General features: G+C 32.2%; 14 protein-coding genes, 1 long non-coding RNA gene and 1 other non-coding gene across 21 annotated transcripts; 3 read left to right on the top strand and 13 right to left on the bottom strand.

Annotated features, from left to right (window-relative positions):
• Positions 1-6249: 6249 nt before the first annotated feature.
• Positions 6250-7574, bottom strand: LOC105771073 (uncharacterized). Its single transcript, XM_012592477.2, has one exon. The coding sequence runs from the start codon at positions 7539-7541 to the stop codon at positions 6585-6587; it is 957 nt and encodes a 318-aa protein (XP_012447931.1). The 5' UTR covers positions 7542-7574; the 3' UTR covers positions 6250-6584.
• A 79350-nt stretch (positions 7575-86924) lies between these two features.
• On the top strand, positions 86925-89428 carry LOC105770392 (uncharacterized). Its single transcript, XM_012591571.2, has 5 exons — positions 86925-87194; positions 87646-87784; positions 88063-88094; positions 88602-88688; positions 88890-89428. Exons 1-5 carry the CDS (start codon positions 86958-86960, stop codon positions 89022-89024), a joined length of 630 nt encoding a protein of 209 aa, XP_012447025.1. The 5' UTR covers positions 86925-86957; the 3' UTR covers positions 89025-89428.
• Positions 89429-92282: 2854 nt separating this feature from the next.
• Positions 92283-98488, bottom strand: LOC105769716 (PHD finger protein EHD3). Of its 3 annotated transcripts, none has more exons than XM_012590536.2 (7): positions 98322-98488; positions 97643-97901; positions 96850-97038; positions 96403-96738; positions 94542-94631; positions 94386-94427; positions 92283-93681 (listed from the first exon to the last, which is right to left on the bottom strand). In XM_012590536.2, exons 2-7 carry the CDS (start codon positions 97871-97873, stop codon positions 92764-92766), a joined length of 1806 nt encoding a protein of 601 aa, XP_012445990.1. In that variant the 5' UTR covers positions 97874-97901; positions 98322-98488; the 3' UTR covers positions 92283-92763. The 3 variants fall into 3 exon arrangements, with proteins under 3 accessions (XP_012445990.1, XP_052487208.1, XP_012445991.1); XM_052631248.1 differs by having other exon boundaries at positions 97643-97940; positions 98322-98461; XM_012590537.2 differs by lacking the exon at positions 98322-98488 and adding an exon at positions 97301-97432 and having other exon boundaries at positions 97643-97789.
• Positions 98489-100265: 1777 nt separating this feature from the next.
• LOC105769715 (PHD finger protein EHD3) lies at positions 100266-107280 on the bottom strand. 2 transcript variants are annotated; one of them, XM_012590529.2, is made up of 9 exons: positions 107115-107280; positions 106413-106671; positions 104519-104707; positions 104075-104407; positions 103695-103744; positions 103549-103588; positions 102152-102241; positions 101985-102026; positions 100266-101643 (listed from the first exon to the last, which is right to left on the bottom strand). In XM_012590529.2, the coding sequence occupies exons 2-9, from the start codon at positions 106641-106643 to the stop codon at positions 100729-100731; spliced, it is 1890 nt and encodes a 629-aa protein (XP_012445983.1). In that variant the 5' UTR covers positions 106644-106671; positions 107115-107280; the 3' UTR covers positions 100266-100728. The 2 variants fall into 2 exon arrangements, with proteins under 2 accessions (XP_012445983.1, XP_052487207.1); XM_052631247.1 differs by lacking the exons at positions 103549-103588; positions 103695-103744.
• Positions 107281-109337: 2057 nt separating this feature from the next.
• LOC105765829 (probable methyltransferase PMT10) lies at positions 109338-115521 on the bottom strand. Its single transcript, XM_012585086.2, has 9 exons — positions 114846-115521; positions 112392-112541; positions 112042-112312; positions 111637-111747; positions 111098-111257; positions 110177-110434; positions 109962-110084; positions 109782-109859; positions 109338-109687 (listed from the first exon to the last, which is right to left on the bottom strand). The coding sequence occupies exons 1-9, from the start codon at positions 115476-115478 to the stop codon at positions 109489-109491; spliced, it is 1983 nt and encodes a 660-aa protein (XP_012440540.2). The 5' UTR covers positions 115479-115521; the 3' UTR covers positions 109338-109488.
• An 11501-nt stretch (positions 115522-127022) lies between these two features.
• On the bottom strand, positions 127023-129791 carry LOC105767713 (uncharacterized). Its single transcript, XR_001125581.2, has 3 exons — positions 129706-129791; positions 127988-128072; positions 127023-127196 (listed from the first exon to the last, which is right to left on the bottom strand). It is a non-coding gene; the product is annotated as an uncharacterized LOC105767713 (long non-coding RNA).
• Positions 129792-132133: 2342 nt separating this feature from the next.
• LOC105771234 (probable calcium-binding protein CML44) lies at positions 132134-132960 on the bottom strand. Its single transcript, XM_012592645.2, has one exon. The coding sequence runs from the start codon at positions 132877-132879 to the stop codon at positions 132310-132312; it is 570 nt and encodes a 189-aa protein (XP_012448099.1). The 5' UTR covers positions 132880-132960; the 3' UTR covers positions 132134-132309.
• An 11229-nt stretch (positions 132961-144189) lies between these two features.
• On the bottom strand, positions 144190-147893 carry LOC105769707 (11-beta-hydroxysteroid dehydrogenase B). The gene is made up of 7 exons (XM_012590520.2): positions 147877-147893; positions 146993-147197; positions 146386-146578; positions 145893-145978; positions 145652-145783; positions 145097-145261; positions 144190-144739 (listed from the first exon to the last, which is right to left on the bottom strand). The coding sequence occupies exons 2-7, from the start codon at positions 147179-147181 to the stop codon at positions 144440-144442; spliced, it is 1065 nt and encodes a 354-aa protein (XP_012445974.1). The 5' UTR covers positions 147182-147197; positions 147877-147893; the 3' UTR covers positions 144190-144439.
• A 5191-nt stretch (positions 147894-153084) lies between these two features.
• LOC105769706 (uncharacterized protein At1g21580) lies at positions 153085-162154 on the bottom strand. The gene is made up of 10 exons (XM_012590519.2): positions 157163-162154; positions 156171-156369; positions 155936-156086; positions 155690-155807; positions 155500-155574; positions 155109-155199; positions 154754-155024; positions 154626-154668; positions 154450-154553; positions 153085-153751 (listed from the first exon to the last, which is right to left on the bottom strand). The coding sequence occupies exons 1-10, from the start codon at positions 162081-162083 to the stop codon at positions 153287-153289; spliced, it is 6438 nt and encodes a 2145-aa protein (XP_012445973.1). The 5' UTR covers positions 162084-162154; the 3' UTR covers positions 153085-153286.
• A 3902-nt stretch (positions 162155-166056) lies between these two features.
• LOC105769705 (histone-lysine N-methyltransferase ASHH2) lies at positions 166057-181268 on the bottom strand. Its single transcript, XM_012590516.2, has 19 exons — positions 181126-181268; positions 180908-180964; positions 178034-180739; positions 177655-177856; positions 176279-176448; positions 176064-176143; positions 174781-174912; positions 174532-174648; positions 173696-173788; positions 171685-171762; positions 171009-171065; positions 169250-170030; positions 169115-169170; positions 168862-168941; positions 168679-168761; positions 168524-168603; positions 167713-167792; positions 167579-167624; positions 166057-167374 (listed from the first exon to the last, which is right to left on the bottom strand). The coding sequence occupies exons 3-19, from the start codon at positions 180684-180686 to the stop codon at positions 166250-166252; spliced, it is 5913 nt and encodes a 1970-aa protein (XP_012445970.1). The 5' UTR covers positions 180687-180739; positions 180908-180964; positions 181126-181268; the 3' UTR covers positions 166057-166249.
• A 4130-nt stretch (positions 181269-185398) lies between these two features.
• Positions 185399-192671, top strand: LOC105769703 (NAD kinase 2, chloroplastic). Of its 2 annotated transcripts, none has more exons than XM_012590512.2 (8): positions 185399-185874; positions 187280-189238; positions 189865-189986; positions 190079-190220; positions 190316-190540; positions 191253-191327; positions 191438-191539; positions 192216-192671. In XM_012590512.2, the coding sequence occupies exons 1-8, from the start codon at positions 185656-185658 to the stop codon at positions 192417-192419; spliced, it is 3048 nt and encodes a 1015-aa protein (XP_012445966.1). In that variant the 5' UTR covers positions 185399-185655; the 3' UTR covers positions 192420-192671. The 2 variants fall into 2 exon arrangements, with proteins under 2 accessions (XP_012445966.1, XP_012445968.1); XM_012590514.2 differs by having other exon boundaries at positions 185400-185874; positions 187283-189238.
• A 3190-nt stretch (positions 192672-195861) lies between these two features.
• LOC105770634 (uncharacterized) lies at positions 195862-198094 on the top strand. Its single transcript, XM_012591913.2, has 5 exons — positions 195862-196008; positions 196195-196360; positions 196668-196719; positions 197193-197259; positions 197742-198094. The coding sequence occupies exons 1-5, from the start codon at positions 195917-195919 to the stop codon at positions 197830-197832; spliced, it is 468 nt and encodes a 155-aa protein (XP_012447367.1). The 5' UTR covers positions 195862-195916; the 3' UTR covers positions 197833-198094.
• Positions 198095-203560: 5466 nt separating this feature from the next.
• LOC105769879 (amino acid permease 3) lies at positions 203561-208263 on the bottom strand. 2 transcript variants are annotated; one of them, XM_012590823.2, is made up of 7 exons: positions 208171-208263; positions 207235-207304; positions 205293-205526; positions 205099-205192; positions 204776-204990; positions 204546-204685; positions 203561-204454 (listed from the first exon to the last, which is right to left on the bottom strand). In XM_012590823.2, exons 2-7 carry the CDS (start codon positions 207302-207304, stop codon positions 203801-203803), a joined length of 1407 nt encoding a protein of 468 aa, XP_012446277.1. In that variant the 5' UTR covers positions 208171-208263; the 3' UTR covers positions 203561-203800. The 2 variants fall into 2 exon arrangements, with proteins under 2 accessions (XP_012446277.1, XP_012446279.1); XM_012590825.2 differs by lacking the exon at positions 208171-208263 and having other exon boundaries at positions 207235-208115.
• Positions 208264-233557: 25294 nt separating this feature from the next.
• On the bottom strand, positions 233558-236180 carry LOC105769851 (chloroplast processing peptidase). Its single transcript, XM_012590769.2, has 6 exons — positions 235834-236180; positions 235144-235206; positions 234814-234882; positions 234508-234594; positions 234146-234213; positions 233558-233876 (listed from the first exon to the last, which is right to left on the bottom strand). The coding sequence occupies exons 1-6, from the start codon at positions 236059-236061 to the stop codon at positions 233807-233809; spliced, it is 585 nt and encodes a 194-aa protein (XP_012446223.1). The 5' UTR covers positions 236062-236180; the 3' UTR covers positions 233558-233806.
• Positions 236181-245695: 9515 nt separating this feature from the next.
• Positions 245696-246310, bottom strand: LOC105769852 (uncharacterized). Its single transcript, XR_008196391.1, has 3 exons — positions 246172-246310; positions 245902-246029; positions 245696-245807 (listed from the first exon to the last, which is right to left on the bottom strand). It is a non-coding gene; the product is annotated as an uncharacterized LOC105769852 (transcript).
• A 3321-nt stretch (positions 246311-249631) lies between these two features.
• LOC105769848 (cyclin-A1-1) lies at positions 249632-253083 on the bottom strand. Its single transcript, XM_012590767.2, has 11 exons — positions 252804-253083; positions 252025-252397; positions 251791-251927; positions 251616-251708; positions 251356-251489; positions 251168-251243; positions 251003-251079; positions 250864-250897; positions 250403-250552; positions 250158-250292; positions 249632-249919 (listed from the first exon to the last, which is right to left on the bottom strand). The coding sequence occupies exons 1-11, from the start codon at positions 252999-253001 to the stop codon at positions 249857-249859; spliced, it is 1470 nt and encodes a 489-aa protein (XP_012446221.1). The 5' UTR covers positions 253002-253083; the 3' UTR covers positions 249632-249856.
• Between the last annotated feature and the right edge of the window lie 13312 nt (positions 253084-266395).

The raw sequence follows: 266395 nt of genomic DNA, 5'->3' as shown, positions 1-266395 counted from the left end.
TGCTTATAAGACAAAGTTGGGTGTAAAAAGATTAGCAACATTTTGCTTTGTGGGCATGCGACATTTGAGTAATAGTTGGAACTTTAAAATTGCGGAAGATGTAGATCAACATTATTGGATAGAGATAGAGGCATTGATGAGTGAATGGAATATCATAAAAAAGAAAAAAGAAAAAGAAATGTTTTCCATTCTATCATAATTATTACATCAATCACTTCCTCAAATGTTGTATCACCTTGTAGGAGGCCCCCCCTCCCTTTTGCTGCCTATACTTTGCCCAACAAACAACCACTCACCAATCTGCTACCTAACACTTCCAAATTCCAAACCTACTTCACCTTAACCTTATTTGAGATGTCCAAAACAACATAACTACAATAATTAAGATATCTGTTTTTATAACTTGGGTTAATATTTGAATTTTTAACTTCATGATTTACTATTATAAAATTATAAAATTACACACTTTAAATTTGATTCAAGAAAATTAAATTAAAGTCTTACTAAATCAGGTTTGAATAATTTGAAAACCTAGTGGAGCTTTTATTCTTTTTAATATATAATTTTTATATTTTTAATTAATATTAAAAACTTCAATTCTAACTCAAGCTTCAACACTCAAATATAAAAACGAAGTCAAATTCTTATTAAATAAAAAGCCTAATTAAACAACTTCAAGTAGCTTAATTCAAGTCTAAGTTGAACTTTTTAAGCCTTTGAGCTCAGCTCAATTGTTCTTTGTAGGGTATAAACTATATAAATGATAACTATGCTCACATTTGGCCACCTAATTTTAGATTTTTTTAATTTAGGCATTAATATTTGGATATATTCTACCGGTATAATCCACATTTAGTCCTTAATACATATTCTATCAATTTGATCATAAGTCTAAATAATTTAATAAACTTAACTCCTCCCATTTATAAATTCTATCAATTTGATCTTTAAACTTCCTAATCAAAACTTTCAACTTTTAAAAGCAGAGACATTCCATGTCTATAAATTTGTAAAAAAAAAACTTCTCCAATAAAAAATGGTTAGTATATAATGCAAATTAAAATATTTGCATAACTAATTAATTTTTATTATTTTTAATTGAATATTATTGAATATAAAGATTGAAGATAATGGTTAATTAATAAAGGGACATGACTTATGCAGCAAAATAGAGTTGTTTGGGTTTCCTGCTATGGAGTACCAATTCACTTGTGGAATATTTAGACTTTCTCAAATATTGCAGCAAACTTTGGTGAGAGGCAATATTCATATTCTTTCACCTTGAACTGTGGTAATTCATCATATGAGATTCGCTTTGTTGAGACTAAACCGGTGGTTTTGATAAATAATAAAGAATCTAAGGGTTGGGTCGATATTATTGATAGTGAAAACTCAGACTTGCCTTCTCATACAAATGATTATGGTGTGAATAAAAGATGGAAGGAAGTTGAAAAGCAAAAACAAGTGGATTCCAAACAAGTTGATAATGTTAGGGATTCATCTGGTGAGAATCGGAAAGATTTTGGCGGTAATATTCATAATGTTAGGGCTTCATTGATGAGGCAATAGCTTCAGGCGAGCCTAAATATGGATCTCGATACTGATGGCTTAGCCCAAGAGGTGGGTGGGGCAATTAATAGCTCGGCCCATTTAGTCCAGGTTGATGCTGTCCTAGCAGTCCTGTTATTGTAAGTCAAATTTTGGAGCCTCAACCCTGTTGTTCACTTGTTTCAACCCCAATTCCAGAGACAAAGAGCAAGGCTTTGGATAAATCATATTCTGAAGATGAAATTGCATCTGTTCGTTTGGAAGAGGGTGATGAGTGTGGAGGGCAGGGATTTGATGATGATGCCGACTCCGGGGATAACAAATCTGAGGGGGGTGAATTGAGTAAGTATGAATATGAAGAGTAAAAAGAAAAGAAGAGAAAGAAAAGTTACATCTCTCTTCGAGATTGAGGAGAGCTGACTTGCAAGTATGGGCACTAGGAAATTGGAAAAAAAGGGAGAGGAAGAAAGCATAAAAACAAATTCCCAAAATCTAAGTCAGCAGCAAATGAATCTGTATCCGACTCCGATTTTCAAAATCGTAAAAGAATTAGAAGGCTTGGGAGCTTGGAAAGAGGTTAGGACTCCGGATTATTGGTTACGAGGATGAAGTAATTCATTGAAGCAAGGAGACTGAATATCGATCTTTAGAAAGTTGGGTTTTTGGTGTCCTTGTTACCAGGTTTTCTCTCATTTACATTTGAAGTACCTTATTTAGAAAGTCATCTACTATCGATCTACTTATATAAGATATAATTTAAGTTTAACTTTACCAAGTTGAAACCTTACTCTTATATATAAACTAGGTTGCTATTACTTTCCACTTGAAAACTTAGTTACAAACTAAACAATGAGGACAATTTATTTGCAATAATAATGCGCTAAAATAACTTCCTCACAATAACAATATAAGTGCTCTCAATTTCATACATGAATAATAAGTGAACCTTCTTTTAAACATGCATGAATTTGTTTGTCTAAATATTATAATTAATTTGAATTGCTATCTCTTCAAAATTCATTTCAATCAAGTCTTCAATTTGGAAAAAAAAGTAGAAGAGATCTTCTTGGTGTAGTCTCTTTTAGAAATTAAATCTCTTCAAATAATGAAACTTGATCACATTGAAAGTCTCTATAAAACCCTTAATTGACTTGATTTTTTCCAGTTGTAATTTGATGAAGTGTTGAAAACACCTCAAAGATGTGCTTATAAAGAGTCCAAAGCTTTTCGGTAAGAAGATATCAACTAAACATGGCAAGTTATATAATGTGTCAAATGCAAACTGAATTTCAATTGAACAATGTAACCGACATTAACAATCTCCCATTTTGGTAATTTATATATATATATAAGAAAAATAACATATTCAAGCAAGGTACGTATGGTTTTCAACAAAACACTTCCCTTTATTGATCTATCCGTACTATTATGAACTACAATTATGGAATCAATCATTAAAGAAAAGGAAACACATAGTATGATAGAAGTAACAAGTACACGCCCAAAAATAAAATCCAAAAACAAAAGTACAAGAATCATAAGCAGATCATCAACAAAACAAATTCAAACAATAAAATCTGTCATACTCCTCCCCCTAAGGCCCAACTCCCACGACTTATTCTCCCCTGTTTTTGCTAAAAATGCAAAGGCTTCAAAAATCTTGAACAAGCAAATCTGTCTTGTAACAGAGAAAGCTAGTCTTTTGCTTGTTGGGGAGCTTCATTTGGCTCTCTAAGTGGTATGGTTATTTGTCAATATAGACCAAGCCATACGTATGGGTTTATCAGTATTGGGTCGCATATCAAATGTTGAACTAGTTGTAATAGAGGTAGCAACTAGTTTAGGATTCCTTCTTTTGCTTAAGCAGAATTTGACAGATGAGAGCAGGGAAAGACAACATATGGCCGGAGTTCTTGGTCTTTGCATTCTTAACAATTTAATTGAAGGTTAGTTAAGCAAGATCAAAAGTGATGAATGAAACTACCTTATACAAATAAGGAGGTCATTCTTTTGTTAACCAACAACTTTAAAATATTTACAGTAAAAATTATACATTATCCAAAATTCATTTTAGTGTTTTCTTTAAGCTAAAAAGCCCAAAAAAAATTAGAAGATTAATTGAGCTTTTATAAGAAGAAAAAAGTGTACCGGTTAGTGATCAAAAAATTGTTTGGCTCCTTCCATTAATGGAATATAATCTTTAATCGATTTGATAGTTGTATGAAAGTCATGACAAATAACTGCGTTATGTCACATTAACAAAAATTTTAAAAATTAATAAAATATTCTAAAATTTTATTTTAAAAATTACAAAAATATATGTCCATACTCATTTGAATTGAATACTCATTTTCCAAGTTCATTATGGAAGAATGCAAAATTAAAAAATATAAAAACATTATTAGCAATTATTTAAAAATATTAAATATTAAATAATATTATTAAATATTTCTAAAAATCATAAAATTACAAAATTAATAGAAATTATTAAAATATAAATAATTATTAAAATTCAAAAATATAAATATAAAATTTTATTTAAAATTATTCAAAAATTATAATTATTAAAAATGTAAGCAATTGAGCATTCATCAAAATGTCTCAAAAAAATATTTAAAGAAATCTTCATATTAATTTTTGACATAAAAGATAATTTTAGTTCTTAATGTTTACTCATTTTGGCCCTTTTTTGGGGGTCATTTTGACCTTCAATTTTAAAATTTTGTCAAATTACTTGTTTTTTTTACGAACAATTCTCACTTTTTAATGAAATAAGTGATTGAACTATTAAAATTTTAATGATATTGATGTGACCACTAATGAGGTAGTCCATATATAATTCATAAAAATTTTAAAAAATCAACAATTATTTAAAATTAACAAATTAAAAAAACATAAATTTTATTTTTAAAATTAAATTTGTTCATGTTAACAGTGAAGTATATGTAAAATGTCACGTGAGTTGTTATGTTAATGCCACTAAAATTTGGCTTAATGCTCAATTTGGTCCCTGAACTATGTTTGTTTTCCCACTTTGGTACCTAAATATTTTTTTGTCCCAGATTTGTACTTAAACTATCATTTCGTGAGTCGGTTTAGCCCTTTTTTTTTTGTAATGGTGTTAAAAAAACTGGTTGCCACATGATGTCAATCAAAATGAGCCATGTGGGACCTTTCAACCAATCAAAATATGCCACATGGCACTTAGGGTTATTTAAAATAAAAACATTGACCCACCATTGATTGAATGTTGACCGACATTGACCATTGTTGATAGACTGTTGATCGACGTTGATCGACCGTGGACCATTGTTGACCATCCATGTGGTACTATTAGAACGTGCAATGTCACATTTTTCTTAAAAATATTATATATAATATATTATTTTAAAATGTAAAAAATCATATATAATATATAAATAATTTAATTTTTTATTTTTTTAAAATTATTAAATTCTAAAATAATTATAAATTTAAAAAAGAAAATCAAAATATTATATAAAATTTAAAATTTGCCATAAATTTTAGAAATTTAGAAATTTAGATATATATTTTGAATTTTAGAATTTATAATTTTAAAAAAATTGACAAATATTTAGTTTTTATATAATAATTTTATTTTTAAAATATATATTTTAGAATTTTATATTTTATATTTTTAACTATTTTAATTTTTTTGAATTATTTATATATTATATATGATTTTTTTACATTTTTAAACACCATATTATGTGTAATATTTAAAAAAATAAAAGGGTAATGTGGCTCATTCTAATAGTGCCACGTGGATGGTCAACGACCGGTCAACGCCAATCAACAGCCGGTCAACATTCGGTCAATGGTGGATTAATATTTTTATTTTAAATAACCTTAATCTCACGTGGCATATTTGGATTGGTTGAAAGGTGCCATGTGGCACATTTTGATTGGCGGCATATGGCGATTAGGTTTTTTTAACACCATTACAAAAAGAGTTAAATCGGATAACGGAAGGATAGTTAAATGGTAAAGAATAATTTAGATATGAATGTGAGTAAACAAACATAGTTCGAGAGCCAAATTGAGCATTAAACCTTAAAATGCTAATAATTTTTTGTAAAAAAAAAGACAAGTAATTTAACTAAATTTTAAAGATGAGGAGGAAAATAAAAAAATCAAAATCACAAAATTAATAAAATTAAGAGTTAAATTTATGTTAATTTTCATATGAATTATAAGCAGAAGGAAATGATTAGTAGAGTTGCGATGACATATATGAAGTAATGAATTGTTTTGTAATGGGTAAAGAATGTTTTGATGCAACATCAATTAGACTAATGTCTGATATCATCCAATTAGGGCCTTGTGGGGGTATCATCTTTGCTGTAAATCATTCACTCCTTGTAGGATGTTAAGTTTAATTTGAAAATTGTAATGTTTTTAGAAATGTTGATATTAATCCAATAATTTGATTTCGTCCCCACTTTCTTGCCTTGTATCCATTATACTATTCTACATTCCGTCACACTTGAATCCGCTGCCTGTCCATGCCTTCTTAAAAAATAAAACTAAGTTTATCATAGATTAATATTTTTTATTTTAGAAATTTTATTATAAGACTTCCATTTTTGTTGATTATTGGAAAAAAAAAGAAAGAATTGCTTTACTACTTTAATTAATAAAGATCTGAAGAAATAGTATAAGTAATTATTTTATCTAATATGGATAAAATAAAATATACTTTTCCTAATTTCTTATTAGTGGCAGTATAGCTTGTTAATTCAATAACATATTAACTTCTGCCACTTCAAATTTAATACAAGACCTTGTGGATATTGGATTTCCAGCAGATCAAAAAAAAACAATCTTCACGCTTCCATCTTATATAACAAGAAATTTCAACATATCAATTCTAGATATATGATCTTGTTGATCCTTGTTTGTGGAGAAACACACCGAAAAAGCAATGAACCAACACCCAAACCAAAAAAGAATTAAGAGTAAATGTATGAATGAACATGAAAGATGTTCTGTATGCATGCATGCCAACTATTTATCTACAGAAAAATGAAGCAATCCAGGGATATAAGAGGATTGTCCATGTCCTCCATGCTAATGGACTCATTTTCTTGCTGCGGTGACGAGAAGGCTGCTCGCAGCGCAGTTTCGTCAATTTTGGAACTAATTCGATGAACAAAAGTCTCCCGATTTCTCAAACAAGACTTCAATGGACTATTTCGATCATAGCTGTTCAGCTTCGGACTCGAAACCCTCAAATGTTCCCTTCTTTGAGAGGGAGACACTGAGTTGAGTGCATTCACCTTGGGACCAACAATTCGCTTTGATGAACACATATCCTTGGACGTACTTGCCAATAATCCTCGATAGTTACTACTACTATTATTATTATCTCCGTTAAATCTCCTGCTTGGTGATGGCGACCTCAAACCCCTACTTGGTAAATAATTATTATATGGAGAGTTAAGCCTAAGATCAGGGTCCTTTCGAAAGCTCTTTTGTCTCGTTAACGTCGACGGTGAACTTGACCGTCCTCTTTTCTGCGGTGTAGAGCCTTTCTCCCTCGCCGGGATCGCCTGTTTCCCTGACACTGGTTTAACCGGGGAGTACTCGGGTATGTGAGAAGGAGATCTAGTTGCAGCTAACGTACGAGAAGCTTCCTTGATTGAATTAATACGAACAATATGAGGGTTTTCCTTAACACATGCCCACAAAAACTCATTGGAAAAAGACCGATCCTTGGAGCTCAACACCGAAGCCGAGCTTGAAACTGAAGAACACGAACTAGTTGCAGTGTTGACGGTGGAACAAGTAAAGGAAGAAATTGAAGAAGATGAAATGGTGGGGGAAAGAGGTAATGGGGAGATTTTCTTTGAGACAGCAGGAACGGGAGTTTTGGGAGGTTGTGATGATGAGATCACAATCTTGTCTTGAACATGACCGAAATCTTCAATGTAACATTTCTTGGGTTTGCATTTGCTAATGCAAGAACCCATTTTAATTTTGTTGGTTTGTGAGTTCGTAGATAACACCAAATAACTTGTTTTTATATACAGTGGAAGGTTGTTGGATTTGGACAAAAGGTAAAGTGTGTAGCTTTTGCTTTTGCGCTCACTTTTTTAGATTGTGCTGTGGGTTTTTTGAATTTTGTTACCGGGTTTGAAATTGAAGTCCGTTGGGTAACGGTCACACATAAAAAGGGAATGAATATGATGAATGTTTGCTTTTTTCCACCACTCAAGAATCTTCCATAGTGCTTCAACTTGTAGTGTTTTTACGGTTCCATTTCTCATTTTCTTAATATAACTTATTAATATCATCTTGTTAATTTCATTTGTTTATAATATGAATACAAACTATATATATATTTTTAAAATTACATAAAATTAAAAGTGGTTTCAGTGCTGATTGAGTCTTAACTCGATTGGTATTGACATTATTGTTAGTGCAATAGGATGTGGATTCGAATGCGCTGAAATGCATTATCCTCCTATTTAAGGGTTAGGTTGAGGATAAACTATAAATAGTTCTAAGTATTATATAAAAAAAACAGCTATAATAAATAAAATTTTCTTAATTAAAATCAAATCAACCATACATATTATAATAATGAAAGAATCAATTATCTACCATACTACATAACCATTACTGTGAGAGATGGACAGAAAAAAAGGCTATGCCCATAATTCTGCTTCTCAAAGTTAATACGTAAATAGTTGTTTTGGAAATAAAAGCATATTTTTTCAAAATTTAAAACTTAAAATTTCATAATAACAGAAGTCATTCACTAACTTCTTTGACTGATCTTCTACTTATATATACAGTTAATTTATTAATATTCCCTGTCTCATTGTATCAAATTCTGAAGAAGCATTAAACACAATAAATAATTATTCTAATTGAAACCTAATTTCTTTTAATCTTTCAACTGCTTCTTTTCATACATAAAAAAGAATCTATGGATACAGCTTCGTCAATGTTAAACATTTATATTGTGATAATCCATGAAATTACGTGCTCTATCTTTTTGTTTCATGAAGGACAGCCCAAAACATTTTCGGACAAGCCAGGTCAAGCATGTCAGCTAGCTTCTCCCCTAGCCCATAGGATAGAACTTTGTATGCTTACCCCAACTCCAACATGTCTCACTTCATAGTCAGTGTTTGATGAATATATATATATAGGAGGAATGATTTTTTTTTTTTTGTATTTTCTTTACTTTGTAGGTTAAAAGATAATAATAGAAAAGAGTGAATGAATATAAGATTATTAAAAATATTATATTAGATATGTTTTAATTTTTTTTAAAAATAGATATGTTCCATCTTGGTTTTAATATCCATGAATAAAAAAAATCGATTGCATTAGTGTAGCACCCCAAACCCGATCGAGAGGGATCGACCTGAATCCAGAATGTCACATTAGCCACTTACGTGATTCTCCTTACCGACCACCAAAACGCACCACAGAAACTACCATTCACACCACATAGTACATGCATAATATTCAATTAGCTATTGAAAAATGTACATACAACCCTAAGTCATGCTTCGTCTACAACAAAATAAGAATAGGAGTGAAAATATTTTACAATTACCGTGAAAAACAATCATAATTTATCCAATTAAACCTAACTATAGTCGAGACACCTTATTTAAGACTATATTTGAAAATTCAGTTCAAAATGATGAGTAAAACTCGTTTAATTTAAAATGAAGTTTAAAGGACTAAATTGTAAGATTTTCAAAATATTTGAGAAAACCATTTTCTAAAATCGAGAATAAAATTATGAAATTTACCATATATAACTTAATCGTGCGATTTTTCAAGACATTTTAACATGTTTAAGGACACCAATTGCATAGTACAAAAATCAGGACTAATTTGCAAATATAACAAAACATGCCCAAGACACATAGTTTGGCACGTCGAGACGAAGCGATTATTCACATCACGACGTCGCCTGGAAGGGGGCTTTTGTTCCGACGATGCGATAAACGACATCTCGATGACAATTGCTCATCGCAACATTATTTATTGCCCATCATGACGTTGACTACAATATGTGCAGAAAAATCACAACAACTTGCATATGACACTTTGACACCAAACTAGAAAAATAATTTCGTGTTTTCATGTCTATTTCCCTATTCTAAAATATCATATAACATACATAGATCATATAAATCATGATCAATTACACAAGATCATACATTAACATACTTTGGCATTCAATCCAATTATTTATACTAGCATGCATTTCTAAAGTCCCAATTCAATCTACTCAACATACCAAATTTGCATATAAAGAAATTTTAAGAGTATCATAGGTCCATATCTTGCCATTTGGTCATTTTTCATTTGTCCAAGCATTCATCCATGTAACACCCCTTACCGGAGACCGTTGCTAGAGTCGAGCACTAGGCGTTATCTGACTTAACTTACTAGCTCGGAGTATAAAAATTTGCTTTTAAAATTAATTCACTTACGTTCTTTCAATATATCCCTAAAAAGGACTCTCAAGACCCTAAAACATGCAACAAAAATGGTTCGGGTCCAAACCGGGAGCATTAAAATTTTTTTGAATACTTAAACAAATAAAAATAATTTATTTTACTGTTCACAATAAAATTGTCCACTCGCGTAATAGTCACTATTTTAATTATAACTCGAGTTACGAAACTCAAAATTTAGATCCGTAAATTTTTCCTGAAACTAGACTTATATATATTATTACCATAAAATTTCCAAAATTTTAGGTTTAGCCAAATAGTATATTTTATTCGTTAAATTCTCTCCTGTTTCACTGTTTGACAGTTCTGACCCCTCTTCACTAAAAATCAATTATCTCATTGTACAAAATTTGGATAATGTTCTCATTTATTTTTATTTTTGAAAATAGACTCACTAAGGAATCTAGGAATATAAATTATGACTCATAATTCTCTATGTAAAATTTTTAATGATTTTCTAAAGTCAGAACAGGGAACTTCAAAAACCATTATGACCCTGTCTCACTAAAATTAAAATATCTCACAATATATAATTCCTTTGCCTACATTGTTTCTTTCATGTGAAAAAAATTGATAAGCTTTAATTCTATATCTCATTCACTCTCTAATTCCATTTCTACTATTTTTGGTGATTTTTCAAAATCACATCAATGCTGTTGTCTAAAAAATGTTCCGTTGCAAATTTTTACTCTTTTATAATTTCTTTGTATTAACTATCATTTAGGCATACATAACACCAAAACATGTTCTTAAATAGCCATTTCAATAGCTAATCATTATCGAATATTTACACGCTATTCCTCAGCCATATCATAAGAACACACACAAAATGACTAAGTCCCTATACATGCCATAACTTAAAACGTTTCGAATCATTTAATACCGAGATGGCCTGATGATAGTGTGAAATGATCTCTGACGTCTTTATGATTTCCGAATTGGCTTGGCGATACTATAATAAAGAAGGAAAATAAAAGGGGGTAAGCATTAAAGCTTAGTAAGTTTACAAGCAAATAAATAAAAACATTTATCATAAATAATTATACTCATAGATTATCATCAAGTATCATGATCTTTACTTTCTTCTTTACTTACTCTCTTACTTGTTCACTTACTTGCTTGCTTAAATAAGTCATGATTATTACTTACTCCTCCCTTGCTGAAATTTCTTTCTCAACTGATAACTGAGATATTCTTAACCCTTATAACTCATCTGAATCTGTTTATTATGCTTTTACCTGAACCTTCATGTAACATAGTTTATTTACTAGCCCGTTGAACCACTTGGAATACTAAGGATACTCGGGTCTCCTGTCTGATAATAACATGCCAAAGCCATGTCCCAGACATGACCTTACATGCGATGTTTCCTGTACTACCAATGTCATATCCCAAATATGGTCTTACATAGGAGTTCTCATATCGGTGCCCATGCCATGTCGCAGACATGGTCTTATGGGGGATCTCTCATCTCGGTGCCAACGCCATATCCTAGACATGGTCTTACATGGGATCTCATCCCCTAATGTCATGACATTTGTATCCGATACATTCCTAATGTTTGAACGAGACTTTTTAACACTGATTCTCTATCATCTCATACTTGAGTCAACATTAAATAATCTCATGAAATAAGTACATAATTGCTGGAAAATAACAACATTAATAACAATTATTGAAATATTGCATTTATTTACTATAAACTTACCTCGATACAAAATACGATCAAATCTAGCAACTTAGTCCTCAACCTTTTTCTTTCCCCAGTCTAACTCTGAATTTTGTTCTTCTTGATCTATAATAGTTAATTTAGCTTATTTAATACTCACATTCATCAAAACAGTCCTTGACTCGAACTTTGAAAAAATTACGATTTTGCCCCTAAACTTTTGCATATTTACACGTTTTCCCCAAAGCTCAGAAATTAAACTTCATCCCTTATTCTTATGTTTTATGACATGTTGAACATCTTTTCCTTCTATGGAAATATCAAATTCCCACTCTAACATTTACTTATGAACATTAGGTATTTTTACCGATTATGTCGTTTTACTCGTTTTCACTTAAAATCACCTAGCAAAAATTGTTTAACATAATTTCACGCTTTATATTCTACCATAAAAAATCAAAATAAACACATTCCACCTATGGATATTTTTCCAAATATGAATCCTAACATGAATTAATGGTAGAATAAGCTAAACTGAGCTACGATGACTCCAAAAACGTAAAAAAAAAACATTAAAAACGGGGCTTGGATGCACTTACTATGAGCTTGAGAAAGTGAAGAAACCCTAGTTATGGTTTTCCCTTGTAAAATTCGACCATAGCATGAAGATGAGCACATTTTGTCTTCTTTTTCCCTTTTTAATTCTTTTTATTACCAAATGTCTAAAATGCCCTTCATTAAAACTTTAGTTATTTTTATCTATGCATGCCCATTTTTGTCCATGAAAATCTAATGGTCTAATTACCATTTAAGGACCTCTACTTCAATTATGCACTTTAATTAAATCCTTTATCATTTAAAACTCATATTTACCCACTTTTGAAATTAAACCCTAATATGCAATTCAGACATGCAATCACTGAAATTTCTTATCGGTATTCTAACACATGCATCCAACAATTGGTAAATCATAAAAATTAATCACAATAAATTTTTTTATCTCGGATTCATGGTTTCGCAATCACTATTCCGTTTAGGCCCTATTTCGAGATGTTACAATCCAGATCATAGGTCCATATCTTGCCATTTGGTCATTTTGCATTTGTCCAAGCATTCATCCATCCATTTAAGCATCTATAACCACAAATCACTAAGGCACATGCATGGAAATAAACATATAACCTAACCATTCATCTAGCATCATTCATGCAACAATCCAAGCAATAAAAGCATCTAAAAACCAGTTATAAAAGTCCTTAAACAGTCCATGGAATGTCCATTTACAAACCAAAACAAAAATTAAAGTCTAATCCCACATTGCCATCGTTTATTTTTTAAAAACCCATCTCATATACACAATCAAGTAGCTTTGCCTTAGGATCATAAGCTTGCTCACTTCACCACACCAGACAAGCTATTTCTCTACAAAAATAAACATAAGAGAGAGTGAGCTTAAACAAGCTCAGTGAGTGCTCAAGATGCTACAATAAACCACTATATCAATGGTTGAAAGCAAGACTAGAAAGCACATAACACTTATCACCATTAATCATTTAATCAAGTTGATACATTGGCTTCTTGTGATTATGAATTATGTATGGAAATACAACGCATCAGATACTTGGATCTCCATCTCACCAATAGCTTATAGTCTAACATGTCCCATGTAAGTGTAGAATTAAGCTAACACACTCCAACACACCATACATGTCCCTTAGAATGGAGCAGTCCCTCCAACATGTCTTAATATCAAAACACATATATGATTACTCAAAACCTATGGCATGCCAACTATATTCAATGATTTCAAGAGATCACAAGGCCAATATATTCATATTACACATTCATTTTCTGGTTTATGCACACTTACACTTATCATGTTTATCATGATCAAAAACACTTATCACATGTTCATGTAATGCACTTTGAAGTGCAATCACTTTGTTTATCGAGCCACATACACTTTTATATCAGATGTGTGCATTAAACCAATAGATCAATTGTAACACTCCAAAATTTTAAGAATTTAATTGTGAGAATCTGCAGTAATTAAATTCTGGTATCTCTGGTTCTGTGCTCTACTTTTGTAATTAAGGTTTGGAGTTCGAGTTACGTCGTTAAAAGCTTTTTTATTTTAAAAGCAACTCTTAATCATGCATTACATAGTTAAGTTCAATTCACTGTGAATTTCTGTTAAGAATGAGCCTGCTGGTTCACTGGTTTAGTGTCTGTATTCTGTAAGGTCTTGTGCTTGAGTTTTGGAGAGGACGAAAAGGAATATTTTTCTGTCAAATGCTAGAAATTTGCTTGGAATTTAAAATTTTAATTAACGTTAGTTCTTTTCTTCTTTAGTTTTTATTCTCTTTTCTTCTTCGTCACTTCTATTCTTCTTTCTTCGTTCTTTTTCATTTCTTTTATTTTTGCTAATCGTAGTCATGAGGGATACGAGATTAATTGAAATTTTGATGTTAGTCATTGGTCAGAAGGCTATCGAGTAAGTGACTGTCAATGTGAGCGTTTGTGCGGTTTTCTTTTGTTTCCGTAACTTGCTTTGAATTGGGTATTTTGTGAGTTGCGAGAATATCTGATAAACGATCGTTTGTTTCCCTAATAGGCTAGAATATTGGCAGTAAAGAATAGCAACATGATAGTTTCTGAGATTATTGCTGAAGTTTCGGTAAGTTTAGGTCCGTTGAAGGTTTCGTGTCGAAACTTTCGACATAGGCATTGTAATAGGCCATTTTAGCCCGGGCCCAAATGTATAAACCTTAAAATAACAAATACAATAAACAGTCCATTTTTACAAATAACCCAATCGGCCCTATAGCTTAGCCCAAACAGTAGAAATTGGCCCAATTAGCCCACAAGATGTTTTCGGCAAGTGAGGCAGAAACCTTAGGACGCGCCACACGACTCCCTCGCATGCCTCCGCGAATGTCGCCCCACGTCGCTTCTCTCGCGTTCAGTAGCCTCACATGTTATACACGTCTCTCTAGTGTTTCTGAAAGAGGTCACGATCAGCACAATGGGCAGTTTTTTTTTTCACATAGTGGCAGCAAATAAACTAGGAACAGTACTAAGAGGAGGGACAACAAAAAAAGAAGGGGGAGAGAAAAAAGGAAGAAAAAGATTGCTGTAACGGGGTTTTTAGCAAATTTTTATACTGAAATTAAAGACAGAAAGAAAAAAGCAAATTTTGAAGGTGATTTCTCCATTTTTTTTTCCTTTTTACTGTTTTTTGTTTTCATTTTTCTGTTGTTTTTTTTGTAAAAAATAAACTAAAGAAACGGAAAAAAGAAGAACTAGAGGAGGCTCTTACAAGCGGTGGCGCGTCGTCGGTGCCCTTGTTGCGCTTCAGTCGGAGTTGGAAAGGGAGGAGAATACCGGCATGAGAAATAAAGGAGAGGATTGAGCAGTTTTTATTTTCCTCTCTTTTGCCTTCTTTTGCGGCTGCTATGATTGATAATGGATTAGAATGGGATTAGGGTTAGAAGTAGCCTTGCATTAATGGGCTATTTATGCTTTTAATCCTTTTCACTTTTTCAATCATTTCAAAAACCATGTTTTTTTTTGTTTTCAAGTTTTTCCAGGAAATATTGAAACTGTTTTAATTCAATCCATGTTGCTGCGCAATGCTTGGGCGATTTGGATAATTTTCAGTTTCGGTCCTCCTCCTGTTGTGCGTATTTTAATCCGGTCCCTTTTTGTGTTTTCTATTTTTAAATTTGGCTTTAAAATTTCGTTTGTTTTCAAGTTAGTCATTAATCATTGTTTTTTTAATTTCTTTTATATCATTAATTTTATTATATTAATTATTATTATTGTTATTATTACTGTATTATTATTAGTATTATTTATTATTATATTACATATTAATATTATTATACTTATATATATATATATATATATATATATATATATACGCATATGTATGTTAATATATATATATGTACATATCTTAAATGGTTTTAAAATATAAAAACGTGTCTTGTATATTTTATTATTACTATATTTTTCTTAGTTTTATATGCATTCGTACATATACATATGTTTTATGAATTTTATATCATTTTCATTTTTTCCTTTTTAATTCTATATATATATTTCTTTTATAATGTACATATTTATACACTATTCAAAGTTATAATAAAATATTTTTCGCATTATATATATATATATATATTTTCATATTTTCATAATTTGCTAATATATTATGTTTATACATTTTTATGTTTATTATTTTTAAAATGCATGTATATTTTATTATTGATTCATTTTCGTGATTTTTGTATACATATATATGCACGAGCATTTTATCATGTTTTTAAAGAAAATATATATATTGGTTACATCAAAGTATTAAAATCATTTTTTAAAATTTAAATATTTGGCAATCATGATTCTCGAGAAAGATCGTGCCTAACTTCTTGGATCGTGATCATTTTTCGATGAATTTAGAAAGCTAAGTATTTATTTTACAATAAATTCGCAATTTTCAAATAAAAGCTTATTCTCGGAATAAAAATGTCGGGTCCTAACTTATTGGTCGTGACATTTCGTCATCTCGAAATAAAATTTCTAAAACGAAAGGTGCTATTCGGTATTTGAAATTCGAGAAATTGTGCCCTAATTCTTGGGTTTGGATTTTTCTTTATTTGATCTAAATAATCGAATACCCTTTTAGATTTAATTGTGTGAGTTTTAAAATCAAAAGACAAACTTAATTTTAAAGATTTAAAGATATTGTGCCCTAACTAACTGGGTGTGATATTTTATTTCTTTGAAATAGGAATGTTTATCTTTTTAATTCATCCTCGAGTTAAAAATTTTTATTTAAACTCTTTTCAAATTTTCGACATCAAGACATAAAATAATCAAATTTGGTACCGATTTTTGGGCGTTACGAGGGTGCTAACCCTTCCTCGTGCGTAATTGACTCCCGAACCTATTTTCTCAAATTTTGCAGACCAGAATTATTTTTATGGTGAGCCGATCACACCTTAATAAAGGATCGGTGGCGATTCCAATTTTTGTTTTTAAAGTCGATAACTTATTTTTTATTTTCAAAAAATGGTTTCGACAGAATGGCGACTCCACTGGGGACTCTTAGAGAGTCGAGCCATAAATTGATTATTTTGTGTCTTTTTATCGAAAATTAAAGTTGTTTTAAATCATGATTTTCCCCTTTGCATTCATTGGTTTTATCATATGCTTGCTTGATTGATCTAAGTCCGTTAGTTTATTTGCATTTTTGCATTTCATAGTCAATTTTACCCTTCTAAGTGGGAGTGAGAAGCTAGTCCTTCGTGAGGTTTTGACCTCCGTGCAGGGTAGTGGATCGCTTTCGGGATACATCCGTACCTATGTCTTCGTGAGATTTTCATCTCCGTGTAGCCATAGGGAAATGTATTCCCCTGAACCGAACTCGGTCTATATGAGCCTATAATGGGTGAGAATCGAGGAATCTGCTGGTTCAGGTACCCTTGCCCTAGAAACCAAACTTCATATAGTGAACCTTAGGAACTTGCCTTAGGTAGAACTATGCCAAACTCCTAGAGGTCACCCGAGTAGGTACTCTATTTATTTTCTTGTTCGTTTTTGTTTTGTACTAACCCATTTTGTTTTGTTTTGATTATGATTGCATTGCATTTGCATCTTAGAAAAGAGATGTTGATTCAAGTTCGATTACTAACTTAGAAAGCTTGGCATGGAATACGGATTTCTTGATAAAATGGAAGATAATACAGTTGCCCGAATATATCCCGAGAAACACGAGAAGGGCGATGGAAGAGTTCATGACTTTACTTCGTGACCCGAGGATTCAAGCTGATTATTCGAGAGCTGTCGACATTCCAACTTCCTTAAAGAAGCTGATAAGCCTTACGGGGATGGGCAGACGTTGGATTATAACCAAGAGCAAGCAAAAAGGAGCTAGTAGTGGTGTTCATTAAAAACCTGCGATACTTATCTTAAACATCCAGATGAAGTAAGAGGTCGATGTTTCTTGGAGTATGAGGGCGAGGCCGTACATGCATCCCTTTTATGTAAAGAAGTTTGTCTTCTAGTAAAGTTTTCTAAATGGAATTGAATTAGAATCAACGTCTCTTTCTGCATTCATCTCATGCATTTGTATTACATTGCATCATATGCACTAAAATCCACCAAAAAAGCCTAATTGAGTAAAATTATTTCAGTTAATTTGGAAAACCAACATCCTCACGGCATCCAAGCAAAGATTAGAGAAATGGACCAAAGGTTGGAGAAATTAGAACAAATGCAAATGCAGGAGCAATTGACCAAATTTCACCAAGATATGAGAGATCAGTTGTTAGAATTCCAAAGAAATATAATGTGCCAGCTAACCCAGTTATTGGCTAAAGGGTTAGAAAGAGGAAAGACCCTAGTGGTCCACTTTGGGGATAATAATAAGGACCCTACATATCCTTCAGGCTTCAACCCAGCAAATACCCAAGCACAACCAAATGCATATCCACAAAGGGTAATTGTTAACATTCGTCCCCAATATCAGACCAGCACCTCGACACCGGTGAATTTCCAGACTGGCTCAGGTTCCAACTCGGTGGGCAATTTAACTAATCCTGTTGTCATTGATGATCAAGCAGAAACAGAACAGGCGAGGGTGGAGTTCCCAAAACAGTTTAAAGATCGTTACAAACGGAAAGAGCGAGAGTGGAACTCTCAAATCAATACTTTAAAGGCCCCAAGGAAGAAGGGGAATAATGGGGATAATGTAGGTAGATATAAAAAGGGTCACTCAAAACCAATCACTGTGGGCCGACCAAAGACAGAAATCACTAGCCGTCAGAGCCCTTTAAAGCAAGAATCTTACATGAAGTCAAATGCAGAAGGGCCTCAGTTTACGCCTATACCGATGTCATATAGCGAGCTATATCAAAACCTATTTAATGCACATGTCGTGTCCCCATTCTATTTGAAACCAATGTTGCCCCCATTTCCTAAATGGTATAATAGAAATGCTCAGTGTGAATACCATGCAGGAATTACGGGGCATTCGATAGAAAATTGCACCGCTTTCAAGAAATTGGTTGAAAGGCTCATCAACATAGGCGTTGTCAAATTTGATGATTCATCCAGTGTAGAAAATCCGCTACCCAATCATGACTGATAATGGGGTGAATGTGATGTATGATGAAGTGTTGAGAGGTGTTCACATCAATGCCATATATGAAGACACAATTGAAAATGGACCTTATTAGATATCTATCCTTATAAACTTGAGAGTGTCCTAAATAATCAGATTGTAGAAGAAATCTCTATAATATTTAGAGCTTGCTTAGAGTAATGTTCAAAACGCACTTATTGCTTTTAGCTTAGAGGCAATAAGAATTCTTTTGTGAAATAGGCTCATGTCTGAATGTCGTTATTTTAATGAAATGCATTATTGTGATCATTTTTGAACCAGTATTCTTTCAGTCTGTCTGAATAGTTATTCTTTCATTCCTTTGGATTTTCTTCCACATCATTCATTCATTCATAATCATATTGTACAGATAGTTCTTAATAAATTTATACATTCTTTTGTATATTCTTTGGTATTTATTATGGGCCCCCAGATATCAATGACATGAATGACACTGCTACAGACTCAGAATTTCCTTTTGAGTGAGGCATGTGTTTAGAGGGATTTCATGACTTTGAAAATGACATAGATTGTAGCTTATCTCCGGACTTGTTGAGGATGGTAGAACAGGAAGAGGAACAAATTTTACCTCCTAAGGAGACGATGGAGACTGTGACTTTGAGGGAACATACATGACTGGAGAAACAAAAAAAGACCTTGTTGAGTTACTTTAAGGGTTCAAAGATGTCTTCACATGGTCATACCAGGACATGCTCGGGTTAAGCACTGATATTGTAATCTAAGTAATAGCACGACGTCAAAAATTTACAGTATGTTCAGGATTAACATTATGAACGATGCAGTTAGAATTCTTTGCCGGGGCAATGCCTTCTTCTTTGGCTCATCACAGTTTTGCCCGTTGAAGTCAAGTTGTCATTTTTCTGTATTTTTGTTGGATTTCATCCTAATTGAAGAGGAAGATCTAAAATTTTCTTGTCATAGTTAAATTTTAGCCCAAAAGGCTCTATGAGAGAAACCTGATACCAAAGAAGATCTTTCGCATACAAAATAAAAGTGGAAGATCTTATGGGGAAGACCTTATCTGGAATAATATTGATTCTGATCGAAAAGGATGATCAGGACTTGCCTAATCCTATGAGTGCAGATTCAATGCAAAAAAAATCAAAGAAGAAGAAAAAAGAACAAAAAAAAACCTCTACTAAGGCAATGTCTTTCTCTTTAGCTTATCACAGTTTTTCCATTGAAGTTAAAATTCTTTCTCTTAGGGTATTGGCTGAGCTGAAGTAGGATAAGGATCCAATCTCGATACGATCAGTTGAACTTAATTGAAGGAAATAGGTTAAAAGCTATTCGTCATGGCTAGATGTACCAAAAACGGATGATGCGAGCTTGCAACAAAAAAGGGTTCATCCTAGAGAATTTCACGAGGGAGACCTGGTATTGAAGAATATCCTTCCTTTACAAAAATATTTTAGAGAAAATGAATGCTAAGTTGGGACTGTCCTTATGTTGTAAAGAAGACCTTTTCTGGAGGAGCACTGATCTTGAGTGAGATGTATAGTAAAAACTTGTCTAATCCTGTAAACTTAGAATCAGTCAAGAAATACTTTGCTTAAAGAAGGAGAGGACCAATGTAAAAACCTACAAATGGCACTTTGAGTTGGAAAAAAAAAGAGAGAAAGAAGAGAAAAAGATGTGAAAAAATAAAAATAGAAAAATGAAAAATGGAAAAAGTAAAAATGGAGAGGCTAGGGTGAAAACTCGCAAAGAGCGCCTTAGACCAAAGGGGATTTGAGTTGAAAACCCGAAAAGGGCGGCTCAAATTTTGATAAGATTGGGGCATGAGGTAATCAGAGCAGTTCAAATTTTGATCAAATTGGGGCATATGGTGATCTTGCTATGCCTGAATCAGTAAGAAAGGGTACGCGACATCTTAGAACATCGACAGAGTATTGTAGATCTCCTGAGCACATGTTAAACTTAGAATGGTCTTCAGGAAGTTTGTACAGAGAAGTTCAAGCTGCGATATCTGGGGCACCTAGTCTTCATACTATTTATATTGAATTGCCTGTTCTTGGAATACTTCATTCTTTTTCAAGATACGAGTCAATTCTTCTTGTATTCTTAATATTCTTGATAATATGTTCATTTCAAGCTATGTTCTCAAACCAATTCTATTTTATCTTTTATTTTGTTCTTTTTGCAAATGTGTTGCATTAGAATAATGATCAATGGACTAATAAAACTTTCACAATGGAGGTTTTGCATATTACTCTAGAAGTTTCTAAATAATACAGTAACCTGAAACAAGACTATTGTTTAGAACGCACCAAGTTTAAAGGTTGAAATATCTGGGAAGGAAAGGTCTAAATTGAGATTATCCCTTCAAATTTTGTTGTCAAAATATTGATTGAATAAAGTGACAAGATGTCGTGTTGGTGACAAAGCGTCAATGAACAAGCAAGCAATAATCACCTTGCAATAAGAAGAGGTTTCCTCGGAGAAAAAAATCCTTCATTTGTGCATAGGCATTTGGTATGATACCTTGAGAACGGTATAAAGGACCAAAATGCTTCACCTTGCGATAAGAGAAGATTGAGAGGCCAGATTTTTTTCCTACCATTGGGTTACAGCGGGAGAAAGATGGTACCAATGTTGCATCCCAGTAGATTGAACTTTAAAGTTCATAGTAGGGAGCAATTTGATTGAGTGTTTTTTGAAGATGCTAACCGAGCAAGAGGACGTTGTAGTGTGTTAGTAATACGGTTTCAATAAATTTTGAGTAATAATAACCTTAGTGGGATCATTCTCGAAAAAATGACATACTCATTCAAATGTCATTCATACACGTCTAGTTAGGAGCATTTGATTCATTTTGATCATGATATCCTAATCACTAGGCATAATTAGGTTCATAACTTGAATTTTACAGGTCATGTTCCCTAGAGAACCAAACTGATAAAGCTTCAGCCTTATCTCCTTGAGCAGCAGTAGAGTAGGTTGAAAATAGTAGATTTTTATTTCCTTAGCGTTATAGCGAAGCAGATTGAAGTCACAACGGCGGATCTGGTTTCCCCGACAGCACAATTAAAAGATTGAAGCCACAACGGCAGATCTTACTTCCCTGGCGGTGCAGCGGAGCAAATTGAAGTCACAACGACAGATCTGGTTTCCCTGACAGCGCAATTAAAAAGATTGAAGCCACAACGGCGGATCATGCTTCCCTGGTGGTGCAGCGGAGCAGATTGAAGTCACAACGGCGGATCTGGTTTCTCCGACAGCGCAATTAAAAAGATTGAAGCCACAACGACGGATCTTACTTCCCTGGCGGTGCAGTGGAGCAGATTGAAGTCACAACGGCGGATCTGGTTTCCTCGACAGCGCAATTAAAAAGATTGAAGCCACAACGGCGGATTTTACTTCCCTGGCGGTGTAGTGGAGCAGATTGAAGTCACAACGGCAGATCTGGTTTCCTCGACAGCACAATTTAAAAGGATTGAAGCCACAACGGCAGATCTTACTTCCGTGGCGGTGCAGTGGAGCAGATTGAAGTCACAACGGCGGATCTGGTTTCCCCAACAGCGTAATTTAAAAGATTGAAGCCACAACGGCAGATCTTACTTCTCTGGCGGTGTAGTGGAGCAGATTGAAGTCACAACAACGGATCTGGTTTCCCCGATAGCGTAATTTAAAAGATTGAAGCCACAACGGTAGATCTTACTTCTCTGGCGGTGTAGTGGAGCAGATTGAAGTCACGACAACGGATCTAGTTTCCCCGACAGCGTAATTAAAAGGATTGAAGCCACAACGGCAGATCTTACTTCCCTGGCGGTGCAGTGGAGCAGATTGAAGTCACAACGGCGGATCTAGTTTCCCCGACAGCGCAATTAAAAAGATTAAAGCCACAACGGCGGATCTTACTTTCCTAGCGGTGCAGCGGAGCAGATTGAATTCACAACGACGGATCTGGTTTCCCCAACAGCGCAATTAAAAAGATTGAAGCCACAATGGCATATCTTACTTCCCTGGCGATGCAGTGGAGCATGATTGAAGTCACAACGACGGATCTGATTTCCCCGACAGCACAATTAAAAAGATTGAAGCCACAACGGCGGATCTTATTTCCTTAGCGGTGCAGTTGAACAGGTTGAAGCTACGATGGCGGATCTTGTTTCCTCGACATTGTAATTGGATAAATTGAATAAGATAATCCTATCCCCCTGAAGATGCAGTGGAGCAGATTAACACCACGGATCTTACCTTTCTGAAATTGCAGTAAAGCAGATAGTATCAGACTCATCTTTGAAGTTGCAGCAGAATAAGTTGAAGCTACGAGTCTTATCTCCCTGAAATTACGGTGGAGCAGACTAGAGATTACAAGTTTTGTTCTTTTGAGAAGCTACAAGGTACAAGTCCTATCTCCTTGATGTTGCAGTGGAGTGGATTGAAGCACCGATTCTTATACCTTTACAGACGCAGTAGGTTGGAATGAGGCTACTTGAAGAGCGCTAAGGTCCAGTATGCCTGGGCAAAATTGGCCATCTTAAAGTCTTTGCTCTGTTCCCGTTACACGACAACGAGCAAAGAGGGGCAGCTGTAATAGGCCATTTTAGCCCGGGCCCAAATGTATAAACCTTAAAATAACAAATACAATAAACAGTCCATTTTTACAAATAACCCAATCGGCCCTATAGCTTAGCCCAAACAGTAGAAATTGGCCCAGTTGGCCCACAAGATGTTTTCGGCAAGTGAGGCAGAAACCTTAGGACGCGCCGCACGACTCCCTCGCATGCCTCGGCGAATGTCGCCCCACGTCGCTTCTCTCGCGTTCAGTAGCCTCACATGTTATACACGTCTCCTCTAGTGTTTCTGAAAGAGGTCACGATCAGCACAATTGGCAGTTTTGTTTTTCACATAGTGGCAGCAAATAAACTAGGAACAGTACTAAGAGGAGGGACAACAAAAAAAGAAGGGGGAGAGAAAAAAAGAAGAAAAAGATTGCTGTAACGGGGTTTTTAGCAAATTTTTATACTGAAATTAAAGAAAGAAAGAAAAAAGCAAATTTTGAAGGTGATTTCTCCATTTTTTTTCCTTTTTACTGTTTTTTGTTTTCATTTTTCTGTTGTTTTTTTTTGTAAAAAAATAAACTAAAGAAACGGAAAAAGAAGAAATAGAGGAGGCTCTTACCAGCGGTGGCGCGTCGTCGGTGCCCTTGTTGCGCTTCAGTCGGAGTTGAAAAGGGAGGAGAATACCGACGTGAGAAATAAAAGAGAGGATTGAGCAGTTTTTATTTTCCTCTCTTTTGCCTTCTTTTGCGGCTGTTATGATTGATAATGGATTAGAATGGGATTAGGGTTAGAAGTAGCCTTGCATTAATGGGCTATTTATGCTTTTAATCCTTTTCACTTTTTCAATCATTTCAAAAACCATGTTTTTTTTGTTTTCAAGTTTTTCCAGGAAATATTGAAACTGTTTTAATTCAATCCATGTTGCTGCGCAATGCTTGGGCGATTTGGATAATTTTCACTTTCGGTCCTCCTCCTGTTGTGCGTATTTTAATTCGGTCCCTTTTTGTGTTTTCTATTTTTAAATTTGGCTTTAAAATTTCGTTTGTTTTCAAGTTAGTCATTAATCTGTTGTTTTTTTTTAATTTCTTTTATATCATTAAGTTTATTATATTAATTATTATTATTGTTATTATTACTGTATTATTATTAGTATTATTTATTATTATATTACATATTAATATTATTATACTTATATATGTATATATATATATATATATATATATATATATATATATATATATATATATACGCATATGTATGTTAATATATATATGTACATATCTTAAATGGTTTTAAAATATAAAACGTGTCTTGTATATTTTATTATTACTATATTTTTCTTAGTTTTATATGCATTCGTACATATACATATGTTTTATGAATTTTATATCATTTTCATTTTTCCTTTTTAATTCTATATATATATTTCTTTTATAATGTACATATTTATACACTATTCAAAGTTATAATAAAAATATTTTTCGCATTATATATATATATATATATATATATATATATATATTTTCATATTTTCATAATTTGCTAATATATTATGTTTATACATTTTATGTTTATTATTTTTAAAATGCATGTATATTTTATTATTGATTCATTTTCGTGATTTTTGTATACGTATATATGCACGAGCATTTTATCATGTTTTTAAAGAAAATATATATATTGGTTACATCAAAGTATTAAAATCATTTTTTTAAAAATTTAAATATTTGGCAATCATGATTCTCGAGAAAGATCGTGTCCTAACTTACTGGATCGTGATCATTTTTCGATGAATTTAGAAAGCTAAGTATTTATTTTACAATAAATTCACAATTTTCAAATAAAAGCTTATTCTCGGGAATCAAAAATGTCGGGTCCTAACTTATTGGTCGTGACATTTCGTCATCTCGAAATAAGAATTTCTAAAACGAAAGGTGCTATTCGGTATTTGAAATTCTGAGAAATTGTGCCCTAATTTACTGGGTTTGGATTTTTCTTTATTTGATCTAAATAATCGAATACCCTTTTAGATTTAATTGTGTGAGTTTTAAAATCAAAAGACAAACTTAATTTTAAAGATTTAAAGATATTGTGCCCTAACTAACTGGGTGTGATATTTTATTTCTTTGAAATAGGAATGTTTATCTTTTTAATTCATCCTCGAGTTAAAATTTTTTATTTAAACTCTTTTCAAATTTTCGACATCAAGACATAAAATAATCAAATTTGGTACCGATTTTTGGGCGTTACGAGGGTGCTAACCTTTCCTCGTATGCGTAATCGGCTCCGAACCTGTTTTCTCAAATTTTGCAGACCAGAATTATTTTTATGGTGAGCCGATCACACCTTAATAAAGGATCGGTGGCGATTCCAATTTTTGTTTTTAAAGTCGATAACTTATTTTTTGTTTTCAAAAAATGGTTTCGACAGGCATTATGTTCTTAATCGGGAAATTTTGTTGATTAAATGGTTGAATTGTGTAACTGAATGATTGTTTTAGGCTTCGAGGATCTTTTGCATTGTTGTTACTCCGAAATTTCTTCAGGTGCGTACTAAAAACCTTAATTTTTGCAAGTTTCGGTCGCCAGAAATGGTGGCTGTTGACGCCACACGGCTAGGCACACGGGCATGTGTCCGGGCCATGTGCTACAATATTAGTGCAGGGTTCACACGGGCAAGGGGAACGGGTGTGTGTCTAGGCCGTGTAACTCACTGTTTGTGACTTAAGACAACACGAGCGAGCACATAGGCATGTGCCTAGGCCGTGTGAGTCATACAGGAAAGGACACGATAGTTTGTCTAAGCCGTGTAACTCTTCGATTTATGCTTTAAAACCATACGTGCAAGGACATAGACATGTGCCTAGGCCGTGTGAACCACACGTACAAGGACACGGGCATGTGTCCAAGCCGTGTGGTGTATATAGAAGGGTCCAAAAACCCTTTTAGAGGCCGTAAATGTTACTTAAGACTGATATTGACATCCCCATGATATGAATGGTCTGAATTTGATTGAATGAGAATTCTCGTATATAAAAGGGTCTGAAAACCTGCATGTGCACTGTGATATTTAGTCTGATATTGAACTGTGCTATCTACTTGTAAAACAATTTAGAAGAACTGAATACATATTGCGGATATTGGTTCTCTACACATGCATGGTTAGGATATTATGAAGAAGGAAGTGATTTGTTCTAAATTAGTGGCTAAGCCACCATATGTATAATTCTAATCCCGACGTTTCGTTGCATTACGATTTAGTAGCTAAGCTACATTTCTATAAACGTGTCAGACAAACATTTTATGGTGTATAGGGTTGGTTGGGCATTGAACACCCTTAACGGTGTGTTGGGATGGCTGAAGATGGTGTGTAGCGGATGGAGGTTAGGAATATTTGCATCTAACTCTGATCTGTTCTGTTTATGAAACTGAAATTGTTTCTGCATTTGAAATTAATCTGCCTTGGATCTGAACTAGAAATGTTTCTGTTATCAGATCGAATATTTGAATGCGGACACAGTTTGGTAAATGTGTTTATGTGAACAAACTTCTTTATTCACTGAGTTCACAACTCACTTTATTGTTGGTTGGATTTCAAGTGGTTCTCAGTATTGAACGGGTCGACACCTCCTCCCTCCGTCTTGAAACACCAAAGGATCCTTGGGGGTTCGCCGACTGGTCGCGACGGAAGAAGACGGAACCGAAAGGTACCCTTAATTTTTTTTGAATTTTGGTGGGCTTTTTGGGCGTTTTGGTCTCAAGTCAGGGTTGAGGGAAGTAAAGCAGCCAAAGTCGTCCTTTTTTCGTGAATTTTGGCCACCGGGGACGGCGGTCGCCGTTGCCGACCACCGGTGGCCGCAGCGGTCCACGACGATGCTGATGACTTGGACCGGGGAAGTTGAGAGAAAAAAGGGGGACTTTCAGTTTTTTTTTACTTCTAGGCAAAAATACTTTTTTTTGGAAGTTTATTGGCTTAAATAGGTGGTAAAACGACACTGTTTTAGGCCGATTTTCGTTTTGACTCAAACCCGAGACCCGACCCGAAAGTGGGTAGGATCCGCGTGTTTTCTTGAAAGAGGGTCAAATTGCTGCTTCAATCCTTCCACTTTTTTGCTAACTTTCAATTTCGTCCTACTGCTTATTTTTGTTTTTTAATTTCGCCCTTTTGTTTTATTTTTTATGCAATTCAATCCCTCGACTATCGTATACCCTTTAAAGGGTGACACGTGTATTAAAATTTGGGAAATTATTCGTGGCGTCCCTATGCTTCTTGTTTCGTTTCAATTCAGTCATTTACATTCTGCTTCTTTTTAAATTATACATTAAGTTTCATCGTGTTTTCAATTTAGTCCCCTTTAGTCACTGACAATGACGTCAGATATGACATAGGTGCACTTATGGGGGTAATTTCATTCTAACTCCTTGCATTTTATATTTTATTTCTAACTTAATCCCTCATTTTGGGATGCTTCATAATTTAATCTCTAAATTTTGTCATCCATTTTAATTTAGTATTTTATTCATTTATCTTCAACCTTTTACAAAATTTTATTTATTTATTTATTTATTCATTTATTACTTATTTATTTTTATTTTATTTTTACATGTTTAAAAATAAAGTTGTTATCATTTTATTTTTTATATTTTTCGATCATTTATTATTATTATTGCTATTATTTTATTTTCATCTTATTTTTTGCTATTATATCATTTTTCTATTATTCCTTCATTATTTATATTTACATTCGTCATTAAGCATCTTTCATTTTTTTAGGCTACCTTATTTATTTTATTTTTTACTATGACGTGATTATTAATCTTATTATTATTATATTATTAGTATTATAGTATTCCTTTATTCAGCCATTGTTAACCATCTTACCCATTTAGCCATTTTAAATTACATGATTATCGTTATATCATACATTAGGTTTAAGCATTTATTCATTTGTATATTATGCTGAATAAGTTAAAATGTTCGTCTCTATAAGCGTCATGTTTGTTTTTACACGATGTATAAAAAGGAAAAATTTTAAACCGAGACAATGTTCATTTTTTTTGGAATTAGAAAAGTTGTGTTCCTAACTTACGGAATATGGCTTCTTTCTAAAACCGAAGTAATTGAATATTCACTTCAAAATATAAAAACAAGATTTAAGTAATGATTAAAGCGATGATTATTCAGGTTTTCGAAGACTAAAGGCTTCGTGTCCTAACTCATGGGGCATGATCCTTCTTCTCGATTAATTCAGAATAAAGCCTTTTCTATTAAAATATCTTAATACAAAGGGATCACATTTTAAAGTCTCTTCAAATTTTCAATTTTTAACATTAAGACATCAAGTAATTAATTAGGTATCAATTTTCGGCGTCACGAGGGTGTTAATCCTTCCTCGTGCGTAACCGACTTCCAAACTCATTTTCTGAAATTTGTAGATAAAAAATCATTTTTTTAGTAAATCAAACCTTTTATGAAAATAGTCAAATTACGAGGTGATCCGATCACACCTCATAAAAAAGGATTGGTGGCAACTCCCATTTTTATTTTTTTAAATAAAAAGTCGAATTCAAAAAACGGTTTCGACACTAACCATCTTTTTTACTTTTACCCATTATCATTACACCTAATAAATATCCACTTAGCTAATTACCACTTTGTCCTTCTCATCTTTCATATTTCCTAGTATGAATCATACAACACTTTGGTTAAATTTCTTTTAAATCCTTCATTCCTTTCCTGTACTATTATATATCTCCTAACTTAATATTTTTCCTACTTTGGCCACAACAATTTCTTTATTCTTTCAATTAAATCAATGTATCTATTTTAAAATTTTCTATCTAAAGAGTATTTTTTTTTTAAAATTTTCTTATTAGATCTATATACTTCCCAATTTAATACTCAAAATTCCTATTTATTATATTTCAAAAAAATTTATACTAATTCTTGACCCGATCCATCACTGTACCTAACCCCGAGTTAAAACGCGGATGTTACAATTGCCCTTTTAACCACCTCAAATTTATTCCCTTTTCAAATTAGTCCTTGTTTTCAATTAAAACTCATTTTCTAAATTATTTTCAAATTTGATCTCGTTTTTAAAGTCTGTTCTAAGCAAATTAATTCTTGGACACCTAATTTTAATTTCTTAACCTAATTTTTAAATTCTAATTATTTTAATATTTTATTTTATTTATTCCTATTTATTTTAACAATCTAACTTAATTTCAATTTCCGGTTTACTAACCCTCAATTTACTAATTCGATTTTACTAACCCAATTTTTAGGATTTGAACTATTTTCCCTAATTATTCTTAAAACGACTCAACTTTTTAACTGTTATTTTATTGAATCCACCAAGTATTATGAGGCATATTGTTACGTGTACATATTTGTCTGTAAATTGATAGAACAGAAGCATGGAGGTGAAGGGCAATTATTGATGTTTGAGGAAAGGAGAATCCGGCAAGCCATAAACTGGAGTTGTTAAAAGTATTGGTTATAATTTATTTGATTTTGGAGTTTAAAAATGAGGAGTTATTATGAGCAGATTGAAAGAAAGAGTTGTGAACAGCCACAGCCACAGCCACATATCCCCCCACAATCTCTGACTGAACCCAAGATTAACATCAATTTCTTCGGAGCTGTCATACGTAGGAAGGCTTATTAATTTGTATGTGCAGTGTTGTGGTCCTTTCTGCCCCACAAAGATTTCGTTATCTTATTCCTCAAATAAATGCTACGTATCCTGTTCCCTCTCCTTCATTTACTTTAATTTTTTTGAGAAAAAAGGAATTTTATACATTAAATTGGTGGCAAGAGAAGAGAAGCTTCCAAATTCCAACACACAAATATTTTAAAATAACTCTCTAAATTAACATTATAAACTTAAGTTAGTCCCTTTTTTAATTTCTTTAAATTAGGGACATAAACATCATTCCTCAAGTCTTCTATAATTGTCGTTATATCTCATATCTTCCAAAGATCCTCAAGGTCAGCTTTTCATATTACTTTTAATTTCATTCCTCCAACCCCACCTTCTATTGACACTCTTGTTCAATTAAATCTAAAATACTTTCATCATCTTATTAAATTCGTCTTACTTTATGGTTTTTTTTTCACATAAATATGAATTATTAAACACAACACTTACAAGTTGGATTCATGGTTCGTACAAAATAATCAAATCAACTTCAAAATTAAACTCAACTCTGCGATTCTTCTCCTCAAGTGGAAGGATACAATTGAGATTTTATACTTTTAAGTATTTAACTGTAATATATGAATAAAAAATCAACAGCACTGCAGTTGGCATTAAGGTGACAGTGACAGCGACATCGTACAACATACTTCACTAAAGACAGATGAAATCAGAAACCAGATTATTTAATTAAAAACAAACTACTATACAACACAAGGACTTGGTGCAAACGATAAAAACAAGTTCAAAATTTCCCAAGTGACTTAAAACATAACCATACCTTTTATGAACCAAAACTACCTTATATATTAGTGATGAATATTGCATTGAAGAATCAAGGGTCTGGGGATATTTTCAAAGTAGTGATCTTGTTGCTTTTGGAGGGCTTTGATGGAGTAGTGTTAGTAACAGTCCTGTTGGAGGATCCACCATTTTTACTGGATAAAGAATTAGCTATCCACTCGGCCATCGTTGTCTTGACAAGCTTTTTCTTCACTGGAAACACGCTCCCTTTCTTCTCTTGAAACCGATATGCCCCTTTTTGAACATCCTCTTTTATGACTCTATCTGCTTCTGCCCGGCCGCCTTCTCCACCTTGGTTTTGCCTAAACTCCATGATTGTTGTGAAGTTTTGAGTATCTTTGGAATTGAGTGAAGAGAACTGAGAGAAAGGTTTAAAGTTAAACGCATAAGCATGAGCAAGAGCAAGGGGAGAGAGCAAAAAGTGGGGAAATTTATTGGGTAAGATAAATTTGCTAACACAATAAAGCCAAAAAGTTGAGGACCTTACTTTCCTATATATTTCTCTAATAATAAATATGATGTTTGCTATACGACTAGGAAGCTAAACAAATCTTTGTTCGGGGATCTTTCCACCTCCTATTGCTTTCACATTTAATCTCCAATTCCACCTTAAAAATGCATAATTAACATATACATATATATATATATAAATATATATACCAGCAAATACATGATTATTAATGAAAGAATGTTCAAATACAATGCCTTGGGACATGGATGTCTGCTTAATTAATACGCATCAGGCTAGGCTGAACTTTGGACTTTGTATACTCATCGAAACTACATCTTTTAATTAAGTCTATTTTTACGAAATTTAAACTTTTTTTTCACCTTTATAGATAACGTGGTTGATAGTACAAAGGGTGTTAAATGGTTTGTAGAGGACACAACATTTGACACATGGATAATTTGGACATCATCAAAAATGGATTAAGTATCCACCATATCTTTTCAGTCTTTACATTAATTAAATCAACTTGATTTCACCAAATCAACTCATGAGGAACCCTTGTAGGTAATTATGGACTTTGCAATTCATGCAAATGGTTATGGGGATTTTGGGAGGAATATTGGTAGATGTAGTATTGAACAAGATGAGTTTTGGTCATTTATGATGGGTTATAATTTGCATGGAGCGCCAAATGCAAAAATGTTATAGTAGAGACTGATTGTAATACAGCTGACAAAGATATCTTTAGTGGTCTTAAGAAACATACGAATAGAGATTTGGTCTCAACAATTCAAAAACTCTGTAAGCCTGACTGGCGTGTAGTCGTCAAACAAATTCAAAGAAATGCAAATTTTGCACCTTACATACTGGCAAGCTTAATGAAGGATTTCCCATATGATCCACGAGTATTAAGTCCCCCTAGCTAAAGTTGCAGATCATATTCGTTTAGATATAAAGTTTTTATCTTCAACTTCAAATGTTACTTCTGTTAATTTGTAATTGATTTCGTTCTTTTATTACCCAAAAATATATATAGTAACCATCCCCTAATCTTAGAAGACTCTTACTTTTTTTTATTAAGTTTAAACGTGGTTATGCCTCACAAGTTAATCAGTACATATACGAAGAACCCACCAAGAAAATACATCCAGTCTAACAAGAAATTATGTGGACATTGATGTAACACCCCTAACCCGTATCCATCGTCGGAACAGGGTTATGGAGCATTTCCAGAGTTTACATATCAATAAACAGATATTTTATATAATATAACATTCATGTCAGAAACCAATTGAAATCAAACATATTGTCCCTTACGAGCCCTTGGGGCTCAAAATACGTGTTAGAAACAAGCCGGGACTAAATTGAGTACTCAAAATTTTTTTCAGAAAACATTAGAATTTTTCAAAGCTGCAGGGGTCACATGGCCGTGTGGCCAAGCCGTGTGGACATTCAAATTATAGGGACACACGCCCGTGTCTCAGCCCGTGTCCATGCTCGTGTAACTCTTTGACTTGAGTCACACGGCCAAGTCACACACCTGTGTGCTAGGCCATGTAAGCATACTGACTTGCATTTTTAAGAAGATACAGGGGACACACGATTGAGATACACGCTCGTGTCTCTACCCGTGTGGACAAAAATAGGTCATTTTCAAGGCCACATTTCTCACCCAAATTGATACCAACCTAGCCTCAACAATTTACACATCAACAAGCCATGACAAGGTGTTCAGCACAAGCTAAAATCAAGTCATAAACACGTATTATTATCACATACAACCAATATACCCATAGGTACCTCTAATGACAACTTGAAAATATGTCCACCAATATCTAAACTTACCTAATTAATTTACCTAACCAAGTTACCAAAGTTCACTATATTTCAAATACATATATACATATATCATTTATACTAACATCACAATTATACCTTAATCTCTTACCAATATGTAGGTTGATTATATAAACAACATATTATTCATAATATTTACATATGCAAATTTTGACTAAGTCCGTACAAAGCTTATACATGCCATATAAACTGTATTGAATGTTTCAAAAACTACCGAGTTAATCTGGATAGTGTGACTTGAGTGTTAATCCAATCATCCAACTTTTTGAAAATCGACAAAGACATTAAACAACACATAAAAGCTTAATGAAGATTAGTAAGTTCGACGGGTTAAATAAAAATCTTACCGAACCTACTAGAACAAGTCAAATAAATAAAATTATTCATGCCAACTTCCTCTCATTTATAACTTCAGTTGATAAATTTATTTGTATTCAAATCAATACAAAATAAATAACATGTCTTTCAATTTCATTAAATAAATCACCTTACCGAAATTTTTCTATTTGAAGAAGGACTTATAGATAAGAGTACATCGTAAACAAAATCTCATAAGAGCTGGTCCATCTGAATATGCATACAGAAGCTTGTGAGAGCTTAACAGAAGCTCATAAGAGCTAATTCACCCAATTACGCCAAACAGAAAGTAAAACACAAGAGTTCGCAACAAATGCTGAACCCTGATTTACTTGGCAAAAATGTCGTTGTCTCCTTCGAATACCATCATAAATCAAATTACGAATGTACTCAAATCTCGCGTTTCATTCAAAGTGAAATCCAATTCAATATTATACTTCCAACAATAATTCATTTCCAGCAATAGAATAAATAAATAATACCATTCATCAATTTATACAAATTTTAAATTTTTAACCGTACGAACTTACCTGGATTGAATTGTAATAATTGTAGAAGTTCAGGGACTATTTCGCTATTTTTCCTTTTTCACGAGTATCTACGAGATCTTAATCAAATATAAAATTATTCATTTATTAGCATATATTTCATTTCCAATTTATTTCACAATTAATACCCTTTTATTTGTTGAATTTATACAATTACCCCAAACTTTTACAATTTTGTAATTTAATCCTTTAATAAGTTAATCTATCAAATTAACTAATTTTCTCAATCAATAATCTATCCAAATATTCTAGGCCTTCATACAGCCCTAATAAACCCAAAATTCACTATCAAACCTAATATTTTTAACCTTTTCACAATTTAATCCAAAAATCAATACTTAACAAAATCACTTTATAAAATCATCATACAACATAATCAAAACTCTAAATTCATGTCATTCATCAAAAAAAAATCTAATATTTATCAATGGCAACTTCCAAAATTTTTACTAAAATAAAAAACAAAGGTATGGCTTAGTTGGACCTAATTGTAACAATTTTAAAAATATAAAAATTACAAGAAACGAGTAAGAATTGAACTCGCATGAAGCAAAAATTAAAAACCAGCTTAAGCTCTCTCTCCTATGACTTTTTTGGCCCAAAATTTGAAGAAGAAATGTCTAAAAAACTTTAAATTCACTTTGTTTTATTTTAAATTTCACCAAAATTACAATTTTACCATTGAATGGCTTTGTTTTATTACTTTTTTCTCTTATGCCGCCTCATCTTTTTATTTTAGGTATATTTATTACTTAAGTCCTTCCTCTTTTATTAATCAAGCCATTTAATTGCTTAATTATTATAATTGGCAATTTTACACTATTTTCAATTTAGTCCTTTTTAATTAATTAACTATCAAAAGCGTTAAAATTTTCTAACGAAACATTAAAACTACCTTAATGACACTCTGTAAATATTTATAAAAATATTTACAGCTTGGTTTATAGAAACGAGGTCCCGATATCTCACTTTCTGAAACCAATTGACCTAATAAATCATTATATAACACAAATTACTAATTCAAAAACCTTTTAAAATCATATTTGACTCATAAATATTAAATAATAATATTTACGAACTTACTTACCGAATTTGGTGGCCTCGAATCACAGTTTTTGACATCATTGAAAAATCAAGCTGTTACAACTGAAGTCTTGAATAAATCCAAAAATTTCTTTCTAGTTATGTTTACTTTAACATTTAAATATTGAATGTTTTGAATATAAATTAAAATTTTACATGATCATTATTTAAATATTTATAAAATCTAAAATTAGATTGAAATATGTTCTATTAACTAATAAAGTTTTTTTAATGAAAACGTAAAAATTTCTATCCAAAGTTTCTGACCCATATAAAAAAAAATAGTAAACTACTTATTTTGTTATTTGGATTTATCTACGTTCCTATTTTACTCATCCATTTTAAAATTTTGTTATTTTTTTCATTCCTGCCAGATAAGTTATAAATTTCAGTCACTATCGTTAGATAAGTTGCCAATTTTAATAATTCTACGGTTAAAATGAGTTTGATCACCAAATGAAATGCTAACGTGGTCTGGTATAATTACAAAATTAGCTCTCAATGTTTACCAATTTTATTATCGCTTATTATTTACACATTATACCAATTTGGTCATGACTTTAAAATTTTTTTAAAAATAAATTAAAATACATAAAAAATTAAAATACACAAAAAATAAAAATAATTATTAAAATATATAAAATTGTAATACCCCTAACCCTTAACCCTCACCGAAATAGGGTTACGGAACATTACCGAACTTTACGAATTAAATACATACATTTCCCAACCTTTATTACACATACTAAGAATCAATCATATAACACACATATTGTCCCTTAGATGGACCATCAAGGCCCAATATTCACCTTAGAAGTGAATCAGGATTAAACCGGGTACTCAAGGAATTTTTCCCAAAATCTCAAAAATTTTCTTAGAAGCAGCGGACACACAGCCAAACTATACGCCCATGTGTCAGGCCGTGTGTCACACACGGTTGAGGCACACGCCCGTGTCTCTACCTGTGTGGACGAAAATAGGTCATTTTAAGACCACTTTTCTCACCCATTTTGACATTAACTTGCACTCATCATTCACATACACCAATATATCCCAACCAAGCAATCAATACAAACTAAAACATGTTCTCAACATGACATAACATCACAAATATTTCATTTACTTATACCTACCTATTTAACTCATTTCATTGATTTATCAAAGTCTACTACTAATTACATAAACATACATACAATATATATATCATTCACAACCACATTTCAAATTATATCATTACCAGTTCAACCCTATACATGTCATATAAACCAAAATTTACATTTCACAAACTACCGGATTAAACTGGATAGTGTAGCTTGATGTGTTGATCCAATCTTCCGACTACATGTTAATCTATAAGAATATTAAACAACACGAGTAAGCTTAATGAAGCTTAGTAACTTCAATAGGTTAAACATTGATCTTACCGAACTTAATATAATATAATAAATTAAATTGTAAATAAATCATACATTTTTCCCTGTCAAATACAATATAATCAATAAACACACTTCCTTCAGATTAATATCAATAATAGTCTATAAATCTTTCAATGCAATCACATAAGTCTCTTACCATTTCTTACTGAATCAAAGAACGACTTACAAATATGAGTACATCGTTCTTTTTGTGCCATAGTCCAACTATGGTCTTACACATGCATTGCCATGGCTCTACTATGGTCTTACATTTGTAGTGCTATAACTCAGTTATGGTCTTATCATCAGAATGTCATAGCTCAGCTATGGTCTTACATTTAAACATTGCCATGGTCCAACATGGTCTTATTCGTCAATTCATTCTTTGCCACGGAACGATCGATCGTACTCAATCCTGCGTTCTACTCGTTTTAAACATTCAATTCAATTTTCATACTTTTACAATAATCTTAATTTCAACAATAAAATATGAATAAATATATTATACCATTCCTAAATTAACAAATAATGATGAAAGTTTAACCATATGAACTTACCTGTGTTAGATTGTAGAATTGGTAATAGTTCAGAGACTATTCGACTAATTTCCCTTTTTTCTCGTTGATCTACGAGCTCTTGATCTAGAATGTAAAATTTTTCATTCATTAGCATATATTTCAATTTCAGTCCACTTTACAATTTACACCCTTCAAATTTTGAAATTACACAATTACCCCAACTTTTACAATTTTTGCAATTTAGTCTCTTACCAATTAACTCATCAAATGAGCTAATTTTTCTCAATTAACACTTTATCTAAATATTACAAGCTATTACACAGCCTTTCGTAAATAGAATTTAATGTCAAGCCCTAAGATTTAATCTTCTTCACAACTAGGTACTAAAATCAATTTCTATTGAAATTTCTTGATAAAATCATCATATAACAAAATTAAAGCTTCAAATCCATGTTAACTCAGTATAAACATCAAGCACTCATCAATGGTAACTTTCAAAATTACGCACAATATAAAAACTAATGAAATAGATAGTTGGACCTAATTGTAAAAGTCTCAAAAACAGAAAAAATTCAAGAGAAAAGAAAGAATTAAACTTACATGAAGTAAAAATATAAAAACCAGCTTAAAAAGCTCTCTAATGGCTATTTTTGGCTGAGAATTGAAGAAGAATTGCCTAGAAATCTTTAGATTTCTTTTTATTTAAGCTTGATTTCACAAAATTTATAATTTTGCCCTTAAATCACCTAATTCCAATATTTTTTTCTACTTATGCTGCCTCAGTCATTCCTTGGGTGTCTAACTGCCCTTTTATTTCTCCCTAATTCACCATTTATGCTATTTAATCACTTTAGCAAGTTTTGCACCTTTTTTAATTTAGTCCTTTTTAATTAATTAACTATCGAAACGATAAAATTTTCTAACGAAACTTTAATATTACCTTAGTGAACTCTGTAAATATTTATAAAAATATTTACGGCTTGGTTTATAAAATTGAGGTCTCGATACCCCATTTTCAAAACCAATTAATCTAATAATTCCATCTAAACTCAAATCACTATTTTACAAATCTTTCTAAAATCACATTTAACTCATAAATACTAAATAATAAAATTTACGAGCTTGCTCATCAGAATTGGTAACTTCAAATCACCATTTCCGTTACCATTGAAGATTTAAGCTGTTACAAAAATACTCAAAAATTATAAAAAATAAGCGTTAACCTCTCTTAATTGAGTCTTAATGTAGGAGGACGTAGGTTAGAGTGTGCTGAAGCGCATCTATTGTAACACCCCTAACCCGACGTAATAGGGTTACAGAGCATTACCGTAAATACATAAGTCAAATCATTCATTTCTAACATTTCATATATCATAACATAATTCATTCAAACACATGCATAACATCCCTTATTCGAGCCCTCAAGCCTTAGAATCAGATTAGAAACAATTTGGGACTAAATCAGAAACATTTATAATTTCATAGAAAAAGATAGAATTTTCTTGAAACTATAGGGTTCACATGACCGTGTGGCCAAGCCGTGTGACTCACACGGCTGAGACATAATCCCGTGTTTCAGGCTGTGTAACATTAGAAATAGGGACACATGGTCGTGTCCTAGCCCATGCCCGTACCTGTGTAACTTATTGACTTGTCCCACACGGCTAACACCCCCAACCTGTATCCTTCGCTAGAATAGGGTTACGGAGTATTACCAAAGTTTACGTTTCAAAACCATCAAAAATTTTAATCATTTAATAACTCAACATCAATCATAGCAAAGTCAATCAATAACATACATATTGTCCCTTATACAAGCCCTCGAGGCCCTATAAACACATTAGAAACAAATCGGGACTAAATTGGAAATATATAGAAATTTTAGAGAAAAGATGAAAGTTTTCAAAATGCAAGGGTCACACGGCCATGTGCCAGGCCGTGTGCTAGGCCGTGTAATAACCTGACTTGTAACCCTTTAAAAGCTACAGGAGACACACGGCCGTGTCACCAGGCTATATGTCACACGCAGCTGAGACACACCCATGTCTCTACCCGTGTGGACGAAAAATAGGTCATTTCCAAGCTATTTTTCTCACCCATTCATGCAAAACCTACAATAAATTTGTACATGTATACAAGGCTTTTAAACATACTCAAATTATGCAAAGAATGACTAATCTGACAAATCTCTATACCAAATGTCCATACAACCAGTATGCCAGAAGGCACCTCAATCATCAAAAATCAAACTTATATATATATATAGATATACATAAGCATATTTGTTCAAACCTTAACCAAGCTTACTTAATTAACCTCAATACTATTTCCATGCTATATCAAAAATAATCTCACCATTTGACCACATTTATACCATTTATCAACTGATTTGTTTTCATACCAATACATAACACAATTGACACATACCAACCTTACCATATTAGGCATACCTTATTTCCATCATGCACATCTATTCAAGAGTTTTCCAAAACATACCACGTCTTGGCCATATTGAGATTGATACAATATATACCAACTTTGGTTATTTCTAAACATGCATCAAATTGACCATATTAACCATAACCAAAAAGATATCAATAGTACCTTAACCAAGATATCAATAGTACATGCCATTATAACCTTAACCAAGATATTAAAATCAACCGATATAATCACCGAATAGTGTGATATATCTCCGACGAGCTTCCAACCCGATCGAACTTTCGATAATCTGTAAAGTAAGGGATAAACAACTACATAAGCAATGAATGCTTAGTAAGCTCGTACAAACTTTACACATAATATTTCAATTCAATAATAAACTTTATATGATAAATATAAAGCTATACCAATGCCTCAAGATTTATCAACTACATAACCATCAACTCATAAATGAGTAAGTTTATCAACATCATATATATATTCATTCCTAATATAATAAGATTTTATAAAACATTTTACACCATCATTAACCTTTTTCATAAAACTACGAATAACTTCCTTTACTTACTTTCCATTCCATTTACTAAACATAAACTTAAATAACAACATCAATTAACTAATTAATATATTTATTCATAAAGCAGTAAGTTCAACCATAACATACGTAATTTCTCATATATAAGTACATTATTCAACTCATCAATCCATTTTTCATCATATTACATTTCAATTATGAACTTACCATTTCATTTGTATAATACCAGTCATAAGCATATACATCAATCATAATCTCAAGCTTGACATAAGCCTAATTACCATCATCAATACACAAGTTAGTGCATTTATGTATATAACTCATTTGAGGTCAATCACATGATAAACCATTTTATAAGAAATTACACCTTTTGAATCTTACCACCTTTTCATGACCATAAGCATATTTCCATTTAACCAATTACCATGTCAATGTATATCATTAATATTCAACATGATATAATGCAACCAAAATCTTAGCACAAACCTAAGCATTATCCACAATCTTAACTGATGGATTCACTTATGTTCAGGTCAATATTCAATAAATAACAAAACTTTCAAATTCATGAAACAAATTACCTTACCGAGATTTTTCATACGAAGAATGACTTACGGGTAAGAGTACATCGTCAACAGAAGCTCATAAGAACTGGTCCTCCCGAACACTCCAAAAGAAGCTCGTAAGAGCTGAACAAAAACTCGTATGAGCTGATCTACCTGAATCACACCAAAGAGAAAGTAAAATGCGAGAGTTCGCAACAAATGCTGAATCCTAGTTTACTTGGGTAAAATACCAATATCTTTTACCAGTACCATCTCCACTCCAAACCCCCGTCATACACCAAATCAAGAATGTACTCAAATCCCGCGTTCAATCTAAACTGTGTATTAAATTAAATAATATATTTTCAACAATAATTCAATTCCAACAATAGAACATATATATAATACCAATCATCAATTTATACAAATTTTAAATTTTAACTGTACGAACTTACCTGGCTAAATTGCAGAAATGTCAAAGTACATTGGCATTTTGGAAATTTTCCATTCTCCTCGATTTTCCACTCAACCTTGATCAATTTAGCTTGTAAAGTTGCCAAAAATTGAAGGTATAAAAATGGCTTCCTTTCCTTAAACATTCGGTGAAGAAGACCAAAATTAAAAGATAATGATAGCTTTTGTTTTTATTTTATTTTATTTTATTTTATTCATCAAATTACTATTTTGCCATTGGTTAAATAAATAATTAACACACCAAAGTCATGTTCATATTTGTCCATCACATAAATATAAGGCATAATTACCATCAAAGGAAGGTTTAATTTCACAATTGGTCTTTCAATTTAATTAAATTATAACTAAATAAACTTATTTACAATTTAATCCCAAACTAATTAGGACTAAAAGAATAATTAATCCAAGAGCTAGTGGATTCAATCATAACATCGTTGCTTGGAAACTTTGACCATGGTTTAATTACCATTTAAGTCCATTTTCCTTTATTCAATTAACCACTTAATCACTCAAATCAAATAGTGATTAAATTTTACATCTTTACAATTTAGTCATTTTTAATTAATTAGTTATCGAAACGTTAAAATTTTTCAACGAAACTTTAATACCACATTAATAACACTCTGTAAATATTTTTAAAAACCTTTACGGCTCAATTTATAGAAACAAGGTCTCGATACCTCATTTTTTAAAATCACTTGACCTTAGGGCCATACCACATGAACTTAATAAATCGCTTATAAAATAAAATCACTATATCAAAAACCTTTTTAAAGTCACATTTAACTCATAAATATTAAATAATAATATTTACAAATTTACTCGGATTTGGTGGCCCTAAAATCACTGTTTCTAACACCACTAAAAAACGGGTTATTACAACTCTCCCCCTTTAAGAAAATTTCGTCCTCGAAATTTCTCACCTGATACAAGCAATCAAGTTGAGTCTTTCTGTCATCTTCTTAATGGTAATCTATAGATAAATCATTTATAACTTACCTCGATTCAGAACTTTCATCAGAACTCAAAATAAAACTTGATACTATATATGAACTTAACTAAGCAGCTCTGATGTTCTCCTATCATCACTTTATCATTAGTAGTATATCTACCGAGAAATTCATAGTGATCGTCTGATGAAATATAACCGAGAAACCCAGATTATCGAATTCTGACTAATGCTTCTGACATGTTTGCATCTATAACTTTCAACTTATATTTGTTCCCCTTATATGGAAAGCGTCAAGCAGTATTGTTTAACACAACCACAATAGCTTCAACTATCGAGACGACTTTTGCCCATAATAACAATTTCCCTATTAGAACTAATCTAATAAATATATTTTTGTATCATGTCTTATAGAATATAAATCCATCATTCTGACTGTCCTTCAATTTACCCGTTAATGCACAAATTTTATTCCCAGACCTGAGGATAAACTCAAATGCATATAATTTAATTAACTTTTCAAATGAATAACCTGCTCTGATTAAAACAACTATGTCAATTTCATCTGTCGAATAATAACATTTCAGAATAATCCCTTCTTCTTGTTCTTAAGATAACCCAGCCATACTGTCTATCACAATTTCCTCAGAATACAAATCAAAGACCTCTACAAGCTGCATTAACTCAAACAAAACATAACATCCTATTTTAACTCATTGACATAAATTGATATTACCTAAACTATAATACAAGTTTAGCTCGATCTTCCATTGTCTACACTTTTACTGTTACATATCCCTTTCATGAAAGCTAAAAATGGTATATATAATGAAACTATTTCAATTAATAATGTCGAAACTTTGAACCATATCGGAGCCACAACCATCAGATGAATTAAACCCATATTGCCATAACATGATCGACGTTTCAATTGTATAGATAGAATAATACCCCAACCATCAATAGGGTACTTTGAATTAAAAGAGGGAAACTGAATGTAGTTCTTGTAACAACCTGTTCAATAATACAACCTTTATAAATCTAAAATCTATATCACCGTGCTCCCATGATTGAGTCAGGAATAATAACTGTAATAGATGCAATTATCTTCGACCAATGAATATTCTTTACAGATGGATCATTTTTGATAGAATAGACCATAAAAATGAGAATAAAACTGAAATAATGAAATCTAAGATGTGGAGCTATACTAAATTTCTGAGAATACAACACATTTTGAATGATAAAGATATCAATGATACCCAGAGAAAGTCCAGATGAAGAATAGTGTTCATACGCACTGGAATCAGTTGTGACGGAGATAACATAAATTACATATATATATTTCAGAGCATCAATCAGTAGAAGAAATAAAATAACATCATATGAGTCTTATCATTGAATCTTCCACAAAACATAATAGAATAGAATGCCAAAGAAAGATAGAGCAATGTCGATCCCAAATCAACTAGACTAACAATACTTCCGTCTAATGTTATGATTAGCCAACCTTTATATATGATAAGAATCACATCTGAAAATGAACAGTTTCATATACATCTGAGGATAAAATAATATATAGAATACCCAGAAGAGATCGATGTAAGATACAAGACTATAATAGCTGCATTCAGATACCTTTGCAGGTTCAACACTATCCCTGTAACACCCCAAACCGGGACTAGAAGTTAGGCCCGAATCTGGCGTGTTACATTGAAGTGTTTTTCAAAAACCATGTTTCATTGAAAACCCTTCTTAATTATAAGCTTGAGTAAAATCCCAGTTATGTTAGTTTATTTACTTATGTAAAATGTGGTACATAGAAAATTTATTAAATTTATTCCCAAAATTTCATTTCAGTTGCGGAAGCTAAGTTTAAAAGAAACTGATTTACGAAAACGTGATATTTAAAAATTGAGGTGCGGAAACGTAGTGTTAGAAAAGAATTTTTATTTTAGAAAATCATGTTATACTTCTAGTAGATATAAATCACATCAAATCCCAAATTTAAAATCCAGAACTTATAGAGGCCTTATTAAAACCCGAATAAAAATCAAATTGCTTAAGTAAATTAGTAAAATAGAATAAAACTTGTGCAGTTGTGTGGCCTTCCCCAAGTCCCTCGCAGCTCCGAACCGTCTAACGCTGGGGATTTACCTGAAAGGTTAAAAACGGGGTGAGTTTATGAAAACTCAATGTGTAATCCCCTTATTAAAGAAACAGATCAGTCTAGGTCTGAGCCTTTAATGGTAACAGTATCAGTGTGGGCCTTAGCCCAATACGGTAACGGTGGCAAATGGCCTTAGCCCTCATCAGCCTCGGTTGGGCCTGAGCCGAAATCAAATGGCACATATCACATATATCTGGGCCTAAGCCCATCCCAATATCAGAAACAGTATATGCAATGTATAAATACCCATACCAACTCTACACTCCGTCTCTTGTCCAACCCTGCACTCTTGTAGGGATTAAATCGACCCACCCATCCCTACACTCCTTATGTAGCACCAGTTGCGGCACTAACCAATATTGCAGCAGAGTTACCAGTACAGTATATGTGGTAATTATGGCAGAGTCACCCGTAACAGTACTTCCTCCATAATAGAAATCCAACCCATGCGGTATGTCATGTCATAAATTATACGTTGATGCAATATGTCATACTCAGTAACAGTCAAATAAATATCATAAAGCATACGGTCATACATAGCATAAGGCCATAACAATCATCTTATCTCCTAGGGGTATAACGGTCATTCTACCTTTCGGAGGTATTTCGATAATTTACCCATCGAGGGTATTTTGGTAATTTACCCATTGAGGGTATTTTTGTAATTTAACCATTGAGAGTATTTCAATAATTTTGGCCCATTACGACCTAAGCCCATGAAAACGTTCATGGGGCCTCTACAGTCTAACACCGTGTTACGTAGTCTAAGTTTACCATATGAGCGTCCGCACCCTCTTACAGTCACAGTGCCATCTTTTCCGATTATTCGACTTTTACCGATATACAGTCGAGAGAGGGTGTGATTACACACCTGATTGTGAAGACGTGTTAATCCACGGATGCCAAACCTATATTTGGCAATTAACTTCATTAATCGATTACACAGTTACACAGTTAATTACACTTAACTCGTCAAGATTGCTCACTCACCCAACTATGATCGAGCGAAGAAGAACAGTTCGCTTACTCAGGTATTCGCCAACCATCGTCCCTTCTCAAGATTCTTAGGCACCAACTATAATTGATAAGCACTTAAATTGATTTGATAAAGGAAAAGTATTTATTTTACTACACTTACCCAACGTGCGAGAGTAGAATAGCGAGAAGTAGCCTGACGATTGGCCCCCAACAAGAAAGCAAAAAATGATGATCAGATGAAACAAGAGGGGGGAAGTTGATTAAAAAACCGAGTGGGTGAAGAGAAAAAGAAAAGAAAGATGAGAAAAACTAGATGTGGAATTTAGCCACAAGGATTTGGCTTAAAGAAAAAAGGGTAGATGTTGGGGTTTGGGAAAATAAAAATGAGAAAATAAGCAGCAAAATAGAGAGGGAAAAAGGAAAGAAATTTTTGGCAGAGAATAGTAGAGAAGGAGAAAAAGGTTCGGCCAACAAGAAGAAAGACAATGAAGAGATTCAGCCAAAAGCAAAAATGAAGAAAAAAGAATAGAGAAGATGAGCAGAAACAACTCGTAATTTGCCAAAATCGGTACCAAATGCCAAAAACAAAAATTGACCAGAATTTTCACCTGTACAAGAGAGAAACACTCCAATACCGAATGCCTAGAATGACCAATTCGGCACTTGTATTCCCCTTAGCCAAAATTCATTGAGTGCTAGAGTCCCAAATCGGCACAACTCATCCCCTCCTCAACTCCTCAATTTTCTCCACAAATCTCTCCCCTTATCACTCCACCGATTTCTCCTCAACTCCCTCCATGACCAGTTCAAACTTCCTTCAATAGTATTCCACTCTAATTCTACCACCGTCACGGCTCAAGCAGCAAAATAATAATACATTACATAACCCAAGACTTGAACCTCAAACCTCACAAATACACAACACACCACCTTGCCACTAGACCACAAGCTCTTTTTGTGTCATGATTGCACAAAAAATATTTATAAAGCCTTCAAGCTAAGGCCAAGATTCACTTGAGAGCAAAAATAAAAAATTTTGCTAAAGCCCAGGTTTGAACCCAGGACTTCTCCAACACTCTCAACTCTTCCTAAATCACTTAACCACTGAAGCAAACATTTATTTATGTCATTTTCTTGCACGCATAAGTTTTTATGATCCCACGCTCAAGACCTATTTCCATCTAGGCCCAAATTCGGGGCGTTACAATCCCACTGACAAATAAAGTTATCAATAATCCCACATTATCCCGTTCACTAAAGAAATCAATTCAGAAGAAATTTTGATTAATCCATTCTGTAGATATCATACCTGAATAAGTCGATTACCCATGAATAACCTCTTCTTTAACAGCGACATTGCGTACCCCGAATAATTCTTCAAAAAAATCTGATATCTCTTCTGGAACTGTCTTTACTTGTTAACCAATTCTCGGATTTGACCATATTATTACTACTTAAATTGTTGAATTCTATAGCTTCTCTTTTGCAAACTTAATCAACATAAATCTTGTATATTCTGCTATATAAGATTTTGAGGGTAAGGGGTGGAGATCGTAAAGCCTCTAAATTTGACTTACATATATACACATAACATTCGAATTTATCTTTAACATAGTAATATGAACTTTTATTCATACCTTTATAAGTTTTGACTTATCATAAGAAACTTTTTACTCATGCACAAGAATATTGCTTCCAGCATTAACGGAATTAGCTTGGTTGGAAAACATCTCTGTTTAAAAATGAAACGATCTCATCAGAGTCGAGAGATATCACACTATCACAGGTTTTATAATGGCATGTATTTCTAAACTTTACACATGCTACGTTTAGTCCAAAAACTGATTAAATTGTAGCTCTGATACCACTAAATGTAACACCCCTAACCTGTATCTATCGTCGTAATAGGGTTACGGTGCATTATCGTAAATACATAACTCAAATCATTTATTCCTAACATTTCATATATCATAGCGTAATTCATTCAAACACATGTATAACGTCCCTTATTCGAGCCCTCGGGCCGTAGGATCACTTTAGAAACAATTCAGGACTAAATTAGAAACATTTATAATTTCATAGAAAAAGATAGAATTTTTTTCAAACTATAGGGTTCACACGACCGTGTGGCTAGGCCGTGTGACTCACACGACTGAGACATCTATCCTCCTATTTAAGGGTTGGGATGAGTTTGGGTAGTTCGAAGTATTGTATCAACTTAAAAACTTTCAAATACTTTCACAATTGAATTATGAATTTTTGTTTTTTTACTTGTGGTTTTGCAAATTGTGTTCAATGAGCAAAGATGCGAAAGTATTGCAAGAAAAGCAGAAGAAGATGACATAGGCCATGGCTGGAGGGAACCATCAAAGTGAAAATGTGGGAAGTAAAAACAAAAATAATAGCGAAAATATGGTAGGGGATGAGATGATTTTATATTGCAGGGTAAAGAAGATAGTGTTATTATATTAATTTTATTGGGAAAATTGAATCATTGTCAATCATTTTAACAAATACTTGGTGTGCATTTGTTTTAAGTGATTTGCAATTGAATTCAATTTTCTCATTAACTGCATTATCTATTTAATTGCCTTTCAAATTCTAAAAGTTTAGAAATCCAACTTGTTATTATTTTAATTCGAATAAATAATCCAAATTGACAATGAAAACTTATATAAGAAATTAATACTTTTTTACAATGAAAAATTAAATTCAAACTTATATAAGCTCAAAATGATAACCGTAGAAAATATTTGAGAGAACGAGGAAGAAAAATTGGTGTTGGTTGAGAAAAATGAGAAGGAAATGCGTGGACTCCAGGGAATGGAATGTGTGAAATATATTAAAATTTAAAAATCTTAAATATGCTTTTTATATATTCTTTTAGTATTTTATATATATAAATTTTAATACTTTTAGAATTTTTATGTAATTTTAATTTTAATTTATATTTTCTTAATTTTTAGAATTATGATCAAATTGGTATAATGTGTAAATATTAGGTTTAAATTTGTTGCTTTTTCAAAATCAGGATTAAATTAATAAAATGGATAAAAATTGAGGGCTAATTTTGTTATTATACCCGGCCATGTCAGCATTCTGTTCGGTGATCAAACCCATTTTAATGGTAAAGTGATTAAAATTAACAACTTATCTAACGGGAATAACTAAAATTGACAATTTATCTAACAACAGTGACTAAAAATAAAAATTGAAATGGGTGACCAAAATAGGAATGTGGGTAAACTTAGGTGACTAAATAGATAATTTATCCTTAAAAAATTAGCCTATAATTTGAATTTAGTATTAATAGAAAAAGAAAAGAATTGTGCTTGTATACTTATAACATAATTGGTCTTTAAAAAATCTAAAATATGATTTTTTTTTTTCAATCAAATTATGAAACTTTGTATTACCAACTCATATAAAAATTTGAACTTTCACCTAGTAAATTTACTAATTTTTGAATCCTTAGAACAATATGAATATGATATAATAAAATGCAACTAAAATAAGATACGAAAAAAACGAAAACAAAATGATAAAAGAGGAATATAAAATGGCGCAAAAGTCTATATATGATGTAGTGAACATGCAAGCAGCACGACTTTGGAATGACAAGAGCAAAGTGATATCTCAGATAGGGGTAAGCTTGCCTTTGTTTGTGCAATAGATTTTGATTTTCCAATTTAATTATAATGTCTATGAGAGACTTAGTAATACTAAAATCAATCTTGTCCTAAAATTTGAAACTTCTTTTTGCTTGAAAGGATCGAATCTAATGTATATGTACTATAGGTTGATTTTATTTCTTGTATTGATGGTGCAGTGCAGGTAGCTTCTGGAACTGCTGTAGTTGGAGAAGTCCTGAGATATCAAATTGGCAAGTGGATTTTGGATTACAACAGACACTCGAGTGAATGTTCAATTTTTTATGTTGAATTGTGGGGCATTCTTGACAGATTGGCTCTTATCCAAGATAAGCAATTTGTTGGAATGATGATTCAAACAAATTATTTGAAGGCGATCAAGGCCATTCAAGATTCTTCCTCGATAGCTTTGAACTTTGCCCTCATTTGAAGAATTCATCAACTTTTAACTAATATTCGACTTCAGGGAATGCAATACAATATTCTAGGGAGTTCAATAAAATTGTTGATTATATGGCCAAAATGGCTTTTGATATAGGAAAAAACCTAAAGGTGTTTGAGGAGGTCCTAAAGATGGTACTAACAATCTCTTCTATTGTTAAAGCAAGCGACAATCTCACTAAAGGACTCCATATGTAGTTTTTTTTTTTAAGAAAACGGATTGGATTTTATTAGACAGAAATAATTGAAAAAACATAAAAGTGATAGCCCACAAAACTCAATCTAAAGAAAATCAGAAAAACAAAATCCAAAAGAAAAACGAAGCCCTTGAAAAAAACCCCCCAAATAAATAAATAAATAAAAAGAAATGCCCCAAGACATTCCTTCAATCTGTAAAATAGCTGGCACCAACTCCTTAGAAAATATGCAAACCCCCAAAACTTGTCGATACCAATTTCCAAAAACCAACAGCCTTCCAAAATCAAAACCATTTGCTGCTCATTCTTGTCCCCAAAGCCTACCTCTTCCTCTTCTGTCAATCCAATTCCCTCTTTCTCCTCCCCCATAATCCATCATCGACAACCATTGACACACTTCCAATCAGGTAACTCTCTCCTCCATTCTTTAAGCAATTCGTGGCTACACTATGTGCTAGGGTATTAGTAGATCTGGGTATATGTTTGAACTGGATACTATGAAAACTCCTTTTCAACTGTTGTATGTCCCAAATAATCGCCCCTATCATTGATTTATCTCGAATACCTATAACACCCCTTACCCGAGACCGTTGCTGGAGTCGAGCACGAGGCATTACCTAACTTAACTTACTAGTTCGAAGCATAAAAATTTACTTTTAAAAATAAATTAATTCACTCACATTCATTCAATATGACCCTAAAAAAGAATCTCGAGACCCTAAATCATGCAATAAAAACAGTTCGAGTCCAAACTGGGAACATTAATAATTTTTTCAAATACTAAAACAAATTAAAACAATTCATTTCATTATTCACAATAAAACTGTCCACCTGCGCAATAGTCGCTAATTTAATTATAACTCAAGTTACAAAAATAAAAATTTAGATCCGTAAATTTTCCATAAAACTAGACTCATATATCTTCTTGCCAAAATTTTCAGAATTTTTGGTTTAGCCAATTAGTACAGTTTATTCTTTAAAGTCTCCCCTGTTTCACTATTCGACAGCTCTGACCCTCTTCACTAAAAAAATAATTATCTCATTGTAAAGAATTCGGATAACATTATAATTTGTTTATATTGAAAATAGACTCACTAAGGAATCTAGACATATAAATTATAACTCTCAATTATTTCTTTACAATTTTTAATTATTTTCTAAATTTAGAACAGGGATTTCAAAACTATTTTGACTATGTCTCACTAAAATTGAAATATCTAAAATATACAACTCTTTTACTTACTCTATTTCTTTCATGTGAAAATAGACTCATTCATATTTAATTTCATGTCTCACTCAACTTCTAATTAAATTTCTACAATTTTTAGTGATTTTCAAAGTCACATTAATGCTGCTGTCCAAAAATTGTTCCATTGCAAATTTTTACTCTTTTATAATTTCTTTGCATTAACTATCATTTAAGCATACACAATACCAAAACACATTCTTATATAGCCAATTCAATAGCTAATCATTATCGAATATTTACTTGCTACTTCTTAGACATAACATAAGAATACACACAAACTGACCAACTCCTTATACATGCCATATAAATCAAAAGGTTGTTTAACAAAATCTACTGGAGTTAATCTGGATAGTGTGATCGTTGATGTAGATCCGATCCTCCGAACATATATATATCAATCTACAAGAAACAATAAACACACACAAGTAAGCTTGCAGAAAGCTTAGTAAGTTCATAGGCTCATAATAAAATCTTACCAAAATTTCACTAACAACATTAATAAACAAATAAAAATTCAACATTCCTGCCAACCACAATCTCAAACAATGAATCTATCCAATCGAGCTCAATATCAGATGTCAACTTCTATTCCGGCATTTAGCTTCAATTACACTTACAAATACCTATCAAATTAAGGATTGTCTTACGGAATTGAGTACATCGTTTGCCCAGTGCCACGATTTGCTTGAATATTTCACATTGCTATAATTCAGTATGGTTTTCTTCACGGAAATACCATACCTACTTTTCACAACTCAGTATGGCTTTCTTTACTGAAACACCATACCTACTTTTCACAACTCAGTATGGTTTTCTTTATCGAAATACCATACCTACTTTTCACAACTCAGTATGGTTTTCTTTATCGAAATACCATACCTACTTTTCACAACTCAGTATGGTTTTCTTCACTGAAATACCATACCTACGTTTCACACTTTGTCATGGATCCACCATGGACTTATCCGTCAATTCATCACTGGTTACCGAACGTATGTACTCAATCCTGCGTATCCCTTAATTTGAACTAATCTTATCTTATTCTCATTTTTACCATAATCATAATTCAACAACAATATACGAATTGATACATTATATCATTCCCACATTAACAATTAATCATAAAATTTTAGCCATATGAACTTACCTGGGCCAATTCGTAGAAGTTGCAAAAGTTCAGAAACTAGTTCGATACTTTCTCTTTTCCGCATTTATCTTCGGATTCCCGATCTATAATATAAAATTTTCCATTCATTAGCATTTAATTCAATACTAACTTCACAATTTATGCCTTTCAATTTTTTAAATTACACTTTTACCCCCAAAATTTACAATTTTTATAATTTGGTCCCTACTCAATTAATCCTTCAATTGATCTAATTTTTCTCAATTAACACCTTATCCAACCATTTTAGACTACTATACAGCCTTTTATATTCATAATTTCAGTAAAAACCCCAATTCCTAACTCTTTCACAATTAGGTCCTAAAAATCATTTTATGCTAAAATCACTTAATAAAATGATAATATAATGAAATTAAAACTTCAAATATATATTAATTCATCATAAAATTCCAGAAATTACTCATAGTAACTTACAAAATCACCCATGAAATCAAAAACTAATGAATTCAATAGTTGGACCTAGTTGTAAAAGTTACAAAACATAAAAATTTCAAAGAAAAAGCAAGAATTGAACTCACATGGTATAAAAATATGAGAAACTAGATTGTTTCAGACCTCCTATGGAGTTTTTACTGATAAATTATGAAGAGGTCTCTAGATTTTTCACTTTTATCTTTCTTTTATATATTTAATTTGTAAAATTTCCAATTTTGCCCTTGTTTCTCCTTACTTTCTTGCTGATTTTTCTTGCCCAACCGTCCAGGAGGGGTGAGCATTCGATCGAATCGAATCGAATCGAATCGAAAATTTTCGAGTTAATCGAGTTTTCGAATCTCATTTTATCATCCTAACTTTATTTGAAGTTTTCTCGAATCGAGTCGAGTGAGATGGAATTCGAATCGAATCGAATCGAATATATTTGTTCGATTTAAATTTTAAAAAATAATTTTGGGTCCTTGTAACCATTGTCACCCATCGTAATAAAATTTGTCCACCTTAATCAAATTTTTATTAACTTTCATCACCTCATAATTTATTTATTAATTTTTATATATCTTGGTTAGCTTATTTGTTTGCTTAGTTGTTTCAATTATCTTGGATTCTTGTCACTATGTATTTTGGAATTAAAATATATTAAATATAAAAATATGATTTTTAATAAAATTTATTTTAAAATAAAATTTGAAATTGATACCAATATAAAATTTTAACATGAATATTTTATGGCATAATTAAGAATTCAATTTTAATATAAATATTCAATATGACTAAACAATTCAATAATATAAATAATATAAAATATGAAATTTAATTTAATAATATAAATAGTATATATAAATAAAATTATTACTATTTATGTTTAGTGATTTTTTGGATAATTTTAATTTTTATTTGAGAGTAAAGGGTGAGAAGTAAAAGTTTAGGGGAAAATAAAAGTTTTGGGGAATAAAAGTTTGAGGAAAGTAAATAGGGGAGTAAAATTTTGGAGGAAAATATTAAAAAAAATTGGAGGGGGAGGGTTTGGGGTAGATGGGAGGTGGGAGGTGGGATGGGAAGAGAATAAAAGTTTTAGGGGAAAAGTGGGAGGAGTAAAATTTTGGGGAAAATAAAATGTTTTGAGGGTTTTGAGAGTAAAATTTTGAAAAAAATGAATGGAAGAGTAAAATTTTGGTGGGAAATGGATTTTGGGTAGATTGGGGGTTGGGAGGGAGGAGTAAAAGTTTTGGGGGAAAAGTGGAAGGAGTAAAAGTTTTGAGGAAAAGTAAAAAGTTTGGGAGTTTAGGTAAAACTGTAAAATATTATAGTTTGATATTCGAATTATTCGAATTATTCGAGTTATTCGAATTCAAAAACTCAACTCGATTCGAACTCGAAATTCGAAAAAAAAAATCGAGTTGATTCGAATAACTCGATTAACTCGAATAACTCAATTCGTTTAACTCGAAATTCGAATTTTTTTTCGATTTTTTCGAGTCGAATCGAATTTTGCTCACCCCTACCGTCCAGCCCATATAATTTGGGCCTAATTGCCTTTTAAATCCCTCCTTATTAGTCACTTAAGCTATTTAATCACAATTTAACAAATTTTGCACTATTTTCAATTTAGTTCTTTTTAATTAATTGACTATCCAAACGTTAAAATTTTCTAACGAAACTTTTATACTAACTCAATGACACTCCATAAACATTTATAAAAATATTTATGGCTTGGCTTATGAATTCGAGGTCTCGAAACCTCGTTTTATACCCAATTTACCTATTAAATTCTTTTTAAATCGCAAAATTCACTAAATCACAAAATTCACTAATTCAAAAATTCTTCTAAATTCACACTTGACCCATAATTATTAATTTTTTAAATTTTAAGACTCACTAGTCGGATTTAGTGATCTCGAATCACTGTTTCCAACACCACTAAAAATTAGGCTGTTACAATACCCGACTGACTTTTTTTAATAATGGTTCTTCCATCTCCTTCTATGGTAACTGGTGAGAGGCCCAAATGGTTTCCCAAAAGCAATGCCTGAAGACAAGCATATCCTTCAGTTACAAATGGCGAAGTGATCTCCTTGTGTAGTGTTTGTTTCGAAGCCAAAATCTCACCTCAAGAGTTACGAACAACCACTCCAGATCTAGATCTCGCCAAACTTTGATTATAAGCAGCATCAAAAATGACTTTGACATCAGTACCCAATGGGGGACGCCATTCCTCAATAACAATAGATCTTGTAAACTTATTATCTTCTAAATTGTCAATCTTTCCAATATATCTTGTTATCCAGTCTGCTATTTCCTTTCCTTTAATCTGACTCCCCTCATGCAGAACCAGATTTCTGTTTGTCCAGATTCCCCAAATGGCACAACAAAGTAATCTGCACTGGTCACTGAAATTCATTCGAAAAACCCAAGTAAACCAATCTCTGTCATTCAAATTTAGATTAGGAAGAATCTAGTTTAGATTTAAATAATTGCAAACTTCTATTGATATATGACATTCTCTGAAAACATGATACAGGGACTCTACTACTCCACCACATCGGGGACACATGACATCTTGTAACAGCCCGTTTTCAGTGAAATTAGAACAGTGGTTTCGGGACTACAAATCCGAATCCAGAAGAAAATTTATATTAACATTATTTCAAAAAAAGAAGTTTGAAATTTTTTTTCACCCTTAAACAAAAAAAAAAAAAAAGAGACTTTTCCCACCATGTTCCACTCCCCTTACATGCGATTACAACAACAATTAATTCCAATTCCACGCGGTTCTCTTGTTAGATGGGGTCAGCCATGATATTTTATATAGTATGAATATTTATGTACTTTTTGCCTTGTGTCTTGTCTATCTTCTATGTCACTAAATTTGGCAATTTTATATTTCTAAATTCTTTTAGCTTTAGCATTGTTTTCAAAATGCATTTTTTATTAAAATATTTTTGAAATATAAGTAATACTAAGCAAGTAATTTTTCTGAGTTAAAAATGCTTTTAAAGTTAAATGATATTTTTAATCTTTATTTATAATTTAATGTATTTTATGTAATATTTATATTAGATATAAAAATATTTTTATGAAAATTTATTTCAAATATAAAATTATATATCTAAATTTGTAATAGTTATATTTTAATATTTAAAATATAGTTTATGTGTTTCAATTGAATTTTATAAATAATTAATATTAAATATTTAAAATATTTTAAATTTAAATTTCATATATCAAAATATTCATAATGAGTAATGATAAATTATTTTATATTTTTATCGAAATATCATAATATTAATGAATTTAAATATTATTTAAATGGTTTTTACTTTAATACATCATATCTAAAATAGATATTTTATTTCTTAAAACACATTTTGACAACAATACTAAACATTTAAATTTAAACCGGACTTTTAAAAGCATTATCACTTGTGCGCGTATATATATATATATGTATATATATTTATTACGGATATTTTATCGTGATCAATCATTATAACATTTAGTTTAAGGTTAAAAAAGTTTGTGTACTTTCTCGAAAAAATCTATTAAGTTTCTCCGCAAAAAAGCACCCAATTAAGCCCTTGGATGTTGAAAAGCATCAATTAAGTCATATGACTAACAATTTATTTTTGTTAACTATGACTACGCTGACTTGACTATTATTTAATTAGCACCATTTTAGATTGATATATTGCATACGCAAACAATATATTAATCCAATATAAAAATAAATATATATTTATTTCTTTAAATATGTACAATTAATTCTACATGATTAATATTCTATTATACTCAGTGATGGATTAATAGGTGCTAACAATAACTCTTCCGTGTATAATTTTTAGAGGTCGGACAAGCTCCTTTTTATGTGTCATGGTGCTTTGATGGGATAAGACTTGAAGGCAAAAGCTATTTTTTCAGGGAGGTTACAAGGTTGAGCTTCACCATATTTTTCCTGCAAACGTAGTTGTTGAATTACGCTGTCAATTCACATGGGAAGTCACGACAATTAGAGGAAGGCAAAAAGCCTCTCCTTTTATGATTGTTGGCAGTGTGAAATGGGAGAAGCCGCTACCGTGTGGACCCACCCTATGTTCTTCTTTCATTGAGTCTGAGATAAATAATTACCTAATGTAGCAAACAGGACAGCCTTCCATTCCATGTCTCTCTGCACTCTTTCCATTTTAGCGAAAACCTCTCTTGTCCCCAGTAGTTCATTTTAGGGAAACAGCCTCGCATGATTGTTAGAAATTGATCGGATGGGTGGATTGGATTAACATTTTATAAGTTTTAACGGTTTTACACAATTTCGGTGCAAACATTTTTAATGTTAAAGGGTAACGAATAATACCTTTTTTCGCACCAATAAAAATTTTGGTTTATATCAGTTTTATCAATCTGTTTTGGTCAATTCGAACATGGTGCATCCGCCTGTGTATAAATAATATTAAAATTTATAAAACTTGTAATTATTTACTATTATACAAAAGATTTAATTGAAATATACTCATCAATTAAAAAAGACTAATCCGGCGAGTAACGTTTAACATTTTAAAATTTAAAGTTCACATTTAAAATATAATAATACTAATCCGCTCACCCATTTATCGAAGAAAAATCTCTACTCTCCCTTCAACTTCTTTTTATTGTTAATTTTGGATTTATTGAATAATAAATTTTATTTGTGGAATTTATTTATAAGTATATTATATAATTGATAAATATTTGAAATTTGAAATTTATTTAGTATCATTTATATGATATTTGTAAATATTTTATATACATATATTAAATATATTTTTATAAATATCGATAATTCTGAAACGGTATACCGAAATAGACTGTTATCGGCACGTAACAATTTTGGTAAAAAAATGATACGACCACCGGTGCAGTACTAACTACCTTAGTTTTACCTATATCATATAATAAAAATATATTGATCAATAAAAATCGGTGAAATTAGTTTAAAAAAATTAAAATTTGGTTGAATTTAGTTTAAATATTTTTTATTATAATTCATAAAATAAATGTTTATATTCCAATTATTATTTAGTTTTATTTTTAATAAAATTTGTTACAACTTTTTTACAATTTTTTTATTTTCTTATGATTAATGTAACAGCCTGATTTTTAGTGGCGTCAGAAAACAGTGGTTCGAGACCACTAAATCCAACGAGTAAGCTCGTAAATTTTATTATTTAGTATTTACGAGTCAAACGTGGTTTTAGAAAGATTTTTGAATTAGTAATTTGTGTTCTGTAAGGATTTATTAGGTCAAGTGATTTTAGAAAATGAGGTATCGAGACCTTGTTTCTATAAACCGAGTCGTAAATATTTTTATAAATATTTACTGAGTTTCATTAAGGTAGTATTAAAGTTTCGGTAGAAAATTTTAACGTTTTGATAGTTAATTAATAAAAAGAACTAAATTGAAAAAGGTGCAAAACTTGCTAATTAAAGAAATAATGATTAAATAGTCTAAATGGTAAATAAGGGAGGGCTAAAAGGGAAAATAGACACACATGGGATGGCTGAGGCGGCATAAGCAGAAAAAAAAATGAAATTATGTGATTTAAGGGCAAAATGGTCATTTGGTGAAATTAAGAAAAATAAAACAAATGGCTAAAATGATTTCTAGACATTTCATCTCTAAATTTCAGCCTAAAAACACCATTGAAGAGCTTTTAAGAAGCTAGTTTTCTATTTTGCTTCATGTGAGTTCAATTCTTGCCTTATTCTTGTAATTTTTATGTTTTTAAGACTTTTACAAATAAGTCAAACTAGCTATTTCATTTGTTTTTGTTTTTGATTTTATTGAGAATTTTGAAAATTACCATTGATGAATACTGGATGTTTTGATGAAATAACATGGATTTAGAGCTTTAATTTTGTTGTATGATGATTTTATAAAGTGATTTTGATAGATAATGATTTTAGGACCAAATTGTGAAAATGTTAAATATTAGGGTTTGGTATAAATTTCTTTATATTAAGGGCTGTATGATAGCCTAGAATATTTAGATAAATTATCAATTAAGAAAAATTAGTTCATTTGATAGACTAATTAGTTAAGGGATCAAATTGTAAAAGTTGTAAAATTTGGGGTAATTTTATAATTTTGAAAAATTAAGGGTATTAATTGTGAAGTGAATTGAAACAGAAATATATGCTAATGAATGAATAATTTTATATTTTAGATCAAGAGCCCGTAGATACTCATGAAAAGGGAAAATTAGTAGAATAGTCCTTGAACTTTGCAAATCTTACAAATTAATCTAGGTAAGTTCGTACGGTTAAACTTAAATATTTATATTGATTTGATGAATGATATTATGTATTTATTCTATTGTTGAAAACGAAATATTGTTAAAGTTATAAAATTAAATTGAATATTCGGACTAAATAGAACGCAGGATATGAGTACATTCAGCAATTGATGAATTGACGGCATTGAAGGAAAGTGACAGCAAATTACCCAAGTAAATCGAGGTTCAGCATTTGTTGCGAACTTACGTGTTTACTTTCCGTTTAACTCTCACGAGCTTCTATTTAACTCATATGAGTTTTCGTTTAGCTCTTTTGAGCTTTTGTTTAATCCTTATGGGTTTCCGTTCAACCCTTATGGATTTTCGTTTAGCTCTTAGGATCTTCCGTTCAACCTTTATGGGTTTCTGTTTAGCACTTATGTGCTTCCATTCAGGCTTCGGGCTTTTGAAAATGATGTATTTTTATCTGTAAGCCGTTCTCTGATTTTGTAACAGCCCGTTTTCAGTGATTTTGGGACCACAAATCTGAGTAAGAAAGAAAAATTATTTTAATATTATTGCATGGTTTGCATTATGATAGGAATGACGTATGAAATTTTGTTGAAAACGAAATATTGTTAAAGTTATAAAATTAAATTGAATATTCGAACTAAATAGAACGCAGGATATGAGTACATTCAGCAATTGATGAATTGACGGCATTGAAGGAAAGTGATGACAAATTACCCAAGTAAATCGAGGTTCAAGATTTGTTGCGAACTTACGTGTTTACTTTCCGCTTAACTCTCACGAGCTTCTATTTAACTCATATGAGTTTTCGTTTAGCTCTTTTGAGCTTTTGTTTAATCCTTATGGGTTTCCGTTCAACCCTTATGGATTTTCGTTTAGCTCTTAGGATCTTCCGTTCAACCTTTATGGGTTTCTGTTTAGCACTTATGTGCTTCCATTCAGGCTTCGGGCTTTTGAAAATGATGTATTTTATCGTAAGTCGTTCTCCGATTTTGTAATAACCGCTTTCGGTGATTTTGGGACCACAAATTTGAGTAAGAAAGAAAAATTATTTTAATATTATTGCATGGTCTGCATTATGATAGGAATGACGTATGAAATTTTCGATAAGAAAATTTTACCGATTACATGTTTAATTATAGAAAAGACCAAATTGCATAAAATGCAAAAGTTGAGTTCTAGTAGCTAAAAGGATTAAATAGCTATAGAATTTAAAATTTGAGGTCCTTATATGGCAATTAGACCATTAAATGGAGTTAGTAGATATTTATAATAATTTATCCATGGAAAATTAAAAAAGAAAACGACTAAATTGGAAATTGAATTAATTAAAAATAAAAATAAGCTAATCTCATCTTATTCCATCATCTTCCCCAAATTAAAACACATGGAAACCCTAGCTAAGAGAAAGTGAGTTCAAACAAGTTGTTTTGGCTCAATTAGGTATGAATTCTTGTCTTGTTTTTAGTAATTTTTTATTTCTGAGATCGTAATAACCTAATCTATTTATTTTGAGGATCAATTCGCAAAGTTATCAAAGTAAAAAAAAATTCATGGATGAGTATGTTGAAATGTTGAAATTCATGGTAGAAAATAAAAGGTTATTGATAGATAAAAAAAACTTTTGTAAAGAAAATTATCATGAAATTGTGATTTTAGGACTAAATTGAAAAGATGTAAAATTCATGGAAAATTTTTGAATTTTGTGAAATATGTGGGTTGTAAATGTTATATGAAAAATTCGATATAGGCTCTTTGTAAGCTTCCTGATATGGCTCGCTTGAACTTCCTGTTATATGCCTATCCGGAGCTCTCTGATAATAACTCTTTTGAGTTACCTGTTATGCTCACATAAGCTTTTTGTTTCAAACTCTTATGAGTTTCCTGTTATACATCCCTGATAAGCTTCCTGTTACATGGCTCATATGAGCTTCTTATTATATGGCTCGAGATGGTGCTTCCTGATTATGTGCCCTAACGAGTACTCCTGAATATAAGTTGACGGATTACAGTTTTGTACACTTCGAGTGTGCTACATGTGTATCCATCGATATTTCACATAAATTCAATGGGCAAAGTTTTGACATGGTTAAACTGAGCTTAAGATGATTTGTCATGGAAATACACATGTTAATTAGAAATATGATATGAAAAGCATATGTATATGAAAGTTATTACATGATGAGCTCATCCTTGATTCTTGTTGTTTATATGTAATACATGACTAACTTGAGATTATATGTGTTTAGGCAAATTGCCAAATTTCTTTGGATGAATTTTGTATGCTTATCTTAAATGTACATGAGTGGTAAGTTGATTTTCTGTTATACGAACTTACGGCATAATATGCTTACTTTGTTTTACTTCTTCTGTTTTATAGTACTTGAAAGCTCGTGAAGGTTGGAACTTAGTCGGAGACACATCACACTATCCCTTAGACTTCTCTGTATATAAAGCAAACTAACTTTTGGTATAATGGCACGTATAAGCTAAGTTAAGCATAAATTAAGAAGAAATATTTTGGTTGGAACTAGCCATTGGAATGGCTTGTAATAGTTATATTTTAAAGTAAAAGTATATATATTTGTGTGTAGCTTTATCATACTTGGTATGTGTTTGAAATGGTTAAGTGATACAAAACATATAGTTATATTGATGGTTAAATTGAGTTAGCACATTAAGTCCAATATGCATATGGGTGATATTATTTCATATTCAATACATGAATTTAGCTTGATTTGAATGGTTTAAATTGGTTGGTGAACATGTTTAAGTGTTTTTGTAAGTGGAAGGAAATTTGGGTGAGAAATAAGACTTGGAAATGACCCTATTTTGTCCACACAGGCAGAGACACGAGCGTGTGTCTCATCTGTAACACCCCAAACTCGGCCTAGATGTTATGGTCAAATCTGGTGATGTCACATGGTAGTGTTTTTCGAAAAAGTGAGTTGTCGTCAAAAACCTCTTACCTATATAACCTCTTGACAGTATCTTATATTAATTTCAGGACGTATCATTCATTTTCAAAACGTAATTTATAAAGTTATTCTCATTCAAAACGTTATTAATTTTCAAAATGTCACTTATTGCGGAAGCTTTTTAAAACAATTGCGTATTTGAGTGAATTTTGTCAAAACGTTTGGTTCATTTTGAAAACTAGATTATCCCTACTACCAACAGTTATAAATCAAAACAATAAAAATCTCAAATTAAAAATATAAATCCAAAGAGGCCATGATACAGTAAAATCCCTAACATAAAATCAAAATCAAAATTAAGCACTTAAATGGAATGAAGTAGGTCGTGTGACCACCGCTGAGTCCTCAACCCCACCAATCCCCTTATTACTGGGGATTATCTGTACAGACAAATCAGAAGGGTGAGTTTACGAAAACTCAGTGTGTAATTCCATATATACAAGTGGACAGAAAGCAATCACAATCTGGGCCTAAGCCCTTTTTCAGTATCAGATCCAGTTTCAGTTCGGGCGTTAACCCATTTCAATACAGATGCAGCCATGCATTAGGGCCTTAACCCATTATAGTATCAGTAATCAGTACAGTATCGGTTATGCGATCACAAAATCCTACCCAGCTAGCCTCTACACTCTATCTCCGTCCAACCCTACACTCCATGTGGGGATATAATCAACCCACCCATCCCTACACTCCAAGTAGCACCAAAAGCGGCACTATACAGTAATATGCAGTTGAGCTACCAGTAAGTTAGGCTCGAAGCCTTTCAGTACACTTCCTTCAATCAATATAAACCCATCCTCATGCAATGCATCATACAATCATGTCGTGTCAAATCTTGGTGTCATACATGCATTCAGTACAATTTTAACAGCATGCTCAATATACAGTTATAAATATATATGTCGTATATGGATATAACAGTCATTCAGTCAATTAGGGTTCTAGGTAAGCTTACCGATCCTACAGTAGGTTCACAGTCATATCGGACGACCCGTAACCTTAGCATCAAAATAGTGAAAAATAGGCCCACATGCCCATGTTGTCGGCCCATGTGGGCCCACACGCCTGTGTGGCTCACACAGCCTAAAATGGCCTTGGTCATGTGGATCACACGGCTTGGCCCAATAATTTCACATGCCCATGTGATTTATTAGTGTGGGCCCACACGCTTGTGTGGCCTACATGGCCCAATTCGGTTTGGCCTGAGTATCATACATGGCCAGCCTCGTCGATCAGACGCCCATGTTCGATCACACGGTCAACCACACGGGCGGCCACACGTCCGTATGGTGTCGACAGTCTCATTTTTTAGCTTTTTACCGATTTCAGTTTCCAGTGTTGCGGTTACACACCTGGTATGTTTCCGCTGCTAACCCAACCACAAGCACTCCAAAACCTAAAGTCGACAACCCCAAGCTTAAAAAAAATCAGTGATATCAACAAAACTAAACGAAGCTATGATCATCCCAACGGCTTCCAATCACTACAACTTACCTCAGACGAAAACAAAATGGCGATTCCATACTGCCAAAGTGTCAATCAATAAACCATTAATTGACTAACCAAAAATCAGATGCACCTCAATTACCGAATGCGCGTAAACGTAAATGACTATCTAAAGAGGCAAAGACAGAGGCCAAAAGAACAATAATTCGGCTGCAACCAAGCAAGAAACATAAGTAACCTTCCAATCAGTCACTTTTAAATGAAGCACTAAGAATAAACAATTTCCAGAAACTATAGACAACCTTACCTTCGACTAACCATAGTGGATTTGCAATTAAACGGCACCGCCCAGAATTCCTCCAATCGCCTAAAGGTTTTCTAGCTAGAAATAGAACTCCTATTAGACAAAGAACAACAATAGGATGGAAGCTATAATAGAAAAACTTACTGTCACTGCTCAAAGATATTGAAGAAACAAGTCGCGACCATAAGAAGAAGAAGGTTATGAAAAGAAAAAAATCCGTAGTAAACAGGAAAAGAGGGAATCAACAGAACCAAGAGAATAAAATAAAAAAGAAAAATAGAGAGGGAAAAACTAAAGGAAACTTTCGGTAGGAGAGAATGAACAAAGAAATTCAGCTTCAGCAAAACTGGGGAAGGAAAAACCAAATTTTGAAAAAAATAAAAAATCTAATCCTATCACAATCCCTTAATTTCTCTTATTTTTACTCCTCAAATCTCTTTACATGACTCCCCACTCAATCCAAACACCCCAAACCATCCACAACCTCCCACACATCTCAAACACTCAGTATTTTACCACATTTCAAACTCCTTCACGGCACAAGAACAAAAAAAAAAATCCTCCTTACACATAGGGGTGTGCAAAATTCGGGTAAAATTGAAAAAATTTGGTTAACTGACCGAATTCGGTTAATCGATCGGTTGACCGAATTTTTTCGGTCGGGGGTCGGTTAATTATTTTTTAATTTTTTGGTTAATGGTTAATTCGGTTCAAAACCGGTCGGTTAACCGAATTTTTTTGGTTTAACCGAAAAATTAATAAATAAAATTATAATATATAAATAGGCCCACTATTCACCTAAACCCAATCCAAACCCAAGTATTCAACCCAACCCAATTACCCAACCCAACCCAATTATAAAAATTACAAATAATTTAATAAATAAAAATAAAATTCTAAAACTAAAACTAAAACTAAAGTCTAAAAGTCTAAAAATAATTTAATTATGTAGTGATTCCATTTGGTTAATTCGGTTAAATCGGGTAATTTTTAACCAAAAATAAATAATATATAATTTTTGGTTAATTCGGTTAACCGACCTAATTAACCGAAAAAATTTCGGTTCGATTAACGATTAAATTTTTTAAAGGCCGGTTAATTCGGTTAATGTTATTTTGGGTCGGTTAACCGAATGAACACCCCTACTTACACATACAGGGATTCGAACTCAAGACCCCTAACACACTGACACTCCACTTAACAACCAGACCAACAAGCCCATTCTGTTATATTTTACCAACATATATTTATAAGCCTACTGATTAGAGATAGGTGTTTATTCATTTAAAAACAAAAATTTGCCCAAGCTAATGCTTGAACTCGGGACCTCCCAAACACTTCCCAGAACACTTAACTACTGAAGCAGACATACAATTGTGTCACAAACATATGAAAAAATATATAAGAGATTTTGGGGCATTACATCAACCGTGTGTAACACACGACCATGCGCATGGGCGTGTGGTTTGGCCATGTGTCTCTTGCACCTTAAAATTTAAAAAATAGAATGCTTCGAATTGCTCACACGGCCAGAGACACGGGCGTGTGTCTCAACCGTGTGTGTTACACGGCCTAGCACATGGGCATGTGACTTAGCCGTGTGACCCTTGCACCTAATTTTCAAAAATTAAATTGTCCACACAGCTTGGCACATGGGCGTGCAGCTGGTTGTGTGACTAAAATCAGAGAGTTACACAGGCATGGACATAGGCTGAGACACGACTGTCTGCCTCACATCGAATGCCCACACGGTCTGGGACATGGGTGTGTCACTTGGCTGTGTAAGCCACACGGCATAGCCACATGAGCATGTATCCTCTGCACCTAAGAAAAATTTTGAGATTTTGCAAAAAAAATTTTGAGTTCCCAATTTATTCCCGACTTGTTTCTAAAGCATAAATTAGATCTCAAGGACTCATTCAAGGGACATTATGATTGAATATGTTTGATTTCAGTGATGAGTAGTGAATGATATGTGTAAACTATTTTTAAATTTGTAAATTTTGGTAATATTTTGTAACCCTATTTCGATGGCGGATATGGGTTAGGGGTGTTACAGATTTGGTAAGTGACTTATGTAATTGAAATTAAAAGATTTATCATTTTTTTATTGATATTGATTTGAAAAAAGTGTGCTCATCGATTAAGGTTGTGATTGACAGGGAGATTGCATGAATAATTTGGTTATTTGATTTATTATATTAAGTTTGGTAAGATTTATGTTTAAACCATCAAACTTACTAAGCTTCATTAAGCTTACTTGTGTTGTTTAATGTCCTTGTAGATTAACGTGAAGTCGGGAGATCGGATCAACACATCAAGCCACACTATCCAACTTGTTTCGGTAGTTTTTGCAACGTATACTATGGTTTATATGGCATATATAGGGTTGGAATGGTTTTGAGTAAAGTTAGTTTGTGTAAATATCATGAATTACATTTTGTTTAAATTTCTAGTGTAGTCTTATCTTGCTTGATATATGTTTGGGTGTGATTAATTGACGGATAATTTATGGGCACGTTAGTGAATGTGTTGGTAAAATATGGTTGTTATAAGTAATCAAATGTGTGAATTGATTAATATGGCAATTTAGAATGTTAGGATATATGTGATAATATGACATTTTTAGAGCTAAAAATTGGTTGTATTGAAGGTCTTTTTTATGGCATGTGGGTATGAAATTTGAACTATTTAGGTTGAAATAATAAATGGGTGAGAAATGTGGCCTTAAAATGGCATATTTTCATCCACATAGGTAGAGACACGGGCGTGTGTCTCAGCCGTGTGTGACACGGCTAGCACATGGACGTGTGGTCTGGTCGTGTGTCCCCTGCATCTTTAAAATTGAGAAACAAAATGCCCAGGTATTTTCACACGGCCTAGCACACGAGCGTATGGCTTGGCCGTGTGACCTCTGCACCTTAATTTCACAAATTAGTATGCTCACACGGCCTAGCACACGAGCATGCATCTTGGCCGTGTGACCCAAGTTAGAGAATTACATGGGCATAGACACGGGCTGGGACACGGCCGTGTGCCCCACATCGAATGCCTACACGGCCTAAGACACGGGCGTATCTCTTGGCCGTGTGAGCCACATGGCTTGGCCACATGGGCGTGTGTCCCCTGCACTTAAGAAGAATTTTAAATTTTTGCGAAAAATTCTTTGAGTTTTCGGTTTAGTCCCGATTCATTTCTAATGTAAATTTTAGGTCTCGAAGGCTCATATAAAGGACAATATGAGTGATTATGATTAGTTTCTAATATGTATGTGAAATGATATGAAATGTTCATATTTGATCTGAAAAGTTCGGTAATGCTCTGTAACCCTATTTCGGCGACAGATTAGGATTAAGGGTGTTACAATTAAACAGTTGATTCAACCAGATAAACTGAAAATTAATTAGCAATGGTTCAATTCCTACGAGTTAGGAAATTCTCGAGTAGTACAAGGAGTAGCGACCTAAAAATTTGGGCACAGGCGCTAGTCGAACTAATTATTGAAAATTTTAAAATGGAGTTTCAATTTTATTTAAAAAGGGAGTCGCCACCGATCTTTTTTTCTAGGTGTGATCGGACACCTAATAAATTCTCTTTTTTAAAAGAAAATTTATTTTTCAAATTTTCTAAAAAAAGAGTCAATTTTAGGTCCACTTCAAAATCCAGAGAAAATTAGGGTTCGGGAGTCGGTTACGCGCGAAGAAGGTATTAGCACCCTCGCGACGCCCAAAATTGGTATCTCGTTAAATGCGCGTTGTCTTAATTTTCAAAAACACAAGTTCAATTTAATAGTTAATCGCGACCATATCAAAATACGATTTTTTTTAAAACACGAAAATTTTTGAAACAATTTTTATTTTTGAGAACACGAAAATTTTTTTAAAACACGAGAATTTTAGAGACAAGAAAATTCTTAAAAACACGAAAATTTTTGAAAACACGAGAATTTTTAAAACACGGAAATTTTAGAAACACGAAAATTTTTAAAACACGAAATTTTTTGAAACACGAAATTTTTTTAAAACACAGAAATTTTAGAAACACGAAAATTTTTAAAACACGACATTTTTGAAACACGAGAAGATTTTTTCTTTTTCTAAAAAATTTAAAATACGAAAATTTGTGAAACGCGAGAATTGTTGAAAACACGAAAATTTTTAAAAACACGATAATTTTTTTTAAAATGCGAGAATTTTACAAACACGAATTTTAAAAAAACACGAAAGTTTTTGAAATGCGAGATTTTTTTTTTAACACGGGAAATTTTTTTTGAAAACGCAAAAAGTGAAAAAAATTTTAAATACGAGAAATTTTTGAAAACACGAAAATTTGAAACACGGGATTTTTGAAAATACGAAAAAATTTTAAAAACATGAAAATTTTTGAAACACGGTTTTTTTTAAACACGAAAAGTTTTTGAAAACATGAAGATTTGTGAAACGCGAGAATTTTTTTTTGAAAACTAAAATTTTTTTTAAAACTCGAAATTTTTGAAACACGAGAATTTTCTTAAAAAAATACCGTATTTAACACGAATTGACGATATTCACCCCGACATGGCAATGAAATCGAAGAATTAGTGTCAAACCGATTGAATTTAATATTTAATCGTGATCCTATTAAAACACAATTTTTTTTAAAACACGAGGATTTTTCAATATTTTGGATTTTTAGAAGGGCGTCCCGTATTTAACACGAGCCATCGATATTCACCCAACATAGCGATGAATTCGATAACTTAAAATTAAATCGATTCGTTGCCTTATGCATTAAATATATATTTTTTTGTTTTTTTTTTAAATACGAGTAAAATAAATGTAACAATATTTCTAAAAAAAACTATTTTAAAAATACTAATTTAATTGAAATAACACAATATTTAAATAAATGGACTAAATTTAAAATTTTAGGAAATTACCAAAAGCCCCTTTTCCTTTTTCTCTTTTTTCTTTTTCGGCCTAGTAGATGTTGGGCTGCTAAATTTGGGCCTGGGTGCTGGGCCGACTGCTGGGGTGCTGGGTCAGCTACTGTTGGACGGGCCTGGGGTCTGCTGGGCAAGTGGGCCTCCTTACTGGGCTGCTAACAATGTGGCTTGCTGTTTTTTTTTTTTTTTTTTTTTTTTCTTTCTTTTTCTTCTTCCTTCTTCTTTCTTTCTTCTCTTTTCTTTCTCTTTTTTCTTTCTTTCCCGATCAGCCCCCCGACCGTTTTCTCTGTTGCTGGTGGCGCTTCCTCCGCCTACGGTGCGACGGCCGACGGCGGCGCACGGTTGTCTCCTCTTTCACCCATTTTTCTTCTTTTTTCTTTCTCTTTTTTTCTCTTTTGCTTCTTGTTTCTTTCTCTTTTTTTTTTGCTTTTTGGTTGTTTTGCTAGTTGCCGGGAGTGTGATGTCGCGGTGGTGGGCCGGTGGCGCGGGCACGACGGCGGCGGTGGGCCTTTTTGCTGCTGTTTTTTGCTTCTTTTGTTGCTCAAAAATTTGTTTTTTTTTTTGTGTTTTTGCTTGTTTTGTTTTGGCTTGATTTGCTTTTCTTTGGCAATGGGAGATGGGGAAACGACGGTGGTGGTGGAGCGACGATGCACGGTGGTGGTGTGGCTGCTGTTTTTTTTTTTAGTGTTTTTGCTGCTGTTTTTTTCTTTCTTTTTTTTTGCTCCCCTTGCTTCCTGCTGAATTGGGGGTTTGAAAACCCTTTTAAATTGTTGATTTTTCTTCTTTTTTTGCAGGTAGCAGGTGGCTAGGGGAGAGGGAGGCCATGCTTTAGGTCGGCTGTCGTAGTGTAGGCGCAAGTTGGGCTGATTGCTGCCAGAGGGACCAAATCGTAAACGTAGAAAAATTTTTGGGGCAAAAGTATAATTTTGAGAAAGTTTAGGAGTTAAAATGTAATTTTGAGAAAGTTTAGGGGTCAAAATATAATTTAAAAAGTTTAGGGGTTGAAATGTAATTTTGAGAAAGTTTAGAGGTCAAAATGTAATTTTAGAAAAGTTTAGGAGTCAAAATGCAAAAAAATTTAATTAAATTTTTTAAAATTTTTTTTTAAAACACGAAATTAATCCCGGACAAAATTCAGTGATTACACAAGGATTCATACTCCTCCATTCCTCAAAAGAATTGCTTTTCAATTTCATTGCGCTTGGAGTTCCAAAAGTACTGCAAAAGCAATGAATAACACTTGCCTTTTGGGGTCAAAACTATTGTGGAGAAGTTTTTCCACCCAAACGTAAAAGCTATGATTTAGGTGCTTTTAACTTATGATTTTTGCGTTTGGAGGTGAAAATGATCAAAATACCTTTATTTTATATTAACTATTTAAAAAGTGTATAAAAAATAGATTAAATTATATTTTATGTATTATTATACTAAATTATTTAAATATATTTTTTATTATATTAAATTATTTAAATACCATTTTTATATTTAAGTTTTAAAGTATTTTATGTATCATTAATTTTACAAATAATTTATATTAATAACTTAAAAGGTATTTAAAATTTATACCTCATATACCGTATATTAAATTATTTAAATATCATATAACTTAACTAATTTTAACTTCCACTATCATGTCCAACAAGAACATTTTAACTTTCAACCACAATTTTTGGTAGCAATAGAGAACACTAAAAATTAACAAATCATATTTTTTTAAAGCACTTTTTTACCTAAACTAAGAACAAGCTACAAGGATTTTTTTTTTTTTGGCTTTTAGCTTAGCAATGAATATTCAATATTATATAATCAAAAGAAATTTGGGTTTAGTAGACAATTATTAAAGATGATTTTTTTGTATAATGATGATTCAAACCCATGTTAATCTTGGGGAAGGTGAACACTCGGTTAATAGGCCACAACTTGAGATTCATTAAAGATGAGTTATTTGATTTGATTTTGATTTGGATTTGGATTTGGATTTGGAAACATAAAATAAAATTTTAAATTTTAGGAGGTCAAATTAAATTAATTAATTTCAATGTTTTATAGTAACAAATCGACCGACACTATCAATGGATAAAATTTTTTCATCAAATTATTTTATTGATTTTGATGTTTTGAAATTTAAATTTTCAATATTGGAAGAAAATGTAGAACTTTTGGCAAGGAATAAACAAGTAAAATATGAAAAAGTTATAATGCATTATCTTATTTTCTACTGCTTTTTCACTTCAATGCTTATTTTTTTTACCTCGACCAATACTTCAAAGAAAAAAAATTTTGTGACCAAAATGAAAGCAACCTAGAAGTTAGGTGACCAAAATGAAAGTGTAAACATGAAGTGGTGTATACAATCAACCGTTGTTAGAGATTTAACATTTGGGTGACTAAAATGAAAGCACTCTAAAGTTGGTGACAAAATTGCAATGATTACTTTTTGAATGACCAAAACGAAAGTGTCCTAAAAATTGAATGACAAAATGAATAATTTACCCTAATTTTCATGCAACGAATATGAAAGAGATATTGGTTTATTGATAATTTTGAAATCTCAAGTTTGCCACTTTTATGTATATAATGTATGGATTTTCAATTTAAATTTTATTCCCATTTAAATCACACTATGTTAAATTTCGTTCACACTTATTTTAATATAGATTTGATAATATTTTGTTTTCAATATTATTATGCTTTGAAATGATTATTTATGATTGTAGTTATTTAGATGTATATTATTTGAAATTGTAATTGGACTTATTCTTCCAACTTCTTAAATGATATATCTATGGACAACGTTTTTATAGTAACATATACTAGATTATCATATTTGTCGAAACCTTTTTTTGAAATCGACTTTTTATTTGAAAAAATAAAAATAGAGTCGTCACCAATCACTGTTAAGAGGCGTGATCGGGTCACCTCGTAATTTGGTCATTTTAATAAGAGGTTTGATTTATTAAAACAATATTTTTCGGTCTACAAAAATCCAGAAAATGGGTTCAGGAGTCAGTTATGCACGAGGAAGGATTAGCACCCTCGTTACGCCCAAAATTGGTACCTAATTGATTATTTGATGTATTTAGTGTCGAAAATTGGAAATTTCAAGAGATTTTAAAATATGGTCCTTTATTAAAACATCACTAAAGTCATTTTTATGAAATATGGCTTATTTCAAGTTAATCGAGAAGAAAGGATATCATGTCCCGTAAGTTAGGATACAATGCCTTAAATCCTTGTGAACGAGAACAAGCACTAAAATATTTTTTTTTATTTTTTTAAAAATAGATATTCAACTATCTCAGTTTTAGAAAAAAGTCATATTCTGTAAGTTAAGAACACGACTTTTCTAATTCCAAAATAATGAACATTAGCCTTGGTTTAAAATTTCCTTTTTATGCATCGCCCTAAAAAACGAACATGGCACTTGAAATGATAAACATTTTACTTATTCGGGCATAATATAAAAATGAATAAACGTTTAAATATAACGTATGGTATAATGATAATGAAACAATATGAAATGGCTAGGTGGGTAAAATATTGGAATAATAAATAATAAGTAAATGAAGGAGGACTACAATAATAATAATATAATCATAATAATAATCATATCATAGGAATAAAATGGGAGATGCATGTTTAAAAACAAATGGACGTGACATGAAAATACCGAAAATAATAAAAGAAATAGTAAAATGAAAAGAACATAAAAAAAAAACAATGACAATAATAAAATGTGCCAATAAAAGCATGTGTATAATAAGTATGTGTAAAAAATTAAATATATTGATGATAATAAAATAATACTAATAATAATAAAGATAAAAAGAAGAATAAATAAAATAAAAATAAAATGAACACACTACAAAAGAAAGGATAAAAAAATTAAATATTAAAGAACAAAGAAGTAATAACTAAGTACATAAGTAAATAAATAAATAAAATAAAAATAAATAATCTAGGAAGGGTCGAAACTATATAATAAGGACTAAATTGAAACTTAAATAGAATTTTAGGGGAGAAATCGAGATAAAAACAAAATATGGGAATAAATTGCAACACATGAATGAAAGAGAAGGACGAAATAGGAAAATATTCCCTGTCCTTATGCGCACCGTTCCTCATGGGGACCAAAATAAAACAAAGATAAAATTGTATGGTAAAATTTTAAATACAAAAAAAATAGATAGGATTAGATTAAAAAATAAGTAAAAGGTGGAAGGATTGAAAACGCAAATAAACCATATAAAAGAAAACACGCGGATCTACCGGGTTAGGTCGGGTAGGATCGGGTTCGCGTCAAAACGATGCCGTTTTGGCGTCTATGAGCACTAGCCCAACACGCTGTCGTTTCATACGCTTATTTAATCTAACTTTTTTTTTAAAAAAAAACTCATTTTTGCCTTTTTTTTTTAAAACTGAAAGTCCCTCTTGTTTTTCTCTGAAACAACACCCCTACTCCGGCTGTCGGGCCACCGTGACGGCGGTCAATCACCGGCAACGGCACCGCCATCCACAGTGGCCGAAAAGACCCAAAAATTCTCATTTTATTCCTTTTTAACGCGGAACCCCGATTTTAGAGTCAAAAATGCCAAAGCCAAAACCTGACCTTCTAGAAATAGAGAAAACATTTCGGTTATCTTTCCCTTTTGGTAACATAAGCTTCATTTCCTGCGACTGTGGAAGGCCAAGCGCCAGGTCAGTTTTTCCTTTTTCTTTTCTTTTTATTTCTGTTTTTTATAAGTAAAAAAAAAAGATTCAAAGAATAAAAAAATAAAAATCATAAAAGAATCACCTTATTATATAGTCGAAACTATATAAAAAGGACTAAATTGAAACTTAAATAAAATTTTAGGGGAGAAATCGGGATAAAAACAGAATATGAGACTAAATTGCAACACACGAATGAAAGAGAAGGACGAAACAGGAAAATATTCCTTGTCCTTATGCGCACCATTTCTCATGGGGACAAAATAAAACAAAGATAAAATTGTATGGTAAAATTTTAAATACAAAAAAAAAGATAGGATTAGATTAAAAAATAAATAAAAGGTGGAAGGATTGAAAACGCAAATAAACCATCTAAAAGAAAACACGTAGATCTACCGGGTCAGGTCGAGTCAGATCGGGTTTGCATCAAAATGATGTCGTTTTGGCGTCTATGAGCACTGGCCCAAAACGTTGTCGTTTCATACGCTTATTTAATCTATTTTTTTTTAAAAAAGCTCATTTCTGCCTTTTTTTTAAAAAAACTGAAAGTCCCCCTTGTTTTTCTCTGAAACAACACAACTACTCCGGTCGTCAGGCCACCGTGACGGCCGCCGGTCACCGGCAATGGCGCCGCCGTCCACGGTGGCTGGAAAGACTCAAAAATTCCCATTTTATTCCTTTTTAACACGGAACCCCAATTTTGGAGTAAAAAATGCCAAAGCCAAAACCCGGCCTTCTAGAAATAGAGAAAACCTTTCGATTTTCTTTCCTTTTTGGTGACGGAAGCTTCACCTCCCGCGATCGTGGAAGGCCAAGTGCCAGGTCAGTTTTTTCTTTTTCTTTTTGTTTTTTATAAGTAAAAAAAAAACAGATTCAAAGAATAAAAAATAAAAATCATAAAAGAATCACCTTTCGATTTTTCAATCTCTGTTTTTTTTAATTCAATTTTCGTGTGTAAACAATGATACATTATGTTGGCTTTTATAACTGAATGATACATGCTATATTTACTATTTTTTTACTGTTTTCTTTCGTTTCTGCTACTGTTTCTCTCGCTGTTTTTGTGTTCCTTTTTTTTGTCCTCTCTTGCAGGTTTGGCGCTCAGTCAACGGAGGAGAGAAGCAGATCTCTTGCTACTTTGGTGAAACGACGACAGAAAGGGTGTCAGCCCTCGGGACGAGGCGCGCTAACGTGTCACGAGCGAAGGGAAGGGTGCGAGCGCACATGGGAACATTAGGGTTTCAGGGTTTCTGAGTTAGTTTAGGTTGTGGGCTTGTAATTTTTGGGCTAGGGTTTTTGTATTTTGGGCCATTTGGGCCTCTTTTGTAAATGGAATGTTGCATTTGATTTTTTATTTATTTGGTTTGCTTTGGTGGGCCGCTACAATACTATTGTTTAATAATTTTATAAAAAATTATATAAATATTAAATATATTTTTAGTTGAGATAGTAAATTTGAAAAATTAAAGTTTATGATATTTTGGGATCAAAGACCATTATGTGCATGTATTTTTTAGATTTTATATAAAATAAAATAAAATCTTCAAAGTAAAATTTCCCTTTTATAAAAAAATAAGGGACTTTGAGTAAACTCATAATCAAGGGAGAACAAAAGTTGGTTAAATTAGACTTAATGGAGTTGATTAAATTGATTTTGGCTTAGTAAGTTTGATGGTTAAATCGGTTAATTTTTGTTTTTAAATGGAAATTGTTAATATTCTTTGATATATGATTTGTGGCAGAAACAAGGGTTGTGAAGATGCAATTTTGTTAAGGAGATTTTGGGAAGAACATTTTTGTTTGGTTTCCATAGCTATATAGAGCTCTGAGTCCTTATTATGGGACTTGAAGGAAAGTTATTTTACACAATCACGCAAATGATGAATTAATGATGAAATGGAATAATTATTTCACCAAACCAAATATGCTGTAAATATCTGACGAAAGAATTGCAGGTACATTTTCTAATAATTTAACTTGTTATGAATAAAGAAAAAGGATGGAAAACAATAGATGTTAAGGAAGTTGGCAATGTCTCCTTATGCTAGCTCAATGGCTGCAATTGCATTTGTCTCAATTCCTTTACTTTTCTTATCCCAAGACATCTACTACAAACAATTGAGGGTCAAAATCTTGAATTATTGATTCAACTAACCCCCCAATGCTGCCTAAACCATCTTCCATCAAAACAATTCCGCCATATGAACATGCAAATCCAAAAAAATTGAAATGCCACCAATATTTGACTGTATAAATCAATCAATTTTTTTTAAATAAATTAAATATACTTGATATGATTAGACTTGTTTATGGGTCGGGTCATCCGGCTTGACCCAAAGGCTCGTCCGAAATGTAGGAGGACTTTGGCAAAAAAATAAACCCGAAAAAAAGCTTGGACTTAATACAAAGGCCCGTTTAGAAAACGGGTTAGGCTTTAGGCAAAGTTTTTCAGCCCGGGCATGGCTCAGCCAGGCCCGAATTTTTTAAACTAAAATTTTTAACTTATACTGAGTTACTGCCAAGTGTCAATCCCTAATTCCCCTTATTCCCAATCCCTAATCAATATTTGTTCCTAGAAACAAAATCCTTGAGTGTCGCTCACCACCTCTACCAGTGATCTCCAGTTTCGCTGCCTGTCCGTCTCCCGCTCACCACTTTGTCTCCCGCTTCCTTTGTCGTTGGCGACCATCACCATTGCATCGTCCCACTCCAGCCCATAAGCATTGCGACTTGCGTCATCCATCTTCTTGTTGCTTCCTCTGTCTCCGACGTGCACCATTGTAGCTTCCTTTGTCGCCTTCTCCGCTCCAACCTTCAGCCATTGTCGTCCCACTGGTTTGCTTGGTATGTATGCACCATACTTCCACGGTTACTTCCACAGTTCATATATTTTGTTCTTTTATTTTTCTTATAGAAAAAGAAAAGAAATTTTTAAATGCTACTCCCACAGTTCATATATAATGCCATCAAATTTTTAAATGCTACTCCCATAGTTCATATATAATGCCATCAAAATAAGAAAAACCCACATTCGTTCCAACTATTTCTCGAGAAAAAACTACGGCCCCTAAACCTTTCTTCAAGCTTTTGTCTGTCTCTCTTACTCTACAAATATTTTTTATGTATGATTATCTGTATATTTCTCGAGAACGAGAAACAGAGAGTTGAAATTATCTTCAGTCTTTTAAAACAAAAAAATTAATACATGCCAGGTTCGGGTTTAGCATCTATAATCCAGGCTGGACTTGAACAAAATTTTAAATTTATTTTTGCAGGCCAAGCCCGGACCTATCAATTGGGTCTAAAATTTCGGTAGAATCTGATCTGGCCATAAACACCTCTAAATATCATCATATAAATATGTGAATTTTAAAAAAAAAAACCTTGTATTAAATGTACATTCATATCCGAAAATAATTAGGTCCGATAAAATGTAATTAGCATTTAATTTCACAGAGGTAGAATTATTAAGAAAATGAAAAACGAAAGTACTCCTTCTAAACATTTACCATAACACATTAGATGAATATGAACCTGATTAGATTAGATGAGATATAACTGGAAATGCTTTCGTAGATTAACGGAATGTGAAGATGGTAAAAAATACAGCCTTGCCTTTTCTCTCCCCTTTCATATCCATGGAATTCAAACCATAAAACAAAAAGGTAACTCTACTTTAGGTAGTTGAAAAGTAATCAAAGAAACCAAGAAAAACTTTTCCTTTCCACAAGGAACTCATAGACATGAAATAATAGGGTTCTTAATTATTGGATTGGTAATGACATCATCATGAAATCAACCTTCCATTTTCGCCTAAAACCCAAATCGAAAATGAGAAAAAATTAATCATGGTTTAAGTGAGATGGTAAAAATACTTTTTATCTTAATCATTAATTGAGGGTTCGATTTTTGCCTTGTGTATGAGGCGGTTTTAAAACCCGAGACTTATAAAACGTAAAGATTAGTTACTGAGTTGAATATAATTGATTGAAATACAATTTATCACAATAATAAATAATTTACAGATTTGAAAGTCTAAATTAAATGATTTGTAACTTTTATACAAAGTAATTTTTCTTTTGAAAGCAAAGATTTGAGAGTTTTATTGATATATCTTGGGAAGCGTTTTACAAGATATATCCATATTGTGTATTTATTGAAGAATTTATACATTTATAAGTATGGATGTAAGAGTAAGGGTAAAATATTATCCGGAATTGTGATTGATGATATTGGTTCGGTGTCAGGATATTTTAGTGCTGAATTTCCGCACGTGTATCGTGTGTGTAATAGAGGTACCTGTACTTTATATTTAAATTGTACATAAATTACTTTTGCTTACTATTATTTTTATCTTTTTCAAAGTTGGAATTTGAATTGATAAATATTTGTTTGTATATAGATAGAACAAAAGCATGGAGATGAAGGCCAATAATTGATTTTGGAGGAAAGGAGAATCCAGCTAGCCCTATTGTTTTTGGACTGAAAAGGAGAGTTACAATGAGCAGATTGAACTAGTGGGCATATCCCTCCAAAATCTCTGACCGAAGACCAAGATTATAAAATTTCCCTCTCCTTCATTTACTTACTATACCCTTCTTTTCTTAAAAGAAAAAAGAAATTGGCTGGCAAGTGAAGAGAATCTTCCAAATTCCGACTTCAACTCCAACTCTAGGAATAAGACACACTTTACTCCTTTTTCTTTCTCTTTCTTTAAAATACGGCTATAAAGATTATTCCTCAAGTCTTCTATAATTGTCCTTATATCACCTTTTCATGTTATTTTAATTCCATTGCTTTAAATAGTCCTCCATCCATGTTCCATCTACTAACACCAAATCTATTTTGTTCAATTAAATCCAACATATTTCTGTTGTTATTAGATTCTCGAAAATGGATACACCATCTTATTAAGTTTATCATACTTTTCTTTTTGCATTAATTATTAAGTTTATCATATTGTTTAGGCTTCAAAATCAAACTCAAACTCTGCAACAATTCTCACCCAATTACAAGTATATATGAATAAAAACGTGAACATATAGGTGACAGTGACACCAACATCTTACAACTTACTTCCCTTATAAAGACAAATGAAATCAGAAACCAAATTATTCAATTCCTACCTACTATACAAGGAAATTATGCAAACAATAAAAAACAAGAGGAAATTTTCCCAACTGACTTAAAGATAACCATGGTGTTATGAACCAAGACTACCTTATAAATTATGCGATGAATGTTGTATTGAACAATCAAGGATCTGGGGATATGTTCACAGTACTGATCTTGTTGCTTTTGGAGGACTTTGGTGGAGTAGTGTTGGTAACAGTCGTGTTCGAGGATCCACCCATTTTACTGGATAAAGAATTAGCAATGCACTCAGCCATCCTTGTCATGACAAGCTTTTTCTTCACTGGAAACACACTCCCTTTCTTCTCTTGGAACCGATATGCCCCTTTTTTATCACCCTCTCTTCTGGCTGGATCTGCTTCTGCCCGGCCGCCTTCTCCACCTTGTTTTAGCCTAGACTCCATGATTGTTGTGAAGTATCTTTGGGTTGGAATGTGAGGGTGATTGGGGTCAAGTGAACTGAGAGAAAGGATTTAAAGTAGAGAACAAAAAGTGGGGAAACTTGTAGACTAAGAATTGATGTTTAGATTTGGTAATACACCAAAAACAAATGCTGCTTTGACACTTGTCATAATCTCACCGCACTGTAAGAGAGAGAGAGAGAGAGAGAGAGAGAGAGAGAGAGAGAGAATCACTGACAACCACGTGAGTGTGGGCCAGAATGTGATCCACTCATTCCCCTAATCAATTTCATGTTAAGAAGCAAAACAGAATCTTCGTTTGGGTTCTTTCCAGGTCATATTGGCTTTTCATATGTAATCTCCATTTCCACCACAAAAATGAAAGTAAAATATATAAAATGCAAGCAAATAAATGATGTGTGCTTAGTTTATAGTCATGGGTTAAAATAGAATTGTAAATGAAGGAAAGCTGTAATGCAATGCCATGGGACATGTTTGACGTTGGAAGCCTTGTTGGTATGCACTAGGCTACCATCCCAAACCTATAGACATTCTTCCCAAGTCAATTTTGGACTATGCTAAACCATGATATTTCCTAGAAATTTCAAACTTTTAAGACTTCATATCTTTTAACCAGGTCCACTCTCACTGTTTCATTGCACTACTCATTAATTAAAATTACTTTTACACGCTGAGATTGGTCTTAAATCGCTTCTAGAACACACCCCATATATTACTAAATTTGCCACATGGATAGTTAGGACATCATCAAAAGTGGATTAAGTCTTTTCGTCTTTACATTAATTAAACTGACTTGATTCATGAGGTCCCCCTTATGGGCGCAATTCATGTTTAAATCAATATGATTAAGTATTAATCCCCCCTTAATTGTTCTAGAATCTTTGTTCTTATAAAGCTCAAATATTGTGATTGTAGAACTCACCTACCATAAGAAATTCGGTGGGCATTGATTTCCCAAATAAATCAAAGGATCTTCTTCCAACTTATGTTTACGCTTAAATATGGAATTTTTTAATATAAATTAAAATTTGGCATGATTATTTTAAATATTTTATAACTTTAAACAATTAAATAGAAATATGTTTCCATTAATTAATGAAAATTCTTGACTCATAAAAGATTACCCTATGATTTGAATTTAGGTAAATAGGAAAAAATGTATTTCTAATACCTATAACATAGTTGTCATTTTTGTAATTTAAGTACTTACATTATATAATTCGGTCATTTCGTTAAAATCACAAATAGCAAGTGATGTGATGCTTAAAAAATCGATATAATAATAAATTCAGTCCTCAATTTTTACATATATATTATATCAATTTGGTCATAATTTTAAAAAATTAACTCTCAAAATTTATAAATATTCTCAATTTGATCTTAATTCTAACAAAATTCAAAGAAATTTAAAAATATATAAAAATAAAAAAAATTGTCGGTGAGAAAATTGCTTCCGTTCTTCTTGAAGAGATTGAGAAAGGTGTGGAGTGGTGGATTCAACTCAGCAGGTATTACTACTATGTACTCTATTCCATTGGCCTGTCACTTGTCCAATTTCACAAACTGCCTTTGTCTATTGCAGCAACAGAGGGTGGGGGAGGGGAATATATTATGATTTTTTTTAAAATTTATATAATGATTTCTTTTTGTAATCTTATCAAACAGTTTTGTATCATATTCATCACTAATAAATTGAAGTCAGTCAGATATTTATATCATATCAAGATACCAATTATATCCTGACTGCATTGGCCAAATCCGCACAAAATTTGGTGAAAAGGGAAAACTGGAGTTGTTCCCATCGAATTGGCTCACGTTTTGAAACCCAATCTAAAATTTATTTTATTATATATTAATTTTGGAGGTGATCCTTTATACGGTTTTAAATTTGTTATGAATTAAGAAAATAATGAAATTGTTGTTAGGGGACTGGCAGGATTTCAACCTCTTTTAAAATTTTTAAAGATAAAATTATACTTTAATTACTCAAAATGAATAAAAAAATTGGTTTAATCTTTTAAAAGTTATAATGATTATATTTTTATTATTGTATAAAGTATAATTTGATTTGGACGCTACAAAAATTTTAACATCTACTACAAACAAAAGAGGAAACCGGAGCTCTTGGTCTTAAAAATCCTCAAATCTTGATTTATTGATTTAATGATTAAACAATAAGTAGTTGAATAAACAAACCCCAATTCTGCCAAATTCATGCTTCATCTAAACATTTCAATTCTACGCCGTCATGATTAAAAAATTGGAAATGCCACCAATATTATTTATTTTTTAAATTAAGGATAAATTAATTGAATTAACTAAAAATAGATGATTGGATATATATTCATCTCCTGATATTTGATTTCATAGAGGCTTAATTTATTAAACAAAAGTACGGTTACTAAACATTTAGCATACTACATTTAAGATGGTTTAGTAGATTAGCTGGGTATGAACATGGAAAAAAAAAAAAAAAAAGAGTCCCCTGCTTTTTGTCTTCCTCTATTTGTTTGTCTCCTTCCGTATGTATGGGATTCAAAATAAAATAACTGGCCTTAAAACTAGTGGAGAAATAATCTAATGCACCAAGAAAAACTTTTCCTTTTGACCAAACATTCATAGAAATTAAATGATTTCCCTATTTGGGGTTCTTCATGAAATGAACCTTCCATTACCAGCTTAAAGCATAAAAAGTATCCTATATTCATTTTTTTAAAGTTGGAAACCATATATTCAAAGACAAGCTTGCAGCGGTTGAATTTCAAGATGCAGAAGAAAACGATTCTCTGTCCCAAATTCTATCTGTGCAAAACCAAAGGAATGAATGAAAGCAAGTAGAACAGAACCGAATAAACGAGAACAGAACAAGTTGGGGTAATTTGAGGTAACATTTGATGAATGATGGGAAACAAAGCTATGGTGTGAGTGGGGATGCTACTTAAACATTTTGTATGTGGTTATCGTTGGATTGAAAAGGTTTGGATGAAGAAAACAGAGAAATAAAAAACTTGAGCATGGAGTGGAGCATCATCTTCTTCACCAGCTTCCTCTTCTTTGGAAAAACACTTCCATTGGTTGCCTTGATGAACCTTGTCTCAGCTCTTCCTGTTCCCGCCTCTCTGTAGACTTTAACGGGGTGCACTTTCATTTCAACCGCCATTTTTTTTCCTCTCTCAATTTCTCATTTCTTACAGAAAGGGTGGAGGAGGATTTATTCTGCCTTCCTATCTGAAATACTTTTGATGCCGCGTGTCAGAATCTGAGCGGTATGCTGATGTAAGTCACAATATATGCTTTAAATTTTGTTGGCATTAGGTTGAGACTTCAATTTTTCCATTTCAACTTAACTTTAATATATTATATTAATAAAGTACATACTTTATAGTATATATATAAAAAAACCCACTTATTTCATCCTTGAATTTTATGACTTTATCTCACTTGCATCATTGCATGATTGAAAAGCCTCCCAAATCCATTTTTTTCTGTTTTTATTATATATTTCAAGCAATATGAGATCTTCTCACTGGAGCAGCATGTTGAATATCGCAACCCTAAAGTTCATTTGGTGTCAGACATGGTGATAAGATCAACCATTACAAAAATAGTTTAGCCTTTTGGGAAATACATAAACGAGTAGTCCTCAGAGAAGAACAATCCTTTTTCTCTCTTCATATTTTCTTTATTTGACGAGTCTTGTTTAACATACCAATTGTGTGTTATAAGTCGACCAAGTTCATTCTTTTCCTTATCTTTTTTAAACAGTAAATTATGAAATGATGGTTAAATCATTAAGACGAGATTACAGTAACATTGTCTCCTACCATATTCCCAATAGTTAAGGGCCAAGAGCTATATGAAATGAAAGGAAGAAGATAATGGATTTTTATTATCTTATTAGATATTAGTTTCTGCGGTTAATTCTTGGCCCAATTTGGTTATTTTAAAAAGGGACTCAACGTAAAGATCATATAAAAGAGTTGGTCAACAAAGGTAATTACTAAAAATGAGAATGATTGTATTATCATATGGTTGGATGGTCTTAATCAAACTTTACAAAGGTCCATTAACGTATCTTGGAAAATTCATAATATGAGTGGGAATAAGGTTTTTTTTTTTTTTCAAAATGAAGAATTTAAATTCAATTATAAATATATATTTTTTCCAATCTTAATTCACATCTTCTTATTGAACAAGAAGGTCGGTGTGTTCCTTTTGGTATTTCCATTTGCAAACTAAGTAAGTAAATAAAAAATGAGATTAAACTCAAATCCGAAATAGCTAATGAGTGGCAAAATTTTCTTGCTACATTGATTAGTTGGAAAGCAGAAAACAAGTTGCTGTTGACTTATATATAATCGTAAAATGGGGATGGTGTTGTGTTCCAAGGACAGTTAGGATAACGATGAATTTGATTATTTGGAATTTGGTACTGATCTGGTGGGGTCGCAAGCTTTGTCAAGACATCATCAATAATCTTTCAAGTCTCAATTAACTTTTGTTTATGTCACTTCGGGATTATACAATTTAGGAATATTATTCCTTTTTAATAATTTAATATTATATTAGTAATTTTAAAATAAAAATTTTAAAATTCAAGATGAAAAAATATATAAATAACACGACGTCACTGTTTCATACAATTATTTTCTATCCTTCGGTTGAAAAGGTTTGTTGTATTTATATTTTGCTTTTCTCAATTTTTATAAATATATTTATGTTTAATATATGAGAATAAAATGATGAAAGCTTAAGGCCTTATTTATTTTTCTAATTTATTAAATACAATTTAAAAATATATAATAAAATTTTAATTTTGATTATAGGGTTAAAACTTTTCATCAAATAATTATGTTTGAATATAAATATATAAAAAAGATTGGAATTCAACACAAGGAATAATGTAAGTTGAGAGTGAAAGACAGCATGGTTAACTAAACCCAGAATAAAAGCAGCCATCGATTAGGTCCAATTTTCCCCTTTCATTCAAACCCTTGACCATGTGTTACATACACGCTCAACTTTTTAGTTTTTATGGCAAAACAAAATCATACATATTTAGACCATGATCTTTGAGTTTCTGTGTGGGGTTGGGGTCAGGAATATGGATCAAAATTTCTACTAAGCTTCCAATGGGACCCCAAATAAAAGCAAAGTTGTCCTAATCACTAAAACATAACATAGGATCATATAACGTCACTCGTTCAAAGTCTAGACTGGAATGATTACAGCTTTTTTTTCAATAAAACAATGCACTGTAAATAGTTTTTTTTCAATAGTAAATTATTCATTAAATAATGTTTATAAACATTACTAATTAACTGACCTTTTTTTATTAAAACTTGGACATAATCTATACAGTCAAAGCAGTCAATAATAAGGTGCATCGACCATCTTCATCAAGTTTCTATCCAAGTTTTACTCAAAAGTGATTTTCTCCAGCTGTAATGCTCTTGAGGGAGATAAAAAGGGGGGTTTGTCCTTGTTAATGCCAACTAATCAGAAAGGGAATTAAAGGTATTTTATCCTTAAAGACATCTCTTTGCATTAAAGACAATAATATTGAAATGCAGAAAAATTCAAGTAATAAAGCCAATATATTACTGAATAAAGAAGCTGGAAAGTATAGTATAGTATAGTATAGTTGATTGTTGCCATGGAGAGTAGGTTTTGCTGTTGAAGTTCTCTTCTTCCTGGTCCTAAAATACATGCATGAAAATAGAGCAGAGGTAGTTATGGATTGTGGCTAGACTTTATGATTGGTCAGGTAACTCAAAATTTTAGATTTATTTTTAGGTTTGAGCTCAACTCAACCTAACTAAAAAAAGTCCAGTTTAAATAAAAAGGTTAAATTTGAGCTAGATTTATATTAATTTTTTTTATATACTAAAATAATTACAACTTAACAACTAAATATTTTAAAATAGTAGAAAAATTAATAATAAAATAGAGTTATACAATATCCAAATGATAACCATAAAATAATAGTAATATAATAGCAAAATAATAGTAAAATAACATCAAAACGGCAACAAACAACAGTGAAAATGAATTTTAGGCAAATACGAGCTGAGCCAGGCCCGAACCAAATAAAATTTACCTAAGGCCCAGCTCATTTAGAAACGGACCTTATTTTTTATTTAACTTTAATTTTTGGGCCTATATTTTTATACACTTCCCACATTTCGGATGAGTTTTCAAATCTGAGTGGGTGGTGGCTAAACTTATTGATTGAAAACCAAAAACAGAAAGAGACTGAAAATTAGAAAGAAAGAAACAAAGAACTGAATATTCTTCTATATGTCTATATATATACATGTTGCATCTTTTTCGGATAAACCCACCAACTAGTTTACATTATATTTATGGAAAGAAAACTATGACTGGCAAAATATATATGGATTTATTATTGAAATATAACTTTTGCTAAAAGCTATGCTAGAGATGAAGAAAAAGTGTATCATTAGCTTTTCTTTTTTTTTTTTGGGGGGGGGGTGGTGGTGGTGGGGAATTAACTACTGAATTCTTCACCCAGACAAGTTCAATCTTACAATTTTTTTTTCTTCCCAAGAATTCATATTGAATAGTTCATTAATCCTCAATTTCAAAATTTCCTTGGAATTTGGATTCGGTTAATTGGGGTTTAAAGATCATTGAATTACCATTTCAAACTATTTTACTATGTCATCTATTTTTTGTTTCACTTTTCTAAGATGCTGGTATTTGATATTTGTATTTTGATGTACACTTGAAAATGAATGTATTAAGAACAGTATCTAAATATAATATTTTTTTCAAAAAAAAAAAAGAATCCAAAATATTGTAATTTGGATGTTGCTGTCACTGGAATGAACGTCATAGCTGTAAAAGAGAAAAAGTGAAATAGAAATTTAAAACTAGTCTACTTTCGCGATAAGTGAAGCTTGATTGATGTACTCAATGAAAAGCAGGAAACTATGGTAGAAATTACATTGCAAAAGCTTCAAAACAAGAAGAAAAGACAGTGTAGTAATGGATATAGGCAGTCCAAGCTAGAAGAAAAAGATTTCTCTCTTAATTAAGACTTGGGTAGCCAGTCAAATTCTATACACTAGCTTCCTGGAAGTAATGTATGCACTCCCGAGTGGCTGTTGTAACCAACCAGCTTATCATCTTCTCTGTACTTCAACTTAATGCCCCAGGAGTTGAGCCTAGAGATAGTGGAATTCTTGAGCCTATCATATATATATGTATACGTTTCTTGAATAGTAGAAGCAGAGTGAGAATGTGTTGAGGATCAGAGGAACTAACATTAAAACACCTCAATGTCTATGATATGATGGCCTATAGCATATATTTCGCATAAATAGTTGGTTGCTATTAATAATGGCTAGTGGGGTGATGGTATTTTTGTTGCGAAAATCCTGATATGCTTGGAACAACAATTTTTAGGGTGAACAGCAGGATGGCAGCAGGCATGGAAAAGAGAAGAGACAGAGATGAGAAATTTATGGAACATCATCCTTTTCACAGATCTCCTGTTAGGGGGAATAACCCCCCACTTCTTCACTTGGAATCCACCACCAACTTCTTCAACCATCTTCGGTGGAATTTGAAGAGTAATGCAGCATAATCAAGAAAGGCCAAAACAAAGGCTTGGGAATCAAATGAGAAGCAGAGTGAAAGTCGAGGCGTGTATATAAAGGAAGTCTGATAAACGAAATAGTGTTGGTTTCAATACCAAGAAAGCACCCAGGTGATTGCTTCTCCCATTTCAGATTTTGGGGCCCAAACCCCACCGCCCATTTATGAGTAGGTTAGATGTGAAAGCTTTGTAAAGTTACCTTAAACCACCAGCAACTCCACACCCTCAAACTGAACTTTCCCACCTGCACTTATTTTATGTATGCCCACTCTCTCTATCACTATTTTTTTTGAGAGATTTGAATTTGGGTTAGAAGTGAAATGTGTATTAGCATGTACCATATTTATTTTAATATTTTTCATAAATCATATTCGATTTCTCCTAATAATATTATCTGCCATTAATTTAACAGCACACCCAATTAACTTCTTTTAGTTTTAACTCATAGGCCTCTTGAATCAATCCCATTTGACCGATAAAAAAAAAGAAGCATGCAAATGTCTCGTTTAAAACCAATCTTTTAAAAAAATTAAACTCAAAATCAATTGCAATCATTAACAACAAAATGAGAAGTCATCAATTGGGCCTTGAATAGGAACTGGACCAGAATTTGAAACCAAGATGAGCCGACCCGACCCGACCCGACCCGACCGATCTCTCTATTTGGACAATGAACGACGCTGTATATCAAGTGTCAAGTGAAAAAAAGAAAAGAAAAGAACAAGGAGTTGCAGAAGAGATGAAGCTAACGTGGAATAAGAACAAGAGCAACAACAAGAAGCGGTCCAGGGAAGCTATTGCAAGCTACCCTAATCTTCCCTTTGATCTACAAGATCCCTCGCATGATGATATGCAGTTGCAGAATCAAGAACACGCCCATTCTCAACATCAAGACAAGCCCTCTGCTGATGCTTTGGATTCTGACTTTAAACAACTTGCCCAATTCTTCCAAGCCCAAGGCAACAAGCTTGCTGAGGTTTTCCTTTTTTTTCTTTTTCCTTCTGCCCTGTTTCCAATTGATTGATTTTCGGTGTTTAAAGGGATACAGTCTTGATTGAATTATCAAATTGGGAATACGGTGAAGATCTTATATTGTCTTTATTTATATATCTTAATGTGTTGATAATGACGAATTTTATCATTTTGTTGGTTGATCATGAGGTTTTTGGGCCCTTTTCTTTATGGTATTTCTATTACCTTGAATTTGGCTCAATTATAGTGCTATGAGATGAAATAACCCAAGTTGGATTCATTGTCAGCCGCCGATAGGATTTTAGCCATCTAACGGGGGAAAAGGGGGAGTTCAGCTTTAGATATTGTTAAATGGGTCATTCACTAGTCTTTCCATTTGCATGAAACGGTGGTACTTTTTTGTTTTGTCATACTTGATAAGATGTATTTGTTGTGATGGATAATTTCTTTTGAAGGATGGGAAATTCCGGGAAGCACTTGGGAAGTGGGAGACAGCACTTAATTTGATGCCTGAAAATGCAGTTTTGCTTGAACAGAAGGCACAAGTTCTACTCGAGCTAGGGGATGCATGGAGTGCATTGAAGGCAGCCACTCGTAACTTTCACTTCCTTTTTCACTCATGTTTCTGATGCAGTTTTCAGTTACTTGTATTTTGGTGACATTGTTTAACTGCTTATTTTATTTAAAATTCCTGAGACAAGATGACTAGTTATAGAATGCAATGCACAGTATATTCAGCATGTTTATGCCTTCTGATCTGTAATGCACTATGGTTTTATTGCGTTTTTTTTTTTTTGTTGTTGTTGCAATGTGAAATAACGTATATGTAAGTTTAAACTTTTGTCTGCTTATCTGTGGATTCTACTTGGCAGGAGCCACTGAATTGGAATCATCATGGGCTGAGGTATGTCAAACCTGTAACCTGAATGAGATATCAAATGTTAAGCTGTATCATATACCTTGAAAAACATCATACCCCTTTATAATTATGTTCCATAAACATGATGCTCATATTTCTCAAAGTATTTGGAACATTTCTAACTTGCACTCTGGTATATATATGCAAAATTTGAGCTCATTTCCATTGTTTTACCCCTGGTACTTTGTAGTTTATCATCAAATTAATGGCTACCATAATGTTGCACAAATTTAGCTAATGAGGAGGAAAATAGTTTGTATTCTAATCCTTAGAAGTGGTTGACTTTCCACATGGGCAACTAGTTTCCCTAGATTTCCTGTCCCTGCTCTATGTATGGTGGCTGCTAGCTAATGCTGAGAGATTGCAATTTGAATTGTTATTTCTGTCAGTAACTTCATTAGAAAGAATTTTTAGTCAGAAGTACCACTGTTATTGCAGCCTACATTCAATGCCAAAGTGCTTTTGTGTTTATGAGGTTGTATTTTGTTTCAGGCATGGATTACTCTTGGTAGATCACAATTAAACTTTGGAGAGCCCGATAGTGCCATTGAGAGTTTTGGCAGGGCATTAGCTATCAAGGTACATTTTTGGTACTTTTCATTCCGTATTACTTTGCATGGCCTCGTACTTTGAGGAAGTGTGCTTTATCAGATTTTTAAGCTGCTTCTTATAACTTTGAAGTCTAATGTCTCTGGTTAAATTGATCTCTAGCCTTGTATTCTTGTACTGGGCAAAGTAGACTGCAGTAGTCGGGTTTACTAAAGCTGTATTTTTATGCAGCCTGATTCTGTGGAGGCACAAGACGACAGGAAAACTGCATCGCATCTTATAAAGAAAAGAAAGCAGCTTCATTCTTCAGGCCTGAGTACTGATAAAAACCGTTATATGGTAGGTGATAGTACCGAGTCTTCTTGATTTTACATGAAGAGCAGTTGTTACTGACAGGAAGAATGATGGTAGAGTCACCAGCCCTCTGTAATTGAGAATTCAGTCGGTGGATGAAGATATAGCATGGACAAAGATTCCTCAACCTAGCATGGAGCATGAACGAAGCTATACAATTGAAAAATTTTGGATTTGCTTAGAATTTGTCATCAAGGAAGAACTTTGTAGGCATAATATCAGACAGTAGTATGGGTTCTGAAAGCTTATGCAAATGGGGTGTGCTGTTTCGATCTTGAAGGAAAACCTTTGTTAAATTTAAACCATGAGACCATGTACAGATAAATTCTCCCAAGAGCATGTATGAATATTAGTCATTGTTAGACAAAATGGTATAAACTATTAAATTATGGCTATTCAAAAGGCAATTCTACTCCTGTATGTGTGTCTTGGCCATTTTCCTCAGCTCAAACTTCTTAATTGAACACCACTGTTTTAGATGCCACATAATGCGGGAGCTTGGCCCGGCAATATTCTATCATCTCTTTCGCTGTTGTCTTTTCGACTTCCTTCGAACTTACGAAAGCTGCCTCCGGATTCGAGTACAAAACAGACTAGACTCCGGTGCTGCTTATATACCCTACACTACTAATCACATCCTTGAATCGATCCTTCGTCTCTAATACCCATCAGGATATGCAACACCACCATCCCCAGTATAAAACCCCACACGTCCTCTGGCATGCATGAAGAGGTAGGTGTTGGGTCCTTTAGGCAACCTACCATTACTTGCCCTCTGAAAACGATTGCTCCAAGTGATGAACCATCTTCGCTCACACTAGTTTCTCTCCCAGGATCCACCCCATCCATTACAATTTCCGCAATACGTGGCAGGGACATTTGGTGCCACGACAGACATCACGTGACCTCTCGTGATTCTCATAGATGACGACTGATGGTTGATTTGCGACCTCGTGCGAACGGATTCAATGGAAGGGCAATCCCCGTAAGCAATTGTGAGCGGGGTTCAATTTGGTGCTCTATTGATTCTGGTTCTTTTATCCTTTTGTTCTAGTGTAATTAAGCATTGTTATTTATCAAGTTAAATTACTTGGGGTTACAATTGGATTGATCTGTATTTTGTTCATTGAAACAAAAGAACGAAATTAAAGCTAATTAATATTTGTAACATAAAGATTTTCTTCGGAAGCTAGAACAGAGGGTATTCTTCATGTGTTACGGGATTGTTTGACAGCAAAAGAGGTGTGGTTGGAAATCGTCCCAACTGATCAACAGAACAGGTTCTTTTTCGTGGATTTACAGAACTGGTTAACTTTCAATCTTTGTTGTTCCACGAGGCTGTCTAGAGGAGGGACATCTTGGTCCTATCATTTTGGGATACTTGCTTGGCACATTTGGAAGAATAGGAATCATTTTATTTTTCAAGGCATAACTTAGAGTATCCTTGAGATTGTTAAAGTTTTTTATAGTTGGGCACAAAAGTATGAACTAAGCCATAATGGAGCTAAGCTAAATAATTGTGCATCTGGTACTCGAACATTCTTGCCGGGTAATTGGGTGCATTTATTCATTGATGGTGCGGTGAATGGAGGGTCTGAAATTCTTTCTGCTAATTGAGTGTCGCGAGATTAGAATAGAGATTGGATATTGAGTTACAATCATTACCTTGGAGAATGCACGATCTCTGAGGCTAAACTATGAGATATTTCGGATGGCATGCTGATTCTACTTAAAAAAGGATTTAATATAGTTATGATTCATACTAATAACTTGGAGGTAGCTCGAGCCATATAGGATAATATGTTAGTAGAATTGGGCATTATCGTGCTTAAGAGGGTCCAACGGATCATGAGAACTGAAAGGCAATGGTTGATTCGGCATGTTCCTAGAGAAAATAATTGAGTTGCTAACTGTTTGACTAAATTGAATTTAAGATGGAGAACAAACTTACAAGTTTATGATGAAGTCATGAGTCCCTCATGATGCATTAGAAGTTCTAAACAAGATAAAGGTAAAGGTAATTTCGATCAATTTAATTTGATGTAAACTTTATTTGTTTTTTATCATAAAAAAATATTTTTGGAAGCTAGAAATTGGAGGTACCATGAGTTAGAACTTGGTAGTTCCTTTAGGAGTCTGAACCCCAGCTGGCTTAAGGCAATCTTAAATTTTTGTAAAATATATGGATAGTTTTCGATGCCAAGTTGTTTTACACAATTTAAAGAGGTGGTTGTTTGAAAATTAAGAAATATGGAATTTCAATCTAAGATATAGCAAAACCAATATAATTCTAAAGCCATATCTAACAATATCATAATTATTTGAAGGAAGCCATCTTTTATGTAATCTCATTTAACAACATATATTTAGAATACTAATACAATATTATATCATGGATAATGCTTAACCCATCCTAACCACCTAGACTACAACAAAGTTGTTATCATTTTATAAAAATATTATTTAAGTCTTTTCTCTGATCTTATTTATCATCACTCAAATATTCAGGGCTTTTACCATACCATATAATCTACTTTCTGCTATCCAAGCACTACTTTATGTTAATATTGAAATTTCTACATCATTTATAGTGCATGAGCTAACAGTGATTTGCTCTTAAATCAATTGTAAATACATCAAAAAAATTATATGGTATCATTTAGTAAATATCTGAAGACCGATTATTTAACTTAAAACCACAAAATTCTAATAAAAGCACCCTCAAAAGTACCCACAACATACCACCCCGTTCCATTTTATAGATAGATTGAAAACCCAAAAATAAAGTATAATAAAGAAATCATATTTCTGTTATGATTTCTAAAATCCAAATTAATTGACATTGCCAAAAATTCTCTCTTCTTTCTGTTGACAAAATCAAAATAATGTTTCCAGTTATTTAACAATGTTTTCTTCAATTCCTATATGACAAAAAAAGGTACTAAAATACTAATACATTAGTTTGTTCATAGTGCTTCCAAGTTAACAGAGTCTATCCATCACTAACACTCTTCACTTACTTTCTTAATGTAGTCTTTCCTTTTCCAACATCAAAACTAAATTAATATATAAGCAAACAACAACATAGAGAGAGTATACATTACAACTTACAAATCCAGAATCTGCTTCAATTGATTTTTTTTCTTTCCCTATTTAAATTTAATGGAAAAGAGAGAATAGGAAAAACAAGGCCGAAGATTAATGAAATAACAAGGATAAAGCATAGGGCCAACTGACCTACTGGTGAAGCAAAAATGATATCCGAAAGCATAACAAAAGGTAATCATACAATTAGACTAGACTTTTCATGGCTTACAACAGGCTGTTCGGTCAGAGTTTTCTCCACAATTATACAACATTTCTTGGGAACATTCACTTTTGAAACTAAACTATCTATTCAAAGTAAAAACTAACATTAGTTCAATCATACCTGTTAGTGGATGATTTTCTGTACCAACAGGATCTAACAGTTTGGCGATCCCATTGATCAAGCAGAGATCATACAAGTCCTAATGTGTGCCAAGCAGAAAATATACAGCCTTTGGTTTTGTATTTTGCTCATAGCTATTCACCCAAATGCTAGTAAAATCTAATGAAGTTAATAACCTACACCTACAACAATCTGTTTCCCATCCCAAAAAATGAAGTGAAAATAAGTTATCAATCTGAGTTATCCATAATCGAAAAGGTAAAGGCATTATACCGTGAAAACAGATCATATCATGTTATGTCCTCCGAGTGCAAGGTCTTTCTAACTCTTCTTGCGAGTCGCATTCAACTTCTCCTCAAAGTGTAGAGTACTGGCAGCAGATAGAAGCATGTCCATTCCACCTCTACTTCTATCAGATTCCTCTTTCTCTCTCTGATTCGGGCTCAATTCCAGATTACCATATGCCATTTTACCTCCTACGCCCTTCATTTTCAGCTTACTTTCATATGCTCTTTTAGCTCTCTGTATTCGCTGGATCCCAGCATCACATTTTCTACAAAACCATTTTCCGCTTGGGATTGAAGTTCGTGGTGGTTTCATGCAATAAATGTGGTATGCAGCATCACAGCCATCACATAAAACAATCTTATCATCATCTTTGTCAGCAAGGCAAGCTCTACATAGACAAGAAGGGCAGTACCAGCGAGAACAATATGTTTTTAACTGCTTCATTGTCAGGCACCTAACATGGTAATATTTATTGGGGCAGTAAGGATGCTCGCAACTCCTTAACTCCTCACCTTTGACAAAATTACCTCCACAAATTTTGCAAACACGCCGGGTTTTGCTCCCCGGTGATAACTGAAGCCCATTACCAACACTACAGTTTGAATTTTCTTCCAATTCAGTAAATGTTTCAAAATGTTCATTATAATTTTCATCAGCAACATTGCTGTTGAGAGTCCGTGGGGCATTCAGTCTGTTACATATCACACAGTTCTCATGTGGAGACCCCATTCCATTACCGGTGCAGCTGGCACAATACCAACTTTTTCGAGGAATCATTTTCACAGCAGGCTCAATACAGGCAACATGGTACATTTCCTCACATGAATCACATACAAAACAATCCTTTCCATCTGCTTTCTCCCCACAATACCTGCAAGTGCAAACTTTAAAGACACCACAAGCTTCAATTTGCTCCGGTTTAGCAAGAGTTTCTGATTCCCGAGTACAGAACTGTTTTTCATTGAACAAAATTCAGAATATTTCTCAGGCATGAACCCAACTTTTAAATCAGATTCTTAACATATAATATAGATTACTTGCATGTAATGCAATTAAAACTAGAGAACAATTCAAGACAGAGTCCTACTGTGTCGAAATCAATGTTCTATACAAATGCTGAATTCAAATAGCCCTCAAAGTGCTCTACAAATACTAAATTCAGATAGCAAAGAAGAACAGAATATGACTACAAGATGACACCAGGAAACATGCCGGATCCTGTCATACAAACAAGCAGGATAGATAGAAGGCAACCAACTAGCCAGCATGAAGGCTATAAAGGTTTACTTGAATTTCCCACACCATTAGGGTGTTTAAATAAGGAAACCAAAATAACAGAGGGCCCAGTTGACAATTTTGAAGCCCAAAAATAAAGACGAAATTCTATATATGGGAATCCTAACCCACCAGTCCACTGCAGCACTTCCGTTGAAATCAGTCCAAACATAAGAGCAGTGGAAATTCCGAAGTCTAGGCTTACATCAATTTTTATCCAAGCTCTGAAACACCAAATGCACCCCTAAATTACCCAATATGGCTCTTTTTTGACATAAAAGTTAAGAATGCATCTACAACTAAAGTTTGAAAAAACAGTAATGCATTCTGCTGATACAAGCATGCCAATGCACACTATAAGCTAATTCATGAATGCTTACCTCATGTTTCTCCTTTTCAGCACTGCCACCAGAACATCCAACCTGAAAGATTGAAGAAAAAGCATCACATAACTCACTATCAAAGCAATAGTTTTTTTAAGCAAATTACTAAAATTCAAAAAACAAGAGAAGCACAGTGTATGGTCATTAACTCACTTGTTCACTACAGGAAGCACTTGTAATGTTTGAAAGGCTCTTCGCAAGGGATATAATTTCTGATCCAAGTCCTTGAAGTTTTCTCCATACCTGCACCGGAGGTATTTAGGTTAAGAGTAATATATATATACACACACACTACAGGAAGCAGCCATTTTGATTTCTTCTGGTTACTTTATAAGCATTTCATTTTTCTTTAGAAAATGCATCAAACTTTAGATTAAAGTTGTGTGTATATTAAAACATATTAAACTCCAAGGCTTTTTGTTTCCTTCTAACAACAGACAAACTCATTAATGGAACTAAACGAATCAACAAAGATGATCTGATAACAGCTAATGAACCACAAAGATTGTTTGGAGATGTGCAATTTAAAGAAAAAATTGACATGGGAAGAAAGAAAGAATGAACAGTAAGGGTATCAAAAGAGAGATTATTAATTAGCTTCTTTGGAAATGTGTAACTTCAGTCTAGTGAAGCAGAAAAGAAAAATAATTTGAAATCTGTAGTAATGAAATGAAAGGGTACCACAGGAGACAAATAAGGACATTATCGTCTCAAAGCGTATTGCCCTAAACTAGCAGAAAAGGAATAACACCATGTATGCACAAACATAATCAACGAGAAACAAGATTAAAAAAAGGCTGATAATCAAAGATAAATAATTACTCTTTATGCAGAGAACTAGAATTAAGAACAATTGACTTTCTTTTAGGAAGATAATAAACAATTTTAAGCCTTCTGTTTATTACTACCTCCTTTTCTAACTCTAAGCAGTGGACATGACTTGCAATACAGAGGGTTTAATCCTTCAGCCAAGTTCTTGTGACCATCAATCAGCACAGTTAGATGAATGAAACTAAAGGCAGGCGTTTAACTGCACAAGAGCAATTGATTCAAGTTGTAGGAACAAATCAGATTCAAACGCTTTGTGGAGCAATTAGCGATTGAACCGGCCATTAAGCCATGTTCTAGTGATAAGCAAGGCACCCCAATTTAACTCTTCCCTATCATTAATCATCAAACAGACCTCCTAAACACTTAAGTCATATACAGGCAAGAAGAAATCAAATACACCAAAGTCCTAAGAAGCTGAACTGTCGTTTTACTAGTAGGCATACTGGGTTTATGTTATACTAGATTAGTCTAGTAGCTGCTTTAGACAAAAGAAAACTAGCCCTTTTAAGGTGGAACATTGGCCTTCTCTGTGAAAAAGAAATAGCTTGTAGGTAAACTCAATGGAAAACAGCGTTAAAATGCTTCCGATCACTCTAACTTTGCCTGAAGTTAAAAGGAAAGGCTCATTATCAATGCACTTACAATTATAAACAGAGTACCTTCAAGAAATTAAAAGGTCCCTTACATTGAGACTTCAATCTGGACAGAATTAGTAAAAGCCTATATCAGTAAACAACAGATTCTTGAATCATTGCAAATATGCCAAAGAAGAAGAGAAGAATTGATTTGAAGTTTCACATCAAACCTCTCTTCATCGAATATTGGCAAAGAATTTATCTGAAGTCTCACAATGACCCTAATTCTCACAACACATAATTAACTATGAGTTAGATGGGAACTTCTTTAAATTCAAGCTGTTGACAAAGAGTAACTCCCCTATTTATAAGTGTTCCTTTGTTCATTTTGTGAACTTTTAACAATCACTGCCATTGAAAATAAATTAAATTCTGAACTCTTCAATTGTTTTAAAGAACGCAGACACACACACACATATAGCATGAAGCTGTTTCACTTATCAACATCTTGGTTTTTCGGGGTAAAGAAAAAGCCAAACATTATTACCTTTTAACTAAGCAACTCCATTCAAGCAATGCATACAAATAAAAATGGTCAAATAAATTACCTCCTGAATATCTGATGTGAAAAGCATAGGTGATTGTTCATACTCTCCCTCTTTCATCCTTGAGTTTATTAGACTTAAGTGAAAAAGATTGTCAAGCTTAATCCCTTGGAAATTCTCTAAGAGAAGCTTACACAACGTTGTGAACTTTTCTGAAATTATAACATCAAAGAAAACACGTTGACACCTCTCAGTGGTAGTTTGAGTATTTAATTCCTTATAAGACCCATTAGATATAATAACACCCTCCAGCTTCTCAGCAGTATGCTGAGTTCCATTAGGAATCTGCCCGGCTTGTGGAGAGCAGTTCTGTTTATCTTCATGACAAGTATCAGAATCCTGTGAAAGAATCATAAAACAACTTTTCAAATATATTATTAAGGAAACCAACAAGAAAAATACCACTGGAATACGTCATAGACCATATGGAGTTCAGATAACAGCACAAACCTTAACTGTCACATTACAACCATTTTCTTGATGAAATAAAAGTGCATCTTGAATGGAACGCCGTATACCACCTTCATCATCACTTAAAAACTGATGCATGTTCTCCAATACAACATTTCTCCACTTCCTTTGTAGACGATAATTGGAATCATTTAAAGAAGCACAATGATCTGTAAAAGGAAGAGTGACCTGCCCACAAAAATTAGAATCCCTTAGCATGTTAAACAAATCAAACAAAACAACTGTTCTTAGGACAAAACAATAACAAAGACCACAACATGTCAGCCCAAATAGAATACTCAGGTACTCATATTAAAAAAGGAAAGAAAGAAAGAAAGACAATATTGCATGTTTCACTAATGCAATTAAATAAATGATATAACTACAAATTTCCCACAAAGAGAGATTAACTAACAGCTATCAATTATATTTCTAGACATCAAAAACTCACATATTTATCTCATATTATGCACACCAGTTTTGGACTTAACACAGTAGCTTGAAATTGTATTTTATGTACCCAACGACCCAGTCACACCTTCTGCTCATACTCATAGGATAGTCTCCAGGCAGAGCTTTCCATCTAATTGCAAACAAGTTAATATTTTTCAATCCATAATCCAAATCTAAAATAAGAAAGCTCTTTAACTGAAGGAAAAACAAATGTCGTAACAAGAATTGGAGAACAGAATCAGAATAAGCCTATCTCAACATTTAAATAGTACAAGAAAGAAAGATACTTAGCGTCTATAACTTCTAACATACATATGGAAACACATTAATCGAAATCTACCTGGTCTATAGAAGCTCTCCCACCATCTTGCACTTCAATATTTGAACTTGACCTTAACTGTCTCCGCCTCTTATATGTTCGTAAATTCTCACTTGCCCCAGAACTCCCATCACCAGAATCATTTGCAAATTCAGACCCAAACCCATTATTCATTGGTTCAATCTTGAAGCACCTAATCTCCTCCCCAATCTCTGCTCCTTCACTGTTGATTGTCCCCTCTTCAACACCCATCTCCACCTTCACAAAACAGAACAAAACCCTAGTTTTCCAAGCATATCACCACAGAGTTAGGATATCTCTGTAATAAACCAACATTATCTTTCAAATTCACGTTAAATTATAACATAAGCACTTCAAAAATCATCAGATTAGACGAAAAAACAAGCGAATTCAGTAAAACAAAAAAATAGGCATACAGAAAACAAAGGGAATATCCAAAAAGAAAATAGAAGTCTAAATATATCATCCCCCAGCTTCACCAAAAAACGATAAAAGAAATCATCCAAACTAAGCTAAGTAATTCAAATGAACTTCACTAAGAATCATTTGAAGATTAAAAACAATAAATCAAATTAATAAACAACTTCATTATTCTCTGTCTTTTTTCCCTCCTGCATTTCCTTGAGTACCAAACACCAAATAACAAGAAAAAAAATAGTAAAGAAGGAGGAAGGTTTACCTGAGTTGAAAATATGAGACCTGAAATTGAAACCCTAAAAAATTGGAAAATTGTTTTACTATTATTTTCAGTGAGAAACTTCGGCTTTGCTGTGCAGCTTCCCCGTCTTATCCGTGTATTTTTTTTTTCTCAAGAAAAAAGAAATGAAAATGGTAACTACAGCAGTATTTGAGTTTACTTTTCTTTTGGCATTTTTCTTTGTACTTCTTTTCAGGGTTTAATTCTATCTGAAGTCCTTGTACTCTCTGTATTTTTAAAATTTAATCTTTCAATTTCTAATTCCAAAAATTTAATCTATGCACTTATCTTATTTAAAAAATTAAAGTTGAAATCAATTGATATCACTACTAATAAATTTTATTAAATTTGAACATGTGATATTTTAATATTCAAATGCTTGATTTAAAAATTAAAATTCAATTGAACATGTATTCAAAGTTAACCAATTTTAATTGATAAATTTATTAACTATACTTTAAGAGAAACTAAATTCTAAGAATTACAAGCATAAGTATTCATTTAAAGAAAAAGTAAACGGATTAAATTGTAGGAATTCAGAAAGTACAGGCACTGGGACAAAATTAGACCTTTGCTTAGTTGGGTCGGATCTGGAACTGGATGGTTCAGGTTGCCAGTGAGGAAAAACTGACAGGTGTCGGCTGCTCAAATGGCCGAAAACCCGAAAAGAGGTCAATAAACCAAAAAGGAAAGAAAAATCCGATGAAGTCAACTTGTGGGTCGGACCACAGATGGAGTAGTTATTATTTATATATACTATTTATTTTATTCTCTACATAAAGATCACAGATAATTACCATCCAATATAATTTTCTTTCTGTGACGATATTATTTTTATATACACGTACCCAAGCCTGTATAAATCAATAATAGATGTATCAAAAAAGGTTTGTTATTAATTTTTCCTAAGGTTAAAAAATACTAGTTTTAAAATTGTCAAAATAAAATTCTCAATTAAAATATATAAATAATAATAATTATAAAACGTGGAAAAGAGCATTCTTTTAGGGTTAAAAAGCAGCATTTGCCATTAGAATTAAAAAAAAATAGCAAATATCTCAAGACCGATTAGTTTACTTAAAACCAAAAATTTAATAAAAGAAGCACCTCAAAGTACCCATCCAGTATTGAACCCACACAATACCATCCATGTTCCATTTTATAATAGATGGACTGAAAACCCAAAAAAAAAAGTATAATAAAGATAATATTTCTGTTATGATTTGAAAAATACAAATTAATTACTTAAATTGACATAGCTAAAATGTTCTCTCATCTATTCTGTTGTCAAAATCAAAATCATTTTCAGTTATTTAACATTGTTTTCTTTAATTCCCTATAGGCAAAAAAAGTACTAAAATACTAATACATTAGGTTGTTTAACATGTAGCAACAACATACTGCTTCCAAGTTAATACAGTCTATCCACCAATAGCACTCTTCACTTAATGCATCTATGTCGAAATATTTTTTTCCAACAAAAAAAATACATATTCAAACATGGGTATAAAACAACTTCCAAAGAAGCGCCAGTCACATGAAATATAATCATAAAAAGATGAAAATGTAACACATTCATGTACCTAATACATACAGGATTCTAAACAACAAGGGCATTATTTTTTAATGAATCTACAAGCTTCAACATTGCAATCTTTTTTTTTCTTATGGTCAAAATAGTGTATATGTAATCTTTCCTTTTACATATCAAAAGCTAAATTAAAAATATATAACCAAACAACAATAGAGAGAGAGTAAATATTACAACTTACAAATTCCGAATCTACTTCAATTGATTTTTTCTTTCCCTACTTAAATTTAATGAAAATGAGAGATTAGGAAAAACAAGGACAAAGATTAATGAAATAACAAGGATAAAGCATAGAGCCAACTCACCTAGTGAAGCAAAAATTATATCCAAAAGCATAACAAAAGGTAATCATCCAATTAGACTAAACTTTTCATAGCTTACAACAGGCTGTTTGGTTCGAGTTTTCTCCACAATTATACAACATTGTTAGGAAACATTCACTTTTGACACTAAAACTATCTATTCTCAAACTACAAACTAACATTAGTTCAATCGTACCTGTTAGTGGATGATTTTCTGTACCAACAGGATCTTACAGTTTGGCAATCCCATTGATCAAGCAGAGATCATACAAATGCTATTCATTTTTGAATTCGTTTTTTGATCATAGCTATTCATCCAAATGCTAGTAAAATCTAATGAAGTTAATAACCTACACCTACACCAATCTGCTTCCCAGCCCAAAAAATGAAGTGAAAATAAGTTGTCAATCTGAGCTATCCATAATAGAAAAGGTAAAGGCATTATACCGTGAAAAACAAATCATATCATGTTATGTCCTCCGAGAGCAAGGTCTTTCTAACTCTTGCGATTTGCATTCAACTTCTCCACAAAGTGTAGAGAACTGGCAGCAGATAGAAGCATGTCCATTCCACCTCTACTTTTATCAGATTCCTCTTTCTCTCTCTGATTCAGGCTCGATTCCAGATTACCATATGCCATTTTACCTCCTACGCCCTTCATTTTCAGCTTACTTTCATATGCTCTTTTAGCTCTCTGTATTCGCTGGATCCCAGCATCACATTTTCTACAAAACCATTTTCCGCTTGGGATTGAAGTTTGTGGTGGTTTCATGCAATAAATGTGGTATGCAGCATCACAGCCATCACATAAAACAATCTTATCATCATCTTTGTCAGCAAGGCAAGCTCTACACAGACAAGAAGGGCAGTACCAGCGAGAACAATATGTTTTTAACTGCTTCATTGTCAGGCACGTAACATGGTAATATTTATTGGGGCAGTAAGGATGCTCGCAACTCCTTAACTTCTCACCTTTTACAAAATTACCTCCACAAATTTTGCAAACAAGCCGGGTTTTGCTCCCTGGTGATAACTGAAGCCAATTACCAACACTACAGTTTGAATTTTCTTCCAATTCAGTAGATGTTTCAAAATGTTCATTATAATTTTCATCAGCAACATTGCTGTTGAGAGTCCGCGGGGCATTCAGTCTGTCACATATCACACAGTTCTCATGTGGAGATCCCATTCCATTACCGGTGCAGCTGGCACAATACCAACTTTTTGGTGGAATCACTTTCAGAGCAGGCTCAATACAGGCAACATGGTACATTTCCTCACATGAATCACATACTAAACAATCCTTCCCATCCGCTTTCTCCCCACAAAACCTGCAAGTGAAAACTTTAAAGACACCACAAGCTTCAATTTGCTCCCGTTTAGCAAGAATTTCTGATTCCCGAGTACAGAACTGTTTCATAGAACAAAATTCAGAATATTTCTCAGGCATGAACCCAACCTTTAAATCAGATTCTTAACATGTAATACAGACTACATGCATGTAATGCAATTAAAAGCTAGAGAACAATTCAAGTTAGAGTCCTACTGAGTTAAAATCAAGATTCTATACAAATGCTGAATTCAAATATCCCTCAAAATGCTCTACAAATGCTAAATTCAGACAGCAACGCAGAACAGAATATGACTACAAGACGCCAGCAGGAAACATGCCTCATCCTGTCATAAAAACAAGCAGGATAGAAGCAAACCAACTAGCCAATGCACACTATAAGCTAATTCATGAATGCTTACCTCATGTTCCTCCTTTTCAGCACTGCCACCAGAACATCCAACCTGAAAGATAGAAGAAAAAGCATCACAATAAAATCATAACTCATTATCAATGCAATAGTTTTTCTTTAAGCAAATTACTAAAACTAAAATAACAAGAGTAGCACAGTGTATGTTCATTAACTCACTTGTTCACTACAGGAAGCGCTTGTGATGTTTGAAAGGCTCTTCGCAAGGGATATCATTTCTGATCCTAGTACTTGAAGTTTTCTCCATACCTGCACAGGAGGTATTTAGGTTAACAGAAATATATATATAGAATGATAACAAAAAGAACTGAATCTACTACAGGGAGCAGCCATTTTGATTTCTTCTGATTACTTTATAAGAATTTCATTTTTTCTTTAGAAAATGCATCAAACTTTAGATTAGTGTTGTGTGTGTATATTAAAACATGTTAAACCCCAAAGTTTTCTGTTTCCTTCTAACAACATACAAACTCATTAATGGAACTAAACGAATCAACTAAGATGGTCTGATAACAGCTTAAGAACCACAAAGATTGTTTGGAGATGTTCAATTTAAAGAAAAATTTGGCATGGGAAGAAAGAAAGAATGAACAGTAAGGGTATCAAAAGAGATGTTATTAATTAGATTCTTTGGAGATGTGTAACTTCGGTCTAGTGAAGCAGAAGAAATGAAAAATAATTTGAAATCTGTAGTAATGTAAAGAAAGGGTACCACAAGAGACAAATAAGAACATTATCGCCTCAAATTGTATTGCCCTAAACCTAACAGAAAAGGAATAATACATTTGCACAGGTTCATTGCGTGCAACAAAAAATTAGGGAAAACCAAGTACTCTATACCCCCCAAAAAAAAAAAGGAGAGAAAGTGCAATAATCAACTAGAAAGAGGATTTAAAAGAAGGCCGATAATCAAATATAAATAATTACTCTTTATGCATAGAACTAGAATTAAGAACAGTGTACTTTCTTTTAGAAAGATAATAAACAATTTTAAGCATTCTTCTTATTACGACCTCCTTCTCTAGCTCTAAGCAGTCAACAAGACTTACAATACATAGGGTTTAATCCTCCAGCCAACCTCTTGTGACCATCATTCAGCACAGTTAGATGAATGAAACTAAAGGCAGGAATTTAACTGCACAAGAGCAATTGATTCAAGTCGTAGGAATGAATCAGATTCAAAAGCTTTGTGGAGCAATTAGCGATTCAATTGGCCATTAAGCCCTGTTCTAGTCATTAGCAAGGCACCCCAATTCAACAGTAACTCTTCCCTATTATTAATCTTCAAACAAAACTCCTAAACACTGAAGTCGTAAACAGGCAAGAAGAGATCAAATATACCAAAGTCCTAAGTAGCTGAAGTGTCTTTTTACTAGTAGGCATACTGGGTTTATATTATACTAGATTAGTTTAGTAGCCTTCTCTGTAGAAAAGAAATAGCTTGTAGGTAAACTCAATGGAAAACAGTGTCAAAATGCTTCCGATCACTCTAATTTTGCCTGAAGTAAAAAAGGAAAGGCTAATTATCAATGCACTTACAATTATAAACAGAGTACCTTCAAGAAATTAAAAGGTCCCTTACATTGAGACTTCAATCTGGACAGAATTAGTAAAAGCCTATATCAGTAAACAGCAGATTCTTGAATCATTGCAAATATGCCAAAGACGAAGAGAAGAATTTATCTGAAGTCTCACAACAAACCTCTCTTCATTGAATATGGCAAAGAATTTATCAGAAGTCTCACAATGACCCTAATTCTCACAACACATAATTAACTATGAGTTAGATGGGAACTTCTCTAAATTCAAGCTGTTGACAAAGAGTAACTCCCTTATTTATAAGCTCTCCTTAGTTCATTTTTGTAAACTTTTAACAATCATAGCCATTGAAAATAAACTAAATTCCGAGCTGTTCAATTGTTTTAAAGAATGCCAACACACACGCACACACATAGCATGAAGCTGTTTCACTTATCAACATCTTGGTTTTCAGGGGTAATGAAAAAGCCAAACATTATTACCTTTTAACTAAGCAACTCCATTCAAGCAATGCATACAAATAAAAATGGTCAAATAAATTACCTCCTGAATATCTGATGCAAAAAGCATAGGTGATCTCTCGTACTCTCCCTCTTTCATCCTTGAGTTTATTAGACTTAAGTGAAAAAGATTGTCAAGCTTAATCCCTTGGAAATTCTCTAAGAGAAGCTTACACAAAGATGTGAACTTTTCTGAAATTATAACATCAAAGAAAACACGTTGACACCTCTCAGTGGTAGTTTGAGGATATAACTCCTTATAAGACCCATTAGATATAACACCCTTCAGCTTCTCAGCAGTATGCTGAGTTCCATTAGGAATCTGCCCGGCTTGTGGAGAGCAGTTCTGTTTATCTTCATGACAAGTATCAGAATCCTGTGAAAGAATCATAAAACAACTTTTCAAATATATTATAAAGGAAAACAACAAGAAAAATACCACTGGAATACGTCATAGACCATATGGATTTCAGATAACAGCACAAACCTTAACTGTCACATTACAATCATTTTCTTGATGAAATAAAAGTGCATCTTGAATGCAACGTCGTATACCACCTTCATCACCATTTAAAAACTGATGCATGTTCTCCAATACAACATTTCTCCACTTCCTTTGTAGACGATAATTGAAATCATTTAAAGAAGCACAATGATCTGTAAAAGGAAGAGTGACCTGCTCACAAAAATTAGAATCCCTTAGCATGTTAAACAAATCAAACAAACCAACTGTTCTTAGGACAAAAGAATAACAAAGACCACAACATGTCTGCCCAAATAGAATACTCAGGTACTCATATTAAAAAAAAAGAAATGCAATATTGCATGTATGACTAATGCAATTAAACAAATCATATAACTACAAATTTCCCACAAGGAGAAAGAATAAGTATACCTTTCATTACTGAACCAGAAGAATCGTAGAACTAAACTATAGGATAACTGAAATATAAATCAATTAACCATACCAGGCCCCTCAACATTGCATGTACAAAAGCACGAGATGAAAAAATTAATCCATAAAAGGTAACAAAAAATAAAATCTTAAATTCAAACATCTGCCCTGTCTTTTCCTTACAATTAAGACTTCCATTACTAAACCTCTGACTGACCTTAAAGAAGGAAATCCCAGCTTCAAAGTCACAAGATCTAGAAGCCTTACATAAAAGGGTTTTTCTAGTGTGAGTCAGTCAAAAGCCACATTAGAGAAGAAAAAGTTTCAGCTGCTCATCTGATAAAAGTTTAATCATTGTTAATTACTCAAATGCCATGTACCAGCCAAAATTTAATAAAATTACATCAAATTTAAATAAAAGAATTCATTGTATGGTATCAATTGTGGTGCTAAAGAATATATACAAATCTGCATATTTGTGTACCATATTGTGGTTGCAAACGAAAACATGAAATCTTGCTTTAGATATTGAGAAACTTTTCTGGTTTCATCATCCATGTGTTCCACGACAGGGTGGCATATGGGACCATATCTTGCTTCACTAAATTCAAAAGCTTCTGCTTAATCATTATCTATTAGTTACCTGAAGGTGGCTTGAAGTCATAATGCAGGAATTAGATCGTGCTGTGTGACTTATTTCTGATGCTGGAATTATATTTTTTCATAAAACATATGGGATTACATAGCAACAAAAACAGGAAACTTGACAAAAGGAGTATTACTTTCCTTGTGATACAGGACTAAAATTTGTGAAATACATCTCTCCTCTTCAACTGACAAATATGTGTCCATATGAGAAGAATTAAACATATTCGTGTCTGATGCTGAAACTTTCACAGGTTCAAGCAAGATTAAGATACACATATTGATGAAGCATTACAGAACTATACATGAGGCTTTCAGAGGATTTGTAGAATCAATATCTCCGCAAACATTTTCTAACACTCTCATTGCTCAAAGGGCAAAAAAAAAGGTTGAAAAAATGACCATTCAACCAACAAAGCCATCCTGAAAATCATTTGACTTTCCAAATACCATCATTACATAACAACCATTCATTATATTTCTAGACATCAAAAATCACATATTTATCTCATATTATGCACACCAGTTTTAGACTTAACACAGTAGCTTGAAATTGTATTTTATGTACCCAACGACCCAGTCACACCTTCTGCTCATACTCATAGGATAGTCTCCAGGCAGAGCTTTCCATCTGATTGAAAACAAGTTAATATTTTTCAATCCATAATCCAAATCTACAATAAGAAAGCTCTTTAACTAAAGGAAAAACAAATCTTGTAACATGAATTGGTGAACGTAATCAGAATAAGCCCATCTCAACATTTGAATAGTACAATAAAGAAAGATACTTAGCATCTATCACTTCAAGCATACATATTGAAAAACATTAATCAAAATCTACCTGGTCTGTAGAAGCTCTCCCACCATCTTGCACTTCAATATTTGAAGTTGACCTTAACTGTCTCCGTCTCTTATATGTTCGCAAACTCTCACTTGCTCCTGAGCTCCCATCACCAGAATCGTTTACAAATAAAGGCCCAAACTCATTATTCACTGGTTCACTCTTGAAGCACTTAATCTCCTCCACAATCTCTGCTCCTTCACCGTTTCTTGTCCCCTCCTCAACACCCATCTCCACCTTCACAAAACAGAACAAAACCCTAGTTTTGCAAGCATTTCACCACATAATTAGGATATCTCTGTAATAAACCGACATTGTCTTTCAAATTCACATTTTCAAAAATCATTAGATTAGACGAAAAAACCAAGCAAATTCAGTAAAAAAAAAAAAAACCTTTAGGCAGACAGAAAACAAAGGAAATATCCAAAAAGAAAATTGAACTCTAAATAAATCATCCCCTGCTTTAGCTTCACCAAAAAACGATAAAAGAAATCCAAACTAAGCTAAGTAATTAAACTGAACTTCACTACTTACTAAATTAAGAATAATTTGAAGATTAAAAACAATAAATCAAATTAATAAAACAACATTATTCTGTCTTTTTTCCCTCCCTGCATTTTCTCGAGTACCGAACACCGAATACCAAGAAGAAATCTAAAGAGAAGATAAAAATAAAGAAGAAGAAGAAGAAGGAAGGTTAACCTGAGTTGAAAATTTGAGACCTGAAATTGAAACCCTAAAAAATTGGGAAATTGTTTCACAATTATTTTCCGTTAGAAACTTAGCCTTTGTGCTGCAGCTTCCCCGTCTTATCCGCGTATTTGATTTTACTTCTGTTTGAGTTTGAGTTTGAGTTTGAGTTTGAGTTTACTTTTGTTTTGGCCTTTTTCTTTGTACATTTTGTATAGGGTTTAATTGTGTCTATAGTCCTTATCCTCTGTATTTTTAAAATTTAATCTTTCTATATTTGATTTAAAATTTTAATTTATTTAATTTCATTAAATTTGAACATGCCATATTTAAAATTTCGGTTGTCACGTTGCCAGTAAGGAAAAACATATATATATTTAATATTTCTTTTTTCTTGTCAGATTTTAACCAATTTTTATAGATTACTCTAACTTTACTCTATTTATTTTAATATTTCATCAAACTTCAAAATTATTTTATATTATCATCCCTTGATTCTATTTTAATAAAAAATTCTTCTCTTTTTTAAAAATAAGTAAATGGAAGAAATAAAGGGTGGCTTTAGTTTTCAGCATCTTATAAAAATGGGATATTATCAGAAATAATCCTTGAAAGCTCGTCAAAATTTTAATGTAGTTCATAAAAGTAAATCATAATATTCATCTTAAAATTGTATTTCTTTAACATGTAAATCATAAATTTTCATTTTATTAATAATTGTATTTCAGTGCTTTAATTTTTAAGTCTTATAATGATTTTTAATTTAAATAAAAATATAGTTTAGTATTTTTAATTCAAAAAATTTTAAATATAATTTTAAATTGAAAGCAACATGTAAAAATTTGATCAATTTTAAGGAATATATTGAAAATTTTAAGATGTAACTAATAAATTTTAAATATAATTTTGAAGTGTATGGACTAAATTGAAATTTTAACAAATTTTAATGATCATTTATGGTATTATTCAATTTTTAGACTATGGAGGGGAGGTCGGGTCGGGTCTTCAAATATCCGACTTCCGTTTTTTATCTTAAAAAAAAAGGAATAATATCATACATGATCCCTGACATTTCATTAACATTTCAATTTAGTCCATCCACTTCAAAGCTATATTTAAATTTTGTTAGTTTCATCTTAAATTTTTCAATATTGTCCCTAAAATTTGTTAAGGAGGTACAATTTTTAAGATGAATATTATGATTTACTTTTAAACCTGCAAAATGAATGGACTATATTGAAATTTTGACGATCTTTCAAGGATTATTTATGATAATATCCCATCTTTTAATAAGATAAGCAGGCATGAAAACTGAAAGAAAAAAGAAAGTTATGGGAACGGGGAAGTCGGCATGTGGAGGTGCCGTCTTCCCTAGTCATGTATTCCAAAGTCCGCTCCTCCAATTCCCGATTTCTAACTATTTCAATAAAAAATTCATTAACCCCACTAATTTGTTAAATAAGTTTTCAAACTAATATATATGGTTAAAAAAGGCACATTTTGATGTGAAATCAGTGAATCAATCCATTACCACAAGTTTTCATGAAGATAGTCGAACAGCAAAGCGCCAAACCCCTGCTTGATGGAGCTTTTTTGGGTTTAATAATATGGATAAGGTTATTAAAAAAACTTGCTAGTAGTTAAAGATTGAAAATTTTGATGATCTTTTGGTTGGAGATTTCTGGGTTATTTTATGTGTATATATAAATTATTTATCAAAAAGTTATTTTGTATCCTTACTAAATAGCAACTGTCGTAAATGTACAAATTACAATGGAAAGAATTCTGCTAGTATAAACCTATGCTATTAATGCACTAGGGCTAGGCAATAAGCTAAAACAATATATCATCCTAAAAATTAGACACATTTCTCCTTTTGGGTTCATCAAAAAACAATATATAACAAAGTTTTAATTTAGTTAACACTAATAATGTTACAAACTCTTGCAAGTTGCGAATTCTAGCCGTGTAAAGTCCTCTTCGGATGAATATCTTAGTTAAGAGTTTGAGGGTTGAAGGTAGACGTAGAAATGCTTGATCTTACATGCAATGAGTTGCAGTTTCTTTCTATGCGAGCTTTCAGTTCATATACTAAAAGGCTGGGAAAGATATACTCAGAGGCGAATTTAAGGGGTGGCAGGGGCCGGCCCCCTCTAAAATGTAAAATTATTATTTAGACTTTTAAATTTTTTTTTAAATTAGTAAAAATAAAATTACACTTTAACCTCCCTAAAATTATAAAAATTCGATTTAATTTTTTAAAATTTATAAAAATATAAACTAAAAAAAATTAAAATTTCATTCTGTCTCTAAAAAATGGTTTTGGCTTCGCACTGTACATACTGCTAAAACATGGTCTCATTGATGTTCATATCCAATATGGACATCACATGCGTTTCTCAGAGATCAAAACTTTCCAGCTTGCATGTGGGCCTTCACTTGTTTCATGTAGTGCAGGCACCCAACCCATTTCTTTTGCGATTTCTTCAAGTTCACCCATTATGGTTACCGAGTCCTGTATATATACACGTCCACCGGGTCTTAATATCCGGTCCATCTCGAGCATGATGGTTGAGATATTACACCTGCAACAAACAAGATATGGGCACAAGAAACTTTACATGAAGAATGTGAATTAACAAAGGGCACAAGCAGGAAAAAGAAGGATGAATAAATTACCTCTTCTTCTCAACGGAGAAAAGACCTGCTGCATGCAATAGGTCATATGTTCTTGGATAAGTATCAAATGGCTCACACCTGTGTACAAAATTGAGAATCATGATTATGAAAGCAATAGGCAAAAAAAATCAAGTGCATTGTGTTAAAAGAAGAATTTGAATATAAGAGTTGAGTCTATACCAGTCATGCATAACTCCTATAAGGCCACGATCATAAATTACAGGCAAGGTGTTGAACCCACTAACAGGAACAACATTCATAACCCAACAATCAACCTGGAGATCATGTAATGCTGCTGCAAACCTGTCAGAGTCGAGATAAACAAAAATTACAAAATAATAACAATGCATTTTTACAAAAAAGTGTATGCAGTGGCATGATGTATAAGATGTTACCCTCCAAGTCCAGCTCTCATGTCCATCACATTACGTAGTTTCATATCTTTCCAGTGATATGCACGTACATAGTTCTCTATTATTGCGTTCAAGTATTTTGACTCTGCTCTAAAGATTTCCTTTCTGGATATGTGGGCATCCATGTCTATTGTTTGAAGTCTTTCAGGTGGATAGTGAAGACGTTCAGGCCATGCGCTAACATTTGAGCCATAACCATTCCCTGGCAATGGAGTGATGCAGGTCCTCAAATTAGTGTACCTGCAATAGTCATATTTGCAACTTCTTAAGAGCAGTTCAACTTTCACTAGTTAAGTGCCATTTTATTGGAAAAAAAAACACTACTAACAAGAAAGCACCCAGCTACTCCGTAAGAGAATATTATTCAAGTTTGTCCTAAGCGGTGTGAACTCTCCTAAGCGTCCCAACTCCCTACTCTCTCTAATTTTTAAATGCCAAGCTTAGACAAGGATTTCTAAATTCTTCTTCTATGCCACTTTGTAACTTTATTTGTTAACTATTTATGTAAAAACGAAAGAGATTGGTCTAACCACTTGGATTAACCATTAGAGTTCATGTCTATATGTAAATGGCTACAGAAAAATAATTTCTATCTTTTAATCACTAACTGAAGCTATCTGTGTTTGATAACAATTCGTTAAGAACATTAAGAGTTGGTTTGGTGCACAAAGTAGAATTAAAACACACCCAAATATTTTTGAACACATGGGTGGTTTCAGACGTTTAAACCTAAAGCTATTGATGCTTCACTACACCAGAGCCATGATCAGAAGAGAAATTTTAACAGAATAGTGCAGGATAATTAGTCAAAGAGATTAATCCACTGCCAAATACATTCATTCTTGTATTTTTTTCTAGTGTCGTTATTTTTGGTAAATGTATGTGTATTGAAGAAAAGCATACCAAACATTGTCTGAATTATCATCAAGATCACAAAGGGGAGGTAGCACTTTTGCATCACGATTAAGATAGCAACTATTGTTTAAAGGCTTCCTCCATATGGCAATATATCCCTCCTTCTTTACTAGTTCCCAGCAAATGCGAGTGGTAAGATCCCCCATTTCTGAAGAAGATAAGCTAAAAATGATAAGTGATTGCTAGGTATCAATCATGTTTTTTTTAATGCTGCAGTATTATTGAATACTAAAACGATGATAATGGTGGAATGAAGGGCATGGTCGATCAACGTATATACTACATGCATTTGAGGGGGTAGGGGTGAGGGGGGAGGTCCAAACAGAATAACCAGTTCAAAATATTTGAAGCATTTAAAACGGAATCAGGATGTCAAGAACTGTAAAAAACCCGAGTAATAGAGAGAGAAAGAGAATAACCAATTCAAAATATTTGAAGCATCTAAAACTGTCTCAGGATATCAAGCATTGTACAAAAGCTATGAAAAAGGGAGAGAAGGCAGCAAAAAACTTGAAATGGGGAGCTACCTTTCCATTGCTCTTGTAGGTTATCTTCATGTTTATCTACAGGCTTTGCAGCCCAGATAAAATATCCTCCAGCCCTAAGCATCCTGTTTGCCTCGAGAAGCAAAATTCCATCTTCATCACAGGCAAAAATACAAAGAAGTGTCAACATCAAAGATCCAAGATCAATATAAACCGTACATGAACTTACAGACAAAATCAATTAATTAAACTTACTGAGCATGCAAACACATACATGTGAAACACGGACACATACAAGTACACATCTGCATACATGCAATCCTAACCAGGTTGCAGTAATCGCATAAAAAAAAGAAGCTTCTTGAATTAATGCAAATAGAAGTTCTCAAATATTTCACGCTGTAGTAGCTGTTCAATACGAGATATGTTAAAGAAAAGAGAGCGTACCATCGCGAGTCCAATTAATGCCACAATTTGAACAATGTATCAGGTCAAAAGCCTGACTTGGATACAACAGGCGACGTGTAGCAAATACCGCAACCATGGCAGGCACTCCACGCTCCAGTGCAAATTGAATTTGGCTTCCATGAACATCTCTAGGTGCTATTGATAAGGTGGTAACATTGCGTTGCAGGAGAAAGGCACCAAAACTGGCAACTCCACCTCCAATATCTAATGCAACACGAATATGGTGGCCAAACGAAATCTCGGAAACCATCTGAATGCAAAGAGATCGTTATGAATGCCATGCAAAAGATTAGTGTTAAAACCAAGCAAAGATTGTGAAATCATAAAACCTGTGAAATCTGATTCAAATATCGATCTGCACCATGAATAAATTGTGTTCCACCTCCTGGGAAAATGAACTTATCTTCTTTTATTGATATCCAATTTTTCCCACCTCTATCTTCAACCAAACCAGCATGCGGCACATTGCTGAACCAAACCTGCAATTATAACTCACAATTAGCCAAAAAAACCTTTGATGAAATGTTTGACAAAGTAAAATATTTACTTTGAGGTATAGCACCAAAAGGAGATTTTAATATCCAATTTATTCATAATAGAAGTAATGATTCAGTTAAATTGCGTAACCTCTTGCTTATTGAATAAATTTCTTAACTTAACAAAAAAAAAGCACATATGTAAAAAAGGTCTATATAAAAAATTCAGTTAAATTTGAAGCATTTCAATAAAAACAACCACCATATCTAGACACAAGGATTAATACCAAATAACTCATCAACTTTACTAAAAATGGCAAATGGCAAAGGGAATGTATTTCACACATTAGACAACTAAATATTAAATCTGTTTATGGGTTGGGACTTGGGACCGGTTGGAGTTAGAATTTTGTTTTTTTTTTTGGCAAAGTATATATAATTTAAGTTGGGTTTAGGGGCGAAGTCAAAAATTTATTTAGGGGTCGAAATTATATTGTAATTTTTACAATAGTAAAAATACAATTTTACTATTTCAATAACCTATCTCTTTATAATTTTTAAAGATTAAATAATTTTTTTATCATTTTTAGGAGGTTAAACTATAATTTTATCTTTATTAATTTAAATTTTTATAGAAAGGAGGGAATAGTATGTATTTTTCATTGGGGTTTTCTTGGAAAAAATCGTTGCATCTTTCTACGATTTCTTATGAAAGATATTCAGTCCATTAGAATAGAAGTTAAAGAGGGTATTTATGCTCGTCGTGTCCTTTATATGGAAATCAGAGGCCAAGGGGCCGTTCCCTTGACTCGTACTGATAAGAATTTAACTCCACGCGAAATTGAAGAAAAAGCTGCTGAATTGGACCTTCATTTTTTCCACTTTCATTCATTGATTCACTCATTATTACGACGAGACAGGCATGTTTCTAGGGGTGTGCAAAATTCGGGTAAAACCGAAAAAATTCGGTTAACCGACCGATTTCGGTTAATCGGTCGGTTAACCGAATTTTTTCAGTCGGGGGTCGGTTAATTATTTTTGATTTTTCGGTTAACGGTTAATTCGGTTTGAAACCAGTCGGTTAACCAAATTTTTTCGGTTTAACCGAAAAAATTAATAAACAAAATTATAATATATAAATAGGCCTACTATTCACCTAAACCTAATCCAAACCCAAATATCCAACCCAACCCAATTACCCAACTCAACACAATCACAAAAATTACAAATAATTTAATAAATAAAATAAAATTCTAAAACTAAAACTAAAGTCTAAAAGTCTAAACAAATAATTTAATAAATAAATAAAAATTCAAAGACTTATGTAATGTTTTTAATTATGTAGTGATTTAATTCGGTTAATTCAGGTAATTCGGTTAATTCGTTTAATTTGATTAATTTTTAACCAAAAATAAAAAAAACATATAATTTTCGGTTAATTCGGTTAACTGACCGAATTAAACGAAAAAATTTTGGTTCGGTTAATTTTTTTGAAAAAATTTCGGTTCGGTGAACAGTTAAAAATTTTGAAATGTCAGTTAATTCAGTTAATGTTATTTCGGGTCGGTTAACCGACTGAACACCCTACATGTTTCTATCTCACACTAAGCCGATAAATTAACAAAAACTAAATTGAGAATTTTTGGAAGAGGCAGCAAGAAGTTATCGAAAATTATGTGTGTATTTTTTTAAAAAAATTAAGTTCGGTGGACAAAGCAAATCCCTTCATCATGTGTTTCGATAAACTAGATTAGATCTATATCGAATTACTAAAGGTACATATATTAATCAAATAAATGAATTTCATTAGCGAATTATGATTGGCCTTGAAACAATTCATCGTATTGATATTTATCAAACCTAATATTAATAAAACTATTTTACCCTCTACACTTGTAAATTAGAATTCTCATTCTGAGAGCTACTAGCCACTATGAGTCTAATAGGGCTAGAAGTCTAAAATTTGTTTTATTATTTAAAATATATTAAAAATAATAAAATTTGATTTATTATTAATAGTAATATATTTTTAAATTAAATTTAAATATCATAAGTCTGATCTTCTAACTGAATTTGAGGAATAACGCATACATTTGTTTCATTTAAATTATCTCACGTAAGGGACACGGAAATGTCTGCTGGAATGAAAGGAACAGAGGTGCTAGATCTGACATCTAATAACCCATCAACGATAAAACAAATAAATCCCAAAACGCAGTTGCTCGAGAAAAATTTTCTTACTGCAAAATCTAATTAATTTTTTAAAAAAATATGTAAATGAAAAAGAACTTTCAGGCGAAAACTAACCTCATCACGGCTCTGAGGCCACGGTATAGGAATCCGGTAACCTTCCGGCCTCGGAACTACACAGTCCAACGATTTATCATTTCCAGGACAATGCCTTTCGTATTTCTCCCCTTTGTCACTGTTATTAAACAGCTTAATAGCTTCCTCATTATCCAAACACGGTATATAATCTACTTTACTCCTCTCGCATACCTTATATTTCTCAAACCTCACCTTAACTTCACCACCACTCTTATTCTTCTTTTCCTTTTCTTCCTCTCCTCCTACCCCGTTGCCGTCGCTGAGCTCTGTAAGAGCACTTATGGAGATTGAATCCCACTCTCCGATAAAGAATTCGTCCGACATTGCTCCCGTTTCGTCGATTATCCCCGTCCTTCTCACTGCCGGAAGACGCGGCGGCGGTGAAGGTGGTGAAGGCGGAGGCGACATTTGCCGAGGTAGCGAGTAGTAACTGAAGGAGAAAGGAGAGGAGGAGGAGGAGAAGTAAGTGTAAAGGAAAACGAAGGAAAAAGAGAGGAGAGCCACGGCCGAAAATTTAACGAACTTCGGAGTTTTAAAGACATCAGTTATTGTCGCCATCGATGATGCCACGGTTGTTGTTGTAGAACTGGTTATTGGAGCAGTCGGCTTCATTTTGTTTGTATTTGTAAAAAACTTTTGGAGTTTTTATGATTTCTCCCTGGAAATTGATGGAAAACCTGCGAGGGAAAAAAACGACAGATTTTGAGTTCCAGAAAAAATTTGCTGGCAGTAAATTCGGTTTTAACCAAATTAACCTCCTGAAATCAAATTGGTTTTGTTTCACCAAAAAAAACATTTTTCAGTTTGATTATTAGTTTAACATATATAAAAATAACAATTATAAGTTAAATTAGTTTGGTATTAAAAATTAGGAGAAAAATATCAAAATTATACATGAATTATGATTTTATATGCAATTGAATACATAAACTTTGATTTGTGTAATTTTATACATGAAATTTTGATTTAATCTAATTATTGTAAATTATTAACCCAATTATCCGTATAACATTATTTTATGTTTGTATATTGCATACGTAAATAATTATATTTATCCAAGATAAAACTAAATTGATCTATTTAATTCTTTAAATGTGTATGATTAAATTAAAATTAAAGTTTCAAGTATATATTTGAATCACAATTAGGGTTTCACGTGTATATAAATTGCACGTTAAATCAAAGTTTATGTATAATTTTAAAATTTATCCCAACAAAAATTATTTTAAAATATATTAGATTATGGTAAGGTGTTGTGAATGAAAATAATATATTTTATATATATAATATGTTTTAAATTTATTTAACAATCATCATTGATGGAATGTTTAAAATTTATTTTAAATTTTATTAACATCGATTTAATTATTAGATATATTATTATCAATAAGTGTTGGATTCAATAATAAGTTATATTATAATCTTTAAAAAATAAATTTAATTTTGAAAATGATATTATTAAAAAGGTAAGTGTAAAATGATCTTAAAGAAAAACATTAGATATATAATTTTATGTTCTTTAATATAAAAATTATAATTATATAGAAGCATGAAAAAAAACATATTCATAAGCTTTATAACAAGTACATATACAATATGATATAATATTTAAAATCTTTAAAATGATATAATATTAATTTTAAATGTTTAAAATTTATTGATTTCTTAAATCACGTGCCCATGTCCATTGACGCGTTTATTTATTTTAATTTAATTAATTATATATGTATTTTACTTAATTAATTTAAAAATTATTAGTTTCTCAAATCACGTGCGCACGTATATTGATGTGTTTATTTATCTTAATTTAATAACTATATATTTATTTTACTCAATTAATGTAAATAATTATTTTTAAAATTATTAATTTCTTAAATCACGTGCGCACTTATATTATCGTGTCTATTTATTTTAATTTAACAATTATATATTTATTTTACTCAATTAAAGTAAATAATTATTTTAAAATTTCCATTAGTTTCTTAATTCACGCACGTATTTTTACGAGTTTAATTATTTTAATTTAATTATTTATATTTTAATTTATTTTAATTTAATTAATATAAATAATTATTTTTAACTTGTGATATCAATTTGATCAATAGTTTTATAAATATTAGATTTTATCACACCCAAACGTAAGTAAAAGAAAATATTTTTATTTAAAATTTATTTAAAATGAATATAGATAGAGTGACAATAAACTTGTATTTAAATATTATTGAATGCATATTTGGTTTTTGTATTTTTAAAACTTAATTGTTTTAGTTAAATATCAACTACATAGATTTTCCAACTTTACATAGATGAAATTAAACCAATGAATACTTGTATAACTCTTCTTACTCATAACATGCCCACATTTCATACCAATAGATGACCTACAGTGGATAACTTCTTTGAACATCCAAATTTATTCGATTATAACACGAAATCATTCAAAGCAAAACTACAGACATTCCATATCCTTGTCGTAACTAATCAGAGTACACCACAAAGGCTAGAAAAATACCACAAAGGCCAAATCAAAATACGCCACAAATGCTAACAGAATGCCACAAAGGCCAAATCAGAATACGCCATAAATGCTAGCAGAATGCCACAAAGGCTAGCAGAATGTCACTCAGGCATCTTAAGAGCTGTTGTGTTTACGATATGGATTTACCTAAACGCACATCACGTGAGGTTTGCCCATCATCGTTATGGGACACGCAGAGAACCCTAGTCAATAAATGCGGATCATCCGCCGTTTCCAGAATATGCCATGGCCATGGACTTGTCTTTAGAATTGTCATATCATAATTCATTTTTACTGTTCCGACAGGCTTTATCGAATACCAACGCAATAACCAAACTCACATCATAATCTTTCTATGTAATACCCCAAAAATTTTTACAGTAAGATATTATCTTTGATATAATAAAATAAGGAATATAAAGCGACAAAAAGGGAAAATTTTGGAGTAATGTCAACATTGAGAAGTATATTATGACATATTAGTTCAAGAAATGATTAAATCACAAAAGTGAGAAAAGTTTTGTTGCCCAAGAGTAAATACTCAAAATTTGAGGGGTTAAAGTGTAAATATGAAAAAGTTGAAGGACCAATGGTGTAAATATTTTAAGGGTGGAATGATCTAGAAACTGAGGAAAATGGATGGATTAGGACCAAATTGAAAAAGGTGAAGAATTTTGAGGGATTAAATCGCAATTTTACAAAATTAAGTGATGACTCAATGATGAAATTTTAAAAGATCATAAAGGGAAAAATGGTCAATTAGAAGAGAGAGAAATCTAGAAAATAATGATGATGTTGGAGATATTTTAGATTAAATAAATAAATAAATATTAGTTTATTAATATTTTAATTTGATTTTTAAATGATATTTTATTATTTTATTTAGTATATATATATATGGAAGGAAAGATGAAGAATCATCATCTTCTCCCATGCATTCCAACGTATGAAGAGAAAAGAAAGAAAGAAACTTTCTTTTCTTTACAATTTGGTCCTTTCACCAAAAATTTACCATTTTCATCTAGAAATCAAAAGAATTTCCATATCCATCAAGAGAGAAAGATAACAAGGAGACTATGGGGAGCTAGAATATCAAGTTGGATTCAAGAAATAGAAACTGGAGGGGAGAGAAAATCAAGTTAAAGATTGAAATCAATATGACAAGGTAAGAACATCAAGATTTTAATAAATTTTTAAGTTTGATATTATTGAAAAAGTATGGAAATGATGTTAATGTAAAGTTTTCAGATATATGGTCCTATGTTCTTGATATGTTAGTGAAGAGAAAATAAGTGAAAGTGATGAGAAATAGTGTAGAGAAAGAAAATAAGGGTGTTATAAACATGGTAATAAACATCTTGCACTAAAACAGTTTTGGACAGCAACAGTAGGTTAAATTTGAAAAATCATCATAAATTATGGGAATCGAATTAGAGAATGAAAAAATATGGAATTAAATCTTATTAAGTCTAGTTTCTCATAGAAGAAACGGTGTAAGTAATGGAATTGTAAATCATGAGATATAATAATTTTTTGAGACAATGTCAGAATGAATTTGGGTTCCTCTGTTTTTACTTTTAAAAATCATAAAAAATTGAATAAAAATAATTAGAGACTTAAATTTATATTTTAAAATCCTGAATGAGTCTATTTTCAATAGAACTAAACAGTAACATCATCCAAATTCTGTAAAAAGAGCTAATTAAGTTTTAGTGAAGAAGGGTTGAAACTATTAGATAGCAGAACAGAGGTGAATTTAAAGAATAAACTGTACTTATTGACTAAATAAAAATTCTAAAAATTTTATGGTAAGAATATATTTGAGTCTAGTTTCAGGAAAAATTAGCGGATCCTAATTTGAAGTTCTGTAGCTCAAGATAAAAATAATTTAGTGACTATGACTCAAATGGACAACTTTGAATAAATTTACAAGTAAATAATGAAATCATAGATAATGTTACTTATAAGCATGTTATATAAATTAAGGATGTGGAATGGAGAGGAGGAGGAGGAAAAAAAATATGAATGGATATTTAGCTAGCATGGATAATTTGCACGTTTTAGGCTCAGGGACTAAATTGAATAAAAGTAAAACTCTATGGGTAATTTTGTAAAAATGTCAAAAATGACCAAATTGCATGAAATGAATTTTTTATTTATTTAAATTACAAAATTGAATGAAATTAGAACAAGATCAGGTGAAAACATGTTTTAGGGATTAAATTTAAAAGTGTTGAAATTATGAAAAATTCGATATTTTATAGAATTCATGGGCTATTATCAATAAGTATGAGAATAATTAGGCTTAAAACAAGGATTAAAATTACAAGAATTTATTTTTCTGAGCCTAAGGATTAAAATCGTCATTAATTAAAAGCTTAGGGGCAAAATGGTAATCTTGCCTAGAGCATTAATTGAATGTATCAGAATATGAAATGAATGGAAATGATGGTTAAATTTATTTATAAAGATCCGAATGACTCAAATACGAGACTTGAACGTGGAAAAGAAAAGACATCAGATTAGTGAAATTGTAAACACAAACAAGTAACGAGGTAAGTTCATGTAACCTGAATTATATTCTTAAATGCTTGAAATGTATGTTATTGATGTGAATATGATTTAAATGTTCATTGAAACATTGATATAATTGATAAAAAAGGGGAAGAAATCCCGGTTGAATGAAAGGAAAATTCGATGGATCTTTGAAAAGGAATTGACTGTAAAAAGGATCTAGCCTAGACGGGTGATCCTATCCTAATATAGCCCTCCCGAAGAATATGTGTGAAAAAGATCTAGCCCGGACGGGTGATCTTGATATAGCCCTCCCGAAGAATATGTGGAAAATGGATTTAACCCGGACGGGTAATCCGAATTAGGGTCTGAATTTAGCCTGGACTGGTAATTCAGATCCAAACTCATTAGAGTAATTGTCATTGCAGGGGATTTAGCCTGGATTGGTAATCCTGACAATACTCTACGAGTTTATATTACAGTGGATTTAGCCTGGACTGGTAATCCCGCTGTAAGAAATGAGGTTCGCGGGAGTGTGCTCTTTGAATTGGAAAATGTGCGCACATGAATATGAATTGACGGACCCAAATTTGTACACTAAAGTGTACCCCCTGAATATCCATCGAAATTCTGAGAAATTCAACAGGATAAAAATAGAAAATGATAAGTACTTAAAATCATGAAATTAAACTTGAAATACATAGAAATGATAATTATTTGATATACTGAAATATGACATGGAAAATACATGTATGTGAAACTTACGATAATTATGCATATTCAAGATTATGAACTCTTGGAATAAATATACACCGAACTTATAAAAATTATGGTACATGAAATATTGTCATAATGAATTGAATGATTTGTATTTAAGAAGAAACAACAAGAAAATGATATGTATCATGACATGTAAATATAAGACTATCTTTGATACTTTGATACAAGGAAAATTATGTGTATTAAGACGAGTAATAAATTTAAGTGAGACATGGCGAGAAAATAAGTTTGTCAATATTAAAGTATGCTAACCAATGTTGTTGCTTGAAGTTTTGGCAAGAGCCAAATTACTATAGAATGGTAATATGTTTAATTATAAGGTGCATTGGAATGGTAAGTGCTTAGATGAAAATATAAATGAGCTTATGAAAGAGTGGAAATGTTTCAGTTATGCAATTTCTTATGAAAAAATTTGTTATGTGATACGCCCGTATGAATCCTGCACCTAATTCGGAAATAAAAAAAATTCTAAAATCTCTATATATATTTAAGATTTTGCGAAAAATTCCCTATGATTTTGATTTAATCTCAGTAGGTTCCTAATGAATGTTTTGGGTTTCGAGGGCCCAATAGAGGGACGTTATGATTATTTTCAGAATATGAATAATAAATGACTCAGAATTATTGAAAATATTCAGTAAACTCCGGTAATGCCTCATGCCCTATTCCGACAACGGATACAGGTAGGGGGTGTTACATTCTACACTCAGATACACCCCATTCTCAAACATTTCAAATCACACATCACACAATAAACACACCCACAGGTACGCTGACTCATTTTCCTAATCAAATCATACATCAATACATGTTTCATACACATCAACATAATTACATCTCATAGTATACATTCTAGACACACACATGGTTACTTCACAAAATCACATACACCCATGCACACAGTTCATTATGTTCTGTGTAACATCCCGATTTTAAGCCTAGTTGGAATAGTGGTTTTGAGACCACAAATCCGATGAGAAAAAATTTATTTCTTACTATATTTTTATGGTCTACAATTTCACGGAAAGATTTCGTGAAAATTTCGTTCGAAATTTTTGACGTTTGAGCACTCAATTTAATCAAAAGGGCTAAATTTTAAAAAGTGCAAAAGTTGAGTTCTAGAAGCTAGAGGTGTCAAATTGCTATAAAATTTTAAATTGGAGGTCCTTAAATGGTAATTAGACCATTGGTTATGTTATGGACAAAACTGGACATGAAATAGGTGAAATAGGATATTTTTAAGTTAAGGGTATTTTGGTAATTTGGTAATTAAAACAAATTAAAAAGACAAAATAAGGCCAAAATCATCATCTTCTCCATGAGTGCTGGCTGAATATCATGTGGACTCCATGGCTAGGGTTTCTTCATTCTTTCAAGCTTCATGGTAAGTCCATTCTAGCCCCGTTTTTCTTGTTCTTTATATTTTTAGAATCTCGGTAACTTGATTAAGCTATTTCTATCATTAATTCGAGCTAGAAATTATGTTTGAAAAATTACCCATATATGAAAAGTATGAATTTTGATGCTTCATGATAGAATATGAAACTTAGAATTATGTTAAACGATTTTCACCGAAAACGAGTGAAACGGTATAATTGTTAAAAATTATTATTGTTCATAAGTGCACTTTAGAGCAAGAATTTGATGTTGCTATAGAAGGAAAAATTGTTCCGCATGTCATAAAACATAAGAAAAATGAATAAATTTTAATTTCCGAGCCTAGGGGCAAAATCGTGATTTTGTGAAACTTTAGCGGCAAAAATGTAATTTTTCCAAAATATGATTTTTGGACTGGATTGAATAATGTGAGTGTAAAATAAGTTAAATGTGTTATTATAAGTCAAGAAAGACAAGGAATTGACTTTGATTAGTGAAAAAGAAAAAAATGAGAAAAAGTGAAAAATTTCCCGATTGAATATTCGGAATAAAAAGGGATACGAATGAAGTGACAAATGATCACATGTGTGAATGGACTGTGTGTAGGTCACTATGTGAAAGTAAAAGTGATGGTCACGTGTGTAGTACTATGTGTAGACTACTACATGTACCGGAATGAAAGGTCGCATGTGTGGTACTATGTGCAGGCTACTATGCGTATCGGATAGCTTCGAATCACGTGTGTAGTACTATGTGTAGGCTACTATGTGTAACGGATATTAATGGTCACGTGTGTAGTACGATGTGCAGGCTACTACGTGAACCAGAAAGTTTGATCACGTGTGTAGTACTATGTGAAGGCTACTACGTATATCGAATGATAATAGTTAAATGAGTGGTACTATGTGCAAGCCACTGAATGTTTGCTATTATACCGACATGTTTAATAGGATATGAGAAATTGTAAACCAATAAGAATATGTGATTGAAATGCAGTGAGTTGCAAAAGAGTCACTGGAGTGATGAAGTTTTGTACCGTGCTTATAAAATAAATTGTTATAGTGTTATGTGAATGAGTGAATTTGAAACAGAACAGATTTGGATAGTAACAGTGACGTTAGTTTGAAAAATCACCAAAAATTATAGGGATTGAGTTAGTGGTTGAGTGAGATATGGAATTAAATATTAATGAGTCTATTTTTACATAAAAGAAAAAGAGCAAGCAAAAGAGTTATACATTTTGAGATATTTGAATTTTAGTGGGGCAGGGTCGGATTAATTTTGGAATCCCCTGTTCTGACTTTGGAAAATAATTAAAAATTGTAAAAAATAATTATGAGTTATAATTTATATTCTTAGAATTCTTAATGAGTCTATTTTCAAAGGAAACAAACGTAAATATCATCTGAAATCTAGACAATGAGATAATTCATTTTTAGTGAAGAGAGGTCAGAGATATTGAGCAGTGAAACAGGGGAATCTTTAAAGAATAAAATGTACTAATTGGCCAAGTAAAAAATTCTGAAAATTTTATGGTAATAAGACATGTGAGTCTAGTTTCGGGGAAAATTAATAGAACTTAATTTGGAGCTCTGTAGCTTTGGATAAAAATGATTTAGTGACTCTGACTCAAATAGACAGCTTTGAATTTAAATATAAGTGAATAGTGAAATTATATATAATGCTAATTAAGCATGTTTTATACATAAAAGGATGTGGAATGGAGAGGAGGAGGAGGATTATAAAATGTATGAATGAATTGTGTATAAATGGTCATATGCCCGATTATAATCGGTAAATGTTAAATTGAATGGTAAATATGTATTGATCTTGAATGACTATTGCGGTATTGAAAAGCAATTGATCAAATGTTTAAGAAATTTAGTCATGATATTTATATGTGTGAAAATAATGATATATGGATGATTATATCATTGACGTTGCATTGATTAATTCGGTTTATGTGATAGAAATGTCAAGAACATTTGTCTTTGATATGTGATGATCATGTAATGCCATGAAAATTTGTTTATTTGTGTGGTTTAAAATGTACCTATATTTTGTTATATAACTTATATTGTAATCTATTTGACAAATGATAAAAATTAATTCGGTTACCATGTGAGGTGAATTATGATTTGTGAAGCATATCTATATTCGCAATAATGGATAAAATATATTTATGTCATGGGTGAATGGTTAAACACTTGGGTTAGTATAAAGTGTATATTTAGTAAGGTTTGTTGGAAAAGAAATAATAGGTTTTGGTTTATATCGAATAGAGAAAATTTGTACTATCTTTGTGGCTAATTTTGTTAGCTTTGTGGGAGATGAATGGATAATGTATATATATGTGACAATTAGCTTACTAGATAGTGAGTAATTGATATATTACATTAGTTAAAAAGTAAAATTTGACGATATGAGAATATGTAATGATACGGATAAATTCAGGTACTCAGGACGAATTCAACAAGTAAGTGAAAATTTATAAATTCATACGACGAGGAAGTGAAAGATTGTGAGTATATTTAGCCAAGAAAACCCTAATTAACGACTCGAGAATAACAACTTGAAAGTTTTAATTTAGATGAAATTTTACAACTTGATTTACTACGGTTAAAAGTGTATATGTTCTGGTAATACCTCGTACCCTATTCCGGCATCGAATATGGGTAAGGGGTGTTACATTCTGAACTCACAATGACTTATATCAAGAATACATATTTTTAGTAATCATTTAGGTACTTGTTCACTGTTTCTAGAACATCGATCACAAGAAACTTATCTAGAAAGACTTGTAAGAGTCGATACCAAGGACTCACCTGAGGCTCACCTACTGCAACTCAAACTCCAAACTCAAATATTCTTTTCGAACCAGCAACAACAATCGGAGATGGAACAACCACTGATTTATCCAAGAACTTTAACTTTCAGCTTAATGGAGAATAAATACAATTAGATTTGAGAATAAAGAATCAAATAGTAATATTGTAGAAAGGCACACCTTTCTCAGAATCTTCTCACACACAAACATATATATATCACCCCATACCATTTAGTGGAATTTGACAAGTGTCATGATATTTCAGAAATCGCCTTTCTTAATGGCCTACAAACTCTGGAAGAAACATAAATAAGAGTCTTGTTCATATGCTATTAGACCAGTCAATTCAATTGGTTTATTACCAGATCTAGTTACCAAAACTTGTTCTTCACAGTGCTTGAACAAACTAGGAGAACTATGCTTTTGGCGGTAACCTATACAAATCTTACCTTTCTTTTATCGAATTCCTTCTTTCATTAAAGAACACGTCCAATACTAAATCCTGATATACTTCCATGGGCAGATACTCATTTTGCCCAAAACATTAATTCGTCAGAAGCTTACAATTTGACGAACTAACTACCAAAGTGCACCAAAACAGACAACTTCGCGTTTATCCTCCTTTAATTCAAATCAGCTTGATTTGGGGTGTGATAAATAGTGTGAGATCCGATTTGACTTCCAACCGACTATAAAACTTCCAATGATCTACAATAATTCAAACAAAGAAAACGTAAACAACACAGTGCTTAGTAAGTTCGTACGAAATTTAAACATAACTTACTGATTTTGGTATAACTTAAGCATTGATCACATTTCTATATACAAATTGGAAACATGGCATTCTTTGTCCTATGCGCATCACAACCCAACAAGGTTAGCATACTTACAAACATAACATTAATCATAATTCATGCTTTTATACCAAATAATCCACGCAATCATATTTCATTTCCATTCCCTTGTACTTAAATCAGATGTCATTTCCATTTCACACTTATCCAATTTCCACCCGATTAACTATAGCAAAATAACATTGGATACACGGGATAACAATGCTTACACGAGCTGTGAATGTAAATGCTCACACGAGTTGTGAAAATGGACCTGTTAACACGAGTTGTGGGTTAAGTTAATAACATTACACGATGCTGTTCACACGAGTTGTGAATAATCCGCAACAAATGCAGAACCTTAGCCATCGGTAAGACATCCAAAACCAACACCCGAAACGGTAATAACCCTAATGACATGTCATTTGTATCCTAGCTGTTCATTAAGTTCATAAGGGCTCAGTTTATATCCATATCAATTAGACCTTTGAACATTATCATTTACACAATAATTCAACTATATACATTCCATTTTCAATTTGTAACATCAATTATATCTGTAACACCCCGACCCGTATCCGTCGTCGGATTAGAGTTACGAGGCATTACCGATCAAAACCCAACTCGAATTTTTTTATTTTCATATTTTTTTTATACTAACTCAACCACAAAATTTCCTCCCATAAATATATATATTTATATTTAAGCACATAATCAATTAAAACCAAACATGCATCATTAATCAAATTACATATACCAACTATGTTTCAAAATTCAACCATATCATTATCATTTACCAAATCAAAATTTGATATAATTCAAATTCTTAAAACATTTCCAAACCTATATGATTATATATCATAAATCAAGCATGTATCCAAACATTTATTCGTACACATTTATTTCATTTCAATTTACTAACTATACTACATATTACAATATAGGTAATCTACATTGTTTGGACAACTCTTATACATCAATTTGGACAGATTTATATATCAAAATTTGGACAGCTTATATACAAACAAATAGACAAGCATATACATACCAAATTTAACAACACTTTTACACCAAAATTTAACAAAGATATATACAATACATCATATACATATAATACACATATTACTTTTGAAATAGGCTTAAATATAACTAATTTATACAACTATTAACAATATGCTAAACACATCACACTTCTATATATATAACCGAAATTTGCATAAACTTAAACATCATATATATATATATATATATATATATATATATATATATATATATCAAATAGATTAAAAACATAAAACTAAGCTTAACCAAAATGAATAAGCCATTTTCGCATGGCTCATATTAACATATCCCAAAATTAAACATATTAACTAGACTATACATGCCATAAGTTCAAATTCAAATTTACAAAATACCAAAGACGGTCAATAGTGTGATAGACTATGCTGACGATTCCCGAGCTCGTAACGCGACTCCAAAATCTATAAAACAGAGGTAAACAAATACAAACACACATTAAGCTATTAAAGCTTAGTAAGTCATAAGCAAAAATTCATATATATATATATATATATTAATACTTATTCCATCATTAAGTTAAATAAACCAAATATCCTAATATTTTGTACCATATAACACTTGAATAAAGATCACATTGTATTTTCATATAAACAAACCATATGGCCAAATACACATAAATATTTAACAAAGCCGAATATTCAATAAATCATTATGCCAAAACATACTTATACTTAAATGGTTAACTCATACTCTATATTTCATTTGAACTATTGTCAATTTAAAATAATCAACTTACTTTATCACCAATTTAGCAAATGGCTAACACATACCTGAATAATTTAGCTTTCCTTAACACTTTTATTTGCTCTTACTATTGCTCACATAAGATTTATAGAACATAAAGCCTTGTATAAAACACCGGCATAAAGCCTGCTAGGCACAAAGCCCGATACATTTCACCGGCACAAAGCATGCTAGACATAAAGTCTGATATAATTCACCGGCACAGAGTCTGCTAGGCATAAAGCCTGATATAATTCACCGGCATAAAGCCTGCTAGGCATAAAGCTTGAACTTACAAAATCGGTATTTCACATAATTCACATCTAATTTAAATCATTCTCGGAATATAATCAATTCACAATATAACATTCAGCCCTAGCTTATATAACTTCAAATAATTCATTTCAATGTATAACAAATATATATATATATCATAGGTAGTTCAACATTTAAATGCTTATTGACTTACCTCGGACGTTGTCGAACAGTTAAATCGGCAACTCGACCACTTTTGTCTTTTCCCGATCCAAATCCGATTTCTTTTAATTCTTGATCTAAACATATTCAAATTAAGCTTATTTAAACACCATTCTATTCAATTTAGCCTAAATACACATAAATGGGAAAATTACAATTTTTCCCTAATATTTCACACTTTTTACAATTTAATCATTTTTGCTCAAAACACAAAATACGCAAAATTTAACTATACTCATTAAGGATCGAATTTTCCTTGTATTCATAAATGCCCATGCATTTCGTTTAATTTGCATTTTAGTCCCTCAAAAATTTATTTTCTCAATTTAGCCCAATTACTCAAATTCACGAAAAATTCAAAGACAAAATATGTTAATCTAACACTTATATTTCACATTTCATCAACTAACATCATGAAACTCAAACATTCATCAATGGCACATTTCAAAATTATCCACAATTCACAAAATTAAGACATGAGTTTTAAAGAACACGAAGCAACGATCTCAAAAACGTAAAAATTATCAAAAACCCAACAAAATACATACCTTAATCAAGACTTGAAAGTGTCGAATACCTAGCTTGTTTCTTATTTTCTTTCTCTTTTAGTTTCGGCCAAGAATAAGTGAAAATGGCCACTTTAATGTTTGTCTTCTCTTATTATTATTATTATTATTATTATTATTATTATTATTATTATTATAACTTTATAATATAATATATATTATATTATAAGCTTTATAAATAATATAAAACTATATATATTATAACATAATGCCGTCCACTATCTAAATAAATGGCCAAATTTCCTATTAAGGACTTCACATTATAAAGACATTAGCAAGTTGACACTTTACATATTAATTAGTTAATTTTACATTTTATGTGATTAAGTCATTTTATTAAATTAAACACACAAACAATAAAATTAATCTACGAAACTTTCACACATGTAAATTCACACATAATTAACACAGAAAATAATATTAAAAAATATTTTTCAGACTCGGATTTGTGGTCCTGAAACCACTATTCCGATTAGGGCCAAAATTAGGCTGTTACAATATCAACCTTTACAATTTAGTCCTTCTAGCAATAAACATAAATGTGCCATAAATATTTAATTGTAAGACATATATAAGTATACACATCAAACCAAAAAGGTAAATATAAATCAGTTTAATTATTATACGAACTTACCTAAATTCGAACAGCAACAAACACGTCACCAATAACAATTTAATTCAATTAACCATTCAAAATACCTAAAAAAATTTTAAATACATGCACATGACCCTTTAGTAACAATTTACATTATTTTCCTTAAATTTTTCCTTTTATTCAATTTAGTCCTTAAAACCGAAATTTACATATTTTTCACAATTCAACCTAAAACCTTAGTGCTAAATTCAATATAACCCCTTAACAGCTCCTAAGCAACTAAATTTTACAAAAATTCTTTGTTAAATTCAATATTTTATCAATTTAGCCCCTAAACTTAAAACTAACTAAAGTCACTTTACAAAATTGTCATATTTAACAATCAAACTCATAAATCTATGATTTATCTTCATGAATATCTAAAAGCCATTAATGGCAAGTTTCAAAACCTTTAAAAATTTTACGAAATAGTCCCTAAGTTAGCTAGATTAAGCAACAACGATCTCAAAAACATAAAATTCACTAAAAACGGAAGCAAAAATCACTTACATGTAAGATGAATGCTTGGCTGAATCCCTTAAGGTCTTGTAATGGTGTTTTCGCTTGGGAAAGTTCAAAAATGGAGAAGATGATAGCTTTGTTTTCTTTTCTTTATAATTTTATTTACTTAATTACCATTTTACCCTTGAATTTAATTAAAATTTAGCCAAAAACATGCATGAAGAGTCCGCACACTTCAAAATATGGCTAATTGCTATTTAAAGCGCTTCAATCATGCTGCTATAATCATATAGCACCTTTAAATGAGTGACAAATAACTTTTTTAGATTTTATGATTTAGTCTTTTTTACTTAATTAACCAACCAAACATCAAAATCACAGAACCAAACTTTAATACGACACTCTAATAGACTCGTAAATATTAAATAAATAATATTTACTGACTCACTGGTCGAAATTGTGGTCCCGAAACCACCAATTCTGATACCACTAAAAAATGAGTTGTTACAAAAAAATAAAACGTAAACTCATTTGATTCACCAGTAAATATGTAAGCAAAAAAAAAAAAGTATACTTGGTATTCCTATAAAAAAACCAAATAATAAGTTAAAGCTTTCATATGTATAGTGTTATTAGAGTTCAAATCTCATAATGAATAAATTTTATTACGTAATAAACTATAAGAAAACAAAAATAATTTTATAATAATTTAATTTTATAAAATAATTCTTTAATAAATTCTCAATTGAGTTGGAATTGGTTGATAAGTAACACAATTTAATTAGAGATTTTATTATAGAGGAAAGATTTGATATTGATTTAGCAAATAAAGTTTTGGGTACATTGAAAGATAGAATAATATATAGTATTAAATACCAAATTTAACAAATATACATACATTAGGTGATTACTTAACCATTTTAAATTATATAAAAGAAATGGGGAGTTAGTTAAAAAATTGTCTTATGTTGGACGAAATTTTCAACATAATTAATAGTCGTTGAAGGAATGTTTAATTTAATTTTCCATTTTTGAATTATAATAATCAAAGTCTGAAGCATGCAGGTTGGAAAACCACACCCAAATATACTCAAAATCCATAGATAGTTTCCATTGCAATGGGCAGGAAACTAATGACACCCAATTTCTGACTCAAACTATTTAACAATAAAAGATTACATTGCCATGTCAACATTGCTTTGGAAGGATAATTATAACTAGCTGACATGAAAAGGATAATTATATTTATATTTTTTTAATGATAGATACTTGCAATTATTATTATATTTATCATTATCGCGTCCGCAATTATTAATTTTGTGTATAAACTTGGATTAAATTGAACAAATATTTGTGATATTAACACTAATGTCTAACTTGAATTCAATCTACGCCTATTAACACTCCAATCACTTCACACATCTACCCCTAAGAGTCTGTCATGATTTTAATCTAAAGTTGCCAAAAACAGACAGTTAATTCTATCTACATTTATCACTTCAAATAGGGACAAATTCAATGTAACAATATCCTCGCCAAAAATGATAAAAGGTTTTCTGAAATATTATAAATTTGTCTTTTCCTCTAAAAATGTATAATTACTTATGTAACTAAATTATTAATAAACTTATGTTTTGGTCACTCAATTTCTAAAAGTTATAAAATAGTCATAAAAGTATTCCAAAGTTTTCATTTAAGTCAAAGGTTTTTATTTAAGATAGTAGACTATTAAGTTTTTTTTTAAGTTCAACTAGCAAGCACCAAGCGGCGATTCGATAATCGATACTATGGATCAATACCCATTGACGAGTAGAAAAACACACCGTAGATCCAAGTTGATCTGACGGTCAATGTCGGAGATTGAAGGATAAAGTTATTTGAATTTTGGTTCATAGATTCATGAAGTTCAAAATTGTTTCATAAAAAAAAAACATTGAATTATAGAAGAGAATGAGAAAGAGAGCTTTCAATTGATGCGGATGGTGCCAATAGAAAATGACGTCATACAAAAACAATTTTAATAGCTTAGTCACTTAAATGAAAACTTTCGAATAATTCAATAATCATTTTGTAACTTTTTGAAGTTATTAATAATTTATTAATAATTTAATAATCTTAGATGAAGTTTGACCTAAAAAAATTTTCCTTGCCTTTTCCCTTGACTTTAATTGGGGCGTAAATTTTATTTCTTTATTTATTTTAAAGTAGGAATATTAAACACGCCATAGAAAATGGAAATTGACATTAAATCGTGAATTATGTTTTGAAATTCTTAATCCATTTTTATCCGTTATTCCAAAGGCAAAACTATAGTCAAATTGGTAATTTCAAAAAAATGATTGAACATTGACATCATTTGAGTTAATGTTGAAGTGGGCGGAATTAGTTTAAGGTACAACATTGTACCCGTTTCCAGCGCGTACCTACCCTTTGTACTGCTTGTGTACTAATTAAGTAGACCCAAAACATTCAATGGTGGAAGGAAAATTGGAAGAGATTAATATTACAACCATGAACAAAAGTGGAAAACAACAATAGAATACATGAGATTTTGGTTACAAAAACCAAATATAATAATTGGTCTGACCTGCATAAGCTCAAGATGGAAATCGATATCATTGGTAGTTTTCACACACAATATTGAAAACCAAACTAGGAAGATATGTTGCGCAACATCATGGTTTTGAACTCTTGAAAATCAACCATGCCGTCAAAGTTGGTGTCGTAGAAGCAAATCATGCTCCTGCAATCTTTGCCACTGTTTGCATCCCACAACCCAAGCCTTCCCAACACGCTTTCCAGCTCTTCGCATGAAATGAACCCATCCCCATTCAAGTCGAACACCTCGAAAGCCTTGGCCAGGTCATCTTCATCATCATCATCATCATCTTCTTCTTCTTCTTCTTCAATGATGTCGCCATTAACGCTGTGGTTGGAGATGGAATCGCAGAAGGACAAGAATTCATGCATGTTCAGACATGGCTTTCCCACTAATGGCTCCAGCTCCTGGAGGCTAAACTGGACCCCGATTCCGTCCAGTAGGCAATTGAGTTCTTCCAGGCTAACCAAGCCATCCTCATTCTTGTCCAGCTTCTCGAATATACGTTGTAGATCCTTCTTGCTAAGGGCTGTACCTGACATGTTTCTACCGACCATTAACTTCTTCAAATGCTGTAGCTTTTGTAATTTAGTGTTTCTGGTTTGGAACGTATGATACTGCATAATCAAAGATTCTTCCTATATATATATATGCTAATGGCTGAAGATATTGATAGTTTATGACAAATCATTTTAATTTTATGGAGAAAGGAAGCTTGCAAGAAGTTTCCTATATAATTATTCCTTGAGTTTTAATTAAAAGATGTAGAATTTAATTTTATCTATCTATTTTTTTTTATAATTTGGAGGTTTGACTGTGTAAGTGAATATTCTAGAATAAAAATTTATAATTGGGAAGTTTGATTGTGTAAGTGAAGATTCTAGAACTAAAATTTGAATCTTCTAAAATTATTTATTGTTTAAGGATTTTATTTAGGAAAATATTTGGTACATCTAGTAAATTTTAAATTTCACAAGTAGAGTTAAGGAATTGACAAGTATTAAAAATAAATATTTTAAAAAAGAGAAACATATGTCAGTCTTTTAAGTTTATTTATAGAATAAAAAAAGTACACTACTAATGTACCAAATATTCACTCTTATATGAACATGATCAAAGACTCTTTCAGTTGGGACAAACAATACACATCTAGTCTTAAGGTAAATGATTCCAACTACCAAACCACATTATCAGCTCCGCCTAAGATTAGCAATTGGATCCAGTTAAATTCCGATAGAGTTGTGAAAGAGAGTACTGGGATTGCTACGATTGGGGGAATTTTTCGTGATAAATACGGAAGTTGGATTATTGGGTATAACCGGTTGGAAGGCACATGTTCAGTTCTTGATGCTGATTTGTGGGACATTTTTGAAGGTGTGACGATTGCTATTAATAAGGGATTTGACAAAATTCTTATCATATCAGATAGTCAAGAGGCAATACAAGTGATTCAATGAAGGGTTTCCAAGATGTCGAATTCCGCGTTGGTTAGAAGAATCATCTTACTTTTGCTAAAATGAGTTTTTGGTCAATTCAGAACGTTCCCAGAGATTATAATAAAGAGGCTGATAGTCTAGCCAAAATGATAATTAGTAATAATGGTTGTATTCAATTTTTTGAAAACTCCTCCTTGAAGGCATCAATGTATCACTAAATAATTTTCGTAATAATTTTTACTCACCAAAAAATTATATTCACTCTTATATTTAAATATACTATATATTTTAATTTTACATTGTAAGTGAATTCTTCCCAAACAAATATATGTTAAACCTATTTTAAAACCTACAAAACGTTTATAATTTTAATTCACATATGTATCAACTATATATTCTCCTTTTATTTTGTGAAGACCGTATATTCATTATTCTTGCCTAGACAACTAAAGAAAAGACTATTAATATAACGTGTATCAAATGATAATGTTAAATTGAATAGGATCATACAATTTAAGAAAAGAAAATGACAAACATCAATCGTAGATGGTGAAAGATAAATTTTATCAACACAATAAAAGTTTCATCCTCAACGTCAATAGAACATTATAGCACGTTGACAATTGGGTCGGTCATAACTCAAGCATGACCATCCACCAAACTGAAGAGTATAACGACAAAACTATCCTAAAATCACTTGCAAAAGTAAGATTACATGCATTAACAATACTAAAAAATGTGCTACAAGAGTAGACAAAATGAATACTTATTAAATAAAAAAACATATAAAACTTAAAGATAACATAAGTCTAAACTAACTCATGAAATTATTTATTATTCTCAAATATTTTTAAAATAGAATCAAATTAAAAAGTCGATAAAAAATTATCCACTTTCTAAGAAAAATTGATTGCGAGCCATATCTTAAATTACAATGTAAATATATATAAATTTTACTTGATTAAGTGGATTGTAATCCGAAACCAAACCATAAGAAATGACTACATTTGTTATTGCCTTTTGAGAAAGTTTCAAGCGTTCGTAAAGCCACTTTAAACCGCCCTTTTCTATTTGGAAGGGCCAACCGCCAAACACAAAATAGGAAGTACATGGAAGAAATGTAAAATAAACAAATTTTAATTCAAAAAAAAATCATACAATTATTTTTCCAAAGAAAGAAAAATTATCATAAAATAATTTTATTCTGTACCCAAACTACTTGTGTTGGGGCAATCGAAAAAAAATATCTTGATATGTTTATTACCTTAATTTTCATATTATGTTGCTATCATGGTTATTGGGTCGTATTGAAGTGTCCAAAATGACTTGACATTTTGATTTGATTGTAGGTTGCGTATCAACCTCAACCGTACGTATTCATTGCTGCACACAGGTTATATATAGCCCTAACGTTCAAGGAAGCCAATAATGGAGTGGCCGGTAGTTTCAGCGTTTCAACAACTTATAAACAATAAACATCAGCCATATAAAGTTGTTTTATATCTTTTCCTTCTTAGACTTGTAGTTGAAGCTTATATCTAAAAGATCCATCTTCGTACGTACAGTCACAGACCACAAGTGTAGCCGGCGACCCTTCCACATCAACAGGGGCCTCTAACCGACATATGTTGTGTCTCATAACATTATATAAATATTATTTGATAAATTTACAAAAGAGTTTTTAAATTTTAAAATTGTATGTTTTATTTAGTTCTTTTTTAAAACATCAATTAAAAATACATAACAGTTATTTAATCTCGCTTTTAGAATTAATGAAAGTTACCATCAACTAATTATTCTATGATAGGACGAGTACCAACTGCAGTGGTGGTTGCGGTCTTATGAATTCTTGCAGCAACGGAAATTCTTCTAAATTGGATTTCAGTGAGAATATTGGATTAGGGGTATAGGATATATTAAATTAAGGTGTATTTATGATTGGACTTGATCATAGATTAGGTTGGGTCGATGTAAAATTTTAGTCTTAATTTTTAGGTTCGGCTTGAAAATTGAACTTAAAATTCTGCCCAAGCTCAATCCGAATTAAAATTGCTAAATTCGAGTTCGACTTGGTCCGCCTGTATTAAAATTTTTATTTTTATATAAATTTAAAAAATATAATACATCAAATACACTAAAAATATTAAAATAAATATTTCCCAAAATATTGAAAATATATATAAAAAAATCTTTATACTTAAATAGTTGTCAATTGAGCCGTAACTCGATTGACATGAACATTATTGCCAATGCAGGAGGACGTGAGTTTGAGTATGTTAAAGCGTATTATCCTCCTATTTATGGATTGGATTGGAGATAGGCTATGGATAGTTCTAGAAATTGTGTCAAGAATAGCATATATGATCAAGTATAGGCCAATTTGGGTTGGACCAGGCCAAAAAAATAATGACGATGGGACGGGTTGAACCAAGCTGAGTTCTGGGTTGGGGACAGGTGGTCTGGCTCATGATCAAGTCTATCTATGATGATGGTAATAAAAATAATTATGTAATAAATATATTTAAAAAATTTATATAAAAACCGATTGAGTCTTAATTTGATAAATTGACTAAAGAGTTTTTAAATTTTAAAATTGTATGTTTTATTTAGTTCTTTTTTAAAACATCAATTAAAAATACATAACAATTATTTAATCTCGCTTTTAGAATTAATGAAAGTTACCATCAACTAATTATTCTATGATAGGACGAGTACCAACTGCAGTGGTAGTTGCGGTCTTATGAATTCTTGCAGCAACGGAAATTCTTCTAATTTGGATTTCAGTGAGAATATTGGATTAGGGGTATAGGATATATTAAATTAAGGTGTATTTATGATTGGACTTGATCATAGATCAGATTGGGTCAATGTAAAATTTTAGTCTTAATTTTTAGGTTCGGTTTGAAAATTGAACTTAAATTTCTGCCCAAGCTCAATCTGAATTAAAATTGCTAAATTCGAGTTCGACTTGGCCCGCATGTATTAATTTTTTTATATAAAAATAAATTTAAAAAATATAATACATCAAATACACTAAAAATATTAAAATAAATATTTCCCAAAATATTGAAATTATATATATAAAAAATCTTTATACTTAAATAGTTGTCAATTGAGTCATAACTCGATTGACATGAACATTATTGCCAATGCAGGAGGACGTGAGTCTGAGTATGTTAAAGCGTATTATCCTCCTATTTATGGATTGGATTGGAGAGGGGCTATGGATAGTTCTAGAAATTATGTCAAGAAGAGCATATATGATCAAGTATAGGCCAATTTGGGTTGGAGCAGGCCAAAAAAAATAATGATGATGGGGACGGGTTGGACCAAGCTGAGTTCTGGGTTAGGGACGGGTGGCCTGGCGCATGATCAAGTCTATCTATGATGATGGTAACAAAAATAATTATGTAATAAATATATTTAAAAAATTGATATAAAAGCCGATTGAGTCTTAATTTGATTGGCATCGACATATTGTCATGTGATATTATTAAACCATATAACATGATAAGTTAATTTAATAATTTTTATTTAAACTATAATTAAAATATTCTTTAGCATTACTATGAAATTTTAAATTTAAATTCAAAATAAAAAAATAACAAAAGAATTAAAGCTTAATATAAAAATACATATATAATATTGCTCTATTTTAATTTTTAATTTGTATTTACACATAAATTATTTAAAATATGAATAATATAATGTTTTATAATAAAATTCTAATTATTAATTTGATATAATAATTTTAAAACATATAATTGATAACTTAATTGCAAGTAAATTTCTTAAAATTATAAATTCTAATATGAATATATATTTTCAATTAGTTATTATAAAGATACTGATATTGATAAAATGTACCTTTTAATTAGTAAATAAATTATATAACTTTTTACGATTGCAATTACAAGATTTATTTTACCTTTTACCATCAATTATTTACTTTTATGTTATATATTATTTTATTCATAATTTTTTACTTGTATATTGTAAACTATTTATTACTCAGTTACTTCTATATATTAATTCACTACAAAATATTATTATTTACTTATGCATCATATACTATTAATTTATAATTGCTTATTTTAAAATTATAAAATTTACTAATATGTTATTAATCAATTATTAAATAAAAATATTTTTGTGGCAAAAATTCGAACATTTTACCAATTATTTTTAATAAAAATTTCAATATTTAAAAGTACGGAAGTTGAAATTTAAATACGAACTAATGTATTAATAAAAATTTAATCTACAAACATGTCACTCGATGAATTAATCTATTAATTATTATATTATAAAGCTTAAAGTATAATTACATTTTGTATTATAAAAATTATGCTACATAATGAATAATTCCTATGCTATCAATAATGTACTATGATATGATATTTAAAATAATTTTATAGTTACTATTAATCATTATCAAGAATTTATTTTATTATGTTGTTTATCATATATTATAATTTTATAATTATTTATTTTTAAGTATGAAATTTGTCATATGATATGAAAAATTACGAAGAAAATCATTTAATTATTTAAAATGTTATAAAAATATACTTTTTTTTCTTTTTACTATTTAAACGGTAAAAGCTAATGATTAAATGACATAACGAGACATATTAAATAATGCATATTTGTAACATATAACATAGCCTTGCTTACATGAACATAAAAAAAAATGCTGACGTACTATTACAATTTTGAAATTAAAAGAATATCAATTATACCTTTTACCACTTAAATTTTCAAAAGTTTTATTTCTGTTATGAAATTTTAGACATTTGGATACTAATTTTTATGTTTATATTAACATTTGTTCTCCATAACTATTATCTATATCAAAATTTATTATAAACTATCTGATTTTATTATTCCTAAAATTTATTATAACTAGACTAATTTCCTAAAATAATCCCTCATTATTCTTAATAATCCTATAATTCCCTAAAATACTTTCATCCTCTAAGTTATTCTTGTTACTTTGATTACTGTGTTGCCCAACATAATTAAATCTTAATAGTTTCCAAAAAATTCCAAAAAAGATCCTAAAAGATAAAGAGATTCTTATTCTTCCACATACGCCATACTAGCAACTCGAAGAGGGTTGACCATGAGACCCCGTTCCTCAAACTCAAGCCGGAGCTCTCCATGTTCGCCTTGATCCATTTCAAAAGATTTCTTGAGAAGAACTGTGTTCAATGGACCCTTAGTATCAAGTAATTCCAATTTTCTCTAGCGACTGGCAATCTCTAAAGGCATGCAAAATATCTTCTGTTTCATGATGACAAATTGGGCATGACAAATCTTGTCCTATATTCCTTCGTACGCATTCTAGGTTAGTAAGCATTTTAATTTTATATAATTAATAAATAACCTTTCAATGTTTTTTTTATACAAGGGCAAAAACATGAACAAGCATTAGTGCCATGGAATATCAGAACCAGATTTGACATTTGCGATACTGCTCTCTAAGTGAAGTGATCCGGTTGATAGTATCCATGTTGTGTTCTATGATGTACTTGATGTAGTAAAGAGCGAATATCATCCCATAATGGTTCTAATTTCCATGGCACACAGGAGCGTCTAGAAAGTACCGATTTCCATTTGTTGTCATTGGTAATAATAAATCCACAATCAATTTAAATATTTACCAGTTTAAGGAGAAGGTAAGGGAAAGAGCCATCATTTTGTCGAAAGGCATGCACTCATAATAAGTCGGTCTGGTGATTCCAATCGCCCCCCTACTATTCGATCCATAGTAGCATGGTTGACTAAGGGTGAGTTTGGATGGGCGGTGCGTTTACCTACGGTTAGTGTAAAAATAGCGGTGGCGCGCGGTGAGATTAGATACTGTAGCGTGAGATAAAAAGTAAACTAAACGCACCGCACCGCACCCAATCACCCATCCAAACTCACCCTAAAACGCATAGACCAATGGTACGGTTGGAGTTGCTGCTGTGAAATGGTTTGATGTCGAAAGGGCTTACTATTGCACTAGTAGCCAACATACTCCAAGATGAGGTGCTTTGGTGTGCTTGAGTTTGGGAGGCATCATTGTGGAAGGCCGAATACACTAAAATCCACAAAGCATTTATGCACTCTAAAACTTGATAGGGATCCGGCTTATTGCCAGAAAAACAAACACTGTTCCAGTGTTTCCCATATCTGCCAAATTGTGAGTACTTTTGTCCATCTTGAGTAGCTATCAGTGTTTTAAACAAAATTAACATTGGGTTTTAACTTTTATTCTATTGTAATTTTATTCTTTAAATTTAAAATTAAGATAAATAAATTTAATTATCAAAATTATTAAAATTCATTACTTAAAGGTTAATAATAAAAAATCACTACTTGAAATATTTTGTATCCTTTTCATCCAAATAAATTTAAGTACCGACCATAAACTAAATTGTAAACCTTTTGATTTAAATAGAAATTGACATATAGCATGTAAATGTTTATATGATAAATAGTTTTAGATATTCATGACACTGTGACTAATAATTAGGTTACCAAAATTTTAAGTTTGGAGTTTAATTATCAAACCTCAATCATATATGTAATTTAAAGTATAATATCAATAAAATAAATATATATTTTAATTTGTTTTTTTGTACATTTACATGTGAATTTTAAAATATACTTTTATTTAAAGTATAATATCAATAAAATAAATATATATTTTAATTTGCTTTTTACGTACATTTACATGTGAATTTTAAAATACACTTTTATTAGTTAAAGTGTTGTTTGATAAAGTAAGAAAATTATTTTAAACTTTTAGCACTCATTTATCTTAGAAAACTATTGGTATATTAGTAAAAAGTACTGAATATAATTATATTATTTGATAAGAGTAAATATTGATTTTTGAAATCATTTATTTTGTAATTTTAATATTATAAATGTAATATTTTATATTATTTTGAATAGTTTTAGATAAAATGTAACACTCCTAACCCACATCCATCACCGAAATAGGATTTCGGAACATTACCGATCAAACATACATCATTTCAAAACACAATCAAACGTATCCAAAACATGTCATAACAATCATCCTAGGTGCCTAACCAATGTACCCTCATAGGTACCACAATTATATCAATAAAACATATCAATAGAACATCATTCAAATCCAACTTGTAAACATGTTGAATTTAATCTATTTTACCTATTTCATGTTCATTTAAACATTAACTTAAACATGTCATAATATGACCTCAAACATAAACACCTATTTATATATATATATATATAACCAACTAGTATTAACTTATAATTTTATTTACAATCAATTCACATAATGACTAATAATTAGACACCTCAGGTACATGCCGACACAAAAAGGATAAACATCATCACGTTTAAGTTCGGGACCGTTATTGGATGCTGAATCGACAATCAAAATTAAGTACCTAACCTGCGCACGGAAAACAAAATCATACGCTGAGTAAAACTCAGTGGTATTTTTATAATCCGAATATAAAAAAATATGAATCACAAATATACAATCTAAATATTTCAATAACCATATCACATTTCATTTGGTTCACAATATCTCAATTCTCATATCCAATTCATGAATACACAATTCATGTGTCTTAATCCATATTTCAATTCACTGTCTCATTTTCATTTCACATACAATATCATCTAACATCAGTCATAATGCAATTTTGATTAATTACCCCTATTAGCACGACTCGGAATCGGACGGATACACGGATCCAACCAAAACACACCAGTTTGACACCTAATGCCTCATCGGATAATTCGAAGTAAAAATTTGACACTCAGTGTCTCATCGGCTAAACCAAAGCAAATTGGTACCCAGTGCCTCATCGAATATATCCGAAGTAATAAATTGACACACAGTGCCTCATCGACTCGAAGTCGAAGAAATCCCTGAGTTCTTCCAATCTTATGGCATGCCATCTATATTCGACTCAGCCCGATACAGTTAATAGGGTCCAATTCACTTTTCAAATACAACCAATATTCATTTCAATGCAAATAATCAATATATCCAATATATATATACCAATTCAATCAATATAAATTCCATAAATTCATAACTTACTAAATCAATCCATTTCAATTGGAAAACACAATAATTCTCACCTCAACACTTACCATATACATTAAATTGAATTATAACAATTAACAACTAAATTGGAATTACATATAGAAATACAAATCGAAATGTTGACTTTATCGTCCCCTTTTAAGAATTTCGATGCGACATTAGCTACGGAATTAAAACAATTAAAATTTATCAATACAATACAGTTTAAATTTCATATTGAATATTTCAACTTTTACTCAACATTTGTCTAAATTTCAATTTAGTCCCTAAGCCGAGACTAACTTTTATTCTTCACATTTACTTCTTTATTTTCATGCAAATTCCACTTTAGACTAAATTCAACTACCTATTTTCACATAAATTCCTAAATTTAAAATTTTTCACAATTTAGTCCCTATTACTCAAAATTTACAATTTATTCTACAATTCAATGCTTTTTCATTTCTAACTTAAAAATATATCAATTTAATCCCTAATACTCAAATTATTCAACATAGTCAACATTTAAAAACTTCATAATTTCTAAAATTTCAATATAGATCGGTAGTATTTAATACCGTGATTCTAAAACATAAAAATTATAAGAAAATAGACTAAATTAACTAACCAATTAAACTTGGAACCTTGAAACCTAGTTTATCCCTTCTTTCTTTCTTTCCTTTCTTTTCTCCCTGTTTCATTTTCTGCTTTGTTCTTTCTATTCTTTTCTTTTCTTTATTTATTTCATTTACTTATTTATTTTATTATATTTACTTTTTATTTTATTATATATATTTACTTAAATGTTAAAGTAATACATATTTTATTAATATATACATATGTATATTATTTTTACACATGTAATCACTATTACTATCCACTTGTTGAAATAAGGCTTAATTGCTTATTTAGTCCATTTACTTTTTTTAATCTATAATTCAACTTTCATCTTTTATGCAATTTAGTCATTATACCTAATTACTCTTAATTCATGCAAATTCACCTAACCAAAACTTAATTAACTACACAACTAACTTCGTAAAATTTTTTAATAAATATGTAAGAATCCGTTTTACGAAAACGAAGTCTCAGAAATACATTTTCGATACCTGCGACTATCGGGTCGTTACAAAACTCCCCCTAAATAAATTTCATCCCTGAAATTTACCTGAAAAGAGGTGGGGGTACTGAGATCTCATTGCCTCTTCCGGTTCTCAAGTTGCTTCCTCAACACTATGACTACGCCATAACACTTTCACTAATGGAACTCGCTTATTTCACAACTCTTTCATTTCACGTGCCAAAATCTCAACCGGTTCTTCTTCGTATGACAAATCAGGTTGAATTTCAATATCTTCTGTCGAACTAACATGAGATGGGTCCGATCAATATCTTCTAAGCCTTGAAACATGAAAAACATAATGTATTTTCTGTAATTCCGCAAGCAAAGCTAAACGATACGCAACTGGACCTACTCTTTCCGTGATCTCATACGGTCCAGTCCAATAAATCAAGGACTCAGTTTTTCTTTTCGACCAAATCTCAAAATTTTCTTCCAATGCCAAACTTTAAGAAATACCTTATCGCCAACAGAGTATTCAATATCTCGACGTTTCAAATCTGCATATGATTTCTGTCTATCAAAAGTCGCCTTCAGTCTATCTCAAATTTTCTTAACAATGCCTTCTGTTTCTTGAATTAATTCCGGCCCGATTATTTTCTTTCATTCAATTCCATCCAACAAACAGGTGATCGACATCTACAACCATATAAAGCTTCATACGGAGCCATTTGAATACTTGATTGAAAACTATTATTGTATACAAATTCAACTAAAGGTAAGTAACGTCCCCAACCTGATTCAAAATCAATAACACAAGCACGAATCATATCTTCCAAAATCTGAATGTGTTTGCCCCATTTAAAAAAGAAATTCAATTTACTCAATCGAAAAAATGTTCTTTTTACATATTTTTTTAGTTTAGTTGTTTTTTAATTATGTATAGACCTGAACCCTAAAATGAAAAATTATTATTTAGATCTTTTAAAATATTTTAAAATTTTAAATTAATAAAAATTAAAATTATACTTAGACCTTAAAATTATAAAAATTTGATTTAATCTTTTATAAATTTATAATTTCATGAACCCGAAAAAATTGTTTTCTGGATTCACCCTACTTCAAACTAAAGTTAAAAAATAAGGACAAGCCTTTCAAAAAAAAAAAAAAAACCTTGCATAGTTTAAAAGTTGAGTGGCATAATTTATACAATACATAAAGCGTGCTTTGAGGTCAATATTTCGCAATGCATGATTGCTAGAACACCTTAGATTCCCTTTAGTAGAAACTAGCTCAATTAATGACTTTACTTCTAAACTTATGTACTTCCTTTATTTTTTTAAAAATCACCATATCGAAAAAAACAGTCCAATTTCAGGGCAACAACTGAAAAAGCAATTAAGAAACAGTAGCAAGTATTTCTATACGTACATAGAAGCATATATATGCGCAAGGCTTATTCTACTAACTGGTGGCCAAGTTTTCCTGATCTGATTGAACACTTATTATTGTACCAAAGTATGTGCCAAATGAACAGTACCTACAAACTAAATAAAAAGCCAGCAAAGTGCAATTCAAAGACATGGCAGTCATGGATGCCACTACTACGTCTTCGAAAAGGTTATCGGACCAGCAGGAAGCTTCCTAGGAGAAGTGGTCTCCATTAAATACCTGCCTGAGCCACCTTCGGATATCGGTTTCCCGACACCCACCATGGATGTTCTTCTTGTACCATGAGTCGACAGCAGGAGTCGGAAACTCCAGTTAAGTACATTGGGTGCGAATACCCTAAAGAGGAGGAATGTGTCGTGCCAACTCGGGTACTTGACATAAGCATCGCCCCGGCATGCCCCTGAAACAATCAGCCTCGCAAATTCTTCTACAGGTCCACCACTTGCTTGTAGCTGCAACAAATTAGTACATGCAAATCAATGCATTAACTAGGTTGCCACTATTCCAATATGATATTCCTCTACGGCTGCAATCAAAATTGCAATAAATGTGATGTGAGACCAGTCACCGGAAATGGATCCGCAACAGTATTACATTCCCACTTTTCATTTTTCCCTATCCTTTTCAAGCTGAGGAATGTCGCACTTCTCACCGCCTTAATTTAAAGTGGAATTATTTGATCGCCAACCAATTAACTAAACTAATTCGGTTTAGTCGATTAATTCGGTTTTTGCCTGAATTACATTATAGAAGACCTCGATATCATGTGAACTTCCAAGATATATTGCAGCTAATTACTTAGTACTTACTTCTCGTTCTTCCTTCCATTGCATCTCGGCTCCCTCTTCAAGCATAAACTTTCCTCTTGTCATTTCGCCTCCTATCCATCCATGTGTAGCAATCGTTATCCCAACATCATTATTTACTTCAAGTCTGAGGGTCTCATAGAAATTCACAAGAGCAGCTTTTGCAGCCTAACACAAATACGAAAAAGGGTCAGGGTCATACTCATAAAAGGAAAACTTAAAATTTCAAACCAATGCATCAATTATTGTATATATCTTTCTGCATAAATAAAACTTAATAGTTCACTAAAATTGAAGAGTAATTCATTACAACAAAAAAATTGAAGAGTCATTCTTTAGAATGAAGAGCTATGTCGGTCCACGTCAGTATTGAATATGGATTGCTTATATGGTACATGGCCTGTCAATCAGACATGTCGAGTTGGCTTTTGGGTCAGGTTCGGGTTCAAGTAGATTCAGATTAAATTGACAGTTCTACCTATTAAGCCACCAAAATGACCATAATCTTGATATTTGAATATGATGATGATGCAGTAGTAAATTTATATGAATACTCACAGCATACAAACTCATTCTTGGTAACGGTAACCAGTTCTCCACCGATGCATTCACAATGACTCGGCCATTACTCTGATGTAGGTATGGAAGAGCGACAAATGTAGGATAAACATTTCCCCAAAAGTTTATGTCCTGAAATTAACAAAACCGATAATACCTTAATACTAGTTCAGAAAACTCAAAATAATTAGGTGACAAGAAAACCTCCTCGAGATTATACTAGGGCAGCTATAAGCCTTACCAACAAAATAGGAAACACTGAGGAGTCTGTAACTTCATCGAAGTAGAAGGTATGTCCCAAACTCGCCGCATTCACCAGATGATCCACTGCAAGATTGAGTAAAGTGTCAGAAGCAACAACAAAATGACTACCAAAATGGTTCGAGCTTGATGTAGTTAAGGAAATGTACGTCTTTATACCAAAATGGTTCTTAACAGTTGATATTACTTATAGACGTAAAAAAATATAAAGATATAATCCTTTAAAAGACTCCAAATACATGCAATTTTGAAAAACAACAAATAAACATACCATTTCCAATATTAACCCACACCCGAGTTTGAGAAACATAATTGCTAGTTGCTTTTTATCACACATATTTTTGCAAATAATTGCGTTTTATGCAAAGGACTTTGAGACATGATCAGAACATCAATGATTATCGGAGTTAAATGCTAAACCAAATCGTAGACTGTAATAAAAAATAAAAAAGAGAGAGAAGAATGGGACTTACCACGCCCATAGAAGTTTACCGTTTCATTAATAAATCTCCTACAATCATCTTCCTTAACAACATCTGCAGCAATTACAATGGCACTGTTTGCGCCAAGATATCTGGCTTTCTCACTAATTGCTCGAAGCCGTTGTTCTCTCCTCGCAACCAACACAAGATTGGCCCTCCGCTTTGCATATTCATATGCAATTTGCTGCAATATTTATAAACCATTTGTAGCAACACAATACTTCACGGTATTGGACTTAAAAGATTAATATGGCAATGATGAAGTAGGCACATATATCGTATATGATGTGATTTTGTGTTAACATGATATGGGCTATACCTTTTCTAGGTGTTCCTTTTTACGTATTTGGAGAGTATCTCCATAACTTTGAACGTATCCTGTTAGATATGATCTAAATATGTACAAGTCTACAAGATTCAAGTATGTTATGCACTTGAAGGATACCCCAACACCTTTGAAAGGTAATTGGAAATGGAATATTTAAAGATAAATAAATAAATAAATAAAAAGCTAACCTCATGTTTATAAGTCTAAATATGTACGGAAACTGATATTTAAAGATTAAAAAAAAATTCAGAGCAACATAAATATGTTTACCTCTCCAATACCAGAAGAAGCACCGGTGATTATGACAACTTTGCCATCCATATCCTCAATAGTATATAAGGTGTTGTAAACCCATTCACATGCATTGATAAAGCACAAGGCTGGCCATGAAAAGGCCAGCATCATCATGGTGGCAGGGGGCACCACTAAGTTCAGAAACGAAGTCACTAAGTCCATCATCAATGTCGTATGATTTCTGCAGGTGAAGAAGAAATGATTGTTAAAATGCCTGAAAGAGAAGTGAAGGAAATAATGAGTGATAAGATGAAGGAAGCTAAACATATGCGGTGCCGTTACATGCAGTGAGGTTAAGGAAGAGGAAAACACGTGCTGGGGTGTGGCACTGCTTACTTAGCTATTGTTGTGACAATTGTAAGGGAGTTTGTCGTTTTTATCTTCTTTAGATGGTATCCATCTTGTCTCAGTGTTTACTGGATTGATTTTCCATTAGTTTTAGTCGTGTTGGACAGTTGAAAAAAGATGAAATGTTTTTAACATCAACCATCATTTTTTTACTAGTAAAAGCTTCGGAGGTATTTTCACCATAAGTCCAAAATGTTGAAAAGTTTTCCTGAATTTCTTTTCCAACGTAGGATAGCTTGAATTGAGCTTAGCAACCTTGAAAAGAAAAAGTTCAAGACTAAGCTCTAAGATATATAATATTAAAATCACTGAAACACAATTCAATCATATCGAAAACAGCAGAGGGAACGAAAACACTCCTTTCATGCCCTTAATTAGTTTTCTTTTCATCCATGGTTTAACTGAATTTAGCAAAAGATAAATAAATCTCTCTTTTCGATAGTTAAAAGATTTTTCTAAAGATCACATTGGGATACTGTAGAGTTTCACAGTTTTAAAATAATAATAGAGACCTGAACCAAAAAGGCTTTCTTTCTTTCGTCTTCGGCGACAGGCTCCGGCCAATGCTGAAAAAAATGGCTCTCCGCCAAATCTAACAACATCTTCGCCAACTCTATCTACCAAAACAACAAACAGAGTATACTCATACGTGATCCGGATGAACGGAATTTAGGACATGCAAAACCTGATCCGGATGAAGGAGGTGGAGATTCTTGATATGGAAGCTTTTATAATTTTGTACTGTTTGTTGTTATTACCGTTGTCTTACTGTTTAATACGCTGCGTTTAGGGGGATTTAAATGGTTAAAACGGTGAGTTTTATCTTTAGTGAAACGGTTCGTTTTAGTCTTTTGGCACTGTCACAAACAGTCATGAAAGCTGCTAGTTTTTTCATTTTTAAGTTGAATGAAGGAGGACGAAAAGCATGCTAATTTCCAGGTTGTTAATCGAATTTTGTTTCTCTCCCATTTCTCTCGTTCCTCTCCTCTCTTTTTTGTTATCTTTTTCTTCTTGATTTCTCGTAATAAGAGTATCAGAGTCAGGTAATTCTCTATGGCCGACAATAGGATCTCCACTAGGCTTCAAAGGGAGGTTGGGCACTTACAGCAAGAGATAGCTCAGCTTCAGGTGGAGCTGACACAGATGGATACCAAGTTTTACAGTCGATTGAATGAGCTCTGCATGGTGTACAAGACGAGATTAAGTCTGAGTTGCAGAGCTTATTTGAGCAGTACTTGGGGCACCTGTCTTTTGCAACTATTGTGGGATCATCTCAGGATAAGGGCAAGGGTATCTTGGGAAGCCCTCCTTCTGGGTTCCCACCAAGAGATACTATGATGGTTTCACCAATGGTGGAACTGGGAAGTTTGGGAACTCCTATCCGTGGTGGATACATGGAGAGTCAAGTTCGTTCTCATAAACTAGACTGCCCCAAATTTGATGGTACAGACTATCGAGGTTGGTGTTCAAAACTCGACTGGTATTTCGAGGCTGAGGGAGTAGTTGACAATGTCATTTGAAGGGGAAGGATTTAGACTGGCACCACTTTTACACTCTGAGGCAAGGGGGTTTTCATTTGCTGACATGGGATAGTTACTCTCGTAGCTTGAAGGACTGGTTTGCATCTAACTCCTTCAGAGACCCTATGGCAGATCTAGTCTCTTTGAAGCAGGTGAACTCTGTTGATCAATACCATGATGAGTTTGTAAGTTTGTTGAACCACCTCAATTTACCTGAAAATTATGCATTGAGCATCTTTATTAGCAATCTTAAGCTTGAAATTGGCCAGTACTTGAATTTGTTTAAGCCTATGGATCTAGTAGAAGGGTATATGATAGCTAGGCAAGTCGAGTCAATCTTGGTCAATACTGGTAAACGGTTGGGCCCAGTGGGAAGTGGAGTACAACCTCATCCACCACCCTTGTTTCCTGCCAAGACTCAACCAACTCCCTCTCCGAATTTGAGTACTCACCAAAATCCAGGCTCAAGTGGACAGAAACCTCCAACCAAGACCCTTTCTCAAGTTGAAATGGAAGAAAAGAGGAAAGGACTTTGTTTTCGGTGTAGAGCTAAGTATGGTCCTGGCCATAAGCGTATGAAGCCTCAACTGTACCAGTTGTTGCTGGAGCTTCGGATTGATGGGGATGGTGAGGAATTCCAAGACTGCCAGGAATCTCTCGAGCATACAGAACTAGAAAGGGACCCTCCTACTACACCTTTGTTGTCACTACATGCTATACAAGGGTCTCAAGGTCATAACACCATGAGACTAGCAGCTCAACTTGGTGACACCTGGGCCATAATATTGGTTGATTCTAATAGTACCCACAACTTTATGGATGTTGAACTGGTGAGAGGAGACTAAACTTGTCTGTGGATCCTACTGACAAACTCAAGGTGATTGTAGCTAATAGTGGGTGTTTATTGACACACGAACATTGTAGAGGGGTATCCTGGAGTGCTCAGGGTCATCAATTTACCACTGACTTTATGATCCTACCTTTGAGAGGTTGTGACCTTGTTTTAGGCATCCAACGGTATTTTTCATTGGGATCAATTGTCTAGAACTTTGCATCTCTGACCATGCATTTCCTCAATCAGGGCAACCCTTGCATCTTACATGGGATCCAAGCCGGATCCATCCACATTCTTTCAGCTTCTCAGTCACCTAAGTATTTCTCTCTAAATGCCTAAGGTCCCTGTACCTTGCTTATGGCTACCAATGAGCAGACAACTTTGACACTGCCTACCAATGTTCCTAATGGGGAGTTGCAACTACTCTTGGAAGATTATGCTGATATTTTCTAAGTACTTCAAGGTTTTCCGCCCCGTAGGCTGTAGGATCACGGAGTCCCTTTAAAAGATGAAACCAAAGTGGCAAAAATCCGGCCCTATCATTATCCAACTATGTAGAAGACTGAGATAGAGAAACTAATCCAAAACATGCTTCAGGCTGGCATTATCCAAGACAATAATAGCTCTTTTGCCTCTCCCATTATAATGGTTTAGAAGAAAGATGGGAGCCGGAGGCTATGTGTCGATTACAGGCAGCTCAATGAGCTAACTGTCAAAGACAAGTTCCCTATTCCAGTGATAGAGGAACTGCTTGATGAGCTTGGTCAAGCTCACTTTTTCTCCAAGCTAGATTTAAGATCAGGGTATCATCAAATCAGTATGTGGGAGCCATATATTCACAAGACAAATTTTCGAACTCATGAAGGACACTATGAATTCTTAGTCATGTCTTTTGGGTTGACGAATGCTCCCTCAATCTTTCGGGCCCTGATGAATGCAATTTTCAAGCCATTGGTCAGGAAGTCAATGCTAGTATTTTTTATGACATATTGCTTTATTCTATCACATGGTCAAATCGAGTACCTTAGACATGTCATCACTAAAGGGTCAGTGGCAATGGATACTTCTCAGGTTGATTGTGTTCTCAAGTGGCCCACTCCAACTTGAGCCAAAGAATTGAGGAGTTTGTTGGGTCTCTTTGGCTATTACCTTTGGTTTATTCAACATTATGACACTGTTGCCAAACCCTTAACTGAGTTGTTGAAGAAGCATGTGACCTGGGAGTGGACTGATCTGGCTAGTGAAGCCTTTTAGAAGCTTAAGCAGGCCATTTGTCAAGCACCAGTTTTGGCTTTGTTTGATTTCTTAGCTGAGTTTTGCATTGATGCTGATGCCTTTGCTCATGGTGTGGGAGTTGTATTGCACCAAAAAGGGAGGCCCTTAGCCTTTTTCAACAAGGCCCTAGGACTTAAACATCAAGTCCTTTCCAGTTATGACAAAGAAATGGCAGTCCCCTTGGCAGTGTAGAAGTGGCACCCATACTTGCTTGGGAGGCGTTTTCAGATCCGGACTGACCACCAAAGTCTCAAGTTTTTGAATGAGCAATAGGCCATTACCTTTTACCAGCAAAGGTGGGTAGCTAAGATGTTGGGGTATGATTTTGTGGTCACATACAGGAAAGGAGCACTGAATGTAGTGGCAGATGCTCTTTCAAGAAGGCCTCTAGAATAGGCAATTCAGTTGTTACAACTCACTGGTAGCACAGTCATTTCTGACCTTTGGAGCAGGGCACAAGACTCTTGGCTAATGGATCCTAAGCTTCAAAAGATCTACTCAGATATCCAGCAACAGGCCTCTTTGCATCCCAAGTACTCATGGGATGACAAGGTTCTCAAAAGAAAAGGGAAGTTGGTGATTGGGGCTCTTGGTGACCTGAGGAAGGAATTGTTCCATTATTTTCGTACTGGTGCAGTAAGGGGCCACTCAGAAGTGCATGCTATAAGGCACAGGTTGGCTACCCTAGTGTATTAGAAAGACTTATCTAAAGATGTCAAGTAGCGGGTAAGGGAATGTGACACATGTCGAAGGTGTAATTATGACTATTCTGCCTCTCCTGGTTTACTCTAGCCATTGCCCCTTTCCCAACAAGCATGGACAGTAATGAGCACGGATTTCATCGAGGGTCTTCCCAGCTCAAGAGGTAAGGACACCATTTTGGTTATCATTGATAGATTGACCAAATATGGTCATTTTGCTGCCCCATCACATCCTTTTACAGCCATGTCAATAGACTAGGAGTATTTGAATGGCATCTACAGACTACATGGAGCCCCAGAAACCATTGTTTCAAATCGAGACAATTTTGTCAACCAATTTTGGCAAGAGTTATTCAAAAGGCTTGGGACTAAGCTACACCTCTCTACAGCTTATCATCCAAAGTATGATGGTCAGACAGAGGTCATCAACCGTTGTTTGGTGGGATACTTGATGTGTACGTGTGGTGAAAGCCTAAGGGATTGGGCCTTGTGGTTGCCCTTGGTTGAATGGTGGTACAACACCACTTTCCATTCAGCCATCCAGACTACCCCTTATGTGGCCCTATATGGCCAAAGTCCACCCCACCACTTGCCTTATATAGTTGGTTTGTCAACTGTGGATAAGGTTGATAGAAGCTTACAGCAAAGTGAGGTTGCAAGGAAGCTTCTTCAATTTCACTTAAGGAGAGCACAAGATCGAATGAAGCAGTGTGCAGACAAGAAGAGGAGTGATAGGTCCTTCCAAGAGGGAGACTATGTCTACTTGAAGCTCCAATCTTACAGGCAGGCTACAGTCAGAAAGATCCTGAATCAGAAGTTGGCTTCCAATGTTTTTGGATCTTTGTGCCTTATCATTTGAAGCTTCCACCAGGGTCTCGCATCCATCCTACATTCAATGTTTCACAGTTGAAGAAACACATTGGGAAGGTTCCTTGCCAGAAACATCTTCCTTTCGTAGGCACTGATAGAGCCTTAGCCAAAGAACCAGTTCGAATCATTGATAGAAGGATGGTTAGAAAAGAGAACCAAACCAGCACCGAAGTCTTGGTCAAGTGGACCGATACCTTTCCTAAGAACTTCAAATGGGAATTGTGGTCGGAATTTCAGCAGAGGTTTCCCACTTTTAATCCTTGAGGACAAGGATCTTTCGAGGGAGGGAGTAATTGATATGGAAGCTTTTGTAATTTTGATACTGTTTGAAATTCTGTTATGACTATTGTCTTACTGTTTAATACGCTGCATTTAGGGGGGATTTAAATTTAATAATACATTTCAATTTAAAAGTCCCCATGGATTGCTCGAGACATCAGCAAATTTTTATAAGTAATATTTAAAATTTTCCAAAGCATAAGATTCTGGAAAAGAAATTGCCGACAATGGTCCAATATATTGCTCAACTCCAATTCGTCATTTTTTATTTCTACATTTCTGTTTTGTTACAAGGTACACAAGACAACATATACCATGCTGTAAAAATGCAAATTTTAAACAAAAGAGAAAAAAGAAAGCCTATGGATGGATACTAAATATTTCTCAGAAAGCTAAAAATACATAAAAAGGTTGCTCTCTCTATACAACATCTTCAATTCCTCTATTGGATGGCCAAATGCTTACCACTTGAAGATTCAGTAACCAGAAATGATTCTGTTATTTTACACTCACTCATTATACGAATGGGTTTGATTAACTCATCCAAATCTTCAGATTGTAAATCTGTCGAATCATTGTCACCAAAGCTTGTTTCGTCACAATTCGCTTGATGAAGTCCCCCCACTTCATCATCGCTAACACCAAGGCTAATGTAATCAGAGAATTTCCCATCAAAGCAAATGTTGTCTTCCTCTAGTACCTCCTGTTGTCTTTCCGACACCATTCTTTTCGGTTTTGAAATGTCGATACCAAAATAACGCCCACGAGCAGTATTATGCTCCATTGACCTTTTACTTTTCTTTGCCTTACTTCGGTTTTTGGGGTGGTGAAGCTTGCATGTAGATCCTAGGGGGCAGGACCCTGTTGCTTCAAAATTCGGACAGACATAGCTGTGCTTCTTCCGACACTGAGAGCAGAGATACATTCCGTTTCACTTATTCAATGTTGTGGTTTGTGTGTGCATTAGAGAAGAGGGGTAGCTAAGAGAATATCAAAAATGATGGATGATCATCAGTTTATCGGACTTCCTCCTAAGAAGAGGCACTGGGAGGGGGCGAAGAATATAGATAAGGTTTTCCTTTGGTCAAACGACTATAGTTAGGTCTAGAAAGAAAACGTTAAACGGTCTAGACTTGTTAGAATTTATAATAATCATCATTAAAACTGCCTATTCAAGTCATTTTGAAGAAATTTCAAGTGAATCCATATAAACGAATATACATAGAGACACATACACCATGAGACTATTCTAGTAATGTTGTCATTTCGTGGGAAACATTCATGCGAATCAAAATAAAATAAATATCAGTGCAACAGTAGAAAATCAGGTTACAAAGGTTTCCACATATTGAGATGGCATATCAGAGACTACAAGTTGTGAAATATTCTCTTCTTTTTCTTTCAAAAGTTTAGAACAAAATCTTACCTTAATTTTACAAAACTCAGATTTGACCTTTCTAATATTAATTAATTATTAAGACCAGTATGAGCCAACCAAACAAATTGAATATAAAGATATATCTCCATAACATGATATGAAACAGGATGTGGCATAAAATGCAAAATAATTACTAAAATAACATTTCCAAGATGATAAGGCACTACCTCATTACCGTCAGCACAATAGCCCCTAAGAAATCCTTCGCAAGTCGAGGCATTTGGATTCACATGCACGTGTCTATAAGGACAATTTTCGTTTGTGCACAAACCTGCCAGTAATTCTGTCAGAATCTGCATATCTAAAATTAGAAAAAGAAAAGCATAATTGAGAAAGGAAACACCTTGCAGGAAATATGAACAATCAGGCATTCGTTCTGGAATGACCTGTAACATATTCAATCAAAGGTCAGATGTTAACCAAGGAGTCAACCTCCAGCAGAATGTCAAATTGACCAGACAAGTGATGGACCTTATGAGTCAATTTGCAGTTGGGATTTGAACATAGACCCTTGAGAAATTTTGTGCATACAGATATTTTGGAGGGATCGTGAATATAGGGACACTTTCCATCATCTTTGTTGCATTTCCCAAACCTTGTGAAAAATTGACAGTACTTGCGCTTTTTAACCAACCGTAACCTTGCAGTGTGCAAACTCCAACGAACTTTCTCACTTGCCAAAACACGAGTACGCTTCTTTGGATCTCTAACAAGCTGGTTGCCATTGCCAATTCGGACATACCTGCAGATGTCAGAGCTCATTTAAATTTTATATATTGTACGTAATTCCATCAAGTTTATGTTTTATATGGTAATGTTAACATACTCATCATTCCCGATGACTAGTCTCCTTGGGACATAAGACTTTTTGGTACTGTTTTCTGATTGCTGACTAGCAGAGCATGACGACGCATCATCTAAACAGAAATAAGGTAGAGTTAAGAGAGCAGCACAAAAACTTATCAAAAGGGAAAAAAGACATCCGCTTCAGTGCAGACAGTAGGTGCTGATCAGAAACTGAAAGAAGCAAGTTATTTAGTACAGATGTTTTTTGTTACTGTAACCAATTTTCTTTAAAAAAAAACGCAAAATGTCACAGGCCTCATGAGAACTTCAATCTCTAGTAGGTTTGCATCGGCACACAATGTTGGGAGTTTTTAAAAGAAAAAGAAAACAAAAAGGACCTTAAATCCACTATGAGATAAATTAAGAGAAACCTGATATCCTCTGAAGGGAACGCCTAGAAGAATCCATTTTGTAGCGCACTGAACCAATGCGGAATATTCGTTCACCTAAAGTATCAAATATTTACATGAAACATACCATTGAAGCATTCTTTTCAAAATCGTGCATCATGCACATTAGATAAAGTGCCATTAATTCGCTAAGTATTGTTAATTTGCCTACCTCGCCGAACTTCTGTACCATGAACCTTGTGGCAAGAGAGACCTTTTTTGCCTGTCCTAGAAACAGTGCTTTGTTCTCTTTTCTTTCTTTCAGCTTCAGCAACTGCTAGAGTAGCTTCCTATTAAACATTAACATAAAATTTTACAAACAAAAAAAGCCATTTTAATTCAGAAGTCAATCACTTCAGTTTTGAAGTGTATACGAAAGATGTAAGAACTCGGTCCACCAGTACATGATGCACCTTACCTCATTAGCTTTCCTTGAATGCCTTTCAATAGATTTTGACCATTTCAAACTAGAACCACCAACACTTAACACCTTTGATTTGTGAATTGAAAATCCATTAATTGACCGTGTATAAACAGTATTTCTCTTTCTCAATAGCAGCATTTTCCTTCTGCAAAAGAAATGTATTCTTTTATTTTCTTGGACAACAGGATAAAAACAAGAAGCTACTAAAAGCCTAAAACAAGAGTTATACCCAATTGTAGATAAAGAACTACTGTAGGAAGAAACTGAGTTCAACTTAAAGCTTCTCTTGTGTGCCATTCTTTTCCAGGGAAACAGTTGCGGGCGGACCTTCGGGTAACATAGTGAACTCCCATCATTATTTGATAACCTTGCACTATGTGGAGTCCAGACCAGAGAGAATTTGGAAGGTTTATGGGTCTTTGCTACAACTGCAAAAGGACTAGTCATTTAAGCCATCCACTAACTAATGGTCAAGCCAAAACAAGTAATGGAACTTACTGCAAACAATTTCCAGAATCATCCATTTGACCAAGTTATAACTTTAATACGTAGAGGTTGATGGACACAATAAACATTTAGAGTGGCCCAAAATAAATAACTAGCAACGATAACCACAATGCAATACAAATTACTTAAAAAGATAGCTTATAAAAGATAGAAGTTTGTATTGAGACTCAACAAGCTGGCAGAGGCAATATAAGTCCTTGACTATTGACAAGTTCACACCATTTTTGTCACCCAGGACTTGGAAGGGAAGCAGATGGGGAACTAAAATATAAAGTTTGATAACGACAAATATAGGCAACAAGAATTGGCAAAAGGATAGTTAATTAGGTGAAAGAAAATATTATTCAAATTTAGTATATAAATCTGTTTAGGCAGTCTTCAGATAGCCATCTCTCACGATTGTTAGTGCAAAAAGTTCCCACACAAGTATATTTGTCCAAATCGATACTAGCATCAGTCTGGTATGACTCCATAGCATTGGAAAAGTGAAAAACAACCTAGAATTGCAAGTGATACAGAAAATAAGCATAAACATTACAGCCAACAGATACGAAGAGGAGAATAATGATGAAAGAAGACATGTTTTAATGCTTCGCAGATAAAATTAAGCAAAATAAGTCATAAAAGGCCAAGCAATGTCTAAAAGCCAAAAGTTCAATGTAGTATTTTGCCAGGTGTGAATGCTCTGATAACAGAATGCTCATAAATGCATACCTTTATTGGATCTTCTCTTACCAAAAGTTCTACTGGAAATAACCTTAGCAGCTATTTCTCTCACTGAGTTGGAGATGTCATCAGACGAGGTAACCGCCTGCTTCATATGACTCTCAAGGGCAGTCCTAATTAGCTGGTTTTTTCTTTTCTTGTAATAGCCATCAGAGGAAGCAGAAAGGGATTGGTTCTTATCAACATCAAAAATAGAGGTATGATCAGAATCTGAAGTTGCAACCAATTGATTTGATTTAGGCTTTACATATGTCACCCTCTTTTCATTTGAAGGAATCAAGCCACTTTCATTTTGCTCATTCAAGACTTCCAAATTGTTAGCTGAACCATTTCTGTTTAGTGTTTCTAAAGTCTTCTGTCCATCCTCTGGGGATTTGAGCTCATCATTTATTTCCATAGAACTTGGATGATTTGTTGTAGTTTCATTGAAATCACTAGCAGAAGGCTCTGCTAAAGGGGAATATGTACACTCTCCTGATGAATTAGAAATATGCTTTGGTACTTTGGTGACACTCGATAACGGGGGTGTTGTGGGCCTCTCAAAAGTGGTATTTGCACCTGCTGTTCTCAAGTCAACAGCATCAGCTCTATTGTTTGGTCCTGTACCCTTCTTCACTTCATCCACTATCCCAGACTTAAGCCGGTAAACTGATGAACTCGAAGAATGAGAACCCTGGGGAGGAGCAGGGACTGGTGTAGGTTTTCTAACAAGACTGTTACCTTTACGAATGTAAGTCGGCATCTGCTTTTGCATAGGATTGGCACTTAAGGAAGGTTTGTTTCCTGATAAAGGATGGGCAGAAGAATTATCAGTTCGGCGCCATGTCCGGGGCTTTGTGATTTTGGTAGAAGATGTAGCATTCTTGGAAGCAGAAGAAACAAATGAAGAACGAGTAGGATAACTCTTGGGACCAACATGACTAAGCAGTGGTTTCCTCCCCTGTGTTTCTCCACTAAGGAAATTGAGGGAAATAGTACTTTCAGAATCATACGATGGCAACAAACCTGCCTTCCCAGCACTTGATTGATTGGTTTGAATTACATCTTTTGACTTCAAAATAGTTTTGCTATGCTGTGGATCTGACACATGGGCAGATGAGTTGCAAGAACCTTCAATTACAGGCTTATCATATGAAAGTTTTTCAGTCTTCTCTTCTGAATTAAAAAGATGTCCTTTGCAAGTTGATGTGCTTAAAACTAGGTTACTGAGAGAACCGACATCACAAAGTATATCAGGTGCAGGCATAGCTTCATCATTGGAGTTGGTTGCAGAAACTTCATTAGCATCAACACCAGAAATCAAAGAGTTTGAGGTGGAAGGTAAATCATCCTTCAGAGGAAGATGATTGTCATCATCTGCATCTATGCCAGCAAACCTTTTATCCAAGCCGAAAGACACATGTTCTGGAATAATTCTGCATTGAGTTAGTTCACTAGAAATGATATTTTGCTCTTCTGAAGTATCAACAAGCACTTTCCCCCTGTCATCACCTTCAATATCCATAGCATCACTTTGATGGTTACTTATAGCAGAAACTGGTGTTCCATTTGAAAACTGCTCACCTCCCAACTCTAATGGATGAAGGCATGGGGAACTTGGAGCAACTGACTCAGCAAAAGCTGAAGGATCAATCTTTGGGGGATTGCCCCTGCAGGCATCACTAAAAGATCCAACATCCTCAGAAGGTCCAGCCACTGAACTGTTTACATGCAATAAATCAATCCCCTCTGCATGAAGATCGTCTATACTAGATACTTTAACTTCTGGTTCCAATTGCAGTAGATCATCAGTAAAGTTAGAAGGTATTTGTGCAGCAGATTTAAAGATATCAGAAACTACAACACTCTGGCTGATTACAGGTGATGTCAAACTAGAACTGGAGGTAGAGATTTTTCTCTTTTTCTTCTCAGGAGACTTTCCATCTGCACTACCACCAATCTCTGGAAAGGTATTATTTGAACTGCTTCCCTGCAAAACACTATCTTTATTTCTAGAATGCTCTAAACCAACATCAAGCAACCCAATAGCACCAACCATAGGTTCAGCAGGATTCAAATCTATTTCAGATGCACATATGGTACTTTCCACACAATTTGCAGAGGTAAGCACATCTGCAGATCCTACAGAAATGCTTGCAAGTGCTGAGCTTGACAAATCTAGTTCACTAACGCCCACTTTTCGTTTATGGATGTTAGCTGCATATTTATCTCTGCATTCTACTGATTCCACAGCATTTGGGATTCCTGTGCCAGAAAACCCGAGAGATAGCACTAAATCATAGCCTATCTCATGGTTCCTCTCCCCTGTATTAACATAAACAATATCAGGAGTGCTGGTTGTACTTTTGTCATGGTTGAAGCAATCTCCATAAACAGAACCACCGCTAACATAAGTTTCCTCCATACATGGCAGAAGGGGCATTTTATCACTTCCTACTGAACAATTAGCTTCAGGTAATCCCCCTTTAGCACGATCATCAACTACTGGACTGGAAGGAGTTGTACAAACATGCCTGCTACCAGAATTGGCATCGCCAATGTCACAAACAATATTTTTCTCCAGAGAGCTAGATGAACCACAGTCAAAACCTGTGGAGATAGGCATTGCAACAGAAGAACTACCTATATCTACAATACCACCATGAGCTTTGATGTCCTCTGATCTTGACAAACCATAATTAATGTTATTTTCATTATGGTAAAACCGTGTGTTTAGATCCTCAACACCAAAACTGCCAGATGTAATAGTCTCATTTGGTTTTTCAGTATGATCCTCCTTGATATTTGAAATGATATGCAGGCCAGGGACAGAATTACCAGCATTAGTAGAACCATGATCAACATTGCTCTCTCCCTGACTTGAAGAATTCAAAGCAACAGTTGAGCTGTTTTTCTTTCTCGTAATCTTAGGTGAAACAGAACTACCAGGATCAACATCAGTGGAAACCTTCTTTGAGCCTGTGCCTTTTGACGCTTCATTCACTTTGTCATCTTCAAGAATCAGAGCTGATTCTTCAGGAGAACACTCTAAATCAACACCCTGCACTGAATCCCCAGAGGCAGAAGCAACTTTCATTTTAAGAGGTAAAACACGTTTTTCAGCCACAGGGGTAGCAGATGCACGTCGAATAGAGATATCTGTCTTAACAAGTTGATCACCCTTCTTTGCTAATTCAGAATTTCCCAGATTCAACGGAGAACTAACAACCTTTTTCACCACTTTCCTCACAATTATTTTCTTCTTGTTAGCCTTGAGGGAGGATGATTTACCAACAGTAGCAGTGGTTTTATCTGAAACAGTGCTCTTCACAGTCCCTCCCACTTTATTCTCTCCAACCAAAATGTTGACACTGTTAGAACTAGTTTCCACACCACCATCTCCCTTACTACCAATACAAGGAGTAGTACCTTTCCCCTCTAATGGTCTCAGTTTCTTGTCAGAACTGGGAGCATCTTCAGTTACAGTAACCTTAGGAGACTTTTTGACCTTTCCCTTTCTAAGGAAAACCTTGGTTCCTTTTGAGCAAGGCTTTCTAATGCCATCCTGAGCTTTACCAGTATCAGAAGATTTGATTTTTCCCTCAGACTGCTTAGAGTCCACAGGCCCAGAACCACTCTTTACAGCAGAAGTGGAACCACCTAATTTTGCAGTACTCTCACTGCCCTTATTAGGTTGAGCACTCGAACTAACCATATCAAATGTTGTAAGTTTCCTAATTTTGGTGTTCCTAGGCATCAAATTCGAATCAAAATTTGAAGCAGGACTAGAAGTCACAATTGCCTTTGCCACCAAAGAATTTGATTTGAAAGACACATCAAGCTCTACAGGGGTACCTTCTCTCTTTTTTTCATCCATCCCATGATCCGACTGTAAGACCGAATCTTTTCCTCTAAAAGTACCAGTTTTCCCCTCATTATGATAACCCAAGTAATGTGGTCTCTCATCTTCCCTGCTCCTATGACTCAGTTTCACCTTCTGAATCCTAAGTAAAGCACTCTTCTTCTGTATTTGCTTCCGTGGAGTGCGATTAAATTCATGGTTACCCTCTCTACCACTTCCCTTATCACTAAACCTCTCTGCTTCTGGATCACAATAATCATTTTTTCTCGAAAAAACTCTCATCTCATCTCTTTCATTTATCTCATCATTTCCACTTTCAATCAACGGCTCACGCAAACGCGATCCCCATCTAATATTTTCAGTAGCCTCATGATCAAATCTTGAATTATTCGAATTGGATTCAAATCCAATTGAAACAATCCCAAAATCCCTAGAAGATCTATCAGAAATCCACCGATCATTGTGAACCCTACCCTCTCTTTCTCTCTGATTCAGCTCTAGATCTCTAAACCTAGAAGTTCCCTCTAAATCATGCATAAACCTATCAATAACAGGAGAGGCGGGTCTCCGATCAAACTGATGATAAAGGGCCTCCCGATCCAAATTGGAAACGGGATGGGGCCTCGGTACCCGATTTTCAGGCCAGTAATCAGGGCGGGTATCGAATTCCGGTAGACGCCGTTGAGGGACATCGTGGAATTGGTGGGAAACATGGGTAGGCTTAGGGTTAGAATTGAAATTGGAACTGGAAGAGTATTGAGGATGATGAGGGTTGTAAGGCGGATGATTAGAATACTGCTGTCGCGGAAGAGGAGGGGGTGGGGCAGGAAGAGGTTGGTAAGTTTGCTGTTGATTTTGTTGGGGTAGAGGAGGAGGAGGAGGAGGCGGCCGAATTTGTGGAGGAAGGTGGTGGCGGGAAGGGTGGAGGTTGGTAGGACTCTGTTGATAGGGAGGTAGAGGCTGAGGGGGAGGGCGATGAGGGTGAAGAGGAGGAGTTGGAGAGAAAGGGACGTACCTGGGGTGGTTGGCGTGGTGGTGGTGGTGGTGGATGTAGGAGGGAGGATCCATTGTCGGCTGGATTGGACTTTAGCCTTCTGATATTTCTGACTTGGCTATTAAGTATTCACTACTATTTTCTGTGGCACCACACTTTTTATAATTACAAAATATTATTTGATTTATAATATAAAATATACTCCTTTCTTTGAATATACTCAAACATAATAAAATTTATATTAAAAAATTATATTTATATTATTTATTAAGTCTTTTAATTGAATCCCAACACAATTAAAATATTACCGAAAACTCATTTTATTTTTCAAATAAGTTATATAATTATGTAAGATTTGAGCCATATTTTCATTTACTATTTGAACTAAAGAATTTTTTATTTTATATGAAATTTTAATAAATATATTTCTTATATATTTCTCTATCTATATTATTTATTAAACATTTTATTGAGTTGGTATTATCCATCAACTGAATCTCAACTTAATTAGAGAATTACCATAAATTCATTTTATTTTTCAAGTTTTAAAAATATAAAAGACAAAAACACCAACATAATCATATAACTTACTTGGAAAATAAAATGACATTTTGATAATTCCTTAATTGAGTTGAGATTTAATTGATGGGTGACTCCAATTCAATAAAAGCCTTAATAAATAGTATAGATTATTGAGGCATAATGACTTATTTGGCTCTTCAATTTTATAAAAAAAGTCATTTTACCCCTCCATTTAATTTTTCATCTTTTTAGCCGTTGAACTTGCGTTTTTTGTCAAATCATCCCAAAATAAATGAAAAAGTCAATATTTTTTAACTTTACTGACATTACATACACGTGGGTTGTCACATGGATGACTAGTCTGCATTTAATTAAAATTTTAAATTTTAAAAATAAAATATATATAAATTATTTTTAAAATAAAAATCTTTAAAATTATAAAATTTAATTAAATGTTGACATGTCATCTACATGGCAATCCACATATATGCCGTGTTTGTAAAGTTGACAAACTTTAACTTTTTTGTCCATTTTCAAGTGATTTGACAAAAAATTACAAGTTTAAGGGTTAAAAGAGATTGAAAAATTCAAATAGATGGCTAAAATGATTTTTTTGATAAAATTAGAGGGTCAAAAAAGTCATTACGCCAATCATTAACTAGTTACAAACCATATATTTCATTATTTATTGTATCTTATTTTAAACACATATTAATGTTCTAGATACGTAATTTCTACACACATGCACATATTTAATATATATATATATATAACTGTTTGAATAATGATAAGTAGATAACAATTTTTACAAATCAGAAGATAATTAAACTCCAAGACAACTTCTCTTCAAAAAAAAAAAATCTCTACGATACATTTAAACTTCCATTCAAAATTTATTATCCTATTAGAAGTTTGACTTGATGAAATTATATATATTTAATTTAATTATTATATACTACAAACATTGTTATTTATTGATATTTATTATATTTATTCAAATAAAAATAATAAAATTTAAATTTTAAATGTATAAAAAATTCATATATGTATAATTCAATTAAAATAAAAAATTTATGTATAATTACATCAAATCAAATTTTTATATAATATAGTAAATTAAATTTATTTATAATTTTGACATGTATTAAAATAACACGAGGGGAAATTGAATGTTGAGACTAAATTATATGTTTTCTAATCAATACAATTGATCCAATTATGGATAGCAAATAAAATCCAGTTGAATTATTTATTGAAGCAGGGATTATGTTATATTGATAGATGCAGATTAATTTTATTATCTTTTGTGATTTGATTATTTCATTATTTAAAGTCCAACACCAAATCACCTTTTATGGTTTTGTATTTGGAGTAAGGTAGTTACTATTGTATCACTAAGTTTTATTTTTTTATCGATATTAATATATTTGATTGTACCGTTTTGGACTTATTAATATTTTTAAATATAAATAATACAGTTGTATTTTATATAAATAAGATTCTCATATTATATAAAAATAAAATTTATTGGGAACTATTTTAATTGCTGAAATTATTTTTAATTATTATTAAATTTAGTATATTAAAATAAATTAAAAAATATTTTGAACTCATTGAAAAATTGTTTTGGACTATGAAGTAAATTATGTAGATGGATTTTTAGCCTAATATTTTGGCACTTACTTTTTAAATCCCAGCACAATTCTTTCTATATATATATTTGGTTGTGTCGTTTCTTACCTTTGCCATAGCTTCCGTGTTCTTCTCTTATATTTTGTTTTTCTTCCTCTTATATCTCGGCGGGTAGGATTGTTCATGCATGGTCATTTTTCATCATGGTTTAAATGAAGCATGGTGATCAATGAGAGCCACCTCCAATCCATAGTTGTCGTTGTCTCCAGATCTGAGAAAGAATTGTATGAAACTGTGATTCAACATCATCTCTATTTTTTTCTAATAGGAGGATGACAAATCGAATTTCAACATAGTATTACAATTTCATACAATTTCATACAATCCCTTCTACTTAGGCAAGAAAAAACACACGCACAAACAAAACAGTTTTATCTTAGTACCACTAGGTACCTTAAATTCCTACAAAACGGGCAAAATTGGCCGGAACAAAGCGAAACAACCAGTACCGAACGAAATTTGAAGCAAAAAAAAATATCTGGATGAGTGTCCCGATTTCTTACTAGAATGGAATATTCTAGTCAGTAAGGGCAATACCGGTACAGAATTAACTTCTATGGTTTGGAGTATTAACTTATTCATAGCAAAAAGAAAAACTAGGTTGCTATTCGTTGTTCCAAATTTTTTTTAAAATTTTATTCTCAATCTGTAAATTGTGTTATGCGTATTCGTTTTTTCCTTTGTAAAAGGTCATACACATGTGCTACCACAAAGTAAATATTTAGATTTTCATTTGTTATAAAAAATAGACAATTGAGTATTAAGCCATAAATATGATATATGAATATACCTACAGTGTAATGAAAAAATCTACAAATTGTGCATATTCAAAATCTTGAGTTAATATAAAAATGTTTTTCGAATGTATCCATATATTAGATTTGACCAAAACATCAGAAATCATACCTTGTGGATCAATGCAAACATTTTGTTAATGATAAAGATTATTGAAAATTATTATTAAACATTTAATTCAAATATTTATTAATAAAAAATTAAAATACATAAATATTATCTTTTATTTAGTAAGAGTAATTCGATAAAGTAACATCACATTTTCAAGAAAATGTTACCAAATATATTAACTTTTCTAAGATTTTAATCCTTACTTTTTAATGTAAATAAAATTGTGTAAGATAATTTTCTAAAATTCACATCAATCATATTTTATTAGAATCATAATATAGAAAAGTTCCATAAACAATTTCATTTCATATTATTCAACTCCGAGTAAATATAAATTATCTTTCTCATTTAAGTAACACAAGTTTTCATCACATTTATGAGGAATGGAATTTGAAGAAAATATTTTATTGAATTGAAATTTGGTATAAAATGAAAGCAAAACTTAATAAGACACCGATTATCTCGCTTGTCCCTCCCGCCACAAAGACTTGGGTTACCAGAAAAGGCACCAAGTCTAATTACAAAGGATCAAAGATGACGAACTTACCACTCATGTAAAGGTCTCTACCCCACCACGAGTGGCACCTCTAAGTACAAACCATAGCCACTCAATGAATCTATTAATTCTGAAACCATTCCACCAATAAAAATTGGTTTTGCCTGGAAAAATATAAGGCCATTTTTTGGTTTGTTTTAGGCACAAATTTGAAAGGTGGATTAAGATGTGTAAAACAGGATTTTCCCACATCACCAAACGTAACAAAAGGCACTCACATTACACTTTGACAAAATACGAACTCAAATTCGAATATTTTCTGAACTCCCTAACAAACACTTGATCCAAGGTCAGTCCGATAATCGTCTTCCAGGGAAAAGTGAAGACAAGTGCTACTTTCAAAGTTTCTATTTGTAAGAAGGCAGATACCATAATCAAACACAACCTAAGATTTATTACTTCAAGCTGAAAATTGAATAAAATTACAAATTTCCAGTGCGGGCATTAACCCGAGCAACAAATGCCGTATATATATACCATTAATCAATGTTGAATGGGTACTATGGCTGCTGACAAAAATCATGGCTGCCTTCTTCAACTCTACAGGTTTATATAATCTGAATATCAAGAATTTCTCACATCATTTTTTACATTCCCTACATCTAGAAAGCTAGTCCCACCAATGTTATTATGCTTGCTTCCAGTGGACTCGGATTTATGCCACAGAGGCCCTTTTCGTTTCTGCTGTCTGAAGTACTTACCTAAATCATTGGAGGATTCCCTAGTTCTTTTCGATGTACGTTGGATGTTTGCACATGGAATTTCAGAATTTGGTTCGTTGCAATGGGCTGTGCTACGAATGCTATTGTCAGGATAACTTGTGGCAGGCCGACAGCAGTCCTGCTGCTCATCTTTTGCATCTTCATTATTTCCAATGGAGTTAGCAGCACAAACAGGTGGAGTGTCTTTCCTACCATGGGGACATGGAGATGGAGGTAAAGGTGGGTAAGGGTGGAATGGCATGCCAGGGGCAATTACCCAACTCTCTACACTTTCATCCTTTGGTGCTCCGAACCGCTGCACAATGGGTAATGGAATTCCATATGAGACCGGCAAACGGGAAATTAATCTCGTCTGTGGATGAGCGATGGTCATTTCCGGACACTTCAACTGACAAGTTTTTGGTTGAGGAAAACTAGTGGCAGTTAATGCAGCAGTCGATGAAACCAAAGATGCACTGCAAGGAGATGAGAACCCTGGTGGAGCATCCCCCTGAAACCTGTGCTTTCCATTGACTACATTAACGGCTTCACCTTTGCATAGGATGTCATGACATTCTTTATCCCATCTACTCAACTTGTTCATGTGATTTGATGTCGGTTTACCCAAAATGGTTAATTGGCTATATTCATGTTTCTTTGGTGACCGTGAATCAATTTTCTCTGTTTCTGCCGGCTGATCCCAGCGGCTTTTACGCTTGCGAATTTTGGTGCCATTGGTTTGGCAAACGCCTGTGGGAGATGAGGAACAAATCTCATGGGAAGTATCCAGTGTAGTTTTTTCAACAACGGTAATTGCTTCAGTAGATCTTATGGCCTGCTCCCGCGAATGATTGTGTGAGGCTGAAACCCTGTTACAGTCCAAGTACCTGCAAAACTCCATCCTTCTCTCAACCTTGTCCCTGTAGCTATGTTTTCTCAAGGGTTTTGGAATCCATGTATCTCGAAAATTTCGAGCTATTTCATGGACCTGTAAAGCACGTTTGACTAATTAGATATGAAATTCACACAAGAGAAAGCTATTCAAGAAAAGAGGCATAGTCCATGAATAACAAAATACAGAAGCTATAAGTTCGAAGCCATTGCTCCCTTTGAATATCATCGAAAATTTAGTGAACAAAGAATGCATGTTAAATAAAATTTCAAAAACAAGACAATAATGGAAATATTATACCGTTTTGTCATAGTGCTCTGTGAATGACAGTATTGACTCTAAAAAGCTGCATGAGAAAGTACAGTTTTCAGAAAAGGGAAATAAAAAGGACTGAAAATATGTTCAATAAAACAAACTCAGCCGTATCCTCTAACCTCTCCCTTCCAGCACAGGGAGGACCTCCATTAATACGTTCTACCGTAAGTATCTTCCTCCTTGCTAAGTATTCTAAAACCTGTAAAAGAAGTTGCAAGCTGTAGTCTTGCCATATCTTACATAGAGTTTTGTAATTTATTTTCAAGCTCTCATAAGTGGTACTTGATCATCATAATTTAAAGGCTCCAGATACCGGCATAAGAAAAACTATTTTTTATTGCCCAAAGAAAATGAAATATTCAGATAGAATTATGCTTAAAATTAACTGAAATCACAAAGTTAGTTGATTGATTTCACAAAGTTAGTTAGATATATAAATATCCTAGTTACACTTACAACTCATGCAATCAAATGCAGTAACGGTCTCAAGTTGACTTCTTTAGTTATTCAAGATATAATTGTTGCACAAACCAAAAAGGGAAAAAAAGAATCATACTGATGATGGAAGTTAGAATAAAACACTATGTAAGCAAAACATATTATCTATAAAAATAAATGAATGCTACATGTTCAATGAATCTTATGAGACTTAGGCCATGCTTGGTTGAGTGCACAGAAAAATGGAAAGATAAAACATTGGTAGTGGAGAATAGTGAAAAGATAAATAAATAAATAAAAATTATAATTCCATAGGCCTGGTTGGAAAGATGGAAAAATGGAAAGAAAAGTACTTTTGTTCATCCACCGCTTGGTTAGAGTTGAAAAAAATAATTTTCCACAAGTATGGTTATTAATAATTGACATGACATGCAAATTAACAAGTATGGTTATTAATCACAACAAATTATAATATCATGTCCAGCATCGCACCTTCAAAAGCTTCCGAAGAACCGGAATCTTATTAAAGTCCCTTCGGTATTTCTTCATTATGTTGTGCAGCATCTGCAAACCTGAAAAGCAGAGCAACAGCCATTTATTTGCATGTCAATAAAGATGCGACAATAGCAACAGTTAGGAAACACTACCATTCTTGTCAATTATATCGGTCAGCACCAACCGTGATTTGGTTTTTAAAAGGGCATCAAGAATCATCGAAAGCTCACGAGTGCTGCGCTACAAGAAAACAAGAATCAAATATTGGAAAATTGAAGCATGAACGCAAAATATGGTGTCTTCAAGGCATCCAAACAAAGAGAAACTAAATTGACCTCTGAATTGCTTCACCATTGCAGCTATCCCCAGAAGTTGCTGTGAGAAGCAGAAGCTTCAAGTAACCTTTAGAAGCATCCTGATGAAAATCAAAATGCCTGAGAAACGTAATCAAGTATAAAAATAATAATAATAAAAAGGGAGGGCAGGGGGTGGAATAAGAAGCAAGTTGCATTTCAAGAAAGTCAACCTAACTCCTCATCAAACAAGTAGCATCTCACTATGACTTTTAGAAGATGTCAACGCACTAACCTTTCGTTTTGTTATTCCCCCCTCAGAATCCAGCAATTCATTAAGTTTCTCCTCCACTGCAAGCATCCAAATGCATGTATCAGTACAATATAATACCGCACGGCAATCTCATTCTAACATAAAAGGATTCTTAACCTGCTTCAAAACGGCAAGAACTAGAAGTTTCCGAGAATTTTTTGAGCTTGAAAGAAGGCACTTGAGATTTGTCAGATATCATCCGAACCTTAGTTCCATTCAGAGAATTACTACTAAGTTTCCCCTTCTTATGGGAGCTAGATAAACATGATGCCTTCATCAGAGGGTGTGATTTTGGAGGAACCCGTTTGTCTTCAGCTGTGTTAAACTTTGACTCCTTATTAGCATCAATAAAAACAGAAGGTAATTTGTTGTCTGACATATTTAGAAAGGTATCTAATATATGAATCAAACGTGAGGTTTTCTTCATAGCCTTCTGTTGAATGGTATCATCTTGCTGAACAGGTTCATAGGGAGCTGTCAAAGGGGAAACTTCTTCAGGTTCAATGGGTAACTGGAAATTTCCCTGCAAATCTTCTATTTCAGCTGAAATGTCTAATTTAGAAGAAGCAGAAGCAGAATGGTAAACCGAGCCCTCAGCTTCTGGCATTTTCTCCAATTTTCTCACACCATCAGTTATTACTCTCTCCACAGGTTGCATTTCTGCACCAACGAAGGGACTAGATCTAGAAATAACATTAGCATAACCATTCCAGGTTTCACCATCTTCAAGCATCATAGGTTCAGGAGATTCTACATCAGAATCATCATAAACAATTACTCCCTCACTAAGTGAATCACCACCTATATAACCCCGACAATGAGATGAACCACAATGACATTTTTTGGCAGCAGCTCCAAATACCCTCACATAATTGTAGTCAAATGTAATCTCTTCACCCTGACAAATACAACAAGCTTGTAACATATAAAAAGATGATTTCCATGCATGTAACAGGGAGACAGGAGAAGCATAGAGAGAATTTATGTAGGTATGACATGACAAGATACAATTTCTTCAGATTCACTACATGTGCCCTAGTCTCCAGAAACTCGTCGTATAAACATCAGATTCTGCTTGCTCAAGTTTTGCCTTAAGATTACTCTCTTGGCTCTTGACCCTCCCTTTTTTTGGGTTTACTAACTAAATATCTATCACAAAGGATGCTGCTACCTGGAACTAAATTTTCTGACATTTGAGGATCCGTGAAAGGATGCATTGGAAATCTGCAACATATACTGATCAACTTGATGGTTGTTGAATCAAAACTTTGATTTCTTGGTGCCTTAGAGTACCAATTGAAATCGGTCTCTCCACCAATTCTTCATTTTCCCCCTTTTATGTATTTTTTATTTTTGGTTTTTCCCCTTTTTATTATCCACAAAAAAAAAGGCTCGATGATCGTATGCATTAAGCATGCATTGTCCTCTGGAACAGAGCAGTTTAGCATCAATTTTTTTTCCTAATTTTCTTCACCCAGAATGTAACCAGATGGAGTTCAATCTTAAAAGTTAGGTCCCTCTTCTTCCTCCTGCTTTGACAATATTAGCATCTCAGCAGTTTATTCCTCAATATAAAGGTACTTACTATTTTTCCACCTTCAATCTACCTAAATTTTCAACCTCCTTTATGCTGTTCAATTTCCATGGTTTACTTCCCAAAAAATCACCAAATAAGGATTATAAAATTGTAAGCTCCCTAAATAATTTTCAAAATCTAAAATATATCATTTTGAAGAAATGGAATATAGTAAGCACCAAACACGGTTGTTTTTTATATATATAAAAAAACACTATTGTTTTTAGTAACATGTATGAACCAAACCACAAGTTAATTATGAGATTCGATGTAACAGAACAACATATTATGCAAGCATACCTTCTTTATATCTCTCAATGCAAATAGTCCAATACAAATTTCTCCATTAACCATCCACTGCTCAGAGAAAAGACAAAAATAATGGATACAAAGGTTAACCTTCTTGAAATGAAATGAACATGTTAAAGAAGCATAATTTAAGAAGCAAATTTCAGTAAAACAAGACAACCATGTTCATATTCATGGAACATAGATGTCCAAAAAGTCAAAATAAATCGCAAAATAGTAGGCAATATCAAAGGTGCATAAGTCAGTGGGTGAAAAAGCAAATCAAAGCAGCTAACTTTATTGCAAGCTTAAAATCAATATTTCACATTAATAATTAATATATTAGTAATATCAAGATTTTGAAGCCCAAACTCACCAGAAAAGAATAAAGAAAAAAGTTGATTAGGACACCTAGTAGATTTGGCTAATCAAGTCCAGAAGAAAGTTACAAAGAGTGACCTCTAACATAAACTTGTCCACCAAAATTTTAGTTAGAAAAAGGGTTCCATATAGTGGAGGTATGCTTGGATTACAAAGGTATTAAAGCAGACACTTCACCAAAAGATCCCATCATTCTGCTATTTGTAAGTATTCCATCTAATCTATTTCTATTAGAAAAAACAATCTCATCTTATTAACTGATATGATAACAAAAGGCCCATGGTCACATTTTAAGGATCCCATTTACCTTTTCAGTCCGGCAATTTGGATCACAACTGTGGTTAATGAAGCGCCCCAAATTCCCTTTGACATATGCATCTATTACCTGGAAGAAATGGAAAAAAAATTCCTCGAAAGTGAAACATAGAAGCATAATTGACAGAAAAATCATACAACAGAATGAATTATAATGTTATACAGAAGAAACAAAGAAAATTACGAAAACACATTCAAGATGAATGGATAATTACAAGTCTGCAGCAAACACAGGGCTGAAGGGCAAATAAACGGCAAATTGGAAGCCAAATCTAAAAAAGCAAGTAAGGACCTCACCTTTCTCCAAAGTATGCCCAGTTACAAGAATCATGAAAACAATCTACTAGGTAAATAATAATAACCAACAAAATAATTTTTCTTGATATGTGAACAAACCTGTACTGAGCGTTAAATGATTAACAAAAACAAATAGGCGAGATAGAGTTGAAATTTTTATTCATTTGCAATGGCCTTTTGTGCAATCACAAGCTATTCAATAGCAAATTATATTTGTTAGTACCAAATGCGGAGTCTGGTAGTTAAGGGTGGTTCACATGATGGACATGCAAAAAGCCACTGATAGTTGCCTGTAGGAGAGGTAGGTTCAGGTTGTCCTCTTTGTGGAAAAGGAAAGTCCTTCCTCCATCTAACTACAAGAAAGGTTTTTATACCTCTTGGAACAGGTGTCCATCATAGGGAGAGATGTCTTTCCCTCAAATGTCTTTTATTACGCATGGTGTAGTCTTGTCCACTTGATAAATGGTGAGACAAAGATCGACTTTCTAACAAGGTAGTCAATTCCGTACCGGTGGACATACCGTTTTTCGACTAGTACTGATATATGTACCAGTACCAATATATTTCAGTGTACCGTTTCAGACTTATTGATAATATAATACATTTGTATTTTATATAAATAAGATTCTCCTTATATTTTACAAAAATATATATATTTGGAACTATTTTATTTGCTAAAATTAATTTTAAGTTATGTAGATGGATTTTTAGCCTAATATTTCGGCACTTACTTCTTAAAGCCCAGCCCAATTCTTTCTATATTTTTCTAGGGTTGTCTTAATTTAATTGTGTGGTTTCGTACTTTTGCCATAGCTCCTGCCTTCTCTTCTATTTTGTTTTCCTTCCTCTTATATCCGTGGCAGGTAAGATTGCTGATGCATGGTCATTTTTCATCACAGTTTAAATGAAACATGGTGAGTAACGAGAGCCAACCTCGTCATCTCCAAATCTGAAAAACATAAAGAAAAACAGTTTCTATTTTGGTACTGCCCAGTACCCTAAATTCCAGCAGAATGGACGAAATTGGCCGGAACAAAGTGAAACAACTTGTACCAAATGAATTCTGAAGCAAACAAAACTTTTGGATGTGTCCTGGTTTCTTACCGGAACAGAATATTCCGGCTGGTACGGAATTAACTTCTATGCTTTCTAGCGGGGTCTCTCTCGCAAGTTGGTCACAGCAGGGTTTTTCTAGCGAGGTGTCATGACGGCTAACAGGTTTGACCAAACGATCAGACTGAGCGGGGTTATAGCTGGAGATTCTAACCCTGCGCAGTCAGAGGAACCTCACTTGGTCAAATCTATTGGCGGTTGTGACCACCTTGCCAGGGTGACTTTGCTAGAAAGTCAAACTCTTCATCCCCATCTCACCATTTGTCTAGTGGACAAGACTAAAAGACACTTGAGGGAGAGACACCTGTCCACCTGATCACGTCCAAACATAAGTGCAGGAGGCCCACACCGACTCGGCCTGTAAGCTTTCTATGATGGACACTTGTTCCAAAAGGTATAGAAACCTCTCTTGCAGTTAGATGGAGGAATTTTCTTTTCCAGAAAACGAACAACCTGAACCTATCTCTTACTCCTAAAGGCAATTATCAGCAGCTCTCTGTACATGCACTGTATGAACCACCCAACTACCAGACTCCACATTTTGTATCAACAATATTTAAAAAATAAAATTTAGAGAAAGGTAAATTGTAAACCTCACTGCCATTCAATGTCATGAAATAGAAGTGCCTCTGACCCCTAGAAGCATACTCCTTTTGTCGAGCCTCATAAGCTTGCATATCAAGCACCTGATAAACCAGATAATTGAAACAGCATTGGTAAATATATATATAATAAAAATTTTCTAGAACGTAGAGGTAATGCCATATGCATATTAAACTTCATATACTCCAAATACTCGAACAACAGGGAATAAGCAAACTATAACAAAAAGGTTAATATGGCCTAGACAAAAGTGACCTTCGGCAAATGTGACTTTCACATGCATGAAAAGCACGAGAAGCTTTCAGTTGACTACAAGAGGAATGATTAAATTGCTTGGTCTTTAAATTTGGGAAATCGCTAGCATATAAATAAAAAAAACCAACAGACCATATGATAAGATACAACTTTAAATAATCAACGCATATACTGACTAGATGGACCAAATTATCCTTCCTCCAAAACATGAATACTTAATCCCCACCATTAAGAATGTTTACAAGACAAAGACCTTGACTGCTTAAAACACTGCAGATACCATATCAACTAAATAATGATGCTCAACTCACTAGCCATGACACAGCAGAACATTGCTTTAAACATGCCCCTTTTAACAGTATATTTGGTGATTTGGCCTGCACCACATCATAAGATGTGGAAGCCTCAACAAAATATGACTGGGTTTTCTCAAAATTAAATGTACCATTTGCTTTAACAAATACAAAAATATAATTTTAAATGGCCAAGACTTGAATTTGACAACAATTTCAAAAAGGCAGCTACTTCCTGATCAACAAACATTAAAATAATATAAAGCAAATCTAGATACCTCTCCAACGTATTCAATAAGAAACTGGCCAGCAGAAATACTCTCAAGCATCCTCAGACCAAAACCTTTCCTACCAAATCTGTCCCACATCATCTTTGCATATTTTCGCTTCTGGAACTGTAAAATAGATGTTTGGAATAAAATATCATTCTCTTCAAAAGCTAAAAGGAAAAAAATAAATCCTCTTAGTAACACAGCCACCATAAAAAATGAGTACTACAATTCATTTACTAAAAACAATGGAAGAACCTGTTGATTTGAGCAAAGCTCCCCGCAGGGACAGGTGTCCTGAACACATTCAATGTTCAGCATTCGATTTAGACATTCATCCCCGCAACCAAGGTTACCATCAGGAGGTCGTTTGCAATGGCAAATCATTATCTGCATAAAATTTAACTGAAATGTTGGTTGCAGAAACACAAGCCCAGATGATATAACCACAAAAGTTATCAACCTAATAATGAGAGAATACAATCAGATAATAAAGTCATTTAAGTTCTTTTTTTCCCCGCTTCTATGACAGCCTGTATACCAATATTTCTTACAGTTTGAAAGATGACTCAAGCAAGCAAAGAAAGGTGTCAAAAAGCTTAACAGATAAAGATTGTTTATCCAGGACTTGGAATCAAATTCTAGCTTCACCAAAGATGGGGAAGGGCAGATTATATAATGTACAAAGTCTAACCTTATTTGTGTAGGCCAGACACTAAAATAGAACAGGTGAAGAAGGTATCAAAGTTGTTCAAATACAGAAAATACTCCCCAAGACAACCCACCTAAAGAAGGAAGAATAAGAAACAGAGGAGCCCACCAATCTGGACTGAACACTTCTTCAATAATAAAAAAACTACATTAGAAATCGTGACAAGTTCACTTAGCATCAAAACTTGGGTAAACTGAATATTTAATAACAAATATTTTTCTTTTTTTAAATAAAAAAAAATTTTGGTCACCAAACATGAAAAGTTATGATTTGATCACTAAGGTTTCAGAAATTACCATTAGAAGCTACCCGTAGGTTGACATAGATTGCCAGTCATCTGACATGCCAGCTGCCCAGCCATTAGCTTCTTAATGATTAAGTGACCAAAAAGTTAAAAATTTTGGAACATTAGCAACCAAATTGTCTTTTCATAGTTGAGTGACCAAAATAAAGTATAGGGAAAACTTTAGTTGCTTAATAACAAAGATGAAAATAACCACAATTTACAAAATAAAAGAGCTGAAACAATTAATATGCTAACAGATAAAATCGTTCTGCCCTCACAACCAAGGTAGATGACGCATTTTATTTGAATTGTGACAAACAAATCTTCAAACTGCCGATACTTAATCTTTAGAAGCACCTGCCACTAGTAGAACCAAAATGTTCCATCTTACACTTCTAACTACTTTTATCGAGTTACCAGAGGAAGTCACTGGCCGTTATTAGCATTACAATGATAAGAGATGATTATACTAGCAGGAATGAAGAATCAAGCTACAGATTAAAAAGCATACAAGCATTGAATGAAATCAAGTTAGGTTCAGACCTCATCAATGGTTTGAGTTTTACAGCCACGGTGCAAAAATTTGTTACTATCAATACGCCAAAAATGTGATGGTGGTGGCACTGCAATAAATAGGAAAATGAGTAAGAACTGAATATCAAGAAGGAGGGAGCATGACAAATGATATCATTAACTGGAATAACATTTCTATCTACAGTTAATTCATGCAATTTGGCTATCAAAAGCAACAAATATACCTGTCACACGGTTATTATTGAATCCCTTGTCGAATTCCTTATAGTTTAAACCATCACAACCATCTTCCTCAGCATCTGATACACCCAACTCCGCATTAATATCTGCATTGGATTTCTCTTGAGGGATTGAGCAATCAGCAAATGTTTTATCCATGTTGTCCCCACAGATCCTTCCAAGTAAATGACAGAAAGTTTTAATTAAGACAGATTTTCTCAGAAAAAACAGATAAAAACCACAAAAGCATTAGAAAATAGGTCACAAACATAATAAAAAATTTATAGGAAAAACGATAACTTTTATGTATTTAAATGGCAGTGACAGAAACATGCTAACAGATTTGAAAAATATGAAATGGAAACAAACTTGAAATGGAAAACATATCATACAACATAGCTCATCTGGAAGTGAAAACATTAGTTTAATATGTCACATTTTATGAAGACTAATACATCAAAAGAACACCCCATTGTGTTACTACAAGTTGGTTGAGTATGCTTTTGGCCTAGGTGAAATGCGACAAACCACAAGCTCTATATCTCAATCAGATCTTCTATATAAACATTCTGAAGGGCCCAGGAATCCTAAGAGCATAAAGAAAAATCTATATGATGAACAGTTGAATTAAAACGGATAGGATTAAGTGCCTGTTCCGATACAACTTCCATCCTTAAAACTATAAGAGGTAGTGGAAAATCCTAAGAGAGGATCGATTACGTTACATCCATTCCATCAAAATGGCCCAAAGGTAAAATCTAACTGCAAATAGAGCAGACCTCTACAAACAGTGATGGATAAATAAAGCATATTATTCCAAACAACTTCCACATTTCTTTTCAAAAGAAAAAGGGAAGAAGAATGCATTCATCATATGTTAAAAGCATCCTGATTTTAAAATGAGTATATCATGGCTTAAAGTTCTTGCATTTATCTTACATATAAGCAGTAACATGCAACAGTCAGAATTTTGAGTGTGAAACTTATGGTGGCAAGAATCTAAAAGATTACTGTATTGCACCTCAGAAAAATGTATATATATTTACCAAGCATTTTCCATAAATTCACTAAACTAAGGAAGCAAGATCCAGTTTTAATTTCATAGATATCAGAAATAAGTTGAGAAAAGTATAAATTGAGTGATTAAAATGTGCAAGATCCATAGATAAATAACCAATTTGATCATTGCAGTTCATAAAATCTGTGGATTAAAAAATGAACAGGTGATGCATACTACACCTGATATGTGTTGTCACCAAGTGATTGACTAGTCAATCATTTAAAAGCCAACAGAACAAACATGGAAAACACTTACTGAATAACAATTTTCATACAAATTGCATTCTAAGATAATAAAGTGTTCTATGCATGGATAATATACCAACGGCATGCCTCATCAATTGAATTTAGAAGTATAACTGGTATTCTCCGCCATTTATGACAATCATCACAACACACCCAAGCATTATCAGGCTGTCTGTGCTGCTTGATGACATCTGATACCGAGTCAATATTAGTCATGTAAGCAGATGCACTGCTGTTGCCAGCATCTGAGTTCTCAAAATCATCTGAAATGTGATTTCCTGCAGCATCAATCATAAAATTAATTAAAACAAACACCAATTTCTTCTATTACAACTTTATCCCATCAGCAAGATATAAGAAAATAAAAAACTAAAATCTGAAAAGATTAAAGAGATAACGGTAACAACAATAACATAGAAGGGAAGAAACAGTATACATCCTTATAGTTCCAGTACCTGTTAGTGGATGCTTTCCTCCTCTGGTTACAATCTCTTGATTAGAGCCTTTCTCCTTTACTTTGATCTTACTGACAGACTTCAACTCATCTCCCCACTGCTTACAAGCATTTCCTTTCCTGCTACCTGCTGAATCAGAAACTTTGGACCTTTCCTTTCTCACTCCCTGAGATTTTGAACTTTTGGAAAGTTGATTCAGTGTGTATTTAGTGGAAGACAAATTCTTAAATTTCTTTGTTTCGGGAACATGATGACTACAACATGCTTTAGCATCCATATTAATATCCATTTTCATGGCCTCTTCAGAAACTCCGAGCCCATTTCCTCTAGAAGAATTTGCACCAGCGGAAGAACTAATAGCCTTGTTAGAGATAAATTCATTATCTCTTGTTTTTGTTCTACCTCTGCAATTATTGGATGACTTAGCTTTCCTTAAGCAGACTGTACGAGGAGATCTATGATTATCCTTCTTTCCCTTCTTGCTAACCATACTACTCTTAACACCTCCAGGAGAAGCAAGAAAACCAGAATTATTCAGAACAGGGTCATGCAACTCTTCTTGATGTATTAAGCCAACTTGGGCGTCAGGAATTGAATTGATTACTACGGAATCTGGTGAAGTTCCAAAACCTGAATACTTGTTATCTATTGCTCTTCCAGATGATTCAGCCAGTGCATTTGGCTTACTGACAAGGTAATCACCTAAAGCATCTTCAGCATACTTTTTAAGATATTCAGCACTTCCTGAAACATTGTTTGTTAGTTTTAAATCCATAAAAGAAGCATCTAAGCATGTTTTCACCTTTTCTTGGTCCTCCTTGTTCAGAAACTGCCTTTCAATACCCAGTTCCCCTACTTTATCTTCAGCAACATTGGCTAATTTTGGAAATTGTAGACCTGTTCCCTTTCCATAAATACTAAAAGAAGTGTCAACAGAAACCGGCAGATTAACAACTTCTGCAACCACACTATTCAGATTACTTGGTCCAACTCCCTTGCCCACTTTAATCCTAAAGCGCAAGCAACTGGTTGAAGATTTACTTAGCCCACCTGACCCTTTTATGCTTTGACCAGACTGATCTTTGCAACTTTTCCTGCTTCCTTGGCCATCCCTACCATTGGATGGTTTTTGATTCTGCACTTCATTAAACTCAGGGTCATCACATGGCTCAAGAAATTGTGTAATATTACTGAACAACCCCTGGATGGAAGAACGACCAGGTCTGGATGAACAGCTTCTCTTCCTTCTTGAAGCTCTAAAATGAAGTTCAATACTTTCAGGTGGCTGTTGCAGCTTGTTCCTGCAGTTCCTAGTTTTTGCATTAGTCTTTTGACTAGACTTACCTTTTCGGCCGCCCCTTCTAGAAGAGGAAGATTCTGTAGGATGATGTTTAATTTCTGAAACACAATCAGCCTTGACAACAACCTTCCCTTCATTTTGCCTTTGTCCACAAAAGTCAATTGAACTGCTAGAATTAAGTGCAGCATAAGCACCATTTGTCAGACAATCAGGTGGATCCAACCTTCCAGACAAACCATTTTCAACAATATCAAATGGATGACAAGACAAAGGAACTAGTTTATCACAAAGAGAGTTTTCACTGAGCTCAAAAGAATCCCCTGCATTCATTATTTCACTTGAAGTCTCAACTTTTGCACCTGCAGCAATGTCAGTCCTCTCCTCGGAAACCTTTGCAACACTATCTCCTGATAGAACGATAAAATTCTTATTGTCAATTTGTGCATTCTGCTTTGTGCACAATGATTCAGCCCTATGTAATGTCTCAAATGAACTTACACAACACTTTGAAGCCAATAACTTACTATATGTATCACCAATACTTTTAGCTTCTACAGCTTTATTAAAACTTTCCAATGAGAGATCTCTGCTACTCATATCATCTTTCTGGTTCAGCCAGTCACAACTACTTACTGAATCACCTGACCCTTGTAAACTGGAAAGTGTCTGGGCACAACATATAGCTGATATCTCACTGCTCGTAACAGATTTTATCATGGATGAAGCACAATTTTTCCCATCAAGAAGAGGACCTCTGACAATGTTGTTATCATTCTGGCCATTTTGTTGGGCACAGCCACTCCTGCAACCGGCAATGGCTATTGATTCCAAAGTCAAGTTACTATCCTTAACAGATTGAATTCTGTTGTAAATTTCAGTATCAATCTCTGTACCACTGCTCAAACAAGCAGAATATTCATCCTGAGACAAGCCTGAGGATCCATTAATGGCAGTTGGAACATATTTACCTGAAAATAATCTGTTTTCCAAGCACAACTGATCATTTTCTGAATTATGAACATCAATTTTACCTGGACTTACATTCAAACAAGCCACGTGATCGTCAATCCTAGCACCCAACAATTCCTTTAAACCAGAACAATCTACATTTTCACAATGATTTTCATATGAATAGTCTGCACTGTCACCATTGCTTTCACCCCGGTTTTCTTCCAAATAAACCACAGTATCATCATACCTATTTCCAGTAGAATCCCCACTAGAATCACTGATAATGCAATCCCGTGGCTCAGGAACAAGGTTTTCCATTGACTCGGAGCATGAATGTTGCTCTGCAGAAGCAACTACACTCAAAGGTTCGTTAACCAATGCCGTACTCTCGCACAAACACATCTCAGTTCTTCCCAAACAAATTATCAACAAAGCAGCAAACTCATTGCTTCAACCTAAATAATAAAAGAACAAAAAAATAACGCCAATAATAAAATCAAGTATATCCCCCTCACCAAAACAATGCACCCCCCCCCCAAGTTCACCGCCAAAGAATCCCTGCCTATTTTCCCCTTACCAAAACATTCCCAGTAAGAACTTTATAAAAGGTTTTTAAATATAACCTTCTCGAAGCGCGCTTTCTCTGAGGAGAAACCAGAAAAACCCTAGAATCCCTTTCTCTGCGTAATGCAAAAACCCTTAATCTCAGAATCAGAATATATAACAGGAATGCAGACAGAAAGACACAAGTGAAAAAGGGGAAAAACTGAGAATACAATGTAATAGTTAACCGTTGAAGAAAAATAAAATTAAGGAAACGCAAAAAAAAAAAAAAAAAAACCTATTATAGTAAAGAAGAGAGGAGACGAAGCAGGCCGTTGAAGAAGAAAATCTCGCATTCTTTTTAGAGAGAATAAGAGGGAATTCGGTGGCGCCGCGAAGTGCTTATTTATATTCCTTTTTTGGGCTTTTGGATAAACAGTATGCTTTAAAAAATAAACCATAAAGCCAACGAACAACGTAATGAGAAGTGACTTGTGTTTTAAAAATTAGGGTTTGAATTTTTGTGATTATTGTCTTCCAAAAAATAAATTGTAAAAATATACTATGAATCAAAACGGAAGTTATCAGTTTTTTAATAGATAAATAATGGGTAATTTATTAAAAAGGCTTAATAATAAATTTAGTCACTAACATTTACATATTTTATCGTAATAGCTCTAATTGTATTTTGATTTTTTTGTCATCAATATTTGTTCTTTTTTCATGTTTCAATCTTTCATATGTTTATTTACTGAGATTTTTCTCTGAGTTAATTTTTTAGATAATTACGCTTATTTTCTTCAAATTAAGAGTTTTTAATTTAATGTTTTATTTATTTATTTTGTTATTTTCCACGTGCAATTACCTTATTAGGTTATCCAAGTAATAAGTTATATCTCATTAAAATATTTCACATATGAAATTTCATATCATCCTGTTAACTTTTTAATGGTATTTTCATTAAATATGTTAGAAAAACAGATTGAAAAAAATAAATAAATTTTGATGGCCAAAAAGTTTAAAATACAATTAATGCCATTTTGACAAAACATGTAGACTTTAGTGGCCAAATTTGCATTAAACCTATTAAAAACACTTGAACTATTATACAATGTTTTATTTTTTAATTAAATTAAATTAATACGTGATTTTACGTATTTAATATTTAATTAAAATTTTCAATATTATATTTTTAATTGCAATAATCGATGTAGAATAATATTTCTTGTTTGAATTATATAATTAAAATATATTAATTTATCAATTTAATTATTATAATAGGAAAATTTTCAAATGTATTTTTAATGTATTCAACCTACAATTAGTTTTACTTTATGTCATTGATGCAAAATAATATTATTCAAAATAGTAACATAATAAACTCTATTCAAGCAATAACTACATTTTACATCAATAAAATTAACACATATTTTTAAAATTTTAAAATTAGCACAACTTTTTTACATCAAAATCTTTTAATTAATAATTATATTTAAATTTTATAATTATAATTATAATTATCATAATTTTTCCTATACTTTATGCTTAGAGTTTCATTTAAATATTAACTCTATTTTTAAATTAGCACAAACTTTATAACTAATAATTGTCAATGGAATTATAATTATTTTAAATGTATTCTTATCGAACTTCTATTAAATTGTAATTATTTTTAAATATATTATTATCGCAACTTCTATTTTACTACAATTTTTATTTTAAATATAAATCTAATAAAATGATGGAAAATAAAGAGTATTTTAAATAAGTTCAAATTTTTTTAAACTCGTACTTTTTTATATATTATAAAATTATAGATTATAGATAAACCCTATTTTATTATTTTATCATAAAAGCCTTAATTTTAATTAAAATAAAAAATGTTTTCATTATTTAAACCAATTTGTATTTAATGTTTATGTGAATCTAATTAGAATAATTTATTAAATAAAAATAAAATATGTTAAAATTTTTAAAATTTATTATCTATGTTTATTATAAAATTTCTTATCGAATTTGTGTCATATATTAACCAATTATCAACTCGGTTAAAAAACTAATATATCACTTCTTTTAAATGATAATTAATATTATTATAATTATATTTTTGTCTTTTCGAATTTTTATACAATCTTTAAATAAGCAATTAAAAATCATACGGTGTTTAATTATATTTATATGCAAGTTCTTTACAACTCCACCAATGATCATTGTTGAATAAATTTTAAAAGAAAATATCTATTGCATAAGATGTTTTATTTTACTCACATTGTAGATGTGACATATTCTAGTATCGTAATATACTTGATCAAACAAAAATTTTTGCATACGTGTGCATTAAAATTTAGGTAAAAATTTGCTATTAGTCATTGTATCGTGTAAGTTGTGAATTTAATATTTATATTTTAATTTGATTAATTTTAGTCCATTCAATTCTAAAATTTCAATCCTAACTCAAATTGTAACAATTAAATCAGTTAGTTAAATTCGCTATTAATATTGTATTATTCGTAAAGTTGTAGTCTTAAATGTTCTCCAATTTGATCATGTTCATAGTTCTTGTACTTTTGAATTTCAAATTTTGTATATTGACAAAATGATAGCAATAAAACTCATTAATTAGCGCATTTTCTGTTTGTAATGAATGAGAACAAAAAGATGACATGATAATACACAAGAAAGATTTAATAAAAGAAAAACATATAATTACTAAATACTTAATAAAAATATTTATAAATTTACAAAATAAAATTAACAGGTAAACTACAAAAATAGTCACTTATGTATGGTTTAAATTATGTTTTGCTCACTTAACTTTAATTTATTACAAAATAGTCACTAATGTTACCGATTCATTGAACTGCTACTATTTCTTAGGTGTAACGACAATGACGTGACACGTTAAATTACTATTTTAAATGAAAAATTAGGTTAATTTGCATAAATAGTCATTATATATTTCCTTTTGAGCAAAATAATTCATTTTATTTTATTTTTCTTTCCAAAAAGATTATAGAAGGATATGAAATAAACTTGATTTATTGATCAATATTATTGTATTTTATGATTTCAAATAACAAAATTGATAATCGTCCATAATTCTGCCAATCACTTACCTTTGTTTCGTTCTCTTTATTTTTTTTGTTGTTGCAATAATCAAAAACTCTAGCCTCAATCTCTCTAGGTACAATTCTCTTGTGTCATCTCATATTGTCTTTGCCATTTTTCATTGCCCAGCACCAAGGTTGTTGGAATCAAATTGGATCAATAGGTCAGACCAGTTGTATTGGTCGGAGATCGGTTCGAAAAGTGATTTTAAATCGATTAAATCAGGAATCGATACGAATCGATGATATGACCGATTTAACTATCGGTCCGGTTTAAAAAAAAACACTACTCATTAAGGTAGTTTTTTTTCCCTACATAACCTAAGTTGTTTTACATAAGTAAATGGTTTCCCATAATTCAATAGATCTTGGGTTTTGTTGTTGTTGATGATTTCATTCTTTTTTTCTAAAGCTCTGCTATTATTGGTTTCAAAAAGTATAGATTTGTTGATCTGTTTTGGTTTTGGCATAGATGTTTTATACGTGAACTAAAAATATTTATTTTGTTTTTTTATCCATAAAGAAATGTGAAAATACACTAGTTGGAATTTTGGATTAATTTGCGAAGTTTCAGTTGAAATTTTAGATGTATTTCCTGAACATTTTTTTAAGAATTGAAATAAGCAAATTATTGTTTTAGTTCCGTAATCAATTGAAAATTACATCCCAGGAATTTACTCGTTTCCCAAGTTCATGATTGGGTATTCATGTTAAAAATATATTAAAAGTAAAATACTGATTAAAATAAGTTTATCTCATTTAGTTGTCAAATCTTTTGTGAAGGAAAAAATAAAGAAAGAGAAAGAGAGAAATAAAAAAAGAAAAGAAAAGAGGAAATGGAAAGAAAAATAGAAGTTGAAAGAAAATAAAAGAAAAATAATTAAAATAGTGACATTACATCATTGACAACAGATAACATCTCAATGATCAAAATGTTACAAATTAATAACATTAGTGACCATTTTGTAACAAACTGAAGTTCACTGATCATACATAAATTACTATTTTTGTAGTTTACCTAGAATGATATGGGTGAATCTAGATAAGTTTAAATTAGTCATTTATAGATATGGACAAATTTTGATAAAATTTGATACCTATATTTCGAGTTGGGTAGAGCCTAAGCTGTATAGTACTAATACCATACATGAGTGTAACACTACCGGATTACAGGATGTTACATTCAATTTTGTAGTATACATACATTCACACATGTAATCAAGTGTTAATCATTCGAATTATGTTAACAATCATATTTAGGTATTATATGAACTTACATAAACTCAAACAAAAAATAAATATAATCAAAATTTATATTAATATAATATATTTATCAATGATGTTGGATGTAAAAGTAGTAAATTTTTAATACCAAAATTTAAAATTCAAAATTCAAAATCCAAAATGAAATTTGTTTTCCTATAAATTGAATTGGAGCCCATAGAAATTGTGAGCTGACGGGATGAAGATCTGTTGGGCAAAAAATAGAAGGAATGTTTGAGTTGGCATCTAAAAAGAAAATCAGCGCTTGAAGTTTGAACCAGAACGAAAAGCCAATAATATCACTTCAAAAAATCTAAAAAGACAAAAAGATCTCTAACGTTTTCCACTTTGGGTAGTATCCAACAATACTTCATATATTCCCTTGTTGTCCACAAAAAATTCTTTGATAAACAGATATACCATTGCCGACTTTAATTATAATTTTTCCCTATGGTGGAATGTCTTACGTGTGCCACATGGCTGTCTTCGACATTGAAAGGTTATCTCCGGTGACCGGACTTTCATCGTCCTTCATCTTCCATAGAAAGAGCAAAGTCTTCGGGTTTGGGTTCGGATTCGGGTTGAAGCGGAAAGTAGCGATAAGGAAATGGCCGAAGCTTAAAGCGAAGGCGGAGTTATCCAAGTCTTTCTCTGTCAATCTGGGTTTGGATTCCCAGGTTTTTTTCTTCTTATTTTCTCTCACTTAATTATTTTTCACTTTCCTCTCACTTTGTTTTCTTTTTTTTTTTTCTGCCTTGATTTTATGTTAGTTTCAAGTGTATTTTGTTATTGAAACAAATATTACTCGGTTGAAATGACTGGCATAGTCTTAGGGCTGGTGTTTTCTAATTTGTTGGAAATACTCTGATTTTGATTTGTATAGACATTGCAATTGCTCCCTGCTTTTAGTTTAAGAAACTTAAGGGCAATATGTTCTATATGAGCTTCGATTCCTGGTTCCAGTTTTGTTCTATAGATTATTTGTTTATGCAATTTCTCAAATTTAAGATTTTTATGATAGTTCATGCTTCATACCTGCTTAAAGTAGGAAAGCCTGGCTATTTCTATGGCAACTAGTTGATGCAATGGACTGCGTCTGCATTTAAGTATTGTCTGCTTTGGAGAAGACTGTCCTCACGGTTTTGCCATTTGAGAAAAAGTGTCTCATGAGAGGAAGGTGGTTTTTTGCTTTATGTAGCCATAGTCTAATCCTTAGCTAGTTGACGTAGGATAGTTCCCTCCCTCCTTTATGTAAGAAGCTTGGCAATATCTGAATGAGCTGAATGTGGGTTCCTGTTTTGTTGTATGAAGTATTGTTTGTGCAATATCTCAGTTTTAGACTGTGTATAATAGTTCATACCTCTTCTAAGTAAGAAAAGCCTAGTCATTCCTATTGCTGCTAACATGGTGTGATTTTTTACTTTCACTGAATTAGCTGATTATGATCCTTGTCATCGTTTCTGTTAAAATACGCACTGATAAATTTGTTCCTGAATATGCCATTAAGGTCTATTTGGTATGAATAAAAGAGCTGGAAGTAGCTTTAAAAAAGGAAGAAAGGTCTCTTGATTCTCTCAAGCATTTTGCTAAACTCATGCTGGATTAAATACAGTGATTATTTATATTCTGTTCTGACATCCAGTCCATGTCCTCCAGTGAATTAACCACATTCTTTATGCATATCTGCGGAGCACAATGAAACAGCAACAATAATTGGTCAATATTATCCTTCTCTAAGCTTTTTTAATGCCTTGTCTCCATCTTTTTTGTTTATCCTTGATGTCCATTTAACAGTCTATGTTTGGGGTTCATGGCTGCCCCTCCCAACAATGTCATCTCCAAGGTCCTTGGGAGTGCAATGTGCCTTACCATTGCATCCAACGTTTGTTGGTGCCTTGTTTCTGTCTTTTGATGCCAATAATTTGTATCAATACATTTGAGTTACATTGCTGCTCTTCCCCCCCCCCCCCTCTTCCTTAATTGTAGACTGGTTTTGTTAGCTTTGTTTAATGTCTATTTTCCATAGAGAAGAAATTGGATTCTCTTTTCTTGCATCATCTGACACTGCTTTATTTGGATTAGAAGACTGCCCAGTCTCATGATGTATCACAATTACGGTGGATTGGTCCAGTTCCTGGGGATATTGCAGAAGTTGAGGCTTATTGTAGAATATTTAGAGCAGCTGAAAGGCTCCATACCGCTTTGATGGAGACTCTATGCAATCCACTAACAGGCGAATGTAGTGTTTCATATGATTTCACACCAGAGGAAAAACCAGTGGCAGAGGATAAGATTGTGTCTGTGCTTGGTTGCATGCTATCTCTTTTGAACAAAGGAAGAGAAGATGTTCTTTCTGGAAGAGTTTCAGTTATGAATACTTTTCGCATGGCAGATCTGCGTGTTATGGAGGATAAGCTTCCACCACTTGCTCTTTTCAGGAGTGAGATGAAGAGGTGTTGTGAGAGCTTACATGTCGCTCTTGAGAACTATTTGACACCTGATGATTTTCGAAGTCTGCATGTTTGGAGGAAGTTGCAAAGGTTGAAGAATGCTTGTTACGATTTGGGTTTTCCACGCAAGGATAACCATCCATGCCATACATTGTTCGCCAACTGGCAATCTGTTTGTTGGTCCACCTCTAAAGAAGAGGTAGAGTCAAAAGATTGTGAAATAGAATTTTGGAGGGGTGGTCAAGTGACAGAGGAAGGTCTGAAGTGGTTGATTGACAGAGGATTTAAAACCATTGTTGATCTAAGAGCTGAGACTGTAAAGGACAACTTTTATCAATCAGCCTTGGATGATGCTATTTTATCTGGGAAAGTTGAATTGGTGAAAATTCCGGTGGAGGTTGGAACGGCACCTTCCATGGAGCAGGTTGAGAAGTTTGCGTCTTTGGTTTCAGATTGCAACAAAAAACCAGTCTATCTCCATAGTAAGGAAGGAGTATGGAGAACTTCTGCAATGGTCTCCAGATGGCAGCAGTACATGACTCGCTTTGCATCTGTTTCAAATCAGTCAGCAAGTCCAAGTGATGCATTGCCACTGGATGCAAATGGATCAGGGACACTTCGGCCATCTTCTAGTAAAGAAGAAAAGTTCAAGTTACAAGAGACAAATAAGCTATTGCAAGAAAGTTCAATTTTGATTTGTAGTTCTAATGGGGAACATCTAAAAGGAGCCTTCTCAGACAGCGAAAAAGAAGATCACAGAATTGGTGAGGCCAACATTGACCCTGTTCCCAGCCAAGTTATGACATCTGGGGAAGCAGTTGATAATGAGAATGGAGCAAAGATTAACATCTATGAGAATGCCAATCCTCTACAGGCTCAGTTTCCTCCTTGCAATGTTTTCTCTAGAAAAGAAATGTCCAAGTTTCTAAGGAGTAAAAAGATCTCTCCTCCAATGCATTTTAACCCTCAGCTCAAAAGATTGGAGATCCAGCCTGTTTCAGGAGAGATTTCTATTGGAGGAACATGGGGAAGTGAGGTGGTTCCTGCTAATACCAAATCAGGGCTTGTAGAGACTGAAAGTTCAAATGGAGTATTTAGTGCTAAAAATCAAGCTCAAGAGAATAAGAACCTTGCTGCTGCCAATGAGAAACGCATGAATGGAACTAGTTATGCTTCTAGTAGCCTAAATGTGAATGGATTTGTTGAAGGTGAGAGATATTCCATGACTGAAACCAAGGTCGCAACTTTAGACGGGAGTTCCGATGGGCATGTTACATCTAACTCTTTTAGCAAGATCCAGAAGAGCAATGGAAATGCCTCCTCCTATTCAAGCGATGATGAATTGGTGTCAATTCAGGGAAATATGTGTGCTTCTGCAACTGGTGTTGTAAGAGTGCAGTCAAGAAAGAAAGCAGAGATGTTTTTAGTGCGGACAGATGGGTTCTCTTGTGCCAGGGAAAAGGTGACTGAATCTTCCTTGGCCTTCACTCATCCTAGCACCCAACAACAGATGCTTATGTGGAAGTCTACACCAAAGACTGTATTACTGTTAAAGAAGCTGGGACCTGAACTGATGAAAGAAGCTAAAGAGGTACCATATGAAGAATTTGTTTGTTAATGCGAATAAATACCTCCTTGCACTTTGAAAAGTAACTATTAGAGTATTTCTATGTTAGTCAGTTCTAATTTCTATTGGTTTGTGCATGCATAATCTGAAACCGGAATGACACTGGGATCAGACTTATAGATTCCGTGGATGTTGATGGGACTGAATGTAGACACTTGTAACCTTGATTTTTTGCATGCTTGAATTGTTCCAACTATTAGGGTACTATTTGAATTGGTTTCAGTTTTCAATCCTCTTAGTATTGTTGTTTTTGTTTCTTATACAAGTATTCAATCATATTATTTAAATGGTTTCAGTATTTTTCATTGGAATTTTTGAGAAGACATAGATGGAGGTAGAGTGGGGAATTGGTATGTTAAACTTGTGATATGTTGAGGGTAAGTTGTGGATAATAACAGGTGGTTGACAAAGGATCATGTTGTTAGGAAGTCAATGTAAGGCATAATAAGTAACATCTTCAAAATCTAACTTGAGCAATGATAGTTTCTTGAACTGGCAGTTGCAAATGCATTCCATTTTTTTCTGCAGTTGATACGGTTCTTTGTTTGGTATGTGGCAGTTGTAACTGCATTTTTGTGTTTGATGCTCAGGTTGCTTCTTTCTTGTATTATCAAGAGAAAATGAATGTCCTTGTTGAACCTGAGGTCCATGACATATTTGCTAGAATCCCTGGGTTTGGATTTGTTCAAACCTTTTATACTCAAGATACCAGGTAGCACTATGATTTAATGTGCAATAGAGTTGATAATCTAGTATTCCTCAAACTTCAGTTAGAATCTTACTTATTGTATGCTCTCATGACAGTGATCTCCATGAGAGGGTTGATTTTGTGGCATGCTTGGGTGGCGATGGGGTTATATTGCATGCATCAAATTTATTTAGAGGTGCTGTACCACCTGTTGTATCATTTAATCTTGGATCTCTTGGATTCCTCACTTCCCACACTGTAAGTTGCCCAGTTATGTGATCTTTGTTACTGGATATTGAGTTTCCTCATGATTTTTTATATGTTCAATACTTTCTAACTATTTATTACTATAGTTTGAAGACTACAGGCAAGACTTGAAACAGGTTATCCATGGTAATAACACGGCAGAAGGTGTTTACATAACTCTTAGAATGCGCCTACGGTGTGAGATTTTTCGAAATGGTAAAGCAGTTCCAGGGAAAATATTTGATGTCCTAAATGAAGTCGTTGTTGATCGGGGTTCTAATCCATACCTTTCTAAGATTGAATGTTATGAACATGACCGACTAATAACGAAGGTTAGTTAATTATTTTCCATGAAAAGATAAAGAAAGAAAATTTTAGCCTGAATTATAGTTTTTTTTTAAATTTTTTTTATGCTTTAGTTGTTAAAATATACGATCTTAAATAAGTTTGTAGGTGGCCAATCTTTTATGACCTTCTGACGCTTTCATTTAACTAAAAATCAGAAATTTGCCTGCGCTTAGCTGCAGAGCAAATTTTTATTTATGCTTTTTAACTTCTATATATTTTATTCTTTTTCATCACAAAATTAATAGTTGATTGATATTTATTGTATTTTATTATGTGCGTATTTGAATGCAATGCTTTTATTCTAATTTTATTTAATAAAATGTCTTTTCCCCATATTTTTCTTAGTGTTGATAGTTTACTTTTTAATTGGATTTTAATAATATTTTGTTCTTTATATATATATTTTTGGTAATTTTGTATTTTTTATACTGATTTCTTTTCTCTTTTTTAGATAACATTTGAAGATGGCTGGCAGCCAATTACGCTTAATTGAGGCTGTAAAATAATATAAATCTGTTTTAATATGATTTATTTTACTGATTTTGTGACAACTGTTTTCACTAATTGAATCCCCCCCCCCTTCTGGTCAAAAGAGGGATTAGTTGGATGCAAAATGGCAGCCATTTGTGGCCCTAATTGAGGCCTTAAAATATACAAATGCTTCGTTCTAATATAATGTCATTGATATGCCTCTAGGTGCAAGGTGATGGAGTCATAGTAGCTACTCCTACAGGGAGTACTGCTTATTCTACAGCTGCCGGAGGTTCCATGGTAGGTTGTCCTTTCAAGTTTCAGAGATACACGTGAGGTTTATTTTATATAACACCATTTTTGGTATCACTGGTTATCCTGTAAGTAACAAGATACTGTTGTTGATGCAGGTTCATCCAAATGTTCCTTGCATGCTTTTCACACCTATCTGCCCACATTCCCTCTCATTTAGACCTGTTATACTTCCAGATTCTGCAAGGCTTGAATTGAAGGTAAATGCGCTTATAGTTTATTTTATAATTTTTTCCCCCAAAATGAGAACAAAGTAGAATTCTTTTATGCTTTGGTTTAAACTACTGTACATTTTTTGCTTTAAGCGGTCAAACTAGGTTAACATTCTATTTTTTTCAATTGAATGTTGTTTATCATTTTGCATATTAGAAAAGATTCATTACTTCTTTTTGTCGTGCATGATGGCTCAATGCTTGTCAAAAGATGTTAACATGGGAAGAACAATTTTAAGTTCGGTCTGTTGATCCTCTTAGTTTGTCAGCATATTATCTACATTATATAGGTGTGGGTATGATAATGTATGTCCATTGGCATTGGAGTCCACACTTCTAAACTTCATGTGAAAGGTTTGTTTTGTTTTCAAGAATTTGACGTTATCCAGTCTTTGCTATATTATTTAAGGATTCCTCTATTGCTATTCCTAGCCCTGGTTAAACTTGTTAGTTTTCATTGGCATATGAGAATAAGATCATTTCTTTTGCACGAGCTTAGAGCACTTGTTGCTAAACAAGGCATAAAAAATGTATGACTTTGCCACTTCTCGTCTCAGTTTTCTTTAACAATAACATCACGATATCTGCATTTGAAGGAAATTTCTTAGCCAAGTTATGTGTATTATATAAAGCACTGAGACACAATTTTGTTGTGGTTTCACAGATACCTGATGACGCTAGGAGTAATGCTTGGGTTTCTTTTGATGGGAAAAGAAGGCAGCAACTCTCGCGAGGACATTCTGTCAGAATATCCATGAGCCAGCACCCCCTTCCAACTGTCAATAAATGCGATCAAACTGGTGATTGGTTCCACAGTTTGATTCGTTGCCTCAACTGGAACGAGCGAATGGATCAAAAAGCCCTGTAAGGTCCTCAGACATGGGAAAGTAAGTTTCTTCGTCCTCTAACATATGATAAAGGTTAATGTAAATTGCTGTACAGATTTAAATTGGAAAGAGTAGTAAGTTTAACAGACAAAGAGTGACATTTTATTCATTACCACGATAGGCTTCACCATGAAAGTAAAGTTTGTCAATTTACAAAGAGTGACATTTTAGTCATGATACAGCTTTAAAGTAAATAAAAAGATCTAATATTTATTTTTTGTTGAAGGATCTAATCATTGTGTGTTTTGTTTCGGCTAGTTACATGCATTTTTTTTCCTTGTAGTTTTTCTATTGTGTATTTTTGCAACTAAATGAAGGAATGGTACAAAACTTTGTTACTCCAACTTAGGTAAGAGTTTGGGACACGGGTGTGTATGACATTGATATTTCAATTTGCCCAAGCAGAATCTCATATTGGCTATATAGGGTTAATGTAGATTTTAGTACTTGAATTTGGCATGTAAATCGATCATCCAACTCCCCTTTTTAGGAAACCCATTGCTCCTTCAATCGGTTGCTTCTCCTCCTCAGCTCTAGACTTTGCGATTACCAAGCAACCTCAACTCAAAATAAATCTAATGCTTTCTTCAACTCCATCTTTTAGCAGGTCTCTTTTTTTTTGTTTGTTTGTAATTCCATGCTTGACAGCATAAGAATAGGAAAGGGGAAAGCTTTTGACGAACAGGAAAATTTTGGGTAAAATTTTTGCTTTGATTTAAGGGCTTTTGCTTTGAAATATTTTGGGTAAAAAAAATTGCTTAAATTTTTTACTTTAATATAAGGACTTTTGCCTTTGAATGATTCTTGGTAAAATCAATACTTGAGATTTTCTTTTTCCCCTCCAAAAGAATTTACGAATTTATTATTATGGGATTTCATTTGTATGGCTCTTCATTAGTTACAAAGCCAGAAATCATGTTCAAAAGGATTTTTGCTTTATTGAAAGAATCCAGCCTTAGGTTTACTTTTTATAGGCCCCATATGGCTTAGTATTCAAAGTTGATATTTATAGGCTTAAACAGGTCTCCAAATTATATAGTTTGCTTCACTTAGGTACTAAATTTTTTAATAGAAGTGGTGTTTAAATGATCAATTTGCTTCATTTTATCTCAAAACAAGATATCAACTAATAATAACATGACATGTGGCATGTTCAGATGTACTTATTTGACCTCATACAATATAGTTTAAATTCTGCTATTAGTTTTTTACAATGTTTAAGTGCGAATTTAGTTTTGCACATTAATTTGATTATTTTTATTCTTTGTATTTTTTAATTTAGAAATCTCAGTCATGATTAAAAATAACTGTTAACTTTGTTAAGGTATGTTATTTCAAAACATGATACAACAAACATACTATCACATGAGTAATGTCATATCGGTTTGTTATCTTCACATATTACTAAAAAAATCAATTAATGGATGTATCGATTATCATTTGCGTTAAAATAGAAATTTCAAAATTGAAAAGTATACGGACTAAAATAATTTAACGGGAGAACATGAACTAAATTTACAAATTTACGCATAGGACAAAATTAATGGTTGAATTAAATAAAATGAATTTAATTGTTAGTGTTTGAGTTAAAATTGAAATTTCAAAATTCAAAAATACAATAACTAAAATTGATGAAATTAAAAATATAAAAGTTAAAATTCATCAATATAAATATAAGAATTAAATATTCAGCTTATGCAAAGTACGAGAGCAACAACATAATTTAACCATATATATTAGTCTTTATGTAGTAAAACAAATAATTATTAAAATACATTTATATTAGAAAAAAAAGTGAAAATAGGAGAATTGATAAATAAAAGAAATTCATTTAAATGAAAAGATCAAACTAATAAGATAATCTTATAAACATGTATTGTTTATTTTGTAATCTGGTTTTATGAACTTTAAAATAGTACCCAAAGCAGCAGAAAAAAAACTAATGTAATTGTAATTATAGTTTTCTTCAAATAAAAACTAGAACTGGAATGTCGTTTTATGTTTTTAACTTTAATATTGTATTATATAATATTATTTCTCATTCTAGGTATACCAAATTTTATTTCTTAAAATACAATTTTTTAATAATTACATTCGAATCACAGTTGAGAGTTAGAACTATAATAGATACTACATGCATCAAGTTCAGTGATGTTTAAATCTTATCATTTACGATTAACCCAACCTTAATAATTACATTATATAGAGCTTAATATTTATATGTGTACGGTCATCATTTATCTTAAATCTAACCATAATAAATGTATTATATAAAACTCGGATCTATAAGTGTCGAGTTTATATATGTTTTAGTTTTCATCATTTATTGTGAACTTAATTGTAATAAATGCATTATATAGAGCTCGATATTCTAATAAATTGTTTTTCTTTAGCAAAGTTCAACTTAAATTTTATTTTTTGTATAGTATGATCGCATAAATAAGTTATGTCCATACTTCTTAATCATAAATTTTATAAATAAATATATTATAACATTTTATGATAGATAAATTATTTTTTATAATAAACTTCTTTACCATGACTTTAGAATTTTTTAATATTTAAATAATATATTTTTTATTATAACTTTATAAAATATACAAATTATTTTTATAATATACATTTTTAGATTTATAATATAAGAAAATTTTTGCTATAACCATCCCAAACACACATATATGTCTATACTTATAATATAATTTTTATCACTTGTATAAAATACTTTTTTTATGTAATTTCATGCATAATTACTCTAATTATCACATTTCCCTTAGAATTGAAAAGTGTAATTGGGCGTTCTAATTACACCCGATTTAGTGAGACCTACTAATTATAATGGTTATCCAGACGTGTCGTGCTTGTGTAATTACAAGCAATTTTATTATAATCCAATTACTAACTGACTTTTCAAACATTACTTTAAAGAAACTTTAAATACCAACATAAGAAAAGTGACATAGTTCAAGAGCCAAAAATCTATCTCTCTTTTTGGGGATAAATATAAAAACTAGATGTGAATTTTGATTTAATGTACAATTTGATATATAAACTTGGTTTTGTACAATCATACACAATTACACATGTAAGCGATTATGAATCAAATGTATGTATAAAACTTTTATTTTGATTTAATTGTATATATTTAAAAAATAAATACATTAATTTATTTCAAATTAGATAAGCATAATCATTTATGCATGTAAACATAAAATAATATTATATAAATAATATTGTTAATTCGAAAAAAATGGTACTAACAATTTGTGAAAACTAAAATTGAATTTTTTCCTTTAAAATTAAAATTAAATTAAATTAAAATGTGAGGTATAAAATAAAATAAAAATCATCTCTAACCTTAAACATTTAATTAAAATTCATGAATAATATTGAGATTTATTTATTATTTTAATAAACTATATAAAAGAAATTAATTACAATAACTTTTGAAAACCCTAAACTACCCTAATTATTATTACCTATGAAACTGGAAATATTATATCTATATATAAGTAAATTTTTACGCATCGGCAGAGCGACAAAGAGGATCAGGGCATTGCTAGGGTTTAAAAGGTAGGGAAATTTTAGAATTTTTTCAAAAAAATTATGTTATTAGCATTCATTAATTCCAAATCTTGATCTTATTTTATCGGATTGCGAAGTTGAATTCCAATTTTATTTGATGAATATCCAAAATTTTACATAGATTATAAGATCACGATTCAAATAGGGTTTGTCTAAATTTTCACATGTTTGTAGATCGTTAGTCATGGCTGGATCAGGAAGTTCGATGCTGTATTCATTTCTTTTATTTACTGTCATTCTTTCACTCCAAGAAATGTATCGAGGGAAGTTAGCATCGTCGGAGCTTTTTACAATACTTGGAGGATTCATCAGCTCCCTCTTGTTTCTTGTGTTACTAACAGTGAGTCTCTAGAGGCCCTGAATCTACCCTTCTCTCATTTGTTAATCACCTAGATTCATAGTCCTCTGATTTATGATATGAATTTCAAATTTCCTTGAATACGTTAGCTGATGAATTGTTGTTTTTGTTATTTTGGTACAGTAAGTTGATCCTAATTCCTATAGCTGTCATGTTCTTTGGATTTTACGAGTGGGAATCCTCTTGTTAGTGAATTTACTAGCTGATGAACTGGTTATTGTTTTTGTGTGACTTGCATTACTTGATTTGGCGATATAATCCGTATTTTTCCTGACTTCTGTTCTTTCAGTTCATTGGGAATTTCCAGGAAGCAAGTGGAGTGAAGACCGGCTGGGGTGCTGGTAAGCATATAAATACCCTTTTTTTAAAGTTAATTTGTCTGCTTCTTTTCTTCTTCATTAGTTATGGTGACAAAGGTCAGAGAGCATAAAACCTTTTTAACATTTTATTGTAACTTTCCTTGGTGAGAATATAGCATGCATGGGCCACTCATGGCTCATGAGTTCCACTACTGAAAAACAGCAGTAAGAAACTCAGAGGTTAATATTTAAGTGTCGTAATTTCCTTGTTTCAGTAACAGCTACTTAAGTTCATTGAAACCCGACATTGACTTTTTTCTTTATGTGGAAGAAAACATTATTTATTTTTTATCAACCAGGCATAGCTTTTCATTTAGAATGGAATTTAAGAATCCATCTTAGTAAATAGCATGTTCTTCTTGCATATTTTACAATGCACTGGGTTCCCTGCTACAGAAGTTATCATTTGTTAAAAAGACTAACTTGAATTTGCTCTTATTTTTTTCTTTTGGCAGTCATATTAGCAGAAGCTGTATCCCTGATTGCTGCTAGCACTGTCCACCGAGTGTGTATCACAACATGGTAATGTTAATAATTGACTCATTACCTGCATTATACTTCATGTTCCTACCATGTTTTCTTGATGAAAAACTTTTTAATCCATGAGCATCGTGGTTTTATGAGTTTAATTTATGTGGGAGGAAGCATATGCTTAAGCAAAGTCCTCATATAATTGAGAACCAACCGATGTGAAAGTGAAACCAGTAGTTGCTATGGAATAGAGTCATGGTGAAGCCAGGGTGATGGATTTGAACCTTAGACTTCCTTTTGACAAGTTTTAGGCTTATGACTAAACATGAATGTTAAAATGAGGAAAAGTATGCTTCCTAGTAAGTTTGTTCCATGCTTTGAAAATGAGTGCCAATCTGAGTATAAAAGCACAAAAACTTGCTTGGTACGAGAGTCTTTATGAATAATATGGACTGTTAGTACAACTAATGGCGAACCAGCATTTTGTTTTTTACAACAATGCTTACCAATGACTACCTTCATGTTCAATGCAGTTTCTTGTTCTCGGTTGGGTTACTCTATGAGGTCAACAAGATTTCAGCAGTGACTGTTTCTAAAATTGAATCGAAAGCAAAGAGGCACTGAGCTAATAATTCCTTTTCAGTATAAAAGGTATTTGATTAGAAGGTTGCCTGTTTGTGCTATTAGGGGATTAAGATGTAATCAAAAGTTATCAGTGATGTCAATTTAGAAAATTTCCTTTAGACGTTACTGCTTTTCACTTGTTATTGGCTCCAAGGACTTCTACATGTGTGGATGGCAGGTAGATCTTCACCCCACTCTGCTTCCTCACCCTTTATTTCTTTTGAATGAAGAATTTTGAGAATCGTTATTGTTTTCCTCTTCATTTTGCTTTGGTTTTTATATGACAACAATGTATCAGTGGATTCCAGTTTGTATGCAAGCAAATGACTTCATGCCCTGCCATGGCGAAGTGTGATGAATTAGAAAATAAAATTGGAAAAATGGAAGATTGATTGAGTGGAAAAATATAATGAAAATATAATTTCTTTCCATTAATGTGTTTGTGTTTGGTAGGAAAAATAGAAAAAAAAAAGTGATTTTCTTTCATTCAATGCTTGGTAGAATTGAAAAATAAGTGAAAAGAAAATGAAAAATTTTTAAAATGTACAATTTTGAACTAAATAATGAACAATTTCAATTTAGAATAATTTAATTATATACAGAATAATTCTATTTAGAATAAAATCTCATTTTCTTTCATACCGTTCATATTCAAAATTTACTTTGGTTTCTTCTTTTCCCATTTTTGTACTTAAATGCGCTTAAGTTAAACTTATGTTTGGATTGAATTGAAAAAGGAAAAAGAAAGTAAGAGAAAGCAAAGGGTAAGTACAATTTTTTGGTTAAGTCTTTTAAAAATGAAATTATTTTATTAATTTTCTAGATTAATTATTTGATAAAATGAAATTTTAAACATTGTCTTTTAAAAAAGATATAATTGAAAGAAAATATGTTACAATAACTTTCAACACATATACACACTAGTTTATTATTCACACCATGCATGTGTTAGTTTTATTTGTTTAATATATGTTTACACAATTTTATTTAATTAAAAAGAAAATCTAAAAATATAATTAAAATGCTTTACAATAAAAAAAGTTATTTTGTATTTTGAAATTATCATTACATTTTTTGAATGGAAGTTTGGCTTAGGGGCTTTATCTCTTTATCCGTTTAAGTCAATCTTACTCTTAGAAAATGAGAATTATCGTAAAAAAGTTTTAAGGTACCGAAAACAAAACTAGAAAAGACAAAAGAACTTGTATTAAACAGAAAAGCCAAAAGAGTAATAACATATCAAGTGTCTGAGTAAATGCACTCAAAAGTATTCTATTAATTTGAAGAAAGGATTATAACTAAATGATTAAAAATGATGGGGAAGACCTCTATTTATAGTTGAGCCCAGCAAATCCAACGGCCAAGGAAGAAGCTAGAAAATTTTTTTGGGAGGTCAAAATTAAATTGTAATTTTTACGATAGTAAAAATATAATCTCATCATTTTAATAGCCTATATCATTATAATTTTTAAATGATTAAATTAAATTTAGGGGGTTAAAGTGTAATTTTACATTTACTAATTTAAAATTTTAAAAATTTTAAAGGTCCTAAATAAAATATTTTTCATTTTAGGGGGTCGGTATTAAGGAATTTAAACTCTATACATTATTATCATTTAGGATTTATAATTATTATCTTGTAACTCTAATTTTACCGAAATGTTTCACTAAGCCACTAAAGCTTCAAATAAATAGGTTTTTCATTTGTTTTACGAATTGAATCAATTTAGGTAGGTCAAATGAATCACATTTAATTGGCCGCCATAAGACATTATGTATGCATTCCTCACGAAATTAGATATGTGACATGTGACAATGCAACCCTCATAAAGTAGACTTTGGTGTATCATAATTGTAGCATATATCTCTCCGTTCCTACCCATTTCGCCATCGCATCAATTACTGGATTGCACTCCCGCAAAATATGCCCAACTATTACTTCCCACTATCGAAGAAGTAGACTCCTTGTATGTCTCCCTAGTGCACAATCTCAGCACAAACATTGTTCAGCATAATTTTTCGAAAGCCTCGAGCCACCTCCAACCCATCTCGGATAGCCTATAATTCCAAATGAAGAACCAATGCAATCCCAGTTTTCCTACTAAATCCTGAAATCCATACGCTTTGTGAATCTCGTATAACACTCCAATCCTTAGCGTGATTCGTCCCGACATCTACTGCTCCATCAATATTGTTTTTTTACCCATCCTTGGTCAGGTAATGTCCACTTATTCGATCCGCAGCTTTTTCAACCCCACAAGTCCAATTCCAACAAAGAGATATCAACCTGTCCGTGCTACAGTCCGCTTGTTGAAAGATCAACGAATTGCGTTGCTGCCAAATTTCCCTGCACACAAACCCAAACAATGCAGGCTACGATATTCTATCAGGTCGTAAATGGAAGACGATTATTATTAAATTTTAAATTAAGTAGAATATGATATTTAGAAGTTATGACAACATTTTATTTCAAATTATGTCATTTAATGGTTAAATTCAGTTTCAATAATGAAAGAACATGATTGGTATAACATCAATAGTTTAGAGATTTAATTAGAATATTTTGAAGTTTGAGGACCAATTTAGAATGAAAGCCTTGTTTGAAGATGTATGGTGCAATTAACTCATAAGAAAAAGTTAGATATATGTTAATATAAATTAATTTATAATCATGTTTACTCTAGAATATCCATGCATCATTAAATAGAGCTATTCACGTAAGTATGTAGCTTGATATATAATGTATCTGTCAGAGTTTTGTTTGAGCTAGTATGGATTGGAGTTGCTTTTTGATGCTAAAGGAATTTTCAGAGATGAGTTTAGTGAATGAGATGATGAAACGAAATATCTATCTGGGTATTTTAATACTTACCTTTTTCTTATCTTTCAGGTGATAGTTTTCTTAGTCTTAAAGTCCAAGGTGTGATGGGATTGACTCCTCCTTTCTGCCTTATCTGTTTGCCCTGTATAATGAACTGACCGCGTCGATCCTTTGTCTTCTTGCTGTTAGCCTTGGCAGCTCAATCCTTTGTCAACTTTTGCCATCAGCATTGCTAGGTCTTCCGTCATGCTTATGAGTATAGTATTAACAATGTTATAATCAACGATTTTCTTTCCTTTTCAAGGTTTAACAAGTAAAAATTGTCAATAATTTTTTTTTTCATTTTTTATTAACTTTAACTATTCAAATAAAATACACATAAACTCTTTTCTTTCTCAGAATTTTTTCCTTTCACTTTCTTGTTTTTCCTCACAAAATTTACTTGGAAATCATGTGATGATTTTGGTAAAAGTATGAAAAGCCTGTATACTTATTGATTAATTGCTTTTTATTCTCTATTAAAAATGAGTAGATTAATTATTATACATTTCAAAAGCGTGTAAATTTAGCTCCTCCATTAAATTTTAACTGTTAAATGATAACGCGGAACATTAAATCTCTTTTATGGGTGAACTTTGAAAATAGTCACCCAACTATGCATTTTGTTTTATTTTGTCACCCAACTATTAATTTTTCAATTTAGTCACTAAACTTTTGAAATTAAATATTTTAGTCGCTCTCGAGTTGATGTAAGTTTTTTATTGGTCTAGTAACAAAATTAGCCTTTGAATGTTTACGTATTCTATCAATTTGATCTTAAATATAAAAAATTGACAAATTTAATCCTCAATGTTTACAAAATTTGTCATTTTAGTTTTATTCTAAAAGAAATTAATAAATTTGACCCTCAATATTTACAAAATCTGACAATTTAATCCTAACTCTAAATATTAAAAAAATCATTTTTAGCCATTTATAACCCATCGGCTAAAAAAAAAAGCACCCTAAGTCACTTTCAAAAGAACTCTAAAAAGTTGGGATAAAACACAAAAAAATTAAGATCCAAAATAAAATAAAGACATTAAAAATGTTATCTGTTCGAGTAGTAATGCAGTCAATTATTTCAGATAGGTTCCAAATCAATTGGTTTGCTCCACTATGAAACTTAAATTATAGTGAAAGAAATTGTTGCAAGTGACTTGAAAAAATGTACTCTTTTCTTATTTTAATATCTTATATGAATGAACCGATGGGTTATAGAAGGCAAAAATGATTTTTAAAGATTTTTTTAATTTTTAGAGTTAGGACTAAATTGATATATTTTGTAAATGTTGAGAGTCAAATTTATTTGATTTTTAGAATTAAAATGAAAATGACAATTTTGTAAACATCGATGACTAAATTTGTTGAATTTTTATATTTAGGATCAATTTACAAACATTAGAGAGCTAATTTTGTTACTAGACCAATAAAAAGCCCACATTAGTGACTAAAATATTTAATTTGAAAAGTTTAGTGACTAAATTGAAAAAATAATACTTGAGTTACCAAAATAAAACGAAAGGCATAGTTGAGTGGCCATTTTATAGTTCACCAATAAAAATAACTTTCAGAATAGATTTAACGTTCCATATCATCATTTAATAAAAAATTTAACCGAAAGATTAATTTATACATTTCAAAATATATAAAAACAATTTACTTTTTTTAGTAAAGAAATGAAATACAATCCACCCATAAATTAAAACCTTTACCCATAATTTATAATATAAAACCATACTTCATTTCGTATTTCATATAAAATAATTAAATCATTTCAAAAATAAAAATAGTAAAATAAAGAATCTCTTGTAGATTCTTCACTAAAACTGCAGAGTAACCTGGAAACGATCATTACCAATAAATAGGAAAAAAGGACTCAAAAAGTTTAGTAGTACTAGGCAAAATGGACCCATTGATGACTACTATCGACCCACTAATAATCCATCTATCCAGGGCCTACCACTTTCAGCCTCTCCGTGGCGGCTGCCGGCTGCCTACCTACGCCCTTCCACAGCCCCTCATCATGTCACTACCGCTGCTTAACTTTTTGCATCCATTCACCACCAACCGGAGCTTTTACATGTGCAACACATGATGAATTGTCCATCGTATCACCTTTTATGCCTTATTTAAGGTTTAAACTTGCACATTTCTCAATTATACTGAAGACCAAAAAAATGGCTCATTTAGGAGGCGGCATTATTATTATATTATTAGTGGTGCATGGTAGTGGCATTTTAGAAATAAGTGGGAGCACAAGCAGTGGAGTAGATAGACTCTTTTTAAGTCTCAAACAAGCTTCTAATGGTGTGAATTATTTTGCCTTGAAATTGAAGTTAAATTAATCACTGATAAGTCAACTAAGTAAATGCTTGTAAAAGATTTGGGCTAATCGTAGCATAACATGATAAAAGGTTCCTACTTTTCCAGCTTTTTAGTTTTTAATAACACCAAAATCCCTGCCTTTTCCAGGGGTCCAAGTGTTAAAAGGTCAAATCTATTGAGAGCCACTGAAAGTGAGCTTCTTTCCATCACCTTGTTTAATTGATGGACAGTGACAATCAGAACCTGTTCCTATGGCCTATGGATTAGTAAAAATCACCATTATTTAAAAAGAATAAATTCAATAAAGGTAATAGATACTGAAATTCTATGGATAAATTTTGGCTCTGTTTGCAGATAAGCTGGTGCCACTGTTGAATAGACATGTGCACTTTGACACTTTCAATGCTATATTGCTTTTAATGGAGTTGTCATATTATATAAAATAAGGATTTCCCCAGTAGATATTACGCAGTTTTTGGCATGAACCATGCAGTAAAGTTTTTAAATTTCTAGCTTTAATTGTATGACAAAAACTTCAACTTGAGTTCAATTCTTTTTTCCTTTGGATTGAGTGACATTGAAAGTTACAACTTACAAGTGGAAATGGTCACCCAAATGGCCTCCATTTTTTGTTGAATTTATAAGGTAATTAAAAACTGCAAATTCTGGCTTCATATATGAACATGAACAACAACCTTCATTTGTTCCTAAAAGATCAGTTTTTCTTGGCCTTTTACTGTCCGTGAATGTTGCGAATCATACCGGGTCAATTCTACCGAACTAGTATACTGTCGCAAAGGGCTTGAACGACTTGAGATCAAGAACAACCCCGGCAATCGAACCGGCAGCTGCGGCAATGGTGATAAAGAGACAAGCAATGCTAAGGATTTGAAGACAAACCCATCTTGTGCTCCACTTAGGTATCTTCTTTTGTGAAATGTACATCTCAACTGGGAAATAAACTGTTAATGGCCAAAATCCAAGTGCCCCAAGGAGTCCAACAATGTCATTAAAGAAAGGAAGAAGCATGGAGATCAATGTTGTAATGATCACAAAAATTGTCCTCCAAACCAATCGGAACAAGTTGAGATTGTAAGGGCGAAAACCCGGGATCGGGATCTTGATATCTTTGGTAATGAATTCACTGTCCGGAAACCGCTCGGTCGCGCTTTTCTCAATGAAGGCGAAAAGAGGTTGACAGTAAACTTGATATGCACCAACAAGGTGAATCACAATGGCAGCATTGGCAATATCAAGGAGCCAAAACGGGTTATAAAATCCAAAACCAGTTAAAAGGTTTCCAGGTGACAAGTCTCCAAAAGCAGCATAGCCCATGCAACCACACAACATGTAAAACAAGGTCGTCACTCCAACACTTATCAAGGTTGCTTTCTTCATTGTCTTTGATTCTGCTGGTGGAGCCTTAAGGGTGTCCTATAAAAAAAATCACCATATTGTTTAAGTTGAACAAGTTCTAATGGCTTTAAGAAGTAATATTATTATAGTTTGGATAAATTATATATACCTGAATTTCAATGAGTATAAGGGAGTATGAATAGGCAAAAGCAATGTCTCCAAGTGCCTGGAAACTCCTCCATATTTTTTGGGTTTGAGTCACAGTTCCAACACTGATTCCAGTCAGGCTTCCCCTAATTGTCCCAGTTTCTGGTAAATTAAAAAATGTTATTAGATAAAAGTGTCGGACACTGATACTTAAAGAAAAACGAAGAGTTGCAGCAACGGAGCTGTTAATACCTGCTACTTTACCAATACCAAGGCCAAGTCCAATTGTAGAGTAGGTGAAAGACATGACAGCAGCAACAATGGAGAGCCACCATAGTTGATCAAAGTCGGGAATTTGAGAGAAAATGATTTCAACAATGCCAAAAGCAATCATATAAGGGTTGCTATTCATATGGCATGGATTTTTGCCACCACTAGCATGGAAGCAATTCGACCTTTTGATAGCCCTGTTATATCAAAACATCCAACTATTTTAGCCCCCCAACAAATGCCAAAAAAAAAAAAAAACCATTTATTCTTTCATTAAATCTACAAATTTGAAGTTGGAAACTCACATCATGCTAATTGATGATGCAATGGTGTACCCAATGGCAACTCCAAAAAGGTTCAAGTATTGAACCCACCCACAAATCTTAACTTTAAACCCACCTGAAAAAGCAGAAAACAAAGATGTTAAGCTTAAAAACATTTAGAAAATAAAATCCGATTTGCTAATGGAAGTGAAAGTTTGATTTATATAGATAGATACCAAGATTTGATCGGACAGCATCCATGTAAGTATAGTTTCGCTTGCCGTTAACAGGGTCACCAGAGCGGTAACAAGCAGCAAGAAGAGTGGAGGTGAAGTAAGTTACAAAAGAAAACAAAATCATCACCAATGGACCAGCGACCCATCCCAGCTGAGCCGTGGCCCAAGCCAGTGACAGAACCCCGGAACCAATGACTGCTGTAATAATATGTGCACTAGCGGTCCACACGGTTCCTGCCAAAAAGGAAAAACAGCGATGTTAAGGTCAGAAAAAAAAAAGAAAGTGAATTCAGACATGCTGATGGATGGAGTCACCCATCCTGGTACGATGGTTCATTCGAAAAAGAATTTGGATAAATTTTAATATTTGTTTTTTCTCTAATTCGGCCCGAATATATTATGTTATAAAAATAATTATATTAATTATATATGTAAAATAATAATTATTTATATTTATATTAAACCACTAACCCAATAACAATTAAATCTATTATCCAAAACTTAAAAAAAAACACTTAATCAACTAAATAACCTAACTCAAAATATAAAGTTTTAAAAATTATATTTAATACAATAAAACATTTACTATATTTATGGTATTATTTTTAATATAATAAAATATTTATTATATTTATGATATTGTTTTTTTAATATAAATATTTTAATGTGTTAGAAGATTTTTACTCTATCGTTTTTTAGTGCATTTAATGTATTATATTTTTTAAAAAATTATTTTTAAATAAAAACTAATCTAAAAATAAATAAATATGGGAGGGCTAGGTTAGGTCTAAGTTCATATTTCTTAAATTGGGTCAGGCTTGGACAAAAATGTAAGCCTATTTTTCAGGTCGAGATGGGCCTAGGCTTGAAAAAATAGTCTAAATACCTTACATGGGCTTGACTCGAAACCAACCCACCTAAACCCATGAGCACCTATGGTTCCAAGTAGAGGTGATCATGGGCTGGGCCGGGTTCGGACTGAGCCTAGAAAAAATTTTAGGCCCGTTTTTTAGGCTCGAGCTTGACCCGATTTAAAATATGGGCCTAAAAATTTGTCCAAGCCTGACTCGAAAGAAAATTACTAAGCCCAAGCTCGGCCCGACCCATATTAAATTTTACAACACCAAAATAGCATATTTTAAAAAGAAAATAGCATATTAAATTTTAAAAAGTATATTTGATTAAAAATAAAAATATATATATTTAATATATAATTCGGGCAGGGCTCAGGCCAAAAAAGTTTTACTCGGGCCCGAAACGGGCCTCGTTTTTTGTTCAAACACATATTTCGGGCCTATATTTTTACCCGAACCCTCTCATTTTTCGGACGAGCCATCGGGCCGGGCTGGGTAGCCCAACCCATGATCACCTCTAGTTTCAAGTCCGAACCATGATATTAATACTATATATGCTTCTCAAGCCCGAACCAATCTAAAATATAAACTTAAAATTTTATTCAAACCCAACTATATTTATAAATAATTAATTAAAATCTATTTTAAGCTCGTCCATATTATTTATTATTTTTAATTTAATTATAATATTTTATATGTTTTTAATCTATTAAAATTTTATATATAATTTTCTTGATACTTTTTTATGTTTATATTATAATAGTATATAAATTATTTTATAAGTAATAAATTATTATAATATATAAAAATAACATATTATAAAATATTATAAATTTAAAAATAACTAAATTTAAACCTTAACCCAAACTATATTTTAAATGCACCCGATCTTTTTATAAAAACTCAATTTCAGAATGAATGTTTTTATCCAAGCGCTTTTAAATTTCAGAATCATCTTCGAACTTCGATGGGTGATGCCCCATCGATAGGATGTGCAAGTGACCCTTTTTACCTTCCAAGTACAAAAATTTAAAAAGGAAAACAAAAAGCCAAAAAGATTCATATCATTACAACTTGGTGGAACTTACCAGATCGCTTGAGGCGGCCATCGTCATCATAGCACTTGGTCCCACCTTGTGGAAGCACTTCCTCCCCCATCTTCGGTTAAAGAAAAGGAAAAAAAAACACCCAACAAAAATTAAGCCTGCGTCTTCTTGTCTGATAAACGAAATGATGAAAAGAACTCCTTCAACTATAGCCTTGTAAGCTTCCTCTATAAATAAATCAAAGGTGATGGGTCTTTGACGTTGAGGTATCAACGTCCGGTTATCGCAGTGACAGTTGTTTTTTCACTGACACTGAGATTTATACACTTCCCAATACTCCAAACCCAATGATTCAGAGCATTGAAGTCCCTCTTCCAGGAGATGGGATAGAGATATGGGGAATTGAATTTGGGGGTTGGAGTTTATAGATGCTGTGGGTTGAAAAACAAAGGCTGCAAAGACTAGCACGTGTTCTAAATGACATAGACCATATATTATTAAAAGAGAAAAATGACATAGACCATACGTGTTCAATGTGAAGTAACTCTCTGAGTCGCCCTAAAATGGCCCGAGAGACCACTCACTCCACTCGGTTAAAACTAATAGGCATAGCCTATCAGCCTCTCTTTCCGTGTTTAACCTATATCACAAAATCTTTCCTAACAATCTTAGGGTTGCCCCACAAACTAGGCATGCATATCACTCCACTTTCCTAGTTGCTTGCAAGTTGCAACAATCTTTAGTCCATTACAGACACTCCCTGATTCACTGTTTTGGTTCCCAGGTGTTCTTGAATTTCAAACATAGTAAATACCTAAATATATAGTTAGCCAAATCAAGAAGATTGATTTACTTACTAATAGACTTCATGGTTAACTTGTAGCTTTTATATATTTTTATTATAAATAACAATTAGCTTAATTAACCATTATAAATGCTATACCCTACAAAACAAAAATGAGCTTAAATTATTCATACCTTCAGTATTGTGCCTTAGCTACCCTCACCTCTCTACAAGGATAGATGCTAACAAGAAATAAACTTTAATATATTTTTGGTTATGAGTCTAGGTGATGAAATTTGGGTTGCTTATATAGTAGAAGGGAAGAGCTTTTTGCAAGAATAATTAAAATTTTAATTTATTGTCTTTAAAGGACCACCTTTGATTCAAATTCTCTTGGTCATTGCCTCTCATCCATCCCTTGTTGAAGGGGAATAAGGTTCTTTTTCTTTATTTGCATGAACCCCAGAATTTTAATATTTATAATTAGTTAATGACAGTCAAATACTTTGTTTAATTAAATGATCATAACCCTAAACAATAAACAAGGCTCCACCATTTCAGTCCTTTATTACAAAGGGAAATCAAACTTGTTTTGAGTATGAGCACAGGTGTATTTATATAATTTTGCTAAAATTTAGTGTGAATTCCAACTTAATTAAATTGATTTGCAAAACCACGATATTTTAAAATTTTGAATTTTCAATTTCATCATCCACATATATAATTAAATTTCTAACTAGGTTTTTTTTTTTTTGTAAAATTTTAAAAAGCATTGCCATTTGTGGGTGGACAGGGCAATTATAGCACCTAATTCCCGTCTTTGGTTCACATTTCCTAATGAAAGCATAAATTTCCAAGTGATTTGAACACCCTTCATTTTCTTGAGAAAAATAGAACACTATCTCCTTCCAGGAAATGGTAGTCAATTATATATAATTAGATGCTCTTGGACCGACATTTTTATTTTTCTTTGACCTTGGATTTGCTAAAGAAATTATTTAGGATAGCATAATTTGGTTTTAATTAAATTAATTTTGATTAATTAGTTAATTAATATTTTAAATAAAAATTGACTATTGGTTAATTTGGATTGAGATTAGAAATTAGCTAAAGTATCCAAAATATATAATAAAAAAGTTTACTTTTTGATAAAGTATACTTCTAATCCTTATTAGATATTTTAAGTTTTATATTATTGGATGCACGTTTTATGCTTGACTTTTAATATTTATTGAAGAATGATTATGTAATTTAACATTAATAATATAAAATTTGTTGGTTGAAGAATAATATAATTTTAATTAAACGATGATGTGATATAATTTCGTTTGAAATTATGTAATATGCTTTGTTTTATGTTTAAGAAAAGATAATTTAAATTTTCTTTAAAAGATTATAAGTATGAACAAATGTAATTATAAATAATATATATCCAAATAGAAAATTTGGGGTTAGAATTAAATTATTAGAAAAGTTAAAATGTAATTTCATCATTTTAATAGTTTGTCTTTATAATTTTTAAAAGAATTAAATCAAAATTTTATCTTTTGAGGGAAGTCAAAGTGTAATTTTCCCATATATTAATTTAAAACTTCATAAATTTTAAAAGATCAAATCTTAAATTTCTAATTTTAAGGGACTGGGGCCTCTACCAACCCCTACCGGGGCACCTATAAATAGTTATAACTAGAATCAACCATTATAAAAATAAATTGACCTAAAGCCAAAATATATCCGGATATAGCTCGCACTAGTATGGTTTAAACTATAATAAAAGGAAACTAAACACTTACACATCATTTACACAAAATAGAAAACTTGAATTTGAGAATTTTTCTTTAAATATATTCATCAACTAAAATGATAGGAATATTTTTAGAGTATTATATGAAAATAGCAAACTAATATTACATTGATATATGTTTTTGTGTAAGAGTTTAGAAATAACAAAATTCAAAATGACGAATTTAATGGCTACCATTGATCAAGATTAACACTTTAATTTTGAAAAGTACAATGATTAAAAATTATTGAATTAGCATATAAGAACTGAATCCATAACTTACACATAATATAAAGAATACTAACAAAATTTAACAAAAAAAAAAAAGAGCCAGCCAATAGATGTCATGTACTCACGCGATAATCTATTGCTTGAACTAGGGGTGTAAGCTCAACTCAATAATTATTATTTTTTATTTATCAAGGTATCTGCCGAAACATGCTCAGTAATTAATCATTCGCATTCTGCAGACCCATTAAAGGGGTAAATATTGGCTACAAGTTTTAAAGTTGCTCTATACTCAGGATGAGGATCGAACCCTCGACCACTGGTTAAGGTAAAAGAGACTCTTGTCATCTCAACTAACTCCCGTGGCCATTTTTATTTTTAAATTAACGAGAATATAAATTTAAAATTTATATATTAAATACGTTATCATCAAACCAAATACATATTTTTTATTAATTATTAATTATTAATTATATTTAATATTATTTAACATGAAAATAAATTTAAATATTAAATTTTCATTTAAATAAATCCGAAAATATAATTAATTTAATCTCCGATTAGATTTAAAAAAAAATTCCTTAATCACTTTTAAAATAAAACTTGGCTTGTTTTCATGTCGAGCAAAGAAGCATATGAGAAAATGATGTTTCGTTGATAAGCAAAGGTCGCCAGTTTTGACCATCCCACTACTGAGTAAGTTGGAATTCTTTACAAATATCTAGTCGATGTAGTTACAGCAGTTCCTTTTCAGGATCATTTTCAAGTTTCGACATTTTTAGACTTTTTTTCCTTATTTCGAGATAATATGCTTTATAAAAACAGTCTTGGATACTTCAAAACTATAATTTCATTATTATCTACGTATTATTTAAATTTATAATATTAAATTTCACAAAAATTAAACTTTTTTCACTGTCTGAAAATCATGGGCATGCTAAGTGAGTTTTGCAGTTTTGGTCATGAAAATTAAGAAGGAATAATGTTATTAGGTTTGAAAAAATGGAGACAAAATGGGCTTATTCAACATAAAAGTAATATGATTTTCAATTAGTTATTTTAATTTCTTAATATAGAAATAAACATATTACTATATTTTTAAATTACTGAAATTTAATATAAGATTTTAAAATGGAACCAAAACCATGCTAAAAGTGGAATATTATTTAGAGATGTCACTTGGTTCGTCATTCTCCTATACTTTACTCAATACTTTGACTTGGTCTTCTCTTCAATGATCATGGTATTTTTCAATGGGAGCTTGTCTCCGGTTAATTAAAAATGGTAAAATTAAGTGGAATTTACTGAAAAACCACTTTTGTCTTGTACTGGTATATTGCAATAATATTTAAGCTTCTAACTTATTTCTAGATAAAACGGAATTTTATATATAATTTTTTAACAAACAATAAATATTATTAGTAGTGTATTTTTAATAATTTGTATAAAACCTTTAAAATAATTTACTTAAAAATATTAAGTCAAGACAATATAATCCTTTTAATAATAAAAATAAAACCATCAATATATATATATTTTAAAAAAATCGTTTGACCTATATAATGGGTCTAATATAAGTTAAAGCTTTTTAATTAGAATTATTCATCATCGATCACTTGAAGAAGCTAGACTTCTAATGGGACATCAGATTCTTTTGAAAGATGATCAATAATAATTATGCTGATAAAATTATGTATGGAATAATACTAAGGAAAGAAAGCGATTCCTTTGAATTAATTTCAATAATTGTCGCTGAAATTTAATATTATTTTTACATTTAATGCATTATTATTAATATTTCTTTCTATATATGTCACCTTCATCGTTGCTATTACGCACTTACTAATATTTTCCTTCTTGAATTAATAATTAACACCGATTCATCTTTAACTCGGTTGGCTATTCCTCCGATTTAAAGGTGAAAAGGAATTATGAATATAAAATAGGTTTTGCATAAAAAAATTCCTATAAGTGCTTATAAGAAAACGAATTAATTAAATAAGCCGGTTGGATTCCATAAAAGAATTACAAGTAATTAAAAGAAAGTTTGGAAAAGTCATCATGGTTAATTATATTGTATAATTATTCTATTTCTCGTATCTCATTTAAAATTAAATTATATAATTATTATGCTTCAATTACACTCGATTCAATAAAACACACTAAATACAACAATTAATCAAACATATCATACATAAATAATTCAAATAATTATTATCTTTTCAAACACAATCAAAATTAAAAGAAAAACCTAAAATTTCCTGGTCAAAAATTCTAGGTAGAGCTGAAATTGTTGAATAATTGAGATTTCTTTTCAATTTTTAATTTCAAAAGTTAAGAGAATGTCTTATCTATCATACCGAAAAGAACAAATAGAATAATTAAGTGGTTGTCTCACACTCTTTAAAGCCCTTGATAAGCAATATATATGAAGAATACTTACTTAGATCAATCTCGGTTGATTTTAGTTCCACTATATATATAATATCGAGAGCATCCTCATCAACTATCATGCAGCCAAAAGATGTTCATTTAATGTTTAAAATTCAATCCTACTAAAAAAGTTAAAAATAAAATTTCTTATTTTTAATTTAAATTTTAAAATTTAAAATTTTTATTATGATTATTGAAGTTGTTAGTCATGCTTGTTTATTATTTGGTGTGTATACTAAATTCATAATAATTTATTTTTAAAACTTGGTTAGATTACATCAATATATTAAATATATATTTTGACAATGTCTGTCGTTAAGTTAAATTTTAAATAAAATTATATTAAATATTTAAATTTAATATTTCAAGCAAAGTTATGTAAAGTCTTCCGTCTCATCAGATTATTTAGACATAATGAAAGTTTTAATCTTCAAGGTTTAGAATTTTTGGTCGACTTGAGTTTTATTTTTTTAACTAAATTTGAAAATTAACACTTCAAAAAGAGTCAAATCGTTTTTATAAATAGAAATACCTATTTAAACATTAATCTTTTTAACGATGTTGGTGAGGCAATCACGTTGCAGGTCACATGTATTGACATGACATTATTTGTCTTATATGTCACATCAATAAAAATATAAAAAACTCATAAGATTCCAATATATATATATGAAGTACACATGGATTATCATATGGGTTGTCATATTTAAAAGTTTATCATTTTAGTTACAAAACAACATTTCAAAATTTTTAAAAAATTGATGATTAAATTTGACCATTTAAAAAATTTAAGAGTCAAATTTATCTCAAAACAAGAACAATAACCAAATAGCTAATGAACAAGTTATACCAATTAACTCTTAAATAAATTTAGTTGTTCAGTGTATCCTAAAATAGTACTTAAAAAAATTAAGAACAATTTTTGTATATAATTTTAGCCAACACATTTTGTATATTAATTAATGCAAAGTGTGAAAGGAACAACTTTTCAAACAGTCTCTAACCACTAAATAGTGCTACATATTTTAAAATATAGAATTTAAGTGAAAAAGATTCTCTCATTTTCAAGGTTTATTTATTTTAATAAAACTTATTTAAAAACTTTGCAAATAAAAGTAAACATGTTGGAACTTAATATAAAATATAATTGATTAAAATTGTAAATACAACTCGTACGTAGTAAAATTTAAACTTTAAAACCGAGGCACATAACATGAGAAAATTTAAATCTAAAGTATCTCAATATTTACCCATACAACCATCACATCATTCTCATTTTCGAAATTTAAGAGGCTTTTTATAGCTCATTTAATAAATGAAAACCTATTTATTTATTGGAGTAAAATGTGTGTTTAAATTGAACTAATTACAATAAAAATGGATTTCAATATTTTGTTTTGAGTATAATCCTCTCCATCAAAGATTTCAACCATGCTTCAACATTCCCAGAAAGCTCCAACACTAATAATTTTAACTTTTTTGAAAAGTAGAAAGATTTAGCATTTTATTTCAACAACGCTAAACAGGGTACAAGAGGGACCAGTTATTTTGGAATAAATACTTTGAAGCTATTATATTGTTAGAGATTATTCGATTCAAATTTCATCACTTGTTGAAGAAATAAATATTAAAAATTTTATTTCATAAAATTAAAATTTTACACACCCTAAATTACTTTTCTCTTATAGTTTATATAATCAATCGGTTTATTTTAAATAGTATAAGAATTAAACTATTCGATTTATTTTGAAATTGACTAAGTTACTTTTTCAACAATATTAGATAAGAATTCCCTACATATTTCTATCAATTATTTTCTTTACTCAATGGATGATTTTATATATATGGGAATTGAAATACCAAATCAACATCATAAGAAAAACACTACCACATGTTGCATCCGTGAACTATTATATTGTTTTTAGTACAATAATTTTTGAAATAATCCCTCATTTACTAGTAATTTCAACACTGGACTCAAGAAGGAGAAGAATAAGAGAAGGACAAAAATGCAATAATGTTATTTCATTTGATTCACACCATTCAATAATTTTATAAACTTGTATTATATGGGTTATTATTAAGTAGATTGTCAGAGTCAAGATTATTATATATATGTGTGTGTTCATTTATTTATTTTAGATTTAATCGACTCTTTTTTATGTTAAAAATAATAAAATTATTATTTGTTAGGTTGAATTTTTTAAATTTTTAATAAATTATCATGGGTTTCATTTATTTTTATTTTTAAATATCTGTATCAAATAATTATTGAATTACAAATAAAATATGTGCAATTGACATTTTAGCAAATAACTTTTTTTGGTAAGAAAAGATAATTATTTGATAAATTGAAATTCTAATATCTATCTTTTATATACATAAAATTTTAATTTATTTTACTATATATACTCTTAAAACACATCTCATCCTCTAAATTCACTTATAAAAACTCTACAACATGCTTTTTTCCTAAAGACAACATATTTTAAGTGAAAGCAGAATTTATTCTCAGCTATAACACACATAAATTTAAATGTAATAACAAGCTATTCTCCATATAATCATGGAGTTATTATTCTCATTGTAAATAAATATATTAAAATAGAAGAAATACCATGAAACCACTCAAGCAAGTGTATATATATTATCATGAAATCAAGTATTGGTTTTAGGTCTTAGGGTATAACTTGGGTGGGATCTAAAAATTACATTACACATTGACGATCTCCCATGTTGGCATGTTTTCATAATTCATATACCACAACCAACTTGTTGGAATAGAAGCTACAATTATTGTATATTATTCTAAACATTATTTCATAATTAATAACAATAATTGTATTTGGTATAGGGTTTGAAAAATGGAGGGATGACATGCTAAGTAGATGCGGCGACATGCTCAACATTGAAAACTTCACACATCCATGAATTTAAATTCAAAGTGTAATTGTAATAAATTAATAGTCTTCTTTTCAGGTCTTTGGGATGACAACGTTGATTATATGTGACAGCTGAACAACTCCAATTATATTCACTTATTAATTATTTATTTTCATTTCTTAAATAAAATATTAAATTTCATCTTTTGGCGAATGCAGACTCAAGGTTCATCCAAATGCACAAAACAATAATTAAATAAATGAACAAAGAAACATTAATTTTGTTGCTTGTATTGTACAATAATATATGCAATTAAATTGTTTTGGTTTGGAATAATTTTTTTACCCTTCAACTTTATAAAAATGTCGTTTTAGCTTTTGAATTTGTATTTTTGTAAAACCATTTCAAATGAATGGAAAAGTTAACGTTTGTTAACTTTCTTTGTTGTGACATATATCGTGAATTGCGATGTGAATGAAATTTAAAATTTAATTATTTTAAATTCTAAAAATATTTAATTTTATATTTTTATACCTTTTAATAATTTTAATTTTTTAAAAATTTTAAAGAAGTAATTAAATCTTGACGTGTCATCCATATGATGTCATGTTAGAAAAGTTCAAAAATATTTAACTTTTTATCTATTTTGGAATGATTTAATAAAAAGCGAGTTCAAGGGCTAACAAAATAAAAATTAAATGATGTATACAACATCTTACTTGTACGTTTCTATTTCTATTATTAAATTTAAATTTGAATATAATTCCTTCTTGAGTTGATTACCTTCATATATATTAAAATTTTATGAAAACACATGCAATTTAAGTGGTAAAATTGAAAATTTAAATATTACGAATTTAAGTTTGATTATAATTAAAGGTGGGTTTTTATTGATTTAATAAAAAAATACAAAAGTCGATTGAGTCTTAGTTCGATTGGTATGGATATTGTTGTCAATGTAAGAGAACGTAGGTTCAAGTGTGTTGAAACGTATTATCTTCCTATTTATGAGTTGGGGAAGGACTATGGGTAATTTTAAGTATTGTGTCAAAAGGAACATATATGAATATTATTGTTTAAAAAACAATTTTTTTAGCAATTTCACATTTGAATAATAGTAAGAATTAGCTATTATTTTTTTGGCAAGAAAAAACATGTTAAAATATATTTTAAGCCTCTATATCCTTTATGCCTTTAGAATTTAGTCCATTTATTTTTAACTCAGAATTTTCTCTCTTTATTGTTTTGAATTTAAAATTCAAGTTCAATTATAAACGCTATTAAAATTTTGTTGCTAAATTGGGTAGTACAAAATTTTGTAAGTTAATATATATTCATTTGGTAACTATGTAATAAAAATATAACATTAACTTGAATTTAATGAAAAATTTAACAGTAATAACAATTAAATTTATTTTTAAAAATTTGAAAAGTAACAAAATTAAGAAAAATAAAATAAAATAAAACTAAAATTTAAATTTACCGTTAACCTAAAATATAATATATTGTACACATACAATATTTTTTTATAATATATATTTTTTGTCAGATACCAAATGCTGTATGATGTGTAGCAACTGCCGTGACATGGGTATTGCGCAATGCACAATGGCTCCCTCCATGTATGGTAATTAAGAGAGTGAAGCATGTTGCAACTTGCAAATGTAGGCCCCCAATTCTAAGACCATCTGGGAAAAAAAAAATGATTGATTGCTACTCCAGTCAACTTTGGCAGTAATGAGCTCGTGTTTTTGGCTGTTCTGTTTTTCCCACTACCAATGGCTGTTCTGTTTCGTGAAAGTAAGGCGCGTTGGAAAATGAATACAAAACTGACGACCTAACAAACCATTTTTCTCGGGTTTTTTATAAAAATAATATAAAAAAAATTAAAAATTACCAAAATGTTATAAATTTTTTTATTTATCAAAATATATATAATTTTTTTATTTACCAAAATATATAAAAAAATAAAAAAACTAAAAAAAACCTGGACTGATTTGACAACTCCCTGGGACAAGGGAACACTATTGGCGGCACCAAACAAGAGAACCCTGTTGGCGGCACCAAACAAGGGTTCCCTGTTGGCGGCACCAAACAAGGGTTCCCTGTTGGCGACACCACTCGTGTTATAAACACGAACTCTATCTAGCTGAAACAAGAAAAATCAGAAGAAAAAGAAAAGAAAGAAGATGTGCTGCGGAAAAAAAGAGAAAAAGAGAGAAAGAGAAGAGAAAAAGAAGTTATTTTTTAAAAAATAATTGATTATTTTGTTGTTATTGTTTTGTATAATTTGTATTTTTTTTTGTTTTAGTTTAGTTATTAAGACTAAAATCAATAAAACTCAAATTAATAGTTTTAGTTAGGGTTTTATTATCAAAATATTACAAAAAATACAAACATGTTAATGTACAAACATGTGCCATGGGATCGCATCATCTTTGGGCCATGGTTATTGTTCAATTTCTTTTACCAATATAATTATTTTAAAGTTGCATTATATTAAAGCTTAATTTAAGGTTATATGCCTCCATTTTCGATATAATATTAATAATTCCAAACGCCATATACTATTTTATAACTTAATTTGGATACAATGTAATCATAACCATTTGTATAGTTTTTTATCATTACACATAAAAATTTTACAATATTAGGTCAATTACGACCCGATCCGGACGACTGTCCAACATGAAAGTTTCGGTTAGGGCATTTATTCCGACTATGACCACTTAACCTGCATATTCCACAACGCTTTCCGTCAGACTTCTTCCTGATGTCCATTTCATTACGGATTCTGCTTGACTGCGGACGACCTCTCGGATTCCTCCGCAGCCCTCTGTCTGGGAGAAACTCGAAAGTCGTCAAAGGCACACCCACGTTGATAGGTCAGGCAAGACGGGGAACTCATTTTCCCAGACACGCAATGTGCGCTCCAGCGTGTACACATCATCGACATATTGTTCAACATTGACGTTAACTTTAGCACATGCTGCCACGACATGCGCACAGGGATAATGAAGTGTTTCGAACCTTTTGCACTCACACCGTCGGTTCCGGAGATCAACTCCGTAGGACCTAGTTGGTATACCAGGTCGACGACTGATGCTCTCAGTAACTCGAAATGTTTCCAGTCGTCGTGAATATATTTCTACATTCATTGACCTCGCCAACCGACGGTTTGCGACCATTGTATCCCTGACATGTTCGACAAACACGTGTCCCGCCTCAATCTGGTCGACTTGCTGCTGACCCATTCTTGGTATCAAAGTAGCTAGCCTGTAAAAAGTAGCAGAAAATACAGATGCAATTGGAAGATGACGTGTTTTTAACAAAACAGCGTTGATCCCTTCGACTAAGTTTGTGGTCATTTGGCCAAAACGAAAGCCCTCGTCAAAACTTTGAGCCCATTGCCACGGCTCCATTGTGCCCAACCATTGTCGGAAAGATGTGTTTGTCTGCCCCTCCATGTCACTCTCAAGTCGAATCATTTTTTGTCGGAACATATGTGGCTCTAACTGGTACGCTGCATACGTATTAAGAAAAATAAGTTCTAGTAACTCCATAACATGAAACATTACAACTTATATTGAAAATATAAGGTTATCATTTACCCATTGCCACGACTTGTCTCTTCCAGTCTGCATTCTTGTAATCTTTGTGGAAGTTAGCCGCAATGTGACGGATGCAGTAAAATGATCTCCACTGCACTGCCGGAACGATCGATTCTTTGCAATTAAACCCTTCCCTCTATCGGAGATGATGCAAATGTTATCGTTGCTAATAACATACCTCCGTAGGTTTGTGAGGAAGAATTCCCAAGACTCCATGTTCTCTTTATCTACGATAGCAAATGCTATCGAGCACGCGTTCATTGCCGTCTTGAGCAACTGCAAGAAGTAGGATCTGTGTATATTTTCCATACAGCCAGGTCCCATCCACCTGCACAAGTGGCTTGTAGTGGGGAAATGCCCGCACACATGGATCGAACGTCCAGAACATCCGATGGAAAATCCTTTTGCTGCTTCAGAATCGGTCATCCGCCGTAATATGGCCTTGTCTGCAACTCAATCACAGTCCCAGTACATACTCCCGCATAGCAGCTATCCAACCTTGAAGCTCGTTATACGATGAATCGTAATCTCCATACAGTTGCTCCATCGCCATCTGTTTAGCAATCCATGCCTTCCGATATGAGACTCGATACTGGAATCGTGCTTGCATTTCGCAATCGCATCAAACTTTAATGGTCGGCATGTCCTTCACCATTGGCACGATACACGTACAGATTGTTTTTGAATCAAGTTTTCCATGATCTTCTATCATACGTGTTGATGTGCATGTATGAGGACCAACAAATTTTCGTATCTCCCACATTTGAGAACTTTTAATGAATGCATTTCGACTCGCCAATTGCGACCTTCCGCGCCTTCCAACACTCCCAACATATATTGTCGGAGTAGACACCGTGACTTTATAATCAATCGATATATTCATTTGTCTGCTTTGATGGCATATCGCACTCTTCTTTACAAATGAATCTCGCCTATGAATAACTCCTCATCATCGATGTTACGGCCACCGTGACAATGAACTATTTCGTGGTACTGGGAACTCACTACATACATACTGCGTCGGGTCTATGAGCGACATGTAGCCCAGATTATTGTGTATCAAAATATGCCGCATCTGCTCCCCGATCGAAGAAGCGTTAATGTCTTCATTGTCGATATCATCAGGTACATCGTCCACATCGGGATCACCGTCACTATCGACCTCTTCATCCCAATGATCGCCACCACCTTCTTCTTCGCAACCACATTCTTCTTCACCACCAACCATATCAACATCGGTGTAATATTCAGGTCGATACCGATCCCACCCATAGTTGATTCACTATCAACGTATGATATTGGAGCCACCATCCGCGGTTCTTCAGCCCCGTCTTCTTCATCAGATGCATTTTGCTCCATACCGACTAACTCAGCAAATAAGTGAATCGGTGCATTCTTGTCACTCCGTTCCCCAGAGAGATCGACCATTGTCTCAACGTCTTCGTTGTTTGCAAGTTCCATTTCAATGAATTTGGTGGATTTGTTAAACCGGAAACTTGTAGAAAATTTTACTATCCTTCTCCCACAACGTCTTAAAATTTTTGCTTTAATCCTTGCCTTCATTTCATCAAACGAGACATTTCTATTAAATCTCATTGCTATTTGTTGCTGACATTCAAATACACATCCAACACTTGTTGTCAAGATGACTCCGTCGAAATAAACGCATACAAAAAACTTAGCATCCATCTTCAATATTTAATCATCAAAAATAAACAAAATCTCGTAAAACATCTCATACGGATAATAAATAACTTAAATAAAAAATTAATGTTTCAATATTCAATTTTGTACATGAAAGCCATTTAACCACTAATCCTAATAACTAACACAATAATAATATTAATAATTTTATATACAAAATAATACTAACTAAAATTATTAATAACTAACTATAAAAATAATACTAATTTTTACTAACAATAATACTAAGTAACATCTTAATAATAATAATAATAATAATAATAATAATAATAATAATAATAATAATAATAATACTATAAAATTTTTATTTTTTTTTGTAATATTTTGATAATAAAAACCTAACTAAAACTATTAATTTGAGTTTTATTGATTTTAATCTTAATAACTAAACTAAAACAAAAAAGATACAAATTATACAAAACAATAACAATAACATAATCAATTATTTTTAAAAAATACCTGATTTTTCTCTTCTCTTTCTCTCTTTTTCTCTTTTTTTCCGAACCACCTCTTCTTTCTTTTCTTTTTCTTCTGATTTTTCTTGTTTCACCTAGACAGAGTTCATGTTTATAACATGAGTGGTGCCGCCAACAGGGAGCCCTTGTTTGGTGCCGCCAACAGGGTTCCCTTGTTTGGTGCCGCCAACAGTGTTCCATTGTCTCAGAGAGTTGTCAAATCAGTCTAGTTTTTTTTCTATTTTTTTTGGTTTTTTTTGTTTTTTTATATATTTTGGTAAATAAAAAAATTATATATATTTTGGTAAATAAAATTTTTTTATAACATTTTGGTCATTTTTAATTTTTTTATATTATTTTTTGTAAAAAACCGCACTTTCCTCCAAAGCACAGGAACATGTTCAATAAAGATGGCGCTGTCTGTGTCGTTGACAATTTATCCACGGCGACCGCAACTGCTGTCAACACTTGCTGTTTTACATGCCTTTCTTGGATACATAAATGATTCATTTTGGCTGGCGGCCTTAATGTATGTATTAGGGAGAATATTAACATTAAATATTTGTAGTAAAACAGAATAAAATCATAAATCGTAATCGTAGTATTCTTTGTTTATATAATATATTATATTCTATTAAAATTATGAAAATAAATTTTGTGTGAGAATATTTAAAAAATTATTGATTAATTTGAAAAAAATTATCATAATTAGGGGTGTTCAAATTTCGGTTAAAATCGAATTAATCGGTCGAATTGGTCTAATTTAGTTAATCGATCGGTTAACCGATTTAATTCGGCTGGAAGTCGATTAATAATTTTTTGAAAGTTCGGTTATCGGTTAATTCGATTCGAAATCGAATAATTAACCGAACTTAATAATTAATAATACAAATTATATATGGTTTTAATTGGATAATTAGATCAAATGAACACCATCAATTTTTATATGTTTTATACTTGTTTTAACCAAAAAATAAAAAAATATAAATTTTAGTTAATTTGGTTAACCGATCAATTCATCGAAATATTTCGGTTTGGTTCATTTTTAAAAAAAAATTCGGTTCAATTAACGGTTAAAAAACTAAAAAATTTAATTAATTCAATTAATACTAGTTCAGTTCAATTAACCATTTAAACACCTCCTATCATAACATCTTAATATCATTAAGTACTCTGTAAACAAGAAAGATAAATGAAGATATTTTCTATGATTTTGAGTCGTTGAGAGTAGAGTGTGGAAGTGTGGGTCATGGCCCATGGGTGGATGTTGGGCTGGGGTTCAGTCACTTGAGAATTTGACAATTGAGGAGCCATGTCTCACGTGGTTTGTGTTTCTCATGAGTCAATTTGTGTGAGTGGTGTGGTGAAGGTTCAAATGACCGTACATGTTGACTTATCGTGACTATAGTTTGACAAATATTATTTTCATTAATTTAATATTCATATTTGAACCAAAAAAAATTATATTCATATATCATTGAGATCAATATAAATTAATATTTAACTTTAGAATTAAATTAATTATCGATGTAATGATAAATGATTTTCATTATTTAAATCTTTGTTTACATTAAATTTTAAATTCGAACCTCAATAACATTTTTCCTTTGACTTTGATTAAACAAGGTTAAAAGGTATTTTTATTATCAATCTGTTTGTCTATCATAATATTAATTTTCATTGTAGTTATATGAATATATTGATCATAATTCTTGATTGTAATTATAATTAAAAAAATTAGAATAAAATAATAAACCCAAAATGGATATATAGTAAAAAAAAATTAATTTCTTTCGAAAAAACAATAGAAGAGATTAATAAGAAATCTCCAATGATATATTCTTATTCTTCCTAAATCCACTAGATGGTGGTATCTCAATAGGCATCAACATGAGGGGAAGCAGCAGCCAAAAAAGGCAAGCAAAGGAATAAAGAGCAAGTATGACAAATATTATTCATCATTACATGTTATATAAATTAACATTTAATAATAAATTATTTGCATTGTTTAAGTCATTGTTAATATTAAATCTCTAAATTCAAATTTGCAAAACTTTTTCCCTTTCATCTTGATTAAAAACAAAAATTCAATTCTAAAAATAAAAAAAATTAAGATAATTAGATTTGTTGAGTAATTTTATCCCGTGTCCCATTAAAGGCAACATTTGAGTATTTATATATATTATCATTGTTCATGATTTGACTATACTACTTAGGGTTTAGGATTTTAGCCTCACCAAATGGGCATTGTGAGGCATACAGTGAGAGTACAGCAAGGGTAGTTCATAGTATCAGCTTGCACAAGTCGAGGAGAGTTCGCAGTCTCAGTTCGCCATACCTAAGGAGCTCGCATGTGGGGACCGCGGAGTCTGGCAAACGACCCAAAACGATACACGTGTCTGGTACGCTTAGAGGATCAAGTCCATGAACAGTAGAGTCAAATCATAAACAGTGATAATATATATAAATACTCAAATGTTCCCTTTAATGGAACACGGGATAAATTTACTCAACAAGATTCATTTTAGAAGCAATCAAAACTAAATGTATTTCGATTATTTATTTGTGTGTTTGTGTATGATTAATTTTAATTTTAATTATATGGATATATTAATTGTAATTTATCATTATTATTGTAATTAAACTTTTTTTAAATAATAAATCCAAAGATGGGTATATAACCAAAAATAAATAAATTAAATAAGAAAATGCCAATGATGTATTAAAAAAAAATCCACTAGATGGTGATATCTCAAGAGTTATCAGCGTGAAAGTGAAGCAGCAGCCACAAAAGGGCAAGCAAAATAAGAATTAATTTAATATTAATATATCATTGGCATGTTCTTTCAAAATTGAATATAATTTAATATTTAGTCAACAAGTGAGGCGTAATGATAAAACATATTTGCGTTTTTAAAAGAAGACATAATTACAAGCCCAAAACATGGACGGTAAGATAAGCATGAAAAATAATCAAAAAAAAGATATAAATTAACATTTTAGTTTAGAGTTAAATTGACTATTGGTGTAATAGTAAATGATTTGCGTCGTTTTAAGTCTTTGTTAACATCAAATCTTAAGTTTAAACTTGAATAACTTTCTCCCTTGGCTTTGATTAAAATAAGAAATTCAAGTTTAGATATCGATAACTGTAAGGATCGTCCCAATTAAGCAACAAGTAACAAAAAAAGCGGAATAAATTGAGAAGATTGAACACACAAATTTAAGGTGGAAAAACTCTTCCAAAGAGGATAAAAAACCACGGGCAAAGATAATTTTATTATAATGGCAAAAGAATGAAGAGTACAAAATATGGAGATAAAACTAAACCCCGAAAACCCGAAAAACAAAGAACCCTCAAAACGTAAACATAAAATTCTCTGAATGTGTTATGAGTTCTAATCTAAATGGTGTTTTTACTAAGGTTGTAAAAGAGCCTATTTATAGGCTAAATTCATATGTCAAATAATAATAAAATAATCTAAACTAATCAGTGTTTGACTGAAACAAATAAACAGAGTTTAACTAAAAGATTATTTCTCAAATTTGACTGAAAATAGGAGTCATACTTAACAATAACTTTGGATAATTAGACTTTTTTTTAAAGAAATCAAAATTCAAAATATTAATCATCGGTCGGTTTATTTGTACATAATTAAAAGGAGATTTAAAATAATCATAATGAAATAATAAGCACAAAGGTGGGGTATATAACAAAAAGAAAATTTAAATAAGAAAATGCCAATGATGTATGCTTTTTTTCTTTCAATCCACTAAATGGTGATATCTATTGAGATATCAACATGGAGGTGAAGCAGCAGCCGCAAAAGGCAAGCAAAGGAATAAAGAGCATGTTATGGGCCATTTATGTGTTGTAACTCACGTGCATTGGAGCCAAATTTCTGCAATATTTTAATGGCCCAAGATAATTCGGTTCATTTCTAAACATATTCTTTTTCCTTCTTTTATAGATTTCGAGATCAATTCTAATTTGTTTTAAAATCTTGCTTTTTTTAATTAATTTTAAAAGGGAATATGAATGTTATTACGAGGGAGAAATCGATCGACCAACAAATATCAAATGCAATGGTAAAATACATTGTGTTCTTAAAAAGAGATGCACGTTTAAAATTTTAAGGACGACATTATTGGAAGGGAGATAACTATCAACCTAAAAAAGACCGTAAAACGAATATGAAGAATATCAAAACAACGAGTGCAAAACCAGATATTTTATATAAGAGAAGTTGTAAATATTAAAATATAATTTTTTTGGAGACAAAATAAATTTGAGAGGGACCCATTTACGCTTGTATTACACCCTTTTTTTATTTCTTTGTACGACTAATATTTTAGTGATCCAATCGTTGAATTTATTATTTCATTCATATAGATCATGCATGTCAAAGTTGATGTAAATTTACAATTATAACTATTTTTGGGTAAAAGACTTTCAACCGTTTAATAAATATTAATGTATATAATGTTTTAGATTGATATAATGGCTATATCAGATTGATTTAAAATTTACATCCATGACAAGTACAATTATATCAATAGATTCAATAATTGGATCATTAAAATTTTAATCATACAAAAGGTACGAAAAAATATAAAACTATTTTAATTTTATATCTGTATAAATGAATCTCTCCTAAATGTTTTATTTCTACTTTTAAATATAAAAGATTTAAATTCAAGGGAGTTAGAGGCCTTACCTACCCTCTCTGGATATTTTCTTTTATATGAAATCTAAACTCAATGGACAAAATAAGATGGGAAGATGCCAAATTTAAAGTAGAGAAGAAAAACATAGATGATGGAAGATATGGTTGGATTTTCCTACTCACTGCCATCCAACATGATCTCCACCCTTATCTTCTCATTCATTTTTTTTCTAACATAAAATAAATTCAAATTTGAGATCTCAAAATTTTCAAATCCTATCTTATCGTTAAACTAAAGCTTTATATATTGACAATTTGGTATATATTTAAATATGGGTATACAGGTATAATGTAATAATATATGAAAGAATTTTATTAGAGGAAACAAGGAAAGGAGATGGTGGAATATTATTAGAGGAAAATCAAAGACAAACTAAAAGATTTTCTCGGCATTCAGTGATATCTAACGCTTATTGCAGGACTTTGTGCTGATTGAGACGAGACAAACGACGAGCATTTGATAAAAGAAGCATGGGCAAAGAAACAAAAAAAGCTACGGATAAAGAATATTCGTACAATTGACCTTCAATTTTGAATCGCTAAAAGTACCCAATTGGTTATCTTCATATCAAAGCATCCAATTGGATAAAACATATACCATTCAAGTTGGTAAAATATATAATCAGTTAATCACCACGCCACACCCATATTATTCACATCCACCACTGCCCGCTGCTGTTGCTGCCGCCGCCACCACTACCAGCTGTCTTCCCCTTCTGTCTTTTAAAACTTTTATAAAACGCACCAAATCCATCTGTTATCTTCTTTGCTATCATTTATTAACATCTTTCGCACCCAAATTTTACTCATGTATCATGATTTTTACATGCAAAATGAAGAATGGTACCAACAAGTATCAAATTCTGATTAAAAAAGATTACATATATAAATATATATTCCACCAGATAAAAAATTTGACTAAACTACTTTTCTAATGAGACCTGCCATAGCCAATAGTTGGGAGAAAGTTTGGCATCTCTAGCTAATCCTGAATTTGTAGGTGGTCAATGGTAAGTAAAAGCTGTTGGAACATTTTTAAATATTTATAGTGTTCCAATAACTATAAATGAATAGGTATAATTAATCAAAAGTTATATTATTTGATTTTTGAAAAGAATTATAACTATTTAAATAATATTATTTGAATAGTTATAATATTAAATAATAATTATGTATTTATTTTAAAGACATTATTATTAGAAAGACACCTATTGATGAAAGATTTCTCTATGAAGAGACATGAAAATTCCTATAGGAATGAGATTTCATTTGGAAAATACACCAACAAATTCTAATATTCTTTCTTTTCTTTCTCCATTTTCTAATATTATTAGATTATTTTTTAAAGTATTACTGCAAAAATCCTTTATAGAAATTGAGTTTCTTGTCATACATTACTCAGTGTGTAGTGGACTATTCTCGTCAGTGCAAAGCGCAAATAGTCATTGGAATCATTGTATCCTCGAGGTTAATTTGCTTGGAACTCATTTGCACACCGAAAATAGGTGGGGGCGAATTAACCTTAAAGATAGTGACTTGATACACGCCTTGGAGCCTTATCCTATTTCTTCTTTTTCTGTTCAAGTTCCGTTCATGTGTTTGGGATTTTCTTCACCGGAAATTTGTACTAACAAATCATTAACATAAAATACAATCTAAACCAACAATATAAAATTTAAATGAAAAATCATATGTATTTTAATATTGCTCATGTGATGTAACAGCCCGATTTTTGGTCTAGTCGGAACAGTGGTTTTGGGATCACAAATCCAACGAGGAAAAATGTAATGGTCTGAATTTTCAGAGGTGTCGGAACGGTGATTCGAGATCACTAAATTCGACAAATGGGTAGAAAATATTATTAATTTAGTGAGTATAAGTTAAATGTGAAGTTAGAAATTTTTTTTTGAAATAGTGAATAGTGCACTAGAAATAAATATTAAAATAATTAGAATCGAAAATGAGGTATCGAGACCTCGGGGATTTTAAACCGAGCCATAAATATTTTTATAAATATTTATGGAGTGTTAAAAAGTTAGTATTAAAGTTTTGTTGAGAAATTTTAAAGTTCCGATAGTTAATTGAACAAAAAGGACTAAATTGTAACAAATGCAAAATTATGGGAAATGATTAAATAGCTTAAATGATAAAAGGAAGAGGGCTTAAAAGGCAAATAGACCCAAGGTCTATTTGGGCTGGACGGCAAAGGCATGAAATCAGCAACAAAGTAGAGGTGTTCATGGTCAGGCGGCCGGCCCAACCGACGGCCCCCCGAAATATGGGAGGTTTGGGTAAAAATATAGGCCGAAATATGGGCTTGGGCAAAAAACGAGGCCCGATTAAAAACGGGCGGGCCTCGGCACCACTTTTTGCCGGGCCTGCCCGGCCCGAATAATAAATATTTTATTTTTATTTTTAACTTTAAAATACTTTTAAAATACTTTTTTAATTTTTTATTTTAAAATTTTTTAAAATACTTTTTTAATTTTTTAATTTTAAAATATTTTTAAAATACTTTTTTAATTTTATTTTAAATTTTAAAATAAATTTTGGTATTTATTTAAAAAACGTGCGGGCAGGGCTGCTTATAATTTTTCGGGCAGACTGGGCAAAATTCTAGGCCCATATTCGGGCGGGCTGACCGAGCCTAGGACCAGGGCCGAAATTTTTTTTGGGCCTGACCCGAACCCGGCCCGGCCCGGCCCATGAACACCTCTACAACAAAGTCAGGAGAATTAAGGGTAAAATTGGAATATTGCAAAATTTACTTAATAAAGTTAGGACCAAAGTGGAATTATCTAGATTTCTCTTCATTTTTCTGAATTCTCATCAGCTAAAACACCATGGAAGGGCTTCTTCAAGCTAGTTCTTCATATTTTTACTACAAGTAAGTTCAATTCTTGACTATTTCTTGAAATTTTTGTATTTTTATGACTTTTACAACTAGACCCACTTGTTAAATTCATTAGTTTTGATTTTATGAAAGAAGTTGAAAGTTGATATGAATATGTGTTGGAAGTATATGATGATTTAGCATGGAATTAGAGCTTTAAATTGTTCATATGCTGATTTTATTGAAAGAATTGAGTAGAAAGTGAATGTTTGGGACCTAATAGCGAAAGAGTTTGAAGATAGAGTTATATGTGAAAATTTTGAATTTCAATAGTTGTGTAACAACTTATAATGTCTAGGTAAAGTATTAATTGAGAAAATTAGATTAATTGATGGGTTAATTGAGAAAGAACCGAATTGTATAAACTGTGAAATTTGGGGCAAAATAGAAATCAACATTTTGCACTAAAGCAGTTTTGGACAGCAGCAGTAGTGTAACTTTGAAAAATCACAAAAAATTGTAGAGATTGAATTAGAGGATGAATAAAATATTAAATTAAATATTATTGAGTCTAGTTTCTTATAAAAGAAACGGTGTGAGTAATGGAATTGTAAATCATGAGATATAATAAGTTTTGTGAGACAAGGTCAGAATGAATTCGGGTTCCCCTGTTCTGACTTTGGAAAATCATTAAAAATTGTACAAAAATGATTATGAGTTATAATTTATATGGTTAGAATCCTTAATGAGTCTATTTTTAGAAGAAACAAACAAAAACATCATCCGAATTCTGTACAATGAGATAATTAATTTTTAGTGAAGAGTGGTCGGAACTGTCAGACAGCAAAACAGGGGAAGCTTTAAAGAATAAACTGTACTATTTGGCTGAACCAAAAATTCTGAAAATTGTATTGCAAGAAGATATGTGAGTCTAGTTTCAGGGAAAATTAACAGATCTTAATTTGGAGATCTGTAGCTCCGGATAAAAATAATTTAGTGACTCTGACTCGGATAAACAACTTTGAATTTACATGTGAGTGAATAGTGAAATTATAGTTAATGTTGTTTAAGTGTGTTATACACATTAAGGATGTGGAATGGAGAGGAGGAGGAGGAAAATTGGGAAATATATGAATGATTCGTGTATAAATGGTCATATGTTTGATTATAACTGATAAACGATGAAATATGAATGATGCTTATATTTGTGCATTATTGGTCATGGTTTAAGCTCATGTGTGAAAATAAAGTTTCATAATATGTGTGTATGGTATATTCAGTATATGATTTGGCATGAAATAATGTCATGAATGGTTTATGAATTAACACATGTTGGTAAGCCTGATACATGAATAAGTGTTATGCTCATCCATGCTTATAATGCTTATGCTATATGTGTATTTGGCTGACATATTTGGTGTATATGCTTAGGCTTTGGCCAAGTAGTGGCTAGATTATGCTATGTCAAATTTATAAGTTATGCATTGAAATGATTTATCATGTGGTTAGCCCCCAAAAGAGTTATGTTTAAATACACTAGCTTGCGACTATGGTTGAATGATATGTTTATATCTTGTGTGATGTGCATAGAAAACGAGTGTGGAAAGATAATGAAATAATAAGTTCATATGGTTGAAATTTGATGATTAAATGTTAATTTCATGAATTATATAATGTATGATGAAATATATATTTATTGATGAAATGAGAATAAAATAAAAATGCGAAAACTGAATAAATGATCAAATTGAGTGGAACGCCGGATTTGAGTACATCTGAACAAGTGACAAAGTGATAAGTGGTAGCCTAGCTACACTTATCTGATCAGGGACAAGTGATAAGTGATCATACGTAAGACCATAGTTATACTATGGCAAAGTGGAAGTGAAGTACTCAATTTTCTGTAACCGTTCCCTAATTTGATTAAGGATGGTAAGTGACAAATTGGCTCAAAAGAATTAAAGTAAATAGATAAGTGGTAGTGTATTTATACCAGGGTGATGTTGTTATTTAAGCTAAAGTAATATTTTCATTGCAAAATTGAGAATTTCATAAATGTGTTATTGAATGGTATAATCGATAAACATTGAGTTAAATGGTAAATACGTATTAGTGTTGAACTTAATGTCATTGAATTGTACGTGAATTAAATGGAAATTGCTAGTAATATGATTTAAATTGTGAGCATGAGAAATTGCGAATTGAATGAAATGGAAATGAAGCATTGAATTGCATGAGTATATATTGGGTCTCGTAGGCCCTAATTATTATGATTATAATATTTTGAGGATATACTGTGAAGAGTTATAAAAGCATGTTAATAATTTTGAAAGTTTTAATTTAGATGAAATTTTATAACTCTGTTAAATACGTTTACAAGTGTATGTGTTCTGGTAATGCCTCGTACCTATTCCGGTGCTGGATACGGGTAAGGGATGTTACATGTGATAATTTTGATATTATTTAAATCAAAACCTAATATTACGTAAATAATAATTTTATCCATTAGATTTGATAACAAACAACATTATAATAATTGTTTTCTCCTCCCCGATCTTTTTCTTTTGTTACTCAAAGCCTTACAATGAAGACTATATATATATATATATATATATATATATTATGAGGTTTTGTGTAGAAGCCTAATAGCTAGGGGGAGTATCCATTTATATAGGATTAGTTTTAATTCAATAAGTCCACCAAATAATCGAATGAAAAGATAGGAAAAGTAAATATTTTTTTTTTTGTATTCTTCATTTCCGTTTTACGGTCCATGTTTGAGATTCGTGGCTATCTCTCTCAATAATGTCATCTCCAAGGTTTAAACCTGTATCTCCCATTGAGAATACAATATGTCTTACCATTGCACCCAACACTTATTAGTCTAAAGTAAATAATTTTAATCACTTTATATTTTGTTACTTTACTTTAGACTTAATTAGATCCATAATATACATTAAAACTTCACATGGACTATTCGTTTGTTCAAATGTTTGAACTCTCGATAAAATTAAGAGATAAAACCTTGATCACGAACAATTCTGAAATTTTATCAACAATTTTAAAATTTAAAATTTTAAAATTAATTTTAGGGTTTGATGGTACATTTAGAAAGTATGCCAAAATGATTTTCTTTTTCTTTGTACAAAATCAAGTTACATGTTTGTTATTTCCTTGGTTTTTTTTCAAGGAAATTTACATTTTCCTTATTTGCCTCGAAAAAGAAAATTATTATTATTGGTATAAAAGAGATAATTGTGTATAAATAAATTAAGAAAATTGAAAATGTGGAAAATTAAAGAAAATTCTAGTTTTATGGATATTTATGAAATTTTCACGTTGGAGAAAACAGTGTATCTCCTAATTCTTTTAGGTAGTACTTGGCATGCCAGATTTAACCAGAAACATTGAAGATGGAAGATAAGGTTGGATTTTCCATTTTCCTACTCACTACCATCCAGCATGATGTGCACCCTCATCTCCAACTATATCATTAGATCCAATTAACAACACAAATACATAAAATGAAACTTAAACTTAAGTTGTTATTATTTTCAAACCTCAACTTTGACATTCAGCTAGCACCAATATATATTAAAATATGGTATAAAGGTATGATTAGGAGTGAGCGTTCGATCGAATTGAGTGAAAAAATTTCGAGTTAATTGAGTTGATGAGTCTCATTTAATTATCCTAACTCGATTTGAAAAAAATAAGATAGTTTAGTATGATAAATTTATTTAAGTCCCGAAATTATTGTTTTAGAATTTTTAAAAACTTTTTATATATTCTTTAGGACTTTTTAAATTTTTATAATTTTTAAAAGATATAAAATTTGGAATTTTATAAATATTTGGAATTTTAAAATTTGGTTTTGAATTTTTTGAAACTTTTTAAATTTTTGTTGAGAGAGACTAATTTGCTCATTTTCAAAATTGAGCAGGGACCAAATAGGTATTTACACCAATCTATTATTTGAATTATTCAAATTGTGAAGTTCAACGCGACTCAGAACTTGAAACTTGAATTACTTCTTCGAGTTGACTTGAAAAACTCAAATTGATTAACTCGAAATTCAAAATTTTTTTTAAAAAAATTTAGTTGAATCAAATTTTGCTCACCCTAAATATGATCTCATAATATTATGAAATAATAAAAAAAAGAAAAAAAATATTAGTAGCAATAAGTGCAAAGGTTAGTTGGAAGGATAATTGTAAGCCTAGATGTGAAGATGGTTTAGGGCTTAAGGAACTAGGAAGCTGGAATGAAGCGAGAGTGATGCAGCAATTGTGGACCAACTTAATCCAAGTAGGATTTCTTTGGGTGGAGTGGGTTAAAGCTTATGTTGTAAAAGCTAGGAGTCTATTCCAGATTTCTCCTCCTCAAGGTTGCAATTGGAGTCGGAGGAAACTTCTTAAGTTGAGGTGTAAAATTGACCGCATTATTTATCTCCAATTAGGGGAGCTTATTGTTTCTAGTTACAAGTATCCAGTAAGTTTAGTTTGGAATGGTATTTGAGAAAGGAATGCGAAGATGACTGCTGTAGTTTCTTTTTTCATATTCCTAAGCATTCAGTCATTGCTTGGAGGGCAATTTAGGTTGTCAACCAACAGGTTGTTGGCTCGAGGCTTGTAAGCTGATGGATGCTGAAGTCTTTGTTACTCTGACTTGGGAGACTTGGAAACACCTATTTTTGGAATCTTCTTATTCAAAGGTGATGTGGTGAGGGATTCTTAGGCTTTGTTCTGTATAGAGATTCGCAAGGCAATGACAGTATTATTAGATTTTTATGCGCATGTCAACTGTTTGATGGCTTTGAATTAACAATCACAACTCCAAAGTGAAGAATGGTACCGAGTCCAAGTACCTGATCATCGTTAAAATGTTTATAATTTGATGGGAATAATATTTGATGCACTAAGCGTAATTAAAAATAAACTCTAATTTATTTACTGATCCATCTAAGAAGGAAGTATGAAACAAACACTAGTGTTTCTCAACTCTTAACCATCCACAATCATGAAACTACTACTGTCTAGGATTCAATTTATAGCCATATAAACAAGCTTACATCGATAGCATCCGGAAGTAAATCCATAGAAAAAATTGGCAACGCGAGTACAACATGTATCTACACTTCAGGTAAACTACATCCCTGAATTTGCAGCAGGTTTCAGTGGTTGGATGGTCTATAGCAGCACATCACATATCTTCCAACAATGTTTTCCACAGGCAGAGGGCCCCTGGTTACCAATCAACATTGATGACATATCACATCATGAATCACATTTCAAATGATGAAGTACAATAAGAGGAACACACAGTATTATATATCTATATATATATAGCCAAACCAAAACATTCAAGAAGATACTCTCATGGAACATTAAGCTCTTAAGGAGCCTTTTCAAGGGTGAAGTATGCTTTAAACCATATCTATGTTATCAAGAATCATAAAGAACAAAAGAAAATAGAACTGAATACAAAAGAACAGGAAAAAGAGTGGATATACCAGTCATGCGAGTCGTAGCTGTTATTACGGTTGTCTCCCAACACATAAACATGACCACTAGGAACATACTGCAGGTACAAGAAAAATGATGTAGTCGGCATTAAACAACAATTGCAAATAGTGTACCACCCAAAGCCATATGATAAACCCAAAACTAAAATGATCTGAATGATGGAGGCTCGGATGCCTACATCATGGAGTCCACCGGGATTTTTCATGCTCACATTTAATGCAAAATAGTAAAGGAGATTTTCTAGGTAATTGGTGATTAATTTACCATGGTGGTTCATACCCCATAATGTCGAGCTTATAATACCGGAAAAATAGATGATTACATGGAGAGACAAAAAAGGGGGACTCACCTTTAACTCTAATGTGTATGATGGTCGTTCAGCTATGAAATCTTCATTTTGAGCAACACCATTGACATAGAGTGACCCATGATGAACCTGCATAGTATCAAAGGAAAATAATTCAGAAGAAGAAGAGTCTTCAGCATTACGTTGCCACAAGTAGGTTTCTTTTTAGCAGTTTGGATTGAGATACTGTGCTGCAGATATTAGGATCTATACGAGTAAATGTCTAAATGAATAAAGGAGCTTCAAAAGCTTTCCTAAAGAGATAAAAAATGTATAAATAGAGAAAACTGGTTAGAGAATCAGTAATACCTGAACCAAATCTCCACCTTTTGCCACAACTCTCTTAATAAGAACAGCATCCTTCCCAAACCCAGTCTCCTATAGCCACAACATGAAGATAAGAATACTTAGTTGAAGTTTTCTATCAGGTGCCAACAATTAGGCAGTTCTATACTACTATGTTGCTACGACTCTTTGTTCTTCTTGAAGTATTTATGTTCAATGCATATATGAACAACATAGGTATGGGGTATAAGTATAACCCATCGAGAACTCTCCAAATATATGGAAAATATTAGAAACAAATTGAACATACCCGGGTTAAACACATAGTAATACAGCCATACGAATCCAACAAACCTGCTCTGGGGGTCGGAATGTGACGATATCATTTATTGCAGGACTTCTAAAAAAATACGAGGCCTGCACAAGTTGTAAAGTGAAAAACTAAAATGAGAATAAGCAACATTATGGTGCATATAAGCAAATCAGAATCATTACTCTTAAGTCAATCATGATGCATACTATTACTATGCAAGAATGGCATAATGACAGAGCTCTTTTAAATTTGCATTAATGTCAGAAGATTAAGGGAAAAACAGGGTTTGTTTGCAAATTAGGAAAGGACGTTTCCATTTCATTTAATTTTCCCCTTAAGGTCAATTGATTCCTGAGAAAAGTGTAGGGTAAGCAAATCCATCTTTGGACAAAACATTAGTGAAACATCCCTCATAAGAGTGCCATTGAATAGTGAATGAAATAATAAATCGCGTTCTAGTTCAAGTAGCCATTCAATGTACTCAGCAAATTCAGAAAAATTACTTCCTAGAAATTCAAAAAACACGAAATGATTGCATGATGAACCAAAATTTGAGATCATCCACAGAATTAAATCAGAAGAAATGGGATAAGACAGCTACAGATGATCATGATTTCTAAAGCTACAAACCCCTAAACTGAGTTGAACTGCAAAGATCGTAGTATTAACCACCATTAAACGAACAAAACCATCAAGAGAATATTATTATTATTATTATTATTATTATTTACCTTTTCAACAATGATTCGATCACCAACACGAAGAGTAGGGTACATAGAAGAAGAAGGAATGAAACGAATCTCAGAAAAGGTGGACCATAAAAGTGCTATGACTAGGAACCTAAAGAAGCCATCGAAACCAGGCCATCTAAGGAAACCCCAACTCTGGCAAGGCATCCATCGTCGCGAAGGGAAAGTTATAAATGACTTGTACAAAGCACATGGTCTCAGAAAACTCATCGTCCCCAAAATGCAAACGATAGAAAACAAAAAAGAAAAAAAAGGTTGAAGCTCAGCACTTAAAAGTTTACTTGGAAAGAGAGTGGAAGGGGGGGAGGGGGTGGTTGTAAAAGAGGTTGCTTTGACTAGACTTTGCCTTGGACAGGAAGCTTCATTATCGAGAGACACTGAGTTGAATTGTAATGGTATGAGACATTGACCCCAGCATTTAGACCGTTGTGGCAAAAATTTAAATATTCTAATAAAAATTGTAACTTTGATTTTATGAGCTCATAAATTTTTTTTATAGTTGAGGGAAGGGGTTGTCAGCATTTGAACCCGACAACTGAACTCATCATTAAACTTAAAATTTAATATTTTTATACACTATATAATAATTAAACCTTCCTAATAATAATTAAACCTTCCTAAAAACAAGAAATTGATTAGATATGAAGTCATAATTAAATAGGAAAATTTTAATAAATAATTTACAGATTGAACTCATAGTTCTAAATAGAGGTGATCATGGGTTGGGCTACTTAGCCCGGCTTGATGGCCCGCTCGAAAAATAGGAGGGTTTGGGTAAAAATATAGGCCCGAAATATGGATTTGGGTAAAAAAATGAGGCCCATTTAGAAAATGGGCCGAGCCTTGGGTAAAACTTTTTTGGCCCGGGCCCGACCTAAAAAAGGGCCTAAAATTTTATCTAGGCCCAGCCCGACTCATGATCACCTCTAGTTCTAAAAGTCACACAAAGTAATAGCTGCGATGTAATAAAAGTTACAATTGTGTCTTTTATCCATTAGGTAACATTTGTGACATTTCTTGAAACATAGCCCAACTTAAATCTGCCACAATCGTTGCGTATAATGTTTGTGATGGCAGTTCACCATCCTCAATGAAATCTACACTGCTATTTAGAATTACGAGTGAACTCATCTCAGAACTGAGTGGAACATTTTATCCATCAAAGAATTGGAACAGTTGTGATGTTGCTGATGGTGTCCAATGCCTTCTTCAATTGTGGAAAGGGTTGTCAGCATTTGAACCCAACAACTAACTCAATTCATTAAACTTAAATTTTAATATTTTTATACACTATACAATAATAATTAAACCTTACTAAGAACAAGAAATTGTTTAGATATGAAGTTATAGTTAAATAGGAACATTTTGATAAATAATTTATAGGATGAACTCATAGTTCTAAAAGTCACACAAAGTAACCGCTGCGATGTAATAAAAGTTACAATTGTATCTTTTATCCATTAGGTAATATTTGTGACATTTTTTGAAAAATAACCCAACTTAAATTTGCCACAAGCTCTGTGCATAATGCTTATGATGACAGTTCACCATCCTTCACATTAGAACTACGAGTGAACTCATCTCAGAACTGAGTGGAACAATTTATCCAACAAAGAATTGGAACAGTTGTGTTGTTGTTGATGGTGTCCAGTGCCTTCTTTAGTCATGGAAGAAATCTGAAGGTATTGAAGGAGGGCAATACTTCTTTACAACACATTGATACTGTGCCAAAAAAAAAAGGGAAATTTTGATATTTTTATACACTATATAATAATTAAACCTTACTAAAAATAAGAAATTGTTTAGATATGAAGACATAGTTAAATAGGAAAATTTTGATAAATAATTTACAAGATGTACTCATAGTTTTAAAAGTCACACAAAGTAACAGTTGCGATGTAATAAAATTTACAATTGTGTCTTTTATCCATTAGGTAACATTTGTGACATTTCTTGAAACATAGCTCAACTTAAATCTACCACAACTATTGCGCATAATGCTTGTGATGGCAGATCACCATCCTCGACGAAATCTGCACGACTATTTAGTACTATGTGTGAACTCATCTTAGAACTGAGTGGAACAGTTAATAGCAAGTTAATTTTGTTATTTTAATGTAACACCTCCTAACCCCGAACCGTCGCCGAAACAGGGTTACGAGGCATTACCGAACATATCAGACAACTTATGAATAATTCATACATAAAATAACATTCGTAATATAATTGAATAACTAAGTCCCTGTAATAAACTTTCGAAGTCTAAAACATGTATTAAAGTGAAATGGGATTCGTTTAAGTACTCCAATTTTTTTTTATAAATTTCGACAACATTTCTGCTTATTTTTACATAAAACCCCCCGCAATTAAAACCATATTATTTCCAAACATAACCAATTCAACCAATTCATTTCACATTCTCATTTTCTATTCTAAATACCTTCAAATCAAACTCAATCAATTTAATATCAATTTAAATTTATCAATGTACTAATTAAATTGAAATGGATAAACTTCTTTCATTATAATTCTTAGACTTATAATACTAACATTTTTAACTATTTATATTCAAAACATAATAACCTTTATACACATCCTATGTACATGCCACATTACCAAAAGAAAATATACATCTCCAAAAGTTTGCTGAAGTCGGGTCTGGCTTTGGATGCTGGTTCAGTGCTTGACTTCTACAACTTTTTTCATTACAATTATCATTACTTAATGAACAATTCAGTCTTTTTTATATTATCAATTGATTATATATATACCATTCTTATTTCTTTATTTCAATTCTCACCTTTCACATATACTATATCATTCAAGTTTAGTTTTATCAGTAAATTTATTTCATTTGTCCCTACTAACTTGACTCGGACTCGGCGGATACACGGATTCCAATCAAACACACCAGTAAACAGTAATCAGTAATGGTAACAGTATTCGACACACAAATTGCCGAATCGGTAACAGTATTCGACACACAAAGTGCCAAATCGGAAACAGTAACAGTAACAGTATTCGACACACAAAGTGCCGAATTGGTAACAGTAATAGTAGTCGGCACATAAGTGCCTGATCAGTAAGCCGGCAAATACCCCGTACTCTTTCATATCCTATGGCATGCCAACTATATCCGACTAGCCCGACTAGTTAATAGGGTATTTAATTCACTTTTCAGTACAATTTCCATCTTAGTTCAGTATCAATTATAAATTCCTTATTTCAATTAGTTCCACAGCATTGCAGTTATTCATTACTTCAGTAATTTCACAATTCAATGCATTATACATACAATATTCAGTATTTTCACAAGTCACTCAGTACTCAAAACAATATTCAATATTCCATAATTCAGTTCAGTATCAGTTTCAATTTCAATACCACATTATAAATTTATCATTTATTAAAAACTTACCTTAAAATACTTACCACACATAATTAGCAAATTAAACACTTAATAATAATAAAGTTTGAATTATAGTGATACAAACCAGAAATCTCTTCGGATTTAATCCTCGACGATCTTTTCTTTTCCTTTTTGGGCCGATGCTTCAGGCTCGATATTAGCTACGAACAATTAAAATAATTTCACAATCATTAGCACAACACAATTTAATTGCTGAAATTTTTATCTAACTTTTACTTTAATTCCAATTTAATCCTAACTAAACCTATATGTTTTTCTTTCTCAATTCATACCTTTTTGCTACTCAATTTCTTGCCAAACTCACATTTAACTATCTAATTTTTATCATATTTTCATAATTTCGAATTTATTTCAATTTAATTCCTAAAACTCAAAATTTATGCCTTAGTTTACAATTCAATCCTTTATTCAATTCCAATCAAAATTTCTATCAAATAAACCCTCAATTCAATCATTTATTCAACATAAACCCTACCAAAAATCTATTAACTTTCAAAATTTCAACTTAAATCCAAGAGTATTTCACTCTAGGATTCCAAAAACATCAAATTTGTAAGAAAAGGTCTTGATTAAACTTACCAATTAAACTTCAAGCTTCAAATCCCTAGTTTTCCCTTTTATTTTTATTTCCTATTGTTTCTTCCCCTGTTCGAATGGCTTCTGCTGTTCTTTTGTTTCTTTTACTTCTTTCTTTCTTTTCTTTCTTTAGTTTCTTTTATTTACTTTATTTTATTTACTTAATAATTAATATAATATCTTATGCTTAAATGTTAAGTAAACCAATTATTTAATTACATTTGCACATATTTATATTATTACACTTGTATAAATTTTGTACCATATATTTTTAATTATCTTATTTATTTAATAAAAATCTATTTAACAACAAATAATAGTATTACAAATGTATATATATATTTTATTCATAAATGTACAATATCATCTATACCATACATTTGTCAACATTTATTTTATTTATCACACAAAATCTTATAATTTAATTAATACAATTAATAATTAATTATAAAATATCTTCATACTTAAATTATAAGTAATTTAGGTGTCTAGTTTACAAATGTACAAATATAATTTTACACATGTATATTTTATTACCATACAATTGTCTACTATTTACTTTATTTAATAATAATAATAATAATATAATATAATATAAAACCATAATAATGGTTAATAATTATAATAATTATATATATAATATTTATGTATAACTTAAATAAAATCTTAGATTTTAATGCATATATGCCGCCTCATTTCATATAAATGGCTTAATTGCCCTTTTAGCCCTTTTACTTTCTTTTAATCTATAATTAAGCTTTCACTCTTTATTCAATTTGATCCTTTTCCTCATTATTCTTAATTAGACTAAATTCACCTAATTAATACCTAATTAAGCACTCAACTAAACTCATAATTACTTCTAATAATTATTTATGACTCAGTTTACTAAGACGGATGCCCAATAATGTACTTTTCTGGTGCCCACAGATTTTGGGTCGTTACATTTAATGTATTTATTTTTAGCTAATTTTTGAAAAAAAAATGTTACTAAACTTGCGTCTTTCTTATCAATGATAAAATTGAAATATCAAAATTCAAAATTAAACAAAATAGGCTAAATTGGAACGAAAAGTAATGAGGAGGGCCAAGTTGAAGAATTGATGAATTAATGGTTGACTGGTTAAAGTCAAATTTTTATTTCGAAATTGTTAAAATTCTATGAATAGTATGAATATGATTTTTAGTTGATATTTTTAGGAAAAAAATCTTACTAAACTTAGCACGAGGAATGTGTATAAATACTTAGTGTTGGTGGCCACTAAAAACACACTTGCAAATTGAATGAACTTTATTGTTTTCTTTTCTTTCACATTCTGCCATTCTTTTTCCATTTCTTTATTTTGGTTAAATTGATTCTTAAGTTCCTTTCTCTTTCCACCTTCCACCATTTTCATTTAAAATCATTTCCATACACCAACTAGCATGATTAATCTCATGCTTTACTAAGTCCCTTTTAGCTTTAACCCGATTATCACTCCAACAAAAAAATCATAAGATATGAACCTGCACTAAAACATTTTTTTAACATGATATTCGCTATCTTTCCGGTATATGGGATAGTATAAGTTCTCCCTTAAAATTAATTCAATTTCAATTCAAAAAGCATGCGTTAGGTTGGAGTGTTTGGCGTACAGTTGAGAAAACGAGTTGGTCGTTTCCCGAGTTCAAATTCTCATGAACAAATTGGTGAATCCAAGTGGGTAAGGGCAAGTTGGACTTCCGTCATGGGAGATAGTCATTGAATTTAAACGATCTGCATGGTTGAGGTTGTTAATTCGAGTTGGGCTTTCTAGATCGCAAGACTGTCGAAATCTTAAATTACGGGCACGAGCTTCGTGGCTAGAAATTCAACAAGGGTTGGTTTGCAGGTCGTATCGAAACCGACTACACTAGGAAAAATTAGCGGTTGAGGCATCTTTAATTGCTATAACCAACTTATCGCTTAGAAGGGAAAAACCATTTTTCAAGGATCGATTTAAGTTCGTAGTGTACCGAGGCTGAGGTTAAGTTTTAATATATTTGATTCACCAGTTTATTTTATTCCACTTAATTTATTTTCAATCACAAGTCTATTTTTACTTTACTTTATATTTGTTTTTATATTATTATCTTTATAAACTAAAACCCCCGCATTTTTATTTATTTTTTAGCTCTGCACATTCAAGTCGAGGGTAGAGTGTATGAATTTATATTTGGTGGTTTCAACGCCCATCAAATTTTGGCGTCGTTGCTGGGGACTGGAAATTATTCTAATTTATATTTAAATTACGTAAGATCCGGTCAGAACTAGGAACCTTAGAGTTTGAATTGGAAATCAAAAAATTAGCTCGAACATTACGAAAAGAAGTTATTCGAAGCGGAAAACAACCGCAAGTGAGAGAGGACGAATACGAAACACTATCTTACACAGAAGTAATAGACGATACACTTATTGAACCTGAAGAAATGGCAAATCAAACCATTCGACAACTCGCTGCGACACCGGATGAGCAACAACCGTTCATAACTTATCCAACGGGAGAAACACTGTTTGAATTAAAGTCGAGCTTAATTCATTTATTGCCCACTTTCTGTGGTTTGAAAAACGAGAACCCCCAATCTCATCTTAAGAAATTCCACAAGGTTTGTTTAAGTATGAAACCACAGGGAGTAACAGAGGATCAAATTAAACTTCGAGCTTTTCCTTTTTCATTAACCAACTCTGCTAGAGAATGACTATTTTATTTACCTCATAGTTCAGTTAATACATGGTCTAATATGTCTCGTTTATTTCTTGACAATTTTTTTCCAACAGTTCCGGTAGCCGAATTAAGAAGAGACATTGTAGAAATTTGGCAAAATGAGACTGAATCGATCTATGATTACTGGGAGCAGTGCAAAAACTTGTGTGCAAGTTGACCACAACATTGCCAAGCTGAACAATCGTTTATGCAGTATTTCTATGAGAGGTTACTCCCAATGGAAAAGAAGATGATAGATGCTGCTAGTGGAGGGGCACTTGTAAATATGACGCCTCAAAGAGTAAGAGGGTTAATTTCGATGATGGCTGCAAATTCCCAACAATTTCTACCAACTACAGAACCGATAAGAAGGGCTCATGAGCTAAGTACTCCATCCTTAGAAGAAAAAATTGAAAAGCTCACTAATGTTGTTTAAAATTTGCTTGTAGGAAAATCGAACACGGCTTGGTTGTGCGGGATTTGTGTCATGCCTGATCATCCAATAGACTTGTGTTCGATTTTACACGATGACACAACAACACAAGTAGATGCCATTGGGAACTTCCCAAGCCCACCTCAAAGGCGTTATGATCCACCTTCGAATACTTATAATGCAGGGTGTACAGACCTCCCAAATCTAAGTTATGGATCGAACCTTTGATATAATCAACCGTATCAGTCAATGCCACCTCCGCCTCAATAATATTAACTTCCAAAGTTATCTCTTGAAACCATACTAGAGAGGTTAGCTGTTAGCACCGAAAAGTTTCAACAAAAGGCTGAAATGCACTTCCAAGAAATAGATTAGCAAATAAGTAAGCTTGTGCTTACGTTTAGTCGTTTGGAGACCCAAGGGAAATTGCCATCTCAAACTGAGCCGAACCCATAACAAAATACAAGTGCTATGATCATAAAAGATGGAATGGTTTTAGAGCCAGAACCTGGCACGAGTCATGCCCACAACACTGGATGAGAAGAAAATAAACTTGACTCAGAGGCTCCAACGAAGTTGACACTACAGAAACCGTTCGTGGTACCACCCCTATTTTCTAAAAGGCTCGCCCAATGTAAGGAGTGAGAAGAAAGAGAAATCCTAGAGACGTTCCAAAATGTAGAAATTAACATTCCCTTACTCGATGCAACGAAACAAGTTTTGCGCTATGCAGAATTCTTGAAAGAATTATGCACTGGCAAAAAGAAACTCCAAGGAAACGAGAGGGTAAATGTGGGAGAAAACGTCTTCGCTGTTTTCCAAAAGAAAATCTCACCTAAGTGTAGTGACTAATGTATGTTTTCTATATCTTACAAAATAGATAATGTTGACATAAAGAAAGTCATGTGTGATTTATAAGCATCTATTAACCTTATGCCTATATCTATTTTTAAATTGCTAAACCCGGGTCCTTTGAAAGAAATATGAGTGATTATTCAATTGGCAAATAGGTAATGTGTGTATTCGGAAGGGGTATTGAAAGATGTCCTCGTCAAGGTAAATAAACTAATTTTTCCTGCAAATTTTTACATCATCGACATGGAGAACGACAACTCAAAAAATTCTTTCGATATTCTACTCGGGAAACCATTTTTAAGTATTGCATAAACAAAGATTGATATGTAGAGTGGAACACTCACTATGGAGTTTGATGGAGAAGTGGTGAAATTTAATGTTTATGAGGTCATAGGTCGTTCCAGCACGATTACGAATATTTCTAATGTTGATATAATTGAGCCTTCAACTAAGCTTCATTTTGAATATCATGAAGAAGATAAGTTACAAACAATTCTTTCTAGAAGTTTAGATTTTGATACTATTAAAGAATTAGAGGAATGGATGACGACTGAAGAGTTAATTCGCGAAACAGTTGCTCATATGGAGGCATTGCAATTTCATAGAAATTCAGGTAAAACCTTTGAATTATCTCCTTTGCAAACTAAACTTTTGCCTTCTATTTTGCAGGCCTTGGAATTGGAACTCAAACTATTACCAGAACATTTACAGCACGTTTGGTTCGCTGTATTGGAATAGAGGCGTAATGGAATAGATGTGTAATAGCAAATCAATTGTTTGGTTGAATGTAATGGATTAGAGGCGTAATAGTATTCTTGTGTTTGGTTGAATGGAATAGAGGTGTAATAGCATAATGGAAAAAACTAAAATGACTAAAATACCCTTAGCATAAATTTGTTTGGGTAAATGATTATTGTTATTGTTATTTAAATTTTAATAAGATTATTAATATCAATAATAAATAATTTAATCATATTTAAACATAATTATTATTAAATATATTATAATTAAAATATATAATTTAATAAAATTCTTAATAATCAATATTCTTATATGAATTTACTCAAATCATAATATATAATACTATAAAATATAAATTAACATAATTATTATTAAATATATTATAATTAAAATATATAATTTAATAAAATTCTTAATAATTAATATTCTTATATGAATTTACTCAAATCATAATATATGATACTATAAAATATAAATTAACATAATTATTATTAAATATATTATAATTAAAATATATAATTTAATAAAATTCTTAATAATTAATATTCTTATATGAATTTACTCAAATCATAATATATGATACTATAATATATAATTTGAAATAATTAATATTAAATATATTTTAATTAAAATAAATGATTTAATAAAATTTAAAATAATTATAACTAATAAATTTTCTTATATGAATTTGTATAATTTAAAATAATTATTATTACATATAATTTAATAATAATATATAATTTCATAAAATTCTTGATAATAAATTTTCTTATATGAATTTATACAATTTAAAATAATTAATGTTAAATATAATTTAATAATGATATATAATTTCATAAAATTCTTAATAATAAAATGTTCTTATATGAATTTACTAAAATCAAAATATAACTTGAGAATTATATTCTGCATAAACATAATTAACTTATATTAAGAAAATGTTAGATGAAAATGAAATTCTACATCATAATCCATATGTTATATAATTTTACAACATCAAAAAGTTTGAACATTAATTTTTAAGGGTTAGAAAGAACAAATAACAGAATCTAAACACATTGAGGAAATAGAACTAAAATTCTACAAGCTTAAAATGTATTAATACCCGGCAGCCAATGAGACGATGAAGCAATTGCTGCAGAGCAGGCAACTGCTCCAACAATTCTTCGCTGCCCAAATCCCTCGTTCTGCTGTAACCCTGCCCATTTAAGAGAACAAAATTTGCAGCAGACCACGAACCCACAACGGTAAAATCAAACACCAGTGTAATTCTACAGAACAAATATTCCAACCTTATCCTGCCCCTGGGAAGGTCTTGGGAGGCGCTCAGCTTCAATGTCATACTTCAGAATCCTAAAGCATTCAAGTCTCTCTTCCAAAAACAAAGCATATGTACGTACCCAGGCAGAGCAATCCCATGCTGAAGAGCATATACAAAAAGGGGTAGGAGTGAATAAGCAAATCAATAGGAAGTTATTACTGATGAAGAGGAGACAAATAGAGAAGCACATGCAAACATATGCATAACCAAAGGCATAAAAGTAGAGAGATTTAAAGCTCACCGATAGGGCTAGAATCATCCTTGAAATTAGAAAGTTGGAGTATACGTGCTCGTTGCGAAAAGTTCAAAATTTCTTCCCTGAAAGTCGGGTCACCCTCCCTCAGCACCCTATGGATAACTATTAGTGTTTTCAATGCAACCTATTAAATAAAGGAAAAAGAAAAATTACAATATAAGTTTGTCTATCTATATTAAAACAAGAGCTAGATGCTGATATATTGTAAAAAATCAATACAACTTACTTTGTCAAATCATAAATGATAACTATGATGCACACAATGACTTGAGCAACTAAAGAACCATAAAAAAAAAAAAAAATCCAAACAACCATCCAACAATGCATGCAGAACTAGAATAATGAAGCTCAACTGCAAGAAACAGATTTGAGTGGAAAGATGTTGCAATGAACTCTTCCATAAATATAACGGGAAAACATACTACATGATGCACAGCAATACCTCGGATAATTGCATATTCACGTTAGTAATCTCAACAGTCAAAAGTCAAATACATAAGCAAGCCGGTAAACAAATCAATAAGAACATTTTATTATTAAGAATCAAGAACACAAAAATTTGCCCTATTACAGTACAATTCAATATACAAATCCATCCATATTCAGGCAAATAAGGGTATCAAAAACGACAGTATCATCTGTTAAGCCTAATCCGACTATTGTTTTCAAAGGATTGTCGGTCCTATGCTGATGAATAAAGACATACATGCATAATTTTCCATTAATTACACTACAATTCAATAGCCCCGTCCATCCATATTAAAGCAAGCAACACTATCAACAAACAACAGTTATCATTTCTTAAGCCTAACCAACAACACAAAGACATAATTTCCACTTAATTACACTACAACCGGATATATAAATCCATCTATATAAGCGAAGGCACCTTATCAACAAACAACAGTTATCAATTCTTAAGCCTAATCCGAAAATTGTTTCTCCAGAACGGAATGCTGTCCTATGCAGAAGAGTATACATGAAATGCATAATTAGCCCTTAACTAGAGTAGGATTCAATATACAAATCCCGTCCATATTAAGAAACAACAATAGAAACATGCAATCGGGGAAAACTAAACATTTCAATCGGACATGCAATACAAACAAAATACCTATGGAAAACTAACCTGTAATGAGCAAATCGGGGCAGAGTGCGATGAAGAAGAACCTGTAATGAGAAAAGGGGAAACCAATTAAGTGAACAGTGTAATAATCGATGAAGAAGTCAATGCACATTACAAGGCAGTGATTCGAATATGCTTACATGCAGAAAAACCAAAAACGTGCCCTAACAAGGCAGCCAATGAAACTCATTACAGAGAGAAAAAGAGAGTTAGAAACCTTTACCTTTCAGTTGCAGTAACTTGGAAACCCACCAACTGAGAGCAATCGAAAGAGTGACAGAGAGAAAAGAAAAGAAAAGGTTGACTGGTTGAGAAGGCCAACCGTAATGTTGTAAAGAAAAAGAAAAGAAACAAAAGACGCAAATCGGCAGAAACTGTGAGAAACAGAGGGAGCAAACCGACAGAAAAGAAAAGAAAAGAAACAGAGGGAGCAAATTGGGCGAAACGCTTAGAAGGTAGAAGGAAGGAACAGAAGAGGCAAAGGGGAACAGAAGAGGCAGAGGGTAAAGTGAAGCAGCACCTAAACTGAGCAAAAGGGACGGATTAGAAATCGGTGGATTTCACCGATTAGGTCAGTAATGTATTACACCCGTAATAGCATTACCATGAACCAAACAACGGAATAAAGGGGGCTTAAGTGGGGCCCACCGATTAGGGGTGTATTAGCCAATACACCCAACCAAACATGGTGTTAAGGATTCCAATAGAGAAAAAGACAAACCCGAATGGAGAAGCTTAAATACGCCTCAATCCATCAATGATGCAGGAATCCAGAAAGTGCTTTAAGGTAAATGGGCAAAGGTTGAAATCTTTTTACAAGAACTTCCAACTATACATGGTGGAAGAATTAATTCTCAAAGAACCAAACGAACAACACTCAGGTCGTCGAGCTAACGACGTTAAACAAAAGCGATTTTTGGGAGGCAACTCATAAATATTTATTTCAATTTATTTAATTTTGAATTCAATTTAGTTTATGTTGAAAATAAAAAAATTATAATAAGATTATTGTTTAATCTATTTTAATGTGTTGCTTTCTAGGAATAATGATAGAGACTTGAATCTCAAATATCCTTGCTATATTGCAAAGCCATCATTTCCACCACCTTCTGCCAAATTAAACATGCACGGGAGTACACTTGACCCTTCTCTTTCTCAATGTAGGCTAAGTATGGGGTATTGGATTAGTAAGTATGCATGATTATTTCTCTTTCGCATGTGTTAATTCTTATGCTGGGATTATTCGTGAAGTTGTTTGACACTGAGCCTCTAATTCCTATGCTTAATCAATTTAGATAGTTGGGTGGTTCTTGAATTAAAGTATTCATTATCTAGTTTAATCGACGTGTGTTATAATGTTGAAATATTATAATTAGATTGTTTCATGAAAATTGATTCTTTTATAAATTGGAATGAAAAGTGTTAATTAGATTGTTAATTTAATTAATTTTATTTGAGTGCATTTTATTAGAAAATTAGTTAAAAATAAATACATTAAAAGCATAGTGATTGTTTCAAATAAAATTAACTAAATTGGAACGAAAAGTAAAGAGGAGAGTCAAGTTGAAAAATTGAAGAATTAATAGTTGACCAATTAAAATCAGATTTTTATTTTAAAATTGTCAAAATTCTATAAATAGTATGAATCTGATTTTTAGTTGATTGATTTATTTTATTCCACTTAATTTATTTTGCAATCACAATTATGTTTTTAGTTTATTTTATATTTGTTTTATATTATTATCCTTATCAACTAAAACCCCACCTTTTTATTTATTTTTCAAAAATTTGATTACAAAAACAGGAAAATTAGAAATCCTAATTCCTTTGGGATCGACCTACTACTTTATACTACTATTTAATTAAGTTAGAACGTAGAAATTTATATTTGGTGGTCTCAACCCCATTAAAAGTTTATCCATTAAAAGTTAATCGACCCCATTAAAATTAGATTGTTTCATGAAAATTGATTCTTTTATAAATTGGAATGAAAAGTGTTAATTAGATTGTTAATTTAATTAATTTTATTTGAGTGCATTTTATTAGAAAATTAGTTAAAATAAATACATTAAAAGCATAGTGATTGTTTCAAATAAAATTAACTAAATTGGAACGAAAAGTAAAGAGGAGAGTCAAGTTGAAAATTGAAGAATTAATAGTTGACCAATTAAAATCAGATTTTTATTTTAAAATTGTCAAAATTCTATAAATAGTATGAATCTGATTTTAGTTGATTGATTTATTTTATTCCACTTAATTTATTTTGCAATCACAATTATGTTTTTAGTTTATTTTATATTTGTTTTTATATTATTATCCTTATCAACTAAAACCCCACCTTTTTATTTATTTTTCAAAAATTTGATTACAAAAACAGGAAAATTAGAAATCCTAATTCCTTTGGGATCGACCTACTACTTTATACTACTATTTAATTAAGTTAGAACGTAGAAATTTATATTTGGTGGTCTCGACCCCATTAAAAGTTTATCCAACAAAGAATTGGAACAGTTGTGCTGTTGCTGATGGTGTCCAATGCCTTCTTCAGTTGTGGAAGAAATCTGAAGGTATTGAAGGAGGGCAATACTTCTTTGCAACACATTTATACTGTGCCAAAAACAAAAAAAACAAAATTAAGACATTTCAGCTATGCAAAGCAGCAGCAAATAACATTTTACAGCTCCTAAAGGCTGTCCAATGCCTTCTACTGTTTGTCGTGTTAAACGAGTTATATTTATTACAATATAACTCGTTTAACAAACATGGTGTTTGTGTTGTGTTTTTGTATCATATCTAAAATTACCGAGTCTAATATTAAGATTTGGTGCACCCAATCTTTGTTTACCTTATGCTGACTGTATTTCTCCCTGATTGCAGGCAAAGTAGAATTGTTGTTGTTACAGCATAGTCTATGAAGGTCCTTAACACACTCAAATAGATCGGAGGGCTTATACAGTGTGTAATGCTGCAAGGTAGAATTCTGCACCGTAATAAATGAGATCAGTCTAAGTAATGTCAACAAAAAGAGTCTATTCAAATAAGAAAAACAGCAAGAAGAAGCTGCTTGTGTCCGAGCAGACACGAACATACCCAAGGTTTCTTTGATGGAAGAAGTATAAATTTAGCAAGGAAAATTGCGGATGCAGCAATGAGTGATGGAGGGTAGCAAAGCATATTGTACTCAAGGAGAGACAGTTCAGCAATGTAGTTGGCCATGCACTCTAATTGCATTGATGGAACCTAATCAGAAAAACACACCAACAACAAAGGAAAATCAAGGAGTTAGGTGTAGAAAAACTAATGGAAATAAATTGTGTTACTCAGACTTGGGTTTCGGTGATGAATAAAAGTTTCTCTAGCATGAGTATGTTCAATTTTTTTCCAAGTTTATCCATAAATCTCCAAAGCCATGTCTGGATATACGATGGACAGAAGTATTTACAATATTGATTTCAATTGATACCCAATATAATTTTAAGCATGGTCTCAAATAGTGCAACTATGTTACTTTTTTGTAGAGATATTAAAGCTTTACAAGATTTGTGTGATACCTCATTGATCCCTTGAGCAGCACGAACAAACCGTCTGAATTGTCATACCAATGATCACAAAGTTGAAACAAGAATCATAAACATGAAGAAAAAATAACAGGAAGTATATTATTCAATAATAACGGGGTAAAATATTTACCTTAAGAAACATTTAGCTGTTGGGGCAGTCATTTCAAACTTCAAGTAATTCAGAACAGATGATTCCATTTCTAGAACCTGTTATACAAGTTGGAAAGCTTAATGGTTTACTCAAATTTGATAAAAAAAAAGTAACCTGTTATAGTCCAAAAAACAGAGGCCAAACCTCATCCTTGAAATATGTATTATCAGTTATGTAGCAGAATTCCTCCACCTGAGGGGCACAAATCTCCTCATATTTGCTGAAAAATTAGAGACGATCTTTTGTTATGTGTTTGATGCGGATATGTACAGGTAACATAGTATGTGATACTATAGAAAGAAACAAAACAAAGGGGTATGGTTCTATCTTACGAAGCAATCATCATGCAGGCAACACCAAGTAACTGTAGCCGCTGCCTGTTCATCGTATTCCCCGAGAGGTACCGATCTATGTAGCTCACCGTCAAGTATAGTGTATCCTGCACAAGCCTATACTCTTCAGCCACCTGCAGTTGACATTGAATCCTAGAAATGTTAAGCAGGGATTATGCCAACAGAAGACAATGTGTTTAGCCTTTTGTGTACTGGACTGTAAATAACTATACAAGTTCTGTTGACAGACAGAAAATTACTTCTACAAGCCAATCAATTAGTATTGAACGCATGCTGGAATTTATGTCATTCTGAATCGTCTCCATGAAGTTGGTCGAAGGCCTTTTCTTCACCTTTAAACCAAAAGAAATAGGAGAGTTCAGGAACAAATCCTATGTATAGCTTATATATTTAACCAAAATTTCAAATGTATACCTCGGATGCCCGTAGGTGCTTGTAAATATCACAAGCAAATGTTGCACAAAGCTGGGGATCCATGAAATTGTCATCAACATCAATTACCATATCATCGGCGTCCTTCTCTGCCACAGCATCTCGATTGCAAATACTTCCTGCAAGCAAAATCAGTTTTCAAATAAACCAATTGAGCAAACCAAGAAATAAAAATTTGAAGTACCAAATAAATTTGTTTAGAATATGATACTGCACCTGTTGCTACTACATCATGGTCCGAAATACAGAGATTGCTGAATGTTTTTCGCTCAATGGAACCGATAGCTGAAACATCATGGTTGTCGATATATTCAACTTCAGGGCTTTTGAAAGAATCACAAGTGGACATTGTCTCATCCAAGGAAACTGATGATAGTCCATCTGATTTACTAGGAGAAAACTCCATGCTACACTGTACTGGTGGAGGAGGCAACACCACTTCATTTCCTGTTGGCAGAGATGGAACAACCTTGGGAGGCAAAACTGAACTGCGTCTTTCATTTATAGGAGGCAGAACATGTCCTGAAAGACCTACATTTGTAACAGACTGTGTCTTCCTTGCCTTTTGGATTTTGTTTGAACTTTGTACCTTTTAAGTATGAAATTCAAAATAAAAAATCAAAAGCTGGATCACCCATGAATACAAAAAAATCAAATGCACAAAATAAACAGAACTGCCATAATCAATCAAAACTGTAGCTTTCTACTTAAATGTAAGCAGAACCAGCTGCTAAGCATAGTTTTTTTTTTTTCATTTTTTGTTCTAAAACCTTCTAAACAGGAGGAAAAAATGAAAAATTAATGATAACCCAAATTCTTTAATAGTAAAAAGAAGTTCAGGGAAAAAATTTGAATTCCCCATCAAATTCAAAAAATCTAAAATTTTGAACAGTTCTTTTTCCACACATTGTCTCGGAAAATAAGAATCCAAGAACAATGAGAAAGAAAAAATTATTAAAAAAACCAAATATATTAAAGAAGGAATTAAGACCCACCAAAGAGGAGGCCAAAGCCGAGCTTTTTGAGCTTGAGCTCTGCTTTTGGTTAGTAATGTTAGTAAGAGGGACTCTCTTTTTAGCCAAAGAAGCTATGACTCTTCCCACATTCTCCGATGACGATGCATGTCGTTTGGCTAAAGACGAAGTCGTCGATGAAGAAAAGGATGATCGCCGATTACCCTTTTGCGTCGACATTTTACTCAGCTTTCTTTTATCCGAAAGAGAGACTGTTGCGAAGAAATTTGGTCGCGGTTTTTATTCGAAAATGTTTCCGTTCACTTAAATTTTATATTTTCATAACGTTGCAAAGGAAATATGGAGGTTTGAATTGGCGAAAGATCTTAGCCGTTGATTCACTCGACAATCGTTAGGAGCGTGATGTGGGGACCACTTGCCCTGTTTTGAAGTTTTATCACCCACGGTTGTTTATTGGTCACAGCAACCCATGATTTAATGACACGTTTGAAGTTTCACTTCGAGGTCTGGGGCTTTCAACGGAGTGAGTGGATTTGATTGGTGGGGTGATTGGGCGCAAAAAGTCACAGCTGGGTGTGTTTAGATTCGGTTGGTTTTTTTGAATTCGAATTTCAAACGGTCACTTTGCTTTTACTCTATTCTAGGGTAACCACCTAATATAAATATAATAAAAAAACACAAAAAACAATTTTTTTTGAATAATTGAACTTTTGCAGGTCTTTTACATAGAAAGTAGATACAAATTCTGAAAATATATAAATAAAAATTAATGGAAAACAAGAAAAATAGTTTGAGATAGCGAAATTTAGGTAAAAAACTTTTAAAATTTCTTTAACGAATATGGAAATAGTACAATAAATATTATTTTTCTGGCAAATATATAATAAACTTAACTTTCCTTTTTGTCTACAATTAAGTAATTCAAAATGTTACTAAATTGTGAGCTCTTTTTTAAGGATAAGGCAAATATGGAGCCTTTTTTAATTTATTGGTGTTCCGTTGATTAATTAATACTATATGCTCCTTTCCACATTAAATTCAAATTCAAATTTGAGACCAAAATGTGTTACAAAAATTATGAGTTCGATTATAAAACTACTCCATAAATTGAATTTTGAAATTTGTTTTGAATAATTCAATATTAAATTTGTTTGATTTGAATTAATTACAGGAAATTGATTAGAGAATAATTCGATATGTTTTGATTTTTATGGAGTGAAAATTATTGTCGATACTTATTTGACACGGGTTCAAATTGTAAAAAAATAATTTCAGTATAAAATCATTTTAACCCAATTTTATTTGAATTCAAAATAAATAAATAAATAATCAAAATTATCCAAATTTAAATTAATATAGTTTTAAAAATCTAATAATAATGTTTATAACTTAAATTATAAATTTGTTTTAAATAATAACTTGTAACTGTCATTTTGGGTTGTGATTATAATTTGATAGGTATATATGTAATACCCCATATTCGATCCAAACATCGGGTCAAAGCATTGGGATGTTACAAACTTCTGCGATTTCACATCAATTAATCATTATAAAACTCAAATTATATCAAAACATTTGCAATAACTTATGTACATGTCATATTCTATAACTAAAATATCAAATTTGTACCTTCTTCAAGCGTTGGTGATGTGATGTGATGAGATGCGTTGAAATCTTAATCTGGATCTAGAGCTTAAATTTGATCTTTCACCTACGCGTTTAAAACACACGTTAATCTCGTGTGAATTTAGTAAGTACTCAGAAATACAAATCTCATTGTTACATTGATTTCTATATATTAAAAACATTATTACTACTACAATTCTTGATATTAATAATCAACAGACCATTCCATATTTATAGGATTCATTATTATCATAATTCACTACTTTTATGTTTTCATGGATGGATAGGAATAAAACTTTTACCACTCTAATGTACTACATTATCACTTTATAGTTTAACCAGAATTGTTATCAAAATCTTTTACTTGTCATCTCAATGTGTAACATGAACGTTTAATCAGAATTTGCTTACCATAACTTTTTATTTTATCATTATCTTATGTTATTCAACAAAGGCCCAACGTAGACTTAACAAAACGTATAGGATATACGAAAATAGTACAGTAATGCACCAAAGTGCAATAACAAAACATGACAACATCGAAGTGCGTATTCAGAACAGATAGCGCATTAAATTTTCCTTAATGACATGTCATCTATATTCCACTAGTTCTCATCTCGCCTACTTGGGCAATTATATCAGAATCAATTTCATTTCCTTATTTCAGAACATAATTTAAATACTTTGCACTTATTTCAATTTAGTCCACATTATAACAATTCAAAATAGAATTTTCAACTTTCTTTATAACATATCTCACTACTTAATAAAAAATTCATATTCACTAATAAAATTTACATAGCTTCTCACATTCCACTTTTGCATATTTCGCAATTAATCCTTTTCTTTTCATAATTCTTTCGTTCCACTAAAATACTTCACATAATAAATATAATTTAATAATTATTTTATCATTCACTATTCTCTGTAATTCAATCTCACTTTCACTTTTCATACATATACTATTTCATCACACTTTCTTACACATTCTATTTATCAATATAATATTTCACAATTTAACTAAAATTTTATACTTTTTTTAAAATTTAATCCTTATCTTTCCACAACTTAAAGAACAATAGTAATTTAAATTACAATAATCATGTATTTTTCATTTTCAACAACATTCTTCACTTATCAAATATATTCTTGTAAACTTTCATAACTTTTCGGTTTAGTCTCTTTTTGCCATAAAAGTTCAATATTCACAATTAATCATATTAAATCATTTTTATTTCTTGTTACACTTTAATCACATATTTTATATTAATATATTGTTTCACATATCAATTTCTATATATTTCACTTATATTATTTTATCCACATATTTTCTCAAGTTTGACAATTTAGTCCTTGTCATCATAAAAATCCATATTTTCTACAATTTCACAGTTTCCTTTCTTGTTACACTTTAATCACATATTTTATATTAATATATTGTTTCACGTATCAATTTCTATAAATTTCACTTCTACTATTTAATCCACATATTTTCTCAAGTTTAACAATTTAGTCCTTGTCATCATAAAATTCCATATTTTTCTACAATTTAACATTTTACAATACTTTATTTCCTCATCTCATAACACATTCATTAAAATTTTATCATATTTTCCTTATTCACATATTAAATTGTTTCACACTTTATTTTAGTTCTTAGATAATAAGAGAATTCATAGGTACTTACCTTTTCCAACTTCAAATCACTTGCTCTTCCTTTTCCTCATCACTTAATTCATTTTATCAATCTCTTTCTTCATCAACATGGAAAAACATAAGATAATGATAAAATAAGTACTTTAACATCATTTCCATATTTTTCTAACAATATTAAACCTTAATATTCATACATTGTTCTCTTGGAATCAAGCTTTAGCTTGATTTTCTCTCTCTCCAAGTTCTATTTTCTTGAATCTAATTTTATATTCTTACTCTCCATAGTCTCTTTATCATTTTTTCTCTCGTGGTGGTTATGGAAATTCCTTTGATTTCTAGGTGAAAATGGTGGATTTTTTTATTAAAGGACCAAATTGTAAAGAAAGCGAAACTTTCTTTCTTCTCTCTTTCATCGACATTGGGAGTATGAAGAGTTTTCTCCATCTTTCTTTCATTTTATACTAATCTTTAATTAAATAAAATATTAATAAATATGTTATAATAAAATAATAATAAAATATTCAACCAATCATGTTTCAACACTTTTCTTCCATAATTATTACACCATATAATTATCTATTTTGGGTAATGACCATTTTACCCTTCATGTTTCTTCAAAATTCCATCCTTGAATCACTACTCACTTTTGGTAAAAATGTTATTTAGTCCATCGTGTTTCTCTAGTTATTCAATTTGGTTCCTGCACACCAATTTCATGTCATAAAAAATTGGGTTATTTTCACTTTTGGTCCTTAATTTTTCTCATTTTTATTCTTCAACCCCTCAAATTTTGAATAGTTATACTTAAACCTCAAAACTTGTTACATCTTTACAATTTAGTCCTTACTTTAATTAATATACCAGAACATACTTCTCAATTCAACTTTTTTGATACTCTTCAACCTTCTCTTTTATCACTTTCATTTCCTTATTTTACTTTATTGATAAATGAATTGTACACGATCTCGATTTATTATTGTTTTAAATATACCAGTTTTAGGGTGTTACAATTACACATGTCTAAATGTAAATATATTTGTCTAAGCCCAAAGATTTTGCTAGATATTTGGGAGAATTTTAACAAAATTATTAGGTTTGTTTGAACAACATAGAATAATTTGATGAAAATATAATTAATAGGGTAGTAGTCACATTCTCTTATAATGACAAAAATTGTAAATCCTAAATTTGTTTGGTGATAGAATGTAATTAAATCGTTACACGTTACATTCTTTATATTTTTAAAAATATATTAATTATTATAAAATTATCAATACGATAAAAATTTATAAACGAGCAACAAAAATTAACATCAAATCATTATATGCAATATAATAGTCTAAAAAGTAGTCGATAATATGATTACATCATATTCAATTTTATCTAATTACTCTAGTATTTCACATATTTATTAGGCTATTCATTCTTTAAAATTTTAACATATACTCCTTATTATCATTCATTGACCTTTGATCGAGTTTATCATTTGAATTTGTTTTATTAAGATTATCGAGATCTCTTTCTTCTATGTACTCTTCAAAGTATAGATCATCCAATTCCACCTATGAATGACCTTATGAAGCACGCAACTTGTTAGTACGACCCAACTTTGATTTTTTATGCTATGTTGTAATGATGTTGTTAGTATGAGAAATTCTTTTTAGAACAACAAATGTCCTCTCAACCACATTTCAAAGCTTTAAATGTCTCAAATTAAAGAGTTCACGAGCTACTCTAAGACTTGTGTCTAGCTTCATTCTCTTAAATAGTATTGTCGAAACCCTTTTTTTTGGAAATCTACTTTATTTTGAAAACGAAAATGGAGTCGCCACCAATCCTTTTTATTTTGGTGTGATTTGATCACCTCAAATTTAATTATAAAAGGTAAGGTTTATTGAAACAATAATTTTTGGCCTACAAAATCTAAGAAAATAGGTTCGGGAGTCAGTTACGTGTGAGGAAGGATTAACACCCTCATAATGCCTAAATTTGGTATCTAGTTGATTACTTGATGTTTTGATGTTGAAAATTGAAAGTTCGAAGGGAATTTAAAATACGATCCCTCTTTGCATCGTGTTACTTGATGGTATTGAAAGAAATATTATCTAAATTGAATTTTTAATGAGGATGTGTTCTCATTTTGAGTCGATCAAGACGAAAAATCATGTCTCGTAAGTTGGGACACAAAATCTCGAATTCTTGAAAATAAGGACGCTTTCCGTTTAATTATAGCCCAAATCTTACAATATTATTTATTTATTATTTTTTTTTAAAAAAAGGGAGGGATATTTAATTATTTTTGTTCAAGGAAAAATCATACCTTGTAAGTTAGGGGCACAATTTATCAAATCTTCAAAATAAAGAATATCACATTGGTTTTAATTTTATCTTCTCATGAGTTGTGTAAAAATGAACGCATCATTTGATATGATATGCGATTGAGCATAATGCGGAATAAATAAATATATATAAGCATAATGGTTAGAATAATAGCATAAGAACAAAATAATAATAACTACATAAAAAATAAAACATAGATAAAATTTGAAATGACTATCGTAAAATAATAATATAAAAACAAAATAATAGTAGGTACCATTATCAAATGGTGATGAAACAACTTTAATAATAAATTGATGGTGATAATAATAATGACGATAATAATTTAATTAATGCCATGTTTAATAAAAAAATGATAGTAGTAATGAATCAAGGATAAAGTAAAATTGTTTAATTTAAAGGGTAAAAATGCACAATAAAAGGAAATATAAATAATATGAATTTTAAGTATTAACAGAGGTAAAGAAATAATAAATAAATAAATAAATAAAATAATTCATAAAAGGGTGCAATTAAATAAATGAAGGATTGAATTGGAATTTAAACGAAACATAAAGCATAAATTGCAAAATAAATAAAAAAAGGGAAATAAAAGACTAAATTGAAAACATAACAAAACTTCGCGCCTAAATTACAAAGAAACATAATATAAAGGATTAAATCAAAATAAGATATAAAATGTTAGGAGGTCGAATGGAAATTATCCCCATCACATTGACACGTGTTATTCCCTGAGGGATTCACAGTAAGTCAGGGGACTAAATTGCACAATAATTTAAATTATGGGGCGAGAATTAAAACATATAAAAATGAACATGACTAAATTAAAAAGATGAAAAAAAGCAGAAGGACCAAAGCTAAAATATCCCCTCCCTTTAAAAACACGCAGATCCTAGGGGGATCCGGGTGGGTCATCGGGTCGGCCTGAAACGACGTCGTTTTTGGCGTCTGAAAGTTATGCCGAAAACGACGTCGTTTTATAGGGCTATATAAGTAAAAAAAAGTTTAAAAATTCATTTTCCTTCAGTTTAAAAAAAAACTCCTTTCTTCTCTTCTTTTTTTTCTCTGAACGCCTCCTTAGGCCGGCCAAGGGGGAGAGTTGTAACAACCCGTTTTCAGTGAAATCAGAACAGTGGTTTCGGGACCACAAATCCGAGTCAGAAAGAAAATTATTTTAATATTAGTGCATGGTCTGCATTATGATAGGAATAATGTATGAAAATTTTATTAAGAAAAATTTACCGATTACATGTCTAATTTAATAAATGACCAAATTGCATAAAATGCAAATGCTGAGTTCTAGTAGATATAAGTATCAAATAGCTGTGGAATTCAAAATTTGAGGTCCTTATATGGCAATTAGACCATTAAGTGGAGTTAGTAGATAAGTATGATGATTCATCCATGAAAATTTAATTAAAGAAAATGATGAAATTGAAAAGTAATAGATGAAAAACGATAAATTAATAAAATAAGAAAATATCATCATTTTCACCATCTTTCCTAAATAGAAAAACATGGAATCCTAGCTAAGAGAAAAGAGCTCAAGTAAGCTTACTTAGCTTAAGTAGGTAAGTAATCTTGTTCGGTTTTAGTAATTTTCATATTTCGAGATCGTAATTACTTAATCTAACTATTTTGGGGATTAATTTGCAAAGTTATCAAAGTATTAAAGTTTTATCATGGATTAATATGCATGAATTATGAAGCTTTTGGTAGAAATGGAAAGGTTGTTGATAGATAAACAACTTTTGTAAAGGAAATTTTCATGAAATTGTGATTTAGATACTAAATTGAAAAGATGTAAAATTCATGGAAAAGTTTGATTTTTGTGAAATATATGGGCTGTAAATGCTATATGTAAAAATTGGCTAGGCTTGGAATAAGGATTAAATTACATGAATTTCATTTTTCGGGCCTAAGGATAAAATCATAATTAATAAAAAATATAGGGGCAAAAAGGTAATTTTGCCTAAGATGTGAATTTGATGGAATTGAATGTGAATTTTATTAAATTGAGTTAAATTTACGTTTGAATTGAATATTATGTATGTGTGTTGTGTAATTGACATGTATGAGATTCAGTCACATATCCGAAAATGCGATGGATACAGAGTTTCTAAATTGGTTGTGGTCCAGCATATGTTGTGGACATACCACAGCTCGAAATAGCATCCTGTTATTAGCTCTCATGAGCATCCCGATAAATAGCTCTCTTGAGCTTCCCATTATATAGTTCCTACGAGCTTACCGTTAATAGATTTTTGGAGCATCTCGATTGGTTGTGATTCTGAATGTGTTGTAGACATACCACAGCTCTTATGAGCGTCCCAATATATGGATCTTTGTGAGCTTACTAATTAATGGCTCTTCGGAGCTACCTGTTATTGGCTCGCATAAGCTTCCTGATTATGGCTTTTATGAGCTTCCTGTTATACATCTCGGATAAGCTTCTCGTTATATAGCTCACATGAGCTTCCCGTTATATGGCTTGAGAGAGAGCTTTCCATTTATGTGCTCTTATAAGCAATCCCGAATATGAATTGACGGATTACAGTTTTGTACACTTAGTATGTACTACCAGTGTATCCATTAATATTTTAAATAATTTAATGGGCAAATATCCTGACATGAGAACATATGAATCCAAATTGAATTGTTACCTGTATATATATAAGAAATACATGGAACTTGACTTTTGATGAGCTCATCCTTATTCTTGATATTCACATGAAATAAATAACTAACATGTTTAGTGAGACTATGTGCTTAGGCTTTTGGCCAAGTTGTTTGGAATGTGTTTGTATGCTTACCGTAAATGTAAATGAATGGTAAGATAATTTCTGTTATACGAACTTACTAAGCATTAATTACTTACTCTGTTTTATTTCTTCTGTTTTATAGTACTCGGAGGTTCGTAAAGGTTGGAAGTTGGTCGAAGCTACATCACATTATCCTACAGCTCGTTTTGGTATAAATAGCAAAAGTTTCTTTTGAGTATAATGGCATGTATAGACTAAAGTGGTCAAGGATGGCATAAATGTGTTTGGTTGGGATTAGCCATTGGTATGGCTTGTAAATGGTATGTTTTGATATATAAAATGGTCTTAATATGCTTAATGTGTATTTGAAATGGATGATTAATGAAAATCATATAGGCATATTGATTACGATAGTAAAATTGATAGGTATTTTGGTAAGTATAGATACTTGAACATATGTGTTGATAAGTCTTACATAAAAAATATTTTGGCTTGATTTGAATGATTTATATTGGATTGGGAATGTGTTTAATTGTTAATGTAGGTGAAAGACAAGTTTGTGTGAGAAATAAAGCTTGGAAATGATCTTATTTTGTCCACACATGCAGAGATATGAGTGTATGTCTCAGTCGTGTGTGGCACACAGCCATGCGCACGGGTGTGTGGTTCGGCCATGTGTCCTCTGCATCTTTAAAATTGCAAAACAGAATGCTCAGTTATTTTCACACGGGTAGAAACACAGGCGTGTGTCTCAGCCATGTGTGGCACACGGCCTAGCATATGGGCGTGTAACTTGGCCGTGTAGCCCCTACACCTAATTAATGTAAATTAAAAACTTCAAACAGCCTAGCAGACTAGTGTATGGCTTGGCCATGTAACCCAAGTCAGTAACCACCCTAATTTGGACATGGACTGGACACAGCTGTGTGTCCCTATTTCAAATGTCCACACGGCCATAGATACGAGCGTGTCTCTCGACCGTGTGAGACACACAGCCTGGCCACACTAGCGTATGTCCCTTAAACCTTGGAAAATTTTTGAGATTTTGTGAAAAATTCTCTGAGTTCCCGGTTTAGTCCTGACTTATTTTAAATGTATATTTTAGACCTCGAGGGCCCATTTAAGGGAAAATATAATTGATTTTGGACATGAGTAGTAAATGATATAAATTAACTATATTTGTTCTGTAAACTCTGGTAATGCTCTGTAACCTTATTTCAGCAACGGATATGGGTTAAGGGTGTTACATTTATTGGTATCAGAGCTGCAGTTTAGCCGATTCTTGGGCTAACGTAGTAAATACGAGTCTAGCTATGCATGTCATTATATAATCTGTGATAGTGTGATATCTCCTAACCATGTTAAATATGTTTTTCATATAGTAATGTCATCCAACCGAGCTGAATCCAAAGAAGCTGAGAGCAATGCTCAAGCTTCAGCATAAAGAGTAGTATCTAATAGTAGAATACACGTATCTGAAGGCCGAGGATGATAAGTAAAAGAAGCCTTCTTCAAATGATAAATGAATGGTTTACAGAATTTGTAAGAACAAATCCAGCTATATAACAACCTCCCCCTCCTGTCTCTCAACCGGTTCCTGATATGCCACAAGGTACAGAGCTTGTTAGAATCGGTAAGCCTCCAGCAGATAAAATCCGTAAATATGGGGCAGAAGAATTCAAAGCTACCGCCGATGATGATCCTAAAAGGGCTAAATTTGGCTAGAAAATACTATTAGGGTTCTGGATGAATTATGTTATACACCGATCGAATGTCTGAAATCTGCTGTATCATTGTTAAAAGATTCAGCTTACCAATGGTAGAATACACTGGTTTCTGTTGTGCCAAAAGAACAGGTTACGTAGGAATTATTTCAAACTGAATTCAGAAAGAAATATATTAGCCAGAGATTCCTTGATCTGAAAAGGAAAAAATTTTTGGAACTTAAACAGGGTCGTATGACTATATCTGAGTATGAATGAGAATTTGCTAGATTGAGTAAATATGCAAGAAAATGTATCCCGACTGAAGTCGCAATGTGTAAGCGATTTGAAGAAGGCCTAAATGAAAACATAAAGTTGTTAGTTGAGATTCTGGAAATAAAAGAATTTGTCATACTGGTTGGTCGAGCTCACAAAGCTGAAGAGCTGAGTAAAGAAAAGAGACAAGCCGATATGGAAATTAGAACTTCAAGTAAAAGATTTACTAGAAAGTCATATCAGTCAGCCTCAAAAAAGTCAAAGAAAGATCATGACCGTTCTATTACCTTTGCAGGATATTCTGGGAAAAGTAAAAGTGTTCGATATTCCAGTCCAAAATTTTAGGCTACATCTGTAGTAAGTGCAGGTAGTGTTAGAAACACTAAACCTAAATGTAATCACTGTAATAAATTTTATTTTGGAGTGTGCCACATGAAAAGCGGAGCTTGCTTTAGATGTGGCTCTTATGACCACTATCTCAGAGATTACCCGAAAAAGTCTGAGAAAGATACTTTACAGACTTCAAAGCCAAACAACTCCGCCTCGAGAGGTAGACCACCTCGTAACCTTGGTAATATGAGTGATAGCCGAGGTATAAGAAATGATTCTACTGTCAAATCTGAAGCACGAGTACCAGCAATGACATATGCTATTTGTGCACGAGAGAAGGCCTCTGCACCAGACGTCATTACTGGTACTTTTTCTGTAATTGATATTGATATTACTGCTTTGATTGATCCTGGTTCAACGCATTCATATATTTGTACAAATTTAGTGTATAATAAAAATTTGTCTGCTGAGTCTACTGAATTCATGGTTAAAGTTTCGAATCCCTTGGGCCAGTGTGTGATGGTTAATAAAATCTACAAGAATTATCCGTTAGTGATATGGGGTTTGTATTTTCCAGCTGACTTGATGTTATTACCATTTGATGAATTTGATGTGATTCTGGGTATGGACTGGTTAACTCAGCATGATGTCGTCGTAAATTATAAACAAAAGCATATTATGTTGAAATGTCAGAATGGTGAAACGATCTGTATTGAATCTGATAAATTGGATGGTTTGTCTAATATGATATCAGCAATGTCAGCACATAAATAAGTCAGAAAAAGGTATGATGCTTATCTTGCCTATGTGTTGAATACTAAGGTGTCTAAATCAAAGAATAAATCAGTGCTAGTAGTTTGTGAGTATTCTAATGTGTTTCCAAAGAAATTACCCGGATTACCATCAGTTAGAGAAGTGAAATTTTCTATAGATCTTATTTCTGAGACGACACTGATATCTATAGCACCCTACCAAATGACTCCTACAGAGTTAAAAGTGTTGAAAGCATAGTTGTAAAAACTAACTAACAGAGGTTTTGCTCGACCTAGTTTTTCACCTTGGGGTGCACCGGTCGTATTTGTCAAGAAAAATGATGGATCGTTGAGACTGTGTATTGATTACAAGTAGCTCAACAAAGTCACAATTAAGAATAAGTATCCACTGCCTCATATTGATGATATGTTTGATCAGTTGAAAGGTGCTACAGTGTTTTCAAATATAGACCTCTGTTCTGCTACTATCAGTTACGGGTAAAAGAGTCAGATGTGCCAAAGACAACCTTCAAAACTAGGTACGAGCATTATGAGTTTCTTGTGATGCCGTTTAGCTTGACTAATGCACCTGTGGTATTTATGGATTTAATGAATAGAAATTTTAGACCGTATATGGATAGATTTGTTATGGTGTTTATTGATGATATTCTGGTATATTATTGTAGTGTTTATTGATGATATTTTGGTATACTCCCGAGATGAAAATGAACATGTTAACCATTTAAAAATTGTGCTGCAAACTCTGCGTGAGAAGCAGTTGTATGCTAAGTTTAGTAAATGTGAATTTTGGCTTTGGGAAGTTGGTTTTCTTGGGCATATAGTATCTGCTGAAGGCATTAGAATGGACCCGAATAAAAATTCATCAATTGTTAATTGGAAACAACCGAAAAATATGTCTAAAGTCAGAAGTTTTATGGGATTAACTAGTTACTATCGGAGGTTTGTAAAAGGGTTTTCGATGATAGCTTCTCCGATGAAAGTTTGAATGGACGGATAAATGTCAGTAGAGTTTTGACAAATTGAAAGCCTTGTTGACTTAAGCACCAGTACTAGTTCAGCCTGAATCGGGTAAAGAATTTGTAATTTACAGTGATGCATCATTGAATGGTTCAGGTTATGTCTTGATGCAAGAAGGAAAAGTAATAGCCTATGCTTCTAGACAGCTAAAACCACATGAAAAAAAATTACCTGATACATGATTTAGAATTGGCAGCCATTGTTTTTGCACTGAAAATTTGGCGACATTACTTGTTCAGTGAAAAAATCATATATTCACTAATTATAAGAGTTTAAAGTATTTGATGTCGCGAAAGCATTTGAATCTGAGACAGCTTAGGTGGCTTGAACTGTTAAAAGATTATGACTTGGTTATTAACAGCATGGAAAAGCAAATGTGGTTGCAGATGCTCTGAGCAGAAAATCTTTGTTTGCCTAGCGAGCAATGAATACCCGATTGTCATTGTCTGATGATGGCTTCATCTTAGCTGAACTAAAAGCTAAACTGACATTTCTGCAGTAGATCTAAACGAGTACAATGTAAGCCAATTTCCGATTCAGAATTTCAGATTGGGTCTGATGATTGTCTATTATTCCGAGGCAGAGTATGTGTACCGAAGAATTTAGAAATTGTACAGAAAATTTTGTATGAAGCTCATAATGGCACTATTTTTGTTTATTCGAGGAGTAATAAAATGTATAATAATTTGAAAAAGATGTACTGGTGGCCGGGATCAAAACATGATATTTCTGAATTTATATCTAGATGTTTGGTATGTCAGCAAGTTAAAGTTGAACATCAGATGCCTTTGGGTTTACTACAACCAGTGACAATACCAGAATGGAAATGGGAAATAATTACTATGGACTTTGTATTGGGATTACCCCTATCTCCAAAAAAGAAGGATGCTATTTGGTAATCGCTAACTGTTTAACAAAGTCTGCACACTTTATTTCGGTACATATGAATTTCTCCCTGGATAGATTGGCTGAGCTATATGTTTCTGATATTGTCAGATTACATGGTGTACCAGTTTCTATTATTTCTGATAGAGATCCTCGGTTTACATCCCGATTCTGGAGCAAGTTACAAGAAGCTTTAGGTACACAGTTTTATTTTAGTACCGCATTTCATCCGCAGACAGATGATC

Source organism: Gossypium raimondii, chromosome 5 (genome assembly GCF_025698545.1).
Source record: "Gossypium raimondii isolate GPD5lz chromosome 5, ASM2569854v1, whole genome shotgun sequence".
Classification (NCBI taxonomy): Eukaryota; Viridiplantae; Streptophyta; class Magnoliopsida; order Malvales; family Malvaceae; genus Gossypium; species Gossypium raimondii.
This window is presented reverse-complemented; position numbering and strand designations above follow the sequence as displayed.

Bases quoted from the DNA above. Each gene is read 5' to 3' on its own strand.
- LOC105771073 (XM_012592477.2), bottom strand. From the start codon at position 7,541: ATGGGTTCTTGCATTAGCAAATGCAAACCCAAGAAATGTTACATTGAA.
- LOC105770392 (XM_012591571.2), top strand. From the start codon at position 86,958: ATGAAGCTAACGTGGAATAAGAACAAGAGCAACAACAAGAAGCGGTCC. The intron at 87,195-87,645 runs GTTTTCCTTTTT...TTTCTTTTGAAG, and splicing joins AAGGCAACAAGCTTGCTGAG to GATGGGAAATTCCGGGAAGC. The intron at 88,689-88,889 runs GTACATTTTTGG...ATTTTTATGCAG, and splicing joins GCAGGGCATTAGCTATCAAG to CCTGATTCTGTGGAGGCACA.
- LOC105769716 (XM_012590536.2), bottom strand. From the start codon at position 97,873: ATGGGTGTTGAAGAGGGGACAATCAACAGTGAAGGAGCAGAGATTGGG. The intron at 94,632-96,402 runs GTAATTTATTTG...CCTCCGGTGCAG, and splicing joins TCACATCAGATATTCAGGAG to GTATGGAGAAAACTTCAAGG. The intron at 94,428-94,541 runs GTGAGTTAATGA...TCAATCTTTCAG, and splicing joins GTGCTTCCTGTAGTGAACAA to GTTGGATGTTCTGGTGGCAG.
- LOC105769715 (XM_012590529.2), bottom strand. From the start codon at position 106,643: ATGGGTGTTGAGGAGGGGACAAGAAACGGTGAAGGAGCAGAGATTGTG. The intron at 103,589-103,694 runs GTTTGTTGTGAG...AATTCTGTCCAG, and splicing joins GCCATATTCAATGAAGAGAG to ATTGAAGTCTCAATGTAAGG. The intron at 102,242-103,548 runs GTACTCTGTTTA...CCTCCTGTGCAG, and splicing joins GACCTTTTAATTTCTTGAAG to GTATGGAGAAAACTTCAAGT.
- LOC105765829 (XM_012585086.2), bottom strand. From the start codon at position 115,478: ATGAAGCCGACTGCTCCAATAACCAGTTCTACAACAACAACCGTGGCA. The intron at 112,542-114,845 runs GTTAGTTTTCGC...TTATAATTGCAG, and splicing joins GGCCTCAGAGCCGTGATGAG to GTTTGGTTCAGCAATGTGCC. The intron at 111,258-111,636 runs GTAGCTCCCCAT...TATCTTCTTCAG, and splicing joins CCTACAAGAGCAATGGAAAG to AAATGGGGGATCTTACCACT.
- LOC105771234 (XM_012592645.2), bottom strand. From the start codon at position 132,879: ATGCAGTATCATACGTTCCAAACCAGAAACACTAAATTACAAAAGCTA.
- LOC105769707 (XM_012590520.2), bottom strand. From the start codon at position 147,181: ATGATGGACTTAGTGACTTCGTTTCTGAACTTAGTGGTGCCCCCTGCC. The intron at 146,579-146,992 runs GTAAACATATTT...TAAATATTGCAG, and splicing joins CTTCTTCTGGTATTGGAGAG to CAAATTGCATATGAATATGC. The intron at 145,979-146,385 runs GTAAGTCCCATT...TCAATCTTGCAG, and splicing joins GGTAAACTTCTATGGGCGTG to TGGATCATCTGGTGAATGCG.
- LOC105769706 (XM_012590519.2), bottom strand. From the start codon at position 162,083: ATGGATCCTCCCTCCTACATCCACCACCACCACCACCACGCCAACCAC. The intron at 156,087-156,170 runs GTATAACTCTTG...TTTCTTTTGCAG, and splicing joins AGTTCTTTATCTACAATTGG to AAGGAAAATGCTGCTATTGA. The intron at 155,200-155,499 runs GTTTCTCTTAAT...ATTTCTGTTTAG, and splicing joins TTCCCTTCAGAGGATATCAG to ATGATGCGTCGTCATGCTCT.
- LOC105769705 (XM_012590516.2), bottom strand. From the start codon at position 180,686: ATGTGTTTGTGCGAGAGTACGGCATTGGTTAACGAACCTTTGAGTGTA. The intron at 170,031-171,008 runs GTATGCTTGCAT...TGTATTTGTCAG, and splicing joins CATTGAGAGATATAAAGAAG to GGTGAAGAGATTACATTTGA. The intron at 167,625-167,712 runs GTTAGAGGATAC...TTTCTCATGCAG, and splicing joins CCCTGTGCTGGAAGGGAGAG to CTTTTTAGAGTCAATACTGT.
- LOC105769703 (XM_012590512.2), top strand. From the start codon at position 185,656: ATGTCTTACGTGTGCCACATGGCTGTCTTCGACATTGAAAGGTTATCT. The intron at 190,541-191,252 runs GTTAGTTAATTA...ATATGCCTCTAG, and splicing joins ATGACCGACTAATAACGAAG to GTGCAAGGTGATGGAGTCAT. The intron at 191,540-192,215 runs GTAAATGCGCTT...GTGGTTTCACAG, and splicing joins CTGCAAGGCTTGAATTGAAG to ATACCTGATGACGCTAGGAG.
- LOC105770634 (XM_012591913.2), top strand. From the start codon at position 195,917: ATGAAACTGGAAATATTATATCTATATATAAGTAAATTTTTACGCATC. The intron at 196,009-196,194 runs GTAGGGAAATTT...ACATGTTTGTAG, and splicing joins GCATTGCTAGGGTTTAAAAG to ATCGTTAGTCATGGCTGGAT. The intron at 197,260-197,741 runs GTAATGTTAATA...TGTTCAATGCAG, and splicing joins CGAGTGTGTATCACAACATG to TTTCTTGTTCTCGGTTGGGT.
- LOC105769879 (XM_012590823.2), bottom strand. From the start codon at position 207,304: ATGGGGGAGGAAGTGCTTCCACAAGGTGGGACCAAGTGCTATGATGAC. The intron at 205,527-207,234 runs GTAAGTTCCACC...CCTTTTTGGCAG, and splicing joins TGGCCGCCTCAAGCGATCTG to GAACCGTGTGGACCGCTAGT. The intron at 205,193-205,292 runs GTATCTATCTAT...CTGCTTTTTCAG, and splicing joins TGCTGTCCGATCAAATCTTG to GTGGGTTTAAAGTTAAGATT.
- LOC105769851 (XM_012590769.2), bottom strand. From the start codon at position 236,061: ATGAGTTTTCTGAGACCATGTGCTTTGTACAAGTCATTTATAACTTTC. The intron at 234,214-234,507 runs GTGAGTCCCCCT...TTGTACCTGCAG, and splicing joins CATACACATTAGAGTTAAAG to TATGTTCCTAGTGGTCATGT. The intron at 233,877-234,145 runs GTATATCCACTC...ATTGGTAACCAG, and splicing joins AGCTACGACTCGCATGACTG to GGGCCCTCTGCCTGTGGAAA.
- LOC105769848 (XM_012590767.2), bottom strand. From the start codon at position 253,001: ATGTCGACGCAAAAGGGTAATCGGCGATCATCCTTTTCTTCATCGACG. The intron at 252,398-252,803 runs GTGGGTCTTAAT...CATACTTAAAAG, and splicing joins CGGCTTTGGCCTCCTCTTTG to GTACAAAGTTCAAACAAAAT. The intron at 251,490-251,615 runs GTAATTTTCTGT...TGTCAACTGCAG, and splicing joins TAATTGATTGGCTTGTAGAA to GTGGCTGAAGAGTATAGGCT.